At 46.9% G+C, this 288358-nt stretch overlaps 1 protein-coding gene and 1 long non-coding RNA gene across 5 annotated transcripts in view; both read right to left on the bottom strand.

The window, feature by feature from the left end:
- Nucleotides 1-57625, bottom strand: part of TENM4 (teneurin transmembrane protein 4) — a gene marked incomplete at its 5' end in the record, with an annotated part of 383392 nt that extends 325767 nt beyond the window's left edge. For 3 of the 4 annotated variants that reach the window (XM_079707561.1, XM_079707562.1, XM_079707563.1), the window contains 2 exons: nucleotides 54622-54891; nucleotides 57388-57625. In XM_079707561.1, the coding sequence (XP_079563687.1) occupies nucleotides 54622-54891; nucleotides 57388-57610 (493 nt within the window). The remainder of the gene's footprint in view (nucleotides 1-54621; nucleotides 54892-57387) is intronic. The other variant, XM_079707560.1, reaches the window with a different exon arrangement.
- Nucleotides 57626-126313: 68688 nt separating this feature from the next.
- Nucleotides 126314-263190, bottom strand: LOC307056233. The gene is made up of 3 exons (XR_013811002.1): nucleotides 263145-263190; nucleotides 181794-181895; nucleotides 126314-126411 (listed from the first exon to the last, which is right to left on the bottom strand). It is a non-coding gene; the product is annotated as an uncharacterized lncRNA (long non-coding RNA).
- Between the last annotated feature and the right edge of the window lie 25168 nt (nucleotides 263191-288358).

Genomic DNA, 288358 nt, shown 5'->3' with positions numbered 1-288358 from the left:
ACGTGGTGGGGAGTCAGGGGAGCCCTCTCAGAGGGCAGAGGGGTACTGAGTAGCCTGTGTGCCCCCTACTCCCATCTAGGGGCAGCCAGGAAAGGGGTGTCCCCATCCCAAGGGAGCTGAAGTGTGTATGGGAGCATGACGTCCCCCACGGCTCATGCCTCCCCCCACACGCCTCACAACCCCTCTCCCTTCCCAAAGGATGGCCATCATCCCTAAATCCTCTCCCCTGCTAGGCCAAGTCCCCTTTCCCTGCCCAAAAGAGCAGCGAGAAGGTGGCTTTTGGTCATGACTATACACCGCACACTCTGCACAGGCCCCTTTTTTCCTGTATTTTCCCTAGTTCCTGCCCAGATCCAGTCCTGACTCGCTGTGTCGAGTTCTACCAGGCGTCACTTAGCAGTGTGCCTCGCCACTGGGTTTAAAACAGCAGGGGACTCGAGAGTTTTAGACGTGCAGCTCTTGCTGGGTGAATGGGATTTTTATGAGGCCGCTGCAATCGGTCTTGCATACAGGGTGCTAAAGATTTTTATGGCTGGCTGGGATTTGTTGGAAGCGCCAAGGTGGAACATGATGGAGTTCCCCATTAGGGAATGTCCCCAGGAAAGCGGGCACGCATGGTTCCCTGGTACTCAGAGATGTCAGAGAGCTGGTTTTATGGAAAGCAATTTCCTCAGTAAAGAAAAAATATGCTCCAGAGACAGTGATTTCAGCACAGGGGCGCTGCCACCCTGGGTTTAACGGGCTTCCTTAGCAGCCGGGCCCTGGTGATTGCAAAGACAAATGGGTCCTACCTGCTCTGTCTGCCAGCAAACTTTTCTTCCCTTCTGTTGTTTAAAAACATACATTTTAAAATAAAATAATAAAAAGCTTGAAGAATGAGTGGCAATGACATCATCCACTCAATTCTACTGTTAACATTTTGCTATGTGTACACATATATTTTTGCCATAGTTTGGACGTAGCTATGATACGGTTTTATAACTTCTGTTTCACATTTTATGATAAACATTTCGAAGTCATGAAAATCTCTTTGTAGACTTCATTTTAAGTCACTTTATAATATTCCATTAGGTTGACATACCATAAGTGGTAGTCCTATTTTCCATACGGTTGGATATGGAGCCAGTTTCTGGTTTCTTATTATAAATAATGACACCATGAACATCTGGGAACATGAAGCTTTGCTTATATTTCCAATGAATTCCTTGGAATAGATTTCTAGAAGTGGAATTACTGGATCAAAGGATGTCACATTTTAAAGTATCCTGATAACATATGGCCAGCTTGCTTTCCATAAAGGTATTATCAGTTTACACTTCCATCCACCTTACATTGAGAATGCCTCTGTTACCACACTCTTGGCAACACTGCGATCTTCAGTTTTTAACATGTCTACTAATTTGCAAAGTACAAAATGCCATCTCATTGTGTTTTAATTTGCATTTTCGGATTAGTAGTAAGGTTGAACATTTTGCCCATTTGTGTATCATCTGTTTACATTTCTTTTTTAATTGGAGTCTTAGTGTTTTCCTGTTTACTACAGAAATAATTGTCTGCCATATTTGCCACAAAAATATTTTTTAACAGATTTGTTATTCCTGGCAGACTTTTCAAGCAAAACCCAAAGCTGACACACATGGGTTTCCAGTTACTCGTGTTAGCTGTACAATGATAATTCCAAGGACGTCCCAAGCCCTGGCTTTTGGTGTGTGGGGGGCAGGGCAGGGGTGTGGGTAGTGTTGGTGTTTAACCTTTGGTGAGGTATGAGGGGTACCTAGGCTGGGCCCATATTTAGTTGCAGGCCCTCAACCAAGTATTGGATTCTCCTCGCTAGCCTGACCCTGTATGTCCAGATCTCGGAAATGAGTAAGACGCCCCTTAATGAGTTTGCAGTGTACTTGGAAATTAAACAAGTATACCTACAACAGGAGTCCATGGCAGGGGGTAATAAATGCCCTTTGTTAGGGGTATGGTGCCAGCAGCTGAGATTCAGGTTCTTAAATTCTATCAAGTATTATGGTCAGTCCTTGAACCCAGGAATCCTGACTCTTAGGCCACAGGATAGCATAATGTTGTTGTTGAGGGGATCTTAGCAGTTACTTGAACCTCCCTATTTTACAGGTCAGAAAACTGAGGCTCAGAGACTTGACCAGGGTCTTGGGACAAGTTAGTGGCAGGGCTGGTCTGGAATCCAAGTCTCCTGCTTTCTGGTCAGGCTTTTCTGGAGCCCCTCAATTTCTTTACATAGCATTCTTTCCTGGCTCTTCACTCACCTGCCTACCTTTACATGATCCTTTTTATGTGCCAAGCACTAGGACATGGAGTTAAAATATGGTTCCTGCCCCAAAGGAATTCACAGTCAGTGAGCAGGGGTTGTGTAAGTCATCAGAGGGACTTAGGGCAAGCACTTTGGGCTGCTGGGGCTCAGAGGTGGCTTGAGGAGATCAAGGTAGAAGTCTTCATTCGGCTTATGTTGTCCTGGGTAAGTTTCCCTCAGTCTGCCAGGTGACAGCAAAGCGTGTGAAGGCCAAGCACAGACCCCAGCAGAAAGCTCCACCTCGGCACCTTGCTCACAGTGGTTTGGAAGAAGGAACACAAGGTTTAGAGTCAGGTTGTGCCCTTGACTAGCACCTTGGACAATGTACCTCTCCTTTCTGGCCTTAGTCTTCTGATCTCTATAATGGGCCTCAGAGTTGTTTGTGAGAAATAAATAAGGCACGTGGCAGAATGTTTAACACACAGTAGGTGTGCTCCCTCCTTTATTAAGCTCATCCTTATTAAGGATGTGCCCCATCCTTAGTCAGCTCAATTAAAATATTCTTTTATTAAAAAGTCCCTCATTATGGAACAAATGTCGGCTAATACCTCATCTTCTGGCCTCTGTCTGGGGGAGTTCATCACAAATGGGCCCACCTATGGGCTCTGACCTGTGCTGCTCCTTAGAGGTTGCTGCCTCTGCCCCCTGCCTGCTCCCTTCTGGCTGAGCACTATTCTGGTTATAGCTCCCATTGAGGTTGACCCCTGGGCCCCTGAATGATTCTCTGAATCAGAATCACAGTGCCAGCTGTGTGCCTCGCATCTGCTAACAAAGCTCTTACTTGGGAGTTTCTCACTCCTAGTCTCCAAACCTGTTTTGGCCTTGATGTGGTGATGATTAATTTTATGTGTCAACTTGACTGGTCCATGGGGTACCAAGATATTTAAACATTGTCCTGGGGGATGTCTATGTGAGGGTATTTCTGGGTGAGATGAGCGTTTGAATTCACAGACTGAGTAAAGCAGATTGCCCTCCTTAGTACAGGTGGGTATACATCATGCAATCCATCGACGGCATGAATAGAACAAAAAGGTGGAGGAACAGAGGTAGGGAGAATGTGCTCCCTCTGCCTGACTGCTTGAGCTGGGACACTGGTCTTCTCCTGCCCGTGAAGTGAGAATTATACCACTGGGCTCCTGGCTCTCAGGCCTCTGGACTTGGACTGGAAGTACACCACCGGCTTTCCTTGGTCTCCAGCTTGCAGATGGCAGATCATGGGATGTCTTAGCTTCCATATCTGCACGAACCAATCCCTTGGAATAAATCTCTTATATATACCTATCCTATTGCTTCTGTCTCTCTGGAGAGCCTGACGAATACAGTCCTGTTTTGAGTGCCCGTTCTGGTGACCTGACCAAGGCTCTCCTCTGCCAGTCCTGCCTTGCTTCTTCTATGAGACCTTCTTCCAAAACGAACTTCCCCGAGGTCCATGGCCTATGTGCCTAGATTCCCGAGCATGGAATCTGGGGCCACATCCTCTGCCTGCGTCCCTCTTCCTTCCCCAGGGGCCAGCTGCCCTGGCTAGGATCTGATCCCCCTCCCTTGGCAGCCCCTGTCCAGCCTCAAGGAGTTGGCTTAGTGCCTGATGCCAACCCTTCCTCACTGCCCTGACAGTTGGGAGAAACTTACAGCGAGAAATGAATATAATTTAGAGGACAATCACAAGTGAAATCACCAGCACAATCGCTAAGCATGGAGAAGAGCAGACATTTTTCCTCTGGAAGGACCATCTTTTTTTTTTTTTTTTTTTTTTTTTGCCTTTTAAAAAACCCAGTGACTCTCACTGTCATTATGATTCATGAAACCAAACTCTGATCAAAGTTCTTCCCTCATTTTCCTTCCTTTCGATGAAACCCACTTCTCCTTGAGAGGGACCCCCAGCTGATTTCCCACCTCCACGCATCTTTGTATAAAAGTTGGCAAGTGGCAGCCCAGTGGCCTGCTGAAACCCTCCTGACAAACGGGAATCCAAGCCACCAGCCCTCGGAGGAGCATGGATGAGCACAGGCTCACTACATGTAAATCCAGAGAAATGGGGCAGGGTACATGCAATTGAATTTTCTCACAAGAATTTCCAGATCTTTGACTCAGAGAAACCCAGAGAAGTCACTGTGAGGGTCACCTCTAACTTTAACCCCTGTGCAGCAGCTTTCCCCTGATGGCCCCCTCTGCCGGAAGACTCTCTCTCCCCGGTGACGGGGAAAAGTTTTCCAAGCCAGGGTCCTACATAAGAGAGGTGGCTGCTGGACCATCCTACCTACCCTCAGGGTCTCTCCTGGAAAAGCTCAAAAGAAGGGAGGATGGGTAATGCTTACTGCACACCTGTTACATGCCAGGTAATTCCCCACTTAATCCTGTAATAACCTTGATCCATGGAGGGAATTTACCCTTATTTCCAGAGGAGAAAATTGAGGCAGAGCTTTCCCACTAATATTAAGTAGGTACTCGATAAATGCTTATCAACCTGACCTTATCTCCAAGCTCTTGAGAAATGATAAAGTTTTCTGGAAATGTGAAGAATTGTAACTCTTATTATCAATGTAGTTTGTTGTGCTGAATGAGATATACAGGAGGTCCAAGATGGTGATGACTGAGTTTTTGGGATATTCACACAGGAGAGAGTCTAACTGTCCATCACATGTATACTCTTCCTTCCAGAGTACAGAACTCTGGCTGAGAGTGGCTGCTCAGCTAAGGACTACATTTCCCAGCTTCCCTTGCATCTAGGTGGGACCAAGGAAATGGAACTCACTATGGGATTGAACACCTTCTCAGCCCAGACAGTAAAGAAGCAGGTCTGCTTTCTTCACCATTTTTTCCTCTTTTGCAGATGGCTCTGAAGCTCCAGAAGATGGAAGAGCCACAAGATAGAAGGCATTTGGGTCTCTGAATCATTCCTGGCATAAAGAAATGCTGCCTGCCAATTAGGGACAGTGCATTAGACTGACATGTGGACAAGATATATTTACCTATGCCTCTGAAATTGTGAGGTTTTTCTACTATAACTGGCATTATCCTTACTAATATACTTGATGGGGTTTATCTTTTCGTGCACCTTTCAAAGTGAACATTCAGGGCATGGCAAACATTCAGGGGACACGGGGCCCAGATTAAGTGCTCCCTGGATTCCTTCCCTTATCTCCTCCACCAAGCACAGCCACATCAGGCGGTCCCCCACCCCTTTCCAGCCCCGCTGCAATCCTCATGATGTCTCCTCAGGCTCCCATCATACTGATAATATCCTACCTTCACAATACCCTCAAATGTCACCCCCTCAGGGAAGCTCTCCCCAGGGAGGATTAACCACTCTGTGTCTCTATAGTGTTGTTTGTTTTAATTTTTATTTTCTATTGGAGTAGAGTTGATTAACAATGTTGTGTTAGTTTCAGGTGTACAGCAAAGTGATTCAGTTATACATATACATGTATCTATTCTTTTTCAAATTCTTTTCCCATTTGGGTTATCGCAGAGTACTGAGTAGAGTTCCCTGTGCTGTACAGTAGGTCTTCGTTGGTTATCTACTTTAAATAGAGCAGTGGGTACGTGTCAGTCCCAAACTCCCTAAAACTACCCCTCCCCCCCACCGCACCCTTCCCCCCTGGTAACCATAAGTTCGTTCTCTAAGTCTGTGAGTCTGTTTCTGTTTTGTAGTGTTTACGAGACTTGTGCTATGCTTAGTTTTCTGATGACTCCTTCCCTGCGCACCCCTCCACTGACCTCTCTGGGACAGGCGCAGGCCCAATGTCTTTCGACTTGCCTTGTCAGTTAAATTTGGGCCCAGCCTGGGTACCCCGCATACTTAACCAATGGTTAAACACCAACACCATCCACAACCCCAGCCTGCCACGCACACCCCAAAAGCTCGCTACCTTGTATTCCCAATTTCCCTCCTTCCAACATTTTCTCTTTGGTCTTTTTTTTTTTTTACTCCCTAACATACTCTGACAATTTCATTTACTTCCCTGTGCTGCCTATCCACAGTGCCCAGCACAGTCCCTGGCACACGGGAGACAATCCATAAATATTTGTTGAAAGAATTGAGAGCGAAGAAGTGAGTGAGTCTGGAACTCACGCTCTGTACCATTTCCACATTAGAATGAAAGGCTGCCCTTTGCCTCAGTATCTAATTTAAATGTTATCTACATGATGCCAGAGTCGACAAGACCTTGTGGACCGCCTCCTCTGTTCTCTCCCCCCACAGCTCACTAGCAATGCAGGAGGAAGCCTCTATCGCCCTGTTGGCGCTGGCAAGAGGGTGGGGGGAGCGGGCGGGGGCCACCGGAACTTTGGGATCCATTTATCTATTAATTTCTCATCTAATTAAGGCCCACAATGACACAGCTATTTGTTCCAAAATGCCCTGGAACTAAACTCATACAGCATCTGCTCATTCGAATCAACTAAAACGGTTCTCCTTAATGTCTGCCTTCAGCAGCCAATAACTGTTGCACACCCGGGTCCACAGCAGGGAAGTGCCTTGTCACTTCATTAGGCCCCAAATGGTATAGCTGGCCACCAGGGCTCTTCTTTGAGGGCGAGAGGCAGCCTTTCTAGGGTCCTGGAGATGAGTGAGCAAGACCCTTTTTGGGGAGAACTGCCTTTTACTTGTTGTTTGCAAATCGAGTTATAACCACAGAGACAGTGGGCTCTGGGAGATAAGAAGACGGGCAAAGGTGGGTAAGAGGGGCTTACCGCTGCCTTGGCTGAGGGCCATGACTTTTACAACCAGGAAGGCTAAGGGCAGTGGATCTGCAGACAGCTCTCCATGGGGCTTACCTCCCCTTACTGGACTTGAACGGTACCCTGAACCTCTCGGGCAGCCTCTGACATACGGACACACTGACGTACCACACATACTCTGACACATGGACATGCTGGCATACTCTTGCATCCTCTGACACACTCAGACATACTCTGACACTGCACTGTTTCATGGCTTCACTCTACAGTAGTTGTGTGATACTCCTAAGAAGCTGGGGAACCAATTAGGACTGACTCATCCTTGTATCTCAGACCCTGGCAGATGGACACAGGAAACGTTCGTTGAACTGAACTGAAATAAAAATACCTCGTTAGGCTGTTGGGAGAAAATATATGTAAGAAGCTCCCCACATGGTAATGATGCTAATGATCACAAACACTTACTAAGTACTTACGGCTGCCAGGCACTGTCTAAATACTTTACACATATTGACACATGGAATCCTCACAGCTACAATGGGAGGTAGGTACTATTTCTATCACCCCATTGGAGAGATGATGGAATGAGGCAGAGCTGGGATTTGAACCTGGGCAGTCTGGCTCCTGAGTCCTTGGTCTGAGCCACTACAATTGGAATTACTTCTGCTGCACTGAATGCTGCCAGGAATCACTGTTACCAAATGATGCTCCGCTGCCCACACAGTTGTAAGAAGTGGCCACCTCTTTCCATTTCATATGTGGATCACCGCCATATGGGAAAAGCTACTCTGCTGATTCCTTAAGAAAAAAGCCACTGTGTGTGTGTGTGTGTGTGTGTGTGTGTGTGTGTTCGTTCTAAGCGACATCTTTATTGTTCAACTCCTCCACAGTGCAAAAACTATTCAATTAACATAGCAGGTAAGAAAATTTTATACTGCAGCTTCTAGTAAGGTCTATTATGAGAAAGAACCAAAGAAAAGAGCGGAAAGAATTCCACAGTATTTGAGCGTCAGCTGTGCGTCGAGTGATGGGTTCACTGCTGGAGATATTATGGTGAGTGGAAGAGACATGGTTCCTGTCCTCATGGAGCTTATGGTCTGGTGAGGAGATGGGCAATACACAGAAAACACAGCACACAACCAAAAATGTAGGACCATGGTGCTATAATAGATGTAAATTAACACGACCCTGGAGGGAGGACACCAAGGTATTCCTTCAGATCGGGTTGTCAGAAAAGGCCTCTCTGAGAAGGTGACAATTAGGTTGAGACCTAAAGAATGAAAGGGGCAAAGAATGCCAAAGGTAGATGGAAGAGCTTTCTAAGAAGTGGAAAAGCATGTGTAAAGGCCAAAGGCAAGGACAAGCTTGATGTGCCAAGGACCTGCAAGTGTGGCTAGGGCAGGGCAGATGGAGTGGTAGGAAGGAGCCTGATTGAATCATAGACGTTGGAGAGTCATGTGGACAATGGCAAATGCTCTGGATTTTATTCTAGGAAGGAAGGGAAGCCATGGAAGGGTCTAAACAGGGATATAACAATGTTCTAATTTATGTCTTTCAAAGACCTACCATGTAGGAGACAAAAATGGAAAGAGGGAGAAGAGTGAACAGGACAGCCTGTTCAGGTGAGAGACCACGGGGTCTTGAATTAAGCTTATGATTAGAGATAGAGAGAAAGATGGATTGGGGATACATTTTTGGAGGTGGAACCAATAGGACTTATTAGTGATTTGGACATGGAAACTGCAAGAAAGGCAGGAATCAAAGATGACCTAGGTTTCTAACTTGGGCAAGTGGACAGTCTCATTTACTGAGATGGGGAAGACTTTGGGGAGATACAGGATTTGGGGTCCTGACTATGGGTTTTGTTTTACTTTTGTTAATTTGAGAGGCTCACCACACATCCAGCTAGAGATGTCAACAGATAGTTGGAGATAGAAGTCTGGAGTTTAGAGGAGAGACCTGGGCTGAAGATATGAATTTGGTTGGTATTTAAAGCATGAAAATGGATGAGCGTACCTTGAGAGTCAAGGTAGGGACTGTTAAATGACAGGACAGATAATGAGAGAGACAGTACTCACCAGGCCCAGAAAAAACAGCTGGATGAAATTTCATAGTTAATAGCATGTGTGTAAGGAAGTTCTTAGGGGGAAGCATTCAGCTGCCAGCCCCATACTGGGGGTCACCAAGAGACACCAAGGTGATTGAGAGGGGATATGGTCCAAAGCAAGGTCAAGAGGTGGACAGACCTGAGTTTGGATCCTTCCTTTCACTGTTACTTGCTGGTTTATCTCCCTGAACCTCAGATGCTTCAACTGTAAAGGAGTAGACCTACTAATAAGCTGGATCCACAGAGGCTGGGTGATTAGAATGATGGGGGGATCCATTTCTCTCTGTTCTAAGCAGGGCAGACCACTCCTGGTGGATCAGTTGGCCAACTGTGAGGCCCACACACACAGAAAGTCACAGACAAATGAGGGAAGTCCAGACCTCAGACCCTGTGAGGAAGGGCAGAAGGAAGAGTCTGGATAAAAGAAGCTGAGGCTGGGGGGCTTCCCTGGTGGCGCAGTGGTTGAGAGTCCGCCTGCCGATGCAGGGGACACGGGTTCGTGCCCCGGTCCTGGAAGATCCCACATGCCGCGGAGCGGCTGGGCCCGCGAGCCATGGCCGCTGAGCCTGTGCATCCGGAGCCTGTGCTCCGCAACGGGGAGAGGCCACAACAGTGAGAGGCCCACGTACCACAAAAAAAAAAAAAAAAAAAAAAAAAGAAGCTGAGGCTGGAAAAGGTGGAGCGGATGGAGGACTGGTCTCTGTTTTCGTATCTCCGGAGGACTTTGCCAGGGATGAAAAACTGCCCTTGTTCTGTGTGGTTCCAAAGGGGGGGATTGGTAGGGGCACCTTCAGTGAAACAAACCGCTAGTTAGTGGATATCAGGAAGAATGTTCTGTACAAGGCACAGAAGACCTGTTCAGTACATGACCTTTGGGTTTTAAAAAAGGGAGAAATGTAAGAATATGTATTTATATTTCCAAAGAGAAATCCTGGAAAGATACCCAGAAACTAAAAAGTGGTTACCTATGGGAAGGGAGTGAGGAGTATTGAGAATTGGGTGGGAAGGAGGTGGGGAGAGGGGTTGGAAGTAAAACTTTTCATCATATACCATTTTATGTTGTTTGAGTTTTGAACAATGTCAATATATTCCATATTCAAAAAGCTAAATTGGAAATATAACTGAAGCAAGCATGCAAGAAAGCAGGCTGGAGCAAAAGCATCAATATATATCCTATGTCAGAGCTGCTCAAACATGGCACAGGCTTCCTGGGGAGCAGGACCAGGTTCATGGGCTGAGGGGCCTGTGGAACCCTACAGGGCCGTGGGCTCAGAAGGTCCTACACTTGAGTCAGTGCTCTGTTGCTGCTGCCTTAAAATGCTTAATAATCTTTGCACATGGAGCCCTGCATTTTCGTCTTGCACTGGGTTCCTCAAGTTATGTAGCAGATCCTGCTGGGGAAACAATGGTCCTCAACCTTGGGGAACTGTGAGCTGGGGCTAGGAAACCACTGGGGTGAATGCTGTGGGACAGCTTCAAGCCTGGGGTGGGGGGGAATGGATTGCATGACCTTGAAATTAAATCTTGTTGGCTGGCTGAATGCTGGAACTCCTAACACTAGGTGTTTCTTCCACCTGAGCCCTATAGCTAGGATGACCACATGTTCCTGTTGGCCTGGGATGATTCTGGTTTGTGCCTGTTGTCCCAGTGTAATTATTAACAGTGATGCCATTCACTATGACAAGTGTCCCAGTTTGGACAACAAATTATATGGCCACCCTAGGTTAAGGCTCTCCTGCCAACAGCCACCTACTTGGTGGGACAGGCCGGGGGACACTTCATTCATTTGGGTTGCTCAAGGATTGAGGCTGCTGCCTGGACCCCATCTGCTACCCCTAGACACATCTCACACACACACATACACACACACACACACACTCACACACATGCCTGGCATGGCTCACCAGTAAGCTGATTATTTATAATGTGGCAGAAGACAGTTTTAAGATAAGGAAATGGAACGCAGGGCTGATTGAAACAATGTGCTTATCTCTGTCTCAAGACGAAAGAGTGGCCAGAGAGAGATTACTTGGAATATGTTTACTTGCTTCCCAGAGACCTTCCCCCAACCTCCTCTTCATACTCAGAATGAGTTTAATACATGAAATGTGATTTGAGCGGGGCAGGGAGTGAGGAATGAAGGCGAATCACTCCAACCAAGCTAATCCACGTGTTATTCGTTGACTTTTTTAGCCAGACTTTCAGATCAGCAGCCTTAGAAAGACAGGGCTGGCAGGACTTTAGAGATGAGCTAGTGCAACCTCCTCACTTGGATTTCTCCTGGAGAGCTCTGTATTTTGCAGCAGTAGTTGGGAGGGAACTCGTGGGGAAATAAAGCAAAGACGCTACAAAAAATATCCAGAGGCATTTTCTGGACCTCCTACTTTCCCTGCACACCTGCATGTCTCTATGAAAGCTGCTGCCTCTGCCTATGATGCCGCTGCCTGCTCCTGCAGAAGACGTAAACTTTTCCAAGGGCTGGAGCCTTCGCTACGAGCAGGGGCCCAGTCCAGGGCCTGGCACAGGGAGGCGGCATGAGTGAAGTCAGGGCAGCAGTCTGGCCACACTGACCTGGGCCTCATACTGAACCTTCTAAGGGTGAAGGGGAAGGAAAACAGCTCTCAGTGGAGGACACAAAGTAAAACAGTCCACACCCACCCGCCCCCGCAAAGTGCAACTCTTATAGTTCTAAGCTACCCGGGGAGCCATTTCCCCTCAACTGCTGACTCTGCTGGGAAAGGTCCAATCACCTTCCCTATGTTTCACGTTCCTATTCGAACGTCCCCTCTTCCAGAAAGCCCTCAAAGAGGACTTCTCCCTTTACTTTGTTCATCCATCACTTTCCTTCCTATTCTCATTTCTTTATGATTTCAGGGAATAGTTATTGATCACCTTCTATGTACTGTGTTCCGTACGACGTACTGGTTCCGTGCTAGGAGTTGAGAAGACAAAGACCATGAGATTCAACCCCTCTGCTCAAGTTCTCAGCCTTGGGAGAGGGAGGTCGAGGGATGTGGAAACAGAGACAGCATATACTACTGAAGTGTGGGGTTAGAAGGAAGTGCTGAAAGGTAAGGAATGCCAAGGGAATACCGCCCTCAAACCAGCCTCAAGGCTCAAAAGGCAATTCTTAGAAGTGAGACTTGAGCTGCATCTTGAAAGATGAGCCTGAAGTGGTTTGGGGGCAACAAAGGTGAAAGATAAAGACGTGTGAGGCCTCCAGGCACCGAGCACCTGGTATTCTACTGCTATCACCTATCTCAGTATCCTACCACCCTACCAGCCTGTTAGCTTTGTGGGGACTCATCTTTTCACACCCCGTATCCCCACACCTTTCTCAGAACTCATCACTTCTTTGTTAGACAGAATAGCTCACGTGGGCTAAAACAAAGCTTCTTGCCTTCCAGGCGCAGACCACATCACGCTACCTTCCAGATCCAGAGGATTCAAAGAGAACCCCCTTGCTGGAGAGTAGGGCAGCGGGGACTGGTCTCTTGCGGAGCCTCAGCCTCCAATTAATGCTGTGGTAAGACTGACCCCGAACACTAATTTTGCAGGCATAAAAAGCACTATTAGAAATTTCTTTCCAAATGTTGAGTTCATGTTGCTGATTCTGTTGTAATATTAACTATCCCATTTGGCAATTATATTTCAATAATGAAGAGTTTATCTCTACTGTAAGATAAATAATGAGGAGGACTCACTGGCTTTGACTTGATCGTTGGAATTTATGTGTCATTGGAACTGTATTCTCAATTACGACTCAACAAATTGATTAAATATCAGCCAAGCATGAACAATAGCCTGCAGCTCTGATTCCTCCTCCCCACCCCACCTCTAAATGCTTTTAAACCTTGGAATATAAATGTGAATTTTTCTGGCATTTAAAAAAAAAGTTGTATTTTTGACCCAGTTATCTACCAAGACTGACAACGTTCAAACCACTTGGGCCTCAAGATCAATGATCTAAGGAGAAAGGTATTTCTTGGTTGCGCAAAGGAATCATGTGGTCAGAGGCCTCTTCCTCCTGCACGGAACTGCTCAGTTCAATTCAGCCAACATCTATGGAGCATCTACTCTATGCCAGGCCTTGAGCTAGATCCAAGTCCATAGAGGTAATTCCACAGGGGAAGAAAAACAACTATTGCTAAGCCCATGCCTTGCTCTTCTGAGCTCCCATGATGCCCTCTGCAGCTAGATGCACACCTCCACCAATTATACATCACACAGTGTTGAAATGACCTTTCCTGCTTCCATCCCCTCCAATATACAGTGAGTGCCTCAAGGGCAGAGGATGTATCTTATTCATCTTTGCATCTCTGCTGGGTCAGCCCAGAGCCTAGCAGATAACAGAAAACGCAGCAACAAATGTTTGTTGAATCTTAATGAATCACTTGAAATTTTATATACATTATTGACTTCTCACAGCAACCAAGAGAGTAAGCTCCTTTAATAGCTCCCCATCACACTGAACTTGAATGTGTCCAAAGTCTCTTCCCAAGAACGTAGGCATCTGAAAGCAGAGGCCATTCTGTGATTCACTCATGGACCTTCTAGAAATTTTTGTTGAGTGGATGGTCACGTTTCCTCCAGTGCTTCCTCTTGTATCTAAGACTAAGGTTCTACTGTTTAAGTTCCCCCAGGAGTAAACCCTGAAGAAAGGATCCAGGTACAAGTAGTATCTGAGAGTAAAAGAAGTCAAAGAAATATGAGTGAAGGAGTAAGGATGTGAGACAGGAAAGACAAGGCAGCTAGTAACAGGTATGTCCTCTGAATTATCCCACCTGAGCAGTGAGGGAACTGAGGTATTTATACGCCAACGCCCATCAACCACTGGCTGGGGGCTGCTTCCAGGGGGTGTTAATTCCTTGTCTCTTCTGACCTGCCCTACACATGAGCAAAGCTGGCTTCTGAGGCCAGAGAAAGCCTCAGGGGAAGAAAAGTACAGTTGGAAGTTAAGCTGGCTGCACTGCAATGGTCAGAGGGTATGAATGGGGTGTCCACTGAAGCAGCTGCAGATGAGGAATTCTGACCATATGATGACACAGGACCCCCCAGAGCATGCAAAGGAGAAGTGTGGATTTGGACATTCATCATATACATGGAGATCTCTACAGTACTAACATTCTAGAATGTCATGACTCCATGTATCCCTCGGCTTTTGAAGGCCAAATCATCTTCAGAAGAAAATCCTTTTGTCTTTGGATTGAGAAAGTAAAGAGGAATGAGTGTAACAGGAGGGTGATGGGGGATATTTGTGGTTTGGCTCAATCATTCTTATGTGAAAGCAGATCTATAGAGAAACGCAGGGGCACTATGGTGAGAAAACCCACAATGATGGAGAGATGGTGGGCTAGAGTCCTAACGTGAAATGTTAGGGAGATCCAATCATCTTGTGGGCCTCCAACAAATCATCTGACATTTACCAACCACCTATTTTGTGCCAGGCACTGCGTTGCTCTTTGCCCACATTAATTTATATCATTTAATCATCACAAAAACCTTGGAAGATGCTATAAAAATACCATTTTGCAGATGACAAAACTGAGGATCCAAGAGGCCCAATGGTAAATGCAAACCCAAGGTGGGAATGTGAGTCTGCTCCTCATTCCGTGACCCCAGGGTGCTATTCTCTACAGCTGTTCATCCACAGACCTTCGAAGGATGTGCCACTGGGCTCAGCTATGCAGTAAACAGACCCAGCAAAGGATCTTTGTGCTGATTTGTGATTAAAGGCAAACAAGATAATCAGTCCCAGGACCGGGCGGGGGGAGAGCGGTCCTCACTTTCATGCATTCCTCCATTCACACGGCCCTGGAAACCTTTCAGTGCAGTAGTGGCTGCAGCAATTACTCTGCTGACTGCAAAATAAAGGATCCTGTCTAGAAATGCAATTATTGCAAAAGAAAAGGTTTCTAAAAGGCACACACAAAAAAGATAGCACTTTGTTTTTCTGAAACTGATATTCCCAATAAGGACAAAGATTACTTTGATCAAAGTTTATAAAGCTTTGTAAAAAATAAGGATGATGGAGACAATGAAGAAGATGGTGATGAGGATGGATGGAGATGATGGTGATAATGATGCTGAGTGTATTGAGATGGTGATTATAATGAAGATAGTGGTGATGATGATGTGATGGTAATTGATGATAGTGATGATGATGATGATGATGATGACAGCAACTGCCATTTCCTGAGTGCCTATATGAGTCAGTTACTATGTTGAGCACTTCATGTACATTGTCTCTGATTATCACAATAACCCTGTAAGACGAGGATTAGCATCCCCATCTGACACATGAGAAACTGAAGCTCGGAGAAGTGAAGTAACCTGCCCAGGCTCAGAACGCCAGCCTGGAAAGGCACTGATAGAGATTAGTGCTTGAATGATAACTCCAAATCCTGTGCCTCTAACCACTCATCTACCTGCTTCACTCATTTACGTCTCCATTTGCCTAACTCTTTTTTTTTTTTTTTGCAGTACGCGGGCCTCTCACTGTTGCGGCCTCTCCCGTTGCGGAGCACAGGCTCCGGACGTGCAGGCTCAGCGGCCATGGCTCACGGGCCCAGCCGCTCCGTGGCATGTGGGATCCTCCCGGACCGGGGCACGAACCCATGTCCCCTGCATCGGCAGGCGGACTCTCAACCACTGCACCACCAGGGAAGCCCTATTTTATTTTCTTAAATGAAAAATTTATATATTTAAGGGACATAACATGATGATTTTATATACATACACAGAATGAAATTATCACTGTGGTCAAGCTAGTTTACATATCATCTCATCACATAGTTATTGATTTACTTTTGTAATGAGAGCACCTGAAATCTACTCTCTTGATTTTTATTTTGTTTCATATTCATTAAGGGTACTCCGCCAGCCCTGCATGACGCTGGGTATGAGGCCAGAGATAGTTCACATGTAACAGAGACTACGGTAAAACCAACCTAAAGAGGGTGCCCCACCAACCAGGCATTGTTATCTCGGGGAGGAAGAGAACCAATGTTTGCAGGCAGGATTCAAAGCAGAGCTCTTTGTGACAGTAATCAGGCAACAGAAGAAATGATCATCACTGAAAGCAGTGAGTGGAAGGAAGGTTTATAAAGAGCACCATGGACAGTGCACATGACTGTTTCTACTAAAGAAATCTAGTAGAATTAAGCAGGAACTGAGCTGTTCGGACAATGTCCTCCAATATCAAACACAGTTCAGCCCTCCTGGAACCTCAGCAGTGGTTTTAGAAGTAATACTTTAGTGCTTTTTAGAATGCCTACCTTGGGTCGGGCACTGCTGGGTACCTTCTATGACTTGTCACCCCTAATCCTCATAACAACCTAGAGAGGAGAGATTATTATCCAGCTTTACAGCTAAGGGGATCCAATGACTTGGTAGGTTGACTCAAAAACTGCGCAGTCTGATCCCCAAACCCTACAGAGTGGCTGTGGACTTCCTTGACAGAATGGATTAATCAACATGATTATGGAGGAGAAGGGACAGAGCTTCTTGGACTTGGATAAAAGAGCAATGCAGATGGAAGTTCCTGGAAGCCTGCCATCCAAACAACCCTGTGGAGAGCTGGCCATTCTGTACAGATTCTGGTGCCCTTCTGTGTAGGAGTGTGTGTGTGATAGAGCTATATCTATCTGTCTATCTATGTATCTGTCCATCCATCCATCCACCCATCCACCCACCCACCTACCTACCTACCTACCTACCTACCTACCTACCTACCTACCTGTCAGGAGAGGGAGATAAGTGGGAGTGGGGGAAGAATGCTGGGAGTGGCAGGAGATCTCTGAGTCAGAATTCTGGGTGTTCTGATTGGATGTTTCATCCTGAGGTCACCTCCCTCCACTACTTTTTTTTTTTTTAATTTGACACAGAAATAGGAAGAAGAATTAAGATATTTCTCTCAAAGGTGCTGAAAGATGTGTAATGCAAGAGGGTAAGTAGTAAGTGAGGAGGCACAGAAGGGGTAAATGTGGGCTAAACAAAGACTTGAACTTAGAATTATCCAGACATAAAAGTTCTAAAAAGGAACCGTGAGCAAGTCAGGGGAAGAGGTTAGAGCAGAAAATGCTTCTAACAATAGGTTTGTGGTTTCCTTCTGCAAACCACAGAGGGCTAGCAATTCTCTCCAGATTAAGGGACTTTTCCTGCAGAGATTCATGCAGTAACCAAGTTTCTGAGCTAGTAGGGTCTTGGGGATCATGAGCCCTGAGTTCTACCTTCATTTCCAAATCAGGGCATGTTGACTTGCCCCAGATCACCCAACCGTTTTGTGACAGAGCCAAGATAAGATCCTCTTCAAGTCAAAGTCCAATAGTTTTGGGTTGAGGATTTCTTGGGTCAGGTGACCACAGTGCCTGGATCCCATCAGAACACCCTGGGTCTCCCATGTCACTGTTTCGATGAAGACCTGGAAACCAGAATTCTCAGTCTCACCTTCAGCTTCCTGAGTTGATGTTCTGCCTTCTCAACAGTTACAGATCTACGTGATTTATTTCTCCCTTTCCTCAGTCTTAGTCCACATTCTCATCTTCTCTTAAATCCACGCCTCCTATTTCCCTGGCCATTCTTTTCTGACATTCCTTGAACCTTGAGCATCTCAGGGCTTCCTGCAGGGGGGCCCATTTCCTTCGTGCATCTGCTGAAAAGTATTGGGTTGGCCAAAAAGTTCATTCAGGTTTTTCCATAAAGGGGGGATTAGGTAGGGAAAAAACTTTAAAAGATCAGCACACTGGTAGCCCACAGATTGTAGAGAGCTCTCACAGCCAGATGGGGTGACTAGTGTGCCCCAAGCCCAAAGAAGCAAAGTTTCAAAATAATATAAAATTGAAAAAGTTCTGTACATAAGCTATTCAAGATTTCTCCAGCACTAACTGATACAAAGCACGATGAGATGGCACTTTTAGAGACAGCAGCTTCAGACCCAGAAAAGGGTGATGAGATGAGTTTCATGTGGCTAAATCAGTGGCAAAACATAATTTTCTTTCCTTTCTTTTCATAATTTTCTTTCAGTATTTACTGAGTACCTAGCAAGGCTGCAGGATCACTAGACCTACCTGTCCACCTGGTGCCTGCTGGGCCCCAGGCACATGTTAGTACTTTATACAGATTGAGTCTCAATTCAACCCCACAGCAGTCTTGCAACGTAGGTACGAGAAACCCCATTTCACAGATTAGGACACTCAAGCTCAGCTGGGTTCCCCTGCACAAAGGTCATATAACTAGTGTGTGGAAGAGCCTTGATTTGACCCCAAGAAGTGGTAGAGTGTAGGGGTTAAGAGTCTGTTAGAGCCAGACTGGACGGATTTGAACCCCAGCTCTGCCACTTAGTAGCTATGTGATCCTTGGGCAAGTTGCCTAACTTTTCTGTGCCTCAGTTGCCTCATTTGTGAAATGGGCATAATAATCGGGTTGTTGTATTTATTTAGGGAGGAAATAAATATGAGACACTCAGAACATAGTAAGAACCCAATAAATATTAGTTGTTGCTGTTGCCATTTAATTATTATTATTATTACTACTACTATTATTTACCAGGTTGTCTAATTCACAAGACTATGCACTTTCCTCCATCTAACGTTTCTCAAACTCTGAAGTGCATGTGTCTTGGGTCAGGTTCCCTGGGAAACAGGCTCTGAGATGGGGATTTGCCAGCGGGAGGTTTCTTGCTCTCAAGAACACGTCCTGGAAGGGAGTGAGGGAAGCAGGATTGGGCAGAGGGAGACCTGGAGCTGCAATGCAGTTGTAACGCCGGCTTTGGCTAATCTCATTCAGAGCTCAGGAGCTGAGCCTGCCTTTCGGAGTTGTCTCAAATTGGACCAAGGAGTCTGGACCTTTTTATAATCCTCACTCCCAACCCCCTTCTCCATGGACGACTCATTGGATACAGGCAGCCTCCAGGGTCAACCTGGGCTGGGTAAGGAGCCCCTCAGAGAAGGCAATTCCCCAAAAGAAGCAGTGTGAGCTGTGAGCTGCCAGCACTCCGTGGCATCTGGGAAAATGAGGACCTCGTCTTGGGGGGCATCTGGGTGAGGCACGACAGAATCCACCACAATCCGGAAGAGCAGAGGGTAAGTATCCCCTCTACAAGGCAGGGCTTGTGTTAGTGTAGCTGCATGGATACTGCCTGGGCACTAGCCAACGTGCAGATTTTTGAGTCCCAACTTAGAACTACTGTCAATCAACATCTCTGGGAAGGGAGCCTAGGATTCTGCAAGTTTAATAAGTACCCCAAGTAGTATGTGTGCACCCTAAAATCTGAGATCCACTGCCCTGAAGAGTATGAAAGAGTGGCCTGAAGTGGTCAGTTGCTTGTTTGACATTTCATTAAATCCTCCTATTTCACCTTAAGAATTCACTCCAATTTTGCATCCTCTTAATAATACATACATGTTTGTTCTCATATACAAATACCTTTCCCTCATATCTTCAGAAATACAGGTCATCATTATCGTCCCTGACAACCTCCACACAGGCCCGAGGACACCCACATCCCTGTTTGAGAAGCCCAGCTGCCTCCCCTTTGTATCTTCGCCACCTGCTGGGGGTGCAAGTAGATTAAGACCCAGCCTCTTCCCTCAAGGAGCTCCAAGTCTAGCAGAGAGGTAACACACAGGGCATCTTCCAGAGTTGTAGTCTTCCCCCTGGCCTCCTCTGCCTGCTAGATTCACTTGCTTTCAAATCTGCTTTCTGGGCGCCGATAACCTATGCTCTTCTGGAGTGAGCAAACTTGCCTTGCCTGGGCCTGCGACCTACCCCATGCACAATCAATCTCTCTCTCTCCGAGGGCAGTACGGCTGGTTTAGTTTCTCCTCTGTCCATGTTCTCTACTTTCTGGATCATTAAACTGTTCTCATCCAAATGCAGCAATCTATTTCATCTTAGATGTTTGGCTGTCTTGGAAACCCAAGAGGCCCTGTGAAAGCGGAAGACCCAAGAGAACGGAATGATTTAGAACTCCTCCAAACCAGGCCTCCAAGTTTCTCAGTCCCATTCCCAGAGGGGCCTTCGCAGTTGGAATCTCAATTCGGAAAGTACTTACAAAGTTGGACGGCAAAGGAAAGGCGGGGGAGGGTGCAAAATGGGACAAGAGTGAGCTGGTATTTGTGAAGAGTAGCTTTCTCTATCCAGGTGGGCTCTTTTCCAGGGAGCCCTATTAATAACACTTCACTTTGGGAACAGCTCTCATGCTGAGAAATCCCCAAGTCCTTTATGAGAAGTCACATCACCCGACAATGAACCTGATGTCCTTAAGAGAAGAGAGTGAACAGCTGTTAAACAGCTGCATTGCTCTAGTGAAAGAAAGGGAGGAAGAATTTAGGGAAAGGAGCTAGGCAGAGCCCCACCTCCTTCAGTGGGGGGCAATCCGAATGCACCCAGGGTTCCAAGCAAGCTTCTTGCCTCCTTGGCATCCAGCAATCAGCAGAAGAAACTGGGAAGCCCAGAGAGTAACACAGGGGCCAGAGCTGGCATTTACGGAGCACTTTCGGTGCCAGGTACCGCGCTAAGCCATTTACAAGCATGATTTAATAGGCTCCTCACATCTGCTGATTGATGTGGCTTCTAAGGTTACTCCCATTTTACATAAGTGGAAACTGAGCCTCAAAGAAGTAAGACACCTGCTCAGGCTCCCCTAGCCAGTATGTGGAAGCCGGGTTGGGTTCCCAAGTTCTCACCCTAAATCAGGAAGTCTCAGAGACCCTCTCTCACCTTGGCTGAGATGTTGGCTTTGGCGCCACCTTGGCCTGAAGATGGGAAGGCTGTACCTCCTCCAATAAGCAAAAGAACTGTTGCAGTTGGACACGCCACCTAGCAAAACTCGGCAGGGAGGGGAGAGGATCCCACACGGGGTACCGGAAGCCATCCTCCTTGGGGGCTGCCCTCGATCCCTCTCCGTGTCTAGGAACGTCCCCCGGTGGCACACGGAGCAGAGTGGAGCTACATGCTGCTCGCACCCGGCTCTCAGATGATCGACAGGCCTCATATCCTTCCACCATCCCCAGGAAGGAGCCATTCTTCCAACTTAGTGTCCAGCCCAGCTGACTCCTGTCCAACAGCCTTGGTGGACCCCTTAAGCGACAGTAATTCTCCCACCAGGAGGAAGCCACAGTGGCAGGGATCTGAATGAGATCCAGTGCCCCTGAGAAGCCACTTGGCCGGCCCCAGCAAACACTGCTGGAGATGGATGGGGAGGAAGGATGGAGTGAGCCAGAGAGACACAGGAGACAGAGGTGAAAAGGGAGAGGCAGAGAGAAAGTGAGAAGATGACACAGAGGGAGGAGGGAGGCACAGAGGCGGAAAAGGGACATTTACGTGGGCGACGCTTGTGCAGTGAGACCCTGCACTGCTCCTCCCACCACACTGCAGGGACCACGTCTGGTTCTGCCCACTCCTGCATCCTCGGTACCTAGCACAGTGCCTAACACACAGGAGAGGCTCCTAAGTACTTACTGAATGAGACATAAGAGTACAGAGAACACAGGACCTGGCACATAAGAGTTGCTCAGTACATCCTTGTTGACTGACTACATACCTACATACAGATAGACAGTGTTCTGGAGGGCTTGGGAGGGAAGCCAGTTTCCAGGACAGATGCAGTAGTAGATCCACCAAGGGGAGAACGTATTGAGGGCTGAGGGCCAAGGGCTGCACCTGATCAGAGCCTAGGGCTGGGGCCTCAAAGCCAGGGTGGGGAATCAGAAGGGAAAAGAGCCTCCCAGTAGGCACTAGGAAGGCAGCAGCAGGCATTAATCTCTGGGTTAGAGGACGGGTAGGGAGTCGGGTTGAGTCTGGAGCTCATCACTGCTTTCTCAGAATCCAGCATGAATCCAGGCATGCAATGCACACAATCTCCATTTTCTGAGTGAATGGATGAGAACAGCATTTTGGGATGAGGAGGTCAAGGTGAGGGGTTTAGGACTGCACCTGTGGAAGGACAGCGTGATCTGTGAGGTGAGCAGAGAGGCTCAAAAGGGAATGCTGGGCTGGTGGGGACATGCCCCGGCTTACGACTTGGTGCCTCTGGGCCAACTTGATTGAATGTTACTTCTACTTTCACTCTGGGGCAGTGGTTCTCAACAGGGGTGATTTCGAACCCCAGAGGACATCTGGCAATGTCTGGAGACAGTTTTTTTTTTTTTTTTTGCAGTACGCGGGCCTCTCACTGCTGTGGCCCCTCCTGTTGCGGAGCACAGGCTCTGGACGCGCAGACTCAGCAGCCATGGCTCACGGGCTCAGCCGCTCCGTGGCATGTGGGATCTTCCCAGACCGGGTCACGAACCCATGTCCCCTGCATCGGCAGGCGGACTCTCAACCACTGCGCCACCAGGGAAGCCCTGGAGACAGTTTTGACTGTCCTAGTGAGGAGGGTTGCTACTGGCATCCTACTGGGTAGATACAGGGATTCTGGTAAACATCCTGCAATGCACAGGACAGACCCCAAAACGACGAATTATCTGGCCCAAATATGGTGGCTGAGAAACCCTGCACTATAGCTCTATGGGAGTACCACTACCCTCATCCCCCATCATGAATCCAGGGTCTCATTTTGAGGTATTTTAGTTACCATAATTAAGATCATTACTGTCAATAAAGATTTATCGAGCCCTGTCAGGCAAAAACAGACACCTGTCATCTTGACTGTTTTTCCTTAAAAGAGATGACAGTGGTTCAGGACTCAGAGAAGCCCATGTGAACACAATCCTCTGTACCACCCAGCTAGAGACCTGAGGATAACGCCAGTCACCACCACTGCACCCATAGGGAGCTCTGTGCCTGTGACTTTCCTTCAACCTTCTGGAATTGATAAACCCAGACCTTAGAACAGGAAGGGGTCATAGGAGCATCTGTTCTCACTGCCTCCTTTTACAAATGAAGAATTGAAGTCCCAAGAGGGAAATGACAATTGACTTGTCCAGGGTCAATGGGAAGTGAGTGGCAGAGGCAGGCCTGGAACCCAGATCTCCGGGTTTCTCTATGAGAAAGAGCCTCTGGTGACTTAAGCTTCCAAAAAGTGCCTCCTACAATACTGAGAAGTATGTGATACATGTAAGTGACTGTTTGAAAGCCCTTCAAATGTGCAGGTAATCAGGTGCTGCTCACCTGAGGCTGATTACTGTTCAGGGACCAAGAGCCTAAGAGAAAGAAGGTTCTGGTGAGAGCCTGTGGCTTTGATGAATCATTCACCTTAGATAGAAAGGTAACTGCTTGAAGATGTCCTTAAGCATTTGTGGGGGACCCCAAAGACCAAGATGACTTTATAAATAATTAGAATATTTCCCCCCTATTGTCCCCAGGAAAGATGGTACTAGGAAATAAAAAGGTTAGCACCAAAAAACAGGCATTAATATTTCTTCCCCACACCCAGGCCCTCCAGACTTAACTTTATGACAAAAAGCTGCTATTCATTTGTCCGGGAAGAATATGCCAGCAATTAGCTCATTTGGAGTGAAAATTAAAGAGCACAGGCTCAGCCAGAAAGGTGGGGTAGCTTAACAAGTTCAGAGCAGTAATTGCCTTTGCCCCCCACCTTCCATCCACCTACTCATCTCTGAAGACTCTCTTCTGCATCACCCATCCTCTAAAGTGTTTCTAACCTCCCTCCTCAAGGAAGAATTAAATCTGTACCACTTGATGACCCACTGACCCTTACATACATCTATCCCAGCCCCCTGATTTGCTAATGAACTTGTTTATCTCCTCTCCCACACTGTGAGATCTGTCCCAAGTGGCTGGCACAAAGGTGGGCATACAGCAGGTGTGTCACAAATATTTGATTTACTGATGTAAAATAGGGAGAAGTGGTACCCCAATGGAGAAGGTATATACCAGAAGAGGAACGGGGGGGCGGTGTGAGCTGGGGATGGAGGACTAAAAATTGTCTTGATGTTTAGATTCTACCAAAGAAGGAAGGATGTTACAATTTCCTGATTCCCTCAATGCACAAAGCACCTATGATCACAGGTTCAGTCCTCCTGACAAGCCTGTAAGTAAAATATTATTGTTTCCCCAGTTTGCTGATAAGGAAAAGACCATTCAGAGTGCCACGATGATATGGCACTAAAGCACAAGCCTTCCTGGTCTATCAGGCTGCCTCTCGCTACATAAACAATAGATTTCCTATAAAAACCCTGATGATGCCTACGTGGACTGGCAGGAATCTGTCACATCAGAGTTTCAGCTCATGATGTTTTCATGTCCAATAGACATTTAATAAAAGTAGCTGTTTGTGCTATCAGAGCACTAGAAGCTGTCCTTAAGTCTTAACAAACAAACAAACAAAACGATTTGATGCGTGGACTTATGATTTATGAAGTTGTTTATTTGAAAAGTCCTACAAAGATACAAATAAACTACATCCTGCTAAGCACTTAATGAATGGACTTTAGTTTTTAAATGGCCTGAAGTGAAGTCTACTCCAGGAAGCCTAGGGTGTTACCATAATCATTAATGATAGGAGGCAATTTAGTGTAACAGAAAAAATACAGGAGGGAGAGAGAGAAGAGCAGGGTAGGGTCCCACGCTACCCATCACTAGCAGATTTTCAGTTTTCTTATCTAAAATCGGAGTAAAAACACCCAGATGTATCAGGTCTGTTCTGAGGACAATGACTTGAAAGCAGTTTTGTAAACTGCAAAGGCATCAGCTATTACAGTTGCGGTGGAAATTTTGCCATTTTATGCACTCGTGAGCACTTGATCTCAAAGAAGCTTTAATTATGTGCACTGAAAAAGTTAAAAATAGAAACCACCACCCTGAAGAGAGTACAGCGGTAGGGCTACTCGTGAATGTCAGTTTTTGAGTCTCTCTTTCCTTTCCCACTGCTGTGAGGGCTGAGAGGACCTTATAGTTTCCAGCGCAGTTAAGTTGGACCCCAGATGCTATCCTGGTGCCTCACAAAGGCATAATTCTTGCTAACCTCCAGCCCTGAGAGGCACATACTGGAGATCCCACTCTCCTCGTGGGCATGATTAGAGACATTTTTAGCTCTCTAGACATTTCTTCAAAGCACAAAATGTTCTCAAGAAATCATAAACCACCACGTAGAAAATACTGTGGAAGTTTAATTTGTAAAAAATTTTTTTTAAAGTTAGGTCTTGGGCTTCCCTGGTGGCGCAGTGGTTGAGAGTCCACCTGCTGATGCAGGGACACGGGTTCGTGCCCCGGTCCGGGAGGATCCCACATGCTGCGGAGCGGCTGGGCCCATGAGCCATGGCCGCTGAGCCTGCGCGTCCGGAGCCTGTGCTCCGCAACGGGAGAGGCCACAGCAGTGAGAGGCCCACGTACCGCAATCAATCAATCAATCAATCAATCAATACAAAGTTAGGTCTTTATGGGGCTTAAAAAACATCTCAAAAACTATTTTTTGGAACACTATTCCTGTTAAGGGGCATTCCATAAAAAATGTCATCTGTGGTCAAACAGGTCTGAAAAAGCCCTGACGACAAGGTTGACCCAGGACTGTAGGACTTGTCGGGGCATGTGCCCTGCTGGTGCGCACAGCACATCTCCAAGGGCAGACCCAGCGGGCAGAGGTTTCCACGTACATTTGGAAACCTTTATTTCTCAGGGCACTTGGGGGACTGCCTTTTCGCAGAACAAACTTTCAGAACCTCTGCTCTAAAACTGGTTTTCACACTGTGCTCAGCAGAATCCCAAAGGTTCCCGGAGGAGGTCTCAGGAGCTCCCGAGGGCTAGAGCTAAGGCCCCTTCTGTCGTCTGAATGTTTGTGTGTGGCCATCCCTGCCACCTTCCCTGCCAGTAAATATGTTGAATCCCTAAAGCCCAACGTGATGATATTAGAAGGTAGGGCCTTTGGGGGTGATTAGGTCTGGGGGTAGAGCCCTCATGAATGGGATCAGTGTTCTCTGTCTTTTTTTTTTACAGTATTTATTTTTTTAATTTTTATTGGAGTATAGTTGATTTACAATGTTGTGTCAGTTTGAGGTGTACAGCAAAGTAAATCAGTTATACATACGCATATGTCCACTCTTTTTAAGATTCTTTTCCCATATACATCATTACAGAGTACTGAGAAGAGTTCCCTGTGCTCTACAGTAGGTCCTTATTAGTTATCTATTTTATATATAGTAGTGTGTATACATCAATCCCTATATCTCCCAATGTATCCCTCTCATGAACGGGATGAGCATTCTTAAAGGATGAGAGACCTCAGAGCACCCTCACCCCTTCTGCCATGTGAGGACACAGGGAGAAGGCATCAGCTATTAACCAGGAAGAGGGCTCTCAGCAAAACATGCCCATGCAGCCACCCTGCTCTTGGACTTCTAGCCTCCAGAACTGTGAGCAATATTTTTCTGTTGTTTATAAGCTACCCAGATCATGGTATTTTGTTACAGCAGCTCGAACGGACTGAGACAGCCCCCTTGTTTTTGAAGAGCAGCTCCCTAAAACGTGGAAAACCACTGCTCTAGAACAGATGAGGACATGGGGTCTTTTGCCTGGCTTACACCATCGTGTTAATCTTCAAACTACAACGCCTTCCCTGTTCTGAACCAAGGGGTCCAGAGTACAGAGCGACAAGCTGATGCCTGAAGGCCAGTTCACTCCTTCCTTGGCCTTAGGCCAGGTACTTGACCTCTCCCAACCTCCTCTTCTTAGCTCTGCAACGGCAATGATGCTTATCGTGCAGGCTACGCATGGGCACATAGCTGGCACACAGCAGAGGCTCTAGAAACGACACCCAGGACACCTAAAACATTCTTTAGTTGCCTTTATTTTTTACATTAAAAAAAAAAATTCTGAGCTCACCATCAGTTATAGTCATTTGCATCCCACAGCCCTCTGTCACCCTCCTGTGCAACCATGTTGCTTTACGTCTATCTTGCTTTGGTAATTCTTCCTGAAAACATTTTTGGTCAATTTTTCTTATTATATAGTGATACACATTCAGTGCAGAATGTCTAAAAAATTCAGACAAGAAAAAAATAAAAAAGAGAACAAGAAAAACAAAAAAAAATCACCCTGTAATTCCACCACTGGGAAGTAGGCTGTTAATGTGTTCCTTTTCCATTTAAGCTCATCTGAGAAATACCCGTGCTTTCTCGGGTTATTCTTTGCTGTGCTGTCAAACTTACATTTACCAAAATCACACATCCTTCTTATTCTTTTTCTGTATAACTTAATTTGCATACTTTTTATCTCCAAAATAATACTAGCATGTATTCCCATATTTGAATTCAAGCAATACAGAAGCAAGCTGAAAACAAACGCAAGTCTTCCTTCACTCCTTCCCACCCCATCCCACTTGCCTCCTGAGGAAACGACCGTTGAATGCTGTATTTATAGAGGCGTTTTCCTATTTATTTCCATATTACAGTATTTGATGTTTAAAAACATAAAAGATGGTCTTACTGCTTTTATTTCTCAACCCTCTTGAATCATCTTTTCCACGTGTCTGGCCTTCAAACTCAACCTAGTATTTTCTCTGAAGCTTCTGAAATCAACTTTCTTAAAAGTCTAGGGCGGTGTTTCTCAACTTCAATGTATGGATGAACCAGCTGGGGATCTTGTTAAAAACCAGATTCTGATTCAGTAGGTGTGGAGTGGGGCTGAGATTCTGCATTCTAACCAGCTCATGCTGTAGGTCCACTTTGAGGAGCAAGGCTCCAGGGTACACACCTGCCCAAATCCTGCATTCTTCTCCTTGGTTTGTATAAACTCCAAGACGGCCATTTTCTCCCATGTATCCCACACTCCTGCATCACCACCTTTCCTTGATTGGCCAGAATCAAGCTCAATGCATGAATCTCCTTCAAGATTTGGGGTACCTGGTGTTATGGAGTTCCTGGGGATCTAGGTCCCACAATAAAAGGCAACTCAGGGTTCAGGCCTTTTCTGCAGAGAAGCAACAGCCAGAGGAGCAGAGACATAACAACCAGAGGGCCAAACTCCCTCCTGAAAGGCGGGGCATGAATGCTTGACCAAAACACATCCAAGGGGGGCAGAAGTGAGGAGGTTTTAACCTCAGTGGAGGAGAGAACCCCAAAGAGGCACAGTGAGATTGAGATACCCCAATTTAGCTGAAGTGGTCAAGCACTTTTCAGCAACTGAGTTGAAGTGGTGGATGGAGGCTGAGGAACGGAGATGGGAGAGACAGTGAAAGCATCCTGTCCCTGCCCTCTCGTCACCTGTTACTCTAGCCTTAGGTGTGGCCCCTGTAAGAGGCTCTCTTGCCATCAGCTGCTGCACATATAAGGGAGTCCTTAACAACACGGCCAATTCCACCCAGCGTGGTTCTTAAAGGACAGCCCCTTGGCAATTCATAGTGACCTCAACACTGGGGTGGGACAGGGCAGTGCCTTCAGAGTTCATCAGATAGTCAGGCTTCTCACCAGTCTGGGAGGTCTGATGATAATCTCCCTCTGGCTGCTATATTCTTAGAACTGAAGAGCTGGGATTTCTACTTGGTTAGTGACAGTACAATAAGAACCTGGAAAACACGTCGCCTCCAATTTCTACAGTTAAGCATATCACTTTTCATTTTGTTTCATTTTTGAAGCTGTGCGCTCCTAGAGAATAGCTTAGTCCAAACCTGCTAGGAAAAAACCCTTCCTTAATTGACCACCACATCTCAAATTTTCTTTGCTGATGCGAGAGACTTTTCTCCACGATTTGTATATAAACATCATTCTTCCCGAATAACTGAAACCCGCCAAGAAAGCCAGTGGACACTTATTGGCACAGTTTTCATTCAAATCCATCAGGATATCCAAAGCAAAGAATGCAAGGGGCAAGGGAACTAAATATATATTTCTAACGCACCTTTCATGAACTTGACCTGCATGAGAATCATCAGAAAAGCTTAGTTCTTTCCTAATCACATCAGAACAATGGTGCTAGAAAATATCTCGTATGGTTGAACAAAGCAGGAGAGTTTGGGCCTGAGAAGCAATGTTTGAGAGTCAGCCTCAAGGCTAACAGGTCTTCCTTTTACGAAGCATCACCAAGGAAAACATAACAGGAATATATGACCAGACTACCTCAACCAGAGGTCCTGCAAGACCCAAAGCTAGGCAGAGGAAGCCAGGGACCACCATCACCTGGGACCTCTGTTTTGCTCATCATTGTATTCCAGCATCTAGCACAGAGCTTGCCTAGAGTAGGTACTGCATACGTTTCCTTTGAATGAGTAAATGAATAGATCTGTGGATGGGAGAATGAATGAACCAATCTAAATCAATACTTCCAGGACCCCTTATTCAGCTCCCGGCGTTTAGTAATTATGTCTACTTAGACATAATTCAAATTCATCATATCTCAAATTCCAAGTCATCAAGAACCACCCCTACCCCTGCAAACTGCTCCACTGGGGCTCTGGAATTCGGATGCCATCTTTGTCTGAACTGTTCTCTCCCACCTTCTTCATCAACAAAACTCCCAGCGCAAATGCTACCTCCTCTCCGATGCTTTCCCTGGACACTCCTCGCCTGCTCTTCCTCACTGGCCTTTCTTATTTAAACACTGATTACAGTCTGAGGTGACGTCTGTCAAGAGCTTTTTGTAAACTGACGAGAGGCTGGGCCAAACACATAGGCAGCTGAGCTCTCTCTGAGCTCTGTCTCAGCTGAGAGAAAGAAAACTCTTTTGCTCTTTCATTTCCTTCTGTTGCTTTTTTAGCTGCAATAAAACAGAACTCTGCTTCGAGGGAAGCAGAGATGGCCAAGAGCACTGGCCGCTAACTACAGATGTCATGAGTTCCAACCCTGCCTTGCACAGGAGTTTTAACATAGCTGTTAGGTCGCAGGAAGCCTAGCCTCACACAGAAAAAGCCAGAAAAGGGAAAAAGCTTTTTTGTGACTATTCTGCTTTCAGGAATCACCATGGAAAAGGAAGTTTTGAAACTTTTGATGAAGTCCACTGACTGCCCCAAGAGCACCAGGATGACATCTGTGGTCATAAAACAGGTGTATGTAGCTTGCTGGATGCACCCTAGTGTTACCTCAGGCTTGGGAGGGGTCTTTTACCTGGTTTGGGCTTGTGTCAGATGAACTTAAAGAGGAATCAGGGTAGCAGGGGCTAGTTCTGGGCTGGATAATCTCAAGAAATAGGGACAATGAAACGAGTGAGCATTTTTATTTAGAGGTGGGAGGATTAAAGCTGGACTAGATTGGCGATAGGTAAAGAAGCAGGACCCACTCTCGGGGGGGGCAATGGCCGTCAGAAGAGGTGGATGTTTCACCATTTTTGTGGTTACATACTGGCCACGTTTTTGCCCTGAACATGCTCACAGGAAGGCTCTGCCAATGTCTTCTTCAGAGCGTTGTTTCTGTCTGTTGGGAATGTCACGGTCTAGTTGTCAGCAGGGCTGTTGTTTACTTTCTCTGTCTTTTCTCTGAAGCTACTACTTATTCTACGGCAGGGCTTATTTAATGCCAGGCACTGCACTAATCACTCTGTATATATTAATTCATTTGTTCTTCATAACATAACCTTTATGAGAGAGGTAGGCGTTGTAACAATTTCACAGATAAGAAAGGCTTAAAGATGTTAGTAACATTCCCACAGGCAGAGAGATAAGTAAATTTCAGAGCTAGAACATGAATTCAAGTCTGATCAACTCTAAATCCTGTGCCTTTACCTTCTACATAAATGCTGCCTCCATTTCATCACTACCAGTGTCTACCTCATTCATTCATTTGAGTATTATTGAGCCCATGGTAGCCAGTGTCCTGGGCACTGGGGACATGTGTACAAGTTATGATCCTTGCCCTCAGAGAGCTGGAAATAGACTCGATTCGACAGCTGTGCTGTCCAATATGCTAGCCATTAACTACATATGGTTATTTACACTTAGATTTAAAATTAAATCAAATAAACTAAGTAAAAAACTCCTTTCCTCCACTGCACTAGCTACATTTCAAGTGCTGGATAACCACACGTGGCTAATGGCTACTGTATGGGACAGTGCAGAGACAGAACATTTCCATTAGCGCAGAAAGTCCCAGTGCAGTTCTAGAGGCAGTGGGTGCCCCCTGAGTCCAGCTTGAAAAGTAGTACCTGCCTTTCAAGTCCTGTCCCCTTTGCTCTGTTTTCTAGTGAGGCAAAGAAACAACGATCAGACCCTATCAAGAGCTGGAGTGTCTTTCTGATTCCCAGTGTCTGTCTGTTCTTGTTGCTTTGCTGAGTCATACCCACTTGCCTTATAGCCCCCAAAGGGTTTTGGAGCTATGGTGACAGCAGAGTGAATGCCACAGAACAGAGGACAAACCCCAGCCTGACATTTTCTGTACACCAAGAGAACTGTCAGCCTGGCTCAGATTTCAGCATCTTTATTGCTCAGGAAGCTGTGAGAAGCAAAAAGAAGCCAGCTTGATTTTTAAGCTCCAGAAGCAAGAAGAAAAAACATCTTTTGGCTTGTAAACTGAACAAATTTGGATGTGGCCATCACAGGGAAGGAGTGCATAACGTCCTGGGCAGAGTTCCTTCACAGAAAAGAACGCCATTTACCAACGGGTGGGAAGAAGCAAGACTCCCTCAGATGGAGACGCAGGCACCCATACTTTCAGTTAAGCCATTTAAGCCCACAACCAGGCAGAGCAAACAGGACCTCTATGCATCTTTACTCCCTTTGTTCTTCCTCCTGTAAGCTGTAAGCCTTTTCTAAGGACTGAGTGCAGGCTCAGTGTGAGAGGATAGAAAGACGGAGAAGACAAAATCTTCTTCTGGAGTGAAAAGTCTAGACGGGGGCCTTTGGGGCAAAGAGATCATCTTATGCTTGGTTGTCCACGGCTCCTTCAGAAGCAGGGAGCACGCCTGTGACTTCTGGGGCCTAGGTGGCCAAGTTGTATATCACGTGACTGCCCTGCCCGACTCCACCCACTTATCTTTGGCCTATAGCTTGACACATAGAGATGGGCTCAGCCAATCAGAGTCTTTCTCTCAGAAACTGAAACCGGAAGCAGGAAATGCCTCACAGCGAAACAAGAAGCCAAAACATGCCAAGTGCCCTGAGAGAACAAGAGGGTCAGGTCAAGATTTACTACCTCCAGCCTCAAATCCAGAACCTCCAGTGAGCTCTAGTCCAGTCCACGCCAGGCTGGTCTGGCACCTGCTCTTGACTTCCACGTGAGCAGCTTTATTAAAGTCCGCGTATAACCCTTCCACTAACCCCATTCCTTGAGCTGGCTTGAATGTGCCCCTGTTCCTTGAGCAACCCAGTGGTGTTTCACCTCTGAAAACAGTGTTACTCATTCTGTGACAGGAGATGAAGTTTAGATGAGTACTGTGGAGGTACAAGGGGAATAATGTTCCAAGTGCCTACTATGTGCCTGGCAGTGTCTTAGGTGACCTCCCACCTAAGAGGTCAGATTCCATACTCACAGCAGCCCTGCCACCTAGGCACAGTCACGATCCCATTTCACAGATGAGGAGCCAGCTTCCTAGATCAGCTCTCATTGTCCCCACTGTCCTTAGGCTGCTTGCTCGTAAGAAGCTCTTTTGACACTAGCTGCTCAGAGAAAAGAAAGATTACAGTGAGGAGGAATTAAGCCTTCCTGGAGACGCTGGAAGTTGGGAAGTGACTTTGTCTCAGTGTCTTTTCCTATAAAATGGGAATAGTAATACTGGCCAAAAAGAGTTGTGTGGAATTGGGGAGATAAAGACTATAAATCCCTGAGCATTATGCTGCACATATACAAAAGGCGCTCAGTCTCAACCAGAAGTCCCCTCTCCTCCTCCTTCAAAATCTATTGCCTTTGTCCAGCCTCGAGGACCTGCCAGTCTCTGGCCTCCTGCCTCTTTCCTGCACCAGCCCAGCAACTTCTCATGTGCTGGATCCAGTCCCAGACTCCTTGGCTGAGACCTGGTGTTCACTGCACTTATTATTCCAGGCATCCTGTAATTTACTTTTCTAGTGAGTTAACTGCAAAATCCATAAGGAGTAGAGAAAAAACATCAACCCAAGCTTGCCATGAAAAGCAGGGGAACAGAGGAAGCTTTCCATCTCAGCCGGCGCAGCCTGGAAAGGCAGGGGGGAGGAAGATGTTGCCGCACTTAGTGTTCAGAAGGCAAAAGCTGCCAAGCTCAGTGGAAGGCACACGGTGTTCAGGGCCTACATTCCTCCTTCGTGTTTTTTCTCTCAACCCTTTAGACAAAAATCTAAGTTTTAGAAACCCACCAAGGGTGTAAAATGTAGGTTATCAAATCTCAGTGTGCATAAGAAGCACCTGGGAAGTTTATTTAAAATGTGGATTCCCCACTTTGCTGTACACCTGAAACTAACACAATACTGTAAATTAACTATACTTCAATAAAGAACTGGTTAATGAAAAAATTCACATTATAAAAAAATAAAATACAGATTCCCAAGCATCTCTTTCCAGAGTTTCATCCAGTAAGTGTGGCATGGTGCCCCAGAATTTACACCCTGCATGTACCTAATGAAGGTAATCTGCAGATCAAAGTTGAGAAACAGTGATGCAAAGGAAAGTTCAGTGGTCCTTGAGTTAGAAGAACTTAAGATTGGTTCTTGGTTCTCCCTCTTACCAGCTCTGTGTCCCTGGGCAGATCACTTTATCTCTCTGGCCTCAGTTTTCTTATCTCTGAAGTAGGAATGAGAGTACCTACCTCACAAAAACATTGAGAAAATAAAGTAACAGATATTGAAAGCCCTAACACAACCCTTGGCACATTGAAGGCACTCAAAAAAAAAAAAAAAAAAAAGAATTTGCTTTTCTTTCCTGGAAAAGGTTTTCTTCAAAACTGGCCCGAGCCATCTTCACTCCTGAATTAATACATTTCTGTACCTGTTTACAATCTACAACTTCCAAAGAGGGGCCTTTGAGGGAAGCCAGCTCTTGTTGTGAAAGCACTTTGAAGATGAAAAGGTGTCAAATCCTCCAGAGACTTGGTTGGTGGGAGTTAAAACAAATGTTTATTTTAATTTGGTGAGTTATAATTTATTAAAGCCTTTTGGAAAATGGAAGTACTATTTATGTGCTCACCAGGGTCCCAACAGTTTTGCATAGTTTGTGGTTAATTCATTCATTCGTTCAAGAAACATTGATTAAGCACCCGGGTGCCAGGCCAGATGAACAAGTGTTAGCCCTCTGGGGACTCAGGGTCTGAACAATGACAGCGACTTGACAGAGACCACAAAGGAGGCTTCGGAAGCCCATAAAGCAGTGACTTCTCTCAACCTAAGGAACTGGGTCTTGGGAAGCTGATCAGCCAGAAATGACACCATTTTGAAAGCACCCAGATTGAAACACAATTTTAAAAGCAATTCTGGTACCCACAGATGTGCAATTTGAGATCCCTGGAGGAAAGAGCTATTCTTGGCTGAGCTTACCCCCACACTTTTAATTTCTCAGATGCTCTGGGGGGTCGGCGGACTCTCCTCTACACTTCAGGCCCTAACATCCAAGTGTTCCCTGGACATCTTTTTTTTTTTTTTTTTTTTTTTTGTGGTACGCGGGCCTCTCACTGTCGTGGCCTCTCCCGTTGCAGAGCACAGGCTCCGGACATGCAGGCTCAGCGGCCATAGCTCATGGGCCCAGCCGCTCCGCGGCATGTGGGATCTTCCCGGACCAGGGCACGAACCCGTATCCCCTGCATCAGCAGGCAGACTCTCAACCACTGCACCACCAGGGAAGCCCCTGGATATCTTGATTTGGAGGTTCACAGACACCTCAGACTCAACAATGTCTAACACTCAGCCCATTATCTTTCTCCACAGACGTGCTCCAGCATTTCCACACTCATCCACGTTGCTACTCCAATCAAAAACAGGGTCACCAGTCTGTATCCGTTTCCTCTCCCACAGCCCACATTTAGTTAACCACCAAATTTTATTAGTTCTTCTGCCTAAGTACCTCTCAAATCTGTCCCCATGACCACTACTCTGATTTGGGGTGCCACCACCAGTCTTACTCTCCGCCTTCAGAAGGAACCTAGGGTGATCTTTCCAAAAACACACAGAGGGTGGATCACATCCCTTCCTAGTTAAAGCCCTTCAGTGGCTTTCCCTCCCCTACAGGATAATGTTCAAACACCGACAGATGATGCCCAAGGCCCTGCTTATCTAGATTTACCTCTTGGCACACAAGTCACCCCAATACACTTCAGCAGCCACACAGTACCTGCACATATGAGTGTGCCATGCATTTCCTGGCTAGTCTGCCAGCACCCCTACCTCCCACCTGGAAGATTCCAACGAAAGGCTCCCTCCTCTCAGATTTCACGTCACATCCCCTTTCCCCCTCTCCAGCACACTCCTGACTTCCCTGAGCTGTTAGGTCTCTCTACTCATCTCTTCTACTGGATGGAAACATCTCCTGGGCAGGTAATTCAACTGTGTTCATACTCCAGTCCTTCTTATGCTAAGTTATGTAGGGGCTTCTGGTGCTTACCAAACTGGTTCTCTTCTGTTTCTGGGTACATGGGAGGAGCATACTTCCCTGCTCCCTTGCAGTCAGTGGAGCTATATGACCAAGTCAGGCCTATGGGCTGTGAGAATCAGTCAAAAAAGCCATTTGCCCCAGATGGTGCAGCTACAAGATGGCAGAGCCCCTAACAGCCTGGGTCCTGGAGAGACTCTGTGGAGAAACCCCTCCCCTGACACCCCTAAAGCATGTTGAGTACATAGTGTGAGAAATAAACTCTGCAAAGCCACTGAGATATTAGGGTTGTTTGTTACTGCAACATAAATTAACCTATTTTGACTACTACAGAAATCAATTGCTGTCTGTGATCACTGAAACAGGGCCTAGTAGAAGTATCAGGTTCCATAAACATTTGATGAACCAATGAATGCAGGAATGGATGAATGAACAAAGAAGCCTCGGAAAAAGAACATGAGATCTGGAGTCAAAAGAAGATGGCCTCTAATAACCACCCCATATCCTTCTTTCCCCCACACCAGTGCACTGTTCTTCTTTATCTCCATTTGGTTCCAGAGGCAGGATTTAACCTTTTGATTCCTCTCTCTGAAGTATCTCTGTACTGATGCCAACCAAAACTACACGCAGATCCTAGCTTATGCCTCCGTGTCTGGAGTAAGGGCACTGGTGATATCTTTTTGCCAGTTTTCCACCAATCCATAATCCCACTGTCTTTGAACTTCATGCTTCCAGGGTTACATCAGGACTCCGCCCGCCAGATGGGGATTCCTGAGCTCCCTGAACCAAACAAAGGCTTCTAATTCTAACCCTCCCCGCCACGCCTCAACCAAGTTAAAGAATGGCCTCATCAGAGCAAATATCTCTTTTACATGTGGGGAAAATATTCAGAAATTATCCTTAAGTCTTTCAACACATTTCAGCTAAGCACAAGAGCAGAGGCTGTAAGATGTGGATTGGTTCTACATATTTTCAAAACTAAACACAAACATAAAGAATGTCATTACAAAGTCATAGGTTCCTCAAATTACTGCTTAGCAAGAAGGTCAGGGCGCTAACACAAACATCCAGCAGGGAGCATCTAGCTAATCGGATCAGAAAGATCAGCGTGCTGGCAGTGCTGAGGATGGAGTGGGGTGGCGATGGGGGGCGGGGAAGGCAGGAAGCCCGAGGAGGAGAGATGGTAGGGGCCTCAACCCACAGAGGTGGGGGAGGAATTGAACTTGGCAATGTCTGGCTTGCCATCCACATGGGCTCTCCAGCCTCTAGCTGTGCTGTTCTTAAGTTAGCTGGTAAGCGCCAGGCCTGAAACTGGGAGGAAGCATGTGGTACTGGAAATGCGATGGGCATGCAGCAGATAGACTTGGGTTCACATCCTGTTCCCCACCTAGGAGCTCTGTGACCTTGGCCAAGTCCTCAGGCTTTGTGATTCTTAGTTTGCTCGCTGCAAAGCACGGGCAAACACAGCAACCTCCCACTGTTTTGAGGCGTACACAAACTGCTGTTATAACAGGAAGTACCAATCTGCAGCGTTGTCTGTCTGCTTTCCCTAATCCCAAACACTTCTGTGTCCCTGGGGCCTGATTCTACAGGTGCCCTCAATAAATGTGTGCTGAAGGAATGGATGAATAATGTGCTTTAGATTGTTTTAAGTTTTTTTTAATTACAGAAAAATATGACATAAAATTTATCATTTTAGAGTATACAATTCAGTGGCATTTTGTACATTCCCAATGTTGTGCCACCATTACTACCATCTATTTTAGAACACTGTCATCACCCTCTACACCCGCCAAAAAAAAAAAAAAAAAACAACCCTCGTGCTTCCCTGGTGGCGCAGTGGATAAGAGTCCGCCTGCTGATGCAGGGGACACAGGTTCGTGCCCCGGTCCGGGAAGATCCCACATGCCACGGAGCGGCTGGGCCCGTGAGCCATGGCTGCTGAGCCTGCGCGTCCGGAGCCTGTGCTCCGCAACAGGAGAGGCCACAGCAGTGAGAGGCCCGCGTACCGCAAAACAAACAAACAAACAAACAAAAAACAACCCTGTACCCATTAAACAGGGGTTACTTTTCCACCTCCTATGGGAAAGTCTATGGTGGTTTTAGCTCCATTGCATACTTTAAACCATTGCTGGTGGATGCTGCTTTGGTGTGAAAGCTGGCAGAGGCTGGTTGGGCAAGAATTTATTTCCTGCGTACCCACCACGAGCTTGCTCCCCTCCATAAACTACACAGGTAGATGCCTAGTAACAGCGCTATCAGGCACGTGCGAGGCTGTGATGAGGAAACATTTGAGTTGGATCCTGAATCAACACAGAATGGTGAGAGATGAGGTCAGTGAGGCCAGAAGGGGTGGGATGGGGGGGGTCTTTATGCATAGAAACTTGGACTTGAGTCCACGAATCAATGCATGGAGGCTCAGTCCTCTCTTCTCTGGTCCAGTCCATCCTGGGGATGGTCTTAGAAGAGGGTGGGTACTATGGAGACATGCATTCCCCACCCCCTATCCTGATAAATCGACAGTGGATAGGCCCTGGCCCAGCTGCCGATGGAGCTCCAGCTGCAGAGCAGCGGGCGTGGAGGCGGGCAGCCGTGGACAGTTAATGAGTGATTTATTGGTACTGCCGCACAGCAGCTTTCCTGGGACCTGTTCCTAATGAACAACCACTAACTGGATGACACCGCTTTCTTTTTTCAAAGCAAAAAAAGGCCCCCAAAGCCTTTCTTCCCCATTGTCATGGGAGGAAAGACTTCACCTTCGCCTGCTGCCTGAGTCTAAAATACAACAGGTATTTGGCGGCAATCCCCACCTGCTCCCTCACGCGGGCACAGACACACACACACACACACTCTCACGGAGAGTCAGACTCTCACACCCTTATACACGTGATTCCCACACCGTCAGACATTTATTCCCCTAACATTAATGACACCGACCTTGTCTTGCAGCCATGCTCCCTACACTGTCACGTGTATCCGTACTTTACACATACACACACCACCCTAATCACCCCCCCACTGAAAGCAGCAGGCCTAGCCGTGTACTTGTACACAGCCGCATGTGTGTATCCTCACACACTCACACCCCCTGGCATTACAGTCAAGGCCACAGGGTCCCCCCCATGGTCTCAGGCAGATATCTTCTCTGCGGCGTCCACACCTCCAGTGAAGGGGCTCACTGACTTAGAAGCAGCTCAAGATTTGGGGCCCTGACCTGGCTCCCTTGGCCGTCGGCGTGGTACATGCCAGGGAGGCAAAGGGGATGCCACAGCCAGGCCTCAGGGGCCCCGTGGTCCAGCGTGGAGAGTCCCAACTGCCATATCATTCAGACTAAAACGGTTTCTCCTGTTTATAGTTCCTAGGACACTAAGAAGCTGCAGACTCACTTAAGAGCCAGGCTGCTGAGGGGTGATGGGGCCTGAGATGGTGCCTGGAACCTAATAGGCAGCTCACATGGACTGAAATGTTTTTCCCTGAAAAAGGTGTGTTGAAGTCTGCTATAGACTGAATGTTTGCAGCCCTGCACCTCCAATTCATATGTTCAAATTCTAACCCCCCAGTGTGATGGTATTAGAAAGTGGGGTCTTTGAGAGGTGCTTAGGTCCTGAGGATGGACCCTGAAGAGCTCCCTCACCCCTTCTGCCATGTGAAGAAAGCAGGAGGGGGCCGCCCCAGACACCAAATCTGTAGACACTTTGGTCTTGGACTTCCAGCCTCCAGAACTGTGAGAAATAAATGTCTGTCGTTTAAGCTGCCCAGTCGATGGTATTTTTGTTACAGCACCCTGAACAGCCAGAGACAAAGTCCTAACCCCCAGTACCCAAGAATGTGACCTTACTTGGAAATAGGGCCATTATCGATGTAATTAGTTAAGATGAAGTCAGACTGGAGTAGGGTGGGCTCCTAACTCAATACGACCGGCGTCCTGATAAGAAGACAGCCATGTGAAGACAGAGACATGTGGGGACAAAGGCGTGTGATGATGAAGGCAGAGACTGGAGTGTGCTGTGCGAGCCAGGAACGCCAGGAATTGACAGCGGCCCATTGTAAACTAAGAAGAGACAGGGAAGGATTCCCCTGCAGGTCTCGGGGGCAACATGGCCTTGTCAGTGGCTTGATTTTAAACTTCTAGCCTCTAGAACTGTGAGGCAATACATTCCTGTTGTTTTAAGGCACCCAGTTTGTGGTACTTTGTTACAGCAGCCCCAGCAGACTAACACAGCATCCAACAAGTATTAGTTCTGATCTCCTGTTTGCTCTTTCTGGGCTTCAGTCTACAACTCGGCACTATGGGCATGAACATTCATCAGGGGGACGCTGTGAGAACCCATTCTAAGCTACACATATTAATGGAACGTCATGTGCCAGGTCCCGATTATACTGAGACAGATAAATAAACCACGGTCTTGCCTAGAGCTACATAAATCTGTGAGAAGGTTTCTAGATAAATACAAAACGGGCCGCGGAAAGAAAAATCATGCCTCCGGCCAAGGCACCGACTTCAGCAGGTCTTCCAATCCCCCTCACCCCTGCCCTCAACCCATAAAACAGTGCTGAGCTCTGAAGGAGATGCAAAGTTAACAATCACTCCGACTTCAAAGTTTCCCCCCAGCTTCTGAGCTATAGATATTAAGTTTCATTAAGACATCGTTGTGGTAGAAAACAAACTTAATAATGGGCAGCTTTTTTTTTTTTTTTTCGGTACGCAGCTCTCTCACTGTTGTGGCCTCTCCCGTTGCGGAGCACAGGCTCCAGACGCGCAGGCTCAGCGGCCATGGCTCACGGGCCCAGCCGCTCCACGGCATGTGGGATCTTCCCAGACCGGGGCACGAACCCATGTCCCCTGCATCGGCAGGCGGACTTTCAACCACTGCGCCACCAGGGAAGTCCTGGGCAGCTCTTTTTCCATATGAATCAGCCAGCTGTGCAGGAATAAAAAATAGACCCAGCTCCCTCATCCCCTCTGGGGATGCCAGCATGGGCTCACTGTGCTGGTGCTATGACAGCAGCTCCCAGGAACCACCGCACTCTGCCAGGGCCTGGACTTCTGCGGCCTGGGGCATTTTTGTGGTCCCCCAAACTCCCTGTCTGTGAACACACTTTGGATTTGTCTCAGACCTGTCATACTCTCTGGACTAATACCAGTCTCAGCCACAGCTTGGCAAACCATCCCTGTCAGTGCCCACCTGTCCCTAGTGGGGGTGGCTTTCAGGAAGTGAAAGTGAAAGTGGCTTTCAGGAAGTCACTTTACCTGTCTGAGGTTCTATTTCCTCATCTACAAAAAACCCACAAAATACCAATCATGCTGAGATATTAAGAGGATGAAACAAGATTATCTATTTAAAGAGGCTCAGCTGGTACCTGACTTCTAATAAATATTCAATAACATTTATTATTTATTGAGTACCTAGGTATTGTTAAGTAATTATTTAGTAGTACTTAATTAATATAATGGTACTTTTTATTAACTAAGTAATTTTCATTATTATTTTCCCAGGGTGCTGTGATTTATCGTGGGACAGGCCACTGAAGGGCCTTGAAGCCAGCTGTCATCCTGGGACCCTGGGTCTTGGGATGAGAAACACAAAAGTAGCTCCTAACAGCCAGGAATGGCCTGGCCCTCACAGCTCAGCAGTGGCTTTCTCCTGTTGAATATAGACAATATTACACACCAACTTCAGACAGGAAACTCTGATCATAATGGACCTGGACAAAGGCAAGGCCACTCTGCAATCACATATGACCTTAGACAAAAACTGAAAATTGTCCAAACCACAAAATGACCAAAAAGCCGCCGCCCCCCACCATCCCGGCTGATGCGAGTAACTGCTGCTGCTTTTCCAATTACAACTTCAACCTCCCTTCATTCTTCTTGCCTTCTACATACGATTCTTTAAGACACCCGGGCACAGAATCACCCCTGCTTCCTGACAGTATCCAGAGCAAAGCTCCCCACTTCCTTGAACTCACCTGCCCCCCCAAATAACCTAATATACGGCCACATCCTGTACATCATTTCATACACCCTTTCCTGGGACACCCAATGAAGCCCCAGGATGTGTGTCCTCCCTCTTTGCAAAGAGTCAATAAACCCATCCTGGTTCAACTACAGGTGAGTTCCTGGTCATCTTTGGCTGGAAGGCCTAAAAGGGATTTGGATGTTGCCCTGCCCTAGCAGAGAGGGAGTATGGGACTTTTTCACACCTGACCACAGGTGAAGCTTTCTCCCCTAGCCTACTTTCTGTATCACATAGGCCCACTGGACCCACAGCCTCCAAGCTGCCTTTTGCCATTGGAAGTCCTGACAGCTGCGTTCCAGGATCGGTAGGCCTGAGAGGCCAGCGTGGTGAACGTTCTTCTTCCTGTGGTCCTGTCCCAGCTCTCCCTGGATGGGTGCTCAGAGCTGTAGGTCTTAGGAATCATTTCATTCAGTTGCCTCAGCAGGGCCAGGTTTCTTCTGCTGGTCCTCTGCCTGACGGCCATCCAGGGTCAGTGATGGCACTCACGTGGCACTCTGTGGGATACTGCCTAGCTATGTGTTTGTCTTCTCTACACCGTGAGCCCCTGGGGCCAGAGACTATGCCTGCTTCACCTCAGCATTCGTGCAGCACTAACACACTGCCTGCGACATGCTACTGAAAGGATGCACACGTGTCCATGGCACCTGTTCAGTCACTGAGCCTCACAACTTCCCTCCCCCCAACCTCAAACCATCAATACCACTGTAGACCAAGTAGCATTGTCCTGCTGTGAGATCATTTACCATGTTTTTCTTTTTCCTAAGAGCCATCATTTTATTTTCTCTTCTCTTTCATTACCAGCACCAGTAGTGAGCTTTCTGTATTAAGCAATTTCTTAATTTCTTTCTTTCTCAATAAAGTTTACAATCACTGTTAATGCCTGAAAGACGAAGCATAGAGAAAGGTCTACACAGCTGACCTGAGAGGTATACGCTGGGTGAGCGGCTAGGATTACTCACTAGTAAACAGGAGGGGAGGACCAGAGGCTTGTGCAGAGAAGAGTCAACACAGCAGCCTAAGATCCTTAGAAAGGGGTGCTTGCAAGGTTGGCTCTTGGCTGGCATCTGGAAACCTGGCTGGTAAACAGTTCCTTACCTGATATAGAACCTTCTCTAAATGAGAAGGGTGGCTTACTGTGCCTAGACTGTGTGGACAAATAATGAGGGCTTATGCTAAATACCTGCTTCCCTCTGAGAGTCTGGCATTTTAGCCTGTGCTGGGCAGAGGGTGCCTGTGTGACCAGCCCCCGATAAAATCTTTGGCCAAGGGGTCTCTCTTGAGCTTCCCTGCTGGACAGCACTTTTGTCATCACAGCTCACTGCTGGAGGAATCAAGCACATCCTGAGTGACTCTGCTAAGAGACAACGCTTGGCAGCTTGCACCTAGTTTCCCCTGGATTTCGCCCTGTGCATCTTTCCCCTTTGCTGGTTTGCTATTTATCCTTTTGCTATAATAAATATTAGCCATGAGTCCCACTATGTGCTGAGCCCTGTGAGTCCTCCCAGTGACTCACAGAGCCTTCAACACCCCTCGACACAGGCTTCAAGTTCGAAGGTCCACTGTCAGGGTTCAAAGACAGGATGGGGGCTCAGGTGCCCTGGGCCAAGGTGGCAATGTGATAATTCATGAAATGTCACGTATTGATGGGGTCATGAGCTCTGACATACTTCCTAAGTGTGAAGAATAACAGCCAAATGCCAAAGCAGACACTTGAAGAGCTTGTTAGATCCAGTTGGGGAAAAAAATGACACGATATTTTCTCCAACTAAAACGCATCTTTTAGCACTAGCTCTAGTGCTGAGGTAGGAAATTATTGAAAGTGGTGGATGCAGGTAGAAAGCGGGGTAAATCCTTTGGGCTTTAGCCACTTCTCTCCTTTTCCAACCATGTGAGGCCGCAGGGTGGGAGATGCCCAAGGAGCCTCGCTTGTCACATGCTAACTTCTGACTTAGCCGTTTGGTTCCTGTTTGCAGAGCCTCCTCTGCCTTTTCACAGCCCACTTCACACCCATGATGGCTCCTCTCTCCTCCCTCTGCCATCCATACAGCAGCTGGAATGGTCAACAAGTGTTTACAATTGTTTGTAATTTGTTTACACCACACTTTGGTTTGTTCCATATGATTATTTCCTTCCTGGGGGCATATTCAGGAGAGCAATTTGTTTTGTAGTTAAGGTCCTACAAAGTGAAGAGCGGCACGTTCACTTGGGAGCCAGGTTGCTGAGCGGTAGTGGAAAGAAAAGTCCTCTTTGGTGTCTTGAATATAAAGGGTTTGCCTATTTCTTTGAAGGAAAGTTTCTTCCAGAACAGAGAGCCTGGTCTGAGAGCCTTCTCACAGAGCCGACTGGGAGAAACTGGTCTGAGGAAAATCAGGCCTGTTGGAGTCTTTTCACACTTGACCTTGGCAACTGGGGAGCCAGCTTGGCAACTGGGGAGTCGGCTTTGACCAGCTGCCATATATTCAGGCATACCTCATTTGATTGCGCTTCCCAGGTATTTCATTTTTAAAAAATTGTGGCAGGTCTGTGGCAACCCTGCGTTGTCAGATAATGGTTAGCATTTTTTAGCCATAAAGTATTTTTTATTTAAGGTATGTATATAACTTTTTTTAGACATGATACTATTGCACACTTAATAGACTACAGTATAGTGTAAACATAACTTCTACATGCACTGGAAAACCAAAAAAAAAATTGTGTGCCTTGCTTTACTGCAATACTCTCTTATTTCGGTGGTCTGGAACCAAACCCACAGCACCTCTGAGGTCTGCCTGTAGTTGTGAACAGCAGTGCATGGGTGTGGGGTCAGAGAGACTTGGGGTTGAATCCCATCTCTGCCACTTTCCAGCTGTGTGATCTCAGAGCACCTTCAAATGATGATGAGACCTCTATCTCAAAGGTCGTTGCAAATGTTAAACAAAAAGTGAAAACACTTTGTGATTCACAGAATGCTGCACAATTGATAATAACAACACTATACGCTTATATAGCACTACCTAGGTGCCAGGCACTATCCTAGGTGCTGTAACTCTCTGAGCTCATTTAATTCATAACCATGCAATGAGGCAGTCAGCAGAATTATCCCCATTTTATAGGTGAGGACACTGAGGCACGGAGAGATTTAGAAACTTGCCTTGTGTAACACAAGGTAACACAGTTAATAAGTAGAAGAGCTGGGGTTCAAACCCAGGCAGTCTGGCTCCAGAGTCTGTGCTTATAAGTGTAAGTTGCGGGTTTTTTGGAGGGGATTTTGGCACCTTTTAAACCACAAAAGCATTGGTTGTCATTCACTCAAATTTTTGCATTCCTATTTCCATGAGGCAATGTGGTCAGGGGTAAGACCTTTGGATTCTAATTGCCCTGTGTTACGTATCAGCTTTGTGATCTCCTGGCTGGCAAGTGACTTAAGCTTTTGGGGCCTTAGTCAGCCTGGGGTACCCAGACCAGGTGGCCTAAATGGCAGAAATGTATTTTCTCACCGTTCTGGAGGGTGCCAGCATGGTCAGGTTCTGGTGAGGACTCTTCCTGGCTTGCAGACCGCTGCCTTCTTGCTGTGTTCACATATGGATTTTCCTCAGTGTATGTGCCTGGAGAAAGCAATCTCTCTCTTCCTCTTCCTGAGGCACTAATTCCATCAGGAGGGGCCCCCCATCCTCATAATCTTACCTAATAAGCTTAAATATCTCCCAAAGGCCCCATTTCCAAATAGCATCACATTAGGGGTGAGAGTTTCAACATAAGAATTTAGGGAGGGACACAATTCCATCCATTCAACATCCATAAAATGGGGGGAAAAAAACCCTCTATCTAATGGGCTGATGTCCTCATCTGAATCAGGGAAAGTACCTGCCACCTTTGACCACTCCCTGCTTAAACCCTTTTTGGGGGTTTCTTATGACCTTCACGGGAAAGGCTGAAGCCAGCAATTCAGAACCATCGTCTACCATGCTGGAACCCAGCTTTCCTCTCAGGCCTCAACTCTTAATTTCCATAGGCTCAGCCATGACAAACTTCTTGCTAATTCCCCAACAGTCCATACAGCCAGGAGTCAGACCTGAGGCTAGTTTAATGCTCCTTTCCTTCACCACTGCTGCACCCCATCATCAGAGGAAGTTGGGCCTGTAGCTTTGGGAAGAGTCTGGGGGAGGGTCTGGGCTTCTCTGAGGCCTCTTCCCTAAAGAGGTCTTTTGTGGGGTTTGCACTGAGCCTGGTTCCGGGGATCCTGTGGGTAATGACTGTCCCTCTCTGCCCGCTATGCTTCATGCCTCAAACCCATATGAACCCCCAGGAGCCCTTCCTCACACTTTGCTTCACATGTTTTCCTCCAGTCCAAAGTTAAAGGAAAGAAAGTCATTTCTATATTGTGGTCAGTCTGCCTGGGTTGATTAGTGTGAAATTAAATTTGTGGCAAGGATCCATGGGCTGGGGGAAGCCAAATTCATCTCGACACGCTGGCTGCATGTGGTACTCATACGTGTTTGCCCTGGGTTCCTCTCCAGTTGCCTTTGTGCTGATGGAGAGATTCAGCTGGTTACGTGAACCCAGATTAAGGCCCCTGTATCCTCCTGTCAGCGCATCCTGTTTGGGGTGCTTTTTCTGCTGCCTGTAGCTACTCAAGGGCTTATCAGTTACCCCAACAGCCATTTACATAGGAGGAAGCTGTGGGAGGGAAGGGGAGAGATGGCCAGGTCCTACAACCCAGGGATTCCAGCTCTGTCATTATATAAGCCGTGTGACCTTGGGCAAGTCCATCTGATCCTGGAGCCCAGCTTCTTTTAACTGAATCATGAGGCCCTGCCCAGAAATGCACTCATTCTCCATAAGGGGGCCCTAGAAATACTACGCCAATAGTTTTTAGACAAGACTATGACAGCATGAATCATGGAATCTTCAAACTGAGGGGTCCTTGAAGGAAAAGAATTAACATTCATCAGGTCCTGTTATGTGCCAAGTACCATCTTTTAAACTTATTATTTTTTTTAACTGAATTGCATAGTAAGAAATACATTGTAAGTGGCGACCCAGTACAGGTGCTGTGTGTAAAGTACAGCTAAAATAAAAATTCACAAAATAACACTGACTTCACTATGTTTGATGTACTCTATTCTATTCTGCTCCTCTCCCATCCATTCATTCCCATTATTTTAAATGATGGTGCGGAAACACAGCACTGATTTCAGGATCAGTTACAGCCCACAGCTGGGAAAAGGAAGCCCTGTATCTTTCATGTGCACACTTGCCTTTTGTGCTCCTTACAGCTTTAGGAGGTAGGCATGTGTTCATTCCCATGTTGCAGATGAAGAAACTGAGGCTCAGTGAGATCCAGTCATTCGCACAACATCACCCAATTCCTGAGTGGCTGAGTGGGGATTCTGAGTGTGACTCCAAGCCCATGCTGTTCCCAGTTACCTTGCTGCCTGAGAGTCCAATGATCCCATTTGGCTCAGGGGCAAACTGACGTCCAGAGAGGAGAAGTAACTTGCTCAAGGTCACACTGGGTCTGGTGATAGAGCCTAACACTGAAACCAGATTCATCCCCGGATTCCACACACCCCAGCACTGGAACTAGGCTCCTGTGGGCAGGAAGCTCCTTCCGCACCATGGGTTACTCTCTTTCTTCCCTGAAGTCATCCTGGATTATATGAAGTTGAAACCGGCCAAGAGCCACTCTCCCTGGACAAAGCTGAGCTTACAATAGGAAATAATGCCTTGCAAATGTCTTTTGGTAGGAAGTTTGTCATTGTGCACATCATTGCTTCCACTGGAACTGAAAGTCATGTTGGCTCAAATTAAAAGCGAAACTCTAGATCACTGTTACCTCTCAGCACACACAGCAGGTCCTAACCTAGTTTCACAAATGCAATCTATCTTAATTTAGCGTAGCTTTCCGGGTCTGTTTTTCCCTCCTCCCAGTTCAGAAGGAGGGTGTGCTTGTATTAGCACGTACTGCCCACCAGGGAGTGCTGCAGTGCGCACCAGTGGGGAGCGGATCTGGGATGTATTTAAAGTCTTCTTACAAGGAACTCACAAGAACAACAATATTAGTGGCTGTCAGATACCAGCTCCCAGATCACAGCAATTCCAGCAGAGGCGGTGCTATGGAGAGGAGGCCCCAGGTCAGACTTCACCAAGGCAGTTTGAGGCAGCTGAGCAGAAGGAAGGGCTGGACTTATGGACACAGAGAAGCCAAGATGATAACCAAAGAGATGGGACCAAGAGTCTCCTGGGGGCCGCATGACAAGGCTGGAAGCGGGAGTCAGGCAACAAGGTCAGAGATCCAGATGACCAGCAACTGGATGGAGGGAGTACGGTGTGAGGAACGGACAGGGGGTGTGGTTCATGACCAAGGCCATGAGCTTTGAGAGAGCCAGTGGGGAGCGGCATGGGACAGGCCAACGCTAAAGGACTCTGCAGCTGGGCTGAAGGAGCTGTGAGGCCAGGAGAAGGATCAGGTGTGAGCCCCCTCCCCTTAAGAGTACCTGGGACCCCATCTTGGTCACAGAACCTAAGAATACTGTGGTCTTCCTCACTGCTCACGAGGCCCTGGGGTGGAGCAGGGAAGGGCGGCTGGTTCCCCTCCCCAGGTACAGACCCCATCCTCACCACCTCCATGCACTGGTCCTGGCCTGAGCGCCCACCCCCTTTCCTGAATTACTGCAGTAGCCTCCTACTCAGACACAGCCCACTGGAGTTCAACACTGCTGCTTTCAGAATGACCCTGTCCAAGTATCAGTCAGACCCTGTCAGTCCCCAGCCCGGAGCCTCCTGTGATTCTCCCTGCAATGGCCTGCACGTGGGCCCTACCCCACGTGCCCTCTCTGGTCTCCTCCCCACTGCAGCCACACTGGCCTCCCTGATGTTCTGGAACAATCCAGACACCCTCCTGCCCCAAGGCCCCTGAACCCGCCCTTCCCTCTGCCGGGATGGCTTTTCCTCCGGAATTCCTCGCCACCAGCTCCCTCGCCTACCTCACGTGCCATCTTCTCAGTGAAGCCTCCTCTGGCTGCACCCCCAGTCCCACCCTGCATTCCCTATCCCCTCTCCTGTAACACTTAACATCTTGAAACATCCTATATAATGTAGTTTTTAAACCTGTTGATCAGTCTCCCCACTGATGAGGGGGCAGTTTTGTCTGTCTGGATCAGGCTGGAACCCCAATACCTAAAACAGTAGGTGCTCAACAAACAGCTGTTAAATGACAGAGGATCTGCCTAACTCTCCAACTTTCCCTCCCAGCACACTCTGCCCCCATATCCCCAGTCACACCCGATGTTCCAGCCTCATGGGACACACCTGACATTTGTCCTCCTCCATGCCTTCATCCACAGAGAATGCCCTTTCTTCCCCCTCCTTACCTGGTAGAATCCCTCCCATCCCTCAAAGCCCAGGGACCAGCACTTCTTCCATAAAACCTTCTCAGAAACCTACTAGTTGGACTTTTTCCCTTAAACCTCTACAATGTCTACTTTAAATGTCTTCTCTCCAGCATGTCACAATTAGAGAGTGACCTGGTATCATCTCTAGGGTCCTGAGTAGCTCTAACAGGTTACAGATTCAATTTCTCTTCCAGCAGTTTCTAACAGTGACAAAGAAGTTTACCTTCTGGATACAGCAAGAATCATCTCTCAGGTTGTGTATATTTTATTAGCATTGAGCTAATGAAAACATGTTTCTGTAAAACAGAACAGACTGCAGAGTGCACTGGTCAAGAAAGATAACAGTGGAGTGAGGCAGATCTGGATTCAAACCCTGGCTCTGCCGTTTACTAGCTGTGCCACTGTTAGCAAGTCACCTAACCTCTCTAAATCGTAGTTTTCTTGACTAAGAGAACTAGGAAATGGGGAAAGGTTAAGAATCAATGCGTTTTTTATCTCTAAGGTTCCTTCTAGCTCCCAGATTCTCAGATGCTCTGAATGTACTCGGCCCTCCTCAATCCTTTTTGGAACTTGGGGGCTTACAGTCCTCATTTTGTGGATAACTCTGTCCAGTAAGAGACTCTAATTCCCTGAAAACATCAGGTACTTCTGCAGTATGGGAGGGAGTGTGAGCCTGCTTATGGGCCAGAAGGGTAGTCAAATATAGGGGTATAATCCCTACCCCAGCTGAACGAACCCAGCTTCCTGTCCTAGAGGAGGGAGACTTGTATCCAATGGCTGAGTAGCTACAGTACTCTGGCCACTCAGGGAATTAATGAGAGCTTTTCTTACAGATTTTTAAAACTAAATCTCGCGAGCATGGGGCCAGGGAGGGTAGAGGATAAATGGAGTTAAATTGGTAATGAGCTGCTTTCTCACTGTGCTTGAAGATGCTCACCTAATCTACAGACTCTCAATAAACAATTTGGCTGCTTAATTAGGTTAACCAGTAATTTCCCTTTTGATACCCAGGCTGCTTGATAATTTGGGTGTAACTGTGATTGTTTCGTTGTTTCTTTTCTAAGTGAATTTCTCAATTTGCCTCTGGGATTAGAGCTCAGGAGTAAATTCTCACTATTCCCCAGACCCACCACACCTCTCAATGCCTCCAAACCTTGGCTCCAGCAACCTGCCTCTACTGGGAATGCCTCTCTCAGATCCCTCATGCTCAGTGCAATCCTACTCGGCTGGCCTTCAAACTCTGGTGCACAATGTGAGTGGAACGAAGGAATGAGCCTTTGCACCCTCAGGGGAAAACGAATGGCTCCTTCTACTGTCACCCCACAGCTCTTTAAACAATATTAATAGCTAAAACCCTTTTAACCGTTTTTAAGCACACGATTCAACGGCATTAAGTGCATTCACATTGCTGTGCAATCATCACCGCTATCCATCTCCACAAATTTTCCATCATCCCAAACTGATACTTGATACCCATTAAACACAAACTCCCCATTTCCCTTCTCCCAGCCCTGGGTAAGCACTGGCACACTGTTTTAGGAATGAGGAAACTGTGGCATAGAGAGGTGAGGTGACTTGCTCAAGGTTTCAGAACTGGGACATGGTCCAGGATTTGAGACCAAGTCTCCTCACCAGATCTGGAACCAGCTCTTTCCACCCTGCCACACTGCCTGCTAAACCTCCACCACAGACAGGGCTGCAAGGTTGTCATAGCTCCACCTCCCCTGCTATTCACCTAGATTCTTGATTCTAGAATGATGCCTGGTCCACTGAAGGAGCTCAGCATAGCTACAGAACAAATCACAGAACGAATCTACAAAACAGACACTGTGTCCACCTGACCCCATGGTTGGAAATGGAGCTCACATTGCAACCTCTGTTTTCTAAAAAACACTTAGAGGATGCCAAGTGTGTGCCTGGCATGATGCCAGCTCCTGCTTGCTGTGGCTCCACCAGCAGGAGAGGCCTGAGGGCCGGCTCCGCCTGATGCCCCTGAGGGGAAAGATTTGTGTTTACATTACCCCGTCAATTCTGTATTTATTTTGGATATTAAGCAGTGACATAAAAGCTGCTGACATTAAACTTCGGGGGCAGAAATTGGCTTTAATGGACCCCATAAAAAGTTATTATTGATGGCAGCTGCATGCAGCTTCACCATGACCTCAGCAAAAGCCTCCACCACTATCAATACTGTTGACAATTACTATTGACTAATGCAAGGCCGGATGTGGAGGCAGAGTCGATGTTCCTGTGGCTGGAAGTTGCTGGGGGTCATGCTTTGGTGTCCTCAACTGCTGATTCCAAAAGAGGCGGGCAGAGGGCTCAAACTATAGCATCAGAGAGACCTGAGTTCAAATCCAAGCTTTGCCGACTCTGGCAAGTCAGTTGACCTTTTGGGAGCCTCAGTTTTCCCATCTGGGAAATGGGAGTGCCACGGTGCTGTCATGAGGGTTGAAGGCAATGACCCTTGTGCAGCAGCTTGACATGAAAGGTCCTCAGCATGGCCTCCCCCTGCTCCTGAAACTGGCCGTAATGCGATGTGTTGGCTGATATGTCCAATGGAGTTAAGCCCTGTTCTGATGGTAAGATCAGAGTTCTCATCACAGATAAAAGAGAGAACTGGGCTCAGGGGGATGAATGCGAGAGAAAGAGACGAGGGCAGGGGAGAAAGATGTGAGAGCGGAAGGGGCAGGAAGAAGAGGGGGGAAGCCGGGAAAGAACAGAGACTTCTGCATAGAGCCTGGCTCCAGCTCAGCTAGGTACACGGCCGCCGCACGCCCTTCACCTCTGAGCCCCAGTCCTCAGCTGTAAGTTCTGGTTGACAACAAAGCTGTCAACCTCCTTCGGTGGATAAAGGGGAGCCATCCCTATGGCTCCTTCACTGCCAGGATGTTACTGTCATTATTTAGACTCCAGTATAGCAAAGCCACTAATATAATTTTCCAGCCTGAAGCAAGTGGACAGGTGCAGGATGTCTGAGTTTGGAAGTCCAGGCCTGGAAGGGATGAGGCGGCCAGGGAGGAGCTCTTTGTTAGATCCACCTGCCCACCTCCTTTGCGTGCCCATCTTCCGTGAGCACACTGAGACTTAGAGTGCTGTGGCCCAATGCCGAAATGCATGATCAGAATGAGAGGGTGGTGTGGCCAGGGAAGCAGGCAACCATCTCCCTGTCCCTGTTATCAGAGCCTGAAGCTCTCCAGGCTCACCGACTATGTCGTTATCACCCAACAGAGGCTTAATTCAGCTCTCAGGGAATATACAATAAAGTGGGTGGTGTGTGCCTCACTCTGTCATGATTTTATGGAAAAATGATCATTTGTCACCATGGCAAGAAGCCTTCAAACGAACAAACAACCCAAGTACTTTGCTGCAGAGGAAATTCACTATGATTAGGGCCACAAGGGTAAAGGTTTTAGAATCATACAGGCCTGAGTTCAAATCTCGTCTCGCTAGCTATGTGACCTACACAGGTTTCTTAACCTCTCTGGGCTACAGATTCCTTATCCTGTACCGTGAGGGTAATAAAACCTATCTCAAGGTGTTGTAGAGGGAGTAAATGAGATCATACAGCTAAGCACTTAGCACTGGGCACGGGGGTCTAATAATCAGTAGCAGGTATTAACTAGTATTGTTGTTATTACTATCATGTTCCTCTTGTGCACCTTCACCTTAATGTAAGGACTTCGAATCACAGAATCCTAGATCTAGAAGGGCCTACAGGTGATTCAGCTCACTTATTCTCCAGAAGTGTTCACTGGAACCCTGGTCCCATTGCATGCTCTGAGAATAAAGGGTTTTTTATTCTCAGATCAATTTGGGGGATGCTGCATATAACCCTCCTTGCTAATATCTCCGTTAGCATGCATATTAACGTATTAAAGGCTCTGAGAAGTCCTGCAGTAAGGAAACTGGTTTAAATTCCTTTAACTCAGTGTTTCCTACATTATCTGACCACAGAGCACTCCCCTCCACCCCTCTTCCATCTAAGAACTATTAATATTCTCAGAATACAAGGAATGCTGATTTCATTAAAACTAATTTTACAGATGAGGAAACTGAGGTCCAGAGAAGGGATCTAACTTATCCAATGCTACACCCCAGGTCAGTGATGGCACTGAGGCTTCCTGCCTCCCAGTTAGACACCATTTTCTCTGCACTGGCCTCGCACATCAAATTCAGCGTGTAGTGCAGGAGAGAAGGGGGCTGCTGGCTGGGCTTGGGCCTAGGAGGCGGGAAGGTGGATGAGGGAGTGTGGATGGCTCCCCACTGCACAGAGGGGAACCCCTTCAGCTGCTGAGGTCATTGACCCCCTCCCAGGGCTGGTGGAGTGTCAGGGGAGGGTGACACTGCCAAGCTGGTATTTGGGACCTGCTGCTCCTCCACCCCTCAAACAGGTGCGTCCCTAGGAAAAACTCCGAGTTCTCTAGCAGCAGTGGTGGAACAAATAGTTGCAATTCTGCTGCACCTGACTTTTTTAGGAGATGGATTTCTCCACCTGACCCTGACCTTACCTAGTCTCCTGCCTGATCCCAAATCTGGGATCGTGTCGTGCATAACCCACTGGAGCATCCTTTCCAGAGACTAACCCACCTAAGCCTTCACCTCTGACCTGGTGTCTCCACAGACGCCCCCCGCCACCCCTAAACCACTTCTCCAATTCCCCCCACATCCTGGGGAGGAATCAAAGGATCCTGCATTTACAGCTGGAAACCAGTAGGGGGCACTGGTACCTGGCTTGGTTCTTCCAGTTCTCGTTCAGACTGCCATCCCCACGTCCCCCTGCCCACCTCTGGTGTGGCAGGGCCAGCAGACCCCCTCACTGCACCTCTGGGAAACAAAGCCCTCCCCCGGGCAGAGGGGCCGTCCTGGTCTCTGCCACCCTCCCTAAGTCTTTGCTGCTGGACTCCAGCAGGACCCTCCTTCCTCCACGTGGGCCTCATCCACAAGCTGCCCAGAGACTGTGGGCACAAGATGCCACAGAAAGGGAAACTCCCTCAGCGGGTGGCCCACTGCAGGGCTGCATCTATCTCAGGGCCCCTCAGAGATCTGCCAGCAAGGTCCGAGAGTGAAGAGGAATATCCTGAAACGCGGCTCCCTTTCCTTCCCCACAAAAAAGGAGATGTGTGAATAACGTGTCCTCTTTTTCTCCCACAGCATCTCTCCAGACTTGGAAGAGAGCTACAGAGATGAGAGTGGAATAGAGTCCAGAGACAGCACTTCCTCCAATCTGCAGATGAGATCATGGGAAAGCTGGGGTAAAAACACGAGTTTTAAGTTACTCCAGCATGACAGTTTTCGTGGGAAAGCTATCCTCTGATCAGCGTAAGACACTGGGGTGGGGCAGCACGCGTGACGGGCGCCCAGGGTGGTTGGGTCCCTGGAGGCTGGAGGCTGCGTGAGCAGAGTTCTGCAGGACCAGGCATGGTGACCGCCAGAGAGGATGAGCTGCAGGGGATGGGCTTCCACTCTCCTCCGGCCCGTCTGCTCCCACCCGCACAGGCACCTTGTAAGCAGTAACCCTGCCCTATTCGGCACCCCTCTCATCTGGAATGAGGCAACCCGTCTCCGGCCTGTCACCCACGGGCGGGGATTTCACGCGACCCTGCGAGAGGCTCTGCCTTTTGACGACGGAGAGCAAAGCAATTTTCCACCGACTTCACCGGAGCCCCAAGGGATGCAGCAGAAGATCAATACTGTGACTAAAACCCCGGCCCCATAACCCAGGCGCCCGGCACAGGCCAGGCGGGCCACTCACCCGTCTCCGCGTTCTCGTGCTCCGTGTCGGTGAGCGTGAGGTTGGAGTTGGCCCGGCTGGACAGGCAGGAGCTGCGCCCCGACCGTGTGCTGCGGCCCCACAGCTGCACGGGGTGCTCGGGGGACAGCACAGTGTCGGCCTCCAGGTCGGCCTCGGAGCCGGCTCCCATGGAGTAGCCACAGTGGGGGAGGCCGATGTCTGTCCGGTACAGGGTCCCGTGCGGGGGCGTCACCTCCCCCAGGCCCAGCTCACGCAGGGTGAAGTTGGTGCCTAGGAGGGAAGGCAGGGGAGCGGGATCAGGGCGTGAGGGGGCGCATCTCCCCACCAGAAGCCCGGCCCCTACCCTAGGACTCACTCTTGTCCTTTGAGCTCACTGTGATGTTCGATGCCCGGGCCTTTCCTTTGCACCCTCTCCACCAGCCCGAACCCTCCACCCCTTTATGGAGGGCCCAATACAAATGGCCCCTCGTCTGAGAAGCCTCCCCCCATCCTGCACCCTGTGTGGGAGTCACTGCTTCTTCCTCCGAGCTGCCTCTGAGAGTCCTCGGCCCTGGTCATCCTGCAGAGCAGAACTGCGTAAGAGCCTGGGTCCTCTGCTTGAGATGGCTCCACGGGGGCAGGGACTGTGTCCCGTTCATTCCTAAATCCCCGGGCCTAGAAGGCAACCCCGTACCCAGTAGGGGCTCAGTACATGTCTGCTAGATTGGACGGAGAGCTTCAGCTCTCCTCTTCCAGCCCAGGGAGGGCCTGCCAGCAAGGGGGGCTCCTGAGCAGGGCAGAAGCCTGGTCCATGAAATGCCAATGGTTCCCTGGGACCAGACGTTCCTTTCCAGCCAGGTCAGGAAAGCTTGGAGCAGGAAAGTGAAGAAGATGGTGACTGGCTGAGAAAAGTGGGCCTTGCACAAGGAGGTCAGCTCTGCCTTCTGTTTCCTCACACCAGGTGGGCTGTGACAGGAACCAGCAGCCTCTGGGGTAACCCAGGGAGCCAAGCACACAGCCGAGGCTGGGCTGCTGACAGGTCTCTCGAGGCCCCGGGAAAGCCCGGCTGTGCCCACGACAGAGGCCGGGAAGACACGGGTGAGGGAAGTTCACTCAGGGATCAGTGTTTGAGGGACAAAGGGGATACTACTGACTTCCATGGGAAACACAGCCTCCACAGTACCCAGTGTTTACTCAGGAACAGCTTCTTCCATATTTTTAACATTCCCATGAGTGTTTGGGGGGATGAGGAAGACGGGTAGACGAAGGCGCTAAGGATCATATTCCAGTTAAACCACCGATCTAGGAAATGGACTTACAACCAGGCAGCACCACATTTAACCCAATCCAAGCTGCCGTCGGGTACTAATCTACAGCAACGAGCAGGGCGTGGTGCCTGACCTCACAGAGCTCACAGTCAAGTGGGGGACACACAGCCCAGGCCATGATGAAGGGCTAAAGCCCAAAGTGGGGGGATCCACGGAGACTGTCCTGGGAGCACAGAGGCAGAGGGTGGGGTATCAGGGTGGGAGCTCAGAGGAGAGGTCTGTGGATGAGAGTGAGCGGAGTAAGAAGAGAGAAGAGGCAGATGCCCATGCTTTGAAGGATCCCGCAACCAGGGTCAGGACTGAAGAGGACAAGCCTGCAAAGGAAGGAAGAAGGAACTTCCAGTGAGGCAGGAGGGGAGCCCCCAGGGATGGGCTCCTCTCCCAGTCGTGTGCATCGCTCTTAACCAGGAACCCCTGTGCCTCCCGGGGTCCTAGTCAGCTCCGTGTCCAGCCTGGCACAGAGTAAGTGCTCAGCGAAAGGTAGTTAAATAATCAGACAGACACACTCTGGTAGCACTCTGGAGGATGGATAAAGGGAGAGGGAAGGTGGGAGGAGAGAACTCGGCTACCCTCACAGGATTTTTGAGGCTCCAGGGAGGTAATGGGAGAGAGAGAACTTTGTAAGCTGCAGTGCCCATGCCTGCCTATGAGCTGAGAATGCTTCTCATTTGTTATTTATGAAGATAAGAGGGGCTCCCTTTGGAGCCTCACGCGCTAGGATGGCATCCAGGCCAACCTGGGCCTGGCAGGGCTCACCATTTGTCCCCTCCCCTCACTGAGACCCAGAGATGACAATCAGTAGCAGGCAGCATTTCTGAAGCACCTGCTCTGTGCAAGTGTCAAGTGCTCTATTTCCAGTCCTCATCAATCCTCCCCACCACCTTTCAATTAGGAGGCATGGCTGTGATCCCATTGCCCAGGTGAAGACACTGAGGGCAGTAAAAATGGCAGAGCCAGAATTCACATCAGGTCTGCCTGATGTCAGAGTTTGAGCTGTTGACCACAAATGGGAAAGAGCTGAAGACCCCTCGTCTTTAAAGCAGGAGAGGCAGCCTTGTTAACAGGTCAGCTTTCCTGCGGGTCCAGGCCTAGCGGGAGAGGCATGGCATCATCGCACTTACCTCGCAACGCGTCATCTCATTACTCCTCAGGACAATTCAGTACAGTAGCGAGTACTCATGGCCACCTAACAGGAGAGGCTCAGAGGCGAGCCGGTGGCGGTCAGAACTCAGCTCCTAACCACCTCATTACGCCCACGAAGAGGGTGAGCATGAAAACGAACTAAGAACGAACTACAGGGCAGGCTCGGAGCAGATCTAGGTGCCAAACTAGCGGAGTGCTGGTGCGGAAGGGCGCCCTCCACCTCGCTGGGCTCCAGTCGCTGCTCAAGCCCGCCCCGGTGGGGGGGAGGTACACCAGTGCGCAGGCGCGCCTCAAGCCCCGCCCCGGCCGCCCTCACCTGCCCGGCAGAACTCCTCGGCCTCTTGCGGCACCATGTCTTTGACGCGGCTGCCGTAGGCGAGGCGGGCGTCCTGGTCGTAGGCCTTGAGGGTCTCGCTGGAGCTGTAGGATTTCTGCGGGGCCTTGCCCTCCTCGCTGTCGGCGGACGAGCTGGTGTAGCGGCGCTCGGCGTCGCGGCGCCGGGTCAGCGAGCGGTACGGCTTCCTTTCCTTCACGTCCATGGCCTCCGGCCGGCGCTCCTCCACATCCACGAACAGGGTCCTCGCCGCACTCAGGGCCGAGTGGTCTGGAGCCCGAGAAACCAAAGAAAGGGCGTCAGTTCCGGCCCCAGGGGGCAAAGGCAATCCCCGGGTCCATCCCGGACCTCGATTCACCCCGCAGCGCTGTGGACAAGGGGCCTCAGGCTCTGGAGGTGAGGGCGTCGCTCCACGGCCACGCAGCCGTAAGTAGCACAAGGGGACTTGCACCCAAGGCATGTAATGATGAATCCTTTCTCTTCCTGCTACACGACCGACCTATCTCCCCTGTGGAGATGCCCTCAGCCTCTCCTTCAGTGATGCCTGTCAAGGAAGCTGACAACAAAGGCCAGAGGGCACTAGTTTTCCCGATCCTGCTATAGATGCGAATCACGTGTGTGTTCCCATCAGGCCTCCGGCTGGGACAAGGCCTCACACAGAACAGGGGCTCTTTAGGAATTTGTGAAATGAACGACTATATTCAGGCACTGGGGTAAGCGCTTTGCATATATTATCTCATTCAATTGTCACACGTCCTGAGATATTATTACTATCTCCAACCTTTTCTGGAAATGAGCCAAGGTATAAACAACCAATCCACAGTTATCACCACCAGATAATTAAATAATCACCTGCTTATTGTCTGTTTTCTTGCACTCATATTTAAGCACCATGAGAGCAGGGGCCTTACCTGTTCTGCTCACTCCTGATCTGTTGCACCTAAAGTGAAGCCTGGTGCCTCCAATGCATATTTAATTAAACAGCCAACCAGTCTCCATCTGACAGATGAGAAAACTGAGGTTCCAAACCTCCCTCAAGGTGACTCAGGTGGTAAGTATCAAAGTCAGGATCTGAAACCAGGTCTGTTTGGCTCTAAAGTCCGAGTTTTTCCTATTTTATTATGCTCCCTGAGTCCCCTCCCTCCCACCACACAGAAGTGTCCTTCAGGCTGGGCCTGGACTACCATGCTGATCAGAGAACTCCTTCACCTCCAGACTCATCCATCTCATTGGCGGCACCATCGGCACCTGGGGAAGCCGCAGCACCTGCTGCATATGTTGGGTTTGCCAGGCTGTGTGGCTGGTAGGAAGCTCCTAATCTCCCTTTCTCCTCTTTTCCCCATCTTGACCCTTTTGCCCTAGGCCGACACATTTTTTGAAGCTGTTATGACACCGTCTTTCTCTTTCCAAATGTCTTCCTTTGGCTCTGGGGTAGCAAACGTAGCCCCCTACGAGAGCCAGGAGGTCAGCACAGGAGGAAAGCAGGATATCCTGCACAGAGGATGATGAGCACTCTTTCCTGAAACATACAGCCTTCTCAGTGCTTTCACTGTTCCACGTTCCAGAGCAACATGGGTATACAAAACCTTCTACTGCGTCACTGTCCTATTAGAGAAACAACAGAGCAAGAGCTGTCATCAAGGAGTCTCAGTGCCCAGGGTGGGGCCGCTGACCAGCAAAGAGGGCGGGCCTGTCCAACGGGGCAGTGGGTGTTCAGTGCCTACCAATGCTGTGACATAGGAGTGTAGGGGGTCTTGTGAATTTTTATGACAAGCTGGAAATTTGGACTTGGATGTAAAATGTATGATTTTTAAATGTAATCCATTATTACATGTAGGCCAAATTAAACACACTGATGGGTCGGTTTTGTTCTGAGGGCTAGCGATTTCCGAGTTCTGCCTTTGATCGCGGACATCGAAGGTATCAGTATCCCTGTGGCCTGAGGATGCTCTCTTCTCTCCCAAGAGGGAAGAACCACCTCTTAGGTGGTTCTGAGGATGAAATGAGTTAATACATGTCCCTGGTACATATGATCCCTGATACACAATGGGTGCTGAATACATGTTCGCCATTATTATCATCAGAAAAAAACCACCTTTTATTTTTAAAAGGCATACTTTGGAAGGCTCCAGTTAGATGTGAGTTATAACTGGAGAAGGAACGTTCTCTCAAACATATGTTAATAAGTCTGAGACACATTTTAGGCTGTTAAATTGGTGGATGACTATGTCTCTTACCAGTGTGTACCTGTTGACTGAAGACATTGGCTTCAAGGCAGAGGCTCAGTAATTGCAAATTAAGAACACAGTCCCCAAACTCATGTCTTCCCTATTACAAAGCAGAGGCAAGGAGAACATTTGCCTTGCTCTCATTTCCTTTTCAGTCTTAATATAGTAATTCAGTAAATATTTACTTTTTTTCAACAGATGGGAGATCAGTCATGGTTCACACTCAAATTGGCATTTTTTTAAAGTTTTTTTTTTTGATGTGGACCATTTTTAAAGTCTTTATTGAATTTGTTACAATATTGCTTCTATTTTATGTTTTGGTTTTTTGGCCATGAGGCATGTGGCATCTTAGCTCCCTGACCAGGGATCGAACCTGCACCTCCTGCATTGGAAGGCGAAGTCTTAACCACTGGACCGCCGGGGAAGTCCCTCAAATTGGCATTTAATTGAGAGAAAAAGAAGAGGTCGGGATGAAAGAAGTGACAGTGGAGAAAAGCTCCTCTTGGAGCAAAGGTCTGCAGCATAGCGATGCTGAGACCCTGGATGGGAGGAGCAGTGCCGGGAAGGGCGCCAGAAGCACCCGCACACGTCCATGCCTACACAAGTCAGTCCCTGCTTACCCTGCTGACCTCCGGGTTCCCCACCTGCCCGTTCCTGATCCTCCTCTGCTTCCTCTCACTGCCCACAGAACAACCCACCACCCCAACTCGACTCTCACGGACGCACACCCCTATTGCCTGCTGAAACTGTTCGCCAGGTAAGCCCCGAGCACACAAATATGCCTTTGCAGAGGAGTTCATTTCCACACCCATTACAGACCAGTCTCGCGCTGGGACTGGGGCCCAGAGATGAGCAGGACACAAGCCTTGTGGGGGCAGCTACCGCCTCTGGGGTGTCAGCCATAGGGGCCATCAATGATGAGTGCTTTGATAAAGCATGAACCGTAGTTGTATAACTTTCTCCTTATGCTGACATGGGGGTCATTTCTGGTCTATCTGCGAGGAAGGAGAGTGGGCTCTGGCCAAGAGAAGGGAAGAATCATGTCTGCATAGGGTGCTGTGGCTGGTGCTTCCCACACAGACCCACGAGAACTCTAGTTACTTTTTTTTTTTTGGCCACGCCTCACAGCATGTGGGCTCTTAGTTCCCTGACCAGGGATTGAACCCTCACCCCTCGCAATGGAAGCATGGAGTCTTAACCACTGGACCGCCAGGGAAGTGCCCTAATTACTTCTCATTTTAGAGAGCTGACTCAATGAGGCAGTTGGTTGATAAGTTCACACAGCCAGCGAGCCAGTGATTCTAAAATCCACTTTTCTTCTTTTACATGGAGCTGGTTCAGATGGATCTGGAAGGTTTGAACAGGTCTGTTAATGTGGGGAAGCCTGGAGACACATGGTGGTGATAGGAAGAGAGGCAGTGACAATACAATGACTGTTTTTTGTTTTTAATTTTATTTATTTATTTATTTTTGGCTGCATTGGGTCTTCACTGCACTGCGTAGGCTTCTCATTGCAGTGGCTTCTCTTGTTGCAGAGCACGGGCTCTAGGTACGTGGGCTTCAGTAGTTGCGGCTCACAGGCTCTAGAGCACAGGCTCAGTAGTTGTGGTGCACGGGCTTAGTTGCTCCGTGGCATGTGGGATCTTCCCGGACCAGGGATGGAACCCGTGTCCTCTGCATTGGCAGGTGGATTCTTAACCACCGCACCACAAGGGAAGTCCCAAAATGGCTGTTAATTTATACCTACTCATGCTGGGAACTTTGTACATGTTGTTTCTAATCCCTACAACAACTAGGCAGGTTCGATATTATCCTCTTACTTTATGTTTTCTCTTATTTACTCTTATTTTATAAATGAGATAACAAGCTCAAAGAGATTAAGTGATTTGCTCTAAATCACATGGCTTCCAAATATCAGGGTCTAGATTTGAATCAGAAGAAAATGTTTAAACCTGAAGAAAGGTATTACACACACCTAGTACCAGAGGTTAATTCATTCGGTAAAGAATTGCTAAGGACTCTTCTCTCCTAACTGTGGTGGAAGCTGCATGAAGGCAAGACATGAGGTTCCCTTGTGCCCTCCCCTCTTCTCCGCCTGTTCCCCCTTCCCTGCCTCCCCCCAACACTGACTTCCTACCCTGCTTTCCAAGCCTTGTGTGAGGCTTAGGTGGACAAGACAAATGAGCTTCTTACTCCTTGGAGCTTCTAGACAGTGGGCAAGTCAGACAGGGAGAGAGGCAGGGGAAGGACACCAGAGTGGCCGCTAACCTAGGTCAGGTGGGCCAAAGGTGGAGAGATGATTAAGGGACCACTGCTCAGAGAAAGTGACATCTAAACCATGACCAAAGAAAGTCAAGGAAAAGTGAGACAGGCCAGATGGTTTTGAGGTAAGGAGAGAAAAGAAGTCTAGATCTGTGACTTCCCCGTTTTCTCTCACCTACAGTAAACATTTATTTCACACACATAAATCTACAAAGCTCTAACTAAAACAAAAATTTTAAAAACCATGCCTAACCTTTCCTCAAGGGTGGAATCTGATATTTTCTATCTTATTCTATTTGACTAAAAGAGAATTATGGATGGATTACCAACCTACAGTTTGAAAAAGACCATTCTAGGTCACAACCTGCATGAAAGTGGGAGGGGTGAGGGAGTCTGGGAACAGACAGAATCCAAACTTCAGTGAGGGAAAGAGGTCTAAGATCAAGCTTGAGAGGTGAGGAGTGAGCAGCCTGGTAGAAAAAATAAAAAGGCACTTCCGTGAATGATGATAACACAAGTGGACAGTAAAATGTGAAAGTGCAGGTGGCAGAAAGCCTGGATCTGGCGATCCCAGGGGAGCATGTCCTCTAGCTGGTTTTCTGGCGCCGGGAGCTGGCCTGGAAGAAAGACAAGGAGGATGTGGGACTCGGGGAGAGAAGAGGAGATGGGGAAACAAAGCTTTTGGTGTTTGGGAGAAACTCAAAATGCCAACTTGGGCCCTTTACATGGGCTCTTAGTTCCCTGACCAGGGATTGAACCCTCACCCCTTGCAATGGAAGCATTGAGTCTTAACCACTGGACCACCAGGGAAGTGCCCTACATATTTATGAGAGGCAGGGGCCTGGAGCATTCACAAGGAGACGTCATCAGACCTACAGACCCGCCGAGGACCCTTTGCCCCTGCCAAAGCCTCAGGGAAACGGGGGCTGTTACAACCCTGGACTTCCTCGCAACCTCGGAAATGACCAGAGACAAGCCAGGAAATTGACTGAATTCCTACTGGACTAAAGTTTTATAAGTTTTCCTTAACATAAGCACATGGTGATATTTTCAGTTCTTAGTGTGTCAAAAGAGGGCTCATAAATATTTGAGCTAAAATGTGTTCTGCAAGATATAAGTCCTAGGCAGTATCTGTGTGTGTATGTGTGCATAAAGTCATCATAATTTTTTACTTTCCTCAGTCCTTCAAAGTTTGCTCTTGCAAGTCCTTTGTTCACAACTCCAGTGTGATATGAAGGGGAATGCCAGGGAGAGAGGCACCTAGTCTGTGCCAGGTACTGTGCTGGGCTATGAACAAACCCAGGAGGTAGGCACCGTATCCCCACCTTACAGATTTGGAAACTGAGCCTCAGAGAAACAAAGGGATGCCCGAGTTCACACAAAATGCCAAGGCTGGAATCTGATTGCTCTCTTTTCCCTGTGGTAGCCCCCAGAGCACGTTTCCCTGATCTGTCACATTGGGGAATCCTTTGCCTTTTAAAATGGTAAGAGAGTGATTATAATAAGGGTGGCTAAAGGCAAGGTCTTTACATGCATTACCTCGTTTAACCCTCACCAGGCCCTTGAACCATTCTCATTTGATAGATGAAAGAAACTGGGATTTTGAGTGGTTAAATGCCTTGCCCAGAGGACCACAGCAAGGAAGGGGCGGAGTGAGGATTCAAACCTGGGTCTGTGCGACCCTCAGGCTCAAGCTTTTAATCAGAGCCGGTACTGCTTCTCATACAGGTCCCCCCTTATTCTAGTTTGCTAACTGTTCTGTTTGTTCTTTCACTTAGTGTTTTAAGCAGTATTCTTCTGATGAACCTTCAGAAGAATTCTTCAGTTAGCACCTGACCTGGGCTTTTACAGCTTCATCTCCAGGTGTCCCCACCCAGAAAGCCAGCACTGTGGGCCAGGGGAAGGGCTTTCTTGGGAACATAGTGGAGTGTGGCCCTGTGCCCAGCCTGGCTGTGGGGACATCCCTAATCAGTGGCTGGCAGGCAGGTGACAGATGGTACCGCTGCCCACAGAAGCCATGTCGCCCTTCTGTTGGAAGGCCTGTCACAGGTCAGGCATCAAAGGGTCGCTGGTTGCTGTACGGGCACCGCTCCTCCAATCCCGGCTGGGGGGGAGCTCCCACCAGGGTGGCCCCGACCCCTCCCAGAGCGGAGCGCACGCAGGACAGGGGACACATTCGGCCCTCGGCCAACAGGAGCTATTACGGGGGCTCCGGGGTATCCGGAAATCTATAGTTTCTCCTCTCAAAGCTATTTATGAGCCAAATGATTCCCCTTTACAAATGGTGGCATCTCAGAGTCAGAAGATGTGGCATTTATTGTCTTAAGGTTGAAAGCACCATCAAAGGTCAGCAGGTTCTTGTCCCATCCCCACCAGGTGGTCACACCCCCTCCAAAGCTGGGGACCTCATTCCCTCGAGGGACAGCTCTAGCTGTGAGACTGTGCTTCCTGACATGGAGCTGGACCTGCCTCCTTTCAGCTTCCTTCCACAAGCCTCAGCTCTGCTCCTTGGGGTCTCGGGAAATAAGTCTAACAATGTGCCTTGGCAAGAGCCTTACAGACTGAAGAGGCACCAGTCTGTGCACCCTTGAGTCTTCTCATCAGACTGAACATTTCACCTTTCCAGTAACCTTTCCCCAGGTTCATCTATCTCACTCCCTCTTTCCCAGCTAACGAGGCTTTATAAGATCCAGGGTGAGGTCTCTCACCTTCTGAGATGGCTCACACTCTGCGGAGTGTTTCTCTCCCAGCGCCACTCTCGCCTTTTGAGACAGACAGCATTCTGTCTGTGGGATGTGGTGTACCTCTCTAAATAAACCCCCTGCTTAGCTGTCACTCTGCCTCTCACTGAATTCTTTCTGTCTTGAGACATAAAGAACCTGAGCTTCGGTAAGTCCTGACATCAGGAAGTAAGGCCCTCACCCAGGTGGAGGGTGGAATGATATCAGCCTTCCTGACCTCAATCAACTGCAGCTTGGACTCTGTTGACCTCTGCCCCAATTCTATGCTGAACTCTCCTCTGCTCGAGCCCCCTCATGAATACGCATGCACCCTTAGTTTAAAACTTCCCCACCTTTGCAGTTTGGGGAGACACTGCTTTGGGAAAAGACCCCCAGTGTTCTCCTTACTTGCTGCAAGTAATTAATCCTTCCTTCTCCCCAACCCCCCAAAAAAATCCAGGGTAAGACTTGGGAACAAGTAGTTTGACCAGAAGCAGTCAGAGGGACAGACACATCTCCAGGTGATTCCAACACAGTGAACACAAAAGAGCAGCTGACACAGACACTTGGGGGTCAGAGAGGGACACCAGTTTGGGTGTCCTGGAGGAGGTGACACCTGAGCTGAGGAGGGAAGTCTGAGCAGGAGTTAAACAGGGGACAAGGAGAGGGGAGTGCCCACGTGCCTCTCTTGTGGGGTGTAGTCCGCATGTCCCTCACACCCCTCTCTCCTGCACCGGACACCATATTCCCACGGGGCACACCCACCAGGGGGCCTCAGAATGTGCTGTCTGCTGGGACTCAGTTTTTCCATGAACAACACCTGGAGAAACGGTCTCTTCTGCAGTGCAGCCCCTACTGATCGGGCCCTCTTTCCTTCTCCCTAGAAAACCCAGTCAAGGGTCAAGCCTGAAACCCAGATTATTTGAGTGTTAGCTCAAGTAAAAAGTGCACAGGGGCCCTACACCGATTTCTGATTTTCTATCGGTTCCTGGGACCACATGATGAGATAATCAGGGGCAAGGAGAGATAGTCGAGCTGATTAATTGCATATCCCCTGTGGTGTCCAAGGCTTATCCTGTAATTACCTGGGGTTCCTGTGTTAGGCCTCCACTCTGTAAGGCGGGAAGTGCTGAACAGGGAGAGCTGGAGGGGAAAACCAGCCCCCCAGGGAAGCACGCACTAGTTTAAGGCTCCTGGAAATGGTGAAGGTTGCAACCGCTGTGCCCTCCGAGAGCTGCCCAGGGCCCTGCGTTCATGGAGAGGAGAAGCTGGGGCTTGGAGGCTGTGACCTGCTGATGGCCACAGCCAACAAGTGAAGAGGCAGGAGCCCTCAGCTTCTCTCTCTCTCTCTCTCTCTCTCTCTCTCTCTCTCTCTCTCTCTCTCTCTCTCTCTCTCTCTCTCTCTCTCTCTCTCTCTGCCACACAGTGGAATTCCAAAAGCTCTGTCAAGGCCCAGGAGTTCTGTAAAAGTACAAAGATTGCAAAGCCCCTTGGGGAGGTGCCAGGAGCGGTGCTTGCAGCAAACAAAGCTTGTTAGCAAAGGTGTCCCAGAAAGGGAGGTCCAGCTGGAAAGCAAGGGAAACAGAAGTGGCTTTGGCAGAATTTCGCTTACACCTCCGTGTACTCAAGTCGCAAAGAGGTGGAGGAAAAGGCCCATAACGATGGGAAAACCCCAACTGCCTGAAGCTACGGCCATCTCCAATAATTAAACGCAGACTTAATAGGTATCAGGGCCCTCTTTCCAGCAGCTGGGTGGTCAGGCAATTTTTATTTCAATAATTAGCTGCTGTAAGTCACACAGAACTGGAGACAGATAAAGGGAGGGCCAGTCTCTCATGGAGCTAATTGTGCCCAGAGTTCTACATGCCTAATCAAGCTTGCACGGCTCCCATCCCTTTCATCCAAGGCCCCAAAGGACTTCGCCTGTGGTAATTAAGTCTCCTAAGTGCCGTAAAAAAAGGGATTCTCCTTGGCAGTCTGAGTCAAGAAGAGGAGGCTGGGGTGGGGATGGGGCAGGTGGCCATGCCGCTGGCCCCCAGGCTGGGGACAGAGGGCAAGGAAGAGGCCCCGACCCTGACATTGGGCCCTTTAAGCCTCTGGCCTGGTGCATTCTGCCCCAAGACAGGACAACTGCGGACCTTGTGGTGTCGCTGGCCACCTCCTGTGGAGCCTGGCTCAACCTGCCCCAACGTGGAGACAGTCCAGATGGCCAACCAAAGCCTTTCTAAATGTTGCAAGCTGGATGGTCTCTGGGGGATATATCTGTTAGATGCGTCCAATCAGGTGGGGGTAATTCAGATTCCACTATCCTAGATTCTTACAGGTAGAGGGATCATAAAGGACGTAGTGGCCCAGCCCCATCTGATGCATGCATTCCTCTGCGTCCCCGTGGACACCAGCCAGCCTTTGCGTGATCTCCGACGATACCACTTACTCCTAACATGTTTCATTCCCTAAGTTTGGCGTTAGTTCATTCTGATAGCTGAAATTTGCTTCCTTCAAGAGCCTTCCCACTGACCCTAACTCTGCCTTCAAACCTCACAGACAAGCCCAATCCCTCCCCTCCAGATCACGATTTCTCTCCCCCAAGCTTCAGAGAACAGTGGAGCAGTGGTGAAAACCACAAGCTACATCAAAAGCACAATCCCCACACCAACAAAAAAGGATAAAATTGGACCTCACCAAAATCCAAACTCATGCTCTGTGAACGACTGTTAAAAGGATGAAAAGACAAGCTACAAAGTGGGAGAAAATATTTGCAAACCACATATCCAACAAAAGCCTAGCATCTAGAGCACATAAAGAACTCTCAAAACCCAACAGTAAAAAACCAAACCAAAACAAAACCCAAACAACCCAATTAGAAAATGGCCAAAAGATATGAACAGATATTTCACTGCAGAGGATATACAGATGGCAAATAAGCACATGAAAAGATGTTCAACATCACCGGCCAGCAGGGAAATGCAAATGAAAACCACAGCGTCACCACACACCCATCAGACGGGCTAAAATGTAAAATAGTGGCAACTCTGAATGCTGGCAAGGATGCAGAGACCCTGGATCACCCATACATTTCTGATAGGAATATAAAATATTACGGCCTTTCTGGAAAACAGTTTGGCAGTTTTTTATGAAACTAAACGTGCAATTGCTGTACAACGTAGCGATTGCACTCTTAGGCATTTATCCCTCAGAAATGAAAACTTAGGTTCACACAAGAACCTGTACAGAGATGTTCATAGAAGCCTTACTCATAATAGCTAAAACCTGGAAACAGTCCAGATGTCTTTCGACAGCTGAATGGCTACGTAAATGGAATGTCATGGAATACTACTTGGTGAGAAAAAGGAATGAGTTAATGATACGAATGAATCTCTAGAGAATTATGCTGAGTGAAAAAAGCCAATCACAAAATGTTACATACAATATGATTCCATTTATATAACATTTTTGAAATGACAACATTTTAGCAATGGAGAACAGATTAGTAATTGCCAGGGGTTAGGGATGGGGTAGGGGTGGGAGGTAGGTGGGTGTGGCTATAAAAGGGCAGTGAGAGGGATGCTTGTGGTGATGGAAATATTCCCTATCTTGACTGGACGCAGATGATAAAATAGGGTAGAAGTAAACACACGCATACATACAAATAAGTACAAGTAAAATTGGGGAACTCTGAATAAAATGAATGGATCGTACCAATGTCCATATCCTGGTTGTGATATCTATTCTCTTACAATAGTTTTGGAACATGCTGCTGCTGGGGGAAACTGGGAATAGGGTACCCAGGATATATTTGTACTCTTTTTTACAACTGCGCATGAACTATAATTATCTCTTTTTTTAATTTTTATTGGAGCATAGTTGATTTACAATGTTGTGTTAGTTTCAGGTGTACAGCAAAGTGAATCAGTTATACATATGCATATATCCACTCTTTTTTAGATTCTTTTCCCATATAGGTCATTACAAAGTACTGAGTCCCCTGTGCTATACAGTAAGTCCTTATTAGTTATCTGTTTTATATATAGTAGTGTGTATATGTCAATCCCAATCTCCCAATTTATCCCTCCCCCACCTTTTCCCCTGGTAACCATACGTTTGTTTTCTACATCCATGACTCTACTTCTGTTTTGTAAATAAGTTCATTTGTACCTTTTTTTTTTTTAATATTCAACATATAAGTAATATCATCCACTCCTGGGCATATACCCAGAGAAAACCATAATTCAAAAAGATGCATGCACCCCAATGTTCATTGCAGCACTATTTACAATAGCCAGAACATGAAAGCAACCTAAATGTTCATCAACAGAGGAATGGATAAAGAAGATGTAATGTATATATACAATGGAATACTACTCAGCCATAAAAAAGAATTAGATTTTGCCATTTGCAACAACCTGGATGGACTTGTAGGGTATTATGCTAAGTGAAATAACTCAGACAAAGAAAGACAAATATTGTATATCACTTTATATGTGGAATCTAAAAAAAATACAACAAACTAGTGAATATAAAAAAATAAGCAGACTCACAGATACAGAGAACAAACACAGAGAACAAACTAGTAGTTACCAGTGAAGAGAGGGAAGGGAGGAGGGGCAAGTTAAGGATAGGAGAGTAAGAGGTACAAACTGTTATGTATAAAATAAGCTACAGGGATATATTGGACAACACAGGACTATAGCCAGTATTTTATAGTAACTATAAATGGAGCATAACCTTTAAAAATTGTGAATCACTATATTGTATGCTTGTGATTTATATAATATTTTACATCAATATAACTCAGTAAAAATACATGAATTAAAAAAAAACAAGGTCAGCCCAGAAGGGAAAAAAAGTAGGTTTTTGAGTCAGGCAAACCTAGGTTTGAACCTTGAACCTACTATGTATTTCCTGTACAACTTTGGACAAAGAAACTGTCTGAGCTTCAGTTTCCTCATCTATAAAATGGGGATAGTATCTACTATCTTACAGGGCTTTCCTGAGGCTTAAATGAGGCAATCCATGGCAATACTTAACTCTATGCATGGTGCATAAGTAAGGACTCAATAAACAACAGGATAATTATCTCTGTGCCTTCTCCTGATTCAATTCCCAACTAAATTCAACTTCGACTTCCTAAATTCAACTCTGGAAGTTAGGTATGGGGGTAGATTGCTCTAGTAATGATACCTCCCTGTATTACACCCTTGTGTAGTCTCCCTGCTGACTCCAGGGTTGGCCATGTGATTGCACTGACCAAGGGGATATTAGCAATCAGGAATCAGAGGCATGAAAAACCCTTGAGTGTTTGGGCTTGCCTGTTTTGCTACTTTTGGAAAACATCCATCATGTAGCAAGACCCACGTTGTCCAGCTTATTGCTAGAGACCCAAGGCTGAGCCAACCAGCCCCATAGACTGCAGCCACAGGAGTGAGCCCAGAGGACAGTGGCTGGACCACCCAGCTCCGCCCAGCCCAAATTTCTGACCCCAAGAAACAGGAACCAATAAGTGGTCATTTTAATCCCAAACTCCTAATTAGTTTGGAATTAAAATATATACACTTCTATATAAAATAGATAACCAACAAGGACCTACTGTATAGCACAGGGAACTACACTCAAAATCTTGTAATAACCTATAATGGAAGAGAATGTGAAAAAAGAATACATATATATATATATATATATATATGTATGTATAACAGAATCACTTTGCTGTACACCTGAAACTTATACATCGTAAATCAACTATATGTCAATAAAAATTTGAAAAAAATGGTCATTTTAAGCCACTATATTTTACAGAGGTCTGTTACATAGAAAGGCTAACTGATATAGGTACTATAATTTCCATATTACAGATGAAGAAACTGAGGCTCAGATCATTAAAGTACCTTAAAAAATAAGCGGAAATGTTATGAGGACAAAAAGAGTAACACCTAATGTTTAAACAGTACTTCAGAGCTTATACATTTTCCCACATTTTTGTGCCATTTAACCCACCATCCTGTACTTCTCTTTTCTGGAATTTTTCAAAATTACATTTATGTTTAAGTAGTTGCTGAATTATATGCTCTAAGCAGGTGGGAATCATGTCTGTCTTGTTCAGCACTGAATCTCAGCTTTGAACCTTGAAAATAGTAGGCACTTAATAAATAATGACTGGCTGGATAAATGAACAGATACCTCTGAGAAGGTATGTCATGATCCTGTATTAGACAGAAAACTGATGTTCAGAGAGGTGAAGTGCTTGTTTCAAAGTCACACAGCCAGCAAGAGGCAGTGCTTAGATGCAGCCCAGGTCTTTGACCCTAAGTGCAGAGGTCTGCCTTAAATTCTCTGTGCATCCTGAGGGTTAGACAGACAAGGAAATGAATTACTACCCCACAGTTAGGAAGGAATGTTGTTGGATGAATTCCATATGTTTCAGGAATGCCAATCCCCATGCTAAGAGGATTCTGATCAAACCAAGCTTCCAGCTGGACAGAACTGTGCTGCGATGTGAACCCCAGTGCATGGGATCAGAGGTGCCTGTTAGCACAAGTCTCACGTCATTGGTACCATCCAGCCCCAAATCCCCATGGGGCGTCCCAGTCAAATGCATAACCACCCAGCAGGCACAGGCCCACTAAGCACCTCTGCTGTCAGCCATGGGTCAGGCCATGAGTTCCTTTGAGAGGAACCAGCAGATGTTAGCACCAAGCTCTGAGGACAGACACCATGCTCCTCCAGAACCAGCAGGCTGCCCGAGCACCGCAGTGGGCTCACATGGGCTGAGCAGAGCCCCCCTCGGTGGCCGCAGCTGCCTCTCTGCCTTCCAGGAGGGCCTCGAGCCTGTCCTCTCTGTGGGGAAGCTCTGGCCCTTGGACCCTCTGCTGGCTAATGTTACACCTGGGTCGCCACAGTCCTGCTTCCTGGGGCCAGACCCTCACTTTGTTCTCTTTATTGTAGCCCTAAATTTGTTTTCATTAACAAACTCTGCCTGTCACTCCATTGATTCTGCTTTTTTTTTAGGGCTGTTAAGCTCAGTTGTTAACGGTACCAGTCTTTAAGGTGATGCCAGCCTGGAGAGGAAGTGGGATGGGGGTGCTGCTTGCTCCTCTCCAGGGCGGGAACCCAGGGGGATCACATTTTCTAGGACCCAGCCTGGCCTCTACTAGGCAACTCCTCAGATTTGTCCAGTGTGTTCTTTCGAATGAGAAGCCCCTTCCTATCTCAAAAGTCACCAAGACACCATAAAGCTGAGACAGGCAGAGTGTAGGTCATCACTGTTTCCAGCTTACAGAGGAGGGCATTCCTGGTAGAGAGAAAGCAGCTCAGAGCCGTTAAAAGCATCAACCCTGCAGCCAGACAGCCAGGGTTCAAATTCCAGCTCTGTCACTCCCCAGCTGTGTACCCTGGGCACATTATTTAACCTTTCAATGCCTCATACTAAAGTGAAGAGAATACTTGTACTTCCAAGGTAGAGTTTTGGGGAGGACTGAATGAGTTAATATGTGCAAAGTACTTAGAAGAGGCTTAGCACTTGGCTGCCATGATGATGATGATGATGATGACTATTAATATTATTATTATTATTATTATTATTATTATTATTATTATAAGGTATTGTGTTCTGGCCCTGATGCAGGTTTGAATTTCTCTACCCCATTCACACTAATGTATTAGGACATCTATATCCCTATTTAGCATTATGTATCTACTCATTCAGTCACTGAGCAAATATTTACTAGAAATGTACTATGTGCCCAGAGCTGTGCTGGGATGCAAGGACTGTTGTTCCAGAAAGACAGAAAGGGCACCAGTTTTGAACAATGCTCCAGTTTGAATCTCAGCCCTGCATTTACTAGGTATGAGCCATGGGCAGGTCATTCTGGGCCTTACTTTGCTCATCTGTGAGATGGGAAATTATCTGTAGCCCTGCCATCCTGCCTCTTCCGAGGACCCACGTGGTCATCTGGGGGTCTGGAGAGGGAGTATGTTCTAGAACCTTTCCAGACCAGAGCCCCAGCCCTCCTCCAACTCTGGCGAGCCAGGAGGAGAGGAGAGTGGTCCGTAAAGCAGTGGCCTTGGGAAACCTGAACCACCTTCAAAGAGAGGGATTTAGTTGGCTCAGGCTCTGTCCTCTCTGAGGGAGCATCACAAAGCAGGGGCCAGGCCCCAGGAGGGCCAGGCCCCTCAGGGAAGCCACATGGCTGGAAACTGGTCCCTTTGCCTCAGTCTTCTTGAGTTGTGTGCCCTTCAGCCTGATACCAGAGGAAGGAGCCTGCTGCCTTTCTTTCTCTTCTTATCCTGAGTGCAACAGAACAGTGTTTAAATGGGAGGCTTAAAATGAGAAGCAAATAGGAAGGGCTTGCAGAATGATGTTTAGCACCATCTAGAAAAGGTCCAGGCTTAAAATTTACAGTCTATGACAAGCAATTGGATTTACCTTGCCAGAGGGAGAGGCCCTGGGGCCACACTGAGAAAACATAATGCTGGGGCATTTCCTAAACCTGGCACTTTAGAGTTTACACGGCACTGACAATCAGACGACCTCTGCTCACCCTCTACTGCCCTGAGAGGTAGGTTTTACAACCTCATTTCAACAGGGAAGTGTGGCAGGCAGGCAGGAATGTGGGGTTCTGGCTCTTTGTGATCCTAAGCAAATGCCAATAATACATAAATGGTGAATACAAACTGTGGCTCTTATCTACTGAGCACCCAGTATGTGCCTGGTGATCCTTGTTTGCCAAATTGTTGCCATCTTATATAAACTGAGGATCAGAGGGGGCAAGGATTTGCCCTGAGTCACACAGTTTTTTAAGAGAGCTAGGATTCAGAGCCCCACACAGAGTGTCTCAGTTTTTTAAGCCATATCATGGAGATGATGAAGATCAGTTACATCCAGAGGTTGGAGTGTCACAGGAGCAGGTGGATGCGGCTTGGAAGTCCTATACAAATATTTGTTATCCCTACTGAGAAAATTAAGGCTCCCAGAGGTGAAGTGACGTGTCCAAGGTCACCCAGCTGGCAAGGAGCAGAGCTGGGACTTGATCTCCATGTTCTGGTGCCCACTGTCCCTTCCATTAGGCTGCAGCTGCCATCTGGAACACCTGCCAGCACTGCACAAGAGCTACAAATCTCTAGGAGCAATCAGACTGATGATATTTAAATACTCGGCTATTTGAAAAATATAACAACAAACATTTGAGAATAAATGCCAAGGCTCTAACTGGTTAGGAACACCGCCCAGGGGCACAGAGATTTGTCAGTGTGACTGATGCTTCCTGCTTAAATGCAGTGTGCAGACACTTGCACAGAAGAAAGGCAGGCTGTGAGCGGGCGACAGCGGCGGCGTGTGAAGAGGGCCACGCTGGTTAGAAAGCATTGCTTTCATCTGAACTCGCTCATTCTCTACTGCAAGTCCGAAGGAGGACTTGTTATTCCTATTTGATTGATGAGAAGCCAACGCCCAGAGAAGCTCATGACTTATCCAAGGTTGCACAGTCAGCGAGTGCCCAAGCTGGGATTTGAACCCAGAACTGTTTTGCCCTAAAATCTCAACTCCATCCCCTGCACCTCTCTGCTGCCCACACTACCTTTCCTGTTTGGAAGGGACAGGGTTATATGTCTGGGGCTCTGAGAACTCAAGCCCTTTCTTTGGGATTTGCTGGGTCACCTATCCACCTCTGCCCATCAACCTTCCCTGAGTGCCTTGTCTGACCAGGTTCCCTGTGCTGGGCATGAGGATTCCGAGGTGGTCTTGCATGGTTCTTTCCTGTAGGCCTGCACTGTTTAGCAGGGGAAACCGAGCCAGAAACAGATAACCCCCATCCAAAATCTTGCAGAAGAGTCACTTCACCCAGCCAGTTGGGCTGGCTTCCTGGGGGCACCTGATGCTTTCCAGAGTCTGATGATGCAGCGGGAATCTGCCAGTCATCGGGAGAGGGGAGAAAAGGGGAGGAGTAGGGTGTCAGGTCCAGGGCCCCCACCCCTGCACCAACCAGGGCACTTAATTGTTTTTTATCTGATTCACATATTGGGCCTCCACTTAGGGTTTCATTTAAGCAATTAGATCCTTGGCCAAAAACAAGTTAGAAAACCACTGCCTTAAGACATATTCCCAATTTGTTTGCTTGAAGGAGTGTTTTATACAATATTGGCTTATCAGCCTGGCATAACTTGACTCAACTATTCTTCCTGTCTTTTCATTTAAAAAGTCTATCATAGGGCTTCCCTGGTGGCGCAATGGTTGAGAGCCCGCCTGCCGATGCAGGGGACACCGGTTCATGCCCTGGTCCGGGAAGATCTCACATGCTGCGGAGCGGCTGGGCCCGTGAGCCATGGTCGCTGAGCCTGTGCATCCGGAGCCTGTGCTCCGCAACGGGAGAGACCACAACAGTGAGAGGTCCATGTACCGCAAAAAAAAAAAAAAGTCTATCATAAATGGCTAATTTATTCCTTTACATATATCTATTGACTATCTGATATGAGCCAGACACCATCCTAGGGTGTTGGAGATATAGAAAAAATAAATCTCTCACCCTGTCTGCATACTTCTATCCTGCTGAAGCCTCTTCACAGCTTTCAGGGTGATTTTTCTAAGAAGCAAATCAGATTACCGTCACGTCCCTGCTCACAACATTCAACGGCTCCCTATTGCCTAAAGCATTACTACTCAGAGTAGCTTTGAGCCACAGACTAGTGGCATCAACATTACCTGGAGTTTATTAGAAATCAGAATCTCAGGCTCCACCTCATACCTACTCAATGAGAATCTGCAGTTAGGTCCCCAGGTGATTCCTATGACATTGGGATCTGAGAAGTACAGAAGTAGAAGATGTCAACACCACCCTTCACATCCTGATACCTGTTGTTACCTGTCTCATCTCCACCCCCTTTTCTCAAACACATTATACTCAACGCCAGTCTGCCCTGCCCACCTGTCCTCTCCCACTTCCAAGCCTTTGTACACATGGGGCCCTCTATCCAGAATACCCTTCCCCTGCTGGCTGCCAGTTGCAATTCCTTCCTTTCATGGAAGTCAGACTTAAATCCTCCAGGAGCTTCATCAGATCCCTTCTCCCTTCTTACCTGCAGTCTGACTCCTGCCTGTGGCCCCATCGCCCCATCACGACCGCAGCCAGCCCAGTGTCTGCGTGTCTGCTAGACAGCTCAGTGTGCTGGAATCTGTGTCTGTCGTGTAGGTGGGCATCTGTCTCCTTCAAAAAACAATGAGCCCTGGAGGCAAGGGGTGGGTCCTTTTCCTTCTTTACATCCAACTACCCTATCCCTGTGCTGCCAATCACTGGGGATGCAGAGAGGATTCAGAGTCTGCTTGGAGGAGCACCCAGTCTGGTGGGCCAGGCTGGCTTTCGAAGTAACAAGTCCAAGTTTTTGAAACAGGTTTGTGGGAACGGATACGATGTTGACTGAGCTGAACCATTTTCAAGGCCGATGGAGCCAGATTGCTTTTCTCTTTGGGCAAATGGTCATTGGCTCCCACTCCTCATCTCTCTTTCCCAACAAACTTTCTCATTGTCCCCTGAGGGAGCACTCCTGGCTTCGGGACTGAGTACTCGAGAAGGCTGAGTCATGTGTGTGAACCATTTCCTGGCTACAGGGGCCCCCTCAGCCTGGCCTCTGTATTCTCACATGTCTAGCTCTAGTGCTAGGGAGTGACATGCTTCCAGCCAGTCAGTCATGGAAAGGGACGATGCTTCCCTAGGGTCTTTGTCACTGTGCATGGGCTTTCTCTAGTTGTGGCGAGCGGGGGCTACTCTTCGTTGCGGTGCGCAGGCTTCTCATTGCAGTGGCTTCCGTTGTTGCAGAGCATGGGCTCAAGGCACAGGGGCTTCAGTAGCTGTGGCATGTGGGCTCAGTAGTTGTGGCACGCAGGCTTCAGTAGTTGTGGCTTGCGGGCTCTAGAGCACAGGCTCAATAGTTGTGGCGCACGGGCTTAGTTGCTCTGCGGCATTTGGGATCTTCCTGGACCAGGGCTCAAACCCATGTCCCTTGCATTGGCAGGCGGATTCCTAACCACTGTGCCACCAGGGAGGCCCGATGCTCCCCTATTCCGAAGGAAGAATAGGTGGCCAACTCCCATTACTCCTATCCCGTGCACCCTGGGTCAAGTTAATAAATTAATTGAAGTCCTCAGTGACAGGGATGAGGACTAATTAATTAAAATAATGCATTCATTAATGCATCCATGAAACATTTACTGAACACCTACTTTGTGCCAGGCCATTGAGCCAGATATCTGCGATACAAAGTTCAATGACTTTTAGTCCTTGCCCTCAGCTGGGGTCATTTTCCCAATCCACAGGAGGCAGCTTGAGGGTCTGGAGAACTGGAATCTAGTGCTTACTGGCCCACTAAGCCATTTTACCTCTCAGAGCCTCGTTGTCCTTATCTGTAATATGCGGATTCCAATCCCTGTGCTGTCTCACAAACTGGAAAATCACAGATCAAAAGTGCTTGGTAGGGTTTCCCTGGTGGCGCAGTGGTTGGGAGTCCGCCTGCCGATGCAGGGGACACAGGTTTGTGCCCCGGTCCTGGAGGATCCCGTGTGCCGCGGAGCGGCTGGGCCTGTGGGCCGTGGCCGCTGGGCCTGCGCGTCCGGAGCCTGTGCTCCGCAGCAGGAGAGGCCACAACAGTGAGAGGCCCGCGTACCGTTAAAAAAAAAAAAAAAGAAAGTGCTTGGTAAACTGTAAAGTGCTGTACTAATTGTGCAATGGTTACTGATGCAGGCAGTATTAGTGGCCAACCCCAGCGCCATTTTTTTCCCAGACTAATGCAAGCCCAATTTTGTTTGGGAAAGCCACATGCTCAGGCCTGGGCAGTGAATCATGATTTGGTTCAGGCAGTCAAGACAAGCCTGTTTTCTGTTTGCCAGATACCCCATTTCCCAGCCTCCCTTGCAGCTAACGGTAATCATGTGACCCACTTCTGGCCAATAAGATAGAAAAGGAAGTTCACTGGCAGAGGGAGTTTGGGGAGGGTTGTAGGTGATACCACTTTTCTCCTAATTCACGTCTTAAATGTGATGGTAACATATGCGCTCTGGTGGCCCTCTTGGGACAGTGAAGTGACAGGTATGAGGACTAAAAATCACCTTGTAAGGATGGTGGAGAGGATCTACTTTCCTTTCCCCCTCCCCGCATTCCTGAGGCACCCACCCCATTCAAGGCCCCATCCTCTCTCTCCTGCGTGGTGGCTACAGCCTCTAACTAGATACCGTCTGATGATAAACTCTGGAGGTCAAGCTGCTAAGACGGAAAAGCGTGGGGAGATGCTGATCCTGAAAATATTTATGGTCCTGTTTGGAAAGTCTTTGCAGCAGAGACGACGGAGGCCCCAGCCAGAGTGGGACTGGCTCAGAGGTCAGAAAAAGCTGGAGGAGGGGCTGGAACTGCCCCTTTGTCTCTGCGTCATAGGTGAACATCTCACCTGCACGACGTCCCAAAGACTGGGGTCATGCCCTCTCACTGCTCTCAGCTCAATAAACACTAAATAATCATACTGAACATGTGTGTCTACGAATGAGGCACGTTTTCTTGCCTCATCTAGTTGTACCAGCAGCCCCTGTTTTACAGATGAGGAAACTAGAAGTGCAGAGAGGTGACACGGCTCACCCAAGGTCACATATTTAAGTCAATACCAAGCAAGTAAGTCAGGTCTGCCTCATGGTCCAGGCCTATGCTGTCCAATATGGCAGCCACTAGCCACCTGCAGCTCATTAAATTTAAATTTCTAATTAAAATGAGATAAAGGTCAGTTTCTTGGCCACACTAGCCACATTTCAAAAGTACAAAAGTCACATGTGGATAGCGGCTACTGGACTGGGAGTGGCAGAGAGTTCTATTGGACAGCGCTGGTCCAGAAGCTTGGGATGGTCAGAGACTAATTCATAGATCCCTGCCTGGAGAGCACAGGCCTGCACAGGGACCCAAGCATGGAGCTGGAACCAGGCCTGGGGGTTCGGACTGAGGAAGGAGAAAGGAGGCGGCAGAGGTTTCTCTGAGAGCCGAGGATGTGCAGGCACTGTGCAGAGTGCCTTACATCTGCTGGCTCATTTACCCGTCCCACCCACTCTAGACCATTGCCATTTATTAACCCCAAGTGACAGAAGAAGAAACCAAAGCCCAGGAATGAGAAAAGACTTGTCCAAGGCCACACACCTAGGAAATGCTGGAGCTGGGACAGGAGCCCAGATGTGACTCCAAACCCAGCTCCCTCTACCATGCCTCTCTCCAGGAGTCAACTTAGAGTCCCTTCCTTCCCTCACTCTTGTCTGAAGGGACTCTGAAGAGATGAATCTTTCCAGCAAGGAGGCCCGAATTCTAGTAGGGATGGGGGTGTCGCCCACACAGGCCCGGGGGAGGCAACCCCCCACTTCGGGGTAGCTCCAACTGTCTCCCTGGCCCAGGAGACCAGGTCATAGGGAGACTCGTTCTTTCCTGGGCCTCCTCTCCCAGGCCGGGCTGTTGCTGTCACAGACCTCCATAAATCACAGACCTCTGTAAATCAGGCCCCCGTCACTCCTGGAGACTCCAGACCAGGGGGGGAGGAGATCCCTCAGCAAGAAGATCAAGCTGCTCAGGCTCTCCCAGGGAGCTTGCAGAAGCTTCAAAGGCTGGGGCCTGATTTACGAGGCTGCCAGCGGCTCCAGGCTGTCCCAGAGCAGCGCCTGCACCAGCTCCAAGCTGTGCATTAGTCCAGGGATAGATCAAAGGATCTGAAGCTAGACCCAGAATGGGGCTGGATCTGTTCCTTCTCCCCCGCAAGATAGCTTGGAGTCAGCCACGCCTGGCAGGAGATGTGTCCATCTCCGGGATCTTGGATCAGCCGGGGCATTTTTGGTCCGTCTGATAGGGAATGGGGAGAGGGGTGAAGAAGCAGGGCCAAGTCACTCTTGGAAACGGGGTCCAGGCTGCAGTTGGGAAGCTCTGCCTACAGCAGCAGCCCTATAGCCAGCCTTCGGTCCTCACGGCAGCCCTTCCAGAGAGCTAGGACTGCCCCCTTCTCACAGGAGGAAGTGAAAGCTCACAGAGGTCAAGTGACGTGCCCAAGAGGTAAGCAGCAGGACAGGACTGGAATCCAGGTCTGACACCAAACCCCTGCTTGTCACACTCTGTGTCCTTGTGCAGCACCCCACACTCAGCAAGCCTTTCTTGACCAACAAAGACAAAACTTACAACTTCTATCTTTAATAGGGAGTACACATTCCTTTACACTCTTTCAAACTTTTTCACCAGTTTGAATGAGTGGTGAGAGGAGGCTGCATTATCCAACCCTGGGAAGTTTATAAAACAAGATGAGTCCCCTGCCAGGGCCAGCCTCCAGGCTGCAATCTGCCAGAAGAGCCGTGGGCCTGGTGACCTCTGGAGTTCTCTTCCCAGTTGAGGCCCCTATGCTTATTAGCCTGGTCTTCCTGATGGGAGGAGAGCAAACCCCCACTGCCCCCTGTAGCTGTAACTTCCCAGGTCCAAGCAATCCTAGTACTGCTTGCCATTTAAAGACACCTAGGAGGTACCAGGACACCCAGTTATCACAATTTCTTCCAGTAATCTGGCAAAATAAATATCTTTATCTGATTTCCAGAAGCTCAGAGGGGTTAACGCCCCACAGCCAGTAAGTGGCGGAACTAGGGCTCAACCTGGCTGTATTTGCTTCTAACCCGGCTACGTTCCCATCGCAGTGTCTAGCCTCTAAGACCAGCCAGCCTGGGTTAACCCAGAGAGGGTCCATGATGTGCCCTGTGAGTGCCATCTCTGCTTCTCTGCCAGATGGTAACTCACTTCAGGGCAATAATGCATACAGTAGAGGTTACAAGCGTGGATTTTAGAGTCAGAGCCTGGATCTGGATCCCAGCATTGCTCCTTACCAGCTGTGTGACTTTACACAGGTAACATGACCTCTCTGGGTCTCTGTTTCTACTCTTCAAAGTGGGGGATCCTGCCTACCTCCCTCCCTCCCTCAGGGACTTAGTGTGATGAGGATCATCCCCAGGAAGCACCCAGCACCAGACTAGCTTGTGGGAAGAAATCAACAAGTGTTCACTGTCACGACTACCCTGCTTCCCCTGGTGGCCAGCACGGGGCTGACACTGAGTCCACAGTCGATAAGAAAGGCCTGTCGACTCAACAAGGAGATGGATTGGGATGATGTACTGCCAAAGAGTTGGATAAAACTGCTGGTGCTGCTGGTGGGGTGAGGTGGGGAGGTCCCCAGATGGAGCTCTTCAACACCAGCATCTAGCGCAATGGCTCAGGCCCCTGGGGAGCCCCCCTGCCCCCTCCACGGTTTTGGGCTCCCTTGCCTACAAGGCCCACCAGAGCCAGGAAAGCACCAATCCTCCCTTCTCCTGGTGCGCCTCAGACTCCCCTGTGTTCTGTTTTTCAGCAAAGCAGCTGTCTGGAAGCCACCCAGGGCCGCCCCTCTTTGGGACGTGCAACCCCCCTGCCCCCAAGGCTGGGATGCCAGAAGGACAAACCCGGCCAGACATATGGATTATTGACCCTGTAGAGCCAACAGCTGGGCCACTGGCTGACTTCTCCCCTGTTCCTTGGAATATTCTGGCAATGAGAAGACATAGTCTCAGCAACTTATAGGAGATTTCCCAGGGTATCCGAGTCTCTAAGGGAACAATTTGTTCCTTTCTCACACATTTAAATCTCTTTTCTTGGAAAACCAATTCCAAGCCTCCCAGGCACACATACACTTTTAATTTGTTCCTGTGTATAGTTAAATACAATTTCAGCGACAAATCTAATAGTAGCAATAACTAATATTTGTTCAGTATATGCTAAGAAGTAACTCACCATCTCATAGAGTCCTCACAGTGACTCTTGAGATGGAGCTCTCTGTATCCCCATTTTACAGATGAGGAAACAGAGGTGGGCTCCTGCGCAAAGGGCATGCTGCTAGTCACTGCCACAGATCTGGAGGGCCTGGAGTCCAGGGGCCGCATCTCTGCCCTGTGCTGCCTTCTCAACCATGCTGAAGGAGTTGACCAGTTGGAGAGATTTTCTTTCCTTGGGGATGTTTTTTCTTTTCTCTGGGCATGTAAGGTTGACTAAGAAGTGGGTCTTTCTCACCACTGGAGTCCATGACCCTGGAGGCTCGGGAAGGAACCCCAAGCTGAATTTTCTAACATGAACCACCGCTGACTTTCTGGTACAGCTCAGCCCCTGCCAGGCATCCCCTCCTCTGAATCCAGGGCCCTGGAACCAAGCCTCAAAGTTCAGCTTGCTTCCTCTAGCATAGATACTCGGAAATGGAAATTTCCCACGTTTTCACCACACAAAAGTCAGGTTGTATTTTTGTCCTCTTCGAAATATGACAAAGGAATTTCTTCTTTCTCCTGAACTTTCTCCAAAACTAAATAGAAAAAGTGAACACCATTTTGGCCTGTAAGCTGAGAACAGAAAAATCAACACTCAGTGTGGCATTTCTAAGACATTACAGAATAGTGAATGTGTGGATCTGTCTCAACACCGTTTGGCAACTTCAGGTTTACAGTAGATGATATTTCTCATCCCCAGACTCCTCATCGGGCTTACATCACAAGTTTCTTTTCCTTTAAAATCAGATCTAAAACATTAAGAGACTTTAATGAATGAACACTGCCTGGATTGCAATTCTGAGTTAACAGACCAACCATAAGCAAATTAAACCTAAAATTATACAGATAATTTAGTGAAACCAAGAAGACAGCGACCCAAGGTAAACTAAACTGGTAGCATAAAGGTTGAGCCCAGAGAAGAAGGGAGGTGTTTATCCGGTAACTGGTGAAGGCTGCAAAGAACCAAGAATAATTGCCAAGGCGCAGGTGTTATTCTCAACTCACAGAATCGGCTCTCCTCAGGATTGTCTGCTGTCCTGGTCCGGGCTGCCCAGACCCCTGGTTCTGCATCTTCAAAAGCCTCCACGTGGGTTTCCTATGTCTCCCCGACCCCATCTCCCAGTTCAGTGAGAATTATCTTTCACAAACAGTGTTTGATCACATCACTCCCTGCTCTGCTTATCTCTCCCGGCTTCCCTTCTCCTCAAAGCCAAACACTTAGTTCTGCCCCCGGGACCCTTCTCCCGGCCCCTTGCTCCTGGCAGCCTCCCCACCCACCCACCTCTGCTCATCACTCCCCAGGAATTTGCTTCAAGCAAGGCACCTGGCTGTGTGCTGTTCTCCACTCCTCACAGCCAGGGAACCTCCAGGTAGGAAGCTGGGGCCTTGGCTACCGTCACCTCCCAACTGCTCTCCTGGGAGCGCTCACCCTACAGGTGAGCTGGCGGACAGTCACCTCAAACTCGCCCTCACTGCTCCAGGAACGAGGGGCTCACTCACTCCCATTAGGAAAGGAGCTGAAAGAGAAACTGGCTTGAGGACTGATGTCTGCATTCATCCCCATCTCTCCCAGTTCCAGCGGTGCCACGATGGGCGAGTGATGGGTCAGTCCCTTCTGGGGCTAAGACCCTTCTTCTGCAAAATGTAGCTAACAAGTCCCACCTCATTGCCATTGAAAACATCATGAACACCACCCTTATCATCTCTGGACAATTTCAGTATGAAAAGAACACGGTATTCTGGGTTTCTAATCCCAGCCCCAAAACTTGGGGGGAATGAGTGAACTTCTCTGACCTTCACTTTCCCCATCCTTAAATGAGGATAAAAACTCCCTCAAAGGGTGACTGTCTGGACTGAATGAGATGATACAGATAAAAATGGTTTTATAAACTGTTTAATTTGTACGAATGTAAGCATCTATCCTGCTGAACTGAAATCTGCCTCCTGGTAACTTACCCTGTGGCTACAGGTGCCTAAGACATCACAGAGATGGTTCTAATCTTGCCATCAGGACTTCTGAGTCTTCCCTCCTCCTGTGTGAGCATTAGCCATTCCCATCCCTTAGCCATTGCCGGGGGTAGGTGTGATGGGGTGGGGGTCTCTGGTTTGCTACTGGCATCACCTGGGTCCCTCTCCTGGGAGGATCTGCATTTGAAAGAGTGCTGCTGGGATTTTCTTTAGTGGGGATCTAACCCCAGTGCCTTTGCACCAGCCCTTCTCCCCTTGGCAAGATCTCCCTGCAGTCTTTTTGTAGAACACCCCATCCCATAGGTCATGCCTTTTTCTCTATCATGCCCCACGCCATGAATTTAAGGTCTGTGGATAATTATGTCAGAGAATTGGTTTCCTCTTTGTCTGTGTGACCCTGAGCTAGTCATTTTTCCTCCCATGGGCACTTGCTCCCTGGGGAATAAAATGAGGAGGTTGGACGATGTCATCATTGAAACTATCACTGGAACTATTCCATGCAGATTTTCACCAACTGAATTTGACCTTGAACCCTCCCCTACTTTCCCCTTTAACTTTTCAGGGATATTTAGAAAGGACCTGGACTAGAGTCCTTCACAGCTGACATTCTGTGCATCCACATGCTCTTTAAGGTTAGGGCTGGGTCCTTAGAGGCCTTTCCGTAATCCTTAGATCAAGCTCAAGCTGGCAATAACCATTGTTGGTTCCAACGTACCTGACAGAGAACACAGACAGCCCTGCTACCACTGCTTGGCTCTAGTCAGCCGCATCCTTGTATCTGCCTAATGAACACCTGTACTGCAGCCCTCATGGGCATCCAACAGAGTTTTAATGACTGCAGAGCTTTCTGGCTTTCATGCATTTGTGTAGCCATTTGCTGTCTCATATGTGGAGAGATGTTCACTGCAGTTTAGTAGCAGTAAGGGCCATATGGCTGAACACATTCATACCAGGGCTGTTTTCTGCCTCTTTAGCAGTCTTGCTTGGTACTCTCAGATGGAGGAAGGGAGACTGCCATTTATACCCCCTTTCTGAGCACCAGTTTCCTTGTCTGTAAAATGGGGATGAGGGTTTCTATGGGCACCAAATGACATACAAATATAACAGATCAGCATCCAGGACACAGTAAGCAGTTATTTTGCACTTTTTACGACTTCGTCAAAAAGCTCATCACCCTAAGCTCCCTGCCCCCCTCCTACACGTCACTGACATCTAGTGGCAGAGCTGGGTAACTGCAGGTGTGAGTACCCAAAGCTCCAGACCCTATGTGCCTCACACACGTCATTTCAGGGGTTGCAGTGATTACAAGCAATGTCAGCCAGGATCTGCCTCAGCTTTTCCAAGCACGTTGATATTTATCAGCAACTTTATCCCCACACCAACATTTAAAGATGAGTGAGTTAGTAATGGTGACAAAGGGAGGAAGAGAGCCAGTGGTGGAGCAGGGACAAGACCTGTCCTGGACAGCAAATTCCTGGAGGCCAGGGATTTTCCCACCACATCCTCCGTGCCTATGACACTGCTTGGAACACAAGTGCTTAGTTAATATCTGTAGAATAAGTGACAATTTTAGGAAACCCCAGTCCCTTTCCAGTTTAGAAGTCCATGTGGTGAAGAGGCTTGCTCCAAGTGACACAGTGACAAACTGCTCCAGGAATAAGTTTATAAGGAAGCCTCTCCCCATCTCCTCTCAATGTATGTACACGAGTGTCCCTAATCTTCCACTTCCTTTAACTGAAAAAGGATTCTACCTGTTTCCTCTGAAGGGTTGAAGGGTGGTCCAGGACTACATTATAAACTAATGTTAACGTCCCTCAAAATTCATACCTCAATGTGATGGTATCAGGTCCCTAATCACTTTGGGAGGTGAGTAGGTCACATGGGTGGAGCCTTCATGAATGGGATTAGTGTCCTTAAAAGATACCCCAGAGAGCTCCCTCAGCCCTTCTGCCATGTGAGGTTATAGTGAAAAGAAGGCCAGCTATGAACCAGGAAGCGGGCTCTCACCAGACATGGGATCTGCCAGCACCTTGATTTTGGATTTCCAGCTTCCAGAATGTGAGAAATAAATTTCTGTTTATAAGCTACCTAGTCTATGGTATTTTGTTATAGCGGCTCAAGATGACCAAGCCAGACTATAAAGAGAATAACTGCAGGAGAGCAGTTCCCTGGGATAAGGGGTGGGAAGGGGACCCCACAGGGCTTTGAAGGCAGTATCATGTTCTGTTTCTTAAGCCAGCTGGTGAGGACATGAGAGTTTATTCTTTAAACCACACACATTTGTTATAAATACTCTTCACCATGAAAGAGTATTATTATTAAAAAATTTCATAATAAATATTGTAAAAGACACATAGTGGAAGCTATTGTCTGTAAGTACAGTGGAGGGAACACAGAGAAGGCAGGTTTAAGAAGTTTTGCTGTGGATTTGGTGTCTCTGGCAACATCTAAGACATGTAAGTGGAGGTTTCGAGTTCTTCTGAAATGCTTTCTGTTTATTGGACTGTGTGTCTTGATGTTGGCAAACTCCAGCACTGGCACCCAGCGTCGTGGCTCTCCAACCCCTACATTGGCTTGACTTTGAAACCCACTGACAAGGCTGAGAGGCTCTTGACCAATGGTAGCAGGATTCAAGAAACAGCTGCATCCCTGAGAGACTCGGTGATCCTGACCAGGTGCCTTCACTTCCCTGGTCTCCTTGTGTTAAATGGATAAACTACAGTCTTCACCTCACCTTCCTCCAGGGCTGATGTGAGGAGGAAATGACAACATGTAAATGAAGGTGCTTTGTAAACCAGAAAACATGGTGTAACTGTAGGATGACTATTGCCATAACTACTCCTGGCAGAGAAGTAGTCTAAAAATGACATAAAGTGCCCCCCCACCGTTGTGAGGCATTTGTCTTATGACTGGGCACACCTCTCAGCCAAGGTTTTCTGGAACAGAATCAAGTCCTCATACCACTCCAGCCAAAACGGGTGGAAAGTACACTTAGCATCTGTCTTCTAGTTCCACAGGATTGATGATGAGAGCGCCATGGCTACGAACCGGACTCCAGGGCCAGACAGCATGTGTTCAAATCCTAGCACCACCACTTACTAGTTGGACAAAGGATGACCCTAAGCAAGTTACTTCACCTCTCCAAGACTCAGTCAGTTCTCTTATGTATAAAATGGGGGAAATAACAGCAAACTCATAGAGCTCTTACGAGAATTAAATGAGGTAGTATGGAAAGTGCTTGGAACAGTGCCTAGTACAGAGTAAGCCCATATTAGTATGCTCTAACCTCCATTTTCTGAGGGGGGAAAATTAAACAGAATAAATAGGCAACAACTCCCATTATCAACTGGAGATCTGGGCTAGACACCTGGAGGGACTTCCTGGCAAGGATGCATAGTGCTCATCATGGAATTTGGAGGATGTCCACTTAGCACCTTCTTGGCCAACTATGATTTGGTGAGTTGGCAAACTTTTTAGCAAAGCTAGGACTCCAACACTCTTCAAAAATACAAGCAATAGTACCCAGGATTCAGGAGAAGCCAGAATCTGAGCAGGGTAGAGGTTTGGAAAAGCTGATAAGTGGCCTCCAGCCTTGTCCCCCAGTGGACCTGTTCATGAATCTGTGGGGTGTCATGAGCATTCAAGGAACAACACACGTGAAACACTTAGACGGTTCCTGGTACACAGTAAGCACTACGGTCATTGCTACTTCTTTTGTCTGTCCATCTGTCCACCCACCCATCCTCAAGGGATCATCCGAAAGCAGTACGGCCCCAAAGAAATTTCTGTCAAGATACACATTCTGTATCTGCACTGCCCATATGTCCAACAAGTCACACGTGGCTGCTGAGCTCTGCCCATGTGGCCAGTGTGACTGACGAACTGAGGTTTTATCTAATTTAACTTTTTTCTCAACTGTTCTCATGGCTTTTTAAAAGGCTATTTAATTTTAGTTAATTTAAATAGCTGCCTGTGACAGATGGCTACCATACTGGACAGCATGGTATGTAGCCCTGTCATCTTTCTGGCTCTCCAATCCCTCTGACATGCACCCAAAGCCCAGCACAGCCTCCAGAAGAAGGGTGCTGTCTGTGTACACCCTGCCCTGCGACCACCGTTGTACACCATTACCTGCAGACACTGGCCTGTGCCTGCATCCCTCTGTTTTGGATGGCCTTCCTGCCTTGTCTGCATGGTAATCTCTTCAGAAGCTTTCTCAGGCTACCCCCTCCCACCTAAGCGGCCAAGAGTACCGCCTCTGGCTACCCCAGCTTCCAGGGCTCCTTCTCACCCCAGCATTTATACAGTAGGGTTGTACTTGAGTGGTTACAGGCCTCTCTCCCTTTCTAGTTGCTCCCTGAGAGCTGACCAGGGCCATGTTGTAAGCATTTCTGTACCCCAGGGCCCTGCACAAGGCTTGGCTATGGTTGGTGCTCTGGGGGGCACAGAGATCTAGAAGACACAGTCCATCCTTATGGTCCCACAATGCTCCCACTCTAGGAAGAAGCATCGACTTCCACCAAGGTCCTTCCACTTCCCAAGGCCGGTCCTCTTAGCATCCCTCACATACATCACTGTATTCTATCAGTCCAAAGACACCAGAAATTGTAAGTACATCATCAGTTCAGTGGTAGCCTTTTTGAGAAAAAGAAAACAAAGCACAGCGTGTGTAAATGACACATTGATTGTAAGACACTTTCTGCTTTCAGAAATGTCAAAATGTAAAGAAAAAAAATTGCCTTCAAGAAAACGAGCCAAACCTGAGTTGGCCTCTTGGGAGATGTCCCTCTAGAGCATCGTTCAATGTGGTACCTGAAGGGCACCTTCCTCAGAGCCTCAGTCTTATTCCTACTGCTCTCTGATTGGGCCCCTGCAACAGGAGGATTCAGATGTGTCCTATGTTTTTTTGAATGGATCAAATGGATATTTGAATAAAATTTTTTTTCTGATTATAGAAATAATACATGGCTATTGTACAAAATTCTTTTCCATCCCAGGGCCTTTGAGTTAGCTGTTCCTTCTTCGCAGAACACTCCTATCCCAGATATCATCTGGTGCCTCTCTCTCATTTTTCAGGTCTCATTTAAATGGTCTCTCTATAGAGCCACCTTCCCCACTGTCCCTGCTAAAATTGGTCTCATCCTCCCCCCATCAGTTTCTCTCACATTAACGATCTCATTTTCTTCCCAGCACTTATCAGCATTTGGAATTAACTGTGTATGTTTTGATTCTCTGTCTCTTGCCAACAACACTGCAAGCTACTCAAAAGCAAGGATTTTGTCTAGTAGGTACTCAAGCAATTTTTGTGAGTAACCCCAAACACAGAAAAGCATTAAAGAAAATTATAAAGACCCCTGTGTCCCCACTACTCAGGGAATCACAATTAATATCCTCCTGGGTGTTTCCTGCATGTATGTGTGGCCACACAGTCGCTTTTTTTTTTTTTTTAAAGATGCAACCTATTTACATTACTTTGTAATCTGCTTTTTTTCCCCTCTACTTACTATATCATGAATACCTTTCACACCCACATGCATGGCTGGCCAATCCTGTTTTTAAAGGGGACACACTATTTCCTTGTACAGAGTGACCCTACTGGATTTAACCAGCCCTTGCAAGTGGCCTTTAGGTTGTCCCAGTCCTCCTGTTATGACAGGCAGTGCTGCAAAGGAACATCTCTGTAAAAAAACCTTTGCATGATTATCTGCTTATGTCCATTAAAGTGTTATTATTGGGCCAAAGGGTATGGACTTACTACCAGACTTTGGATAGATAGTAAGAATGGGGCTGCTTTTCAGTTGAGGAATCCCACTGTGCACGAGAACTTTGCAAGGTTCAGGGGAAGTTGAGAAAAAGATAGGAAACTGGCCCACCTCCGCTCCTTGGGCAACTCCTGTCTAGTTGGAGAGATTTATAAAATCTCCCAGGGCCACAGCACTCAGGGCCGAACACCCCCGCGAAGGCCCTAAGCCCCGCTTCAATAGCCCTCCAGAGCTAGTGGTTGAACCACTACAGGCTTAGTGGTAGCAGTCTTATGGTAGACTTTTTTTTTTTTAATGTTGACTATCTTGAAAGGTTGAACTATGTTGAAAGGTTGTCTCTTGAAATAAATACACATGCACATGCCAGTGAAGTGCAATTTATAATTAAATTCTGCAATTATATCTGACCGAATCCACAACTCAGTACAGCACAGGTGTGAGCCACCAACTAACCCCAATTTCAGTTCAAAAGGGTGAAATCACTATTTTCTCCCTCTCAACATATTTAATAGCTAGTGTAAAACCAATGAATATAATTTGGCTTCATCTGGAACTCCCATTTCTGTCATTGCTTCCTTACAATTCATGTCACCTGTGTCCCCCACAAATCCGGTCTAATATTGGGTAAAATCCTTCAGTTTGGAAGCCCAGGAACAAAGGGTATGTGACAACATGGACTTCCCCATCCTCTAGGGTTCACACCCTCAAAATCTGACTCTCTCCCTGCCCCTCCCAGCTCTAGCCTGGACCGCCTTAACTGCAGTCAGTTATCAGAGTGGTGCTGACCCTTCACATGTAAACAGCACATCACAGGCTATCATATGTGTTGCACCCTTTGTGGCACCCGATGCTCACAATGACCTTGGGAGGTTGGCCCAGCAGGGTTATTGCAGTAACCCTTATTTTAGAGATGAGTCAACTGAGTCTCAAGTCAGGGAAGGGACATGTTCAAGGTCACACAGCAAACAGGAAGTAGAGTTGAGGCTAAATCGACATCTTCTGACTCCTAGTTCAGAGCTATTTCCATTGCATCAGGGTAGGGTTGGAGGGACCTGCCAAATGGGCCAGGCTGGTCAGTGCCTATCCCCTGCCCTCTCCCCTTAGTTAGTTTCAACCTTTCGGTGCTGACCTAAAGGAGTCCCCAAACTTCACTTTGGCAAATATTTATCTAAACCAGAGAGGTAAAGGGCTGACCCTGGGCAGCCCTCTGAAAGAGTGAGGTAATCAAGTAGCTGGGTGGTTGTGAGAACCAGCTCAGTTCTGGGCAGACTCTAGTTACTAATATCAATTAATGGTGCTAGAAGACATTAATTATGTTCTTTAATCGGCTTACTTAGCAAAACACAAAGTTGGCAACTTTTCTTTTGAAATTTTACATTCCCATGAAATTTCAAAATCTGAAAACCACTGATTTATACAACCACATTACATTATTTTTAAAAATTACCTAGATTCTAATCACTGTACTAATGTTTTACACGTGCTCTTTCTTCAAGCCTCCAGATAGTTGTATGAAGTAGGAATCATTATCCATCCCTCTTTTAAAGACCAGGAAACTGAGGCCCAGAGAGGTTAAATAACTTGCCCCAAGTCACACAGCTAGTAAGTGGTAAAGGCAGGATTCTAACCCATCTGTCTAGCTCCAAAGTGCAGCTACTTGAAGGAGGAGGTAGAGGAGAAATTTCCCCAAGCATAACTGGCAAGGATGCTTTTGTTCATTCACTCACTCACTCCTTCATTAAACCTTTGCTGAACTGGGAGAACGCCAGCTTAATGGAAAGAAAATGCTTGGGGATGGGGAGTCCCAGGCTGGAGTCTTGGCTGTGATCCTTATCAGCTGAGTGACCAGCTGGCCACCTAACCTCTCAGAGTCTTGGCATTTCCAACTGTAATGTGAGAATAGAATTCCTCTCTTACCGGGCTGCCGTGAGGACCACATGCAGAAAGAATGTGAGGAGAGGACCCATCAGCGCCTGGCACGTAGTAGGTGCTGGATGGACACCAGTCCCCTGCCTGTCCCTGAAAGGCAAGTCACTCCACAGGTCACCAACACTCAGGGCTTTAGGTTGGAAGTGCTCTCTGATACCATCTTGTTCAACTCTCCCACTTTACAGATGGGAAAATCGAGGCTCAGACAGAGATGGTGACTTGTCCAAGGTCACAGTGCAGGGTAATGGCAGAGATGGGACCAGAACTCACATCTCCTGACCCTCCCCCTCTCCGTCTTCTGCATTTTCTACGACAGCAGTGACGAGCTCTTCAGTGAAGCAGCCAAGTAAACTGTAAAGTAAGTAGGCTGGAGATAAATGAGGGCATTGACAGTGTGTTGTTGGGTAGCTTGAAGGAAAACAGTAACTTTTTGAGTAAATGTCTAAAATATACTTCCTTATTTATCCAGCACGTACACATTGCTTACTCTGTGCCTGCCAGGTACTATGCTAAGGCCTTAAGAAACATGAACTCACTTAATCATCACTCCAATCCTGTGAGGAAGTTACTGTTACTGTCATCCCTATCTTACAGAGGAGGAAGCAGAGGCACTGACAAGTTAATTAATTTGCTCTGGGTCCTACAACTAGTGAAGTGGCAGAGCTGAGATTCGAACCCAAGCATTCTGGCTCCAGAGTCCGTATCATAACCACTGTGCCATGCTGCTTCTCACTCAGAAGACTGAGTTGCCTTCTTCTGTGTGTACCAGAGTGTAACTATACATTACTTGAGAATGGTAATGATAATCACAATCAAAACAGTAATAACAGGGAAAAGGACAAATACATAGACAATTCCCTCTGTGCTTTCTTGGGAAAACAATAATACCTGCCCAAGCTTCCCAGATAGCCACTCTCCCTCTTCCTCCCCACACCCCAACTCCATTGCCCATGCTACTCCCCCCACTGGGAGCACTTTTCCTCTCTTTGTCCTTCAGGACTCGGCTGGAATGTTGCTAGCTCTGGGAACATTTTTCAGACGGTGTCTCCTGTCATAGTTCGTTAACACTCCTGGGTCAGTGCTAATGGTGGAATTTAACATTGCATCCCATGATGAGGATGATAAGGAGGAGGAGGATTTGGCTTAAGGGGCTTTCCCAGTGGTCTCAGATCACTCTGCTAATCAACGTTGCCCAAGGACAAGTCAGCTGTTACTTCACTGAGGCATGGACGTATATATTTCACACCTTTGATGCCACAGACTTTGGGGAGCGCCTTCTTGGTACCTGTTACTGCATTTAGTAAGCACTCCAAGCCTTTAGAGCAAGTACTGTCACCCCTATTTGAGCAGGGAAGACCCTGGCTCGGGAAAGTCAGGTAACATCTCCCAGGTCACATGACCGAGTGAGTGGTAGAGCTGGAGCCTGAAACCAGGCTCCCAATGCCCTCTCCCAGGGAACGCACTTTATGTAACTGTCACTGTAAAGGCCGATTCCAGCAAAAATCAGTAATAGATGCCAAATTGAGGGGAAAACGATTTGATGAGAAATAGGATATTTACATAGTCCTGAAGTATCTCCCTACAAAACATTTACTACAAAGGAAAACACTGCAATAGGGGACCTGGAAACCATGCGTGATGGTAAGTTTTATGTGGGAACTTGGCTGGGCTATAATACCCAGTTTTACTCAATCTAGGTGGTGCTGTGAGTGTGTTTTGTAGATGTAGTGAACATCTAAAATCAGTTGACTTAATAAACGAGATTATCCTAGGTGTGGGCGGGCCTCATCCAATCAGATGAAAGGCCTTCTGAGCAAAAACTGAGGTTTCTTTTTTTTTTCTTAAATATTTATTTATTTGATTGCATGGGGTCTTAGTTGCGGCAGGCGGGCTCCTTAGCTGCAGCTCACAGGCGCCTTAGTTGTGGCATGTGAACTCTTAGTTGCGGTCTGCATGTGGGATCTAGTTGCCTGACCAGGGATTGAACCCGGGCCCCCTGCATTGGGAGCGTGCAGTCTTATCCACTGCACCACCAGGGAAGTACCTGAGGTTTCTCAGAGAAAGAAATTCTACCTCAAGACTGAAGGATCAACTCCTGCCTGAGTTTCCAGCCTACCTGCCTGCCCTGCACATTTCAGATGGGTCAGCCCCACAATTGTGGGCCAATTCCTTACCATCAATCAGTCAATCTCTTTCTCTCTCTCTCTCCCCATATATATAGATATGTAAGTCTCTTTATATATATATTCTATTTGTTGTGCATCTCCGGAGAACCCTGACACACTATTTGTTGTGCATCTCTGGAGAACCCTGACACACTATCTTTTTTTTTTTTTTCAATACATGGGCCTCTCACTGTTGTGGCCTCTCCCGTTGTGGAGCACAGGCTCTGGACGTACAGGCTCAGCGGCCATGGCTCACGGGCCCAGCAGCTCTGCGGCAGGTGGGGTCCCTTCCCGGACCAAGGCACGAACCCGTGTCCCCTGCATCAGCAGGTGGACTCTCAACCACTGCGCCACCAGGGAAGCCCTGACACACTATCTTAACAACGTGATCAAAATTAACATCACCAAAAAGGGCCAAAAGGGTGTCATGTACCTCCAAATGTTATATCCTCAGAAGGACACATCATTCAGATAGTATTAATTTTGTAATTGGAAAAAGACAAACTATTAATCAAACAATAAAACAGATCTCCCCTCTTTCCTCACGTGCTCCCAGGCCAGCAATGGCACTGGTCGCTGGCCCTGGTAACCTTCATGCCCCTGGCCCAGAAATGGGTCCACGTTTGGTGACTGTGTCCAGATGAGGATCTGTGCTCTGTCGGCCCTCCCCTTCTCTCTGCCGCCTTCCCCCTCCACCCCCTAACACACAGAGACTCAAACATACTCATGGTTAGTAATTTCCTCTCTGCCACCCAGCAGGCCCAGGAAAATTCCGTCTGCTCAATTTTACGATGCCGGGGTAACAGTGAGTCACTTGCACACAACTGTGAATTCCCGTCAGAGCTGGTTACCTGTCTAAGGAGGGATGTTAACACTTACGGCAGTGAGCAGGGCTGTGTGACAGTTCAAGAGTGCAAGGGGCCAGCTACCTATCGGAGCTGCAGGTGGTTTTTATGGAAGCAGAACATTGCCACTTATTATTTATTTCACTTTTTAGTTTTAAAATGTGATTAATATCTCTTGCCAATAAATTTGGCTGAGCACAAGTATTTATGAAGCCCTCTCAGCAGGCTTGGTGCTACAGGCCCTAATTGCTGTGAGGGCAGAGGCAGTCAGTGAAGTGAGCCTTCTCCAGCCTGGCCATGAACCAGCCTTATTTTTATGAGCTTTTGGGGCAGTGGTTGTTTTTGTGATCACCTAGAGGGTAAGCCCAGGAGGCCTTCTAGCAAGGAAGCAAGGGGTGCAAAAGACTGAAGGAACCAGAGAGGCTGCTCTACCATGCGGTAGAGGGAGTTCTGGAGCCAGGCAGGAGGTGGAGGTTCAAAGCCCAGGTTCAAAGCCATGGGAGCTGGACAAGCTGGGCAACCCCTCTAAGCCTCTGCTTCTCCACATGTAAAATGGGCATAAAAGGTTTCAAAGGATTCCTGAGAGGGTTTAATAAGTACGCATTTGGAAAGTGCCATCCAGTGCCTTCCAAATAATAGGTAATAATAATATCTGAAGTTTAATGTTTCTAAGAAGGTGGCCTATGGAACAAAGCTTAGTTTTGAATCCTAGCTCTGCCACTTACTAGCTGTGTGACTCTGGCCAATCAGTGAAGCTCTCTGTGCCTCAGTTCCCTCAGCTGTAAAATGGAGATACCCGCAGTTTTGCAGTAAGGACTAAATGAGATAATCCACAGCAGGCACTCGGTCAGTACCGAATAGAGCTGCTCTTATGGTTCTTTTTATTTCTTCCCTTACTTTCTGCCTATCACCTTCCATGGTCTGGCCCCAGAGACATTTCCTGCTGGTAAATTTCTACTTATCTTTTGAGGCTTAGTTTAAATATCACCTCTCCTGTAAAGTCTTTCCAGATCACTTTTGCAGAAATAATACCATCCCCCTGTCTGCAGCTGAGACACTTTGTACATCTCCATCATGATCGCTCTCACAGCCTGTTGCCCATCATCTTTTATAGGAGACCCTCCTACCTGTACCACCTTCCGGGTGGGACCAGGTTTTATCATTGCTGCAAACCTACTACACAGCTGCCCAGCCCTTATACAGTTGTCCCTCGGGAACGGAGGGGGACTGGTTCCAGGACACCCATGGCTACCAAAATCCATGGATGCTCAGGTCCCTTATATAGAACGGCTGTAGTATAGTCAGCCCTCCTTATGCGCAGATGCAGAACCTGTGGTTATGAAGAGCAGGGCTGACTGTATTGGTCTGGCAGCGCCCTTTCTAACCACCCTGGAGCAGAGGGGATCGCTAGCTGTGCCCCCGCATTAACTCATTCACTCACACTGGGTACCTGGGGTGGGTAGTTCTGGCCTGGTGCCTAGAGGCTATGGCCCAGCACTCAGGAGCTGATAGGACAATGTGTGCTAGGGAGAGAAAGATGAGATGGGTCATGTGGATTTTCTTAGCAGCTGCCACCTCTCCCTGTTAACAGTTTGAGTAGGACCAGGTGACAGTGCTGGCTGAGAAGAGGAAAGGACTGTCTGTTTGGGACTCCTGGATCCACAAGTTGAAGCAGAGAAGGGAGACCCAGCCAGATGCATGGGGATGTGCATTTCAGGTAAGTTTCAAAGTTCAGGGCGAAAAAGAGGTTGTCCTCTCCACAGGCTCCCTATCTGGGAGGATGGGTGGGATGTGTCTTCTTTGGAAGGGTGACACCAGAATCTGGGACAGGGTATCTGAGACAGGCCCTTTGTCAGTCGAGCACCTGACCCTGCTTTCCCAGGATATCAAGCTGTGGCCATTTTCCTGGGCCTGTGCAATGAAGGATCTCCCTTCCTCTTTCGGTGCTAACTCATTCACCATCGGGCTATCAGCTCCATCCAACCACAAACACTGTGGGTGCCTCCTCAGTGTGTCAGGATATATACTGTGGACACAGAGATGGGTTAGACTGTGGACTCTGCCCTGGGAGCTCACTCTCTAGTGCAGAAACTGCCATGGAAACCCAGATACAATATGGTGCCACGCATGCAACAGATGCCATATGCACAAGGGACACGGGTAAAAAGAGGGGTGGGAGGGTGATTCAAGGAAGGCCTCAGAGAAGAGCTGTGGCCAGAGCACAGCTGTGAAGGAATTTGCTAGGTGGAATCAGTGTGAGAAAAGCACTCCAGGTAGAGGGGTCAGCAGAAAGGGACGGAGTGTTGAAAAATATTGTCTGTGGGGGGAACCCTGCGTTCACAGTGAAAGGTCAAGGTGTGAGCAGGGAGAGGCTGGGTGACAAGCACAGAAGGAAGTGGCAACCTGCCCATCCTGTATGGGGGGCAGAGGAGGTGGTCTCCCTGCCCAACCACATACACGTTCTGCCATCAGCAGTACCATCTTTGAATACTTGAAGGGGATGTATACACACACGTGAGTATACCAGGGTCTGTTAATTCATATATGCTTGTGTATATATAATATGAACATTCAAATTCTAGAATGTGGGTGGTTGAGCTCTGAGATATAGGGAACTTCTTAGAAACCAGGTAGAATTCAGTATGGTGAGGGTTTCAGTGTGGCAGAGGGTATGCTAGGAGGCACAGAGAGAGCTGTAATTGAGAGAGGCCTGCTTTTGACCCGGTTTTGGTCTCTGTTCTAGGGATGCTACATACGGTTGGGCAGGTTGTTCACTGCTCAAGGCAGCTGATGGAAGTGATTCAGGGATGGGCTCACCTGTGTTCACCTGGGGAGGGGAGGGGCACCATTTCCTAATTCACACAAAAGGGCTGCCTGAGCTCCGCTGGTCAGGCTGGCCGTGGTGAAGTAGAGGTTCTTTTAAATGGGAGAACTGGCTCAGATGATGTCTCAAGTCCCTTCCAGCACTAATATTACACACATGCACAAGTGGACTTGGTTTCCTCACGGGTCAAGGAGGATCATTCCTACGGCATCATCTTCTGGTTTGGCCAGCCTAGACTCCCCACCTCTCTGCTGTCCTTCTCCAGGGATCTGCCTTCCTTCAAGGCAGATCACTGCCTCCCCCAGGAAGCCTTCCAGCCACCCACTCCCGCCTCCCCACGCCCCGCTCCCAGGTCACTTATTCTTTAAACGTCCTCGGAGCACCAGCCAGCCCTCCCTGATTCAGAGTAAGGCGAAGAGCAGATCTCACTGCCATCGTGCATCAACTTGTCCTGGGAGAAGAGATGCTGAAATGGGAATTCTTAGACCCTCGCAGGTTTCAGCAATCTTCAGGCCTCTATTCAAAGTAAACCACCCTCTCAGATGGAAGCAGAGGCTGATTGTAAGGGTAAGCGAGACACACTTAATGGCTGTACAAAAGCAAAGATGAAAATCTACTTCTTGTTTTATTATTGCTGGGAGTGAGAAAGCCGCCAGCCCTGGGGGTCAGGGTTGGCTGGGGGTCAGGGATGTAGCTGGACTTCATTCAGGAAAGGGAGGAGGAGAAGGAGGGCTGTCTGGGAGCAGAGCCAAGACCCGGGGAGGAAAAGCACGGGGAAGAAAATTCATATCCTTCACAACCCGAGCCTCTGAACTTCGTGGGATTCTGTCTGAGTTACTCCCTGTCGCCTATTGGATTGCCCGTGGTGGCTGCGGTGTGTGTGTGTGAGGTGGGGGGAGGGAGCTTCAGATTTCATGAAATCCATTTTAATCACCCTCTGCAATCCACAGCACTCTGTAATTACAAGGCTCTTATGCTCAAGTACAAAAAAAATCTCACCAAGAAAGCAACATTAAGCTTGCAAGCGGAAACATGAAAATTCATACAACGCACAATTAAGGATCCAGTGACAATGTTAACGCTCCCCTTTGCCAGCCCGGGCACTGCGGATTACCAACAAAATGGGCAAAGCTAAACCCTGAGGCGTCTGCCACCGACTGTTGGAAACCCTGACCCCACCATGCCTGGTCTCTCCGTGGATTCCCACTTGCTATTGTCATAGGCTGTCCCGGGGCCCAGCTTTAAAAGTCTGAGCCCTGAGGGAGGAGGGGGAAGGGAAGGTCTAGCTTTAGAGGGCAGGAGCCAAAGAGCTGTGTTTGAGAAATGACCCCAGTGCTTGCTGTCACGTGCAGAATCCCTGAAAGACAGGGCTAGACTTTGATGTTCTTTCCCACTGGTCAAGGGAGTTCAAAAGGGGTGGGGATTGCGGTCACCTCCCATCAGAGTGGCTCCAACTCCCAAACTGACCCTCCACTCTTACCTCTGACCCCTTAATCCAGGGCCTCCTCTGTTCTCTCTTCCAGGAAACTAGCTGCCTCCATCTCAATCCTTGATGCCAACTCTGCACCCCCAATCTGCTCTATAAGCTGGCTTCCAGGCCAGTCTCCCCTAAGCATGCATTTAAGAAGTCCCTCTCCTCCTCTTCCTCTGTCACACGTGAACAAAGCAGGACAAGAAGTTGTAGCTGAACTATGATCTTAACTATGTTACACAGAAGACAAAAACAAAAACAAAAAAACTCAGAAAGAGGGAAGGGAATTAACAAAATGTTCACTGGTACCTTTTGGGTTTGGTTCCTCCAGGGCAGGAGGGATGAGGAGATGAACAGGGATTCATACCTTTCTTACTTGTGCAAATTTTCACAATGAGTATAGTTTATAGTCAGGAAAAAAAATGAAATAAACCTTAAATGACACCTCTGTTCAAAATCCCTCTGTAGTTCCTTATTTTCTACATGACAAAATAGAAACCCTGAGACTGGTATTTACAACCTTCTAAGACCTGGTCCTCATTACAGGGCCAGCTGCATGAATGTGTGACCTGTGTAGTCACACAGGGACCTGCACTCAGAAAGGCCCAGGCTTGGTTGAATGCTCTGCTCTGACTATCCTGAAATTCTTAATAAGTTTTAAACAAGGGATCCACTTTTTTATTTTGTACTTTACCCCACAGATTATGTAACTGGACCTGTTCATCAGAGTATGTTCATCAAGAAAAAATCACAATCTAATTATTCAGGGCTGAACAATGCAGATAGTCTTTGGACTGCTGTGTCAGGGAAGGGTCTCCAGGCTGTGACCAGGATGGTCATGAGAACGGGGGATGTTCAGGCCAGGGCATGTCAAGAGCCAGGGGACACGTAGCCATTATTTGCTGAGCACCTTAAACTCTCTCCTGGGCTCTAGGAACACAGTCGTGAACAAACTAGGCCAAGTCCCCACTCTATCAAGCTTCAGTGCTAGTCAGGGTAGACAGACAATAAACAAATAACCAATTATCTATGTTGGATAGTGCTATGAAGAAAAATGAATCAGGATGAGGGAGACAGAAAGGGCTGGAAGAGGAGGGCACACTACTATCTGATTCAGGACCTGAAAGGAAGTGAATAAGCACCTGGATGGTGGAAATGGGGGAGATGTTGACACACCCACACACAGAAAATTACAATACACAGTGGGGTTTCCCATGGAGAGACTCAGTGGAAGCATCAGTGAGGAGCAACCTGCTCAGCCTGGGGTGGAAAACTCCCCATTTCCCCCATTTCCCCATTTCCACCTCAGCCCCTGGCAACCACCATTCTACTCTCTGTCTCTATGATGTGATTATTCTAGGTACCTCATAAGTGGAATCATACAGTATTTGTCCTTTTGTGACTGAGCTATTTTATTTAGCACAATGTCCTCAAGGTTCATCTATGTTGTGTCATGTGTCAGAATGCCTTTCCTTTTTAAAGGCTGACTAATATTCCATTGTGTGTGTGTGCCACATTTTGTATATTCATTTATCCACTGTTAGACACTTGGGTTGCTTCCACCTCTTGGCTATTGTGAATAACGCTGCTATGAACATGGGCATATAAATATCTCTTCAAGTCCCTGCCCTCAATTCTTTTGGGTATATACCCAGAAGTGGAATTGCTTTATCACATGATAATTCTATTTTTCATTTTTTGAGGAATCATCATACACTGTTGTCTATAGTGGCTGCATGATTTTACCTAATCCCTTTTTAGAGATGATATATCTGAGGTTGAGTGGCTAAGCAATAGACCTGAGGCCATAGCTTAGGAAGGGACAGTCTGATGCCAACCTGGTTCCAACGTGGCCTCGTTCTACAGAGTAGCGGTTCTCATGGCCAAGGCTCAGCCACAAACATCAGAATCATCCAGTATGATGAACAAGTATATGTTGTACTTGTTAAACTTATAAGATTCCTACCCCAGGCCTAGAGAAATAGAATCACTAGGGATAGGACCCAGGAGTCTGTATTTTCAAAATAACAAAAAACAAACAGCAAACAAACGAAGAAACAAACCAACCCTCCGTGTTTCTGGTGGGCAGCCAGGTTTGATAACCACTGTTTATTATTGGGGCAATGCTTATTATTGTTCTCCTTGCCGTTACCCAAATGTCCTCATAACCATTCCTTACTCAGATCAGCTTACTGATTTGTAAACATCCGGAAACAGTGGGGAATGTAAGGGTTACTAGGAGATCTCAACCCTGGGGTTGCTCTCCAGCAAGTGCTGGCTTTCAAAGGGTGACACATTTAGTGTTCTAATCAACAAGGCATCAGCCAGGCGCCTGCCCGGGTCTTTCTTCGATTCCTGACTAATAAGACTCATTAAGCAGCTCAAGCCAATGTGTTCCTAAGTGTGTGTACAGAGGCAGGCTGCTGGTATTTTAATCTCATTTGTGAATTGAAGCCCTAAGACGCAGTAGCCGCAGCAGCCCCTTGTGCCTATGGTGTGAACTTCTTCACACCCCGAGATTGGCTCCCCGTCCCTCTGCTTCTGCCATCTCCCACCCATCCCCTCCAGCCCTGCATTCTCCCCTGGGCGCGGAGCAAAAGACTCTGGGAAACCAGAGCTTGATGACTTCCAGGGTGCTGGCTGCAGATAGCTGGATAACCAGCTCAGGTAACCGGGCTGCCTATATCCCAGAACAGATATTGAGTTGTCCACCCTGGCCTGACTTGTCAAGTTGGCACCAGGCCACAGGCACTGCTCCCTGAATTCAACTGTCTGTGTCCCCTCCCCCATCAATACTCTTGATAGAAGCCAGACAAGGCTCTGGGGCTTTGGGAAAGAAACATCTAGAGGCAGTCTTCTCAGCACAAAGCCCTCATTGTTGGAGGAGGAAGGCATGGGAGAGGCAGAGGGAGTGCTTATCTTTTGTCAGTGCCAGACAGCTGAAAGGACTCCAGTGAAAAATGACCCTATACACTAAAAGAGAGGGGAACATGCAAACTATGACTAGCTTCTTCCTTGGGACAGAAATAGGTGGGGCTTTCTCTGAAAATGTTCATAGGCACATACACACATTAACACATATACAAACTTATTATTCTACTCAAAGTAAATCAAGAGGCAAATGAAAAACAGACTCATCCATCCATTCATTCAACAACTTATCCGTCCATCCATCCATCCATCCATCCAGTCACTTGTTTATTCAAACATTAACTCTGTGCCTACCATGGGCCGTGAACTATTCTGGAAGAAACAGCAATGGTCCTAGATCAGTTGTTTCTAACTGGGGACATATTATTCCTGCAACAATCTAGGAACCTGTATGTTAGCTCACCAAGCATTGTCTTTAACTGAATCAATGTCTCGTACAATATAGGTAGGGGTGTTATGATGAATTCACATCGAGTTCAAAGTTACTGAATCCAATGAAGCTTTCTGTCACTATGGTTTTTCTGAGCCAATGAAAAATAAAAGTATAAATACTAACCACTGGGAGATCTGGACACGGTCTAGACAACAAAAGTGCAGAATCCTAATGTATGGTTCCATGAATGGAGATAATCACAACCATCACCACAATAGCGGACTAAATAAATAACTTAATGATGTGTTGGGCATTATTCTAAGTGCTTTACTTACTTGTTAATCCCCACAATAAATCTATGAGATAGACATTACCACTACCCCACTTTGCAGATGATAAAGCTGCCCACGAGAGCCTCCATAACTCGCCGAAGGTCACACATCAATAAGGGTGGATCTGGGAGTTAGACTTGGGAAGTACAGGTGCAGAGTCAGTACTTTGAACTCTCCTTGTCATGGTGGGCAGGGGCATCTTGTCCAAACACACTCATTTTAACGATGGGGAGACTGAGACTTAGAGAAACCACGTGACATGTCCAAAGGGAGTCACGCGGTGAGTTCTTGAGGGAACTGGGGGTAAGAACTTAGATTTCCCGTTCTCCATTCTGGTTTCATTATTGTTTAAATAAGACAGACTTCATCCCAAAGTTAAAGTCAAAATAACCTGGGCATGGGGACAAAGGAAAGGCAAGAGACACTAAGGTTCACGATAAAACATATGGTGTCTTCTTGTACAACCTAGAGCAGTTTTCGTTTCCTGGGTTGTCACTTTGTCCAGGATGTCCTTGGGAGAAATTCCTGACACATGGGAAGCAAGACCCAGGTTTTGCTGAAGGTGTCAGGGACTCAGGGATCCCAGCTCAAGTCACTTTATTTCAGGCCTAAAGGACAATTTGGTGGAGCGGCCCAGCTCTTCCTTGGCTTACATGGTCTTTGCTTCTCTCTGCTTAGCGTCTCACGGCCCACACAGCCAGGAAGCCCTAGGAATGAAGGCCCTGTCCCTCTGAGTAAGTGGTGCCCAATTAAATCCCAAAGATCTGTTTCTGGCCACTGGTTGCTGTGCCATTCGGAGAGGCTGGCTTGGGAAGCCACAGTTTGTTGGATGATGGTTTGTGGGGAGGCAGCAGGTGGCAGTGGAAAGAGGTTGGAGTCTGACCATCCTGGATAGGAATTCTGGACCCACTGAACACACTGGCTGTGTGACCACGGACAACTTTCCTAACTACGCTGGGCACCAGTTTCTGAATCTATAAAATGAGGACGATACCTTCCTTGTATATGAGTTAACATATGCAAAATACTTGGTAGATTTTTGCTCTGAAAAATGAGAATCTAAGAATAGATCAGTGTTTCCCAAACCTTTTATCGTAGAAGAACCACTTTTTACTTTCTCTAAAGAAAAGCTAAAGTAAAATTGTAATGTCTAAAGGAGATAAAGGGTCGCTTCTGCGTTGGTGAGGGGTTGGGGCTCAGGGTCCTGCCAGTTTTGCCTCCTTTCCTCCCACTGTGGTGTTGAGGTTCCTCTGGGGAATTTGACTAGTTGATCACTAGGCCCCTTTTAACTGTAGTTAAGAAAAAGAAAGGAAAGAAGGAAGGAGAGAAGGAAGGGAAGAAGGGAGGGAGGGAGAAAGGAAAAGCACAGTCTTGTCTATTGCTAACTGGGAAGAGATTTATACTTGTTGAGCCCTATTAAGAAGATGAACTTGATCCCTACCCTCATTGACTTACAGTCCAGCAGAGAAGCCAGACCAAGAACAGGTAATTTAAAGATTGAAAAGTGATTTAAAAAGAATCAGGGTGGGGGGCTCAATGGGAACACAAAGCAGGGGTTCTGATTTAGTTCAGCTGTCAGGGAAGCTGGGACCTGGAAGATGAGGAAGATGGTGGCTTGGACTAGCTGGCTGGGGGCAGTACAAGAGAGAAGGGATTGGAGATGGCATCACTAGGACTTGGTGACCGACCGGACAAGAGGGCATGACAGAGAGCATGCTCTCAAGGAAGACACCCAGGTCTCTGGCCTGTAAGCCAGGTATGATACTGGCTCCATCATCCGAATTACACAGGATCCAGCATGGACCCCCATGTCTACTGCTCACACAACTGTCCATCTTTCCCCAGGGAGGCAAAGCCAGCAGGGACGCTGCCACCACACCCCACAGAAAGCATTAAGGTCACGAGAACTCTACACGGCCTACAAAACATCTGTTGGCAGAGCTATTCTGGAAAGTACAGCAACTGCTTGCGGTAAATTAATAATAGATGTGCTGGACTCCCTCAGAAATATTTACCCAGCTGGAGTGGTTGAAGGCTAATAACCAGGAACGGAACCTGAGCTTTACCTCAAACAGCCCCGACTACTGAAAACGAAGAAGCATCAGCCTGGCCCTTCTTGATGCTGGCGGGAGGAAAACAAATGTGCAGATCACCTCACTCAGAAATATGAGGACCGCAGTCTGCTGGGAAACACTGGGGAAGGGAACTTGGACAACGGCCTGGGAGGTAGTGACCGAAAGCGGCCAACAGATGAGGGTTGCTAGTGGTTATGTGGCACTTACTGCATGCCCCTGTCTAAGGCCACGCCTATAGGAACCCTTAATCCTGGGCGCTAGGAAGCTGGGCACTATTTTTAGGACCATTTTACAGATGGAGGTGATGAGACACAGAAAGGTTAAGGCAACTTGTACAAGGAACTAGCTAGGACGTGAGGGAGCTGGGATTCAAGGCAGTCTGGCTCCAGAGCATGTGACCTTAAGCCACTTTGCCTTTGCTGCCTCCTGTTGCCTTTTCCAAAACAGTCAAGAGAGGGGGGCAAGTTTGAGGAAAGAAATCCTACATTCAACTGCCAAAGGCACACTTGCACAGCCCTACTGCTCTGAGGACTTTCTGTCTCCAGCCTCTGCTGAGAACGCCAGGCTCTTTTCACCAGCAAATGCAGTAGCCATTCTTTCATTTATTAATTATTTACCAAGCACCTGCTGGGGGCCAGACCCTGTGCTAGGTTCAGACTGGGCCTTCTAGAGTGGGCACAAAATCTCCCTCTTCTAGGAAGAGAGCTTGGTCCTTGTCCTCTCCCAAGCAGAGCCCACTTCTCCTTCCTCAGAGCTCCCCACCAGCCTTTAGGCCATTCTCTAGGATGGACTTTCCCAGAATCAATTTGGAAAAACAGAGGGATTTGAATAGACATGCAAAAACGTGTTCTGGGGCTTCCCTGGTGGCGCAGTGGTTAGAATCTGCCTGCTAATGCAGGGGACACAGGCTCGAGCCCTGGTCTGGGAAGATTCCACATGCCGCGGAGCAACTAGGCCCGTGAGCCACAACTACTGAGCCTGCGCGTCTGGAGCCTGTGCTCTGCAATGAGAGGCCGTGACAGTGAGAGGCCCGCGCACCGTGATGAAGAGTGGCCCCCGCTTGCCACAACTAGAGAAAGCCCTCGCACAGAAACGAAGACCCAACACAGCAAAAATTAATTAATTAATTAATTAACTCCTACCCCCCAACATCTTCTTAAAAAAAAAAAATGTGTTCTGGAGCAAGTAAGTTTGGGAAATATTAGCTGAGTGTCCTCCCTGCAGGACTTCTCAGAGCCTTTGGAGTGCTAGAGGCAGTGAGGCCTACCAGGAGCGAGTCAGTGATACAGTACTTTCCAGATTGCTCAACACGGAAACACTCCTCCTCCTTTTTTTTTTTTTTCAAACAACATTTTGTGGGGCTGATGTATCATAAAACACTATTTGGGACATTTTGCCTAGAATAATAACTACCATGTCAAATCTGTGTTTGGGTTTGACCTGTCAGTCCACTGGCAGGACGACGAGGCCGGGAACTCTTGTCTTACTCATCTCTCCAGCTCCTGCCTTCAGCCAGGCCTGGATCAGAAGCGTTCTCTGAAAGTTTCCTTTGCAAATGGCACAGGTGAGTGCTGTAAAACAAAATTCTGGGACTGCACCAACGTTCATACCTGCGTCTGCCTGCATCTCTTAGTCTGTCTCCGAGGCTACAGGCATTTCTTGCTTATGTGAATCTCAGGCGATGTTTCCTCTTCACCCCAGACACTCCCTGTCAGGACACGGAGGCTTTCAGCTGGCCCCCGTCCACCTCTTCTGGATCCTCTCCTACACCACACATTTCCTCAGCCTTGACTCTATGGAACCACAGGCCGTTTCCAGAATGCAAGATGGCTTCTTTCCAATGAGGTTCTCACCTGCTGGCCAGTCCTCAGCAATCTGCCTGTGCAGTTTCTCTTTCTTTGATCCTTAGCTCAAATCTCTTGGCGTCCGTGAAACCTTCTCTGAGACTCCTCCCTCCGGCACCCCATCCCCAGGGTTCAGCTAGATGCCCGTGCTGGGAGGGCCTGGGCTGTTACATCGTAAACTGCACCTGTTTCCCTTTGTGGGTAGGGGTGTGTGCTGAGCGAAGATGCCCCATGTGTTCTGTACTTTGGGTCACAGTCAAAAGAGCTGGAAAGCCCCTGATGTTATGTAACTCTCCTATTTCAGATGGTTCCAGGCTCTGTGCGAGGTTCATACTGAGCCTTTTAAAATCTGCACAACATTTTCCTCCTCTGTGAAGCTCTGCTTGGCAGAGACAGGGTTACATCCCCACTCCTCTCATGCCCTCAGGGGCTGGTAGCCCCGGGACCCCTCCCAGGAGGGGTCTGAGGAACGGACTCACAATTTTGTAACAAAATAAAAGCCCAAAGCCAGGACTGACTCATGCTTTGCCGGCTTGTGTTCTCCCCATGTATTTTCTTCACAGTTTTCCAACTTCTACAACCGTAAAATTGCTCTGGCACGACAGTTGTTTTACACAAATGAAAGCACGATACAGTGCAGTGGTGTTTCCGGAGCTCGGAGGGGAGCAGATGAGGCAGAAGAAGCAGGAAGGAGGAGGCAGGGAACGTGGGGAGCTAGAGCCAGGCCCCTGCAGAGGCGGCTGGGTCTCCGACTCCACCCGTCTGCGGTGGGAAAACAACGCACCCCTTGGACTGAAAGCACAGGGCCGCCTCCCAGAGACTACGGTGCCAGACGGAGCCTGCTCAGCCGAATTCGCCATTCCACCGACTGGCAGTGGCAACGGGAGACACGGCTTCAGCAGAAGGAGACCTAGAGTTAGTCTTCTCCCCCGCCCTGCTTGCCTCCTAGCTCTGCTCTTGATTCCCTCCTCTCTGGGTCTTAGATTCCTCAACTTAAAATGAGAGGGTTAGACGCCATCAGTGGCTCTCCATTGTTTTGGCCTGTGACTTCCAGGAAGGAGTACATTGGACGTCTCAGCTCAGCCTAGACACACATACAGTTCCCACATGTAACTTGAGTTTCACTTTACAGTGCTTACTCTTACTACCTGCTGTGTTTTCTACTCTTTTCCATTCATTTGTAAATCATAATTTATCCATTCATTTTGTAAACTTTTATTGAAGCAAAATGTAAGTCTCATAGGTGTCATAGATAAAAGAGCTGGATAAGCTCTCACAAATTGAAAACACCCATGTAACCAGCGCTCAGATCAAAAGACAGAGCATTACCCCTACCTTGAAAGCCTCCACTGCGCCCTCCCATTTACCAGCCCCTCCCCCAAGGATAACTGCTCTCCTGGCTTCTAACCACATACTCAGTTGTGTCTGGTTTTGTACTTCATATACATGTAGTCATAAAGTTTCTCTGTGCCTGGCTTTTTCTTTCCACATTGTATTTGTGAGGGCCATTCATACTGCTGGGGGCAATATTCCATTGTGGGGCTGTATCGCCATTTATCCATGCCGTTGCCGATGGTCATGTTTTAGGGTGGACAGGTGTATGCACATCTCATGAGTGTATCTAAGGATGGAATGGCTCGTATGCATATGTCCCATTTTAGCTGATACTTCCAGACAGTTTTCCAAAGTCATCATACCAAATTATACTTCAGACAGACATGTGTGAGGGTTCTAGTTGCTTCACATCCTTGCCAACGCTAGGTATTGTCTCTCTTTTTTCGTTTTAGCCTTTCTTATGGGTGTATAGTGGTATTTCATTGCTGGTTTAATCTGTAATTCCCTGATAACTGATAACGCTTTCGTATGCTTTTTGGGTATTTGGATATCCTCATTTGTGAAGAATCTGTTTGAAATATCTTTTGCTTACTTTTCTATTAGGTTACTTGTCTTTTCCTTACTTATTTGTAGGAGTTTCCTCTTTTCTTCCTACTATACAGTTGACCCTTGAACAACATGGGTTTGGATTGCATGGGTCCACTTAGACACAGATTTTTTCAATAGTAAATACTACAGTGCTACACTGTCCATGGTTGTTTGAATCTGCAGGTGCAGAACCTGGGATACTGACAAACTGTGTATGTGGGGGGCCCACTATAAATTGTACTTGGATTTTCAACTGCACAGAGGGTTGGTGCCCCAAGCCCTGCATGTTTGAGGGTCAACTGTATATATTTTGGATATCAGACCTGTGTTGAATACATAATATAAATACCGTCACTCACTCTATGGGCTACTGGATCACTTTGTTTCACTTTAATGCATGATGATCTTGAACCACCAAATTAAATTCATGACCCACTAATGGGTCACAACCCACAATTCGAAAAACATTATAATACACGATTATATAGTATTCCCTGGATCTGGAAACCTCGAAATGGGCACCTCTGGCCAGTGGCATCCACAGCAGTGTTAGCCTGGGGCAGCAACCTGCTATGAAGAGCCAGTAGCTGTCTGGAGAACAAAGGCCATGACATTAGCTATAATAATTAAAAAAAAAAAATCCTTGTTCCACACCTTCACTGACAACACAGTTCCCAGTCCTCCTGAATTTAAGATTTATCAGCCCCACAGCCACATTGAGGGAGGGGACTGGGAAGGATGGCCGAGGTGTGGAAACACCTCTGGAACGAGCCTTTGCAACAGGGCTGAAGGGTGTGCTCTCCATTCAGCCAGGTGCCTGGGCCCTCAGGGTAGGGTCCTTTCAGCCAACAGGTCAAGAAGACTTCCCTAAACTCTGACAAATTCCATTAACCACAGGAGAAGGGCACTCACACATCCTGGACGCCTTCTCAGTGTGAAGGGTACCTTCTATGCAGTTCCCTCCCAGTTCCCCAGAGTAGCCCTGCCCCCACCCTTTAACCTCCATAAAGGCAGGGGCTGGGGCACTCTTGGAAAAATGCGGCCAAGGTCACACAGCCAGTCAGTTATAGAGCAAAGCTGACTGACTCACACCCTGTGCTTTCATTCCTATGTCACACTCTCTCCAGGCTGCCAGTCACCGTGCAGAGTGATGACCACATCCGAAGGGCCCAAAGATTCTCTCACGCATGCACACACACGTGCACACACCAACTCACACACATGAGCAGACACACACAGGCGTGTGTGTGCACACACACAGACATGTACATGCATTCACACACACGCTGTTCTGCTCAGGAATCCGTGGGCTGGACCCTACTGCTTCATTACACATGGAGTTTCCCCCTCTCCTGATTTCCAAAGTACTGAAATATCTCATAATACATAAATAATACAAACGTACATATATGTGGAGGGTACTCTACAGTTTGTAAATCCCTTTCACACTCAGTCTCTCATCTCAACCTCACAACCAGCCTTCTGAACATATACAGATATATGATGATTCTCAAGCCCCCCAGGTCTACTGGGGGTCTAAGGACCTTCCTTCTGTGGACACCAATCCTTACTGTCCAGGACTGGGGCGGTGGCAGCAGCCAGAGATTGGCAGAATCTGTGCAGCCCCTCAGATCCTCCCTAAAAATTTCCCTTTTAGCTGTATATTCCACAGCAACCAATCTTTCCTTGTCTGATTCTGAGTAGAGTTTTAATTTCATGAACTTTCCAGAGTTGGGCTTGTGTTTGCATGAGACTTTTTGGGATATGGCCACTCCTCCCCCATCCCTAACAAGCACAGCCACATATTCACGCTTCTCTCTTCACCACCTGCTGTCTTCTCCTCCAGCTGGAGGTAAGGAGCCCCATCACTACTTATGCAGCTACTAGGGACTATCATTTATTCAACACTTCCTACACACCAGGTACCAAGCGCTCTATGTACATTAGCCCAGCACACCTCACACGAATCCTTTGCCACATGTATTAATATCCTTACTTCACAAATAACTTCTCAGAGAGAAGTGACAGTCTAGGGTCACATAGCAAGTGATAGGACTGGGATTGTACCCACATCCCACTGATCCCCAAGTCCTGGCCCATTCCAGTGCCCGGGACAGAGGGAAGCAGCAACTTCTTTACTCTGAGTCAGCAAAACTATCCACATGGGAGTGGGCAGCACCTTAGGACCATCTTGTCCTACCCTCCTGTTCTCTCCAAGCTCAGAGAGATGAAGGGACTTGCCTGAGAGCATCGTCAGAGCAGAACTGGGACTGGAACCCAGGTCTGGCCCTTGGGTTTATCTTCCTCTGATTCTCACACATCTCCTGGGACAAAGGACACTGGTAGAGCATTGTCTGTGTTCCAGGCGATGCCTCTTTTTGAGGAGACATTTACAGTGTTGGAAAGAAGATGACCAGGGAAGGAATTGCTCTTAAAACCAAATTATGAGGGAGAAAGAATAAAAAAAGATCTCAAGGAAGGGCATGATCTTTTGTCTTCAAACATTTTTAGGACTGTCTAGTGAAAAAGAGGCTTGGCAAGATGTGAGGAGAAGTGGATACAGTGGATGTCAAATCCAGATTTTTAAAATAAAAATCATAAATGGGGGGAGATAACCAGTTCCTCATTAGTCCCTGGAGTTTTCCAAGCATAGACCAAATCTATCTATCTGTCTGTCTATCCATCTATCTATCTACCTACCTACCAAACATCCACATCTCTAAGAACCATTCATCTCTAAGATTCCACAAGCCTTTGAAATGTACTAAAATCGTACAGGGAAGCCAAGCAGCAATCCTGTACTCCCTGCTCATTGTTTTTAGGGAAAAAATTTCTTATAAAATAAATGGATATAAAGTCTACCTATTAACACATATTTAACGTGTAGAGTAAAAAAGCACCCATATCATTAACTTAAATCATGAATATTCTCTGAAGTGTAAAAAAAAAATCAACTCACTTTTCTTTAAATCTTCTTAAAAGGGTCTAAGAATAATCCTTCAAATAATCCTTGAACTATGCAATTTTAATTTGGACACATGGTAATTTCAGTCTACCTGTTGAAAGAGACAAGAGAGAAATCAGTCATTTTTGACGAGGTTGCTTTTCTGACAAACAGCAGATGAGGTTTAGGCAGCTTGAGGGGCGGGGGCTGGGCAGCAGCGGCAGCTTGGGCCCCAGGCTGAAGACTGGTTTTGGAACACTCAGAGGAAAGGCGACTAAGGTAAGTGATCCCAGTGCCTGGCACATAGCAAATGCTCAATATATATTTAATGAATGAATGAGGGAAAGGGTGGATGAATAAACGAGTGTGCTTTATCATCAACTTTTGATACAGGGAGTTACCCTATAGGTTCATCTCTTTGACCCTTAGGGAGAAACAGAATCTCCAGGCACTGGGCATATTTATGGAAAACAGCACAGAGAAAGGCTCATGGTGTAGAGAAGAGAGTGAGGGCTTTGGAAGCAGCCATATCTATGTTTGAATCCTGGCTCTACCACTTATAACTCTGCAACCTTGAGCTATCTTGTTTATTTATGTTTACTATTGTTCTTTTTATTTTTTTTAACATCTTTATTGGAGTATAATTGCTTTACATTGTTGTGTTAGTTGCTGCGTATCATATATCCCCATATGCCCTCCCTCTTGCATCTCCCTCCCACCCTCCCTTACTATTGTTCTTAAATTGGATACTTAGCCCATTTGTTAATTTCTAGCCCTTCTTCTTTCCCAATGCAAGCATTTAAGGTCAAACATTTCCCTTATGCTGTCTTAGCTATATTCCACAACTTTGATATTTGATATTTCTCTTATCATTCATTTATAATATATTATAATTTCTATTATCATTTCTTTTTTGACTCATGAGTTAGTTAGAAGTGTTTTTGTGAATCTCTCTCAATGCATTTTTTTCCCCAAACTCCTAACTTATCCCTCCCCCTCGACGTATTTTTTTTTAAACCCATCTTTCTGCTATTGATTTCTAGCTTAATTGTCCTGTGGCGGGAGAATGTGGTTTGCAGGATACTGATTCCTTGAAACTTGCTGAGACGCATTTTATAGCCTAGAATTTAGTCAATTGTTGTGAATATTCCATGTATACTTGGAAAGAACATGTGTCCTCTAGTCATTGGGTGTAATCTCGGGTTAGTTTTTCTAAACCTCCCTGCCCCTCCATTTCCTTATCTGTAAAAAGGTACCTGAGCAATACACATTAGTTCCCTCTTGCCATTTAGAATTACAACACTTACTGACTGAAAAGGCTGTGCAGATAAAAACAGAGAGAGTGCATAAGAAAGACAGCTGGATGCACCATTTCTTGCTTATAACAATATTAAGGGCTTCCCTGGTGGCGCAGTGGTTGAGAGTCCGCCTGCCGATGCAGGGGACACGGGTTTGTGCCCCGGTCCGGGAGGATCCCACATGCCGCGGAGCGGCTGGGCCCGTGGGCCATGGCCGCTGGGCCTGCGCGTCCGGAGCCTGTGCTCCGCGACGGGAGAGGCCACAACAGTGGGAGGCCCGCGTACCACAAAAACAAACAAACAAACAAAAAACAATATTAATAAGAATACCTGGATTTATAAAGCATTTGAAAGCTTCCAAATGATGACCACATCTGCCATTTGATTTCTTACTCTCGACGAGCCTGTGAGGTGCCACCCAGATGGGTGGAGGTGAGGACCGACATGCGGAAGGGACACGCACCAGCTGGTGTGGCTCTTCACTCAGCGCTCCACACCAGAACCCCAAGGGTCCCTCCTTGACTCCCCTCCCCCTCACTCCTTACATCCGCTCAGGTCAGCTTATTTACTGTCTCTCGAATCTGTCAACTTATCACCCTCAATGCCGACATCATTTCTTACCTGCTTTATTCCAACAGAGCATTAAATTCCTACTGTTATTAAAACGCAACTACAAGAAATACATCCAGACAAAATCTTCTTGGCAGGCATAGCTCCCAGTGGGGCTAGGGTAAGTGTTGGGTGATGGGTGCCAGAATATCTGAATTGTGAAGTGATATTATGTCTATCAAATGAAGGCATGGGTTTAAAAAGGTACAAAAGTAACTGAGTTCAAATAGTCTTCGTCTAAGCAAGCCCTTCCCGTCACCTTGTCCCCATCCCAGTCCAAGTTCTTTTTTCTCCTTCTCTGAGAGAATTCCCAAAAGAGTCATCTAAACCACTTCCTGCACACCCGCGCACCCCACAAATCATTGTGGTGGGGCTCCACCTCCAGAGTGTTCTCTTTAAGATCATAATGATGTTGTCACTGCAAATTCCAGAGACTTCTCAGTCTGCAGTGGCCTCCCTGGGTCATCCGCCAGCAGGGTCACCTTCTCCTCTAGAAACAATCCTGCCTTGGCATCTACAACACCAGTCTCTTCTGATTCTCCTTTTCCTGCAAGGACTTTCTCTGCCTTTTTTGCTAGTTCTTTTTCCTTTGCCTCCCCTCTACATGTGAAAGAGTAAGGAACCCCCTCTTCCTTAAATTCTGTGGTTTAAACTGGCATTTTCATAATTTGTTTTTTGTGGACCTAAAATTGGTATGTAACATTATATCTTTCATAATTTAATTAGAATTGTTTCAATAAAATAAGAACCATAAGCTACTATTTATTAAGTGCATATTAAGTGCATGCCAATCACTGTGCTAGACATTATTTCACTTAATCTTCACAGTAACCACCTGGGGTAGTCATTATTAATGCTCCTTTTTTACAGATGAGGAAGGAGAAGCTAAGAAAAGAAATGTAATTTGCCCAGGATCACTCAGCTACTATGGGGCGGAGCTGGGATTCAAAACACCATCTGTCTAATTCAAAGCTTGTGCTCTCAGCTACTACATTTACTGATCCTCCCTTCCTATGCCCTGGCCTCTGCAACTCGCCATTCTCCCACAATGTCACGCATTTCATGCTTCCAGTTTGCCTCCCTCAGAATGGAAGACCTTTATCTGCACTGTGAGCTGAGAAAATTCATTGTTCAAGGCTCAGCTCCAATGTCCTCTTCCCATAAAACTACCCACCAGCCCAGCCAGTTTAATTGCTCCCGCCTCTTTCCCGTGGCAGCTCCACAATGATACCAAACCATCCATTCATCCATCTGACCATGCATCCATCTATCCACCCAAGAATCACACAAATACAGTGGAAGGTTGTTTATCCAGAAGCATCTAAACACAGTAATTTTTTATGCTCACACTTTGGAAAAAAAATATGTCATCCTTCTGTCAAAACTGAAGAAAATTTGCTGGAGGTCATGGCATCTGGGGAAGAAATGTGCTCTACTAGGCATTTGGGAATGCTGACTGGTCAGGGACAGCCATCCCTGTGATCTGCCCAGTGTGGTTTCCAAGGTTACCAAAGCAGGTCTGTGCAATTTCCCTTACCCAATCCCTACATTTCTAAATCCTATTTATACATCCAACCTGGCTCAAATACCCCTTCGTCCTCAAAGCCTTCCCTGATTCTCCTCCCCTGTTAGGCACGAATGAACCTGGACCCCCACCAGAATGAGTCTGTGACATCTCCGATGACACTCAGCACTTTTATCATCCATGGCTAATACTGCAGTTCCCAAAAGCACTTCAACATATTCATTTCACGCTTTACCTCCCTTGCTGGTCTCCTTGGAGCTCGGAATTGCACCCACTTCACCTTCATGATGTTTTCAGAACCGAGCCCAGTGCCTGGCACACAGATAATCATGAGCGACTGGCCGACTGAAACGGATGACATTGGCCTTGAATGGGGGAGGCCATCCAAAAAGCACTCACATGCAAGCACCTAGAGGTGGAGGATGCACATGGCTGGTGCAAAATACATATAAAATTCTTCCGTCTCTCTCCACCCCCAAACAATAAGGATCAGAAAAGGGGGACCGTGCATTCACTCAGTCTGAGGTTTCTGAAGGCCTGTGTCCCATGGTTCACAACATGTTGGGGTGGTGGCTTTTGACATTCTCCAGGATGGACTAGGCAGGCAAAGACCATGTCTGAACACATTCTAGTTTCCATAGTTAGGAAATGAGAGTTAGAGCTTAAAGTTAGACAGGGCTTCAAGATCAGCTACTACATCCACCTGCTGTACAGAGGAGGGCTGGGGAGGTTAAATGACTCCATCCACGTCACAGGGCAGGAAGGACTGTGCAGACGCATTTTCCCTGTCCCCTCCTAGACTTGCAAATGAAGCCTCTAGGAAACGGAGTGCTCTATGAATGGCTAAAAATAAACTCCCAGAAACTTCATCTAGATCTATCATGGCTGCAGTTTACAGCGTCTAGAACTTCAGCGTGGTGTAATTAGCAAATGGATTACAATAATTTATTTTTGGTTTGAAAGCGCGAATGAACACGACCTTCCAGTGCCATGTTAAAATAAGAGGCGGGGAGCCAGCCGCATTCCTCTGGCCCCTTCCGATGCCACAGTTTTGATGCTGGCTGACATCCATCTACTGATGTCTGATGGATGTGCCACAGAGAAAGGACTGTAACTCTGAGCTCTGGGCTTCCTGGGAAGCATGACTTCTAGAATATAGCACCCCCCAACCCTGCCCCACGAAGGGTCCATGCTCATTTTTCCAGTGATCAGGATGATGTACTAAATCATCTCTCCAATGAGCTGGAAAACCCAAGGGCAGGGAATGTTTGTTGAGATGTCTCTGAGTAGGCAGTATCAAAGGCTGGACCAAGAGGGACATGGTCATGCAGCTAAAAGAAGACTGGAGTGGGGTCAGAGGGGAACTGTGTTTGGGTTTTGTTTCATGTGTGCCATGAATAACAGCCACTCAAGTCTCTTTTATAAAATGTTGACAAATAAGTAACTTCCTCACAAGATTATCATGGGAATTAAATGAAAAAAAATGTATCAAAAAGGTTTTGTAGGGCTTCCCTGGTGGCACAGTAGCTGAGAGTCCGCCTGCCGATGCAGGGGACACGTGTTCGTGCCCCGGTCTGGGAAGATCCCACATGCCGCGGAGTGGCTGGGCCCGTGAGCCATGGCCGTTGAGCCTGAGCATCCAGAGCCTGTGCTCCACAATGGGAGAGGCCACAACAGTGAGAGGCCTGCGTAATGCAAAAAAAAAAAAAAAAAAAAAAAGTTTTGTAAGTAAATACTGGTGATTCTTTTTGAGTGACTACATTTCCAGAGTAGCTCTTTTTGACGAGGGCTTTTCTTATGAGGGCGCCAGGGGTGGGCAGCAGAAAATCTGGAAAGTTGTCTTCTCGAGTTTCCCTCTGCAGAATCCAGGCAGAGGCCAGTCCATTCACATCCCGCAAGATCTCCCGGCAGGACATTGTGCTGCTAGGAAACAGGGATCCTGTTGTGGGCAAGGAACGTGAACCACCTTCTCCTTTCTCAAGCACTGCGCCAAACACCCTCCAGAACACATGCTGACATGGAAGGTGAGGATGGTGGCCAGGCGGTGTGCAAAACCAAAGCAATGCTTGCATCCTCCCGTTGAAGGCGGGGGAATGGGCATTCAGTGAGCATCGACCACATGCCAGGCACAGTGCTGGACCCTTTCACTTCTGCAGGGGAGCAAAACTTGCCCCCTCACCCCACCCCGACAGATGTCTCTCTGGTATGCCAATTATTTCGAACTGAAAACAATCAAGGCCCAAAAGACTCAGGAAGAAACTTTGGCCTTCCCCCTAATTGCCTAAAAAATTTAGATAGAGGGCTTGTTCCCGAAATAGAGCTATCACCAGAGATATCTGCAAAGAATATGGGCTACGTGTGGTAGGGGAAACAGGGCCTAGGCATCAGAGTCTACTCTGTGGCCCACTGTCTATTTGCATGGTCCAACAAACATTTATTTACCAAACATTTGCTTTTCCATCTCCATGTCAATTGCCTTCCTCCCCGCTTCGAAGTCCCAAACTACTACCCCCAACATTCTCTTTTGTCTTTAGCTGAAGATGGTATTTAAGGTGAGGGCTTCAGCCATTTTGGGGTCTCACCCATGTACATGTTACTACGCTTTTGATTTTCTCCCGTTAATCTGTCGCCTGTCAATTTAATTCTCAGATCAGCCAGAAGAACCTGGCTAGTAAAGTAGAGGAAAATCTTTTCCTCCCCGACCCTTCCCAGCTCCTCTCACACCCTGCGAGGTGACCCCCGTCACAGTGTCACACAGCACCTTGGTTTACACCGTGTACGGCCCGGGAAGCCTCCTCTCCCCTCTGCCTCTCCAACCAGCCCCCTGAGCAGGCGGACCCTCAGCCTCACGCTTGCAATTCTTAGGGATCATTTTGGGGGAACTTCAGTGTTCTGATCAGTTAGGTGGGGACAAGAACCCCAATTTGCCTGCTTCACCAGATGGCTGTCAGACAAAAGAGGGTGAGTGTGAAAAACTTGGGAAACTGTGCCGAACATTGAAGGATCTGTCACTCTCGTTCAAGACCCTCAAGAGCTGCCCATTGCCCTTCACTGAACATGAAATTTTGTTTCTGTTCCCAAGTCACAGAATGATGCGCCGACTCTATCCTCTTATCTGTACCCCTTGTTTCCTTGGCTCTGTGCAAACCAGCCATCTTTCGGGCCATTATACTCAGGGAGCAAATGCTGTTTCCTCTCCCGGAAGTCACCTCCCCCATTTAGGTCTCAGCTCAGACTGGGAGTCACTTCCTGGGGCAACTTTCTCTGCTACATGTTCTTCAGGGCACTTGTACTTCTTTGAATGACAGTTGATGGATGTGTGCCTCCCCAGCTAGAATGGGGCAGGGCCCACTTTTGTCTTGTCACCAAGATGTCCTCAAGGGGTGTCTTCAGCCACTCAATGTGTCTGTTTTGTTCACTGATGTACCCCTAGCATCTGGAGCCTGCGTGGCAGTCAGTGCTCAATAAATACTTGTTGGATGAATGCACGTGTAAAGGTTGGTTAGAGAGGATCTATAGCAGGAGTTTAAAATCATGGCCTCTGGAGACAGAACACTCAGTGTGACCTTGGCTGCTCCACTCAGAGCTGTGTTACTCTGGGAAGTGACTTCATGTCTCTGTGCCTCAGTTTCTTCATTTATTCAAAAAGGAATCATAGTTGTGCCTACCTCCTAGAGTGGTTGTGAGGATTAAATAATATATTGAAAGTTCCTGTAGCAAGGCCAGGCAGGTGGTTGGTACTATTGAAGTGTGGCTATCCCTTCTTATCAAGATCGTTCCTCATCCTCCTGCCCTGACTCAGCTCACATCCCTCCTCTTCTCTGAAGCTGGTCCAGCTTGGTCCTCCTGCTCTGTCTCCTAGCTCTCAGGGCTTTTCTCTGCACTGGGGACCCTTCCACACACTGTTTGCTATCCCAGAGATAACAAACTTCTCTCCCCCGAGAGACCACAGCAGCCCAGAGGAAGGTCTAGAGAGGTAAGCCAGGGGGTACTCAGAAGAGGGAGAGAGCCAGACGATCTGGGTAAACAGAGGGGGGCCTCATGGAGGGGGCGGGGTCTTTTCGTGGCAACCACTTGAGTCCACTTGGAGATTCTGCCCCAAAACATGTTTCTGGGGGCAAAGCTTCCGGCCTGAGTACCTGCTTCATGGGCTACAAAGATGCCTTTTTCTTTTTTTGGAGTGTAATAAATGGTTAGCCATTAAGATGTAAAATGCAGCTGTCACAGTCCACAGAACAACAGACAGGTTAATATGGGTGCTTAAGAATGCTATTTCCTCACATTAACCTCAGAGCAAGAGCAAACTATCCAGATAGACTCCAGAGCACTTTGGAAACCTGCCGTTTTTTCCTTTAATAATATTTGGTGTTTAAATAAAAGCGGGTGTTTGTTTCCAAGGGGAGTTCGCTAGCTCGCCTCCCTCCCCCGCTCCTTGCCCCCTTCTCCTCTTCCTCCCTTCCTACTCTAAGAACATCTTGGCCTTAGATTTCTCCCTGAAATTTGGGACATAGCATGCAGATGTGCATCTGGGGCATATGTGGGTTTCTGAACTTGCCTCCTGACTGGGTTTGCTGGCTCCCATCACTCTTTTCCATCCACCACCTCCCCACCCCTCCCAGCCAATCCATCCGACCTACATGGGGCCTACCAGGGGACTAATTGAACTTCAAAAATGTTTACTTTTTTTTTTGCGGTACGCGGGCCTCTCACCGCTGTGGCCTTTCCCGTTGCGGAGCACAGGCTCCAGACGTGCAGGCTTAGCGGCCATGGCTCACGGGCCCAGCCGCTCCGCGGCATGTGGGATCTTCCCGGACCGGGGCACGAACCCGCGTCCCCTGCATCGGCAGGCGGACTCTCAACCACTGCGCCACCAGGGAAGCCCCCCAAAATGTTTACATTTTAAAAATGGTTTTAAGATATTCCCCATAAAGAGATGAGATTCAGTTCCATGAAAAGTGCAAACAACTGTGACTCACTTTCCTGGCAGGAAGGAGGCTGGCCCACAGCACACACCTGCCCAGAATAAAGGCCAGCCGGGTGGTATTCAACCAACGCACAGGCTCCAGAGGGATGGGGCTTGAACTCTGGCTGCACCTGACCGGCAACTTGGGGAGGTGACTTTTCGAGTCTGCCCTGCATGCCGGGCCAGCACCCCGGCCCCATTCTCAAAGTGCTGTGTGTAAGGGGGTTATTCCCCAGGTGCTCATCAGCATGGATGACTCAGTACCCAGCTCCCCTCTGGCTATTGCTCCTGTGTGGGTGACACGCCCCTCAGGGAATCCTGGAGAGGGAAGAGGTGAAGGATGTGTTTCCAGCATTGTCAGAAATTACCAGCAGATCCTCAAATAGGCAAGGCTCTCTCGGGCCTCAAGCACTTTGTACATACTATTTCCTATGTCTCTGTCACTTCATCTTCCCCTAATTCCTTCTTGTCCTTGAAGGCTCAGCTGAAGGTCACCTCCTCCTGGAAGCCTCCCTCACCATCTGGCTAGATCAGGGGCCCATGTTTTGAGCTTCCACAGGCTCTGGGCTTCCCCTGCTGGCACAATTCTCACTTTGGTGAAATTATTTGCTTATTTCACTGTCTCCAATGAATAACTCCAGGGAACGCTTACCAGGGCAAGGAGCTTTGGGTACAAAAAAATAATAATCAGTATATTGATTAATCTATGCATCAACTTTGTGCCTTGCTCCAGGAAGAATTTAAGGCAGCACAAAAATGAAAAATGCCCCTGAGAAGCTTAGAGTCGGGTAGAATGGCAGACACAGAAGCATTTAAAAAAATATTATATGACAGGAGCTGAGATGATGTGATGTGGGTGGAGGCCTGGGGTGGGGCTGGGGGAGTCTTCCCTCTGGTCTCCCCCAGAACCTAGCACAGAACCTGGCATGTGGAGGTGCTCAGTGAGTGTCTGTGGGGTCAATGAGACGAGTGGGAGGCAGGACCTGCAGGGGCCTTAGAGATCACTCATGTCGATGAGGAAAACTGAGGTCACAGAGAGGAGGTGGGGGGAAGCCTCCCAGTTCTTGAAAGCACAGCAAACAGAACTCGGGCCTCTAGAACTCTGGTAATTCTAGACCCATTGGAAATGGAAATTGCAGAAGGCAAAGCCACTTCCCCTCCCTGAGCCTCAGTTTTCTCATTCACAAAAGCAGACGGTTAAAGTAGATCATTCTTGAAGGCTGTTCCAGCTTGTGAATCCCATGAGACTGAGGTTACAAAAGAAAAAGTGCTGAGGAGTAAACAGACCACTGTTCATGTGATGTCACCTTATCTGTCTTATTCTGATACAAATTCAAGAACCCACTAACATTTCTTCAAAATATATGTACTAAGTGTTAACTGTGTGCCAGGTGCTGACCTGAGCACAACCAGAGGGCACCCAGAGACCAACACTTTCCCCTGGACCTGCTCCCACGTGCAGATCTCTAAAGCCCTGGGCTGCCCCAAACAACCTGCTCTATAACTCGGAGTAAACCTCTCCATCTTCCTTTCTCCTCCTTCCTTTGCTTTCTCCTTCTTTCATACCTTCATTCATTTATGCATTCAACAAATGCTCACTAAGCACCTGACCCAGGACCTGCCTTCTTAATGAGGCAGGCCCCCCTTCCTGATACTGAGTCACGCAGTTTTTAGAGCTGTGGACGTCACCAACATCCATTGTCCTTCCAATCCTCCACGATTCTGTTCAGGCAGTGTGTCTGCCTGGACTCTCTCAAACTTCTAACCCCCTTCCAAGGTTTAGTCCACAAGCCACCTAACCCTGTGACACCTTCCCTGACCTCCTCCTGCTGGGGTCGCACAGCCCCCTGCTTTCTACCATGATTCCACCATATTGCACTGGTGGGTTTGTCTGGTGGCTCCACTGCTCTGAACTCCATGAGGCCCTGGCCTGTGTACTTTCATCACAGTATCCATGGCAGTGCCCACCCAGCAAGTGCTGGAGAAAGCCTGGCTGAAATGAACTGCTGTCAAAACTTCCTGACCAGCATGTTCTAACTCACCCAGGCTCTGAGGAAAAGACAGAAGGGCATCTGTCTTACTGTCTGTCCTACCAGCAAACCCAACACTATCTCGCTCTGCAGCTTCCCTCTGCTCTCAGAGGCTATGCTCAGCTTATAGGGGACCCAGGAACTCTGCTCCCTGCACCCTGACAGTTCGCACCTGTATCCTCTGACTCCCTTTCTGATTCCTTCTCAAGGCTTTCTGTGAATTTGCTGGGAAATGTGCATGCCTGATCCAAAGAAAATCAACCTTTGAAACATTTTCACAAATAAAACGTCCCTCTAGAACCTTAAGTTTTTCTGGCTGCACCAGAATTTTGCTAAGGTTCTTTAAGAAAGAGAGGATCGTTTCCCCTTACCAAGTATATTCACAGCAGCTAAAGCATGGGTGGTGGTGAGTGCTGCAGATGGACACCCCTTGGTATGAGACAGCCAGGGTGTGAGCCTTGGCTCTGCCATGCTAGCCCTGACCTTGGACCTCCAGCTAGATCAGACTCCAGTCTTGCCCCACAATTCCAGTCTTGCTGCCTGGAAAAGAAGGGTAATTCAACGGCTGGCTCACTCATGCATGGACTCAATCACTTATTCATCTCTTTACTTAATTACTCGTTCACTCATTCACAATTACTCACTCATTCATTCATGTTCATTTTCTCCAATGTTTACTTATACATTTACTCAAAATCACACACATTCATTCATTCGTTCATTTACTCATTGACTTCACTTATTTACTCATTCATTCATTCATTCATGTATTCACTTACTTATTTCTTCATTTGCTCCTCACTAGCTCACTCATTCATTCACCCTTTCATTCATTCTCTCCTTTATGCACTCACTGCCTTTTCCACGCAGTCACTCCTCAGCCCCTCACTCGCCACCTACACTTATTCCTCCCTATTTCCCAGCACAGCTTCCTTCCAGGAAGCAGAGCCTCCATCACGGCTGGGTCCATTAGTCCCCACTCCCAGGACACTCTCTTCCATTTGAACATCCAGCTTGCTGAACTGTGCAGGCATGTGTCCTGGTGTGCAGACGATATGCTTTCCACTCAGGAACAGATGTTCTTGTAATTACCGTTTTGTCTTTCACCCTCTAATGCCAGAAAATTCTACAAGCTCCTCCAGCATGCAGGAAAGCATCCACTCAGCATGGTCAGGGTCTGCAGCGCCTGGGGGTTCAGATTCTAGGACACAGGAGATTCCCGCAGTCAGAGATGCAGGAAAATGGGAGAGCCTCCCTACTCCAGGGATCTGTAACCTGGGGTCCAGGGATGAGCTGGAGAGGCGGGCAGGCCCAGAGAGCAGCAGATTTTGTGAGCCAGGTTAAGAAGTGTGAGAAGGGGAGTGAAAAGGAGTGGACTGTCTTAGGGTTATGGAGTCATGATCAGTCTGTGCTTGGGTTACTGTGATGACTGGTGACATGGTCAATGGAAAATGTAGAGGTTTATTGGTGCAGGGCCAGTGAGAAGAAGTTATCAGCAATGTCATGGCAGAAGATCAAAATCATAATTTGCTGAACTACCTACCAAGTGCCAGGGACTTCCCATACTTGATGTTAGCATCCCTCGATAATCCAGCTCCCTGTCTTTCTTTTAGAAATAGAATCCTCTGAGTTTTAGCCGGTCACATGACCTCTCAGCCAAAGACTAGATTTCCCAGATTCCCTTGCAGCCAGGTGTGACTGGCTAAGTTCTGGGTGTGAGCAGAGGTGTTATATGCAACCTCTTGGTTGTGCCCTTAGAAGGAAGCTGGGTGCCCTCCACTTCCAACTTCACCATGTGCCGGCTTAAGCATGGCCCTCTCTAGTGAGCCAACTTTGCCTTTGGAATGGAGGGCATATCCTAGGGCACAGCAGAGCCACAGACAGAGAAGCCTCAGTCCCCACAGAATCTTGTGAAGAACTTCTCTATCCCCCACGCTGAGATTTTACGTGCAAGAGAAACAAGCTTCTGTTATGCTTTGGACACTATTGTTTTGATCTCTGTTAAAGCAGCCGAGCTCATATCTGCTAATACCAGAGGAATCTTCTGCATCGTGTTCCCTTATGGAGAAACGTCCTTTAGAGGAACACCCTTGGCTTCTCCCACTCCTTCACTTAATCCTCTCTGTTGTGGTTGAATAGTGTCTCCTCAAAATTCATGTCTGCTGGGAATCTTAGAATGTGACCTTATTTGGAACTGGGATCTTTGCAGATGTAATTAAGGCAAGGAACTAGACGAGCTCGTGTGGGATGAGGGTAGACCCTAAATCCAATGAAAATGTCCTTAAAAAAGATGCAGAAGGACACAGAGACACAGAGAATGCCATGTGAATGGAGGCAGGGACTGGAGTGATGTGCGTACAAGCCAAGGGACACCGAGGAAGCTACTAGAGAGGCATGGAATGGATTCTGCCTCAGGGCCTCCAGGAAGCACCAACCAACCCTGCTGACACCTGGATTTCAGACTTTTAGACTCTAGAACTGGGATAGGAAACTAACACTGTGCTACAAGGGACAGCTATTGGACTGGTGGGTTTGGCAGACAGAACTAGACTTGCCTCCACCTGAAATATCTCTGGCCCCAGGCCCCCCAAATGGCCTATAGAAAGCCAACCTCTCTTCTCCTGCATGGAACGGATAGGGCTGTCTCTAATTCTAGAATGCAGTGTTAGCAAGCCCCTCTGGCTACAGATCTGTAGCTGCACTGCTTTCCATCATTGGTGCAGTGTAGTGGTCAAGATCACAGCCTCTGAAGCCAGGCCACCAGCATTAAACCCTGCTCTACCATTTACTAGCTGTGGGATTTGAGGGCAAATTAATTAGACTTTCATTGGTGTCTTCACTTGTAAAACTGGGATGATAATAGTACCTACTACTATACAGAATTGTTGTGAGGATTAAATTAGTTACATCATGAAGTGCTCAGAACAGAGGCTGACAAACAGTAAGTGCTAAGATAGTGTTAGCGCTTAACTAGTGATGATGGTATGTAAGTATTTGTTATTATTATCTGACTCTGCTATGTCTCAGTTAATTTTGAATTTAGACCAGGAAGGTGGGTATTATTTTCCAGCTCCCCTGGAACCCCGACACTTATTGCATTGAAGCTTCATTAACCTCCTTTTGCAGACAAGGTAACAAAACCTCAGAGAGATGAAATGGCAGCCCACAGTCACCCCTTGAATCCCTCTCCTCCACCCAGCCTGGCTGCTCAGACACCCATGTGGTCTGCTTGTTGGGCTCCCAGGCTCTGGCTAGCAGGGCCCGAAAGCTCTCCCTCCTGGACCCAAGGTAGCAGGTCTGGAGCCCAGCAGGACCTCCCCGCACCAGCAGTCCCAGTCAGGCCCTCAGGCGCTGAGCCATGCAGCCTGGTCAGGTCACCACGGGGCCATGTGAGGATCCCACAGTCTGTGTCCGCACCAGCCGGGACGGCTCTTCAGCCCTGGAAGGGCCATTTCCGTAGCCCGAGCTGTGCTCCAGGGAAAGCAAATTGCCTCTGCAGGCACAGACGCTGTCCTCTCTGCCTGCGGGCTCCTAGACCCCGTCCTAGGTGAAAGCGGCATGTTTAATCTCAAGAACCAGCCTGCTTACAACACACCCAGGCCCTGTCACTGGGAGGATGGAAATCCCCCGGGCCCAAGTGTATAGAAGGCGGGAAGGAAAAGAGTGAAAGGGGAAGGAACACTAACAGAGTACTTAACTGCCTTCCAGGCACTGTGCCAGGTGCTTCACGTTTGCTGTTACATTTCATCCTCACAACAATCCTATGCCATAAACTCATTGTAACAGATGTGGAAACTGAGGCTCAAAGCTGAAATCACTTGTTCAAGCCAAGTAGCCAGGAACTGACAGAGATGCCCAGGTTTGCCTAAATTTTTCTTCGACACCACAGGAGAATCAGACATGCCTTCTTCATGCCTTCATACCTTCTTCATGCCTTCCAAAGAGGGAGGGTCTTTCAGGTCCTGACCATACCCAGAGGGGCCTGGAGCCCCAGAGCAGCTTCTACTGGCTCATGCTCCATGCACATTGCAGCCATGAATCTTCAGTATCAGCAGCAGCAGTGCTGCCACGTTTGAATGGCTCTTTACACTCCACAAAGGACTCATACCTTTATTATCTCCTCTGAGGTGATGTAGGTTGAGACAGGCTCCCCTAGTGATCTCACTGAGAAAGGCTCCAGAGGAGGAAGCCGAGGCCGCTTCCTCTTCCAGGCCTTATCAGCTCTATTTCTGGGAACGCCAAGGGGATAGAGCATGCTCTGCTTTCTAAAAGGCTTTCATTGGCAAATTCAGCCACATTTCCTGATACCCACTCTGTGTGCCAGGCACTATGCTAGGGGCAGGGGCTCCAGAGAGGAATCAAACAGTGCCTGCCCTTGAGAGTTTATGAGCAAGAGAGGGTGACAGACCTGGCAGCATAAGAATGATGAAGAGGATGGGAGCTAGCACTTATTGAGCATTTACTATTGGCTGTTCAGAAGGATCAACACATTATCTTATCTAATTGCCATAAAACCCTATTATTTGCTTCATTTAATTCATGAGGAAATGGAGGCATAGAGAGATAAGAATTACTAGAAAGTGGCAGAAGTGGGAATCAAACTCAGATATTCTAGCTCAATTTTGTAGGCAGGCAGTGATTAATTTGCCCAGAATAGTGGGAGAAGTCAGTTCCATCTTCATAGAGGAGTGAATATCAGAGCAGGGTTTTGCAGGATGAATAGGAGTTTGCCAGGCAGAAAATAGGTGAGAGTGGATCAGGAAGTTCCAGACAGAAGTAAAGAGAGAAAAGCATGAACAATGGTTGAGAGGTTCAAAACAGAGCAGTGTGTGGAAAGGATTCCAGGTAGTTCAGTAAGTCTAGAACATAAAGTCAAGGAATGCAGGATGGGATATGATTTCAGAAATGAGGTTGCAGAAGGAAAACGGACCAGCTCCTGGAGAAGCATGAATGTCAGGCACAGAAGCTAGGATTTTCCCCCTATTAAATAAACATGGGATTTATTTGTTTCATGCAATAAACAGTCTCGCAAAAGTAGTTCAGGCTGGCATAGCAGTTCAGCAGTGTCATCAAGGCCTCAGGCTCCTTTTCCCTTATAGCTCCGCCATCCTTAACATTTTCCTCATGGTTGCAAGATGGCTGCTGCACCTTCCAGCGGTCTCTCTGTGTTCAAAGCAGGAAGGAGGAAGGGTAAACGGCAAAAGTCTGATCTTTGTGATAGGAGCTCAGACTACATTTTGTGGCCATTGGGGACCCATTGAAGTGTCTGAGGCAGGGGAGAGATGGTAACAATACTGGCTAACATGGACTGACCACTAACTGCCCCAGGGAATGTTCTACATTTCACATATCACCTTATACATGTACTACAACTAATCCTCAAAGCAACCTTAAGACACAGGTACATCCCCATTTACAAATGGGGAGACACAGAGAGGTTAAAAAAATCACCCAAGGCTGCCCAGCCAGAAGCGGCAGAAACTGAGTGGTCTGGCTCCTGAGTCTTGTTCTTAATCACCACGTTCTCCTGCATTTTAGAAAGCGTACTCTGTGCGGAGGCTGTGTGATTGTAGAGGCAGGGAGCTCAGTGTAGAGGCTGTTAGAACCCTCCAGGTGGAGGGGATGGGACCCACACAAGGGTGGTGGCCATGGGTGGAGAAGGGGGGCAGGCAGGATGGGAAGGGGAGGACCTCAGGATTGTCTGACTCTCCCCGTCCCTGAACCAGACTCCTCCACGTCCACAGGGCCTGCAGGACTGTGGCCAGGGCGCCAGTGATGGACAGCTGCAGGGATCCTGAAAAAAGAGTCACAGCACGGTGGCAGGCAGAGCCTGACACAGGTCTGACTTTCACACTGACACCCACATCATTGTTGTCATTCGTGTGCAGACTCTCACCCTAGACAGTGCCAAGGCCCAAAAATGCAGGAACCGGTTTGCAGAGGTGAGGCCACAGTTAGATCATTGTCTTGTGCCTGGCAGATGGGAGCAGGATGACGCTGATGTCTGCAGCTGACGGGGGCCTGAGTGGAGCGGGCAAAACAATGACTCAGGGGCTCAAAAAGACCTCAGCTCCCATCCCAGCTGGAACTTTAATTAGTGGTGACCTCAAGTCACATCTTCAGCAAACATCTCCTGAGCACCTGCTATGTCCCCTGCCCTCAGCAGGCTGCCAGGATGCAGAGACGAACCCCACCACCCTTGACATCAAAGAGCTCTGGGTCTCCACAGAGCTGGTGTCAGTGATCGGTGCTGAGATACAGGGAAGCACAGAGGGTGTGGGAGAATGGGGTGGTGGTCCAGGGTAGTGAGGGGATACTAAGCCAGCCTGGGAGGTCCGGGTGGGCTTCCTGGAGGAAGTGACTACCAAGCTGCATTCCTTAAGAGAAGAGTTGGCCAGGCAAAGAGGAAGGAAGGGTATTCCATTAAATGGGAACCACATGGGCTAAGGAGGGTGGAATGAAAGCAAGGCACAAAGAGAAGAGTCTTGGGGAGGCCCCAAGCCTGCTCTGTTTCACATCACACTCTTGGCTTCTGGCATCCCAGGGGCTGATAGACACGGTATCAGACTACTGCAGAAGGCAGAGCTCCTGGTGCTTGTGGCAGATTAATCATAAAATTGTCACAGTCTTCCCCTCCTCATATTCATCCCCCTTTGCAATGTGACTGCAGATCCTATTATCAAGAGATGAAGAGCATTTCCCCATCTGTTAAGTCTGGGCTGAACTTGTAACTTGCTTTGACCAACAGAATGAGGCAACGTGATGACGCGTGAGTTCGGAGCCCACGTCTTCCTGGTCTCTTGGAGTTGTGCCCAGCTGCTAGGTGATCAAGCCCACGCTATTTTACTGGATGACAAGAGGTACATGGCTCAGCCACTCCTCCCTTATCCCTCCATGGCCCCAGATAACAATCAGCCCTCAGCCCATCCACCAGCTGACCCAGGGTGATCAAGTCATCCCTTTTTGCCTGGGACTTTCCTAGTTTTAAACGGAATGCCCCACACCCCAGGGACGCTTTCAGTCCCAGGCAAATGGGGATGGCAGGTCATCCTGAACTGGCTTCAGATGTATGCATGAGCCCAGCCAAGTTTCACGTAGATCAGCAGAGCTGCCCAGCTGACCCACAGTCGAGGGTGCAGTGATAAATTGTGTTGTTTGAAAGCGCCAAGTTTGTGGTTTGAAAGCACCAAGTTTGTTATACAGCAATGGATAACAGATACACCGGTACGTTTGGGAATGAGGCCCAGGTTCTCGGCCTCAGTACTGGGAGCGAACTAGGTTCCTCTCCTTGAACGTGGCACTGAGTGGGTCATGAGAGGGAAGACACTGACGCTCAGAGAAGTTAAGTCACCCGCTCAGGACCACAGAGCCAGTGCGTATTGGCAATGGAATGCAGACCCAGGTCTCCCAGACCTTCCCCTTCCACCAAGCTGCCTCTGTAATCAGCACATTTGTGCTGCAGTAACCGGAGCTCCCCCAGAGACTGTTAATTTAACGAACCTCTGGTCATGCTCAGGCTCTCACGATGGTTTTCTTTACAAGATCCAGTGTCAGACTGTGTGATATGCTCCTTCCCACACGAAGTATGATGAGACTAACACTCAACCACAAGCCACCACTAGTCCCACCGTGGCCAGAGACCAGCACAAAGGCAGCACTGTCAGGCAGCAAAAGACACGTGTTCAGAATGTCCTGACACCCAGGTTGAAAGCCACACGGACTTTTACTACGTAGGAGGAGCTCGTGATGGTAGTTCTAGTTCTGACACGTACCCACTGCATGACCTTGGGCAAGTCACTGCCCTTCTCTGGAAGACTGGGTGTCAACTGATTATTTGAAACTTGGGTCATTCACCATAAATTGAGGGCAGAACCATGGGGTGGTCACCTTTGAACCCAGGACCCAGTACAATGCATTGTAGCTGCTCAATGAACATTTACTGATTGCATACATTATTATAGCAGGATGTCTCATGGGGAACTTAACTTGTGTCTCTTTTTTTGCTGATAGAGCAAGAAAGCCATCGTGGGGAGGGCAGGGAAAGCTGACATTAATTTGGAAAAAATGTAAGTTTTTTTCCCCCTATTCCAAGGAAGAAGGAGAACGAGACAGGACTTTGTTTCTGGGGCCTGGGGTTTGCCCCTAAAGACAGCTGGCTGGCTTTATTGCAGTCTTAGGAGCTCTTCATGTCCAGCTGTGCTGAACACCTCTGAGATGGTGGGACCTTGGCAGTGTTCGGAGGAGAATGCTGCTAAGGGGGCTAATAGTCTCAGAAGTCTAGTGGGAAACATCAGAGGCAAAATTTAGCACGAAGAAGACCCCTCTCCTTCCAAGTGTCATGCAGGCTTGAGTAGGAAGCTGGGCAAGTGAGACTCTGCTACACTGGGAGACCAGTACTAGACAGAGGGCCAAGGGCCAGTGGCTATCCATAAGGTAAAATGGTGCTAACTACAGCAGTGGATTGAACAAAACAGCATTTCAATACTTGGAAGGTATTATGGGTTGAATTGTGTCCCTTCAATTATGTATGTTGAAGTCCTAACCCTCAGAACCTCGGAATGTGACCTTATTTGGAAATAGGGTCATTGCAGATGCAAATAGTTAAGATGAGGTTATACTGGAGTAGGGTGGGCCCCAAATCCAACATGATTGGTGTTCTTATAAAAAGGGGAAGTGTGGAGACAGACACACACACAGGGAGAATGGAATGTGAAGATAAAGGCAGAGACTGGACTGATGCTTCTACAAGGCAAGGAATGCCAAGGATGCCAGCAAACAACCAGAAGCTGGGGGAGAGGCAATGAGCAGATTCTCCCTCACAGCCCTGAGAAGGAACCAGCCCTGATGACACCCTGCTCTCTGACTTCTAGCCTCCAGACAATAACTTCCTGTTATTTAAGCCACCCAGTAAGTGGTACATTGTTATGGCAGACCTAGCAAACTAATACAGGAAGGGGAATGTGAGAGACCTCTGGTTGGGGGGCAGATTGTATAAATGTCCTTGGTTCTAGTATAAGTTGGGAAGGGAAGCAGGCGAGGGGAATCATAAGAGCACAATCCGGATTTGCATCAATCTGTGTGTGAAGGCTCAAGTCAGTTTAAATTTGACTTGAGAAATAAGGGCTGTGATAGAATTCGCCCTGGCTCCACAATCATCGTGATCCATGCTGCACTTTTTCATTTTACATCATGAAAAGAAATGGTGAGTTGGAAGGAATCACAAAGGTCAGAGAGACCCCTTCCCCTATTTCACAGGTAAGAAGATGAAGACCTCAGTGGGGGAGTATTTTTGTCACAGTCCGCAAAAGGGTAGAGGTGGGACCAGAACCCCAGCATCTACAGCTGTCTTTCTCCAAATCTTGACATGCCTCACCCAGCAAATATACAGAGCTGTGGCATTTGTGTGAAATGTAAAAGCCTCTGTGGGCACCACTGTATATTTAGACATTCTCAAGAAGGGAAGGCGGCTGGAACGTGGCTATTTTCATTTTCACAAAGTACTCTGGGAGCCAGGATGAGTGAGGATTGTTTTTTAAGACTGTCTCCCTTGAGGTGAACCTAGCCAAGAAAAAGCTGTAGAGCAGGGAACCATTGTTTAATACCTAACAAAGTTTTGATCTACAAAAACGTTAACCATTGGGTTCCCTTAAATGGAGAGTCCCCATAGGGCAATGAAGTCTGGTGTTTTAGAAATCACTGAAAACTGGGGGGAGGGGGAGGGGCTGAGGGGAGGATGTTATGGGAACAGGGTCCTATTCTGGAGCTACAAGGCATAGATGATGAATCAGACAGCAAAGGAATGTAACCTAAAATAATCACGTAAGTTAATGAGCAAAGAAGATTCAGCTTTTGGACAAATCTTCATTAACATAGCTAATGTTGATTGATGCTTTATATTTATATACTGTTTTTCACATTTCAAAGCACTTTTCCAACAGTTCTCTACAAGCTCAAAATTCTCTCTAAGCTTGGGTGACCAGGTACTTTATCATCCAAAGCAGGTCACTTTTGAGGCTGAAAGGAAGCATTCTTAATAATTACGCTGTGTCAGCAGGTGTAAACCAGGACAGTCCCAGGCAAACAGGGATGTATGATCAATCCACCACAAGCCTCCAAAAGAGACTGGGTAACCCAGAGACATCATCATTCATTCATTTACCCCAAACCTGCCCCTCTCTGTCTATTTTACCTCCATCTATTTAATTGCTCAAATAAAAATCCAGGTCACCCGCAATTCGTCTCCTTTGGTCCCTTGTCTTCCCCCACCCCCTGCCACCCCTCCACTCCAAACCACCAGCAAATCCTGATAATTCCATCTACAAGTTATTCCCCACCTGTTCATCTGTGTCTTTCTCCTCTGATTTCACCCTAGTCTTAGGCATCATCATTTCTCACCTGGACAGCAGTGAGAGCCTTCTAATCCGTCTCCCCACTTCCACACATGTTCTTTTCGTAATCCATTATCCAAAAGGCAACAAGAGTAATTCTTCAAAAATGTAAATCTGATCATGTTTCTCCCTTGCTCAGAATCTTCTAGCAGCTCTCTACTGTACTGAGAAAAAAGCTAAACTCCTTATCTTGGGTCTATGTCTTTGTTCAATAAGTATGTGCTAAGTGAACAAACATACAAGTCAACAAGTATTTGCTGAGTATATATTATGTACAGTCAGCCCTCTGCATCTGCAGGTTTCACATCTGCTAGTGGATCAAAAATTTGCGGGGGGGGCGGGGGAGGGAGTTCCAGAAAGTTCCCCCAAACAAAACTTGAATTTGCCTGCACTGGCAACTATTTACATAGCATTTACATTGCATTTACAGCTATTTACATAACATTTACATTGTATTAGGTATTATAAATACTGGAGAGGATTTAAAGTATAGGGGAGGATGTGGTAGGTTACATTGCAAAGAGTACACCATTTTCTATAAGGGACTTGAGCATCCTCAAATTTTGGTACCCACAGTGGGGAGGTGGTCCTGGAACTGACCCCCGCAGATACTGAGGGACAACTGTGTTAGACTCATGCAAGGCATGTCTTATAGCTTCAGTGTGACCCATGTCACTGTTGGGAAGAAAACTCTGTTCTAATTCCTGATATTTCTTTCCACGTGAAGGGAGCCCCATCAGTATGCCTTCTGGCCTCTCTCTGCCCCTTTACTCACAGCGAGTGGAGTGAGTTACACTGGTGGTAAACTGAGGAAGAAGAAACTGGGCATGCTCAGTTGAGCCCCACTCTTCTTCCCCTTGGCAGCTGGCCACATGTTTTTGTTATTCCTCCAGGGGCTGGCTCTTCCTCTGTCCCCATCCAGCACTGCCCGTGACCAGGTGGATCAGTCTGCCTAATCCTGGATCCAATTATCAAGTCAATTTGGCTCTCATACCAAGCCAAGTTATTCATTATCAGTAATAAACATGATATTTGGCTGCCATCTGCCACCCTGTTTATTTCTCAGTTTGTTCAGAGCTCGTATGGAAAGAGGGGTGCTATTTATTGGGCTCCCCCAAAGACCTCGAACATCCCACGAGAAATAGGAGAAACCAGTTGCATAAAGCCTGGTACAGAGCCCCTGGCAACCCAAGGGTATAACAATCTGGGACTTGAGAAATAAAAGCTGTAATAATGCAGTTGCCAGCTGAGCAATGATCATGCCGGGCTCACAGTGAAAACCGAAGTACAAATTTAGTAGCAGCATTTAGCCCAGAAGAACGTCTTCAGGAATGAATCATGAAGGGAATATTGTCATTTGTGCAAAGAGACAGAGGGTTATAAGGGAAAAGGTGGCTAGAGATTCTCATTTATGTTTATGAAAACAGATGGCCTTTTTGAAAAACAGAAAGCCCAAACAAAAGCATCATTTATTCCAGGAGCTAAGAGATTGTTCTACTGACATCTCATCAAAAAGCCATCTCTTAGGCTTTTTCACCCCCTGGAGAATTCATAAATAGCACTTCTTAAAATAAAAGCAAAACAGTTTTCAGAAGGATGTAAGTTACATAAGATTATCTTGGTTCCTCCCCGCTCCCACCTCAGCCTCCCTTTGTTCTTTGCCCAGATGCTACTGAAAACCTTCAAAAACTGTGCTGGGAGTGGCTTGTAAGAGGTGGCAAATGTGAAACCTAGTTCACGAAGCTCTCAGGGGAGAGATTTACTGACTCATACATTCCTATGTCCCGGATACTTCCACAGCAGGCAAAAGACCAGGTCAGAATTCTGATTTCATTTCCTCACTGTCTTTAATTTCTTTTTCTTCAATCCATCCTTCCCTCAGTTTTCAGACCCTGATTTGAAATAAAAGCTCGACCTCCCTGCTTATGTCTAGGGCTATGCCAGTCAGATGTCTTGGTGTGCCTGTCCAGAGCCTTCCCGCCCTTCTCCAGCCTGCTTTGGTGCCCTGGGAGGCTGCTCTTTAACCTGCATCAAAGGGCTCCCTCTGGCTACCAGCTGGGTTCAGCCAGCGGGAGCCCTGGCAGGAAGTCAAAGTTGGGAAGAGAGTGAGTTTGGGGTATTTATTCTCCTGGCAGGCTGCCTGCGAGGCTGTGGGTTGGCAGTGGCTGTGTTCCTGTGTGGGAGGACACAACTCTTTTGGGGCAGCCTTTTGCTAGAACTACAACACAGCTACAGCTCTCTCCAGGTTCCAGTGCCTGCTCCCTTCCCCTGCCCATCTGGGCTACCGGGTGGTCACAGCTCCCAGCTGTTACTAGCCCCAGGGGGCTTCACCAGCCTTTGTGATTGCCCCCAATCCTGCCACACATTAAGAACAGTCCCTTCCTCACACTCCCCTTAATTATACCTCAAAACAAATGCCACTGTTTCTTGCCAGGACCCCAACTGATACGCAAAAGCTCTAGGTCAATATCTCTGTCAGTCTTTATTTGACTCAAAAGCAAGCTCTATTTCTTGCTTTTCTTCCTCATCAAACTTCTCGAACAAACGCCCCAGAAGGTTTGAGCTCAGAAGGGCTTCCTAGACTGTCCAACCTGCTGTTATCTAGGGCTTGTTTTTGAGAAGTCAGTTTGTCAAAATATAGCAAAAATCAGTAAACATGTTGAATTCCGATAACCCAGAAATTCTAATAGTTCTAAAAAGTATCCCAAGGAATCCCTAGATTTATATAAAGATGTTTCCTAGGGTGATATTAAAAGTATATAATGATATGAGCACTGCTTCACTGAGCAGGGCAGACTATATTATTGTATCAGTGCCAGCTGGCTGAATATCGGCACCAGGCACTCATTGCAATAGTGAGTACAGGAGTTAAAAAAAAGTAGGAAACAACCTGAATGTCTAACAGCAGGAGAAATGTAAATACACTCTGGCATTCTGTAGGATGAAATACTATGCAGCCTTACAAAATGATGAATATTTAATGACATAGAAAGTTGTATATTACACACATCGTTAAATGAAAAAAGCACAAAATTTAATACAGAGTGTGGTTCTATTTTTAGAAATTAAAAAAAAGGTGATGTGTGTGTGTTTACACAACAGAAAGAGCCACAGTGTTTTTTTTTCAATGTGGTAAGGTAATAGATATTTTTTCTTTTCATCCATTTGCTCATCTGTAGTTTCTAAATTTTCAAGAATAAATAAGTATAATTTTTAAACGAGAAAATAGGACAAGAAATTTTTTTAAAGTCACACACCCAGTTTCAGAGACACGCCTAAAATTTTGGTCAGGAGTCTCTGATTATAAACTATTTGCTGAATGCACTGCCCATAGGACCAATCATTTAACTGATGACTTCTGGTCTCACTAGAAGTGCTTGACATTTCAGAACAGTGAGATGCAGACTCTTAGGCAATCTTATACACAAACAACTCCAGCTCTGTGCAATGGCCACTGACTCTCTGCCAAGAAAACGACGCGTTCCAAGTCGAGACTGTTGCCTGCATTCTTGGCATCCATTTCCCGATGTTCTCTCTCCTGAACACTTCATATATTCCTAGCAGATTGACTGCATATTATTAATAACTATATAGGCTGTCAATCAACACATCTTCTAAGAGAAACTTTCCAAGTCAGTCTTATGAATAACCCAATTAAAAAAACGATTTAAAAGCCATACTTTCTCAACAGTACTTTTAATTATTTGACACTTAATAATTTACTCCTTCATTTGTACTCTGCCTCCTTCTCCAAAGGACTCAAGGAAGCTAATTAGCCAACATGAAGCTGCATGCATATCCATGTGTATGTGAAGACAACTTCCTATACATGCATGTAGATGTAGGAGTTAGTATACAGTAATATACAGTATATAGCACATATTTAGTAGTAATAATATAGTATTAGTACATGTAAATACAATCACATCCATTTTACTCACTGAAGAGGGGAAGGCATGGGCTGAAGCAAGCTGCTAGCATCTGTCTACCAGATTAGAGAAAGAAGTGGGAATTTGCTGGATCCCTGCTTGAGAAGTTCACAGTGTCATTACCTTTTACCTTGACCCGGCTATGGCCTTTGCTCCTAGATTCTCTGCTTGGTTCTCAGCCCTACCTGCTAACCTCCACACCCATGCCAGGCTCATCTCCATCATAAGCAGACATAATCATGCCACCTGCCAGCTCCATGCCCTCAGATGGCCATCTATAGCCTAGAACAGTTGTTTTTATTTATTTTATTATTATTTTTTTTGTGGTACGCGGGCCTCTCACTGTTGTGGCCTCTCCCGTTGCGGAGCACAGGCTCCGGATGCGCAGGCTCAGTGGCCATGGCTCACGGGCCCAGCCTCTCCGCGGCATGTGGGATCTTCCCAGACCGGGGCACGAACCCGTGTCCCCTGCATCGGCAGGCGGACTCTCCACCACTGTGCCACCAGGGAAGCCCCAGAACAGTTGTATTTAATTAGCTGTTTAAATACTTTTTTTTAGTAGAGGGACTTTTCCTCCTAAAATGAAACTTATATTGGTGCTCAGTATATAAACAGATACAAGAATTGCTCTAATTAAAGTAAAAGTGAGGGGTTGCAACCCCCTTGGGCTTCCATGGTCTTCAGATCTACCGCACCCACTGTCCTACACATAATTACTTTAGTGCTAAGCTCTAGTGGATAGTAGACCATTTTTCTTCTTTTATTTTCCTCCCTCCCCTTTCAAAGCGTCAGCGAGTACCTATAGGTATTGTTCCAGGCTCAGAGCACAAAACCTCAGGGTGTTAGAGTCTAAAGTGGAAGTCAGACAACAAATACATGACATGTTAGGTGACGGTACATGTTATGGAAAAAACAGAGGGAAATAAGAAGGAAAGAGATTGGTGGAAGCGGTCTGTTTTATACAGTTAGGTCGGGGAAGGCCTCGCTGAATAGGTGGCATTGAGCAGACACCTGAAGGAAGCGAGGCAGCAAGCTCTGCAGGTATCTGGGAGGATTAAAGTTCCAGCAAGGGCAAAAGGGGGCTGTGGCAGAAGAGGGCCTGGCATGTTAGCGGGGCAGCAAGGAGGCTGGTGCCGCTGGGCTGGGAGGAACCAAGGAGAGAGCGAGATGAGCTGGGGGCATCAGGGTGGGATGCTGCTCTGACAGGTGTGCAGAGCCCCGTGGGACATTGTAAAGGCTTTGACTTTTCCTCTGAGATGGGGAATCTTTGAAAGGTTTTGAGCAGAAAGACGACAGGAACAGATTGGAGGGGAGCAACGAGGAAGCAGGAAGCACAGGTAGGAGGCTACCGTGAGAATCCAGGTGAGAAATGACGAGGGTGAGGGCGTGAAGGTGATGGGAGGTGGTGCGATTCTTTACATGCTTTTGAAGGTAGAGCTCACCATATCTGCTGATGAATTAGATGTGGAATGTGGGGTACGAGAGAAAAAGAAGAGACAATATAACTCTCAGGAAATTAGCCTGAGCAAAGCAAGGAATGGAACTGCTGTGGGAAGGACAGGTTGGTGATGGGAGAAAACCAGGGAATGGGCTTGGGCGTGTTAGGTTTGAGAAGAGCTATTTCCTGTTTGGGTGGATATACGCATTAGGAGCTCAGGACAGAGGTCCAAGCTGGAGATATAAATCTGACAGTCATCTACATTTAAATCCATTTAAACTAGAAGACTGGATGAGGTCTCCACGGAAGTGTAGAGTGGAATGAGAAAAGGTCTGTGGACTGGGCCCTGGGGCCTCCCAGCATTTAGAGGTTTGAGACTCAGAGGAGGCAGTAAAAGAGGCAGAAAAAGTAGTGGGTAGTGAGGTGAGACAGACCGGGAGAGCATGGAGTTCCTGAGCACAGGTGAAGGAAGTACTCAGGAGGGAGTGTTACCATCCACGTAAAATGGTCAGGTCATGTGAGGACTGGGCAATGACCAAAGGGTTTAGCAACATGGAGATCCCTGGGGACCTTGACAGGAGTGATGTTGGATGGGAGGTGGGGGGAACGTCTGACTGGAGCTCCTCAAGGGCAGACACCACCTCTCATTCACTGCTGTATCCTCCATGCCCCTCCCCTCCCCAACTCAGCATCCTGCACAGTGCCTGGCACACAGTGGGCAATAATATCTAGTGATGGATGAGCCATTTCCCTCATGAAGTCACTACTCTTTTATATGTCCCTGTTCGTGGACCCTAATAATTTTCACAGAAAAGACCTACTCCTTTCCTATGTGTATGTATCTGGACCAGACAAAGGGATTAGAATAAGGTAAGAAAGAAAATCAAGTAGAAGACTATCTCTTCTTTGCAAAGGCTCAGCTAGGGCTGCCCTTGTTTATATAAGACTCCATATCATGCCTACATAATTAGGTTGGTAAAAGGAAGTCAGTGTCTTTGCTCACTTATGTCTGGGAAAATGTTTAATTTTAACAACAACAATGATGATGATTAGGATAAAATATACTTTGTACATTTTAGAAGGACCTGTCATATGCACCACCTCACTTTTCCTCGTTACCAATTACCTCACAACATTTGCAAGTGCTGCTGGCTTAGGTAGTCCTCTAAGGAAAAGTTGGATATAACTAGCAGGGCAAGTTGCCTTAGATCAGAGGTCTACAAATGGTGGCCAACACCTGTTTTAGTAAATAAAGTTTTATTGGAACGCAGCCTTGCCCATGTGTTAGCATATTGTCTCCAGCTGTTTTTGTGCTACCCAGCAGAGTTGAGTAGTTGCATGAGAGACTGTGCAAAGTTGAAAACCTTTACTATCTAGCCCTCTACAGAAAAAGCTGGCCAACACCTGTCTTAGACAAGCTAAATCAGAGGTCCCCAAAACAGGGTGCTCAAGACAACCCATTGGGACTTGGGAAGAAAATATCCGAACATCTCTCTCTCTTTTTAATTTTAGGAAAAAGAAAAATTTAAGTTTCTTAATGTTTAGTACATGGATTGAGAGCGAATCATGGATCTAACTTGTAAATAAAGATGAAAATGCTGAGAATGTAGTCAAAAACCATTTACTATTAGGGGCAGATGATGAAAATATTTGAAGATCAAGCAGGTGATACAAGAGAGGGCTTGGCATATAGTAGGTACTCAAAATGATTTGGAATAATATTAGTTAACATTTACTGAATCGCTAGCCTGTTTCAAGAGCAATGCTAAAGGCTTCATATGCATTAGCTCATTTAATTCACACAACCCTCTGATGAGTTCAGTATTATAACCCTGTCACATTTCACAGGTAAAGGAACTGAGGCTTAGAGAGATTAAGTGTCTCCCCCATTGGCAAACAATGAGAAAACAGTAGCTTTGGGAGTTGAATCAGGACCTCTTGACACCTAAGGCTAAGGTCTGAGCTTGTGGATTGCCATGCAGCTTCAACGGTGTCATCTTGTGTAAATATATTTAGGTACAGGCTGATCATTAACCAAGGAGACATGCAAAGGAAAAACACTGATTTTGCTTTTCAAGTTTCATTACCATGGTTCTAAAAATGCATATGACAAAAAAAGTGTGTGGGGGGGTGGATCACCAGAACTTCCCCTGTATTCATGATTGTACCCTACAGTTCGGACATGCCTGAGTGCAGAGCTACCACAATAGGAATGTGACCATAGGGGAGATAATCAAAGCCTGGAATCAGACATGGGTTTCCTCACAGGAACCTCATGGCACATACAAACTATTTATCTTAAAGACTGAAGAAGCACCGTGGTGCAGTGTCATAGAGCACTAGCGAAGCAATCAGGCAGAACTGGATTTTGCTTGATATGAACCAGCAGCGTTGCCTTGGTTAGATCCTTTAATTTCTCTAAGCATCAGGTTTCTCATTTGTTAAGTGAAAATAATAATGCGTGCTTCACAAGTTTGCAGGCCTGTAGGAGCACTTAATAAATAGTAGTCATGGTGGTTAGTCATGGCTATGCTTCATTTTGTTTTTGTTTTCAGTAATTTGTATTGTCCTAATATTTTTGTAACAATGCAGTTAAAAATAAATAGGACTAATAGAAAATCTGAATACGCCTATATCTATTAAAGAAATTGAATCGATACTTAATAACTTTCCAAAACAGAAAGCACCAGACCCAGATGGGGTCACTGGTAAATTCTACCAAACATTTAAGGAAGAAATTATGCCAATTCTCTACAACCTCTTCCAGAAGACAGAAGCAGAAAGAATACTTCCTAATTCATTCTATGAGGCCAGAATTACCCTAATGCCAAAACCATACAAAGACATTACAAGAAAACTAGAGTTCAATGTTTCTTATGAACACAGGTATAAAAATACCCAACAAAATATTAGTAAATTGAATCTAACAATGTATAAAAAGATTTATAAACCACAACTAAATGGGATTTATCCAAGGTATGCAAGGCTGGTTAAACGTTCAAAAACCAATGAAGGTAATCCATCACATCAATAGGCTGAAGAAGAAAAATCACATGATCATATTAATACATGCTGAAAAACATTTGACAAAATCCAACAGCTATTCAGGATAAAAACTCTCAGCAACCTAGAAATAGAGGGGGACTTTCTTAACTTGATAAAGAACACCTACACAAACCCAACAACTAACATCACACTTAATGGTGAGAAAGGTGAAGTTTTTCTGTTAAGATCAGGAACAAGATGAGGATGTCCTCTCTCATCATATTGAAAGTCCTAGCTAATGCAATAAACCAAGAAAAGGAAATAAAAAGTATGTAGATTGGGAATAAAGAAATAAAATTGTCTTTGTTTGCAGATAACATGACTGTCTTCATAGAAAATCCAAAAGAAATCACACCAAAAAACTCCTGAAACTAATAATCAATTACATCAAGATTTTAAGACAGAAGGTTAATATAAAAAGTCAATCATCTTCCTATATACTGCAATGAACAAGTGAAAATTGAAATTAAAAACAATTACCTTTTACATTCACACATCTGAAAATGAAACACTTAGGTATAAATCTAACAAAATATGAACAAGATCTATATGAGGAAAACTAGAAAACTCTGCTCAAAGATATTAAAGAAGAACTAAATAGACTGGAACTCACCAAAAAGGATATCCCACATCCAAAAACAAAGGAGAAGCCACAGTGAGACGGGAGGAGGGGCGCAATCACAATAAAATCAAATCCCATAACTGCTGGGTGGGTGACTCACAACTGGAGAACACTTATACCATAGAAGTCCACCCACTGGAGTGAGGGTTCTGAGCCCCATGTCAGGCTTCCCAACCTGGGGGTCCGGCAACGGGAGGAGGAATTCCTAGAGAATCAGAATTTGAAGGCTAGAGGGATTTGATTACAGGACTTTGACAGGACTGGGGGAAACAGAGACTCCACTCTTGGAAGGCACACACAAAGTAGTGTGCTCATCGGGACCCTGGGGAAGGAGCAGTGACCCCACAGGAGACTGAACCAGACCTACCTGCTAGTGTTGGAGGGTCTCCTGCAGAGGCAGGGGGTGGCTGTGTCTCACCGTGAGGACAACGACACTGGCAGCAGAAGTTCTGGGAAGTACTCCTTGGCATGAGCCCCCCCAGAGTCTGCCATTAGCACCACCAAAGAGCCTGGGTAGGCTCCAGTGTTGGGTCGCCTCAGGGCACACAACCAAGAGGGAGGGAACCCAGCCCCACCGATCAGCAGACAAGCAGATTAAAGTTTTACTGAGCTCTGCCCACCACAGCAACAGCCAGCTCTACCCACCACCAGTCCCTCCCATCACGAAACTTGCACAAGCCTCTTAGATAGCCTCATCCACCAGAGGGCACACAGCAGAAGCAAGAAGAACTACAATCCTGCAGCCTGTGGAACAAAAACCACATTCAGAGAAAGACAGACAAGATGAAAATGCAGAGGGCTATGAGCCAGATAAAGGAACAAGATAAAACCCCAGAAAAACAACTAAATGAAGTGGAGATAGGTGACCTTCCAGAAAAAGAATTCAGAATAATGATAGTGAATGACCCAGGACCTCAGAAAAAGAATGGAGGCAAAGATCGAGAAGATGCAAGAAATGTTTACCAAAGACCTAGAAGAATTAAAGAACAAACAAACAGAGATGAACAATACAATAACTAAAATAAAAACTACACTAGAAGGAATCAACAGCAGAATAACTGAGGCAGAAGAACGGATAAGTGACCTGGAAGAAAGAATGGTGGAATTCACTGCTGCGGAACAGAATAAAGAAAAAAGAATGAAAAGAAATGAAGACAGCCTAAGAGACCTCTGGGACAACATTAAATGAAACAACATTCACATTATAGGGGTCCCAGAAGGAGAAGAGAGAGAGAAAGGACCTGAGAAAATATTTCAAGAGATTATAGTCGAAAACTTCCCTAACATGGGAAAGGAAATAGCCACCCAAGTCCAGGAAGCGCAGAGAGCCCCATACAGGATAAACCGAAGGAGAAACACACCGAGACACATAGTAATCAAAATGGCAAAAATTAAAGACAAAGAAAAATTATTGAAAGCAGCAAGGGAAAAAGGACAAATAACATACAAGGGAACTCCCGTATGGTTAACAGCTTATTTCCCAGCAGAAACTCTACAAGCCAAAAGGGAGTGGCATGACATTTAAAAAGATGAAAGGGAAGAACCTACAACCAAAATTACTCTACCCAGCAAGGACCTCATTCAGATTCGATGGAGAAATCAAAAGCTTTACAGACAAGCAAAAGCAGAGAGAATTCAGCACCACCAAACCAACTCTAAAACAAATGCTAAAGGAACTTCTCTAAGTGGGAAACACAAGAGAAGAAAAGGACCTAAAAAAACAAACCCAAAGCAATCAAGAAAATGGTAATAGGAACATACATATCGATAATTACCTTAAACATGAATGGATTAAATGCTCCAACCAAAAGACACAGGCTTGCTGAATGGATACGAAAACAAGACCCATATATATGCTGTCTACAAGAGACCCACTTCAGACCTAGGGACACATACAGACTGAAAGTGAGGGGATGGAAAAAGATATTCCATGCAAATGGAAATCAAAAGAAAGCTGGAGTAGCAATACTCATATCAGATAAAATAGACTTTAAAATAAACAATGTTACAAGAGACAAGGAAGGACACTACATAATGATCAAGGGGTCGATCCAAGAAGAACATAATGATTATAAATATATATGCACCCAACACAGGAGCACCTCAATACATAAGGCAACTGCTAACATCTATAAAAGAGGAAATCAACAGTAACACAATAATAGTGGGGGACTTTGACACCTCACTTACACCAACGGACAGATCATCCAGACAGAAAACTTATAAGGAAACACAAGCTTTAAATGACACAATAGACCAGATAGATTTAATTGATATTTATAGGACATTCCACCCCAAAACAGCAGATTACACTTTCTTCTCAAATGCGCATGGAACACTCTCCAGGATAGATCACAACTTGGGTCACAAATCAAGCCTCAGTAAATTTAAGAAAACTGAAATCATATCAAGCATCTTTTCTGACCACAACACTATGAGAATAGAAATCAATTACAGGGAAAAAAACGTAAAAAACACAAAACATAGAGTCTAAACTGTACGTTACTAAATAACCAAGAGATCACTGAAGAAATCAAAGAGGAAATCAAAAAATATCTAGAGAGAAATGACAATGAAAACACAATGATCCAAAACCTATGGGATGCAGCAAAAGCAGTTCTAAGAGGGAAGTTTACTGCAATACAGTCCTACCTCAAGAAACAACAAACATCTCAAATAAACAATCTAACCTTACACCTAAAAGAACTAGAGAAAGAAGAACAAACAAAACACAAAGTTAGTAGAAGGAAAGAAATCATAAAGATCAGAGCAAAAGTAAATGAAATAGAAACAAAGAAAATAATAGCAAAGATCAATAAAACTAAAAGCTGGTTCTTTGAGAAGATAAACAAAATTGATAAACCATTAGCCAGACTCATCAAGAAAAAGAGGGAGAGGACACAAATCAATAAAATTAGAAATGAAAAAGGAGAAGTTACAGCAGACACCACAGAAATACAAAGCATCCTAAGAGACTACTACAAGCAGCTCTATGCCAATAAAATGGACAACCTGGAAGAAATGGACAAATTCTTAGAAAGGTATAAACTTACAAGACTGAACCAGGAAGAAATAGAAAACATGAACAGACCAATCACAAGTAATGAAATTGAAACTGTGATTAAAAATCTTCCAACAAACAAAAGTCCAGGACCAGATGGCTTCACAGGTGAATTCTATCAAACATTTGGAGAAGAGCTAACATCCATCCTTCTCAAACTCCTCCAAAAAATTGCAGAGAAAGGAACACTCCCAAACTCATTTTATGAGGCCACCATCACCCTGATACCAAAAGCAGACAAAGATACTACAAAGAAAAGAAAATTACAGACCAATATCACTGATGAATATAGATGCAAAAATCCTCAACAAGGGCTTCCCTGGCGGTGCAGTAGTTGAGAGTCCGCCTGCCAATGCAGGCGACACGGGTTCGTGCCCCGGTCTGGGAAGATCCCACATGCCGCGGAGCAGCTGGGCCCGTGAGCCATGGCCGCTGAGCCTGCGCGTCCGGAGCCTGTGCTCTGCAATGGGAGAGGCCACAACAGTGAGAGGCCCGTGTACCGCAAAAAAAAGTAAAAAAAAAAAAATCCTCAACAAAATACTAGCAAACAGAATCCAACAACACATTAAAAGGATCATACACCATGATCAAGTGGGATTTATCCCAAGGATGCAAGGATTCTTCAATATACACAAATCAATCAATGTGATACATCATATTAATAAATTGAAGAATAAAAACCATATGATCATCTCAATAGATGCAGAAAAAGCTCTTGACAAAATTCAACACCCATTTATGATAAAAACTCCCCAGAAAGTAGGCATAGAGGGAAACTGCCTCACATAAGAAAGGTCATATACAACAAACCCACAGCAAACATCATTCTCAATGGTGAAAAACTGAAAGCATTTCCTCTAAGATCAGGAACAAGACAAGGATGTCCACTTTCACTACTATTATTCAACATAGTTTTGGAAGTCCTAGCCATGGCAATCAGAGAAGAAAAAGAAATAAAAGGAATCCAAATTGGAAAAGAAGAAGTAAAACTGTCACTGTTTGCAGATGACATGATTCTACACATAGAGAATCCTAAAGATGTCACCAGAAAATGACTAGAGCTAATCAATGAATTTGGTAAAGTTGCAGGATACAAAATTAATGCACAGAAATCTCTTGCATTCCTATACACTAATGAAGAAAAATCTGAAAGAGAAATTAAGGAAACACTCCCATTTACCACTGCAACAAAAAGAATAAAATACCTGGGAATAAACCTACCTAGGGAGACAAAAGACCTGTATGCAGAAAACTATAAGATACTGATGAAAGAAATTAAAGATAATACAAACAGATGGAGAGGCATACCACGTTTTGGGTTGGAAGAATCAATATTGTGAAAATGACTATACTACCCAGAGCAATCTACAGATTCAATGCAATCCCTATCAAATTACCAATGGCGTTTTTTACACAACTAGAACAAAAAATCTTAAAATTTGTATGGAGACACAAAAGACCCCAAATAGCCAAAGTGGTCTTGATGGAAAAAAACAGAGCTGGAGGAATCAGGCTCCCTGACTTCAGACTATACTACAAAGCTACAGTAATCAAGACAATATGGTACTGGCACAAAAACAGAAACATTGATCAATGGAACAGGATAGAAAGCCCAGAGATAAACCCATGCACCTGTGGTCAACTAAGCTATGACAAAGGAGGCAAGGATATACAATGGAGAAAAGACAGTCTCTTCAATAAGTAATGCTGGGAAAACTGGACAGCTACATGTAAAAGAATGAAATTAGAACATCCCTAACACCATACACAAAAATAAACTCAAAATGGATTAGAGACCTAAATGTAAGACTGGACACTCTAAAACTCTTAGAGGAAAACATAGGAAGAACACTCTTTGACATACATCACAGCAAGATCTTTTTTGATCCACCTCCTAGAGTAATGGAAATAAAAACAAAAATAAACAAATGGGAGCTAATGAACGTTCAAAGTTTTTGTACAGCAAAGGAAACTACAAACAAGACGAAAAGACAACCCTCAGGATGGGGGAAAATACTTGCAAACGAGTCAGCGGACAAAGGATTAATCTCCAAAATTTATAAACAGCTCATGCAGCTGAATATTAAAAAAACAAACAACCCAATCCAAAAATGAGCAGAAGACCTAAATAGACATTTCTCCAAAGAAGACATACAGATGGCCAAGAAGCACATGAAAAGCTGCTCAACATCACTAATTATTAGAGAAATGCAAATCGAAACTACAATGAGGTATCACCTCACACCAGTTAGAATGGGCATCATCAGAAAATCTACAAACAACAAATGCTGGTGAGGGTGTGCAGAAAAGGGAACACTCTTGCACTGTTGGTGGGAATGTAAATTGATACAGCCAGTCTGGAGAACAGTATGGAAGTTCCTTAAAAAACTAAAAATAGAATTACCATATGATCCAGCAATCCCACTACTGGGCATATACCCAGAGAAAACTATAATTCAAAAAGACACATGCGCGCTTCCCTGGTGGTGCAGTGGTTGAGAGTCCGCCTGCCAATGCAGGGGACACAGGTTCGTGCCCCGGTCCGGGAAGATCCCACATGCCGTGGAGTGGCTAGGCCCGTGAGCCATGGCCGCTGAGCCTGTGCGTCCGGAGCCTGTGCTCTGCAACGGGAGAGGCCACAACAGTGAGAGGCTCACGTACCGCAAAAAAAAAAAAAAAAAAGACACATGCACCCCAATGTTCTTTGCAGCACTGTTTACAATAGCCAGGACATGGAAGCAACCTAAGTGCCCATCGTCAGATGAATGGATAAAGAAGATGTGGTACATATATACAATGGAATTTTACTCAGCCATAAAAAGGAACGAAATTGGGTCATTTGTAGAGATGTGGATGGATCTAGAGACTGTCATACATAGTGAAGTAAGTCAGAAAGAGAAAAACAAATATCGTATATTAACATATATATGTGGAACCTAGAAAAATGGTACAGATGAACCAGTCTGCAGGGCAGAAATTGAGACACAGATGCAGAGAGCAAACGTATGGACACCAAGAGGGGAAAGTGCCAGGGGTGGTGGTGGTGGTGGTGGTGGTGGGATGAATTGGGAGATTGGGATTGACATATATACACTAATATGTATAAAATGGATAACTAATAAGAACCTGCTGTATAAAAAAATAAATTAAATGAAATTCAAAAATAAATAAATAAATAAAGAAGAACTAAATAATTGGAGAACTATACCATATTCTTGGACAAGAAGACTCAATATTATTGAGATGTCAGCTCTTCTGAACTTGATATATAGATTCAACACAATCCCAGTCAAAACACCAGCAAATTATTTTGTAGATACTGGCAAACTGATTCTCAAGTGGAGAGGCAAAAGACCCAGAATAGCCAACTCAGTATTGAAGGAGAGTAACAAAATTAGAGGACTGACACTACCTGACCTCAAGACTTACCTTAAAGCTATAGTAATTGAGACAGTGTGGTATTGGTGAAAAAGAGACAAACAGATCAACAGAACAGAATAGAGAGCCCAGAAATAGGCCTACATAAATACAGTCAATTGATCTTTGACAAAGGAGAAATGGAATACAATGGAGAAAAGACAGCCTTTTCTCAAATGGTGCTGGAACAACTGGACATCCACATGCAAAAACATGAATCTAGGCACAGACTTTACACCCTTCACAAAAGCTAACTCAAAATGGATCATAGACCTACATGTAAAATGCAAAACTACGAAACTCCTTGATGATAACATAGGAGAAAATCTAGGTGACCTCAGGATGGTGATGACTCTAGATACAACTCCAAAGGCACAATCCGTGAAAGGAAAAAAATGATAAGGTGGACGTCATTAAAATTAAACACTTCTGTTTTGTGAAATACAATGTCAAGACAAGGAGAAAGACAAGACACACAGTGGGAGAAAATAATTGCAAAAGACACATCTGATAAAGCACTGTTATCCAAAATACATAAACAATTCTAAAAACTCAACAATAGGAAAATAAACAAGCCAATTAAAAATGGGCCAAAGACTTGAACAGACATGTCACAAAGAAAATATACAAATGGGAAGTTAACATATGAAAAGATGGGCAACATCATATGTCATTAGGGAATTGCAAATGAGATACAAGATACCACTACATATTTATTAGAATGGCCAATATTCAGAATAGTGATAACACCAAATGCTAGTGAGAATGTGGAGCAACAAGAACCCTCATTTATTGCTGATGGGAATGCAAGATGGTACAGCCACTTTGGAAGACAGTTTGGAGGTTTCTTACAAAACTAGATATATTCTTACCATACGATTCAGCAGTTGCGCTCTCTGGTATTCACCCAAATGAATTAAAAACTTATGTCCACAGAAAAACCTGCACAGGGATGTTTATGGCAGCTTTATTTGTAATTGCCAAAATTTGCAAGCAACCAAGATGTCCTTCAGTAGGTGAATGGTTAAATAAATTGTGATACATGCAGACAATGGGTTGCTATTCAGTGCGAAAAAGAAATGAGCTATCAAGCAAGGGGAAGAAATGGAAGAACCTTAAATGCATATTACTAAGTGAAAGAATCCAATTTGAGAAGGCTAAATACTGTATGATTCCTACCATATGATATTCTGGAAAAAGCAAAACTCTGGAGACAGTAAAAAGATCAGTGGTTTCCGGGGGGTTAAGGGGAGGGAGGGATGAATAGGCAAAGCATGAGGATTTATAGGACAGTGAATTTATTCTGTTTGATATTATAATAGTGGATACATGTCAGTATACATTTGTCAAAACCCATAGAATGTACAACATCATGAGTGAACCCTAATGTAAACTGTGGACATTGGGTGACAATGATGTGTCAGTGTAGGGTCATCTATTGTAACAAATGTACCACTGTGGTGGGGAGTGGCTGGTAGTGAGGGAGGGTGTGCATGTGTGAGGGCAGGGAGCATACGGGAACACTATCCCTTCTGCTCAGTTTTGCTGTGAACCTAAAAGTGCCCTAAAAATAAAGTTTATTAATAAAAAAGGAGAAATTAAACAAACAAATAAATCTCCATACTTCATACGCATTAGAGTGGCTATTATCAAAACCAGAAAATAACAAATGTTGGCAAGGGTGTGGAGAAACTGGAACCCCTTGTGCATTGCTGGTGGAAATGTAAAATGGCGCTGCCATTTGGGAAATGGTATGGCAGTTCCTCATAAACCTAGAGATAGAATTACCATATGATTCAGCAATTCTGCTTCTGTGTATATAACCGAAAGAATCAAAAGCAGGGACTTGAACGGATAATTGTACACCCATGTTCACAGTTGCATTATTCACAACAGCCAAAAGGTGGAAGCAAATAACGTTCATCAACAAATGAATAACTAAAATTCAATAGGTACACACAATAAAATATTATCCAGCCTTCAAAAAGAAGAAAATTCTGATACATGATACAATCTGGATGAACAGTGAGAACATTATGGTGAGTACATTATGCTTAAGTGTAAGTCAGTCACCAAAGGACACACAACATATGATTCCACTTACAGGAGGTGGCAGACTCATATTCAGAGACAGAAGGCAGAACAGTGGTTGAAGGGGCTGGAGAAAGGGTGGAAGGGGGAGTTACTGTTTAATGGGTACAGAGGTTCACTTTGGAAGATGAAAAGAGTTCTATAGATGGATGGTTGATGGTTGCACAACAATGTGAATGTACTTAATACCATAAAACTGTGCACTCAGAAATGGCTAAAACGATGAATTTTATCTTAGGTATATTTTACCACACTTCAAAAAACTATAAAAATAAATGTGATTCTTAATATCTCATTCTAAGGTGTAAATGACAAATAGAGCTTACGTTTTATATTCTAGCCAAACCAATCTATACATTTCTTTGAAATGAAAAAAATACTTTAAAAATACATGAATAAAATCAGAGTTCTTTACTTCTGGGCCCATGACTGCAAAAGTGACAGAATAGAAGTTTATGGCCTCATATCTGAGGCAGTGCCTAGTAGGTTGACTGGGTCCAGTTAAATGGCCAGCCAATTTCCATATTTTAACAGGAGGAGCTGGCTTGGTACCATTTGACTCTTGGTGCCAGAAGGAGACAATCCACATGGGATTTTCCACAGAAAGCCTATTTACCAAGAGTACTGGCATACACTATTTAATTTTCACATGTTTGGACCATGTGAAAATAACGACTGATATATAATTAACCGAGGTTTGGGGCACAATTGTCCATATGCTCATCGCCAAATTTTTTATTCTGATGAAATCATACACCTTGGCAGTCCTTAGAAAAAATGCTTTGGGGCTTCCCTGGTGGCGCAGTGGTTGGGAGTCCGCCTGCCGATGCAGGGGACACGGGTTCGTGCCCCGGTCCGGGAAGATCCCACATGCCGCGGAGCGGCTGGGCCCGTGAGCCATGGCCGCTGAGCCTGCGCGTCCGGAGCCTGTGCTCCGCAACGGGGAGAGGCCGCAACAGTGAGAGGCCCGCGTACCGCAAAAAAAAAAAGAAAAAGAAAAGAAAAACAAACAATAGCAACAGAACATTACCATTGCCGAGAATCCTTCCATTTTCAAAATTCTTCCTGATGAGGTCTCACAAAACCTCCAGAAACAACTGCCAGTGAGGTAATATTCGTAACGACGATAATCATGAGGATGATAACAATGCCGTTACCAGGTGTGAGTGCCTTCTCTGTGCCGGGAACTAAAGGTGGTACTCTACACGTGTAGAAGACTTAATTTCATTGTCCCAATCATCCTTCCAAGCAAATAGTCTTTACCTCACTTTTAAAGATGAAGAAACCAAGCCTCAGAGAATTGAGGTAATGCGCCCAAGATAAAGTGGGAAAGCTAGGATTTGAACCTAGATCTCTCTAACTGCAAAACCATATTCTTTCTTCTATATCACACCACCTTAACTAATGCTCTCATTAGTGAAGAGATGAGTTAATTACTATCATCTTGCCAAGCCTCAAGCTTGTAGTTGGCTAAGCTAGTGATAGCTTCAGTTTCTAGGCTGGTAGTTGTAGCTCAGAGTGGAGGTGCCCTAGGTAACAGAGAGTACACAGGAATCTGGGGGTACTGCTTGCCCTGAGCACCCCTTCCAAGCCATCTACAGAGCCTTGTAATAACAATCTCACCTATCTGTCAAGAAACTGGTATACCAGGCACTATAGAAGAGGCTTCACATGCTTTATCTCTAATCTTTGTAGCAATTCCGTAAGCAGGTATATTATCCTCATTTTACAGATGAGGCTGGGAAAAGTAAATGACATGTCAAAGCATAACATCTAGTCCGGGGCGAACCTTCCCCTTCCTATGGTAGTGTGCCTCATGGCAAGAACCCAGAATCAGTCTGCACAACAGAGAAAAGCAGAGGGTGGGGAGGTTATCAATTAGGTTACAATCCACGAGGCAGGCAATCTGGGAAAATTAACCACTGGAGGGTGAGGTGGGACAATGAGAGAGACCCTCACCATCTCAAATTTTCCAAAGAAATCACCTAAGGTCACAGAACAATCCAAATAAATAACATAGGTTATTGTTCCTGGAATAAATGACTTTGAATCTATACTTGAATGCACTGAGATTATTGATTCATCCGCAACCAATGTATATTATTAAGCACTAATTCATTGCATCTGAAACAGCCCCGTGGAGCCTGATTCTCCAGCTACTGGCTTTGGCAAAAGATTCTCTTTAGACCATGTACTTACACAGCAGGTGATGTTATAGGAAGGATTTTGTTAACCAAACTCTCACAAGAGAGTGGCATATTTATATGAAATCTTTAAACACGTTTTTTAGCTTCAGTGCCCCTACCCCCTTCCCATCCCTCCCTCCCCTTCCTGTTCTGGATATTAAACTTTTACACCCACAGCTCTAATGACCCACTAATGCATTTGGGTTAATACATCCTGGCTCTTGAACTCCAGGGCAATGACCTGAACCCCATCTATTAATTTGACCATGAGAGGGGTTCAAGATAGTTACAATAATCCTTTCCACTGGGGATAAGGGGAAAGTACAAGACTAAGAATAGCTGCACATATACATAAAAGACAGCTTCTTCCTATCGGTCAGGAAGACGAGGGTGCCACGTGGGCCTGCCCCTTGCTCACGTGGTGTCCACGTCTCCTACCAGGTCCATGGATGGGTCCTTAATAATTAATCCTGGGCCCACTCAGCCAGAAAGCACTTCCTAAATAACCTTCTGTCCATAGTGGTTTGAATTAAGACCGAGTTCTAAATGCAATTAGTTTTCAGTTGATTGCCTTCGGGCACTTCTCCCCTCCCTGTGACTCCCTCCTCAGCAGGGCCCTGGTGAGACTGTACAAGGGAGGGATTCCATCCAGTTTATTATGGGCTAAATTGTGTACCCCTCCCCAAATTCACGTGTTGAAGTGCCAACCCCTAATACCTCAGACTGTGACTTAATTTGGAGATACGGTTTTAAAGAGGTAAAATGAGGTCATATGAGTAGGCCCTAATCCACTGTGGCCGGTATCCTTTTAAGAAGAGGAGACTGGGACACAGACACACACAGAAGAAAGACCATGTGAGGACACTGGGAGAAGATGGCCATTTACAAGCCAAGGAGAGAGGCCTCAGAGGAAACCCACCCTGTCAACACCTTGATCTCAGACTTCCAGCCATCAGAACGAGAAGAAAATACATTTCTGTTGTTTAAGCCACTCAGTTTGTCGTGCTTTGTTATGGCAGCCCTAGCAAACCATTAACAATTTTACTCATCTGCAAAGAACAGCATTTCAGTATAGGTTGGGGGGCGAGGTGAAAACTAGCTGTTATTTAGCACTGTCTACATGCGGAACACTGACCCATGAGATCTCATGTAATCCACACAACGGCTGGAGATGCTCATACTTCCCTAGCAGTGAGCTCTCTTTACAAAGGGTTCTGTGCACTTACTTTGTCAATAGTTGCAAATTTTTCAATCAATTGTAAATACACTGTGAATCTCACTTGTTGTGGGACATTCAGGAAACAATGAACTGGAAACTAAGAACTGAAAAGAGAAGCAGTGAGCCCAAGTCCAGGAACATGAGAATCTGGTCAAAGGTGTGCAACTTCTCCCCTGGAAAAGACATCTCTGCCCACAAATGTAGGATGCTGAATTCTATTCCCAGGATTAATAAACACTTTAACCTTGTGCACAGACCCTGAAGGGAATCAAGAGCCCCAGCTTATAAGCCACTAGACTAGAGGCTTTCAGTGGAGTCCTGACAGAGAAGAGATGGTGGAGTAGAAGGTAGGGAGAAGAGACATGGGGAAAAGGGAGGGAGAGGAGGGAAGGTGAGGGAGAGGAGGACAGAGGAGGAGAGGAGGAAAGAAAGGAGGATGGAGCAGTGAGGAGAAGAGAATGCCGGGAAGACGGAAGGGAAAATCAAAGAGAAGAAGGGAGGGGAGCAGAAAGGGAGCAAAGATGGAAAAGAAGAGAAGAGAGGAGGGGAGGATGCAGGAGGAGAGAAGGGGGAAGAGTATTAGAGGAGGGGGCAGGGAGAAGGCAAGAGGGGACCGTCTGGGGCTGAGCTCTGTCTACGACTGGTCCAGGCCAGGCTAACATGTGGCAGCTGGCAAATCCAAGTCCTAACCTCAGACGGGCAGTCAATACTTGGAGGCTCAAATATGGGGACATTTAGCACAGGTATGACCTGCAAACATGCAAAATAAATATTTAAACCTCTCATTGAAATTGTGAAGAGGGATATGCTAAAGAGTTCCTGGTGCTCAAGAAAATTATTAGCATGAAATCCACAGGTATTAAAATAGATGTAATTGGCACAGTTCCTTAGGTGGGATTTCTTTTTTGCTGCATTTTAGGGAAGGTAAACATACCTGCCAGGGCTTTTGTATATTTCCTCCTGTTCTTGATACTCTTGTTACTTTCTCAAACTGAACCTCTACAAGGGGATGGAAGAGTGAGCAGTGGACACATGAGGTAAATCCCAGTGGGGTATCAATTTTATCAGCAAGTCATTTAAAACATTGTTTTACATGAATGTAAATATGGTGGTTTACATGGAATGCAAAATTTTATGTATTCATAATTGGTTATCTTGGGCAAGTTACTTTAACTCCATTAGGCTCAATTCCACATCTGTAAAAAAAAATCTATGAAGAGCAGCTGGGAAGTGACATAACATATGTAAACCCCTAGCATTTAGGAGGTGCTTGACAAATACGAGGGTGCTTTCCCTTCTTCCAGCGGCAGTTAGCCCTCCTCTGAGTTCCCACAGTTTTCGCCTTCTCCTCCATCACACAAATATTTTCTCATAATTATATGTCTATATTTCTGTTTTTTAGGAAATACGGTGTGTGTTTCTTCAGAGTAAGGACCATATCCTCTTCCTTTCTGGTTCCAAGGCCATGGCACCATGCTGGCACAGAGTAGGTGCTCATTAAACAGTGGCAAATGAATCTGTCAAACGTCTTTTTCAAATGCTCCTGTGATGCCTGTGATAGCTTTTGCAATACGAATTAGCTCTCTTCTCCCTCCTAGAATGAGAGAGCTCCCTGAAGTTTGAAGCTAGGTCCTACCCATCTTTTTATACTCTGGGTTAGTAGTGCCTATAGGAGAAGTTGCAGGGCCTCAATAAATATTTGCCAAATGCATTTTACTTCGATTTGAGATAGAATCAAAGCTAATATTACTGGGTTCCACCGTTGGCATGAATAATAGAAGAAAGAGGCCTGAGAGTGTAACATGAGTCCTGCGGGCTTGGCCAGATCTAGACTTGTCCAGGCAGACTCAGCTGATGGTCCTAGTCCTGGTGTCAGTTCACAGAGCATGGTAGGATCTCCAGGCCACTGGTGCTCAGAGGAAAGGCCTCAGCGGGCAGTCAGTCACTTACTGTAATGGAGGCTGCCTTCTCCACACCTCGCAGGGTTTAAGATGATTGCCAGTCTACTGAAATGAGGCCCCTCTGGGCAGCCTTCTGGAGTCTTCAGTCTTGGCAACGTTGATGTCTCCCTTCTCTGTGCTCCTGCTGTAGCTTGAGAGAAAAAATCCTGTAGCTTTATCCCCATCACAGGGTGGTTGGTTCACTGTGTGCGTGTTTATCTTACTTGGTAGATGCCACCAGGGCACTTAAAAAGATGATCAGGTTTTCCTGTGAAACAGGCACAAACTCCCATTTCTGCCTCTTCCCAGTTACCAGTTATATTGCCCCAGGCACTGACTCTACCTCCAGGCTCTCAGCTTCCTCATCTGTAAAATGGGTGTAAGAATCTCTGCTTACACGAGACGAAGTGTGCGCAGTGCTTAGCACCAGACCTCGCACACAGTAGGCGCCCCATAAATGGCAACCCCCCTTCTTTTTTTTTTTTTTTTTTTTCTTTTTGCTGTATGCGGGCCTCTCACTGTTGTGGCCTCTCTCATTGCGAAGCACAGGCTCCGGACGCGCAGGCTCAGCGGCCATGGCTCACGGGCCCAGCCGCTCCGCGGCATGTGGAATCTTCCAGGACCGGGGCACGAACCCGTGTCCCCTGCATCAGCAGGCGGACTCTCAACCACTGCGCCACCAGGGAAGCCCAACAACCCCCCTTCCTTTTCCTCTCCTTGCCCTCTCTGGAAGGAAGAGCCAAGTCTGATTTTCTTTAAGACTCTCAAGGACCTGATACAGAGCCTGATAAAGGGGAGATGCTCAGTATTTATTTTTACAATGAATGAGTGTCAGACTTTATACAGTGCTATTCTCCATGCCTCCCCACCAAGCACCATGAAGACCCTAACACAGACCGTACAGACTGCCCTCCAAACAGAAATACAGTCTGTGGTAGAATAAATGTGGAAGGAATCACATAAAAACGTAAATAATTCAAATAGGTGGTGCGATACAAGGAGTGTTTTTTTTTCCGTGTTGCAAAGCAGGTTTAATTATAATTACGGCTTAAAAAAGGATCTTCAGTCTTTTCAGTCTGCATCTGAGTGTCTTAGGCATAAAAAAAAAAAAAAAAAAAGTTTTGGAGAAGAATCCAGGAATGATGGCTACTTTTTCCACAGGGATAAAGGGGCAACAACCTCTCTCGCCATCAGCTCCAAGTTCCTGGCTTGTGACCCCTTTCCCAGCAAGGTGATGGTGGGGGGGGTCCCGGAATGTTGCAGAAGGTACCAGAAGCCACACAAGCTCCTCCCAGATCTGCTCATCCTCCACACCTCCCGGCTCCCAGGACCCTGCCCGAGCAGTGAGGGGCCGGACACCCAGACAACGGAAATGTCCTACTGGCCTCCCCACCACCACCACCAACTCCGCCATTTCCCTTCAGGGCGCGAGGGCTGAGAAGAAGCCTCAGAACCATGGGCACCACTTCCTGAGCAGCTCTCCCCACCCTCTTTTCACAGACTTTTCCAGAACCTGGACCCCTAACCCTACCCAGGACCTCACACTGGTAAACTGCAGGGCAGGGGCATCTGACAAGGAACAGGGATGCTGCTTCCTAGTGAAACGCTGCCACCCGCCAGGATGGTTTCCATTTTAGGGGTTTACGGTGACAGGATCTTTCCCAGGTCTGGTCCCCTGTGTTGTCCATTCCCCAGGTCCTAGGGTGCTGTCTGGTGTGGCGCATGTAGCACTGGACAGGGAATCAGGATACAGGGGTCTGGGGACCAGCTGGCCCAGCCTCCACTTGCTTTGTGACCCCGGTCAAGTCACTGTCCCCTTTCATCCTCAGTTTCCTCCTCTGTAAGTGAAGGGCTGAGCTGGGTGATGCTCTGTGAAATTCCCCACAGATTAATTTCTCAAAGCCAGTGAGCCTCCATCAGCCCCCAGCAGGTGGCCTAGCCATTTCCCAAGCAGGGACCCTGTGCAAGGCCCGGTACCCGGACTATTACCTCATTTGTTCTCAAGTAACCTTGGGAGGTGGGCTCTCCACCTTGCAGGAAAGTGAAAACTCAGAGAGGACCAGGGTAATCAAGCTAAGGTCACACAGCTAGCCAACGGCAAGCAGGGTGGGTTTCAGGAGGGGAAGGAAGGATGGGAGTGTCTGGAGGCTGGAGAAGCCTGGCCTGTGAGGCGTCCAGAGGGGGACATGAGTGGTAGACAGCAGGGAATGTGCCACAGGCCTGGGCTGAGGGGAGGGAACACCGATCTGAGCCCCACAGGCCCGGCCTCGAGTCCAGGCACTGGTGCTCTTTTGCTCTGTGACACTTGGAGAAATCACCGTGTGTCTCTGAGCCTCAGTTTTCCTCATCTTTAAAATAGGAATAACAACCTCTCCTCCGCCCATCTCATAGGCTTATTGAAAAGATCAAATGAGAAAACGGTCTGAAAGCTGCTGCTTACAATTCTCAAAAGGCTGAGCCTCACCACTTACTAGTTCTGTCGCCCCTTGAGCCTCAGGTTCTCTGCCTGTGGAGTCGGGATCCTCAGCCCTGCCTCCCAGGGTTGTCGGGGGTAGTGACCATGTCTGAGCCATCAGACCTGCCTGGTCCTCCAAGTGACAGCCACTGTCATCAGGAACGCACAGGGCAGAGGGCTGCACGTGCATCGGGATTCGTTCTCCGTGTTTCCTGAGGGCTGTTTCCAGGGAAATTCAGGGCCTCTGTCACACCTGTTCTCAGGCTTCTCCCCACACCACGCTGCTCAGCAAACAGAAGGCTCTGGAGGCCAGAAAGCTCGCGTTGTCTTCTCCTCAGGACCTGGGGATTTGTCTCTCTGCTGTGATAGGCCTGGCCTACAGCCTGCCTTACCTACATTTCTAGAACCTTCCAACCAGCTTCCTTGGGGCAGCAGTCTGGGTCCCGGGAATGAAGGCACTTTCTCCCCCCAAAGCCAGGCTATGTGTGTGGTCAATAGATGCCATGCCCCGGGTGATGGGACTTCAGCAAAATGGAGAAAGGCTTCGAGTCCTGGATGTTCCATGCCAACCACAGACCCTTTCCCAGGGCTTTTTTCCTGTGCCAACTGGAAAATGGGGCTGGCACTAGTTCCTCTTTATGGCAAAGGTGTGACTGAAAGCGGGCTGGGTTCCTCAGCAGTCAGGAACACAGCCGCTGGAGCTGAAGTGCCAGGTTCAAATCCTGCCTCAGCCACTTACAAGCTCTGTGACTAGGTTACATACTTAATCTCTCTGTGCCTTGGAGGCCCCATCTCCAAATTGGAGATGATGTTAATGCTACCTACATCCAAGAGTTTTTGTGACGATTCAATTAGTTAATTCACACAAACCACTCAGAAGAGTGCCTGGAACACATTAAGTAGTATATAACCATTTGATATCACTATAATCATGGCATTGGTTCAGCTTCCTCATCTATAAAATAGGAATAAAAACATGTCTAACTCAGAACGCTTTTGTGAAGATTAAATGAGAGAGCAGAGCTGGAGTACTGATGACACTACCTGATAATCGTGGTAAGCAGGCCATTCAAGTTCAGCATCACCATGTTTACTTTGTTTTTTTTTTCTTTTTTATGCGGTACGAGGGCCTCTCACTGTTGTGGCCTCTCCCGTTGCGGAGCACAGGCTCCAGATGCGCAGGCTCAGCAGTCATGGCTCATGGGCCCAGCCGCCCCGTGGCACGTGGGATCCTCCCGGACCGGGGCACGAACCCGTGTCCCCTGCATCAGCAGGCGGACTCTCAACCACTGCGCCACCAGGGAAGCCCCACCATGTTTACATTTAATCATTACGTATGCTGGGCAGAGGATATGCCATGCCTCTTGGAGCAAACTTGTAAACAACCAACTCTCCAGAAATGGGAGGGGCTCTCCCAGGGGAAGTGCCCTTCCCTGCAGGCATGCAAGCCCAGGGCTGGACAGGGCCCTCTGCAGGGCGGCTGCATGAAGTGCCCTTGCGGGCCAAGAATCTATGATTCTACCTGTCTCTAATCTCTGTCAATTTCAGCCCAGCTCTACAACTTTTCACAAACACATCCTGGGGGCTTTGCCCCCAGACAGTAATCTTCCTCTGCCTGTTTTCTTGCTTTGGCAAAGAGACATCAAATCCAGACATGTCCTGCCACAGGAGCTGACAATGCTTGTAAAGAGCATGTCATTCAAGGGTGTAAAGTGGTCCTCTCAAGTTGGCCCCCCAGCCTTCTCTGCCGTCACAGCAGAAGGGACACCAGCGGCCCTGCTGCTGCACCAACTAAGGGCACAGCAAGGCTGGTGGGCAACTTCCCAGGCAGGCACCTCTGAAGACAGGGACTGAGATCCAGCTCAGGACCTGCAGGGTGTCCAGAAGCATCCAGCCGCTCCTCTTTCCCTCTCTCCTTGGGTGCAGTTCATTGGCGCCTTCTAAAAATAGCAGTGGTTATTTAGGGAAATACACTGTACTCCACCTCTGGGGATGCCAGCGCAGGCCTTTTTCAAAAATAGAACCCCAATCAGGTACACTTCCTAACTCCTTGTCTCTCCCCACCAGCCCCAGAAAGAATCCTTCAGAAGGATTCAGAGACAGCACAGCAGCTCCAGATGCTGGGGGGAGTCAGAGCTGAGGGTCTCATCCAGGTTGTCTCCTTCTAAATCCCTTGCTCTATCTGTTTCCACTTAAAAAAATCCATTTCCCCTTGATTTAAAAAGTATTATATTTATTCTAGGTATTATGGAAAATACTGAAAGGTAATCTCATCATCCAGAAATAATCACTGATCTTAGTCTGTTCTGCCTCTCTTCCCTTCTCTAAACACACACACACACACAAGCACACACTCACACACACATACATTTATTTATAGAATTGGGATAGTGCATTTTATGTCTTTTTTTCCACTGACTATCACATCAAAGGTATTTTCCTTTGTCACTAAGTATTCTTCTCCAATGCGATTTTTTAATTTGAGTATAATATAGAGGTTAAAGTACATATGTTTTGCTTCAGAAAGATCTGGGTTCAAGTCCTGACTCTGTGGCTTGCAGGTTTTGTGGCCATGGGCAGCTACTTAAATTCTGTAAGCCTCAGTTTTCACATTTATGAAATGGGGTCAATAATAGTATTCATCTCGGGATTGTTAGGCAGGTAAAGTGTAGTACTTTCCTTAAAACTGCTCAGTAAATGCTTGTAATGATAATACCACCACCAACAAGCTCTACTGAACTATCATTGAGTTAATGATTCTCCTGTTGATGGCTATTTAGCTTGTTTCTAAAGCCCATGTCCTCCCACCACTCTTCCCCTCTCTGGAAAGTTCTGGAATCCACGGGGTGGCGGGGGGTGGGGGTGGGGAGGGCTATGATGGTGGCATCCTGGCCGGAAACCTTGCAGATGAGTAACAGATTAGCTGGTGGATTGGGGTGGGGAGGGGCAAGCTGGCAAAGGCTTACACACACGATCTCCCCAGGAGCCCTGCCTCTCCCCAAAGCTCTGGAATGATGTGACAGTGCCGGCTCCCTCTGCAGACTCCCTCCCCTATGTGAATTAGGGCCCTGTGCCTCCAGCCTAAAGTGATGCCTGGACAGTGGGCTTCCTCCTCTGATTCTCAGCCAGATTCCATCCTGATCACCTTTCACCTCTATATCCAATTCCCTAGGAAGTTGAAGTATCTTTTTTCTCTGCTTAGATCCTTTCATGGCACCTAGAAGCATTACAAGCTGGGCCCTGATGAAGAAAACAACCTCAGAGAGGTTAGGAGACTTCTCTGTGGCCACACAGCTAATCATTCATCAAGCTTTATTTAGAAGTTTGTAATGGGCTGAACTGGGTCCTCCCGAAACTCATACGTTGACGCTTTAATCCCCAGCACCTCAGAATGTGACTGTGTTTGGAGATAGGGCCTTTAAAGCGGTGATTAAGGTAAAATGAGGTCATGTGGGTGGACCCTAATCCAATATGACTGGAATAAGAAGAGATTAGGACAATACAAACATAGGGAGAATCAAGTGAGGACACAGTGAGAAGGCAGCCATCTGTTAAGGCAAGGAGAGAGGCCTCAGGAGAAACCAAACCTGCTGGCACTGTGATCTTGGACTTCTAGTCTCCACAATTGTGAAAAAATAAATTTCTGTTGTTTAAAACACCCTGTCTGTGGTATTTTGTTATAGCAGCCCTAGCAAATTAATACAAAGCTTAAAAACAAAACTCTTAACAGTGTATAAGTTTCCAAAGTAATTTCATAGTTTTTGATTGTTTTGATTTTTACAGTGATCTTGGGGGGTAGAATGAATATTTTAATCCCTGTATAATTGGAGGGGATCGACAAAGTTTTGCGTGTAAAGTGCTTGGTCCAGTGCCTGGCAAGACAGGGTAACTGTGATTATTCTCACCTTCAAGTATTTGTACTTGCCTTGGATTCTAAGACTTATCAAAAGTAGGTGGAAGCCATAGAGGAGACAGGTTACAAATGCCATCTAAGGAGGGTCTGCCCAAGGGTTGGAAGGGCCACCTCAGGAAGGAGAGCTCCCATCACAGGACACAGGAGAGCAGAAGTAGGATGGCCGCCGGGCAACATGCTGCAGCGCAGTGGTCCTCACTGTGATGCTAGAACAGCAGCAGCGTCACCCAGGAGCCTGTTGGAAAGGCAAATTCTGGTGCTTCACCCTAGATCTACTAGAATCAGAAACTGGGGCTGAGGCTCTTCAGTCTGTTTTTTGCCAGCCCTCCAGGTGATCCTGGGGCACAGTGAAATCTGAGAACCAATGGGCTAGAGGAGACTTAGGAATGGACAGGCAGACTGGAAAGGACGGGGTGACCGTTAAAAGCCCTTCAGAGCCAGAGACACTGAGATTCAGGAGGACACTGACCTCCCTCCTTCCTCTCCCCTTGTCTTTCAGAGGCCACGGCCACACAATTTCAGCTGAAACAGCTGGGATTGACTTGTGTTCTGCAGTATCAACTGACTCCCCATCCGTGAAGTTGGGAGAAAGCGGCCAGACTCCCATTGCAGCCCCCCTAGGATATGCCATAGGTGCCACGTCAGTGCCAGAAATGGCCTTGGAGATTTAGCAGCTTTGCAAATCTAGCCCAGAAGGGGCAAGAATCATCCAAGGTCACACATCAGAGGATGCAGGCCAGGCCTTCTAGGCTTACTCCTCATCACTGTGTGGCCGTGCTTGGTGTCTTTGAGGGACGTGGGCATCCAGCAAAACCACTGAGGGAAACTTCTATTTTCATCCCACCTCTCTCTTGCTCAGCTGGCATGTGGATGCCTTTCAATTCCAGGCTGATCATTCTTGACAGAATGTTTCAAAGTCAAGGCAGGGCAGGAGAGGACAAAGGTGTTGCTCCAGGCACAAGCACAGCCTCTAAATTTTGTGCCTGACAATGTAGTTTCTGTTCACACTGGAGAAATACTTCTACCCGGGGCATTACAAGTGACTCATACTCTGGTCACCTTAACACTCAGAGTCACCCAGGAGAGACACTTGTCAGAGCAGGTTTAATCAGTCCTGGTAGGAAGTATGCTCAAAGGATGGGCACTATTATGTCCCACATAGCTTTCTGAGTTTATGGAAAAAGGCCATACTGCAGAGGGTCTGTAGGAAGAAGGTTACCTTCTAACTGGTGCAGCAGAGCCCATGACTAGGGCTGAAGGACATGGGTAACTCCAGGAGTAAGACATCAGACAACACAGAGAATGCTGTCTTGGCTGGAAGATAGCTGGGAAGTTTGGGCTTGACAACTTGCTATTCTACAGTCTTGTGCGTGGGGCCCCACATTTGTATATCTAATAGCAATATTGGTGCTGGTGGTCCAGGGACCACACTTTGAGAACCACCAGCAATGGTAACCTGTCTGGCCTTCTTCATGGGGTTCTAGTGCTGCCTCCTCTGGAAGACCTGTATGCCAGTATAGTTCTGCCATCTGCATGGTGTGTAGGAGCCTTGAACCATCACTAATCATCTCTGAGCTTCAGGTTTCCTATCTGTATAGTGGGAATAACAACTATTCTCTGTAGTTCAGAGTGGTGAGGGTCAAAGAGAGAAACAAATAAGGCAAAAGAGTTCTAGAAATTGCAAAAAACTATTCAAATGTAAGGGGAAACAAACATTTTGGGGGGTGCTGACCATGAGTCAGAAGTTCTGTTATATGTAAGGATACTGACATGAATAAGCCAGAATTCCTGTCCTTAGAGAACCTAGGGGTGGATGGGGAAGACATAAATGATCCCCTGATATAGTTGATGCAGTAGCAGAGATCACAGTAAGCCGTAGAAGCATGGAGAAGAGATGGGTGAGTGGCTTAAGTTGGATTTTATTCTCAGGGCAAAAGTAAGCCTTTGTGGGGGTTTCCCTGGTGGCGCAGTGGTTGAGAGTCCACCTGCCGATGCAGGGGACACGGGTTCGTGCCCCGGTCTGGGAAGATCCCACATGCCACGGAGCGGCTGGGCCCATGAGCCATGGCCGCTGAGCCTGTGCATCCGGAGCCTGTGCTCCGTGGTGGGAGAGGCCACAGCCGTGAGAGGCCCGAGTACCGCAAAAAACAAAACAAAACAAAAAAAAGTAAGCCTTTGTAGGGGTTTAAGGTGGAAAGTGACCTGATCTTATTTGTTTTATGGGAAGATCATTGTGGGCTGGAGCATGGATCATCCACTGGGAGGGGCAAGGCTAGAGGCAGAGAGGCAGGAAGACAGTAAGAAGGCTGCTGCAGTGATGCAGGAGTGAGATGATGGAGAGAAATGGATGCATTTGAGAGATTAGATGTGCAGGACAAAAAAGGCGGCAGAATCAAGACAGTACCCAGGTTTCTGCTTCACTGACTAAGGTGGGGAGGACTGGGCAAGTGAGTTAAGATGGAGATGATAAGCCTGTGCCTCCTGGATGTGTCAGGGCCATGAACAGACCCTGTCCCGTGAGCCACTGCCACTTTGACTGCCAGGTCTCCCACACTGTGAAGAACTTTCCCCCTGTCCTCCCTCCCCATGCCCTGGCATTACTGAGCTCTGCTGTTCTCTGCTGCTCTAACACAGAGCTGCGTCCTTCCCATCCGTGGAGTCATCACCAAAATGGACAACAGTAGCAATCAGCAAGCAATCATCTTTTTTGTTTTTCTTATACAATGCCTGGGTGTGCAGATAATGTTTGTGATTGTTGCAAAAACGATGGACTGAAAACTGGGGCTCCTGACAAAGAAAAGGAGAAAAAAAAACTATTTAAATAAACTCAAGTGGTTCAGACTCAACTTGAGGCTTCTTAAACTGGGGCCTGCTGAGGTTCTCTGCCCTTCTACCCTGCCAGGGGTGGGGAGTTGCCTTGTGAGACCCTGCCAAGGTGGGACAGCACACAGTGGTGGCCCCTGGAAGCTCTGGGAATCGCCATTACGGTGGAACTGCTCTGGCATCTGCTCTGAGCTCTGGGCATTAACGATGGGCAGCTCTCTGGGCTTTTCACTCACAGCTTAGCTCCCAGCCAATGGAGAAGAGGTACTCACGGAGGTTCTAGGTGACTTAAGAGTATCCCAGTCAGAAAGACGGCAGACTAGAGGAGACCCATAATGATAAGTTATCTCTATTACTTTGTTCCAAGGAGAGCTGGCTGCACCCCTGACTGTGCTAAGGGTTTTATAAACCTATTGTTTTATTTAATCCATTCTCACAACCGTCCTGAAAAGTGGGTAACAGTAATCCCATTTTACAGAGGAAGAAAATGGAGGGAAAAGCTAATGATGGTCTCACAGCTAGTAAACAGCAAAATTGGGATTCTAGATCAGGTTGCTTGACTCAAAAGCCCAGGATTGAGATGTAATCAAAAAAATAAATAATAATAAGTGTGGAGAAATTGGGACCCTCATACATTGCTGGTGGGAACACAAAACGCTACAGACACTTGAAAGCAGTCTGGCAGTTCCTCAAATGCTTAAACATAGATTTACCATGTGATCCAATAATTCCCCACCTAGGTATATGCCTAAGAGAAATGAAAACATATATCCACAAAGAACTTTGTATATGAATGTTCAGAGCAGCATTTATAATAGTAACAAAGTGAAAGCAACCTAAATGTCTATCAACTGATGAATTGATATATCCATACAATGGAATTCATTTAGCAATAAAGAGAAATGAAGTACTATACATTCTACAACCTTGAAACCATTATCCTAAGTGCAAGAAGCCTATTACTAAAGGGCACATACTGTATGATTACATTTACATGAAATGTTTAGAATAGGAAAATTCAAAGAGACAGAAAGGTGACTAATGGTTGCCTAGGGCTGGGGGGTTAGGGAGAAATCCGGAGTGACCGTAATAGATATGGGTATTTTGGAGGAAGGGGTGATAAAAATGTTCTAAAACTGATTGTGGTAATGGTTGCACAACTCTGTGAATATACTAAAAATTACTGAATCATATACTTTAAATGGTGAATTATATCTCAACAAAGATATTCTTTTTTAAAGCCCATGATTAAATATTTTAAAAGTATGAAAAAGAAAATCATGATCCTTCCAAGTAAGAGCATCTAGAATTATTATAATTTTTTTCATTCATTCAACAAATCTTTTTTTTTTTTTTTTTTTGCGGTATGCAGGCCTCTCACTGCTGTGGCCTCTCCCGTTGCGGAGCACAGGCTCCGGACGCGCAGGCTCAGCGGCCATGGCTCACGGGCCCAGCCGCTCCACAGCATGTGGGATCTTCCCGGACCGGGGCACGAACCCGTGTCCCCTGCATCAGCAGGTGGACTCTCAACCACTGCGCCACCAGGGAAGCCCAATTCAACAAATCTTGATCCCCTATTATGAGTTTGGCAAATATATCTGGGAACTTGTGACTAGGAGCTCCTAGTCCGGGTGGAAGAGATAGGATGTGGGCACAGATAATCATGATTCATGGGAGAAGAAGCCAAGGAAATTTAAACAGGAGGATACTATTTCACACCCAGTGGGTTGGCAAAATTTTAAAAAGTTTGACATTACCACATTGGCAAAGATGCAGAGCCCCAGATATTCTGATACACTGTCTGAGGGAGAACAAATAGGTGTAATTTGGAAAGACGTTGGGCGGTGTTTAGCATAGCTAAAGATACACATGCCCTATGACCTAGCCATTCAAGTCGAACTAAGGATGCACATACCCTATGACCTGGACATTCCAAGTGTCCCTAGGGTATCACTTGGATAAACTCTTGCACAAGGCACAAGGGAACATGAACAAGGTCCATGGCAGCACAGTTTACACCAGAAGACTGGAGGTAACCAAGTCCGTCAATAAGAGAAAGAGTAAATAAACTGTTATACTCACACAATGAGTTACACACAGTAGGTAAATTCCAACAAAATACACAATGTCTACAAAGTTTAAAAACATACCAAACAATACTACATTACTTATGCATAGGTACATATGCAGCAAAAGTCTAAAAACAGGTGTGGGAATGATCAGTACCAAATTCTGGAGACTGGTAGCTTCTTAGGAAGGAGAGGAATAAGATGGGGAGCAGTTGTAAGAAGAGTACAGAGATCCCTTATATACTTTGCCCAGTTTCCACAATGGTAACATTTTGCAAAAGCAAAATATACTATCACAACCAGCAGACGGATATTCATATAATCCACCAATATTATTCAGATTTCTACAGTGTTACTTGTATTCCTATACACATGTGTCAAATTCTACCCACTTTTATCCTGTCTAGGTTTGTGTATCCATCATCACAGTCAAGATACTGTAAGGATCTCTGTGTTGCCCTTCTATAAGCCCACCCACTTCACTCTGACCCCCTAACCCTGTCCCTAAACCCTGTCAGCCACCAACCTGACCTCCACTTTTAAATGTCTGTCATTTCGAAATATTCTATCAGTGGAATCATACAGTACGCAATGATTTGGAATTGCCTTTAATTTTTTGCACAGCACAATTCCCTAGAGACCCATCCAAGTTGTTGCAGGTATCAGTGGTTCACTTCTTTCCACAACTTGTTACACCATTCACTTTGTGAAGCACATCTGGACTCATTCCAGTGTTTGGCTATTAGAATACCTACAATATTTTAGTCCTTCAATTGGGTGGTAGGTATTTGGATTTTTACTATAGTATTTATTCTACTTTTTGATGTGAAGGGGGTTCATACTTGGAAGAAATGAAGGAAGGAAGAAAGGAGGGAGGGAGGGAGGGAGGGAGGAAGGGAGGGAGAGAGGGAGGGAGGGAGGGAGGGAGGAAGGGATACTACTAATGTTGGTCCAGCCTTGTGCAGACAAGAGGGTGGCCCAGAGTGCAGGGCTCAGGGTGACAACTAAGACCAAGGCTCTGGCCCCCCCTCAGGTCTGGTGTTCAGGAAGTGGGACCTAGGCACCGACCTGCTTTGCGATCCTAAGCCTCACGTGGGTGCAAGGAAGCCTGTCCAAATCCTTCAGCCTCTGGGGCAAGTGTCTGAAAGAATGCCACCTCTGGTCACAAAGCTCCTTCTCTGGCCTGGGTGTGTGGGTGGGCTGCCCCCAAATGGGAAAATCACAAAGAGAGCAGATGAAACGGGGGTAGCACTCAAGGGAGGCAGAATGAACTCTGGCATCTCCTGAGGCCCTTGAGAAAACTCCAGAATTGCAGCAAAGTGGCTGTCTGAACAGTGCTGGAGTAGAGAAGCCAGTTGGAAGGAAACAGAAAACACTGGGAACTTTCTTTTAACCTCAGGTTAAAGCTGTTTGGGGATTTTCTTTCCAGTGGGTGGATAATAAGGCCCTGATCCTCTGTTACTGCCAGGTGCAGGGAGACAGGTGTGGCCCTGGCTTCCTGTGTGCCACCTAAGCCCCTGCCCAGGTAGCTTTAACATGCTCTGCCTAAATCCCTGCAAACGTCAATTATGACCTTCTTAGTCCTGGGCAGAGCGTGGGGCAGTGACAGATTCGTCTTATCAACATCCCATGGGGGCTGCCTGGTGCCCTCAGGAGGCCCCCAGGCACCCAGAAATGCTCTGTGTGGTCCAGGGAACTAGAACCAACGTGCTGAGAAGCCCAGGGGGCTTTGTGATGACCCATCCTTGGAGGGAGGCAGGAACAAGGCACCGGCCTAGGTCAGAGCGGGTTGCCACAGAGCTCACCTTCCAGGCAGGCTCGGGAGGATGAGGAAGATTCTGACAGGCTCAAAGCATCCCAAGGGCTCCCCACTCCAAAGGAAGGGCACCTGCAAAGGCCCTGCGGCAAGGAAGTACTATTAATTACAGCTGCTACCACTGCTGCTAATAATAATAATATCACAATTTACACTGATTGAAAATGCTATGGGCCAGGCGCTGTGCCCACAGCATTATGTGAAACATCTCACTTGATCCTAACAACCACCACCATGACAAATTACTGTCGTGTCAATTTTACACATTAAGTTACAGAGGCACACGGTGGTTAAGAAACTTGCTCCTGGTGACACAACTTGGAAGGAGGAGCAGGATTTGAACCCAGAGCCTGAGTTCCTTGCGGCTGATGACAAACTCTTCTGAGAAAAGGGATGCTAAGGAGCCTGCTATGACACTATGAGAAGTTTGGGGTTCCTCTGGAGGCAAGGGGAAGCCACAGAAAATCACTAAGGAGACAAGAGTCACAAGCAGACTTCTGTTTCGAGGATGCTATCCTGGAGGCCGCCCTGAGCTCCCTCCTCAACACCCCTGAAGGCTCAGCTCCTTGGTTTTATTGCTTTTCTTTGGAGCCTCATCCCTGTCTTGCATGTTAATATTTCAGTGAGATAATATTACTCTCGTTTTGGAGAATAAGGCAACACCTCTTTCCATAATTGCAGGCACCCAGTAAGGTTGTTAAACCAGCACAAGAAGCATCCTCTCTCCAGAGTGTTCCAGACCCACTGAACTCCACATCACCCACTTCTGCTCCATCTATCTCCCCACTCTAAGCCGCCACTGGGCATGGCTGGATCCGAGTCCATCCCATAGCCTCCAAGACAAGACACAAGCGCAATGAAGCCGCTTGGCCAGTATTTCCCCAAACCTGGATGCTGTCCTCCTTAAGGGTCCCCATACTTTACCAGCTGTCTGGGCCCAGTGGCTGTCCAGGGCCTCTCTCCCATCTCCTGAGACATCCCCACACAAAGGAGGGGAAGGACGTGGCCTTTGTAGCCAGCGGGTTCCGGGTTCAAGCCCTGGTGCTGCCACTTACCACCTATGTGGGCAGGAGAATGCTCCCCGCTCTGGGCGTCTAGGTAGGGAGGAGGTTGGGTGAGAAGATGTCAAAGGTCGTCCAGCCCTGGAACTCCTCCCGGAGAACCCGCAGTGCCCAGGGCTGAGCACGCCCTCACCTGCCGGCTGAGACGGCAACAGCAAACCCTCCACCCCCTCACGGTCATTGTGAAGATGAACCAGAGAACAGACAGGAAAATACCGGCCAACGGCAACGTGCTTTACAGAGCGAGAGGTGATTTCATTATTTCATAACCTAGTTTATCTCCAGTGCCTCCCAACTCCCTGTCTTCCGTGTGTGTGTGTGTGTGTGTGTGTGTGTGTGTGTTTCCTTTGGTGGCGGGGAGAAGAATGAGGAAGGGGTGTCCGCTGGGGCTGAAGGAGCTGGGGGGAGCTGCAGCGAATTCCTCCAGACCGTGCTTGGATTTGCTGGGCCTGCGCTCCGGCACGTGCCGAGCAGAGGCAATGAACCCACTCCGACACCGTTCATCACTGCAGAAGACAGGCCTTGTGGGGAAACAGAGCAGGTGTCAGAAAGAAGGCCCCTAGGAGCACCGCCGTGCTCCCCGCTCGTGGGCTTGGTCTGCGTGTCAGCGATATAGAGGCGGCCGCGCTCCAGTCTCGCCTGACTCGAACAGGCCTAGATGGGAATCGGGGCTGCAGAGGTGCTGGGGGAGGGGGCCAGCCAGGCCCACTGCTGCAAAGCGCGGCTCTCTCCCTTCCTCGTGCCAGCCACTGGGATTCAGAATTGCACCAGCCTCTGGCCTCGCCCTCAGGAAGATGCAGAGACAGCAGAGTGGACGTGAGCTCAGGGTTGGAAGCCAAGCGGGGTGAGCTGCTTCTTGCCCTGGCTCTGCAACCTAGTCAGCTGGGGTAATGTCCTAACTTCTCTCAGCCTCAGTTTCCTCATCTGTAAAAGGGGGATGGGGATGATGATGGCGAAAATAATAGCTGAGTTACTGTGAGGGTTGAGATAAAGCAGTAAAACAACAGAGTATTTAGTAATGATATTAGTTATAATTATCAGGGGAAGGGGAGAAAGTTCATGACTTGTTCAACATATACGTAATGAGGGCCTGTTCTGTGCCAGGCACTATTCGGGTAACTCTAATCTCTGCAGGCCCTCACTGGGGCACTGGTGAGGATGCTGACAGAGCAAAGCATGGAGTCTCGGGGTGACAAAGAAAGGCCACCCAAGCCTCCTCTTCCTGCTATCCTTCCTCCCTCCTTCCACAGATGACTCCTTCCTACTCACACCCCACCTGGCTGGCGCTGGGTCAACAGTGTCTTCCCTAAATGGTGGTACAGAGGCCAGGAGCTCGAGTTGAGCCTCCCAAATTAACTAGTAACCCCTGGGAAAATCCCAGACTCTCTCCCTTAAAAGACAATCACTCAAAAGCTTTAACTCCACTTGCATGTCTCAGCTTCCCTGACACTAACTGCTCCAAAAAGGTTGAATATTAATTGTGCCTCTGAAGGAAGAACCAGGAAATGTTGTCTTTGATAACTCACATGGATCACCCGATCCCTCTCTTGGATAATTCCAAGAGCTCCTGGGACATTGCACATTCACGTGGCCCCAGAGGGGAATTCTCCTATACAGGCTGTTCATGGTCTACAATTAAAACAACTTCTGCAACAAGTCTCTTCAGCTCTGGGCCCTCTCTTGAACACATACATGTTAGGCTGGGTGGGGCAGGGAACTCACGCCTAATAACATTTATTGAGTACCTACTAAGTGCCAGGAGATTTACATGTATGATTTCCTTGAATCCTTAGAACAACCTTGTGAGGGTAGGTGTTCTTATCCCATTTAGCAGATAAGAAAACTGAGGCACAGAGCGAGCTATTCATTTGTCCAAGATTATACCAGTTGTGAGAGAGGTGGCTTTGAACAGGTATATCTGGCTCCAACGTGTCTGCTCATCCAGTTACACCAGCGGTTCTGTCTTTTTGTCACTATAATCCTTCCCACCACCACCCCGGACTCCCAAAACCCTACTGCTAAGAAGACTTTATAGACTTTTTTTCCCCAAAACTCCCCTACTTCCTATGAAATGTTAATACCGCACGTATGCTATATATCTGTTTTGTACTGGGCTCTTTGGAGGACCACAGGCCATTGTAATAACTGAGATTTCTTTTCACTCCTAAACCCCCAAGGACCAATCTCGCCCTCTGGGGACGGCAGTGCCCCCGTTGAGGATGTGTACATTACAGCAGGGTCAAAGTGTTGGCCCCAGAGTGGACGACAGCAATGTCTACCCCATAAACCCAAACCAGGAAGGGAAAAGAAGATGTACCATCTCTTCTCAAGGGCGGTGTTCATGTTTTCTTTGGATGGACTGACAAGTCATGGTCTTTTTGTTTCTAGATCTGCTATCTGGTCCTCATACTTTACATTCATTTGTCACTTCCTGTGAGAAGCCTGCCTAGACCTCCTTACCTGAGGCTGGGTTGGCTCCCTTCTACCTCCAGTTTCATTCTGCCAAAGCAATGATCAGACAACGGTCATGGTCCATGTAAATGTCCTTGTACACATGAGGAAGGACTATGGCTTATCCATCTCTGCATTTCAAGGCCTAACATGGGTACAGCAGGTAGCAGGTACTCAGTAAATGTTTGTGGAGTGAATGAACCAATGGGCAAATGCTCATGCTGCCTCTGCTGCACATGGCTAAAGCTCTAGCAAGGATCACATTGGGGACGGCTGGATCATAGCAATAACATGCAGGCCTGCTTCAAGGTAACTTCTGGGCCCCTATCACAAAACCACAGTTTTCATTTGACAACATCTATAGGTAATGTTCTTGGTCAAGGCCCCTGTGGGGTTGAGATGAGCACAGGGTGAGATCTCAGAAGAGTGATGATGATGATGACACTGAGAGATGGACTTGGCCTGTTGTCTGGAAACCTCCCCTTGGCTCTCTTGGTGTATTTCATGGACTCTAGAGCAAAAATACAATAAACTGCCAACCCATAATAACCAGGGAAATCCTAGCTGATGAAACTCCTTGTTCACACCAAAGAAAGACAGTGGTGACTACTTTCAAATTGTTTCCAGCAATATGGCTTCTTATTCACTCTAAGGAATTCCCCTAATGCAGGACATGGAAAATACCAGATTCAACAAACATATAAACAAACAATTTTAAAAAATATAGAGAAAGGGGCTTTCCTGGTGATCCAGTGGGTAAGACTCCATGCTCCCAATGCACAGGGCCTGGGTTCGATCACTGGTGGAGGCACTAGATCCCCCATGCCGCAACTAAGAGTCCGCATGCCACAACTAAGTAGTCCACATGCCACAACTAAAAGATCCCGCATGCTGCAACTAAGACCCGGTGCAGCCAAAAATAAATAAGTAAATAATAAACAAATAAATATTTAAAAAATATACAGAGCTGACCTGTCAAGAAAGAGAAGGAAGTACTCAGAGGTCAGATGACCATGAGATATCACAAATCCCTAGAGGTTCCCAAGCACTGAGCGGGGGACAGTCCTGCGGGGTATCTGCCAGTCCCTAGTGGTCTGGGAATTTTAGTTTTAAAGGTCCAAGGAAAGTAGCAAAGTCAAAGTCCTTCAAAAGGTAGAAGTCAGACTGAGACCTCACTTAGGTTAGGATTTCAAAAGGAGACATTTATGCCTTAATGAACAGGTGAATCAGAAAAAAACTAAATTCCACCCCACAAAAGGAGACAGTGAGGAAACTTGGCCCTGGGGCTGGGTGAAGGGAAAGGAAAAGTTTTTAAAGTCTCCTCTGAAAATTCCCAATCACAAAGTGGTCCTCACGTGGGTCTGGTGCTTGACTACATATTACCTTGTGGCCAGAAAAGAACCCTAAGTCCAAGCTGAGCATTGCATTTAAAGTGACCCCAAGTCGATGGTTCCACCAGGCACTTGGCAGAAGAAAATGCAAACCCTTCCTTTCTGGACCAATGAATTTTCAACTCAGGCCTCAAAGAAGCCCCACAAAGTTTTAACAACCATGAACCCATGATTTGAAAATTCACAGAACATGGGTGGAAATGAGCCACCATGAGCAAGAGACAGCAGAAATAATGAACAAAAGAATCAGACCTATGAGTACTACAGGTGCTAAAACGATTAGATTTAGTACTACAGTACTAAAACGATTAGATACAGAAAATAAAAGAAATGTGTATAATATTTAAAGAAATATATAAGGGTAGTCAAAGCATAAACAAAGAACAGACTCTCAAAAAAGATAAAAACAGGTTGAAAGATAACCAACTAAAACTTCTATAAGTGAGACTGACATATGGGCTTCTTGAAGCTGTTCTATATACGGTCTGTGTGTAGTACCAGAATGAACCCTAGCATTGGAATCAGAAAACTAAAATGCTGTGTGTCTTGGGCCAATCACTGCCTGTCTCTGGGCATCAGTGTCCTCATCTGCAAATGAAAGCATGGAACTAGATCACCTCATTAGTCCAACTCTGTCAACTGATGTTCTGTGATACAACACTTCAGCTAGTGGGCACCTGTTTTTTGAGTTACCCCTGATTATAAGCATCTTATGAGATTTTAAATCTGTACAATAGTCCATTGAGATAGGGGCTTTTATTATAACCATTTCATGTATTAGGAAACTGAAGCAGAGATTAAGTAACTTGCTCAGAGTCCAGAGCTGGTAAGCCAGCTTGGACTCCATCAGCCTGACTGTAGAGCCTGCTCTCTTCCACTGTATATCCTTCTACCATGCTTGACCCCTAACATCTGGAATTCCACCTCTAGGATCCCCTGACCTATGAGAAGTCTCCCACGGCAAGGGGCAGCTCAGTGGCTAGCCCAGGCTGTTAACAGCAACCAGAATTCCAACTCCAGTGGGTATAGCAAGAACATCGTCGAGTTAATTATCAGGAACCAAATATTATTAAGTACATCCTATGAGCAAGGCCTCTGCTCGTTTCAGAGAAGACGTATTTATGACAGAGCAGCCAACGGCGACAGATTGCTAGGGCTTACCTCCTGATCACCCACTTTCAGAAAATGTTTCATTCCGAAAGCCCTTCTCTGTGCCTTGGTTTCCTCATGGGTAAAATCGGGACAGTAACAGCACCTGATACCCCTGGGGTGTTGCTGTGATGCAGTGAGCTGATACAAGTCAGGTGTGTCATGAGCACGCCGCCGACGGTGGCTCTGCCTGCCACTGTTCTTACTAATTTCAACCCAGTGGGCAGAAGTCGGGCTTGGCCGCAGATGCCCTTGATTCAATTCCAGCCTCCCCCACTTCCCAGCTGTGTGACTTCAAGTCATTGACTCTCTCTGAGGCTCCATGGCCCCCTCTGTGAATCAGAAATAACAATGCTTCCCTCACAGGTAGTTGTGAGGGTTACATGGACTGTGAAATGCCTAGTGCTGTGGTTGACATATCATAGGTTCCCAACAAATGTCTGTTCTCACTCGTGGAGCGTTTTCCGCACACTCGGCTTCTCCACCAGGGTTAGAAGCCAAAGAGGCAAAGGATTCTGTGCTAAGAGATGTTGACGGGCTGTTCTTGCCCACCTGGGGAGCTTTCACAAAGAAGTGGGGGGTGGAAGATATCTAAGCACATCCATTTCACAGCAGGTAAGTCAAGGCAATATAGTGACAGAGGTTTACAGCCTCGGAAGAGGGCCTTCAGGCCATGACCTTGGCTGCTTTGGCTAAACCGGCCATGGCGACGTGCAGCTGAAGATGCCAATAGCAAGAGGGAGGAAGCGTTACCTTTATGAGGATTTGGTCACTGAACCCACCTAGGGTGGGTGACACTGACTTTCCCATTTGGAAATAACGCAGGTTTATAAATGGTTCCGCAATCAATCTGTACACCCAGGGCTGTGCAGCCTGAGTGATGGGGGACAGGTGAATAGGGATCACATTAAAAGAGGTGCAGAAGGGCAGGGCATCCGCAGCAGTGGCTGCATCCCTACATGAACCCCGACCCCTGCAGGCCTCGGGGAAGGGCAGAACTCCACCCTCGGCTTCTACGGCTGCCTGGTTTTCACTTCCCAAAACATTGGCGGAGGCTGTCCAAAAATGGCTCCCTCACAGGGATTCCTCTTTTTTTTCTTTCTTTTTTTTTTTTTTTTGCGGTACGTGGGCCTCTCACTGCTGTGGCCTCTGCCATTGCGGAGCACAGGCTCCGGACGCGCAGGCTCAGCAGCCATGGCTCACGGGCCCAGCCACTCCGTGGCGTGTGGGATCTTCCCGGACCGGGGCACGAACCCGTGTCCCCTGCATCGGCAGGCGGACTCTCAACCATTGCGCCACCAGGGAAGCCCAGGGATTCCTCTTTTGAGCAAATAGGGAACTCTGGAGTTTCAAGCTCCATCTGTATCACCTTTTAGATTTCATCTTAGGTCACCAGATCCTTCCTCCTCCTCCTAAGACCATCTATGTGTTCACTGAGCCCAGACATTGATTAAGCAGATACAGGGTACTGAAAGAGGCCGGTAGTATGGTAGGGTGGTGGGCATGACACGTGCTTGGAGTGACGATGAAGGTGCAAACTCAGGGAGGGAAAAGGAATCTTGGAGGATAAAAAGATGGTCTGGACAGAAAGAGCCTGAAACCAGCACAAGGGTATGGATGGCCATGGCAGCACTGCTTGGACCACTGGACCTCACAAGTGGAAGCATGGCGCCTCACCGGGACAAGACTCAGCATCTTCTCTCCAGCTGGAGAACAGTGTGGTGACCCCCAAGGGTGAGTCAAACAGACCTGGCTTCATACCCCAGTTCCACCAGGTACTAGGACATATGTGCCCCTGAGCAAGATTCTTCTCTGTGTCTCTGTTTGATTGATGGAAAATGGGAGTCTCCCTATCTCATAGAGCCCAAAACACATAGGTTTTCATAATGAGAATAAAATATGCAATGTGCCCAGCACAGATACTAACCCACAGTACCAGTTCAATCAACGTTCTTTTATCCTTGCTTCACTGCCATAATTGGCACCATCTGTGACAACACATTCTTAGCCTCAGAAACCTTATTTGCCTTACTCAGTATTTATACAAGAACTAGGATGTTCCAATTAGGATTATTTCTCCAACTTGACCCAAGCAAAATAATGAATCTGTCCCAAGCCCTCTGACCTCCCAGGTTCCCATCGCCAACCAGGATGGATGGTTCTAGCAGGGCCTTACCTCTCAGTAGTCTCTGAGTCACTAATAACGCTAGTTAATAGTTAACATCTCAATAATGGCCAAGTCGTCTATGAAAAGTAAACAATACAAAAGTGGGATTATTGACGGTCTGCTGTGTGCAGGGGAGCTGCCATGGTAGACTCCAAAAGGGTGGAACAAAAAAGCATAACTGGTGTTCCTCTTCGACATTCCAAGAGCTAAAAAGTGTACTTGAAAGATAAGATAGAAACATTTTTTTTTTTTTTTTTTTTTTTTTTTTTTTTTTTTGCAGTACACGGGCCTCTCACCACTGCGGCCTCCCCCGTTGTGGAACACAGGCTCCGGACGCACAGGCCCAGCGGCCACGGCTCACGGGCCCAGCCGCTCCGCGGCATAGGGGATCCTCCAGGACCGGGGCACGAACCCGCGTCCCCTGCATCGGCAGGCGGACTCCCAACCACCGCGCCACCAGGGAAGCCCAGAAACACATTTTAAAAAGAGCAGGATGTAGCAGTAAACATGCTAGGTCAAAGAAACAGTGCCAAGCCCAGGTGGAGTTGTGGGAAAAGCAATCGTGGGCTTTAGAAGTAGACTGACTTGGGTTTGAATCTGCATTTACCAGTTCTGCACTACCTTTACTAGTAAGGTATCCTGGGGAAGGGGGAGAGGGAATGGATGCCTCAGTTTATTCATCTGTAAAATGGAGAAAATACCACCTAACTGCTGTGATGATTAGATAACATGGTGAAGGCCTAACACACAGTGAGTGCTTGAGTAGCTGTTAGTTTCTTTCCTCCTCCTTTTCCTCATTTCCCCTTCTCTTCTAGATCACTAACATGACTTTATTTGCTAGTGAATTTGAATGAGTAGTGGATGACTTTTATCTGCCCGTTGATGACCCCAGTCCTCTGCACATGTAAATTTTATACCATCAGGTCATCAATGCTTGTGCAAAACCTTTTGGTGGCTTCTCATCTCTTAAACAAGAATAACAGAACATCCCAGCTCCTCTGCCTGGCATCCTAAGTCTTCCAACAGGAGGGTTCAACCTCCCAACACTCTTCCATGGCAATGCTTACCCTAGTGGCACCCATCAGGGTGCTGGGTGGATGACTCATTTTGAGCTAATATTTGTATATGGTGTGAGGAAGCGGTCTAACTTCATGTTTTTGTATGTGGATCTCCAGTTGTCCAGCACCATTTGCTGAAGAGATAAGCACCTCAGTGTCTCTGAGCCTCAATCACCTCATCTCTAAAACAAGCTTGGAAAGACCACCTTGTAGGGTACTGTGAGCACTCAATGAGATAGAGAGAAAAAAGTGAGCTATGAGGGGTCCCTGGCACACAGCAGCCAGCCAATGCCTATAACTGAAGAAACAGACAAGGGATTAGGAAGTACTCTGAGACCTTGGTCATCCTTACTGCAACGGGACCAGAGCTCTCCTATCCCTAAAGATCTTTCACAGTCACAGCCCCATGCGCTTGTCACAAGAACCTGTGCCATCCTGTGGGGAGTGGTTTGCAACCCCCCTTCCCAAGAACCTGATCATCTTTTCTTCTTCCTTTCCCTAATTTTCCTCCATTATTTTCTACCTTAATTTTGTGTTAAATGCTCTTGATCTTAATTAGCTAATCAATTAAAATTTGGTAGCCCACTCACACCTTTTTTGGCAAGGTGGTGGGAAGGCGTGAGTGAACGAATGAGTCAAGCAAAGAAAAGGTTCCTCATTTCTTTTTTTTTTTTTTTTTTTTTTGCGGTACGCGGGCCTCTCACTGTTGTGGCCTCTCCCATTGTGGAGCACAGGCTCTGGATGCGCAGGCTCAGCGGCCATGGCTCATGGGCCCAGCCGCTCCGCGGCATGTGGGATCTCCCCGGACCAGGGCACGAACCCGTGTCCCCTGCATCGGTAGGCGGACTCTCAACCACTGCGCCACCAGGGAAGCCCAAGGCCCCTCATTTAAAGTCAGAACAGTGAGGCCCCTGAGCTAAAGTGATGTACGGGCCACCCCACATGGAGGTGTCGGCGGCGGGCCTGTGTGATGCTCCCTCCAGCTCAGCGTTCTCTATATGCCCCCACTCCCCCTCCCACCCTGGAGAGTGAGCCTTTTAAATCACATCTCCCTCCTCCACGGTGTTTGCAACACCTCCCAATTTAGTTTTCTCTCTGAATTTCATTAGTGTCCCATTTGCCTCATCTTCCTGATTTCCGAGGCAGGTGTTGAGGCAGGAGGCGACTCAGTTGGCAACGAGGGCTCCTGCCTCCTGACTGAGGGTGAGGGAACCTGCAGAGGAGAAGGACAGGGCCCCTGGGCTGCAATTCCCAAAGTCCACTCAGCTGAGGCCAACAAACAGTAACTGGGCCCTACCTGCGTGCCAGGCACCGGGGGCTTACAGATGAGGATCTGTGGTTGCCCGGGCCCATGGGGATGGGGGGACGGGGCGTGTGTGATGTGCTGCAGGGGCGTGGCCCTGCTGGGCAGGCAGAGCACTTGCTATGTTCCAGGAAGTGTTCCAGGTGTAGGAACCCTGCGGGGAACAACACAAAGTAACTTCCTGCCTTCATGGAGCTTACATTCCAATGTGGGAAGAACAGAAAACAGACAGTGAAATTTACAGAGTAATATACAATGCGTCAGGTGGAGATAAATGCTACCTAGAAACACTGAAACAGAAGAGGGGCACAGAAAGACCCAGAGGGTGAGGACCGCCTTCCATTCTCACCTCCTCTATAGCCACTTTTGCTCACGCTGGTGGCCTCCTGCTTCTCCTTGAGCAGCAAACACACTGGTTTGCTGATTCAGCCGCATCTGTGCTTTCCTCCCTTGGATGGTGACCTGGAGATCTATTCACTGCTGTTCCCTCTGCATGAAGAGTTCTCTCCAAGACTGGAAAAAGGCTTCTATGACTTATGCTTTGAGGTGGGAGTGTGTTTACGGTTCAAGGAAGAGCAAAGAGGCCACTGTCATGAGTAAGGAATGGGGTTGGCAGGAAAACGGGGCTGGCTCAGGTAAGTCCTGGTGGGTCAGGGTTAGGCCTGTGGCTTTTCCTCTACATGAGCTGGGGAGCCATTAGCGGGCTTTGAGTCGAAGAGTGATCTGATCTGATTGATGTCTTAACAGACGCCTCTGTGTCAGATCCTGGGAGGGAAGGGTGGCAGCAGATGCCCCTGAGGAGGCCACTGCAAGAATCCAGGTCTGAGATGGTGGCTTGGACCAGTGTGGGGACAGAGGAAGTGGTCACGTGTGCTGAGGAGGGTAGAAAAGTGATGCGGTCAGTGTAAATGTAGCACAAAGTGCGAGGGGAGGGAAGGGGGGAGATGAGGCCAGAGAGAAAAGGGGGACCATTCCAGACAGAAGAACCCACCAGGGCCAAGGCTCAAATTCAACCCCATCCTGCCAGGCTCAGATCCTACTACCTATGTTTCTGCAATTTCTTCTCTCTCTCATTGCAGGTGAGTTCAAGAAGCCTTGCTCTGGGCCCAGCTCTCTGAGTGGGGATGAGCGACCCCGTCTCCAGGCTCCAAGAGGCCCCTCTGTCAGAGCTGAGAGCTGCGTTCACATGTAACACTGTGGGATGTTGGGGGAACCAACGAGAGAAAGGCCCTGGATGGGGGGACTTAGAGGAGGGAGAGGAGACCACATTTCTTGGGTTTAGATGCAGTGGAGGAGGAGATTCAATGTTTAATTTTAACAGTCACGTGCTCCTTACAAGCGAGCATGGATGGGGCTGAAGAGTTTCCCTTCAGCCCGATCATCTTCCCTTGCTGAGTGAACCTCAGTTTTCTTATCTTAAAAATGGAATTGTAAGAACTACCTCTTGGGCTTCCCTGGTGGCGCAGTGGTTGGGAGTCCGCCTGCCAATGCAGGGGACACGGGTTCAAGCCCTGGGCCAGGAAGATTCCATATGCCGCAGAGCAACTGGGCCCGTGCGCCACAACTGCTGAGCCTGCGCTCTAGAACCACGAGCCACAACTACTGAACCCCGTGTGCCTGGAGCTTGTGCTCTGCAACAGGGGAGCCCACTGCAATGAGAAGCCTGCGCACCACCACGAAGAGTGGCTCCCGCTTGCTGCAACTGGAGAAAGCCTGCGAGCAGCAACAAGGACCCCGCGCAGCCAAAAATAAATAAATAAATACATTTATATTAAAAAAAAAGAACTACCTCTTGGGGTTGCGGCAGTTCAATGAGATGCATCAGTCAATTACTTGGCACAATGCGTCAATAAATGTGACCCTAGTTTACCTGTCCCTCTCTATGAAAGGCAAAAATCTTAATAGGTGTCCTCAGAGAACCATTATGTCTCCACTGCCAAGAATTTATCCCAGTTTGTAATTATAAACATTCATCAGACTGAGAGCAGAGGCTTCCTTCGTTTTTGTTTTTGTTCCCTGTTATATCCCGAGAGTCTAGCATGGTGCTGGGTCTTTCTGTCAATATTCAATACGTCTTTGCTGAATTGCTAAATAAATGACTGAATCAGAGGTTATGAATGATCTAGGCTCTGGTGCTTTTTAGCTGGGACACCTCAGACAAGATAATTAATGTCTCTGAGTCAAAAAAATAAATGACTGATAATCCCTTTAAAATGTGTTAATATGATTAGGTCCGAATATGAGTTATTTGGTAGGTACACCAGATTAAAACAACTAAATGAAATGTAAAAAAAAAAAAAATTCTCTGAGTCTCAGTTATCTTACCTGTAAAATGGAAATCATAATATCTACTATGGCAGAGGCAGTTACTGCACATCAAATATCCACATTTCCCAGAGCCCCAGAAGTCAGACAGGACCACATGACTAGTTTTGGCCCACAGGCTGCGTGTCACTTCTGGGCCAAAGCATTTCAGAGCCAGTGCTTAACCTTCTGACTACCTCTTCCCCTGCTGTGGAGACCAAGGTGGCCACTTGTTCCCGGGGCTACACCTAAACTATGGCAGATCTTTCATCAGGCTGGCCTCTGAGTCACTAGGTAGAGCAGAGCCCTCCATCTACCTGGGTTAGACAGGTAGCATGAGCAAGAAATAAACCACTGTGTTAAAGCCACTGAGATTCTGGAGTTCACTGATTATGGCAGCATTAACTGAGACGAGAAAGACTCAGACTTCTACCCTACAAGATTGCCCCGAAGATAAAAAAGTGCTTGGTTCTTAGTAGGTTTTCAATACAGGGCTCGCTCCCTGGGTGCTGGCTCCTTCCTCTCTTCTATAGCCTTCCTCATGACCCAGACTCTATGTATGATTCTCCCTTTCAAGCTAGAGAAGAAACATGGCAGACAGAACAGAGAGAACATTCTCTCTGCCGTGTTTCTTCTCTAGCTTGAAACATCCTTCTACTTCCCCCCAACCCCCCAAGTGTGTTCTGTTTTTGTCATTGCACAGCAGTATAAGAAAAGCCTCTGGAGAGCCATTCTGGCCAGCTGGACCTGGCCCCCGGACTGCCTGTCCTCTGGGCAGCCGCCCACTCACCTCCTCCTACCTCATTCCCAACTATGCCTCTGATTACACTCCAACTCAGCTTGAAATGTAACCACCAAACTCTGGACCCTGCCCTTGGTGACTTGGGCCCCAGAATGACTCTCATGGCCACTGTGGCCTCTGTGGGCCCGGACCTGCACGGTGCTTCCTGGCTGCCAGCTCCCCCTCCATCGCATTCTCACTGGATGCCTAGCCCTTGCCTGTTCCGTCCGCCCACCATGCTGGCTGCTGGCTTTGGCTTCCAGCAGCCATTAGTCCTCCTACTGCATCCGCTCCCTGAGAAAGCCACCTCCACCCCGGCCTGACCTTCTCCACTCCCCATGTGGCTTAGTGGCAAAAGCCTTCAAACAAAAAGTATGCCTCTTTTCACATTCCAAGATGACATTTCTCATCAAGACCGTAGGTTTGCAGTTGATGATGCAGAAAATCAGAGCAGACAAGGGGACTGACCTGGCTCCATGTCAGCACGTTCTGAAGAGTCAGCAGTGTCCGTGGGCCCTGCAGCCCTCTCTCCAGGGCCATCGGATCCTGGAGGATGAGACGGGATCCTTTCTGTTAAAGCAGAGAACACAGACCCAAGTGAGCGAGGTGGCAAGGTGTCCTTGACCCGCTCTCAGATCTGTCCCCGGCAGTCAGGGCAAATGCACACCAGTAGGGAGAGGGGGCTTGTTACTGGTCCCACAGCCATGAAGAGAAGCAAGTGGGGTCCCAGACACCCTGGGAATCCCACACAAACGTACTCTCTGCAAACTTCCTTTCTTCTCCCATCTCATCTGGTCTTGTCTAACAGCCATTGTTGACATGTTTCCTCAAGCTGACCAAACCCCTCAAGGGCAGGGACTGCAGATCGGTCCTCTTTACAACCCAGGCAAAGGCAGCCTGGAGCAAAGTAGAGTGTTTCGTGAAGGACTGACTGTACGCTGTGACGGGGGTGGGGAGCAGGTGGAACATGTGGCCGAGGCACTGGCCCCTGTAACAGTTCTACCATTGATTCACTGGGCAAATAAATACATCACTGCACCTTTTGAACCTTAGTGTCCTGCTCTATAGGATGGGCCCATCTTCCCTGTGATACACCGTATGGGAGTACTGGGAGTCACGCAGGCAGAATTCCTTACACACAAGAGCCTGGCCCTGGCCCACTTGCTTATAACTCTGCAAACCTCTAGTAAATCACTTCCCCTCCTTGAGCCTCTGTCTGAAAGAGAAAAACTCTGAACTAGGGTACATGTGAGGTCCTTTCTGCCCCTAGAATTCTGTGACGATGTTGATTCATCTCTGCACCTCCAGTGCCCAAGGAGATATCTGTACACAATAAAGGTTTGTGAAATGAATAAACGAAATCCTATCTCACTCAAAAGAAGAGTGTGGAGAGGCTGAAAGGTTGTAAGCCATTTGTCTTAGGTCATTGCAAGAGAAGGAGCTGGGATTTTTTTTTTTTTTTTTTTTTTTTTTGCGGTACGTGGGCCTCTCACTGTTGTGGCCTCTCCCGCTGCGGAGCACAGGCTCCGGACGCGCAGGCTCAGCGGCCATGGCTCACGGGCCCAGCCCCTCCACGGCATGTGGGATCCTCCCGGACCGGGGCACGAACCCGTGTTCCCTGCATCGGCAGGCGGACCCTCAACCACTGCGCCACCAGGGAAGCCCAGAGCTGGGATTTGATCACAGGTCCTCACATACTTAGGTCATTGCAAGAGGAGGAGCTTTTATATAAAAGACACTCTAGGCTAAAGGACAATGCATGAAGGATACATTTAGGCATCTGAGGTAAAAAGTCATTGTTTGAGAAATTCCCTGAATAGCTATTTGCCAAATATACCTAGGAGCCTAGCTAAGAAGACATTATTGTCTATCAGAAGGTGAGGAATTACTGGTAATCGTCATTAAAGACAAAATTCTCCTAGCTGTGAAATTTTGCTAGTTTCATCTGCATTTCCTGTTTCTTTATTGTAAATTCTCATTATTCTAAACACAGAGTGGCTATCTTAGGTGGGAACATTTGCCAGCCTCTGCCCAAGTGCAGAGTACCCCTTCCCTCGGGGGTCAGGCTCCCAAACACCCCCCAGGTAGAAGACCTGATGGGCCGAAATAGAATCAACAAGACAAAGTTTAGAGGTAAACCTAGAAAAGTCCTGATAAATCATGCTATATTCACTAAAATAAAAAACTGGCAGTACACTACATAGGAGATGACTATCATTTTATGTATCTCAAATGAGCAGTAATAGTTATTGTGCCCTTAATTTCTATTTACTACGCCTTGTTCATCATCAGTTTACTCTCCAAAATTTCAGAGAGAAGCAGGAAATTGTTTTACTGTAGCAATGGACATGGCAAGAGGCCCTTTCTCTTGTGTAAGGGCTTCTCCCCATATGCCCAGAGCCTTGAGAATTTTAGGACTCAAAGCTGTTGGCTTTGCCCCCAAGGGTCCTGCTGGGGTCCTAGTCCTATCTTGTGACTTGCATGAAACACTCAGGGTCTTTCTCAAACCCCTCTCCTTTGTCCAGGTCACACAATTCCACTCTGCCTCCATAGCTTCAGGCCAAAGCTTGTGCTTTGGGCCGTCATCTGTGTCTCATTTGATCCAAGCCACCCCCCACCCCTTTAAGAAGCTGCAGAACTGCAGTTTTACCCCTCTTCCACCTTCATCTTTGCCACGCTTCCAGGGAAAGCCTCAACTCCTTTTCTTCTATCTACTTTTATTTTCAAGGTGTATCCCTGAATTCCCTCTTTTTCAAGGTACAGTAATCACGTGGCACATGCAGGAGGACTGGTTCCAGGACCCCCTCACGGACACCAAAATCCATGGATGCTCAAGTCCCTTAAATAAAACGGTGCAGTATTTGTATAAAACCTACACACACCCTCCCAATATACATTAAATTACCTCTAGATTACTTATGATACCTGATACAATGTAAATGATATGGAAATAGTTGTAAATACAATGTAACTGCTACGTAAGTGGTTGCCAGTGGGGCAAATTCAAGTTTGGTTTTTGGAACTTTCTAGAAATTTTTCCCCCTGAGTATTTTTGATCCGTGGTTGGTCGAATCCACAGATATGGAACCCACGGATATAAACAGCCGGCTGTACCTCCAATAAGCACCACATGACTGTTAATGAAACCCAAACTGTTAATGAAACCAAAATGCCCATGGGTTGGCCAAAGGTTTTAGAAGTATTATACTTATGCCCTAGCACTTTATGAAGGGAAATCCAGTTAGGTCGGAATGGGGGTGTATTCATTCCTTTACTTGCTCACTCACTCATTCATCCCTATGCTGAGTGTTAGGTGTGATTCAGGACACACTGATGACTCAAAAACAAACCACGCCCTCGGGAAACTCACAGGATGACAAGGAAAATATGACAACACGGCCATAGGTAATGGAAATACTTGGCAGTTTTGTAAGTGGATACAGAAAAAACAGTGAGAGGAGGGAGGAATGGAGAGGCCACCCTGGCTGACAAATCAGGGAGCAAATGGTCACAGCATACCGTTTAAGCCCAGCCTTGCACCAGAGACAGTGTCAGGTGGGGTGGCATGGGGACAGGGCAGGGCACTCGTGTGAGGAAGGAAGTCACGGGAGGAGAAAGCGTGACAAAGAATGAGTGCGGGCTGTGTGGAGGGAAGCAGAGGATATCACATCTGACAGGGGACGTGGACCCCAATGAGCAGGGCCCTGAAAGCCAAGGCAGAGAAAGTAGCCATTATTCAATGAGTGATAGAGAGCCACCGAAGGCTTTTGAGCAGAGATGTGATGTAATTGGAGATGTGCTGTAGGAAGATGGATTTGGCAAGCTTGCACAGTTTGAATTGGAAGGGGAGGGAGCTAATTGTGTGCCAGGCACTGGGCAGAGTGTTCGGTGCTGGTACATATTTGATCTCAGTTAACCTTCTAAACAACCGTAGGAAGCAAGCCTATTCCTTCCAGACGAGAAAATGAGGCTTTGGGGAATTTCAGCAGCTTGCCCCTAATTCCCCAGCTAGGAAGTGGTGGAGACGAGGTCTGGATCCTGTTTCTTCCCTTTCCAGGTGAGTCTTAAAGCATGCTGTGACCCTGCACAGACACGTACACAGGACCCCCCGGTACACCTTCTGCTCCCAGCATACCTCCCACCCGCCCTAGGATGGGGGGAAGCAGGATATTTCCTGGGCTGCCTTTTGAGAGGCTCAGATGAAATTAAGTGCCAAGTGCCTTTGCTCCTGCTAGCTTTCCCCAAAGTGACCCCAAATCAAGCAAAAGAGACAATACCTTGACTTGGGTCAGAAACAACATGGACTACAGTCTCTTGCAGAGAATTTCAAAGGTAGCGGGAGACCACCTTCCTCTCCTATAAGGAATGCTTGCTTCTGCCTTTCCCTTCTCAGCTAAGCTTCGTAGGAGCAGTGGACCCAGGAGCCCAGGGGAACATATTTGAATACCCAAGACTCTGCTGGGCCATGGAGAAGGTCAATGAAGAACCCAGCGTCTATGGACTGACTTCACTGTTTGGGAGAACTGCCCAGAGGACTCGATGTATTCCACCTGCAGCCTGGAGAGGATGATTATGAATCCCCTCCCATCAAGATGCCTGCTGCTAAAACTTGTTTTTTTTCAAGGGAAAAAAAAAGAAGATTTCCTCATTCTAAGTACGGGACATGGTGATGGCTATACCATACACCTGACAATCGAGGGTGCAGGCTTTCTTTGAGGAAGGCTGGCACAGTGGCAAGAGAAGCGACTTTGGAAGCAAATAGGGTGGGTCTTAATCACACCCCACCAGGTTACCAGCTATGTGGTTTTGGGCAAGTCATTTAGCTCCTTAAATTTCCTCATTATTAAATGGGAATGATAATAAGGGATTAGAGAGACTAAGTGCCAGGCCCTTGGTACATACATAAGAATGTGTAATAATTTCCTCTTGTCTTTTTATGTTCAACATTCTGGCTTCACTCTCCCAGTGAGGTTGCTCTCCTCCTCACAAAGTTACCAACTGAAGAAATGGATTTTTGGAGAAAAAATGCTGCAGCTATAGCAGGTTGTTCACACCCTTGACCTAGCACTTATTACCAGTGTCTTAGAATTATTTGTCAACACGTCCTTCTCCTCCACCAGACTGGGACCTCCTTGAAGACGCTGACCACTGTGGCTTCAATTCCCGGCACACAGATGTCCCATTCTACCTTAGTTCCGTTAAATTGAGATCCAAACAAACCACACAGTCTGCAGTTCTTCTGGGATTTTATTTTCCCAGCCTGGTTTGAAGAGCGACTTCTAAGCAACACCTTCAAGAGCAAATCCAATCCTCTGAAAACCATCTCCTTAGCATGGAATCATTAGCATGGAATGCTTCACCTTGTTACTCTGCTAAGACCTTTGGTTCCTAATCCAAGCCAATTATATGTGCCAACATATTCAATAACATCTTAATAATGCCAAACCTCCCGGGTGTCTGGACAGAATCGGATGAGGTTGAGAGAGCTGGGGTCTAACAGGATACCAGAATGGTGCATGGCAGACGGGAAGGAGATGAAGCATTAAAACTAGATTCAAACCCTGGCTTGTACAGTTGGGACAGCCCTGTGTTGTGCCTGGGATGGGGATACAGGCTCAGCAAAGGTTAATTCCCTTCTCTTCCTCTGACTCCAAAGAAAAGCAAAGCCATGAAACTTGTTTCAAGTAAACGGGAAGAGAAGAGAAGATTCGCCACGTTCCTGAGTCCACTTAGAAAATTGATTTTTTTAAGGCTGTTCTCCCTGAGGACTGAAGGAAGCAGGTTATTTCATTTTAATTATGGTTGCTCCAGCTGCCGCTTGTGAAGCCCCAGACCAATTTTCAGATTAAAAAGAAAAACACACATACACACCCCCGAAGACAAACTCACCGACAGAATCTACTACGTACGCGGAAGGACACCTCCTGCGGAGAGCACACCCAGAGGGCGGAGAAATCTGGATTGTCCTGCTCAAGACACTCAGATCCAGGCAGAAATCCCTGGACGTGCTCGCCACCTGCCTCCCCTCCCACACCGCCTCCTCTCGGCCCCCAGCGTCCAAGCCCAGCTGGTGAGCCACACAGCAGCATAATGGAATGTTTCATGTCGAGCAGCTGTGCGCTTTTAATGCACACAGGGGGAAATAAAGGCAGCAGATGGTTTTATGTAATCTTCCTGTGAATTTTTCACTGGGTATCCTCATTCACAAAGGCCTGAAAGAGTTTTTTTTTTTTACAGGACCTCTGTGGGTCCAGTGAGCCAGCCCCAGACTTGGGGGCCGGTGAGGATGGGTCTCTCATGCAGGGAAGGTGGGTGGAGCTCATTGGCCATTTTCTGGCCCATAGGCTGTATCCAGGTTTCCACGCAGTATTCTCCTGTGCAGTTCTCCCCCCTGTGGCCTCCTCAGCAGCTCTCAATGTTAGCCACGGCAGACGATGGCTCATGAATCCTTCACAGGTGAGCTGCCCAAATCCGTACCACATGCAGATTTATCATGCAAAGGACTGAGACGGATCCATGCTATTGCAGGGACCTTTGTCAGGGAGAAGACTGGGTGGAACAGATGGGGGCATCAGCGTTCAGCTGCCTGAGGGTAAGACAAAAGAGACTGGGCTCTCACCAGACAAAGATCATCTGCTTACGGGGATGCATAAGAACTCTGCCTATAAGAGGTGGCATAGAAGCAAGCACAGGGTGGGGGGTAAACAGTTCTCAGGTGCTACAAAGCAACCTGCTGATGTCTGTGGAAGCAGTGGAAAGTTTTCTCCATTTTCTGAATCTCGCTTTTACTGCACCAACGTTCACCTTTAAGCCCTTCAAGCACACCATCAAAAATTCTGCGATTTGAACGTGCACAACAAATGCATAGTCTTGTCCACAGCCACCTGAGTGCTCCCAGACTCCCAAACGTCTGCTCAGCTTCACCGTCAGCCTGCAAAGCCTCTCTCTCCTTTTCTGTCCCCCCGCTCCTCCTTCAGGAGCCAGTGCAGAGGCCGGCGTTTCCGCAAAGCCATCTCTGGGGTACAGGTCACAACGAACTGCATTCCCATGCCAGAGTCACCAAATCTACTTGTTTCTACCACTAAATCCTGCCCTGACTTCTGTGCAGCTCTAGTGCTCTTCAATCCCTTCCTTCAAATTATCCTACGCCCACTGCTGTTCCTAAGATGCAAGTCTGACCCTGCTGTTCCTAGCTTGAAACCCTTGTTGGTGCTCCACTGTCTTTGGGACGAAATCCAAAGCCCTCCCTAAAACTTCTTTTCACATCCAGCCTGGCCATCTCTCCAGCCCGGTCCCTGCCACTCTCACCTCAGACCCGCCATGCTGCAGCCAGATCCAGGTGTTTGCCATCATCAGTGTCTTCTCCATTGCCCCCTCCTTGGGCAGGGAGGCCCTGGAGTGCTCCCCTACGAGGTGACTGGGCAGCACCCCATCTTATTCCGGGGAAGCTCCTCCCTGCTTCTGGGAACCACTTTTCCCATGGCTCCCATCGTGTGGGTTGTGAGGGTCATCAGTGCTGTTTGGCAGCCACTTCTGGCTCGCTGCCTTCCAGGCACAGGTGGGTGGCATATCTCAATAGGGCCGTTCGCTAATTGAGGCCGGTGGGTGTGAGCACAGGTGTACCACTTGCAGGTAGAAGATTTCGTTGCCAACGCAGGACACTCCAGAGCTCTTTCACTCTGGCACAAAGACTGGCACGGTTGGGATGATTTGTCAGCCTGGGTCCCTGGGGGACTACAATGAGCAGAAAGCCCTCCCCCAACACCACCCCTCCTCCTGCCCACGGTGGACGTGGAGCATAAGAGAGAATGAAACCGGGCTTCCCTGGTGGCGCAGTGGTTGAGAGTCCGCCTGCCGATGCAGGGGACGCGGGTTCGTGCCCCGGTCCGGGAAGATCCCACATGCCGCGGAGCGGCTGGGCCCGTGAGCCATGGCCACTGAGCCTGCGCGTCTGGAGCCTGTGCTCCGCAACGGGAGAGGCCACAACAGTGAGAGGCCTGCGTACCACAAAAGAAAAAAAAAAGAGAGAGAGAATGAAACCCTTTGTTGTTATAAGCCACTATGATTTGGGGGTGATGTGTACCCAGCATTAACGAGCTGATCTGACAGATCCATGGGTTCTATGAGAATTGTCGTATGCTTTTTTTTTTATTTGAAGAATAGTTGCTTTACAATATTGTGTTAGTTTCAGGTGTACAGCAAAGTGATTCGGTTATATAAATTCTTTTTTTTCCGATTCTTTTCCATTATAGTTTATTATAAGATATTGAATATAGTTCCCCGTGATATACAGTAAATCCTTGTTTATCTTTTTTATATATGGTAGTGTGCATCTGTTAATCCCAAACTCCCAGTGTATCCCTCCCTCCACTTCCCCTTTGGTAACCATACATTTGTTTTCTATGTCTGTGAGTCTGTTTCTGTTTTGTAAATAAGTTCATTTGTGCTGTTTTTTAGATGGAATTGTCATATTCTTGAAGGACCCTGCCTCCCTGGCCATCATTGATTGGTTCAGGGCTGGGTGCCTTAGTAAAGGCAGATTAATCACAGTTCTGGGGGAGAGCAGAACCTGGTCAAAGCTGGACCAGTTAGAATTCTTCCCTGGGATCTCTGAAAACAGGAAGTGAAGAAGAATGTAGTCTCTAGTAGTGATGATTGTAAGATATGAAAATCTGCTAGCTGTTGGTGGCCATGTGAGTGTTACGGGTTGAATTGTGTCCTCCAAAAAAGGTTATGTTGGCATCCTAGGCCCCATGCCTGAGAATGGGACCTTATTTGGAGACAGGTTCTTTGCAGAGGTAATCAAGTTAAAATGAGGTTACTGGGGTGAGCCCTCATCCAATATGGCTTGTGTCCGTATAAAAATGGGAAAATTTGGACACAGAGAAGATCAGAGTTATGCTGCCACAAGCCAAGGAACTACCAGAAGCCATGAGAGAGGGCTGGGGTAGACCCTTCCCTTCAGAGGCAACATGGTCCTTCTGACACCTTGATCTTGGACTTCTAGCCTCCAGAACGGTGAGACAAGGAATTTCTGTTGTTTAAGCCTCTCAGTTGTGGTGCTTTGTTATGGCAGCCCTGCAAACTAACACGGAAAAAATAGGAAGAGCTGGTTTGCAGGGAGAGAAAGAAGCTCACAAGTATAAGAGAAGTGACCAGAGCAGCAAAGAGAAACAGAAGAAATCTTAACAGAATTAAAATTGTGAACCCAATTCCACTGCATTGCTGCATTTTCTCTGGCTGCAAGTTTCAACTCCTTGGATTCAATGAGGCAGTAGTAAAAGTCCCTCTGTTTTGAGTAAGTTAATTCTGAGGTTTCTGTCACTTTGAATCAAGAGTCCTAAGCAGCACTCTTATTAATATTTAATCATTATCATTATCATTAATGTTAAGAAAAGAAAAGAAATGTAGGTGGTTCCAAGTGCTGAACTGACCAGAATGGTGATGGATGGACAAGCAAGCTTCCAAACGCTGTCCAAACATGTCCCAGGGAGAGACAGGGTTCCCTCCTGTCTGGGTACAACAGCTTTCATATATTCACACAGATTAATCCTCTTGCTGTTTTCTTTAATCCAGTAACAGCCAGAATAAAATCTGAAAAGGATTTTCTTCTGCACAGTTATGCCTTTCTTCCCAATCCAAACACAACTGCGTGCCTGGCCCCTTGAAATGCTCCAAAACAAAACAAGTCCAGCCCAAATCCCTCATCTCTTTTCATGTTATTTTCTTGGCTGCACAAACTTAGGGGCCTTTGTTTCTTCTGCTCTGCCCTTGGATGCTTCCTGTCCACATTCCCCTCTGTGTGACCTCCTACGTCAGCAGCAAGGGCTCCAAGCTAGCAGAGGAGAGAGGCAGTCAGAGGGAAGGCAGCTTGGAAAGTATTCACCATCCTGGACAAGAGCTGAGGTCCCCCGAAGCAACTCACCAGCCCTCTGGAATAACCAGTGCACACGGGCCCTCCAGGGCAGAATGTGGCTGCATAGAGGGCTCTGGCTTATGAGTTTGCTCTTGTAGAATAGAAGATAATTGTTCAAGCTGCCCTTGAGCCTCTGGGGCTGCAACCATTGTAAGAATAAGCGGAATCATTCTACCTTGACGATCCCACAAAAGAAGAGAGAAACTGCTCTCCTCCAAAGGACTAGGGACAGCAATTATCCACATGAGCAAGATTTGATGACTGCAGAGATTATAGAGCTCAGTGCCCTGCCCCAAAGTAAAGGAGGATCCTATTTTTTTTTCTCATCTGTTCAATCCAGGAGAACAAATAAGAATATGATGCCTGTATCAAGCTGCCAGCTGTCTTGATGAGAGAAATAAGAAAAAAAAGCAGTTTTCTGGGAGGGGTGAGGGCCACCTCAGCCTTGAACAAAGAGGGTGGGGAGGGTGAGAGGACTGAGTGGATGCTGTGCCCGTCGTTTGTTTGCTCTCAGGCCCCTTCCCCACACTTGCTCCTCCGCTCTGTCTCATGGGGAACTGCAATGCTCAGAATCCTTTGCTCACTGGCTTCTGGACAGGTGGGCTTATGAATGGAGGACACTGGCAGCAGACTGGAGGTAAGAAGAAGAGAGAAGCGAGGGTATCTCTCCTTCTCTTGCTTGTTTTAGACAGCATCCTTGGCAGTGGCCACATAACATCTGTCGCTTCAGGTCCTGACCCTGTAAAATGGTTCTGTCTCCTGCTGGATTGTCCCAGCTTTGGGGCTCTAGAAACATCACCTGCTCTCATTGTACCTCCAGGTCTAGGGGTGATAGTGGTTCCCTGTTGTTGTTGACCTCTGGGATGACTCAACTTGTACCATTTAGCTTCTTAGCCATTTCATTAACGGTGTGGCCAATTCCCTATATTAAATTCCCTCTGTTGAAAGACCTATGGTGGTTTCCATTTCCCTGCCTAGACTCTGATGGATAGAGGTGCTGAGAAAGAATCTGCAGGTGGAAGTGCCACTCTGCAGCCTCGAGGACAATGAATGCATGAAGCTTCCCAGTGCTTGGGCTGGGATAGGGAGCCACTGCAAAACTGACCACTGCAGTCAAGCCCAGGAGGGAATAAGTGATCGGTGAAGCACCTGTCAGGCACTGGAAGGTTGGAAAGGCATCCCTGGAAGGAGGACAAAGTCAGGTCTCTGCTTTTTTTTCTCCCCCCATGAATTTAGCTAGCTTGAATGTGACTTCTTGTGTCAGTCAGTAAACCAATGTGGGAAAGGCCAATTACTGATGCAAGGGATGCCAAGGAGCTTGGTTGTGAAGCTTCAGAATCCTTTGGCAGGTTAGGGTGTACTGAGTCTCTGTAGGGAAACCAGGAGTTTAATGAAACTGAGACAGATCCAGAAAGACATCTCTTAGCAGATTCAGTGAGATGTTTGAGACTCAATGTGATGTGGCTGGATCTTGTCTCTGTTGACACCTACAACTGTTAAGGGCTATTATTGGTCCTTCCAAACTCAGACAGGTGGGAGAAGCCATGCTTTCTTGAGAGAGGATGGGGACAGGAATAAAATAGGAGAATATTTTTGGTACTGCTGAGAGAGCATTCTTGGTTACTAAAGAAGAATTTAGATGTGAAAAAGTATACATACACAGACAGACACAGGCTGGGACAGAGAAGACAATGGAGAAAAGAGTGCACCAGAAATTGAGGGAGAATGGCTTTGCAAGCTCTCCTTGTGAGCTAGCCCCTTGGTGGCAGGCGAGTTTCCTAGCAAAGGTCAGCTTCTTACAGTCAGAACAGGGGCTCTGAACCCTGAGGCATTTGCTTTCTGCTTCTGCTCAGGCCCTTTGTCACAGGTGGCCTTTCACTGGCTGATCCAATTGTCCCAGACCAATGTCCCACGCAGGAACTGAAAGGACCACCAGGTGTGGAAGAGCAGGGCTGTTAATGAACTGCCACATGCCTTACCTCCCTGGAAACCTCTATTGGTCCCAGAGAAAACACCACTGCTGGGACTTCAGCAAAGACGTGGTCTTGACCTCAGCGTCCCCACCCACGCTGACACACGTGTTTGTTTCTATGTTCATGAAGCTGAAAACATTTGTGGGGGGAGAAACTGAATTGGAAAAGAACCAGTCCTTCCAGAGATGAGGAAACCCAAGTAAATTGGGGGGTTACAAAGGTTTTCCCACTTTAATTTTTTCCATGTTATCACGTCTATTATTTTTTTTTAATAAAACATATTGTAGAAGAGTTTTAGATTACAGAAAAATTGCAAACAGAGTACAGAGAGTTCCCATATACCCTGCTTCTATTTTTCCCTTGATTAACATCTTACAGTATGGTTCTTTTGTCACAATTAATGAACCAATATTAATGTTATTATTAACTGAAGTCTATAGTTTATTTGAATTTCCTTAGTGTTTCCCTAATGTCGTTTTTGTTTCAGGATCCCATGCAGAACACCACATGCCATTCAGTCATCACAGGTTCTTAGGCTCCTCTTAGCTATGACGGTTTCTCGGATTTTCCTTGTTTTTGATGACCTGGACACTTTAGGGGAATGCTGGAAAAGTATTTTGTAGGATGCCCCACTACTGGAATTTGTCTAATAAGACTCGGGTTATGGGCCATTGGGAGGAAATGTGCCTTGTTTTTAACTCTTTCTTTGTTATAAAGGCCATGGCTCTAGCCCAGCTGGGGCCACTGGTCACTAGCTCAGGAAGGCAGCTGTGGTAGATGTGCCCTGGAGTCACCACAGCATCTACGGAGTCACACTGTACACCACAAAGTCCTCACAATGTGGCCACAACCGACCTCTCCAGCATCAAGTCCTGCATTTTCCTTTCCTTTTTCTCTTGCCATATCAGACCTGCTTGCAATTTCCCAAACACACCCATACCTTCATATCTTTATGCCTATGCAGTTGCTGTTTCCTCTGCCAAAAATGCATCCCTCCCCTTGGCTACCTGGAAACGCTCACTTGGAAGACAGGACCTAGCACACACACAAAAAGCATCCTCTTTGGAGTCTTCTCTGATCCCAAACAGAATTACTGGCCTTCTTCTCTGTGCTACTTTGTACATTTCTGTGCGTTCCTGATCACCCTGCTTAGAACTGTGACACCCTCCGACACTCCCAGCCCCTTCCCTATTTCTTTCCATAGTACTCTTCAGCATCTGACATGCTCTATGTTTAACTTATTTATTGTTTGTCTCCCCTGCCAGAATATAAGCCTCTTGATGTTTGGGTATGTCTCTGTCTCTTCACGTGATGATGAACTTCCAGAGGAATGACCAGATCCTATTTAACAAGGGAAGCCTTGTGTTGAAGCCATGCCCTGCAGACCGTTTCAGGACACCCTGATTATCATTAACTGCTGTCCCTTCTTTCAGGACGTCCCCCACACTCTCTGGAGTACCATCTCCTTGTGGCTGGAAAGGACAGGCAGTGTATTATCATGCAAGATCTTCTCCAGAAGTTTACAATCTAAGAGCTTCTAAGCAGGGGTGAGGCCGTTCTCTTTCTAGAGCTGGATTTCTGGCCTGGAACAATGCCCCTGCTCCATTACTGGACGGTTGGGACCATCCCCAGGAGCTAACTTGGCCCTGACACCTAAGGAGAGGAGACCAGTCTCTGCCAGTGACTAGCATGAGGACATGGACAACCTCCCTGACCCCCAGTTCCCTCAGCAGATAATGGAGATAACATTATTACCTACACTACTGCTAGAGGGCTGTTGTGGGGATCGATTGAAAAATGGGTGGCAAAGCACTTTACACACTCAATCTAAAGCACTTTTGCTGACATCACCAACACCTAGCCCAGGGGTCAAGTTTTCCGAGACCATGACACTGCAGGAGCCCTTGGGCCCTCCATAACCCATAATGCAGTCAGGCAGCACATTGGGGGGAATGGGCATTACCAGGTTAAACTTTATAAACAAGTCGCTGGGCCTTTTGACTTAGATCAAAATCAAGTGTTTACTATAAAACATACACAGAAGCCAATCATATGTTTATGGTACAAAAGATTTGTCCTCTGGCTGCTTATCAAAGGGTCTCGGGCTTAGTGTGCCTTTGATGTTTCTTTCAACCCACTGGACCCACTGGGGTGGGGAAGAGGTGTGTGCTGCCTGGGAAAACCTGCTTCCAAACCTTGGCTGGGGTTTTAGCACGCTGATTATACAAGTTAACGTAAGCGGAAATTAATTTTACTTTACAATTCTACACAACGAAAAGGAAAGAAAATAAAGTGAAAAAGACATCAAGCAGGAAAAATATCTGTAGCATAGAAGAGGGTTAATGTCCATTCAAGAAAGATCTGGTGCAAATTGATGTGGGAACAAATTTAAGGACACCAATAAATAAATTGGGAGCAGACATGGGCATGTTACCCATTAAGTATATTAAGCAAATACACACATGGAAAAAATATTCAGTTACGCTAGTAACCAAAGAAATACAAATTAGAACAAAAAATAAAATGCCATTATACCTAAATTAGTAACCTTTTTTTTTTCTCATAATGCTTTGGAGTCAGTTAGTTAAGTGTACTTATTTAGCACCTACTGTATACCAGCCACAATCCACTTTCTAGTTGTGTGACCTGGGGCAAGTTATTTAACATCTCTGAGCTTCCCATCTCCTTATCTGTAAAAGAAGGATAATGATACCTCTCCTTAGGGCAGTTGTGACAATTACAAAGTTTATTCACATATGCTAACCCTTGTGATTCACCCAGCTTGGAAACTGGCAGGCAGGGGGCATTAGCCCTGAGCTTTAAGTGTGGAAACCCACACTCAGAGGGGTGAAGTTACTCGCCCCAAGTCATATAGCCAAAGTGTCCAACCCAGTTCTTCCTGCTTCCTGCATAAGCAGGAATGTGTAAGGGACTCTGAAGAGAGGCTGGTGAGTCGACCACTTCGGGTGGCTCAGAAGCTGGGGGAAGGTTAGGAGAGAGGGTCAGGTGGGGCCGGACTGTAGGGGGGGGGGGAGTGGTGGAATGCAGGGGGTGGTCCACTCCCTAAGCCCTTCCTCTTAACTTGTTCCTAAACTGAAGATGTGCTTGCGGACCCCATCTGCGTTCAGCAATGACAGTGAGTGGGTTTTCCATTTCTTTGACAGATGATTAGAAAAGTGGGAGGTGGCAGCTGGCCTGTGTATTATCTGCTCCTCCTAGACACTCTGGAGTGATGGGCAGATGCAGTGAGGCAGGAATGACTGAGCACATCCCCGAACAATGTGCTCTCCACACGCTCAACAGCCACGGGCCCAGACACTAAATTCAAGACACATTGTGTCCGGGAACAGAGAGAATGAAAAGGAATCTCTCTGAGTGTGGTTCAGAACTCTTATGGATAAGCAGTGTCTAGGAGACCACAAGTGTCCTTCAGGGAGATCCTCAGCCAGCCAGAAAAGGAGCCTAATCAGTGATTTGTTTGGAGGTCGGAGCCTGGACAAAAACCGGCCAGTTGGCTCAAGTGAGGCACGGAGAGTGGGTGGCTGAGAGCCCTCTGTCCATGCTGCTCCTTTTCTGAAAACCATCCACGAGGAAATTCCAGACTCACAGAACAAGGCGCTTCATGATCCAGCAACCACGGTTCTCTCTAACCTCACCAGGCACTTGCAGTTCCCCAAAGATGTAAGGCAGTGTCGAGCCTTTGTAAGTGTGCCTTTCCCCACCCTCACCTTAAAAATTCTAATCCCATGTCAGCTCCTCCAGGAGCCTCTGCTGAGGATGCCACCTGAGTCAGACATCACTCCTCTGGGTTCCCTTCACCTGAAGTTGACTTTGTTTATTTCTCTCTCTCTACCACGAGAGACTGGACCACTTCTTATCTAATGCTGCATCCTAAATCTAGCATGAAGCCTGACAGATGGCAAGTACTCATATATCCCACAAATAGTTATTGGATGGATGGAAGGTTGGAAGGCTGGTAGGATGGATAAAATAAATGTTTTAACAAAGCTCACCTGTAACTGTATGGAAGACGGAGGGGGTGGGTGGGGTATGGAAAGAGATATGAACAAGACAAGCGGAGAGGCTGGTGCAATAGTCTAGACTATGGCAGAGGCAGGGAGATGGGAAGGATGCAGAAGACTCCAGCAAGTTTGGTCGAGGGACTTCACAGAAACTGGTAAGCTCATGGAGAGGAAAGGTTGAGAGAGATGGTGCAGGGAAGTTGACCCCTAGCTTCCAGATGGAGCAGAATGTGATACACTTAGGCAAGATAGGGACCCAGTGGTAACAATTCATATTGGGTGTGAGGGGTGGGGAACTGGGAAAGGAGATGGTGAGCCCAGTTTTATCAGCATGGAAGGAGGCCTAGGGACTGGCAGAGCTCCAATACATATTCTTCCCCTGCCTCTGGTGGCCCTTCATGAACTTTCAGTGGGCAAGCCTTGGTTAAGATGGCCCGACAGGGTTTAGGTGATTAGAGCAAACAGAAGGTTCTTCTGACTCAGCACAGCATCTGGGGACCTTCCATAAGCAGGAAGAAAGGGGCTCTTTCTATATGGCTGCAGGGAAGAGTCCGACAGTCCTGAATTCACCGCCCACACGGCATCCCCAAGGGGAGCACGTGGCCACCTCTGCCATGTGATGGATTCCAAGGGAGGCCATTCAGTGACTGCAAGGAACGCAGACTCTGGAGTCAGGCAGACCTGGGTTCCAATCCTAGGTCTACTGCTAATTAGCCAAGCAGTCTTGGGCAATTCCCTTCACTTCTCTTAGCCTCAGATTCCTCATCCATAAAAGCAGGTGATAATTCCCACTTTCGATTGTAAATTTCTATTTAAATAAGCCTGCATATGCCTGGTACTTTCTTCCCTTTGATCTTCTTTCCTCTGGATACCTCATTCATCATTAGAGCAATGGGGAGAAAACTGTCATAAAGAAGCCTGGGGCTTCCCTGGTGGCGCAGTGGTTGAGAGTCTGCCTGCCTGATGCAGGGGACGCGGGTTCATGCCCCGGTCCGGGAAGATCCCACATGCTGCGGAGCGGCTGGGCCCGTGAGCCATGGTCGCTGAGCCTGTGCATCCGGAGCCTGTGCTCCGCAACGGGAGAGGCCGCAACAGTGAGTGGCCTGCGTACCGCAAAAAAAAAAAAAAAAAAAAAAGCCTGTTAAGTACTTACTGGGCACTTGCTTTATGCTGGGCACCGTGAAAGCTAGAGAAAAGTCTAACAGAGGGTTTGGTCCTCTCTGGACTTAAAGGAAATAGATGGCTACACACACGCCATTCCCTGTATAGGCATGCCACCTCCTGTCCTGTTGGCTCATCCTTCCTGGCCAAGTCACCTCAGGCAATTCACTGCAGGGCTCAGAGCTCAGCTTTCTCACAGGTTCAAACAGGGCCTGTTAACCTCTGCACCGAGGGCTGTCCCCAGGCTGGAATGAGATCACTTATGGGAAAGTGAGTGCCGAGGGGCAACTGCTCCGGGAACATCTGAGTTCGCTTCCTCCACCTCAGCAGCTTTCCCAGCCTTCTCACAGGCTCCCTTCCGCTTTCTCATTTGAATGCTTAATGGGTTTCACTCTCTTAAGTGACACCTGCTGGAAATGTAATTGTGCACATAGTTGCTACGTGGAAAAGGAGGCAGCTCTATTTCCCAGTGCTGGTGCTTTAGGAAAAGAAAGAGCACGCCCACGAAGCCTTTCCTGCATGCTGGCTGCTGGAGCTCTGCCCTGGGCTCTTTCCCTGGATGCAGGGCACCTGCCTGGAGGACTGACCAGGCAAGGAGCAAATACCTGCAGAAGCATTCAGATTTCCAGAGCCAAATAGCTGGCATTGAGTTCACGGAGGCGACAGGGCCATGTCATCACACATCACCCCTACCCACCCCGGCCCAGTGTGCTTTCTGTTCTACAGAGGCTAGATAGCTAGAAACATCACACAGACTCCCTTGTAGCTACACCCAGGTTCTCCTGAGCAAACACACCCACAGGATCACAGAGGGCAGACGCTGGCTTGGGACGTGGTGGCTGGGCTCAGGTGAATCAGGGCTTCCCGTAAGCACAGTGGCCAAGGTGATCATTTATCTGGATGGCTGCATGGAGGTTTTACTGTTTAGTTCCTAGAGTTTTGAGTCCCATGGGGTGGGGATAAAGGAGACTCCAGTCCAGTAGGCCTATGCAGTGTTTGGGTACTTCTCTGGTTCTGTGGCATCCAAGCTTGGGTCCCTGGCATTCCTGGAAAGTTTTCAAGCCACCTAATATCCTGTTTGAAATCCCTTTCTGTTTAAACTATCCAGAGTAGCTTGTCTGAAATTAAGAATCTTGACTGAGACAACATCTGTCCGCCCCCAAACTGTAAGCTCCTTAAGAGCAGGGATTCTCCTGCGTCTTTCTCTCCCCTGGGGCCAAAACATACTCTGTGCCTTTAAGATCTCTACTGACTATGGGACTAAACTCAGGTCGGGGTGGACAGACAGGTATCTCCTGAGGCCCCGCCCACTACTGCCAGGATGCTTTGTTGCTATCCTGCTAATGCCTGGGAAATCAGATCACCTCCTTTATTAAGATCTTGTGCAAAGGAAGAATAAACAAATAGGTTGTGATGTGGGTTGAGAGGATTTCTTATCAGAAAAGTGAGAGGACCGCAGTGCACAGACAAATTGAAATGTGTTTTGTCACTGCAGAGGCTTTTTTTCCGCTTCCTGCTTGGCTGGCTCTCTGCCGTGTTCCAAGTAGCTGAGGGACTTCCAGATAATCAAAGTTCTCTAACCATACATACTGTTAGTAACTCCTTTCAGACCCCTTCCTGTCCAGATGTACAAAGAGAATAACAAAGGGAAATAAATCCAACATTTCCTCGCTACACCCCCTAAACCGCTAAATCTCAGCAGTTCTGAATCATCAAACCTTGCATTTCTCATTAACTGCCCTCATATGCAGCATTTTCAATTAAGCTGGGAGCACTGCTATACTAATTATGTTATGATATTTGTCCTTGCAGATTAATATGCAGCTAACAGTTTGGGACTGCTGTCTGGATTGTATTCCTCTATCTACTTGAAAATAAACATTTCTTTTAAAGCTGTCCTTGACTTAGGGACTCAAGGCAATGGGACCCCAAAATTAGGTGCTCGCAGATGAGTTCTCTCTGCAGAGACAGCTCTGGTTGTACTGGAATCTGATCCCATTGAGCTACCGGCAAAACATCACACGACGCCCTGGGCAGGGGCACACTTATATTTTCTCTGTATCCCCACATAGCCCTGTACTCATAGTAGGTGCTCAGTTAATACTTTCTCATCAGACCAGCCATGAAATGTCCTACTAAAAACACAACAGAAACCCTGCAATATGTCTGCTTTTTGTTGAAAATATGGCTCTGTTCCATGAAAAACACAACCAAGGAAGGGCAAGGAAGTCATATATGCTGCTGCACATTCTGAGTCAGACACTTTTAAAATACATCAGCTCATAAATCCTCCCAAGTACCCTGTGAGGCAGATGTTATCATCCTCATTATACAGATGCAAAAACTGAGGTTCAAGGAGGTCAATCACAAAGTGTGGGACCAACGTAGGAGGCCACAGAGACCTGGAGGCATTGAATCTAGGGCCCATGCTCTGTCCAGGACAGCTGGCATTCATTAACTCTGTTATGACAGTGCATTGATATGGACTGGGCATCACAGGGCATATAAGATACATGTCCCTGTGCTCCTGGAGGGCAAAGGGAATAACAGTCATTTAATAATAATAATAACAACAGTTACACTGATTATTGACATTCACTCAGCACTCATTACACAAAGGGCTGCTAAGGAGCATCAGGGCTACAGGACATCAGAGAGGTGAGAAATTGGATGCAGAGGTTGGGAAGGCTTCTGGAAGGTGGTGGACTTGATGGGTGCAGAGAGGAGGCCTGGCAAGTCCTGGGGGCAAATCATTGAGCACTGCTGCCATGTTAGCTGTGCTCACATGCTGTGTTCCATAAGTAGACTACAAGTTACTTAAGGACAGGGATGTCTTATCATGAACCTGTATTCCCCACAGTTCTGGGGCCTCCAAAAGCCACAGGGAAGCCTTAGTGGTAGATCCTGGATCTATCACTTTTTAGCAGAATGACTCTGGGTAAGTCATTTCAGAGCTCTCCAGGCCTGTTTCCTCCTTTGTAAAGGTGAGAACTCCTGATTGCTGCAGTGTTCAAAAGAGCAGGGGTATATGACATCATGCCATCAACTGTCAAAAGCTCTGCAAAGCTAACAAAGTGTTGTAAATCAACTATACTCCAATAAAATTCAAACAAACAAACAAACCAAAAAAAAAACAAAAACAAAAAACCCACATGCCGAAAACCGAAAAAAAAAAAAGGGCAGAAGATCTAAATAGACTTTTCTCCAAAGAAGACATACAGATGGTTGAAAAGCACATGAAAAGATGCTTAACATCACTAATTATTAGAGAAAGGCAAATCAAAACTACAATGAGGTATCACCTCACACCAGTCAGAATGGCCATCATCAAAAAATCTACAAACAATACATGCTGGAGAGGGTGTGGAGAAAAGGGAACCCTCTTGCACTGTTGGTGGGAATGTAAATTGGTACAGCCACTATGGAGAACAGTATGGGGGTTCCTTAGAAAACTAAAAATAGAGCTACCATATGATCCAGCAATGCCACTCCTGGGCATATATCTGGAGAAAATCATAATTCGAAAAGATACCTGCACCCCAAAGTTCACTGCAGCACTATTTACAATAGCCAGGACATGGAAGCAACCTAAATGTCCATCAACAGAGGAATGGATAAAGAAGATGTGGTACATATGTACAATGGAATATTACTCAACCATAAAAAAAGACGAAATAATGCCATTTGCAGCAACATGGATGGACCTAGAGATTGCCATACTGAGTGAAGTAAGTCAGACTGGGAAAGACAAATATCATATGAAATCACTTATATGTGGAATCTAAAAAAAGGCTACAAGTGAACTTATCTACAAAAAAGAAATAGAGTGACAGATGTGGAAAATAAACTTATGGTTACTGGGAGGTAAGGAGAGTAGGAGGGATGAATTGGAAGATTGGGATTGACACATACACACTGCTATATATAAAATAGGTAACTAATAAGGATTTACTGTACAGCACAGGGAACTCTACTCAATACTCTGTCATGGCCTATATGGGAAAAGGATCTAAAAAAGAGTATATATATGTATATGTATGACAGATTCACTTTGCTGTACACCTGAGACTAACACAACATTGTAAATCAACTATATCCTAGTAAAAATTTAAAAAATAATAAAATATACAAAAAAGAAAAAAAAAAAGCTCTGCAAAGCAAGACACTAATTGAAGCTGAAAACTATGGTGGTTAAGTGCTCTGGAGCTAGACAGCCTGAGTTCCAATCCTGGCCATTTAATATCTGTTATTTGATAGCGTGACCTTAGGTAAGGAACTTTGTCATGGTTTCTTCATCTTTTTGGGGGGGCGGGGGCGTGCCGCGCAGCTCGCAGGGTCTTACTTCACTGACCAGGGATTGAACCCGTGCCCCCTGCAATGGAAGCACGGAGACCTAACCACTGGACCACCAGGGAATTCCCTGGTTTCTTCCTCTTTAAAATGGGGGCAATAATAGCATCTACCTCATAGGGTTGTTTTGAGGATTAAGCAGGCTACTGTATGTAGAATTTAGCATTGTGCCTGACACAGGAATCTAAATCGTCATGACCAGTGTTGGAAGTTCTGCTATAGATATCCAAGAATTAATAATAGAACTTGTGAATCTTCGGCCCTTCTATGACATGGACTCTACCCTAACTTTGGCCAGGCAAGTTGTAAGTCCATCCCTTAATTGTAAGGAGTCTGAGCAAGGATGAGAAAGGCTCCTGATAACCACTGCTCATAAATCAAATCCATCACAGACTAGCTCCTCAAGAAAGCTCACCTGGACCACTCTGTCTTACCATAACCACTTCCTTTGCTGAATTCCCGTGGAAACTGAGATTCAGAGATTTTTAACTCATCGATGGCTATGCAACTAGTAAATGGTAAACTAGGATTTAAACTCAGGACATTGGATCCCAAAACTTGTCCATGCAAGCATAGGAATCATTTGAGCATCTGTGCCCTGACACTTGGAGAGTTTTAGCATGAAATCATCTTAACCTGGGGTCTTTTAAAAAGCAATCATTTCGGGCTTCCCTGGTGGCGCAGTGGTTGAGAGTCCACCTGCCGATGCAGGGGACACGGGTTCGTGCCCCGGTCCGGGAAGATCCCACATGCCGCGGAGCGGCTGGGCCCGTGAGCCATGGCCGCTGAGCCTGCGCGTCCAGAGCCTGTGCTCCGCAACCGGAGAGGCCACAACAGTGAGAGGCCCGCGTACCGCAAAAAAAAAAAAAAAAGCAATCATCTCATTAAAACTTCTTGTCAATGTTCCCCCTACATACGATCTTTTTAAAGTTTTTCTACTTTTTCTTGAGTCAGTTTGAGAAGCTTGTATTGAATACTTTCCCAGAAAACAGCCTGTCTTATGGAGACTTGCAAACTTGTTAGAGTACAATAGTACATTGTATTGTTACCATTTTAAATCACATCATTGCTTTATTTCCTTTCTCATGTATTTAGCTCTCCTCTTTTTAACAGAAGATGTTTTCCAGTGCTGCATCTATTTTGCATTATACGGTTCAATACAAAGTGCACACACACGCACGAAGTTATTTTAAAATGCTGGTCACAGAGAAAGCTGCCTGGCTTGAAAAAAAGTCAGAATATATCTTTGAGAGAGGACTCTTTTGGTGAGGATAAAGCCATAATAAGACTGTTTGGCTCTGAAAGGGGAGGCCTTCTGGGTTTAAACAAACAATGAATGAGTCTGACCGTGGACTGCTGGAAGAGGGGTTCTGGGGGGACCCAAAGGGAAGAGGACAGGGAGAGAGGGCCAGGCACCAAGGTGGCAAGCAGGGAAAGGTTGGCCAGGGAGACTTGGGGTGACAAGGGAGAGCCTGGGCATCATGCAGTCTGGGAGTTGGGGCCTGGGCTGTTTGCTTTTAACATGAAGAGGATTGGTCCCTTCAAGGTTGGAGGAGATCCCAGTGAGGAGACTAGGCTCACCCCTGAAATCATGGGAGCTTCCTAAGCAGATAGAAGGAAGAATGCTTAACTGAGTTTTTTACACTTGATTAATACTTAACTCACAGGGTCATTGTGGGGATTAAACAAGATGATGCACGCTAGAGGCCTAGCATGGTGCCTGCTTGTTGCAGACCATCACTAAATGTCATGGATGGACACATGCATGATATGTGCAAACGTGACGTGAGTGAGTGCACGCGTGGTGGGGCAGGGGAGTGTTGGTAGGGCTGAGGCTGAACCCTTCAACCACAAGCCTTCAGAGAATCCTTGCAGGCCCAGGAAGTATGACATCAACCACTACTCAGCCCTTAGCTAGTTAGAGCAAAACAAAACACCCAAAAAACAGCAAACGGGTGGCGGAACCCTGGAGTCCTTTGCGAAAGGCAGCAGGTGAAACCTGGCCCTGTGAAATAACCCCCCATGAGCTTATCTGTGACCTGGGATTTGCAGGTCCCATCAACAGGCTAGCCCACAGGGCGGCCCTCCCGAATTTCATTTCTAAGCCTTGCATTTGGGCCCCATCTCAATTAAGATCAGTTAGAAGTCAATTTCACAGTGGTTGGTTTTATAAGATCCCTGAAAACTGATAAGCAGGAGACAGACAATCTCTTCTTTGGGGAGAAGAGGCCTTCCTCAGATGTTTATTTATTTATTTTGATTTGATTTTAATTTCGTCAATAATGTTTATTTAATTTTTTTCTCTGATTCCAAAAACAATATATGGGCAAGAGGGAAAAACAGCTGTCTTAGCCCTCACCAGCCCTCAGACTAATGGTGATTTTTCCCTTCACCGCCTGTGAAGCTTAAATAAATACAGTTCCCAAAGCTGACGAGAAATCGTTTCCAAATGTAGAAAAACCCCAGAAAGGTGGAAAGAAAGGGCAAAAAAATCATCCACAGTCTTGCTACCCAAGGACAACCACGGTTAACGGTTTTTTTGTGTGTTTTTCCTTTCGGTAATTTTTCTCTAATTGTTTTACGTGGCTGAGATCACACTGTATGTGTGATTTTATATACCGTCTTCTGCACTTCATGGTATGCCATAAACATTTCTGCATGTCATTTCTGCATGTTTATACCATAAACATTTCTGCATGTCATTAAAATCTCTGTAAACATCATTTTTAACGGCTACAAAATATTCCATTCTATGAATGAACTGTAATTTACCTAACCAATTCACCAAAGTGGAGCATTTAGTGGTTTCCAATTTTTCACTCTTATAAATAAAGCTGCAGGGAACACCCACGTGTATAAATTTTTGTCTGCATTTCAGATTGTTTTCTTAGGACAGATTCCCAGAAGTAGAATTACTGGGTCAAAGGATATAGACTTTTTTGCGGCTCTTGAATCTTCTTGCCAGACTGCTTTTCTGAGCAGCAGTCCCAATCTCTGCACCGGCCCCAACCCCCTGCAGTGTGTGAGGGCCCCTCCGTGTATACAGGCAGCCCTGTCTGGTGCATTTTTTAAACCCTACACCCTGGGAAGGGACATTGCCATTTGTCTGGGGCCTGGAGCCTGAGGAGGGCTTTAATTCCTCTGAATCCCCTTTGGTGGCCCCAGGAAGGGTCAGTGGACTTCTGTCCCCCCTGTCCCCTCCCCTTGTGTCTGGCTTCAGGCCTTTCATCTGGGGCACTGAGAGGGCTCAGTGAGCCTCTTGTTCCCAGCAAGGATCTGTGACACAGTAGGAGGCGGGGAATGGGGGAGGTGTCTGTGATTCCGAGGTCATTGTTTAGCACTTCTCAGCAATTTATCAGACTCAAGGTGTCCTGTTCTCTCCCTTTTTTAAGTATCACCACCATGCGCGTGAGAAGACTTTGCTGCACAAGTCTAATTGGCTGTACTCAAACCCATCCTCACCCAGTGTGTTTTGGGGTCTGTTTTGGAGAACCCTGGAGAAACCCTCTTTCTGATTTGTACTATACAGGTCACCGGTCATGCCCTGATTCAAGGGCAGTGCTGAATTTAAAGAAAAAAACAAAACACTTCAAAGGGGACATCATGTGAGGCTTTCCACAAGCAGAATCAGAAAGCTCCAGCCAAACGCCATGGGGGATATTTAATCACGAGAAAAACATAAACACAAGAGGAGGGAGGGCTGCAGGAACAGAGCCGCTGGCATCCAGGGAGGGAGGGCGAGTGTCAGCGGGGCAGGAGGTTATATGCTCACCAGGGAGAGGCAGAAAGAAAGGCTCTGAGTGCCTCCTGGGGAAGCGGGACTGTGGGAGGTTTTTCTCGTAAATGTTGGGACAGCCAGAAGAGCCAAGACTTCCATTTTTACCGATTGGGACACTGAGGCTGGGAGGAGTCATATGTCTATAGCCATAATCGCACAGCTAGTAAGAGGCAGAGAGAGAATTCAATGTAGGACCAGCTGAGGCTGGGTCCAACGATGTCGTACAGGAGTGTTTCTCAAACTTTCACATAGATGAGATTCAACTGGGGGTCTTGCTAAAAGACCGATCCTGATTCAGCAGGTCTGTGGAGGGCCTTGAGAGTCTGCATTTCCAGCAAGCTCCCAAGTGACAGTGATGCTGCGGGTCTAGGGACCACACTTGGAGTAGCAAGACCCTATCACTCTGGTTCCAAACTTTAGTTAGCAACAGATTACCTAGAGAATCCCTTAAAATACAAGTTGCTGGGCCTCACTTCCAGAGTCTGTGACTCAGTAGGTTTGGGATGGGGCCTGAGAATTTGGTTCCAGGTGATGCTGCTGCTGCAGGTCTGGGTACCACCCTCTGAGAATCCTGCTTTACACTATAGCTCTATTGGGGGTGGTGGGAGAACAGTTCTCAGACTGCTCAGATGCTGCCTTGGGGGACTTTCTGTGTTCTGGAGAATACCATAGGCCCTGGTTCTTAGGAAGGTCTGGAAGTGGGACTGCAAAGAGGCACTGCTTTTGTCCTGAGACCCTCAGCACTTGGCTGTGGCATTAGGAGGGACAGGATGTGTGTGTGTGTGTGTGTGTGTGTGTGTGTGTGTGTGTGTGTGTTGGAATTGGTATGATGAGCCTCCAAAGCCCTTGTAATCTCCTTCCAGAACCAGACAGTCATAGGAGAGGCCAAAGAGTTTCTGCAGCAGCTTGAAGACTCACCCATTAAAAAAAGTCCACTTTGCAGTACATCAGTTATATTATGTTGTCGAACAGAGCTTCCTGCTTGTTGGGTCTTGGAGTTTAATAAAAAAAAAAAATATTATGACTCATTCCAAACTTTACAAAAGTCCTTGGGGAATCTGAAATGAATCATGTTAAGCTCCTGTTATAAAACAAACAGTCCTCTCTTTCACAAGCCTGTATCTGCAGCAGCCCCGCAGTGCGGGGGAAGGAAAGGGAAGACAGGGAAGGAGACTTAGAGTGAGGGGTGAACTCTCTGCCCCGGGCCTTTCTTAATTAACCAGAGACTTCAGGGATGAAGGAAGGCAGAGCCCAGAGAGGCTGCCTGAGGGAAAAGCCTTCTTTAATGGTGGGCCTACTTGCTAAGAGTAGAGGTAGCTTGAAGAAGAAAGGCCTTGGAGGTCAACTCCTCCAGACAGCCTTCCTTGATTTCTCCAGGCATACATGCTCTCAACTGCATGGCCCTTTATCTTTGCCTCTGAGCACAGAGGACCATCTCCTTCTGTGCCAGGTCTTTATGGCCATGATCACTCTTCAATGGCACTGCGACCCTGCATGTCTAACTGACTGATTGACTCTATGAAGACCCTCAGTCTCCATGTCTGTCTTCAGACACTGAAGGAGGAAACCTCCTAGGTAGAAGTAAGCCCAGGTTGTGCGAACAAAACCCAAACTAGGAAGAGGGTCAGCGGGCAGACGTCAATCGCGCGTTAACTGACACCAAATCTGTTCCTCCATGCTGCGTCCTGGCTGGGTACCCTCTGTGGAGGCAGAAAGCAAGCCTATGAACCCTGCTCCACCTTGTTCAGGCTGGGGGACTTAGAGAAAGCCACTTCACCGCTCTATGCCTCAGTTCCTTCGTGTGAAAATCAGAGATAATAACAGAATTGGCACCATGGTTATTGTTGGGAAGGTTAAATCAGATGACACATGAAAAACACAGCACACAGTCAAAAAAAAAAAAGAAAGGAAGAAAAGAAACGATCTAGTTACTAGAACATGAGACCTGAAATCTGAGACAGAGAGAGCAGTGTAAGAGGTGAAGTCCTTATATAATTTCAGACCAAAGCCCACAGGTACGTGCACGGAAAGTGTGTTCCTGCCTCCCGTGTCTTATAGGAAAGGAAGCTAAAGAAAGGGCATGAGCTGTGGAGTGGCCCGTACCTTTGGCTGGGTCTTCACAAGCGGGCACAGAAGCCCTGTTCACCCTGAGGGCTCATACTCTGGCCCTTTACAAAGGCACAGGACCAAGCCTTCTGTCTTGTTGAAGATACAAAAGCCTGAAATTACAAGGGTCTTCTGCAACTTTGCGGTGACCTAGTGGAACTTCACTGAGCTTCTCCGAGGCCCAGACCCCTCCAACGTGAGGTACTACCACTCTAACTCAGAATTAGGTGGGCTACCGGTGCAAAGTCCCCAGTGAGGCGCCTGGCACACAGTAGGCATTTAATAAACACCTGTTGACTGAGTTTTCACTGAATGGCCTAGATGATTCAGGGGTTAGAGCAGGGGTCCTGCAGACCTCTCCTTCCTGAGAGTTTGCACAGTTCTGTCTGGCAGTTTGAATATGCAAATCCTTCCCTTCGTGGCCAGGGACCACAGCCTTACAGAATTCCCACCAGGGCCAGAGGAGGGCATTCTGCTGGCACACAGGGCAAAGGTATTGGAGATTCTTCCAGAAGTGTCAACCATGCCTCAGAGACAGCTTATTTTGGGTGTCTCAATTGTATCTATAGTTCTACTCCTGAAGTCATTTTGCGCATCTTTCCAAGTATTCAAAAATAAAACTCCTGCCTGATAGAGGTGGTAAAAGGATTTTCAGTAAAAAAAAAAAAAAAAAAAAAAAAACCTTCAAATACTGTTTTTAAAAAACCACACACACCTTCCTCCCTTCTCCTTTTCCATCTTCACCAAAGACCTTTGAGTTATGAAGCGCACTTAACACCATTAATTGCCATGGAAACCAAAGCATCTTCCACTGAATATGGTCAACTTTTTCTGCAGAGGATATTCTTTTTTTCCCTTTCAGCAGAGACGTTGAATAATGGGCTGTTTTCGTTCCTTTTGTGGGAAGACAAGGTTCTCCTCCTCTGCCCCATTCCTTTTGATGTGGTTACTTCCTCGGCCACATCTCTGTGATAGTAGAAGCTGGCTACCAGGTTTCCAGAAGGCTGAGAAAGAGGAAGAATGTCCTTGGAATTCCTACTTTCTGAGGATGCTACCTGTGGGATCCAGGTGTTCTCACTTGTTCTTCAGCAATGATTTACTCTTCTCCAATTTTATTCAGCATCATTAACAACAACCCTAGCAGCATGCAGTAACAATTATTAGTAATTCCATTTGCTGGAGCACTTACAATGAGAATGATAGTTTTTATCTAGTACTTACTATCTGCAGGGACTAGTATATGTGAACTACATGTGCTTCACAGGGACCGTGTAGATATTAAGATTATCCCCATTTTACAGATGAGGAAACTGAGGCACAAAGAGATTAATCCACCTGCCCACAGGCACCAAGCTAATAAACACCCTAAGCAAGACTGGACATGGGTCCCTCAAATCCAAACCTAGTCCACATATTTTCTACCATGCTTCTAGTCTACCTTTGAAAAGAAATGACAGTATAACCCTCAGTCAGTAACTAAATTATGAATGAATTGATTGACTCAATATTTATTAAGCCTCAACTATATATCAGGCACAGTACTGGGTCCTCTTTCAAATTCATCTACTCAGCAAACTCAGCTGTCTGAAACTCTTGTGAGAAAAAAGAATTATGCAAAAAAGTCTCTGAGCCACCCAAACATACCATAACATTCACACACTACATTTATTTGAGAAATACTCCCCCAACTTCTTTACTTTCTCTATACACAATGTAAATAAGCTGGTCATCTAAAATCAGAGATCTGGGGCCTCCCTGGTGGCGCAGTGGTTGAGAGTCCGCCTGCTGATGCAGGGGATACGGGTTCGTGCCCCGGTCTGGGAGGATCCCATATGCCGCGGAGCGGCTGGGCCCGTGAGCCATGGCTGCTGGGCCTGCGCGTCCGGAGCCTGTGCTCCGCAACGGGAGAGGCCACAACGGTGAGAGGCCCGCGTACCACAAAAAAAAAATAAAATAAAAATAAATAAATAAATAAATAAATAAATAAATAAAATCAGAGATCTGGGTTTGCATTCCAGGTCCATCACCCCCTAGCTATGGAGTACTGGGTGATTTACCTAACTTCTTCAAGCTTGTTTCTAATATTTAAAATAGAAGTAATATCTCTGAGGTGGTTTTAAAGATTAAATCAGAAAATGGATGTAAGGTGACTATTCTTATAACTGACACTTAGTAGGAGCTGAAAAATCTGTTATTAGCAGTAGTTGTGGCATTATTAATTCACTACAGAAACACTTACTATGCGTTGATGATTCCCAGCACTCTGTCTATGCTCTGCACTTATTTTCATCTAACAAAATACCCAGCAGGTCAGTTGTGAGACTCATGAGATAATCAGTGTACAGGCTAAACAGGGTACCAGGCATAGGGCAGGCACACAGATGGTGTCGGTTCTGCACATTGAAGGCTCTTCTCTGGCTACAGGGCCATTGTTTTTGTTGGAGCCGAGGACACAAGGTAGGAAGTGGCAGAGCTAAAATCTGCACACACATCTGGTGGCTTCCAATCCTGCACCTGGGAATAATTAGATTGGAGACATTTGTCCCAAATGGGGAATAGATTCTCACACGTTCCCAAGTCACTGAAGCCAACTCAGCTGACCTACATTCCTTTTTGCAACTTTCAAAGTTTCTGCCGTAACTTTTGCTCTTCTCATTGAGGATGCCTGGTTTCTAGGCATTAAAGAAAGGAGTGGTCCTGGGGAAATACTGTCTTCTATCAATCCAACATTAGACACAGTTCAATTTCTTAATGACATTTCTGATCATTATGCCATGCTTCTAACTGAAAATTAATAACTGAAACTCCAATTATTACAAGAGTCAATAGAAGGCAACTCTAGACAGCAACTTGCTAGGCAAAAGCTTTAATTCTCATTTGCTTTTTAAATTCAATAGGTGTCCGGTTATTCAATTATTTAATGAACATGCATTTCTTTCGGCTATATCCTGGGAAGAAGTTTAAAAATAAAAGGACCTAGAAGTGATTTTTTTGATAAGCTGTAAGTGTTATTTAGACTTCCAGTTCTGGCAATATGGTAGATTGAATTTACGGAGAGAATTCAGTACCAAAGCCAAAGCCATATAGAAATGTGGAACAAAATAAAATTGAAGAAACTTAAGTAAGGAATGTTTAACCAGAGCATTAAGTGAAAGAACTGAAGCTGTGATGGCCCAGAAGTATAAAGACATAAGCATGAACCTTAACAGCTAAGAGCTGGGGTTTGAACATTCGTGTCGGGGGAAGAAGATGTGGACCCAGGGCCACATGAGGCAGAGAGTTAGAACAGAGAGCCTGAAACCCCTGCATGATGTCAGGACCTTGGAAGGGTCTCCTCCATCCAGGCATGAGATCTCTGCCCATCGAGCTACAGAGGAGGCAAAGAAGCTCGTTTTCGCTCAGGTCTTTGGATAGAAAAAGAAACAAATTATGCCAGGATATAGAAAAACAAAAGCCTGTGGTGCATGCAAGTATGAAATCTAAATTTGCACCAACTGTGGGTTACTAGAATCCTAAACCAAGACATTAATGTAAAAACTGGCCCAGGGCCAATGAAACCTCTGTGGTGCTTGGTTAAATCCAGCACAAAATAGCTCTGTCGACTCTGTAAGGACACTTCCATAACCTTGAATGCAAGAAAATCCCATTGGAAAAAATAAAAACAAGAACAAAAACCATAGCACCTGAAGATGAGTTTACCAAAAAAAAAAAAAAAAAAAATCACAAATCACCCAAGAAAACACTTTCCCAGCAGGCACAATAAGGAGGCTTACCACCCTTGAAATACTAAAATAGTCTGAGAGATCACAAATGTATTTCAACGACTAAAAAGATAAATGAAGGGATAACAATCGTATTAAAAGGACAAGACACTACGAAGGCAGGTTTGAAAAAGAACCAAATAAAACTTGAGAAATGAAAAAACACAGTCATTACAATTAAAATTCACAGGCTGAATAAAATGGCAGATTAAGCACCGCTCAAGAGGGATACGATGAACTCAAAGAGAGGTTTGAGGAAGTTTCCCATAACGTAGCACAGGGAGATAGATGGAAAATATGACAGACCTGTTAAAACAAAGGAGGAGAGAATCAGAAGATCCAACGTACATCTAATGGAAATTTCAAAAGGAGAGAATGGGGGAGAGGAACTATTTGAAGTGATAAGAGAGGAGAATGTTCCAAAAATGATGAATGACATGAAACTATGGAATAGTAAAGGCAAAGAAAAAATTATAAAAGCTCTTAAGTGTTGGTTTCTTTGAGTTTTCTCAAAGGGATCAATCTTTGGCCAGCTGAAGAATTAAGAAATAAGAAGCGTCCATGGATTAAAAGAAACACAAGACTGGGCAATCATCCCTGGGGAGACTGGTGCTCTGTCAAGCAATTCTGTTCTCTATCGTATCAGTCTGAAAACCAGGGGTAACTACTATGTACCATGAATGTTATAGAGTGGAAGATTTCATTAGTGTTCCTAATTCTTCATTCCTCACCTCATGCCCTTTGCCCTGAACTTTTCAGTACTTCCTATTAAAGGCAGAGGGAAAAATGTGCCCCAGCTACCCTGCTAGTTCAAGGGAGATGAGAGACTTACACAGCCAATACGGATCCAACCCACAGATTGGAGTCAAACCCAGCTAAGTACAGTTTAGTTCAGCTGACACCCAACTGAGCCCTAGCCACATGAGTGGGAATAAATGATCATTTTAAACCCCTGAATTTTCCAGTTGCTTGTTCATGCAACATGATTGTGGCAACAGTTGCCGAATGCATATATTATCTCAAAAGACTTCACAACTCTGGTATAGGCGTCGTTGCCCCTACTTTACAGTTAAGGAAACTCAAAGGCTCCAAGAATCAAGAAGTAACGCAATGTGCCCTGTGTCACACAAGAGCAGGTTCAAGAACTGAGGCTTCTTCAGCCTGTACAGCCCAAAGTTTTAGCTTCTATATTAAACTGCTTCTCAACAAATGTTTGGTTGGATGAATGAACGAACAGATGAAAAACATTTCATCGACTGCACTCACCCAAATGCATGCTCAGGGCCTGTCCACCTTAAGGCCAGAACAAACTCATCAACGTATCCAAAGAGGCTCACTTTCCTTTTATGAGGTGTCTGCTGCGCAAAGCGCTTGCCCAGGAAATGAATCCCCTCATGCCAGGGGGAAAAAAAGACTGCACTGGAGTGGAAGATAATCACAGACTGTCAGGCTTCCTGGCCAGCGGACAGTCTTCATGGTCCAACAGAGGGTGTCAAGGATGTGACCTCTGGGGGTTCACAATAGGCAACTGACGAAGGCCTCATCTAAATGGACGACACGGAGGCCCACAGCTGATCCGTGTCTTAGAGCCTGGTACTTAGCTGCTGCAGAAGCACAGTTTGACTGGAATAGCTCCCCTTCTGAACCGCTGGGATGGTAAATAATTAATTGCCTTGTTCTACTTGGGGTGGGAACAGGCAGACCCTTCTGAGAGGCTACAGAGGGTCCCTGTTCAAGTAGCAGAGGAGAAACGTGTTTAGACCCTCATCCCTCTGTGAGACTGGCCATCTCAACATAAACAGAAATAAAATCGATGATCAAATTTAAAAACTTGAGATTTGGATCCTGCTTTTGATTTCACAAAATAGTTTAAAATTTATTTCTGGTTCAGTAGAAAAAAATTTGACAAAGGATAGGAACAGTCTTTTCAGAGAAGAACAAACACAAACAGCTAATAAACATATGAAAAGATGTTTGGCCACACTGATAATTAAAGAAATGCAGATCAAAACAATAATGAAATGCCATTTTTTTCCCCCATCAGGCTGATAAAATTGGAAAAGCTTGATAATTCCCAGTGTCTGCCCCTAGGGAAGGGGCGATCTCATATGCTATTGATGGGAGCACAGGCTGGTGGAACGTTTTAAGGGACGCCTTGGCAACATCCGTCAAAATTTAACTACATACGTTTTAGCCTATCAGTTCTATTACTGGAAATTTACTCTCCAGTTATACCCACCTCCCCAAATAGGTCAAGATAGGCGTGTCAGGAATTCACTAAGATTACCTGTAATGGCAAAAATCTAGAAATATTTAAGGGTCTGTGGACAGAGGTTGAAGTTAACAATCTCAGGTACATTGAAACAATGGAAGAATATCCAGCAGTGAACAAGAGTGAGTTAGTTCTGCAGGGACTGAAAGCAAAACATCTAGACGTGTCATCAAGGGGGAAACACGAGGTGCAGAGCAATGCGTAGAGAAACCTCTTTCGTGTAAATAAAACTTGGGTCTACATTTTTTTTTTTCCTGGAAGAATAACAAGAAAATCTTTTACAGTCGTCACCTTTGGAGAGAGGCAATTAGGAACCTAAGATGAGTTATATGTTTTATCTTTCTGTACGCTGCACTTTCTGACCATGCAGGTCTATGCTTTTTTTTTTTTTTTTTTTTTTGGCCACGCTACGTGGCCTGCGGGATCTCAGTTCCCTAACCAGGGATTGAACCTGGGCCATGGCAGTGAAAGCTCAGAATCCCAACCACTAGGCCACCAGGCAACTCCCCCATGTCTTTTTTTTTTTTAAACTTAACAGGAATTATCTGGGCAAGGAGATTAAAGGCCTTTTTTGTTTTCCTTACCCTCACACATGTTAAAAATCTAATAAATGTTACAATTTATTATAAAAAAGATGTGTTAATCCTAACATATTCAAGTGCCAGGCAGGTGAGGGTGAAGTAGCCAAGGATGGGAGTCACCCACGTGCATGGAAGTGGCCTCGTGTACAGGGAAGGACATGAAGGAGAGACCGAATCCTCTAAGTGGGTTTCTTTGGAAAGCCCGAGTTGTCCTCTCTGGGGACAATCAGAAAAAAGACAAAACTGGGGCTTGGGAGGTGGAAAGGAGACAGTGGATGGCAGAGTTGGACAGATGCTTCCACGTGCAGCCTTGAAAGACATGAAGGGAACAGAAGAAAGTCTCAAGATACTGCAAGGGCACAGCATGCCTTCCAGGCAACAGGGAGGGGAAGGATCCCAGGAGGGCCATGGCGAGAGCCCAGAAGAGGGCCCCCTGGGTTGAGGAGCATAAGCAGCAAACTCATGGGCGTCTGGAAAGTTCTGGAAGCCACTGGGGAGGGGTGGGCATGGTGCAAATCCTCCCACAGTTAGTTAGGCAGGGTGAGGGGGAAAAATAAAGGTGCCTCCTATTATTCTATCTCAAGTGTCCATGTTTATTTTCTCACTGGACTCTAACTGAGAAGCCCAGGAAGACTCTCTGTCTCCTTTACCGCTCAGCACACAGTAGGACCTGTTTGTGGAACAAATGGGATGCCTGACACCTGCTGCTCAGTCTGGCCTCTCATTTTTCTGACACCTTGTTTGCATCTCACACACATCCCTGCAACACTGCAGCCAGGTAGCCTTCAGAGCCCAGGCTCTGTGGCCAGAAGTAATTTATCCATGCAGAGAAGTTCAGAGAACTCCTGGAAAGGCTGACCTATTTCACCAGTTAGGCGATATCTAAACAATAAAGATTCATTTGACTCTATTAGATCAAATGTAAAATTAAAATTAATTTAAAACTACAGCATACAGCTCCTTATAAAAACACCTTTGATGTGCATTCAGCACACCGAACAGCTGCCGTTAGGGAAGGCAGGGAGGTTTCAATCATCCCGGCTACTGGCGGAAAGAGATAACGTGGATAAAAGAAATCCACAGATAATCAAAATTAACAATCCTTTATTCTTTCTCTCCATTTCAATGTTGTCCCTAACACGCTCTTGTGAGGACCTATAAGAAACACTCAGATTTGTTGAATCTTCTATTCTGTCCCTTTTTCTGTAGAGGTAGAGGTGTTGATAAGGTCAGGGACAGAAGCAGTCTGTGCTGAGAATCTACTGTGTGTCAGGCCAGGGCTGGGCTGGGCATTCTCTGTTTGCCCCTCCACCTCCTTTTTCTGCTTTTTCCTACCTTGTTCTGTGCCCCAGGAGGCTGACCTTTGGAGGTACTGTCACTGGTGTTCCTTTCCCTCTGACTTCTGGCTGGGTTTAGCCAATGGGAGGCACTGGCATCGGAGGGCCAGAGGAGAGAGAGGCTGGGGTATTTCCTCCCCCGCCCCATACCTCCCTGCTAGGCTGTGAGTTGGCAAGGGCTTCTTTCTTCTTTCCAAGGCCATGGGTCCCCATCCAGCATCCTCTCCTGTAGACACAGTTCTTTCTCATTAACTGCTCCCACCCGTTCCCTTGTAGGCCTAGGGGTGGTGATGATTCCCTGCTATTGCTAATCCTGGGCTATTGCACCATCCCTTACTGGTTTCCTGACAACTTGACATTAATTAAACTCTCCTCAATCACCCCATTTGAGTGTGTCATCAGTGCCCTGCACTTATCATTCACTGTCTCATGTAGTGTCCCCATTTCCAAGAGAAGAGAGAGCCTCAAAGAGGATGACCCCTTGCCTGTGGTCGTACCTCTAGGAAACGGCAGAACCAGAATCCCCAGCCTGGTATGTCTAACCCTAAACCTTAGTGATCTGACAGCTTGATTATACTGCTGAGAAACCAAAACAATCAGTGAGAATTTGCAAAATGTACAAGAGAACCACTGGAAAGTTTCTCAGAGTTGAAAGGATTAGAAGGCTGGGTCTTTAAGATTGTTTATGACAGGTGTGACTAGATCTGGTAGGAATCCTGCATTTTACCAATTACTTTGCCTCTTGGGTTCCAACTCCTAAAGGTCTTGTTTCTGGACTCCAAGTCTCACAAGGCAAGCCACCTTCAGATTTTGTGACTTCCACTGGGCTATCGGGCTTTCTGGGGACGGGGCTTGAGAGTGAGGGAGATGCTCAGCTAGGTAATTAATCAATCCTCTACGTCTTTACTCATCCATTCGTCTGGTCACTCCATTTACTAAGGGACTGCTCTGTTCCAGGTCCCGTGGGGTTGCTAAGATGAGCAAGACACAGCAGAATATCCAGACCCTATTAGGTGATTGTCTTATGTGGTGGAAAGAGATCTGTGCAAGATGTAGTGTGAGCACAGAAGAGGGCACTTCACCTAGCCAGGATCAGTGGCAGAGGCGTCCTGAGAAAGCAACCCCTGAGTTGCATTTTAGGATGTGTAGGAGTTAGGGTAGTGGGGGTATGGGCGGGGCAGGGGGGGAGGGCAGAGACAGTCCAGGCAGAGGAAGTAGCCTGAGCAAAGGATGAGTGCCAGGGAATGCCAGAAGTTCAGCATTTCCAGTGGTGGAAAATGGGCTGGAAAGGCACACAAGGAACAGTCATGGTGGGTCTTGCTCAGGGTACTAAGGGACTAGGCCTAAGTTCTAAGATTAGGGTTCAGTGTCGATGCCAGCCTAGAAGCCTCAAGAACTGGACGGTATCTCCCAAAAGACTGCTTTACCTTCTTAAAGAACTTATTTAAAGAGTTTTCAAACCTGGTCAGAAGTTAAGACAATACTTTAATGAACCCCTACAGACCTATGACTCAGGGTGCTGTTCTGTAATCTCCTCCAGTTTCAGATCAGGATTGGACCTAGGGCCTGAAGCTCACCTGGCCTGCAGGTGCAAAGACCCTCAGTTACAAGGACAGGACAGTGGGAGGCATCAAGGGTCAGCCAGCTGAACCCCAGCCAGAGGTGCTCCATTGTCAATCAACTACACTCCAATAAAAAAAAAAAAAAAAAAGACAAACAAATACTGATCCACTTGATTCTGTTCACCTGCCCCATAGAAGGGTGGAGGGTTAGGGGCACAGAGCTGATGAAATAAAAGTAATAAATGAGAAAGAGCCGACACATGTCTTTGGCACATGGGCTGCCAACCCCCCCACTCCTGCCCCAAATAGAGGCTTCTGGAGTAAAAGAGAATATACAAGCTGGCAGAGCAGATCACACAGAATCTCCACCCGGCCTGTTATCAAGGCCACTGCATGTGCTGTTCAGAAGGGAAAACTTAAAGCTGAACTTGAGAGGATCCTGACTCCACAAATGCTATCATTAAGAATCATCATAGATAATGTGGTTTTAATTAGAAGGGTTGAGATATTGGCAAGTGTTCAAGAAGCTCATCATCTGAGAATCCGCCTGCATCGTGGGTGCAGACAGCCTGCAGAATGTGAGGCTGCACAGGTGGAAGAGTTCACGCCTTCTTCCTGCACCCCCGGGGGTGAGGGGTCACTCCATTCACAGTACAGACAGAGGGGATAGAAAATGTCTTGCATGAATGAGGAGAGGGAGAGAGGCTTGGTGGCTTGTCATGTGCTGAGGTAGAAAGGGGTTTTGAGGTCAGACAGGCCTCTCTATCAGATACTGACGGTGAGACCTTGGACAAGATTATAACCTTTCTGAGCCTTGGTTTCCTTGTGCATCAAACGGAGATAACTACACCTACGCACCGCAGGGCTAACAGAAGGATTAAATGAATTAACGCACCTCAACAATGGTCCAAGTGACCTGGTACAAACTGGATGCCCAGAAAGCATTTACCATTTACGTACTTTTCCTGTGTCTCCAAGCTAGCAGGCAGGGGCCACATCTGAGCCCAAGTCTTTGTGAAGCCAGAGGCTAAGCCCCTTCAACAACTGCACACAACCTCTCATCCACTGCTGGCAAGGAACCAGGACAAGGCTTTATTTCACAGGGGTCAAGTTTGCAGTAAGTAAAAGTGACCTTGACTTGTAAAATGCCAGTTTTCAAGTGTGAGAAGTTTCCTGTTGCATCTCTAAATCCTATTAGCCTCCTGCATCAGGGAATCTTTAGGAATCTTTACCAGCAGTGATTCCATTAAATACCAGTAGATGGCCAGCCTTCTGAGCACATCACATAATCCTTTCCTGCTAACAAAGCTGGGGGCTTAGGCAGACGCCCCCAGTTATTTCAACCAGGGTGCCAGGGAAAGCGGCTTGCCATTGTATGCAAGTGCCCCATTGTCTCCTGGGCCCCCGAGAATGATGTGTCTGTCACTCACGTGAGCCCGCACCTCTCTAGGCAGGCAAATCACCTTCATGCTGGTCTGTACCTGGCAAAGTGTGTAGCTTTTACAATACCTGGCAATCACCTTACGTAGCTTTTAAACTAATCCTACAAAATAGATTTTATCAGTCCCATTTTACAGGAGAGCAGACTGAGGCTACAGAAAGTATGTGATTTACGGAAGGTCACAGGATGAGGAAATCCATGGAACCCAGACTTGCCTGTTTTCTGGCTAGAGACACCCTCGACGGCAGACAACGTGACTCGGCCCCCTTGTGAGCCAGCAGGCAGCGGAGCGCGTCCTGGAGAAGACACATGCTCGTGGGATCAGTGATCAACCACTTGCCTTAATTCAGTTCCCTTCCTCCTCCCTGGACAGCTCACCTCCTGGTGGCAGCTCAAGGCTCTCCAAGGCTGCCCCACATTATCTCACCCTCCCTGGAGTCCCTGCTCCCGACACGGAGGGCCTGAGGCTCTGCTTGGGACCCAAACCCACACAGTGCCCGGTCTTCCCCGAGCCCTTCCATTCCTTTCTCCAGCAACTCCTTGAGCAAAGAGATGACTGAGCTGTGAAAATGATGCTTTTGGAGCCTGGCTTTTCTTCTTCTTGGGAGAAGAGGAAAAGAAAAGGGAGAAAATGAAACTGCTTTGAGAGGGCAGCCCAGTCAGTGTGTAATCACCTGGGCTCTGAAGTGGTTCTAACTGAACGACAATTTGCCATGAGGCACAGGGACCCGTGTCCCCGTGTACCTTGATCTGACAGGTGTGGAGAGGGAGGCTGCCTAGCGGGTAATTTCTGACAATGAGCCCTGCAGACTGGACCTCATGTACGGGAAATTCCCGGGGCAATACCTCCCCCATCCACTGAACCCCTCACCCCAACACCTTCACACCCCACGTTCGAGCATAACGCAGTACCTGGCAGTGGACCTGGGCCTCCTTGGGCTTCTGGGAGGTGACCCAGCAGAGCTGCCGTCATGCTTCTGGGGTGGGGGAAAGCTGTAGAATTTGACCTCACAAACCTGCACGAAGGCCTGTGTTGGGGCCCGTGGAACAGACACTAATTAGGCAACAACCATGTTCCTGGCCCTGTGCTAAGGCCTGTTTCCATGTATTCATCACCATCCCATGAAGTGCTACAGGGAATGGGAATGGGTTTCTTCTTGGGGTGATGAAAATGTCCTAAAATTCATGATGGTGACAGTTTCACGACTCAATGAATCCACTAAAAGCCACTGAACTGTGCATGATCTGCCTTGTGAATATTTCAATAAAGCTGTTATCAAAAAAAAAAAAAGGAGAAAGAAAAAGAAAAGGTGTATCACTAATAGGATATTATTTGAATCCATGTTTTCTAACTCAAGGTCTGAATCTCTAACTAAATAAAATACAGTTCCTGCTCTCAGGTTTCTTTTCTTTTTTTGAATTTTATTTAATTTATTTTTTTTATACAGCAGGTTCTTACTAGTTATCCATTTTATACATATTAGTGTATATATGTCAATCCCAATCCCTATTTTCTAATAGGGAAGAGAAGGAAAATACTCAAATTATTTAAAATGTAAGATGGAACAGGGTAAGAGCTCCGTGGGAGATTTAAGCAGGAACATGAGAGTTTGTCAGAACCAGCTCAGAGAGGTCACGGATTCGAGGTTTTCTAAGTTGCGCTGGGAATGCAAAACTTCTGCCCCAGTGTCCCCACTGGTACACATGTCAGATCACATGTCCAGCTCTGGAACAGGGGACAAATCATGATAACACAACCCTTACACAGTTATAAGTGCTTTTGATACGCCAGATACTCTTCTAAAGGCTTCAGATATAACAACCAATTTACACCCCACCGCAACCCGAGGAGGTACGTACTATAATCCCATTTAGACCTGAAGGTCAGAGAAGTGCTGTAAGTCGCCAGAGGCCATACAGCAAGTAAGTGGCAGAGCTCCAGCCCTGGTTTTCTGGCTTGAGTTAATACAACCTCTACACTATGAGGCTGACGGGCCCCCTTACACCCTGTCTCACTACCACTGACTCTGCCCTGTGCCCTCCCTCCCCGAGATCTAAATTCTGTAAGGCTGCTGGGATTGGAGTGACCCTTGGGGTGAGCGTTACAGAGGAGTAGGGAACGTGGACTCAGAATAAAACGCAGTCCTTCCGACACAGCACAGGAAAGGGAAGGACCCTGGCCCGGGAGCTGGTGCCTGGGTTCTGAATACAGCTCTGCCACCAAGCCCTGCTCTTCCTTGCTTCTGTATGGGCCTCGGGTTCGTCCCCTGTGAAATGAAAGGGTCAGACGGGAAACCTTCAAGCTTCCTTTTGCCCTAAAACCCTAGGATTCTCAGTCCAAGGCCTGGTCCCCACTCAATTTGCTGTCTCAGGGCTACACACTGGCTGTGAGTCCTGGAGGCGCGCTGGCCCTACCTGTGACCTTCCTGATCCTCAGCATCCAAGGAGGCCCCCTGACCACACAGAGTTGGGGCTACGCTCCCCAGGAACCTTGTTAATTCCTGACTCCATCTTCCCCCTTGTCCTACCTATGCAGGATGGCCACTCCCTCCTAAATATCACTATTTTTGTCTCCAGTGTCCGGCTCATGCTGGTTGCCAAATTGTTAATGAATGAATGAATGAATGAGTGAGTGACTAAATGCCTGCCTGTAAGTAACCCTTATCACAAGGCTATAATGACTGTTTGCTCATCTGTCTTCTTCAAAGAGCTATGATTTCACCAATGTTTAGGGCTTTTGTGCTGGGTTCTGTTCTGGACATATTCAGGATAAAATGATTGTGGTGAAATGTTCTAAAAGGTGCAGTAGCACAAAATATGTGACTTTGGAGCTGACTCAGGAAATCTGGGGAAGCTGCAGGACATACACAGCGGATACTGACAAGCCCGGCCAAGGGAAGCAAAGTGCTGGACACACAAGGGTCACAGGACTTCGAGCTCCAGAGCCACCAGTAGCACCTGGAGGAGGGGCCAGGATCGTTCATGCCACTCTGGGCCAGGCCTAGGAGGGGGTTCAGACCCAGAGGTGATTCAAACTGTGCACTTTTGCATCTGGCTGGCTCTGAACCCCTCTAGACCAGCACTGTCCCATAGAACTTGCTGCACTGACAGCATGTTTTATACACCTGTGCTGTCCAATACAGTACTCATCACATGTAGACTAAAACACTTGAAATGTGACTAATGCAATTCAGGCACTGAATTTCTCATCTTATTTTCTTTTAACTAAATTAAAATAGCCCATATGGCTAGCGGCTACCACACTGGACAGCACAGGTCTGGACCTTTAATACATACGACGTGTCTGAATAGATCCACACCCGACTTCATGATCGCACACCTCTGACCCCACAGGATATACCAGGCCAGGCCCACGAGGACTGCGTGCTGCTCAGCTGGCAAGCCTGGATACTCCCTGACCTGCAGCTCTGGCATCGGAAACCTGGGCTCTGGTCTCAGCTCTGCCTCTGACAAGTGCTGTTGGGACTCTGAGCCTCAACTTCCTCATCTTGCAACTTCACAGGCTCGTTGGGGAAAAAGAGGAGAACATGCATGGCCATTAGCTGGCCCATACAAGGCAGTCCACAAGCACTGGTGCCCTCCTCTGGTCCCCTCCTCCACCCAGCTCCTCACCCCTGCTCTTTACTCTGAAGGGTCCCATGATCTGCTGGAATTCAAGGACTCTCAACCAGGTGATGGTCCCTCTAGAGTCCAACCTGCCTCTTCCCTCTGGGTGTGGCGTGGGTCTGAGCCCTTAGCCCATCCTCAGCTCCCTCTGCATCCCACACCACTGACCCCCGAGAAGAGCTCTCCCCACTCTCCACTGGGTCTGAGGGCCAGTCTAGGAATACACAAGGACAGAGGGAGCGAGCTGTGGGTGCAACAGGATATGGCAGCTTACACACATTTTTTTTTTTTTTTTGGATTGTTTTTTTCTTTAGGAGGAGGGATGTTATGGGTTTGGGGATGAAACTGCTTAAAATGCACAGATCTTGACAAAACAAATCCAGTGCCTTCTACCTCCACAGTCGGTCTCTCAAATTTCTTCCCCAACCCCCAGAGACAAATCCTGGGGTAGGCCTCCGAGTTCCTGTGAAGAAAGATGTCATGCTGCCAACATTTGGTTTCTTATAACCTCTGGATGGATGAAAGCAAGTCATATGCATGCTCCATGAAGGCTCCAAAGGGGCCTGTGAGGAACATGAGATCACAGCCCAGCAAGGGTTTCCTTACTTTTTGAGAAAAACAGCCTTCAGGATAGATTACTTTTTCTCGAGGTGGAGACAGCGTGATGGAAGGAAAAAGCCTCAGAGCCAGGAATCTGAAGTTCCAATGGTTTGTGATTGCCCAGATATGCCAGGCACCAAGCCTGCACCTTCGTACACACAATGGGTCCGAGCTCTGCACTTGACGAGGGGGAGTCTTGGGGGCTCAGTTTGCCCTCCCATACAATGGGGCCAGTAATGAGCCTGACTCACGGGGCTGCTGTGAGAGAGCCCCGAGAGGCTGAGGAGTTGTAAAGTGCCATGTAGCACACTGTTTATGGGAGGCTTCCCATGATCTTCCACGAGCTCTATTCATGGAGACCAGCCTGGACCTTTCTTTGAAAATTACCAGATTCAACAAGCAACATCTGGCTTGGGGCAGGGAGCCGCCCAGGAAGTGGACATCGGCCCTGATGATTAAATTACCACTACCCCTGGCTAGAACCGAACACAAATTTTCTAGGTGTAAACTGCTCCTTCCATCCATTTCTCCCAATGCTTTGAAGATCAGGCTCTTTCATACCCCCATTTCCTCACTACAGCAAGAAGAGAGGCTTCGGAAATGAGACCTCGAGATGCAACCCTGAAAACAATTTTAAAAGGAATGTGTGACACAGCGAGTGGTCGAACCGCTTGGAGACGCGGCGTGATGTATTAGGTTTAAAGAGAGGGAAAAATTTAAATTCAAATCCCAGCTGAGTTCTAGGCTGGCTGTGTGATCTTGGCCAAGTTACTTAACATCTCTGAGTCTTTTAAGTAGCTTAGCTATAAAATAGGGATAATGATAACTACATGGAAGGGTATTTTGGAGGCATATGTGGGGGTGGGGTGATACATAAAGGTGACTAGCGTAGGAGATGCTTAATAAATATTCACTGAATTGAGATGAATCGAATCAGTGCACACACCATTCTTGCTTCCCTGCCTCCCCCCAACACCTCTGATGAAAGCTCAGCTTCACTAGCTCTCCCTGCCCCACCTGCCCAGCACAACATTCTTTTCCAGTGGACTCAGTGGCTACAGGAAGATGGAAAGCATTTGGCCAGAACGCCGACCTCATTAACTCCCTCGTCTCTCCATCTGTTATCTATCAGGAACCCCTTGCAAGGAGGCAGGTGACCAATAAAAGCCCTCCCGTTTCCCTTTGTCTCTGGGCCAGTGCGTGACCATGCAAAGCCGTCCGCAACTGTGGGCCCCCGTCAGGGCTCAGCTCTGGCCTGTGATTCGTAGCTACAGCAGGGGTTTTCCTGGGCTCAGGAAAGGAAAGCTAAGTTCACAGCCAACTCGGAGGCAGCAGCCATCCCAGCTGGCCTCCTCCGTAGGTCAAGAGAGTCTGAAAACCAGCAGATGACACTGCAAACACGGTGGAGTAAGGAGGTCATTATTCACAGCACCAGGATCTCGGATTTAAATGAGTTCTTTATTCCCCTAGGGCATTAAAAACATTGCTTGATTTATAAAAGGGAGAGCTGCATTGTAGTTTTCCAGGAACTTGAAGCTTGCAGAAAGTAAGTTACATACAGGGAGTCCATGTAGACAGGACTTTATGCTTGCTGCTGGTAGGACATGGGTTTGACTCCGAGTTTCCTGATGTCCAATGGGAAACAGCAAACATTATCAAGTTCACAATTTCCCAGTGTCTACAAGTGTGTGTACAATACTACCAGGACGAGTGCAACCATTACTGGTACTGATATCAGAGAGAAATATTTCCCACAGGTCCTCATAGGACAGGACATTGCATAATATGAAGAAAAGGGTGTTCAGGAACAGCCCTGCAGGAAGACTCAGCGGCCATCTTCCTGAAGTTGCTGTAGCCCTTGCTTATCAGTACCCGATGGCAGAGAAGCCGTTGCTACTCTTCTCTCTGAGATGCCAGAGCAGCAGCTAAAAATGGACGAAATTGAGATATTTGTAGTGAGGTGGATGGACCTAGAGTCTGTCATACAGAGTGAAGTAAGTCAGAAAGAGAAAAACAAATACCGAATGCTAACACATATATATGGAACCTAAGAAAAAAAAAAAAAAAGGTCATGAAGAACCTAGGGGTAAGATGGGAATAAAGACACAGACCTACTAGAGAATGGACTTGAGGACACGAGGAGGGGGCAGGGTAAGATGTGACAAAGTGAGAGAGTGGCATGGACATATATACACTACCAAACGTAAAATAGATAGCTAGTGGGAAGCAGCCGCATAGCACAGGGAGATCAGCTGGGTGCTTTGTGACCACCTAGAGGGGTGGGATAGGGAGGGTGGAAGGGAGGGAGACGCAAGAGGGAAGAGATATAGGAACATATGTATATGTATAACTGATTCACTTTGTTATAAAGCAGAAACTAACACACCATTGTAAAGCAATTATACTCCAATAAAGATGTTAAAAAAAAATGGCTGCTTCACATCCCAAGCTACTAGCACCCAGCATCCATCTTTTGGCCTTCGTGTTTTGTCAGTAAAGAAATTAGAGTGTTATTAATCAACAAATCAGTCAAATAAGCCTCATTACCATTAAAGAAGAGAAAGTAAGCTTTATTTATGCAGTTATAAGGCATTTAAAAAACAAAGAGATTATTATTAATACTTGAGCCTGGCAATCTTCCCAGACTAGTAAACCGGCAAGGGCTTTGTTCTTGAAGAGGCGACACAGCAGTTACAGATTCCCGCCTGCCCTGCTCCAAGCTCCTAATGTGTGGGACGCCTCCTGAATATTCAAGGAGGTTAGGAGGGCCTCTCTGCCTTCAGGGCTGTTTGGGGGAAACAACAGTCGGTTGGAAGTTAGGGGGCTAGTGTGTTTTGTGGCTCTGGCCAAAACAAACGCCTCTCTGAGCTGTGGTTTCTCAGCAGGAGCATGTTAGAAACTGAACTAAAATTACTGGTAGAGATTTTTAAAAAAGACTGGGTCTCCATCCCATTTCAGACCAACTGAATCAGATCCCTGAGGGCGGGGCCCAGGAAACGGTGTGTTTAAGAAGAGCTCCAGGTGATTCTAGAACACAAGCGGGGATGGCCAACCACAACCTGGTGGTTCTCTAGGTCCATCCTACCTTTGGTCTTATCAACGCTTGGGATTTCTTAGAGAGTTCTCATCCAGGGTTCTCAGACACCAATGCCTTCAGTGGGCCCACAGGTAACCTAATGAGTGAAGTGGACCAGGTACGGGAAAAAGATGCTAACCTGCCTTGAGACTAAGCATAACACCTGCTGGGTTATATTGTTTTTAAGATATGGTATAGGAAAATTCAAACAGCCAAACCCAAAGTATTTGCCAGCCACAGACAGCCCACAGGCCCTGGTTTGAGACCACTGATAAACAGACATATCCCAGGCCCCTGTAGATGGCCAACTCACTGGCCTGTGATTCATGAAACTGCGCGCTTGCTGGTGACACACACCATCCCTTGTTTGACTTCATATCAGAAGCCCCAGGTGCAGAGGGGATATTCAATAAATGCTGTGTGTATGTATGAACAGGTGAACAAATGTGTATGAATGGGAATGGGTGAACCCCGGACATTCCTTAATTCTTCAGTTCTACACTGTGCACTAAACTAAAAAGTGTAGGTGTCTAGGCCTGCACTGTCCAATACAGCAGCCACTGGCCATGTGTGGCTATTGCGCCCTTGAAATATGGCTAGTCCGAATTGCTATGTGCTATAAGTATAAAATATATAACATTTTAAAGAATGAGAATGAAAAACAAGAATTTAAATGTTTCATTGATAAATTTTATATTAATTACAGGTTGAAGTGATATAATATTTTGAATATTTTATGTTAAATAAAATACATTATTAAAGTTAACTTCACTTGTTTACATGGGACTACTAGAAAATGTTGAATACTATATTTCTATTGGAAAGTGCTGCTCTGAGACATTTCTTTTCAGGTATGTATCCATGTCTTTCTTGTGCTTGCTGTTTTACCCCAACATTTCTCTCCCACCAATAAACTTTATCCTCCTCTCTTCTCCTCTCCTCCTCATCTTCTAGAAGGAGGATAATATGAGAGATGGGGAGGGAACAGGTATTTAGATGAAAAAAAACTAGTCTTTCCCTAGGGCTGGGAGGATAGACTGTCTATTCCTACCTCCCACCCACTGGCCAACATGTTTCCTTGTAAATGACCAGAACAACTGTCTCAGCTCCCTCAGCCCAAGATTTCCTCTGTCTGGATACCCTTCCCATTGCCCACTCAGGGAACTGTTACTCATCCTTCAAGACCAGGTCAAATGCTGCCTCCTCTGTGAAGCCTGCCCCAATCTCCCAGCTGCAGTCAAGAGGACCCCCTCTTGCCTCTCTTAGTACTCAGCTCCTATTACTATAGTAACACTTCTCTCAGGAACGTTCGTGATCTTTTGACCAGCTGGTCTCTTTCATAATACATCTTGCGTGTGGGGCTGGTCTACGCTTCAGTGTGCTCCCAAGGTCTGACTCAAGATCTGACACATGCTGAATAAGTGTTGGATGACTGAATGGATCTTCCTTGTCATGGGGAAGTATCTTTTTTCACTCCTTCATCCCCTCAACAAATACTTCCTGAGGACCTACCGTGTATCAAGCATACGAAGTATAGTCTAGGCCCAGAGGATACAGCAATGAGTCAAGCAGACAAAAATGCCTCCTCTCAGGAGCTTCCGTGCTAGTGCTGGTAAGTACCTTGCATCATCCTGATGCCCAGATGTTCCATAAATATTCATAAATGTTGCTGCTGGAGAAGAGGAATGATGGGGCGGGGGAGAAGTTCCTGTGCTCCAGAGCCCATCCTTCTGAAAGGCATAGGCCCTTATATCTGCTACTGGTCTCACTAGAGACATCCTTAACAGAGTTTTTACGGCCCTCCACTTACGCTGTGTACTCAAGGGTTTAGGAGGTGCTGTAGCAGTGGGATAGTAGGTATTTATGGGTTCTGATGGAGATGGAGGAGGTTCTGAATTGACCCAAGCACAGCTTTCCCTTTTCTTACAGGCATAGCAGAAGTGACCAAGGAGACTGGTAAGACTTTCAGGATAATCTAGAAAGAGGAAAAATTAAAAAAATTTTTTTAACTGAAGCCGTCACATTCATTAAACAAAGGCTCTCTGCCCTTCAATCCCACAGAGTTTTGAGTGAGAGACATACATTATGAAATACGTACAAGTGATGGACAAAGGCTCCCATCACTCGCAAGTGAGCATTTCCTCTGAACGTCTCATGGAGCCTCAAGCTCAGCCCGCACAGAACCAGCTCCTCGTCTTCTCTCCAATCTCAGAGAATTGAGATTCACGCCAGCCAGAAACTGGGAGCCACTTCTGTCGCCTTTTCACCATCCACATGTAGTCAGTCATCGAATCCCGTCAGTTCTGATTCCTACACACATCTCTCCATTCACTGCCAGAACCAGTGTCCAGCCACCATCACCACATCCCCCAGATGCTGCAGAGCCTTCTCACCAAACCCCGTGAGTCTGCTCTGGACACGGTCCCCTTTCCCGTCCCATCCCAATGCTCTGCAAAGAACACCCACCCTGTTCAGATCCAAAGATTAATGTCTTAGCATGAGAGGTATGTCAGAAACGCCTCACTGCCTAGCCCATAGTACTGATTCTGAGAGTTGGAAGGATGAAGGTTGATGCTGGGTAACTATCTAGAACGATGGAGTAGGGTGTAGGGAATAAGTTTTGGAGTCAGACACACCTGGCTTCAAATCTCAAGTCTCTCACTGCCTTGCTTTGTGACCTAGGACACATTAACATCTTTGGTCCTTGGTTTTCTCATCTGTAAAAAGGGATAATGACACTGAGCTCTGTGGCACAGACTCTCTTGGCCTAAATACTACATACCATAGAGAAAAAATGATGTAAGCCATGTATAGCACTCACACATAATGAGTTCTCAGTAAATGGTAATGAGCTAAAAAGATTATTTTCAGATAGTAAGTCTTTTTCTCCTTAGTGAAAACTACCATTCCTATAGAATCCTGGTCCTGCTCCAGATGAAACACTTCATTACTGGAAAGTTCCAGATGCCTGTATAACCTTCTCTAAATTGATCACATTTTTGTGTGGAGATAATCTAACCCCCCTTCTAGTGTAACTGAGATGGAAGGCCCTTTCTGTTCCTATCATGTGAGAGCCAGTTATCTCTAGCTTTTTTAGGCTTTGAGCTTCTTTTTTTGTTTTGTTTAATTTATAAATTTATTTATTTTATTTTTGTCTGTGTTGGGTCTTTGATTGTGCGTGGGCTTTCTCTAGTTGCGGCAAGCGGGCTTCTCATTGTGGTGGCTTCTCTTGTTGCGGAGCATGGGCTCCAGGTGCGCAGGCTCAGTAGTTGCAGCTCGCAGGCTCTAGAGCGCAGGCTCAGTAGTTGTGGTGCACAGGCTTAGCTGCTCCACGGCATGTGGGATCTTCCCGGACCAGGGATTGAATCCATGTCCCCTGCATTGGCAGGCGGATTCTTAACCACTGCGCCACTAGGGAAGCCCAGGCTTTGAGCTTCTTTACGTCAATGTAAAGAAGGAAACATAATCAGTTATAAAATTCCCATTCTTCAAGAGAGAAAAAGTGTTTAGGAAAAGCACAAACCATTCCGGTATTGAGACCCGAGAGAACGTTCTCCCCTCTGAACTAAAAAAGAGAGAATTTGGGATAATACAGGGATCGGCCAGCTTTTTCCTAAAGTGCTGGGTTGTAACTATTCTAGGCTTTGTGGGCTATCTGATCTCTGTGGCAACTACTCAACTCTGCCATTGCGGCGCAGAAGCAGCCACATAGACAGTATGTACACACATGAGTATGACTGTGTTTCAGTAAAACTTTATTTACAAAAACAGGCAGCTGGCCCCTGGGTTGCAGTTCACTGACCCCTGGTGTCATATGATGAACCACAATCCAGCTATCTGACTTTGAACAATTTACTTTTGCTCTTTGAACCTTAGTTCAAAATACCAGAAGATGGGAGTTACCGGCCTGATTGAGAACTAAGTGAAATAAAAGCTAGCCAACCCTCATTTGTGGAATATGTATTGGCGAATTTGCCTACAATTTATTTGTCACCCCCATGTCAATACTCGTGGGCTCTTGTGGTCATTCAGGGACACACACAGGATGGGGGAATTTGAGTCTCCTGATGCTCGAGTTCCCAGCTGAGGCAGAGCCAGGCAAGGCTCCGTGGTCTAGTTTCTGCTCTGATCCTGTAAACAAGTATCCTTTTCGCGGTCTATTTAGCGCCACATTTTTCACATTTTTGTTGGTGATTTTGCTGTTTAAAGTGGCCCCAAGCATAGCGCTGAAGTGCTGTTTCGTGTTCCTAAGTAAGAAGGCTCTGATGTGCCTTCCGAGAAAATACGTGCATTAGATAAGCTTCGTGCAGGCATCAGCTACAACACCGTTAGCTCTGAGTTCAATGTTAATGAATCAACAAAATATACTTTAAAAGGTGCTTTGACACAGAAATATCCATGAAAAAAGATGATGTATTGATCAGCTGATGAAAATGTGACCAGAGGCTCGCAGGCACCTAACTCTGTATTTCTCTAGGAGCGGTGGTTCAGCATTCATTAATTCAGTGTTTGCGGCTACTTAGAACATAACTGCCAGGAATAAGAAGAATCGCCTGTATAGGAACATGTTGTCCAAAGCAGTGGGCGACAGTCATGCTATTACAAAACTCTCAGTAAGTAACAATGCTGTGACTATGCTATTATTTCTAGTGAATCACAATAGACTTATCTCCTTATGCTGCAACGATGCTATTACTAATTAACCATGCTAGTTCAATTCTATTTGTATTATTTAATAAGAGTGCTATATTGCTGTTATTAAGTGGTTGTAGACAAAATCAGCTAGAGAATGTGTTCATGTCTTTTTTTCCCCTTGACATCCTGCAGGCAAAATACCCAAAAGAAAGCCTTTCTACTGACTATCTTCCAGGGGCTTCTGCAGACAGAAGACAGAAATAAGGGCACTCTGGGGCAGTGATTTTGGGTAAAGATCTGAGTGGCTCCGTCCAGGAGAGAAGCAGGGAGCTGTACCTGGTGGGGACTTGAGGCTGGGCCCTCCGGGAGAACACAGGTCTGTCCAGGACCTCCCTGTTCGGAGGGTGGAGCAGACTCTGGAAAGCAGCATCCCTCTCCTTGCTGCCCTAGTTAAAATGCCAGCCTGGTATTTATTTATTTGCTCCCACACAGTTGCCAATTATGGGGGGCTGGGGAAAGAGACAATGGCCTCGGCCTGATTGACAACGGCTGCTAAACAAGGGGCCTCTGTGGCATGTTTAATGAAAAGACCACTGTGTTTTTATTGCATCTGTTTGATTTTAGAGTGTCGTTTATAAAACAATTCAACCAGCAGGATTAACTGCTTCTGGGCTTTCTCTTCTCCCTGCGGCTCTGTGGGTGTCCCCTCTCTCCGGTTCCCTTCCTCCCTCTCCCCCCAGCAGGTTCCTTTCTAGACCTTCACGGGCCTCACAGAGAGACCAAGGCCTGCACAGAGCCTCGCCAGGCCAGGACTCCCCAGTGGCTCCTGGATTTGTCCCCATCGCCCTCTCTCCCCAGCAACACCTCTAGACTGGCCGTCAACCAGAGCCTCTCAAGCTTGCTTCCCTCACTTGTTCATGATCCAGAAGGCTCCTTCCCCCACCAGGCTTTTGGAAGCCTGTAGGGCAGGTTTGGGTTGTGAGCAACAAGCCAGGGAGTGTAACTGGTGCTTAGGGCCTGGGGGTGAGCACGACACAGAATGCGCCATCCAAAATGATCCCCCAGTGATTTTATTTCCCTTGCCACTTTATAGCCAAGGTGATTTAGTTTCTAGTCCCACAATCTAATTGCCAACTTGCATGGTATGTGAATTATATCCAAATAAATCTGCTATATATTTTTTGAAAATCCAGTTACCATACTTCCTTACTCAAAACTCTTACATGACTAGGTATCACCGCATAGGATCAAGTGCAAACTCCTCAAGTTCTAGGCCCGTCTATCTCCCCCATTTATCTCTTCTCACTGCTCCCCACTGGTTCCCAGCCCCACTCCAGCACCCCCTTCACTTAGATTCCAGCTCTGCCTGCTGTCCAGAGTCTATAGTCCAGCTTACCTCCTTCCCTGACAAATGCCTACTCATCCTTCAAGGCTCTCAAGGCATCACCTCCTCCAGGAAGCAGACCATGACTCCTCCCATCCTCAGGCTGCCTCTCTGAGCTCCCCTTGTATAATCTGTATAATTTGCAGGGCAGTTACCTTACTCGACAGGCAGCAAGTAGATGGGATTCAGTGCCCAGCAGAGAGCCAGGTTTACAGAAGCAGCCCATCAGGAGGGAGAACAGCCCCTCTCTTCCCAACTAGAAGCAGCTCTGCCTCTTCCTGTTGTATTTATTCAGATTTCATGAGAGAATTTGTTTGAAGAAAAGTTCTACTGTCATAAAAATTTTGGAAATGTCCTAAGTCATTGAGTTCGCCTGATGTGGAAACTGAGACAAACTCAAACTTCTTCATGACGGTGTTAAGTCAGTCTGAGGATAAAAGGCCTGCAGGTAACTGTACACCTCACTGGCCAATGAGGACTCTGAGATCTGGAGTGAGAGAAAGCTGGAAGGGGAAGGTTCAGACTGCCCTCAACAGCCAGCTATCCTGACCTGTCATATAAACTTCCCAAGAGGACTCATGCCTTGGAAGAGGCCACGGAATGTTGACTAGGAAGACAGGTTTATGCTTCTAGAGCCTTTCTTGTGTCTTTCTAAAGGACTTCAGAGACTGTAAAGCCATTTGCTCCTCTGGGTTCTTGTGTGTCTGTGCATTCACCTGTACCTTCCACACCATTCCAGAATGTTCTATTAACTGATCCTTTATCTGTAAGAGACCATGGCCTCTCTCTGGGGGAGAGGGGGTGAACTGTGTTCATACTTGTCCCCTGAGGGACACTGGGTCTGCTGAGGCCACCTCCTCATCTTACCACAGGGACCCCAGTCCAGCCTGCAGGGGGCTCTGACCAAGGCACCCAATGTTCAGCAGTGGAGCTGGGTGGAACCCAACTTCCACTGCTCACCCAAGAGCCCCGGACTTGGCGAGTGGCACCAGAATGGGCTCCTCAGCACACAAGCTTCCCACCGGGGCTGGGAGCAGAGGCAGTGGTGGTGTGTGACCTGGCATTGCCTCTTGGGGGAGACCACCTTGTAACTATATTCCCCAGCCCCAGAAAAGGGAAGCAGAAGCAAATATATATTCACTGTGCACTGAGCACCAACTATGTACCAGATACCTTGTCTCACACACACACACACACACACACACACACACACACACACACACAGCCTATAGCCAAGTAGCATGATAACACACATTATCTCATTTGGTTCCCATAACAACCCCAGGAGGTCACGATTTCTGTCCCCATTCTCCAGATGACAAAATCAAGGCCAAGAGTAAATGGCAAAATAGGGTTTTCAGACTCAAGTCTTCATGACTCCAAAGTCTGGGTGCTTTTAACACCACCTACATCCCCAACCTCCTGGGCTGACTCACTCCATCTTGAGCTCCACTTCACAGAATCATGAGGTCCAGTCAGTGCAAGTTCAGCCCCATTCAGTAATCATTCCCTGAGAGCCAGCTGTATGTGATCCCCCACCCCAGGGCCATGGGACAGAGATAATTAAGGCACAGTTCTGCCCTCCCAACGTGGAAGCCTTCCTTTCAGCAGGAAGTGGTGCATGCTAGGAAGTAAGGCAAGGCAAAGACTTCAAAAGAAACTAGCGTCTACTGAGTGCTTACTGTAGGCTAGACGTGTTCTGAAGGCTTTTTATTGATTCCTCATAATGACACCATGGGGATATACTATTGTTATTCCCCATATTACAGATGGAGGGATTTGAGACTCAAGGTGATTTTGTCATCTGTCCATGGTCACACTGTTGTGAGGACAAAGGCCTGGCCAGGTCAGCCCAAAGACAAAGTCTGTGCTAGAATCAACTGTGCATTATACCCGAGGGTCAAGAAAGGGTTCTTGGGAGCAGGTGGCTTTCTAGCCCCAAATAGTATTCCAGTCTCTTTCTTCTAGGACTCCTCATAAAAGCAAAGGTAATTCACTGAAGATTTTAAAAGTTCTCCCCTGATTTTGGTCCTAAGAAACACAACATTCTCCTCTAGTGTGCCATAGCATTGTCACCACACACCTCCTGGGTTCTCCCGTCTTCCTCACCCTGCAAGGTCCAGATCACTCCCAGCCTCCCTTGGAGTCTCCCCACCTCCATTTCAGATAAATGATCACCTCTTCCTCTAAACTCCTCTAGCAGGTCTCAGATCTGGGGGTTGGAGGAAAAAAAGGGGGACTCAACTGATGAACAGTTTAGCATTTACAAGGCTTTGGGTTGGGGGGTTCACATAATTACATTTTTTGAATCTCACTTTGCTTCTACACTTCTTACTGCATGAAGCAGGTGTTACCATGATACAGAAGAGAAAACAAGTCACAGAGGAGTGTCATGGCTTGCTCAAGGTCATCCAGCTTGTGAGCAACAGAGTGAGAATTACAGGCAGACCTCAGAGACATTGAAGGTTTGGTTCCAGACCACAGCAATAAAACGAATATCACAGTAAAGCGAGTCACATGAATTTTTTGGTTTCCCAGTGTACGTAAAAGTTATATTTATACTATACTGTAGTCTATTGAGTGTGCAATAGTATTATGTCTAAGAAAACCGAAGTACATACCTTAATGAAAGAATACCCTATTGCTGAAAAATGCTAACCATCATCTGAGCCTTCAGCGAGTTGAAATCTTTGCTATAGTAACATCAAAGATCACTGATCACAGACCACCCTAACAAGTATAATAATCATGAAAATGTTTGAAATATGGCCAGAATTACCAAAATGTGACACAGAGACATGAAATGAGCAAGCGCTATTAGAAAAATGGCACCGATAGATTTGCTCCATGCACGGTTGCCACAAACCTTCAATTTGTAAAGAGTGCAATGCAGTCGTCCCTCGGTATCTGTGGGGCATTGGTTCCAGAAGCCCCTGGGTACACCAAAATAGAAGGATGCTCAGGTCTCGTATATAAAATGGCATAGTATAATGAATACAGTCGGCCCCCTGTATCCTCAACTTTCGCACCCTTGGATTCAACCAACCAGCCAGTGGAAACATCCATGGTTGGTTGGTTGAATCTGAAGATTCAAACCTTACTAATAAGGAGGGCTGACTGCATATTTATTGGTAAAAATCTGCATATCAGTGGACCACGCAGTTCAAACCCATGGTATTCAAGGGTCAACTGTACCTGTCAAGCACGATAAAATGAGTCGTGCCAGTGACCTGTCTGACCCTTAAGTCCACATTCTTACTTTATTGTGCTGGTATTGTATTTGTCTCCTTCTGTAGATGTCTATCCACCGGTGAACAGATGGTACACTCCTTGAAGGCCAGAATACCATTACTGATTTACCTTCTAAGGCCTGCATTGCATTTGGATGTCCTAGTAATTACTTACTAGAATTTTATCAAATAAATGAATATTTTAAATGTTCCTACATCTTCAGTGTTCAGCAGAGTGCCCTACATATTATCGGTCTCTAATGAAACATATTTTTTATTTTCTAAAAATTAAGACAAATATTTTATTAACTGTTAAGCTTAGCATTAATGATTTTGCACTCCCTCACTCCCACCCACACACATACACAAAGTCCAAGACAGTGCTGTTCCTGCTAAAATTTCATTGCTCTTTCAACTTACTTATTATAACCCTGGTTAACTCCAGACCTTGGTAGAAAGTTAACTTCCACCTATTCTGAGTTTTGCTCTTAGCCTTTTCTGTGGCATGCAGATGACTCTGGAAATCCCAGGCTTATGGAGAGGTGTAATGTGATAGAAATGCACTATTTCTTGTATCACATTTGGAAGAACTGGGTTTCTAGAACCTGTTCTAAGTAGCTTATTAACCTGATTCTATCTAGTTCATCTCCCTATACCTTAGTTCTTCAAAAGAAAAACACAGTCAGGCTCCAACTAAAACTCTGATGTGCTATGAATCAGGCAAGAGGACCTCTGAGGTTCTAGTGAAGGGTCTTTCCAATGATGGAGATGAGTAAGCTTTCTTAACCACAACTGCACATTTGGCAAGATGTGTTCCAGTGCTTTCCAACAGCCCTACCATCCCCCTATCCTCCTGCATGGTAGAAATTCAAACTTTGAAGAATTAATGAGAGCTACCCACCTCAAAATACTAAGAACAAGCACCCTTTAGGTGCTATACATATAACAATTCTTTCTCTAAAGGAGCCTTTCTGCAGAAAGCTATCTTAATGGCTGGAAGAGAAGCTTTGGAGAAATGCGTCCAGGGGAAGAAGCGACCCTTCAGAACCATTGTCTTAAGTATATTATTTAGAGTTACAAAGGTAACCAGAGGAAGAACTAAAAATGTGATAATACTGACTCCTAATTGCAAGTGCACCCTGGGAGAAGGTGGGAGAGGTGGGGTGTCAGTGAGCTAAGCCTTCATTTAATCCAGCAGGGAGGCAACAGATACCGTGTAAAGCTGATACATCACTTTGGAGCAGTTTAAGCAGATGCTATTTAATGACGTGGAAGCAACCACCGTAAGAACTAAAAACAAAAGTAGTTAAATGTGGCTGCCTTCGGGGAGGGGGTATGAGGTTGGGAAAGGATTTTGCTTTTTACTACAAGACCTTCTGCACTATTTTATTTTGTAATCATTTGTAAGGATATCTTTGACTTTAGAAAATTAAAACAAAATGCTGCTCCCCAGGAAGACGCTGTCCTTTAAGGAGTTTGGAACCATTCCCATGTCTCTGTTCAGCTGCCTCTCAACCCTGTGGCTTCTGGTGAACAGGATATGGTACTAATGGAGAAGAGGGTGTGTTATATGTTCATGTCAAGGGGGTGGGCACAAAGCAATATTTCTAGAAGTGGTGGTGAACCTTCAGAAGTGCTCCGTGTTCTTTCAGAAAGTACATTTTCTGAAAACAGTTATGATCTAAACAATCAATAATGAAGCTGGGGAAATAGCCAGGCATCAGAGCTCATTTACATGGGGGGAGTAATTGCCAGGTGTCATATCTTTGCTAATTGCTTGGAGTAAGGGACCTAGGAAAGCACCTGCAAAATGGAACCCCATCGCAGGGATGGTGTGAAAAGTTTAGATTCAGATGATCCAGGTGTCTGTGTCCTAAGCTGCATCGTCATTTTCAGGCTGGCAGCCAGAGATGGGGTATAAGAAGTAGGAAGGGTGCAGCTTGGACTCAGAAGACCTGGGTTCTTGCTGTGCCCCTGGCAATATTGGGCTGTGGGCTCTGAACTGCTTATAGATGGCCCTGCACAGAGCAGCGTCATGTGGGTCACCTGGTTAAGTCATCCTCCTTTCTCAGCTTCTGTCTCTTTAGCTGTACACGTGAATTTAACAATTTCTACTTCTAGAGTTGCTCTGAGGATTACATGAGTTAACATAGCAAATGCACTGGAATTCCGCAACTTCTTAACTGATATCCCTAGCTTTATCTTCCCCAGGTTACATTCCTTTAATAACTTCCCATTTCCTGGTGCATTGTGTCCCAAAATAATGTGAGCCACAAATCTGGGCCACACATGTGGTTTTAAATATTCTAGAAGCCACTCTTTAAAAAAGTAATAAAAAGGTCATTAATTTTCACGTTATCTAAAACATTATAATTTTAACACATAATCAATATATCAATATACAATTATTAATGAGACATTTTACATTTTTTGTCATACTAAGTCTCTGAAATTCAGTGTGTATTTTACACTTATAGTACATTTTCGTTCAGACTAGCCACATTTCAAGTGCTCAATGGCCACATGTGGCTGCTGGCTACCATACTGGATAGTGTAGATCTAGTTCTTCTTTCAGCTTCTCCAACAGGCCACACACTCTCTGGCCTCTTCTCACATGCTCTTCCCTCTGCCTGGAACATGCCCTCCACCACCTCCAACCCACATTGCTGGGCTAACTTTCAAATCAGGTCACTTCCTCCTAGAAATTCCCCATGGGTCCATTAGCCTAGGGTAAGGGTCCCTCCTACATGCTCCCACAGCATTCTGTAGAGTCCCATTAAAACACTTATTAAATGGGTTGTAATTGCTCAGATTTCTTGGACTTTAAGCTCCACATGTATTTTGTTTATCACTGAACCTCCAATGCCTATGATGTACCTAGTTCATAACAGACACCCAGTAAATGTATGTGATTTTGCTTGTTAAAATAAAGCACCCTCCAGACCTTGGACGTGGATCCACTCAAGGATGGTCTTAAGAAGCAAAGAGAAACTAGCTTTTAATATATGCACCCCTATGCTCATAGCAGCATTATTCACAATAGCCAAGACATGGAAACAACCTAAATGTCCATCAACAGAGGAATGGATAAAGATGTGGTATATATATACAATGGAATATTACTCGGCCATAAAAAGGAATGAAATAATGCCATTTGCAGCAACATGGATGGACCTAGAGATTATCCTACTAAGTGAAGTAAGCCAGACAGAGAAAGACAAATACAGTATGATATCACTTATATGTAGAATCTAAAATATGACACAAATGAACTTATCTACAAAACAGAAACAGAGTCACAGATATGGAGAGCAGACTTGTGGTCACCAAGGGGCAGGTGGGAGAGGGATGGATTGGGAGTTTGGGATTAGTGGATGTAAACTATTATATATAGAATGGATAAACAACAAGGTCCTACTGTATAGTGCAGGGAACTATATTCAATATCTTGTGATAAACCATAATGGAAAAGAATATGAAAAAGAATGTATAGATATGTATAACTGAATCACTTTGCTGTAGAGCAGAAATTAATATAACATTGTAAATCAACTATACGTCAATAAAATAAATTGACAATAACAAAAAGAAACTAGATTTTCCTCTCAACACACCTACCAACCTATCCACAGGTCTTGGAGTCAGGCAGTTCTCCGTTCCAATTCTTCCACAACTTAATAAATCTGTGCCCTGGCCAAGTCCCTTTACCTCTTGGAACCACAGTTTCTCCATCTGTAAAGTGGGGCTATCAATCTCTACCTTGCATGGTTGTTGCACAGATTAAGCAACTGATGTAAAGTGGTCGAGAATAGCACTGGGCACATGGTAAGTACCTAACACCCAATTTCATCACATTGAAGATGACATCAATGACAATTGCTCCAGCCATAAGACACATAGTTACTTTATTAGCCACCGAGAAAAGAGGAAAAAACTTCAACACAGTACCAATTAAACTCTGACATGCCTATGACGTGTAACACGCATCTCAATTTCAGAGATGTTAAAATGTTAAACTGCATGTGTCTTTAATTGAGGACATATGGTAAAAGCTCCCCTCTTTCCCTGGAGAGTACCCCAGCAGAACTCTTAGGGAGAAGAAGCTAATAAGCTCTGATTTGTGTCCAATTACATGTAGTCATGAGACTAGGGCTTCACTGGAAGGTGAGGAATGACTTCTAACTGAGTGCCCACTATTGTTTTATTTACTCCTCAAAACAATCTTCTTGGGTATACTCCTCATTTTTCAAAAGGAAGAAATGGTGGCTCAGAGAGGGTAAGTTGCCCAGCTAGCATACTGTAACCTGGGCCTGTGTCAGCAGAGCCCTGCTATCTCCAGCCAGCCCAGCCTGTATGAAAGCCCTGGGCTCCTGAGGCTGAGGCAGGCTCCCCAAGCCTTGTCAGCAGCATCCTGTTAATGCCCCGTAAAGGCCTAACCTCCTCAAACAAGCTCAGGATCAAACCGCCAGACGTGAGCTTATTAGATTTAATGCCAGGAACAAACCTTGCAAACAACAGGTTAAGGAGACCCCTGCAAAGATCTGTGAAAGGAGCGGAGCCTCGCTCTCCAGGGGCTGCAGGCTGGCAGAGAGGGGTTTGCACAGCTCTGTTCGCTCCACAGCCAGTGAAAGGGAAGAAAGAACACTGGCCTCCCCCTCCATGGCCTCAGCAAGCTTCAACCTTCCTCCAGAGCACCCATTTGTGGGTGGGGAGAAAGGTGAAGGGTCCAAGGGGCTAGGATGGCCAGGGGTGGAAAATTGGGGGTGCTGTCAGAAGGGAGGCCCTAGTGTGTGTGTGTGTGTGTGTGGGGTCACCTGAAGTCATCGGTGCTTGAAATTTACACGTCAAATGCAAACACCTAGTTGGTAGCAGGGGTGGGGGACAAAAAGCAAAAAAGCAGAAGCTTCACGCTAGCCATGGGGGACCAGATTTGCTCTTAAATCCCTGTGAGGGTCTTTCGCAGGAGGCATCAGTCTTTTGCTCTCCCAGGCTCACTGAGGCTGAGATGGATGTCAAACGCTGTTCCTGCAGATTGAAGATACAGGGGTTTTGTGCCTTTAATTCTCTTGCCTTTGAAAGTTAAGCCTCTTTCCATGGTGTCAACTAAATCAGGTCCCTGATTTCTTCATCTACGGAAGTTCAGACTTCATGAGAATTTCTCAGGCCTTCTCTTTGTTTAAAGTAGCTCCCTCCATCCCCGTCATAATTTTTCTAGAATACATCTTTGGAAATCAGGTAAGAGAGGAGCTAGTCTGGCCAAGTGGAGGTTAGGACTCAACAGGCTACCCATCAGACCCCTCCCCTCCCATCCTCTGCTGAAACCCCAGCACTGGCAGAAGAGAGATTAGAAACCACTGAGCTGGCACTTCCAGCTGTGGCCTTCGATGATTCTCCTATAAATTAGGGGGGGAAAAGCCTAGCCATGTAAGAGTGCAGCCTGATGTAGTAGAAAGATGGCTGGCTTTGGATCACAGAGGAAAGCGGTATTTTCGTCTTAGTTCAGCTGTGACCTGACCTTCCTCATGGTTTGGCGTGGGTTCATTCTAGGTTCCGCCATTCACTTGTACACCTTAGCCAGGGTACTTCTCTCTGGGCCTCAATTTCCTTCAGGAGCTGGGAGAGCTCAGTGTCTTTCATACTGTACTCGAGTGTCCTAAGGCCTCCCATCCCCTTCCTCCCCATCTATCCTGCTTTCCTCTATTTTATACACTGTGGGTCCCTATAAAATTTCCTTTGAAGAGAGGTTTTTGTGGCCAATAAAAGTTTGGAATCCGCCAGACTGAATAATCTCGTGTATTGCTTTCAGACTTGACATTCTCTGATTCTAAAAATCTCCAAGTTACAATCTATTTGCCTGAACAAACAATACCCAAAGAAGTCTCAAGCTGCTGGATATGGGTAAGTGGTGTGGGTGGGTGTGTGTGTGTGTGTGTGTGTGTGTGTGTGTGTGTGTGTTTTCAATCCTTCAACATTTTTTTTGGATGCCTCAGTCTCTCAGACAGAAACCACATGCAAACATGTCACCTGGGAAGTCTGGCTGCTCTCTACTTATTTCTGTGCACAGAATGCCCACAGGTGATGTGAGACACATGCGTGTCTGTGCCCAGGCCAGCTCTCTGCTTTGTTCTCTGCAGGTGGGGAGGACACTGCTGCCCCGTGGCTTACAAACAAGCAAACCAATTGAGAGAAACACAGCTCTGCCAGGCAGGTACCCACATCCTGGGCTTTCTACTTCTCCTGATGGCCTGCCTCCTTCCCCCAGGCCTTCCCTGATTCTTTCTCATCTCTCCAAGATGGAAAAAGGAAGATAGAAAATGCAATCTGGTAACCATTTCAAGATGGTGATGTGATACTAGAAAACCTGCACGGAAAGGGCTGCAGACTTACAAAGTTTCCCAAGGCTTATTGGGTGAAACCCAGACCCAGGCCCATCCCAGCACCACAGCTGCAGAGACAGCCTGAGGGAAAATAAGATTTGAGGCTGGTTCTCCCTGGGTGAGAGGTAATCCTCAGCATCCTGCACAGACAGGCCTTCTGGTCCAGCCTAAGACTCCAGCAGAGGGGAGCAAATGACAGGAAAGCCAGACTGTGAATAAATCTATAATAATAATAATAATATATTAATAATATATAATATATATATAATAATCTATTTCTCTGGATCGTGTGGGTTTTATCTGGGGGAAGGGTAGAGCACACATGCTTTTCTGATTATACCTTCACTATGCCACCTAAAAATGCGGAGACACATAGACTGTAAACCTGAAACAGGCCCTAGAGATCATCTAGTTCACCTGCCTCATTTGAAGGATGAGAAAACTGAGACCCCATGTAAGGAAGCTCCTTGCTGGAGATCATCCAGCTAGTCTGGACCTCAGGCCATTGGCCATTTTGTTCACCTGCTAAGGCTCAAGTCTCCTCTGTGGCCTTCATTTGGTCACAGCACACTGTGGTAAGACAGGACAGAAGGGCCGTGCACAGCACATGTGGGGACATGGTACCCATGTGCGGGAGGAGCGTCAGGGCTGCCACGTGCGGTTGGTCAGGTTGTGCCCTGCACAAGGGGCACCCACTCTGGAGCGAATGAGACCTGATACCTGGCTCCCACTCTGCCCGCCCAGCTGTGTACCCTGGTGCAGGGCTGTGTCTGCCTGGAGGAAGGGCATCTTTTCCTCATTCTCACAGAAGTGCTGCAAGGGCCAGCAGGGTTTCCGGGGAGCAGGAAGTGTTTACAGGGGAAAGACTGGAGCAAGGCCCTGAGATGAGTTTATGAGGCAAAGAAAGGGAGGGCAGACATTCTGTGAGAGGAGGATGTGCAAAGGGATGTATCAGAGTCCACGGTCTCTGCAGCTCTCTCCTGGCCCAGGCCCAGTGCCCTGGAACACATGGGCCCTGACTGCAGGCATCTCTAGGAGGACCAGGCCAGGAGAATCTCTCTCTGGACACCATCAGACTAGATGGTTACAGACGCTGCACATCTGGGCCACCTCCCCACCCCGTTCCGATCGCTCTGGGGTCCCAGCGGGAACCCCAAGGCCTCTGTCACTATCACACTCCTTGCTGCTCTGTGGGGCACCCTCTGCAGTCGCCCTCCCTCCCCGCCTGCCTTCTTTCCTTCTCCTCTACTTGCCGAGGAGAGAGGAAAGGAGAACCAGGCCAGCTGTTCCGCCTGCCCCTAGGGGTCGGCTGGCTGCAAACACTCCTCCCCGTCTCCCCACCCCCAACTTCTGCTGCTTCAGGACAGGGCTGAAGACACAGATTCTAAATATAGGTACATTGCCTATCCTTCTGCCCGGCTAATATTAGCACGTTTGTGGAAGCCACCGATAGCATTATTCCCTTTTTTTGGCTGCACAGGTGAGAATTCTTCTGCTTACAGTAAGGTAGGCTGAGCCAGCAGAAGACTGGGGACCACACTGAGCCACATGCAGGGAGAGCTCTGCGAACCGGGGGCTGCGCCAGTTGCTTTATGGAGCTCCGTTCCAACACAAGATTTATGAGTCTGTGAAGGGGGAGGCTCGGGAAGCGGGGGTGGGGGGGCAGTTCTGGTTAATTGAATTTGTCACCTTCCAGATGGAGGGGGCACTAACAATTGTTGATAATTTACTCTGAGCCAGGGATACTACGAAGGATTGCAAATAGGGGATTTCCTCGAATCTTCCCAAGGGCTATGTCCCTGTTTTACAGATGAGGGCACTGAGGCTCAAAGAATGAGGGTAACTGGCCTATGACTAACCGCTGGTCAATGTAAAGATGAGATGTGAACCCAGGTTTGGGGACTGCAGAGCCTGGGCTTTTTATCATGCTGTCAGGACTATTTGCTTCAACGCTGGCAGAAAATCTTTTGAGAATGGTGTGGTTTGCTCCCTCTGTGTGGTCTGTAGTCAGGGTTAGAGAAGTAAAGCAGTGACTTTGGAGTCCGGGGACTTGAACTCTGGGCCTGCCTCCATCAGGCCAACTTGGAGTAACTGCTTAAGCCTCTCTGAACCTCGGTTTCTCATATGGAAAAGAGGGGTTCAGGTAAAGGAACTCCAAAGTCACTTTAAGCCCTGGCTCTTAGAGTCTGTGTTGCATTTCTTGGCAGGGAGGAGGGTCTTCTTTATATTGATGGTCAGTTGTCACCATCCCAGCTCAGAAATGTAACCTGAAAAGAGCACGAGGTGGGGGGATGAGGTGGGGGCCGAGGGCCAACTGAACATGTTATTGACCAGGAGGCCCCCGAAGCTGCCTTCCTACAAGACTGCAGCTCAGTCATCCTGCAGTGCCTCTCTATGAAGTAAAAGAGAACAAGAAAAGCAAATGCTGCTTCAGGCAGCTTTAATACAAATGAGGTCCTCTCAGTTTCTCAAATACACTCAGAGAAGAGAAAAGGAGAAAGGAGACTGGAGAGAGCTTGTGAGTGACCGGTAACACGTGGGGGAACAGTAGGTATTGATTTCAATCAGTTGTTTCTTTTCTCATCTTGTTCCAGGGAGGATTGAAAGCATGGAGATTTAGGAGCTGGTGATGCCTGAGAGGAAGGCAATGCCATTCACCAAGAAAGGAGTCTGTGAAGATGGCTGAGTCTAGAAACAAAGTTATAAGTGCCTGTCTCCAGTGGGAAAATGAGACTGGCTGGACAAATTGAATCATGACTGCTGGATTATTCTCTGGCACCTGCTGAAATGCACCCTTTAGGGCACCCGGCCTCACCGTCAGCATTTTGATAAAAGTCTCAGGACCAAAAGCAGGACCTCCTGTCCCACTTAATCTTCCCGAAGCTCCCTTCTCCAGAGGCCCCTGGGTATAAAACATCATTAAGGACACACACATTTTGGGTTTTATTGAGTCCCTAGAACCTCATGGAAGGATTCTCTTCCCAGACTCCAGACCCTGGAGGAGATTTCCCACCAAGCAGAGACAGAGGTAGTTCCCAAATCCTCGCTACTTCATCTTTGTTGTATTTTACTGAAGTTAAACCAATACTGAAATTTAATTTCCAGAAACATTTCCTGGACCATTTCTCCGAGGAAGGAAGCGAGCCCATTAGTGAGCCACTAAGGTGGCCCGTGGCAGTCTCTCAGGAATTCCCAGAGCAAGCAGCTCCGGAGCACTGCCGGGTATGTGTGTGCTTGTGCACAAGTGACAGGCGGGTGCGGTGACACTGTCACCATCAGGAAATCACAAACAACGGGATTGTTTCCAAGGTGAGACAGGGGTTCTTCATCCTCACAGAAACAGACAGAGCCTGAAGGGAAATCGCACAGACATGCCAACATGCGCAGACCCAGACAAGTGCACAGGGTCCAGGAACACAGATGCATCCAACAAGTACCTACAGGGCCCAGACGCACATGCCTGCACAGCAGACATGTGCACACGCATCTCCACCTGCAGAGTCCCCGGACACACAGGCATACAACTGTGGCTCAGTCCTCCAAGTGTCCGCAGACTTTGTTACTGGGGCCGGCGGAGCGGGGGCTAGTCCCTCCAGACTGAAGTCTGCCACCTTAGAGACTCCCCTCTAGGCACCAGCTCGGGAGAAACCCACCCCCAGCCCCCCGCAAAGTGTTAGTAGGTTCATTTTCAAAGCTGTTTTCTCATCACCTCTGCCCAGAAGATCTTGGAGCGAGTGCTCCAGGCATAAGATGAATAACACAGACTTCAGGGGGCTTAACATCGTATGAGCAGGACAGGGGATAGGATAAGATGGTGTTAAAGAGAGAGTGGCAGGCAGTCAAGGGGATGGAGAGTAAGCCTGCTCAGAGGCAAGTCTGCTTCTGTACTCTTGGATCCCCAGAGCCCAGCAAGGCAGCGGCACTTGGTAGTGCTTCATAAATCAGGGGTCCACGGCCCGTTAGGAAGCGGGCCGCACAGCAGGAGGTGAGCGGCAAGCGAGAGAGCGAAGCTTCATCAGCCGCGACGCTCCCCATCGCCCGCATTCCCGCCTGCACCATCCTCCCCCGCCTCCACCATCCTCCCCCGCCTCCCCACCGTCCGTCTGTGGAAAAATTGTCTTCCACGAAACCGGTCCCTGGTGCCAAAAAGGTTGGGGGCCACTGTCATAGACGATTACTTGATGCATTAATTCAGGGCTATTTCAGGCCACACTCACTTGGTCTCTCTACCTTGCCTCCCCACTCCCCAGAGTATCGAGTCCACGTTCATTACAGCCCAGCCTACAGGACACTTCCTAACGAGGCAGAACCTGTCCTCCCATGGCATCCCTCCCACCTCCCCCATGTCTGCCCTTCCCTCACTGTTCCTGTTTCACTGAACTTCTTCCCATTTCTCCAGGACTCCAGGTCCACCAGGTCTCAGAGCCTTTGTGCGAACTTTACCTCTGCCAGGAATACCCTCCACTCCTCCTCTGTCTGGTAAACTCTCATCCTTCAAGATGCACATCGACCATCCCCTGCTCTTCGGCAGCGTTCGCCCTTCGTCCCCGCCCCTTGCTCTCCCTCTACGCAGATTCACTGCAGCCTCCAAAGAGCTCCTGAAGACCTTCCTTCATCCCTTTGTGGCTATTCCCCACACAGAGAGCAACTCTAGGGGGCGGGGGAGCCCTGTCTCACTCAGCCCAAAGCCTGGCACTCAGTAAGTGACACTGGTGGGGACTCAGGGAAGTGGGTACCATTGCTCCCGGGCCTGATTCTGGGCTTTATTGAGTCCTGTAGCAAGCCCTCTCCTCATCTGGGGGAGGAGGAGAACAGAAGAAGCAGGGAAAGCCAAGAATGGGGACCAGACTGGAGATGGAAGCAAGTCTGGGACACAGATTGTACTAAGTCTGCTTCTAGCGCTGCTGCAATCACACGCGCCCTCCCCTGGGGCACATTCGTGGGTGTAATTCCCATTGCTCCACACCCTTGCCCCTTGGCGGGTAGCCCCTGCAGCCTCCTGTCCCACTTAATCTTCCTGAAGCTCTCTTCTCCAGAGGCCCCTGGGTATAAAACATCATTAAGGACATATTTCTCTCAGGTTAAACTTCCTAACTCCTCAGTGTGCAAGAGATACTGCTCTGCCTTTTGGCTGGAGAAACTGGGGCAGCCACACCAGGTCTGTGGAAGCAGGAGCTGTGAGCTCTTCCTGTTCCCTTAAGGAAGCCCCCAGTTGACTAATACCTGCTTAGCCCACTCAGCAAAATAAACGTATAAAATGAGATGATTTAAAATCTTTTTACAGGCTTCCCTAGTGCCGCAGTGGTTAAGAATCCACCTGCCAATGCAGGGGACACGGGTTCGAGCCCTGGTCCGGGAAGATCCCACATGCCGTGGAGCAACTAAGCCCGTGCACCACAACTACTGATCCTGTGCTCTAGAGCCCGTGAGCCACAACTACTGAAGCCCACGCACCTACAGCCCGTGCTCTGCAACAAGAGAAGCCACCGCAATGAGAAGCCCAGAGAAAGCCCGCGCATAGCAATGAAGACCCAATGCAGCCAAAAATAAATAAATAAAATAAAGAAATTTATTAAAAAATAAAAATAAATAAAATCTTTTTTCTTTATTGATTTATTTGTATTTCCAAAAGGTCACAGTCAATTCTTTTTTCAACTGGGTAGAAACCTGGATTGAGAGGAGGAAGTAAATTCAACTGCAAAAACACTGGAATATCTTTATATGCTGATCATCGTTATATGTTAGGCTCTAAACACAGAGCAATGAGGGAGATGTGTGTCCAGCCCTCCAGGAGCCTCCAGGAAAAGCAGAGCTCCCTGTTCACATTCAGATTCAAAAGGCAATTCTTCAGCACATTTGATATGCCTGGGCATGTCACAGGGACCATAACACTTCCTTCTCATCGCAACCCCAAAGGGAGGTATTATGATCATTTCTATTTCACCGATGAGGAAACTGAGGCTCAGAGAGTGAAGATAATTTGTCCAGGGTCAACCAGCCAGGGGGTGCATTGGAATTTGAATCCAGGTCTATGCAGCTCCCAACATTGATGGTCTTACTTCCATAATGGATGTGGCACATCTTTCGTCTAGCTTGCAGTGGAGATTTCTGAAGATGTTTAGAGAACCCTTATTTCATTTTGTTATCACGACAACCCTAGGAAGGAGGCATCAATGTCCCTATTTTACCAACAAGCATAATAGGATTCAGTGTTATCTACTCCAGAATTCAACTTTTTTTTTTTCTGGCGGTATGCGGGCCTCTCACTGCTGTGGCCTCTCTGGTTGCAGAGCACAGGCTCCGGATGCGCAGGCTCAGCGGCCATGGCTCACGGGCCCAGCCGCTCCGCGGCATGTGGGACCCTCCCGGACCGGGGCACGAACCCATGTCCTCTGCATCGGCAGGCGGACTCTCAACCACTGTGCCACCAGGGAAGCCCCAGAATTCAATATTTTTGAGTCTGACCTCCTAGTGAGCTGGGATGGCTCTCCTAGGGCGATGGAAGGGAAGACAAGGTCCAGGAGATGGGGTATGCTGGATGAAAGGCCCTAGGAGACCTGCATTCTATTCAAGGACAATTCTCCAAGGTCTAGACCTGACTTTTGCTATCAGATATGGTTTTAGTTCTGCCTCTCTGGTACCCTTGGGCTGCTGTCCAGGAAAGGTCATGAGTCATTAAAACATTTACCGCCCCAGGATAAAGTGTAGACTTCTTCAAAAAGCACACAAGCTTTTTGGATTCAGGATTTGCCTCCTGGGGTCTCTCCAAGTCATCTTTCAGCGCTGTTCCTTTAAGCCCCTGTGAATGACTGAATGTGGAGACAGACTGTTCTCAGTGACCTCCTGGTTCTGCCTGGGCCTCCATCAGGCCAATTCCTATGCATGCTTCAAGTTTCCCAGTGGACCATATCTCCTCTGACACTGTCTCTCCCTGATATCTCCTCCCTCTACATTCCTGTGACCTCCTTTTGCCTGTGTTAGGGCCATGATCATGCTTGGTAGTGACTGTTGGCTTATAGTCTGATCTTCCCCACCAGACTGGCTTCTCCCTTGGGACTGAAATGCATTCCCATCTGTGTGACCTGACACTGCAGTACAGGGCCTGCCATAGAAAAGGAGCTCAATATGGAATTGCTGAGTGAATTAATGAAGTGACTGAAGGCATGAGTGAATGACCACCACTCAAAGCGTCTTTCCTTTAGAAAAGCTCGGAGAGTGAACATCATAGTGATCTGTCCTGTAATGTAGTGAAACCTCAGACTCTTGTTTCTTGTTCCAAGCAATTTCAGTCAGGAATAGTCTTTCCTCATTTTCACATGTTAAAAAGTAATGGAAAACAAACACTCAACTCTTTTGTTAACCTGGATGCCGAGCTATTAATATGTGTGGATATTTTGATTTTCTAGGAGGACATTGACAGGTTTCAGGGGAGATAATGGTGTAAGCATTGGTCTTGTTCAGCATGTGATCAAGAGGCCAATCTGTTGTCTGTTTTGGAGGAGAAGGTTTTTTTTTTTTAATTTTATTTATTTATTTATTTTTGGCTGCGTTGGGTCTTCATTGCTGTGCGAGGGCTTTTCTCTAGTTGCGGGGAGCGGGGGCCACCCCCCACTGCAGTGCATGGGCCTCTCATTGCAGTGGCCCCTCCCGTTGCAGAGCACAGGCCCCAGGCGCGTGGACTTCAGTAGCTGTGGCATGCAGGCTCAGTAGTTGTGGCTCACGGACTCTAGAGCATAGGCTCAGCAGTTGCGGCGCACGGGCCCAGCTGCTCCGCGCCTTGTGGGAATCCTCCCAGACGAGGGCTCGAACCCGTGTCCCCTGCATTGGCAGGCGGACTCCCAACCACTGTGCCACCAGGGAAGCCCAAGGAGAAGGTTTTGCTTCAACAGAATATTCATCCAGGCATTTGTGCAGAAATGTTTAAAACAGTAAAAAAATAAAAAAAAAAAAGAGGAAGGAACCATGTCTGTCTGTCCACCCCAGTTTCCCAGTACTGAATGTCTTGTGGCATAATGGTAGGAGACCACTGTCCTACTCATAGGGAAATGTTCAGGCTTTAATCTAATGTCAAGTTTCTGTGGTCATAGACTCACCCAGCACAGGCACATGATAAGGCATAACTGTGAGCTGTCATAAGCTTTGTCCTCATTATAACTCTTTAAAGTTCTCAAAAAAAGAGGCAAGATTAACACAAATCCTTCATGAACTTTTGCAAAAAAACAGAAGGATGAACCCTTTCCAACTCATTTTATAAGGTCAGCATTACCCTGACACCAAAATCAGTCAAATATATCTCAAGGAATAAAAACCTACAGATCATGATCCCCTTTGATTATACACACAAAATTCCTCGACAAAATAATACTGAACAGAATCCAACAAATATGAAAAGGATTATACACCATAATCAAGTGGGTTTTCCTAGGAATGCAAAGTTGGTTTAACATACAAAACCAATCAACATAATACACCACATTAAGAGAACAAAGGAGAAAAATCTCACGATCCTGTCAATAGACACAGAAAAGCACTGACAAAATCCAGCACCGCTTTATGACAAAAATACTCAATAAACAATGAATACAAGGAATCTTCAACTGGACAAAGATCATCTTTGAAGAACTCACAGCTAATATCATACTTAATGGTGAAAGGCTGAAAACATTCCCCCTAAGATTAGAAACAAGACAAGGTGTCTGCTCTCACCACTTCTATTCAACATTGTACTGGAGGTTCTAATCAGGGAAATTAGTCAAGAAAAAGTAAAAAAAAGGAATCCAGTTTAGAGAAGGGAAGAAATAAAACTATCTCTACTCAGAGATGACAAAATCTTTTATATAGAAAATCCTAATAAATGCACAAAAACTATTAGAACTAATAAACAAGTTCAGCAAGTTTGCAGGATATAAGATCAATGTACAAAAATTACCTGTTTTCTATATATCAGCAATGAACACTCAAAAAATGATATCAAGAAAGCAATTCTGGGCTTCCCTGGTGGCGCAGTGGTTGAGAGTCCGCCTGCCGATGCGGGGGACACGGGTTCGTGCCCCAATCCCGGAAGATCCCACATGCCGTGGAGCGGCTGGGCCCGCGAGCCATGGCCGCGGAGCCTGTGTGTCCGGAGCCTGTGCTCCGCAACGGGAGAGGCCACAGCAGTGAGAGGCCCGCGTACAGCAAAAAAAAAAAAAAAAAAAAAAAAAAGAAAGCAATTCTATCTGCAACAACATCAAAAAGAATAAAATATTTAGGAATACATTTTTTTAAAGGACAGGCTTCTTTACAAGTGCAAGACTTCTTTACATGTTATATGTCTGATAATATTGAACATTATAAAACACCGCAGAAAAGGAGAGATATCCCATGTTTTTGGATTGGAAGAATTAATATCATTTAGATGGTAATACTCCCAAATTGACTTACAGATTCGATGCATTCCCTATTGAAATCCCAGGTGGATAATTTTTTTAGAGAAATTGGTAAGTAGATCCTAAAATTCACATAAAAATGCAAGAGACACAGAATACCCAAAGTAATCTTGAAAAAGAACAACGTTGGAGGACCCACACTTCCCAATTTCGAAACTTACTCTGAAGCTACAGTAATCAAAGCAGTGCGATGTTGGCATCAGGATAGATAGAGAGATTAATCAAATAGAATTGAGAGTCCATAAATCAACCTTCACTGGGGAAATAATAGCCTCTTTAACAAATGGGGCTAGGACAACAGGATATACACATGCAAAAGAATGAAGTTGGTCCTGTACCTCACACAAGATACAAAGCTTAACTCAAAGTGGATCATAGATTTACATGTAAGTACTAAAACTATAACACTCTTAGAAGAAAATATGGGAGTAAGTCTTCATGGCTTGGGATTAAGCAAAGGTTTCTTAGATGTGATACTCAAAGCACAAGTGACAAAAGAAAAAACAGACAAATTTCATCAAAATTTAAAACTTCTGTGCCTCAAAGAACATTAACAAGAAAGTGACAAGATAACTCAGAGAATGGGAGAAAATATTTGCAAATCATATATTGGATAAGTGACTTGTATCCGGAATACATAAAGAACTCACAATGCAACAGTAAAAAGAAAAATAACCCAATTAAGAAACGGGCCAAGGACTTGAATAGACATTTCTCCAAAAAAGATATAAAAATGGCCAAAAAGCACATGTAGAGATGCTGAACATCATCAGTCTTTAGGGAAACCTGATTCAAAGCCACAATGAGATATCATTTCAAATCCAGGAGAATGGCTAAAAAATAGAGAGAGAGAGACAATGAAAAGAGTTGCAAAGGATGTGAAAAAATTGGAAACTTCACACATTGCTTGTGGGATTGTAAAATGGTGCAGTTACTTTTGAAAACAGACTGGCAGTTCCTAAAAATGTTGATCATAGAGTATGACCTAGCAATATCATTTACAGGCATGTACCCCAAAGAACTAAAAGTATATATACATCCACACAAAAATTTGTACACAAATGTTCATAGCAGCATTATTCATAGTAGCTGAAAAGTAGAAATAACCCAAATATGCATCAACTGATAAATAGACAAACAAAACAAGGGTGTGTGTGTGTGTGTGTGTGTGTGTGTACGTGCATTATTCAGCCACAGAAAGGAATGAAGCACTGATACATGCTACAACATGGATGTTGAAAACATTATGCTAAGTATAAGAAACCAGACACAAAGGCAACATATTATAGGATTCTATTTATATAAAACATCCAGGATAGGCAATCTATATAGAGAGAAAGTAGCTTAGTGGCTGCCAGGGGCTGGGGGCAGGGGGAGCAGGGAATGGGGGGCGGTGACTGCTAATGAGGATGGGGTTTCTTTTTGGGGGTGACGAACTGTTTTAAAATTAGATAGTGGTGATGGTTAAATATTTCTAGAAAACACTGAATTGTACAATTTAAAAGAGTGAATTTTATGGCATATGAATTATATCTCAATAATGCTGTTATTAAAAAGAACATATGCAAGAAAGAGACAGCAGGGATGTGGAAAAATGGAAACAACTGACTTGCTAGAAGTGGGAAATTGGAAGGTAAGTTTATTTTTTTCCTGTTATTGTTGTTTTAATGTTGTTTGTACAATAAAATGTGGACAGGAGAGAGAGAGAGAGAGAGAGAGAGAGAGAGAGAGAGCACCCAGTAGAGGAGGTAAGAACTAGTTTGGAGTCCAGGGCTCTGAAGCTGGTGTCCCTACTCTGCTAGTTACTGACTCTTGAGTAAGTGGCTTCACCTCTCTGGGCCTCAATTTCCCTTTGCTCGAGAGTGGAATAACATCAGCCTCCTAGGCCTGTAGGATTACATGAGGCCTTACATCCCCAGAGCAGATATATAGCAGATACCCATAGTTTTCATTATCTTTCATCTTCATTTATTTCTTCAAACAATTACGACACCTCTGTTATAACCTGGAGATATAGATAAATTAAGATTGGGCCTTGTCCTTAAATATCTTGGAGTTTAGAGAAGTAGACAGACATAAATAACTAAAACAAGTTCTTTGGGAAGGGTCATAGTACAGATTTCCACAAACAGCTGGTTGGACAGTTTTCTGCATAGTCCCGATACATTTGGGAACTTCTGCTGGGAGCTACTGGTGAAGGGGCCAGACCAAGAGGTGGAAACTCACAGAAGACAGCATCTGTAATCACAAATCACAGGTTTGTTCCAAAGCCTGTTCTCACGTGTGTTATCACATGCAATCCTCAGACAATGCCCGCAAGGAAAGTATTATTACCCTATGTTATAAATGAGAAGACTAAGTCTTAGAGAGGGCAAAAGAGTGTCCTGTTCTCACAATGCCAGCTCATGGTGCAGGACCCCTTCCCTTTGCCATAGCCACCTCTTCTCCTGAGCAATCTTGGCGACATCCCACTAGGAAGGAATTGGTGTGGTGGTGAAGAATCAGAAAATGCAGAGGAGTCCTCTGAAAGTCAGGGCCGGTAGGAGGTATTGAGGATGTAACCGGCTCCCTTGGAGTCCACTGAGAAAGCATACTGGATGGAGACCGGGGAACCCATTCAGCCCTGGATCACCCAATGACGATTGAAAGCACTCCTTGAGGAAATCCTCCTGCTCTATAGGTCATCAATATTTAGTAAATTCTTCACTGATCTCGCTAAGAAAGGAAGTGGGGGCAGGGAAGGAAAACATGGTATCATTTATAGAGTGCCTACTGTGTATGAGGCATTATACAAGGTGCTTTCCCAACAGCAGGCACTTGAGGCATTACAGTGGCCACTTTCTATATTGACTCTGAGGTAACACTGAGGACCAGAGAGGTCAAGTGCCCTGTCCAAGGTCACACAGAAAATCTGTTATCAGAGAGAGGAGTGAGGACTCAAATCAGACTCTCTTTCCACTCACCCTGAGGATCCTAAAGTCCTCCCTGTGCAAAGAAGTCATGGTCTGAAGGGCAGAGGGCTGAATCGAGGAACTGGCTGTAAGAGCTCAGAAGCCTCACAGCATCAGGAGGTGGTCGGGCCCTTGTCTTCCATCTACACAACAGTAAAAAACACCAGCTCGGGCTTCCCTGGTGGCGCAGTGGTTGAGAGTCCACCTGCCGATGCAGGGGACACGGGTTCGTGCCCCGGTCCGGGAAGATCCCACATGCCACGGAGCGGCTAGGCCCGTGAGCCATGGCCGCTGAGCCTGCGCATCCGGAGCCTGTGCTCCGCAACGGGAGAGGCCACAACAGTGAGAGGCCCACGTACCGCAAACAAACAAACAAACAAAGAAAACCACACCAGCTCACATTTTAAGCGTGAGGGGTGGGACACTGGTTTTATTTTTGTATCTCTAAGTGCTTAGCTTCAGAATAAAGTATCTGTCACAGAATAGAAGCCTCTGTAAGTGTTCTTCAACAACAACCTAATGTACCTTTGGTTTTGATGGAATCAGCCCTCGGCTAAAAGCAAAAGACCTTCCTTTACCAAATGCATCTTCCTTAAAGGAGGATTACAGATCACAGCATAGGCGCTCGGCTCAGAGACCCAGGTGGGTCCCTGGGTGATGCTGCCAGGCTTTCGGCAGCTGGTCAGCTGGACCAACTGAAGTCTCATTTATCAAGAGTTATAACAAGTCACTTGTTGGCTTCAGTGTCAGCCCCATCCCATCAATCATGACAGCGAGTCTGATCCCAAAGGCTCCCCACAACCGGAGCATCTCCGGAATTCAATAAAAACTGAATACCCCCAGCTGATGGGCCCAGGGGGCAGGCTGTGCCCAGCACTCTATAATTAGCTATACCCTGTTCAGGGAAAGCAGAAGGGTCTCCAACCCACCCAGCGGTGTGGGGTGGCCCCAACACTCTGCAATGGTTCCTAATGACCAATGGGATTATCAACTAAAGTTTGTAGAGTTCTCAGCCAGGCAAGACTCAAAAAGGAGAACCTGGAGTCATCACCTCAACAAATATCTCAAAGGTAGAGAAAAAAGGACACAGACTTTGGGAGCTAACAGACCTAAGATAAAGCCCACCCCAGTCATTTGCAAGATGTCTCATCTTCAAAAAGCATCTTAACCTCTCTAAGCATCTGTTTCCTCATGGGCTAACCACGGATGCCGTTTATTGCTATTTTGGAGGCTAGAGAGGCGAGTCATATGGACAGATTTAGCAGGTGACCAGTAATGTGAACTGGGTGAAGAAGGGACATCTGAAGTGGCCGATGGTTGAAATAAGAATGGATGATACGACAAGAGAATACGTAGTAAAAAGTAAATTCATTTTTTTAAAAATTTAAAAAGAGAGGGAGAAGAAAAGGAAATGAATCATGGGGAAAACTGCATTTGGTAGGGGAAAAGAAAAACAAGCCACAACTCCAATAAATGGAATGTGGTCAAGGGGAATAATGAAATATATTTTAAAAATCACATTTTCCACTAGGCATGTCAGGGACCTTGTCTAAGGTTTTCCAACTGTCCAATGTTGAAACATAAATCATAACACTGAAGGCCTATTGTTCCACCACCAATGAACGTCTCCTACAGATGGAGAGGCCAAAGGGAGCCAATGGGTTCCTTCTCACGAGCCAATTCCAGCTGGTTGATAATGTTTATCTAGCATTGTTTTTGAAAAAATTCTGAGACCGCCTCTGAACACAGTGGTAAAGAGAGCTGTTTCAATTAGTGACGTGTGCAGTGGGATGTAAGGAAAGAGGGGCAGCCTGCATGCCATGTGTAGTGGATGCTGTGATGTGCTGCCCAGAGGAGCCCTTTGGGACTGAGGCACTCAGTGCCCCAGCTGTGGGGACTGTTGCTGCGGGCTGCTGACAGCTCTCAGTGGAGTCCCTCTCCAGGAATGGTCCTCAGCCCAAGGGAGCTGCCTTACCCAGGGCCAGTACCCAGCTGTTGCTGCCGAGGGCAGAAAGGTCAACTTCCCTTGACTCAACGCAGGGAACTGAAGGACCATCCCAGCTCCAGAGTTCCCTGTGGGATCGGTTGATGCCTCTGTTGTGACCGCAATGCTGCTCAACTCCTCCCTCGATCTAATCTTACTTCCCTTACTCCCGGACAGGTGCTGATCCTGAGGGCAAGCCCCGTAAACTTTCAGCACACAAATCTCTGTCCCAGAGTCTGGTCCCAGGAACCCAACCTAATACATCATGTATCTGCCATTCCTGCACAAGCTATACCTCCCTATGTCTAGCTAATAGCTTGTCATCTGGGTTTACTTACCCCTCAACAAAGACTCAGTGTTAGCCAGCGAGAACATGTAATCTATCAGCTTTCCCTTTTCCCCTTGTTTGCAAGGAAACTCAAAGATAAGTTCTCCATTCTTTCCTCTCTTGCCTGTGCTAGAGGTTCCACTTTAGGCTTGGAGGCTCTCTAAGCTAAAAAGGATGGGTTGGCTCTTTTCCTCTCATTTTTCAGTCTCTCCTCCCAGGCGCTAGCCCTGGAAGAGATAGCATTTGCCACTGACTCACTTTTTGGAATCGTTATAGATTGAAAATGTCACCAGAAAGAGGGACAATATATATTAGTGACTCTCATTGGCATGGCACCTTCAACTTATATGTGTGTATTATTTTATAGACCCAGCAACTCTTTAGAGTTATTATTATTTCTTTTGAACAGAAGGTACAGAGAGGTTAAATGACTTCCCCAAGGTCAAACAGCTAATGAGGAGCAGAGCCTGGATATAAATCCTGATCTGCCTGAATCTCAAATGCATGCACTTTTATCTAACATTTCTTCTGCTATTCCTTTTGCCTTTCCTTTTTTTCTGAAGAAAAGGGGGAAGGAAAGAACAAATGCTCATAAGGAATTCTGCCAGAAAAGCTGGCACATCCTACTCACTCGAGAAAGCAGCTTGTTCGTAAAGGCACAGCTGAGTGAATCTGGGAATCATGTCCACAGGCAGGCAGTAAAGCCTGGTACCTGTCTGCTAAAGAGCCATGCCAGGGGCTGGGACAGAAAAGACCAACAACCAGCTCCAGCTCCCAGGTCTGCCACGGCAACATAACCAGGGCTTCTGCTTTGGTGGCGGTGGGCATGGTAGACAAATCGCTGAGCCCCACATGGCCATGTGGGCTGGTGACATTCGGGTGACTCTGTGGCCCTAGGATGGATGAGGAAGCACAGCAAGAACTTCTCAAAGACAGCCAAACTGTTTTGGTTCTGTGCAGCCTGTGGTTCACAGGCTTGTCGCTGGCATTACGTGCCTGCACTGGGATACAGCTGGCTCTGCACAAAAGGGAGGCTTGCAACCAGGAGTGAAATTCAAAATATTTAACAACGGATATGGCACAGACAGCAACCAATCAGAACAGACACAATAGCCAATGAGAGCAAATGTTGGCTGTAAACAAACAGCGCGGCCATGGAGTACATCCCAGCCGAACACCAGTCTTGGCAACAAGGAAGCCCAGTGAGCAAACAAGGAGAAGAGGATGAGCAAGGCAGGTGTCCAGGAGCCAATAGGGAACTGTCTGCCTATCTCCAGGGGAAGTCTCAGAGAGGATTTCACTAAACCCCCAGGGTTCTGCAGTGTATGGTTTAAAAATCATTGCTATGAGGGAAAAAGGAAATACCCTCGAGGCCCAGCTTCAAGAACCAGTATCACCACTGCTTTTGGGGTGCACAGGGCCAGGCTCCAGAGGAGTGAAGCCCTGAGCCACCCAAAGACATGTCCATGCAGGCTTTAACTGATGTGTCATCATGTTGTCATCCTGCTTGCTTTTCTCTTGGCCAAGGAGTGTTCATGTGTGGTCTCCCAAAGCAGTTGTTCTGTTGTAGCATTTAGATGAGGGCACCAGCATATCTCACTAGAGTCCCCGGGACACAGAACGTACCTGGATTCATGCAAAGTGGGCCCTGGCCCTGTCGGGAGTCAACAGTCAGAATCCTAGTCCCACCCGGGCAGCCTCCCAAGTAATTCCAAGTCCCTCTCTTCCCCAGCTCAAATCCTCCTCCCTGCTCCTTAACTTTCACTAAGAGCACATGCTCCTGCCCCCTTTTAGACAAAGTCACAAGGGGTCAATTATCTTGTGGCAACATAGGTGGAGTATCATTTCTTCAGCTTGCGTAAGATGAAGCTCCCCATGATGAAATAAGTCATTGGTCCATGAGGTCTTGTGGGAAGTTACCAGAACACAAGGCCCTCCCTGGAGAGCAAGGCACCAAGGCCTTTTCCCTCGCCCAACCTTACCCACCAACAAGTCTGAGGCAGCCTAGTTGCCAAGCCTGAGAAATGCCGCCCAGAAAACGTCCCTGAAATGCTTCACCACTGTTATCAAAAGGTTGTGCCTCTTGATGTTGACTTCACCCCCACTTGTGTCCTATAAATCAGGTCTACTCTCCAGAAAGGAAACCCTTGTCTCGTCCACCTTATTAGTGGTTCTTCATACAGTCTTTCATATGTGACTGTGACCCCCCACCCCAGCCTTCACCAGCTTTCTCCCTTCTGCATGGAAACTTCACACAGCTCCAGATAGGCAGGCACTAGATTTGAGTGACAGCTTCACAGGAAGTCACTGGAGGAGCCCTGGGCATCAGCTGTGGTGTGAGGGATGCTGGGACATCTGGGGGAGGCCAGAGCACAGGGGCAAGGCAAAACACCACAGGTAAGCAGTCAGCCGGGGTCCTATTTCCAGCTTTGCCACTTAGCAGCTGTGTAACCTGGGAACGTTACTCAAAACTCTTCAAGCCTCTATTTTCTTTATTATAAATATTATTGTAATAATAGTATCTATCTCCCAGGGTTGTTTCAAGAATTAAACAAACTAATATACATATAAAGCACTTAGCACTTTGCCCAGCACATTGTCAGTGATCAGTACACGGAGGCATTATGAATATTGTTAATCATTCAAACATTTACTGATCAGTTGCTCTAAACCCTGTACCTTGCTAGGGGCTGGGGCTTCCAGTTCTGCCCTCAAGAACCTCACAGTCCAGTGAGAGAGGACCACAGAAGAACCATCAATTAGGATGCCATGTGGTAAGTGCTTTATTAAATAATTACTTTTAAAAGAACTGTCAGTAATAGGTGACAACCATTTTCTGCTCACCACTGTGTGCTACGTGCTTTATAGAAACCAAGAGTATGTGCTTTCTCATCCAAACACCTGGGTTCAAATCCTAGCATTATCACTGAGTACTTAGGTACTCTTGGGTATGTTAACGTCTTTGAAACTTGGTTATCTCATTTGGAAAATGGGTGTAAAGTTAGAAAAAATATATTTAATATCACAGTGCCTTGCACACAGTAGGTGCTTAACAAAGTAGATGTCCCTTAAAGCAACAACTAAGGGGGTTTGGAGAACTGACACTGGATGGCTGTTGCTCCAGCCCTGGAGCACTGCCTGGGTAAGCCTCAAGGTCAAGGTAGCACATCCACCTAGGATGTGTAGCAGGACTTTAATGTTCAGTGGCTTGTCTGGTTTGGAGCCAGTTCTGAGCCAACCGACAACTGGAGCCATAGGGACCAGAGGCTGGTCCCTGCAAAGGAGCTGCTGGCAAGAACTAGATAGAATGTTCCAAATAGGGCAGACCCTCCAGGACCAACCAAGGCACAGAGAAATTGAGTAGTTGGTGCAGTAAGAGGACAAGCTAGGGCTCTCATGAGCGCCTGGTATATTAATAAAGGCAGGAATACCCCGACTCAGGACCACTCTGCAGCCTGGAGCTACAGTGGCTTCTACGTAGACCACAGACACTGTACCCTCAGCCCTGTGCCCGGCACCCCCGGGCTGGGTCCTGTGAAGTGAACAAGGATGATCCAGGCAGAGCTCCACACCCTACGGAGTGCTTCACCTCTGGGAAGGAGCCGTGTACATCAGAACACACCAGCCCCAGAACTGATCCCGTGCACAGAGAAGAACAAAATTACACAAACCCAGACCTGTTGACACAAATGGACATTCCTGCAGTGCAGCTTGATAAGCCTGTTGCTAAGCCTACCTGGTTTCCTGTCACGGAGCACCTCGTTCTCAGCTCAGGAAAGATAATAACTCTGGGAACCAGCTTCCTTAGGAGACCTGGCAGAAGGCTTTCAGTCCAGAGCAAAACCTGTCTTTCAACACAGCTTCTCATCCTCCCGTGTCAGACAAGAGGAAACCCAATCCATGCAGGAAAGGGTTTGCACACACGCACACACAGCCCTGCTGGGTGTCAGTGGCTGTAAGTGACCCTCAGGGAAAGGAAGGAGTCCCGGATCTCTGGGTTCAGAGTACCTCCTAAACAAAGACTCTAAAGTTTCCTGCTGGGACGGGGCGAGACACAGGACGCTCAGATTCCAGGCGTACCCGCAGCTATCATCTGTCAGTCCTGACACCAGCCCTGTCTGCGTCGAGGTCCAAGCAGAGAGATCAGAAAGCGCGGGGTAGGGGCAGGGGCTGGGGAGGGCAAGAAAGGGGAGAAAGGGCTTTGGAGAGACCAATATGAATAGTAGGAGTTTTTATCTGACCCCGAAGAACAGGGCAAGGGAGAGCTGTGTGATCTAAGCCAGGATGAAAGAATGGCTGGCCTCCCCTTGTAATCAAAGAGTTTAATGATGCTTATTAAAAGCCCATTTCTGGATCCTGTTGAAAAATTATACCCGTTAAGTGTTTTCTTTTTTTCATGAGAATTGCTTCCTAGAGATTAAACACACACACACACACACTCGTTCCTTACAAACCCAACTCCCCACCCAGGCACACACATTCCCCACAAATCCTGCAGATCCCAGATAGCACACACATGCTAGTCATCTTCATTAAAGATGGCCACAATTCACAACGTACACACGCACAGTAAAACAGAGAAACCAGGCCCAGTCCCTGCGGTGATTCATGCACCCTTTGAAATTCCAGACTTTGAGGGAGCCCAACAGCTTCCTGCTCAAGCAGTTGTCATCCCGCAAACAAACAGCACAGCCTCTAATCCACAGCATTCTCCACGTCTTGCCTGAGGCCAGGCAACTCTGCAAAAGTAGAAGCTCCCAGGATCATTAAGCTTTGGTGGAAAGCAACAGTGTTTAGTAGGGTCACTGCAGAAGAGGGGGGCTGTGCCCCTCTGGCCCATGGCGGGCTTTCTCTGATATGCTGAATCGCAGTCACCTGAAGGAGGTGGCTCTGGGCCTGCGGCAGGTTTCCCTCTGGTTATCAGCTTACCCAGAGCCCAAGGCTGCCTTCACTCTCAGGCACAGAAGACATTGCCTTCTGGAATAATCAGTTAGACACAGGAAAGTACTCCTTGCAGAAAAGTATCTCTGCACCAGCGTGGGTTTCCTCTGGGTGCTGATGTGCCCGACATTTTACTCACTGCTAAGGGGAAGGGTACAAAAACGCCCATTCAAATGCCAAAACCATCAGTGGAACAGTGTGCTGTTATCAAAAACAAATGCTTAGGAGCTAGTAAATCTAGCTCAAGGGTTTCAAGGGCAGCTCTAACCCTTACTCACTCAGTGGCCTGAGCCAACTCTCTAAGCCATAGTCTTCTCCTCTGCAAAATGGTAATAACAACTTCTTTCCATCTTATGGAGTTTCGGGGAAGATCACAAAATGCCCTAGAGATTGTCAACTCCAAAGCAGATGTTAGAAGTTCTCATGATGAGACAGTAATGAGGAAATGGAGGAGCTCATACATTGGGCTTTGAGTGCCTCCCGGGCAAAGCTTATGTTGTGTTTATCTTGTTATCCCCAGTGCCTGGCACAGAGGGCAGCACCACATATTCTGGGGAAAAACAGTTTGAAAGAAAGAATGAAAAATGAGTGAATCCCTGAGTTAAGTGGTTTGTTCAAGGTCACAGAGCAGCTCACTGTGGAACAGGAACCCAGATCTCCTGACACCCGCAGTCCAGGGCTCTCTGTTCTAGATGAACCAAACTCTTGGATCTATTGAAGACAGGGCAGTGATACCCCATTAGCCCCAGCACGGGCCTGGTTTGCTTAAGAGGCCTTCACAAACGCACCTGTTAAACATTCCAACTCAACAGTGGGAACAAACAGAAACCACAAGTGCAAATAATACCCAAACGCCTCTGACCAACTCATCTCATTTCCTGACTTCAATTGCGCAAATCAGGAAAATCGCAAGATTGGGGAGATGGGGCTTCAGAGACTGAATCACAGAGACTAGACATAGATCTTATTTTAGGCTCACTTTCAGTATTTTCACTTACCTACTGACCAAGTGTCCGAGAGATCACTAGCCCTCTCTGATTCTCAGTTTTTCCATCTGCAAAACAAGAAGACGATCACAATTAATCCCTTGAGACCACTGGACTAAAAGGCGTCATAAGTTTTATACCCAATATTGGCTACCAACCGCTTATGACCCCATGTAACTGGGGAAGTTGCTAATGATTAGGGGCTGGAAGAGAATTACTTCAAAAATGAAGCGGGGCTTCCCTGGTGGCGCAGTGGTTGAGAGTCTGCCTGCCGATGCAGGGGACACGGGTTCTTGCCCCGGTCCGGGAAGATCCCACATGCTGTGGAGCGGCTGGGCCCGTGAGCCATGGCCGCTGAGCCTGTGCGTCCGGAGCCTGTGCTCCGCAACGGGAGAGGTCACAACAGTGAGAGGCCCGCGTACCGCCAAAAATAAATAAATAAATAAATGAAGCCTGACAATTAAAATAGTTACATGCCAAGAAGGGCACCAACGGCACCCATCTCTCAGTACAGAAAATTCAGCTTTCCAATCATTTTGGCAACTTTATTTTTCATAGATGTCAAAATGCAAGCAATCATTAATTACCAGGAGAAACAGAGCAAAGAAAAATGCTACTACATCAACATACTCACTCTGACATTTGGGGGTATTTTTCCAGTTTCTTTCCTTCTCTACATAGAGTTTACCGCTTTGCAGAGTAGGGGCTATGAAGATGTACTACACTGGAAAGTACCCCTCAGATCACGACTACCCCCTCCACACCCCCATGACTGTTGCCCGTGTAATTAACTCAGTTTCATTCCCACGCCTTTTGTCAGTTTCCCCAAGACCTTTCAGGCCTGTGGTCAAGTCTCTGCCGGGCACTGCGCACACCTGAGCCCAGTGGAGTGAGCAGCACGTGACTTTTGGAGCCCTCCGCTGGTCTTTCCCCAATCAGGCTTCCGTTACCTCATCTGGAAAGTGAGGAAACTGGCCTGGCCAATCTCAGTGGTCACTTTCAACTTCGAAAGGTGAGGCTAAGGAAAAAGGAGGGAAACATAGATTCGAGTCCCTACTATGTGACAGCTATTGAGCCAATAATATCTATGGATATTATCTCATGATCCTCATAACCACCTTGGGAGATGTTACGGGCGAGAGAATGGTAACTCAGTGAGGTTTGGCCATCTAGCCAATGTCCACTGCAGTCATGGTGGTACCACTTTCACGATTTTTGCCGTATCAGTGTCTCACTGCTATTACCATTTACTAATTTTTCCAAATCAATTCACATATTTTACTTAAGTCTAATTTTAATGGATTTTTAAAAAACATTCCTCACACTACTATATATAAAATAGATAACTAATAAGGACCTACTGTATAGCACACAGAACTCTACTCAATACTCTGTAATGACCTATATGGGAAAAGGTCATTTGTATATGTATAACTGATTCACTTTGCTGTACAGCAGAAACTAACACAACATAGTAAATCAACTATACTCCAATAAAAGTTTTTTAAAAGTTTCTGCAGTTCATTATTTCTTCCTCTTTTCTCTATAGCCCAATGGAAGAGCGCTTTTCAATTAACATGGATTCTATAATTGCAAAATGGTTGCTATTTAAAGGAATTTTTAATCACAGTCATTTTTTGTAAAAATATCTATGAAGTCATAGGTTTGATGTGCTATTCATATACTTTTTCCAATACTCATTAAAATAAATGATGTTTGAAATTTAAAATGCTCATCCATTTCTACCCTCCTCCCAGAAGTGCCCCTGCTTTACCTTGGGACAGCTGGTTTAAGTTCCCTCACTTTGCTGCAACCAGACCTTGGAATCTAAGTCTGTCCTATTTCAAAGCTGAAACTGCAAGAACACCTGACACTTATTATGTGTCAGGAAAGTTGCCAGAGGTCACACAGCTGGTAACTGAAGGACGTGGGACTGGGACCCCCACTGGCCTACTTCTGACCCTGTGCTCTTTGAGTGTATTAGGTTTCCCCTCTGGCCTTCCTCAGACCCCAAATTTTCAATTCCATGTCATAAGGCCACCAATTAAGTTCTGTTTGCAAATCAAGGCAGAGTCGTCCCGTTCTGTTAGGTCACCAGTTTTTCCACAAAGTCACTATATCTATCAATGCATATTTAAATTCCCCAAAGGGTACTTTGGTAGGCAGCTGCATAATTTCTAAAAACAAATTTAGGAAATGTGAAGTGAAAGCGACTCCTTATCCAAAGATCCAAGATAGTAACCAAGGAAATAGAAAGAGCCGATAACATAATATCTAGGAATGCCATTGCTACTGCAAATGAGTATAAGATCCAACCGAGTCAGGGGAGGGGGGAGACAGTGGCACAGTGACTATACTGGACACTCTTCAAAGGCGTTGTTGAGTCTTTCTAGAGCTTTAAGCTTCCATTTCCTGTCATCTGGTTTAAAATTAATTGCCATGAATGTTTTATGACCAGGGAGCAAACAGACTGAAAGGTCTGCAGGACTGGATCAATCAGTCTTTCTATCTGTGGAGTTCCCTATTTCTCTTGAATATGAGCTACAAAGCTGTGCAGAAACAGGAAAACAAACCTATCACTGATTATTCATTCTCGGTCCAATGACACCTCTTTCGTGAAGCCTGCTCCCGTCAACCGAGTGAGAATTAGTTACTCCCTTCCTTGGGTTTCCTTGCGGTAACACTTTAATTACAATCTCTGTTACATTGCAGTTATTGTCTTCTCATCTTTTAAAGTATCATTTTTTTAAACTATTTACCCCAATACAATAAAAAGTCACCTACCACTAGCAATGTGAGTTTAGATAGATTTCCTTCTAAACCTCTTTGTATACATACCCACATATACAGACATTCACATACTCCAGATACTTTACAAAATGGGACCATACTGTACACACTAATATTCATCTACTTTTTAAATGGTTACATAGATGTGTAATTAATTCCCTACAAATGGACATTTGGGTTGTTTGCAATTTTTCACTGGTGTAAATACCCTAATATCTTTGCACGTATATCTTTTTTTTTTTTTTTTTTTGTGGTACGCGGGCCTCTCACTGTTGTGGCCTCTCCCGTTGCGGAGCACAGGCTCCGGACGCGCAGGCTCAGCGGCCACGGCTCACGGGCCCAGCCGCTCCGTGGCATGTGGGATCTTCCCGGACCGGGGCACGAACCTGTGTCCCCTGCATCGGCAGGCGGGCTCTCAACCACTGCACCACCAGGGAAGCCCTGCACGTATATCTTTGTGTGGCTGTTGGTTAAGTACTCAGAGTATATTTTTTTAACGTTTAAAAAAAATTATAATTGCCACTACCCGCCCCCAACACACACAAGACCATATCACTTTCAATTTCTACCAGCCGCATACGGGGATGCCAATTCCTTGTGCTCGCAACAGTGTTAGCCATTAGCCATTATCCATTAGGTAAAGGGAGTCTAGTTATTTTAATCTGAACTGTTGGACATCTTTTTCTGTTTCTTGGCCATTTGCACTTCTGCTTTTGGGAAGTGCAAGTTTGCTGTCCTTTCCCCATTTCTTGGTTGGTGGTAGTCTCTTTCTTGTTTGTTACATAAGAGTTTCCTAGTGTTTTGACTTGAATGTTATTACTATTTTTTTTTAGCTTTCTTTTAGCACATTCAATCCAGTAAATGGCAGCACCACCTACTAGTTGCCCCAGCAGAAGTCTAGAGCGTGGCCGTGACACCACCCTGCGCCTCACTAACCACAGCCAACCGGTCACCAGGTCCTATCTGTCCTACTTCCTAAACAGACCTTAATCGGTTCATGTTTCTTCCTCTCCAGTGCCTCCACTCTCACCAGGCCACCACCACCTCCCATCTGGACTCCTAACTGGTCTCCCCACATCCTCTACTCCACTTCTCTCCACCCAGAAGCTAGAGGGATTAAAAAAAAAAAAAAACACAAATAGAATCATCCCCCCTGCCTAAAACCCTTTGACAGCTTTCTATTCCTTTGAAGATCAAATCCAAAGTCCATAATGTGCCCTTGTGCCTTGAGAGGCTGCTTCTAGGACCCAGTTTCTGCATTGCTCGGTTTGTCGATGCATCCATCTGCCTCCAGTCTCTGCTCTTAGCAGGTTGGCTTCCTTTTAGGTCCTCTTTGTCCCAACTCAAGACCCTGGACATGCTGTTCCTCTACTTGCAGAGTTGTTTGCTCTCCCCTTTGCTGCCTAATCCAAACTCATCCTGCTTCTCTCTGGGCTTAAACACCATCCCCTCAGAGAAGCCCTGAACCCCCAGACTAAGTGAGCTCCTCTGGCTATTTCCTGGAGATTTCCTTTGTGGCACATCTCACAACTGTAATTAAGTACTGTCTGGCACGGTTTGTTCAGTGAGTACCACACTGCAGGCTCCATGAGGGCAGGGATGGGGGGGCTCTTCCCAGCACCATCCACTCAGAACTCAGCATGGTACCTAGCACAGAGTAGGCACTCAACAAATACTTACTGAATTAATTTCTTTCTTAAGTTAAAATAAAATCAAATAACCTGTCTACTCCAAGGGCCAAGCAATCAACTCTAGGTTTTAAGAATAAAGTAATGTGGGTTTTCATACAGAAAGCAGACGATGTGAAAAACCAGGCCTGTTTTTAAGGGTACAGTCTCTGGTTGAATTAAGCCCAGTCGTGAAGGACTGTCTCATCTCTCTCCATGTAAACAATTTGAAGCCTTGGCTTTGGCAACCACAGGATCACTGGGGTGGAAAGATGTGGAAGCAAGGTCCACATCTTGGGCCTTTCTGTAGCTCCCTTTTTTCTTCTCTACCTTGTGTTTTGCCCACATTCAATGCATGTCTCTTAAATGGATTTCATTTCAAGTCAAATTACAGAGTAATTATGTCTAATTCACTGCCTTTTCTACTGTCTAACATTTAAAAATAAATTTGCATTATCTAGCACAACTGACTTGATGCTTTTTCCCTCTAGAGATCAATACCTACATTTATGAGTACTTCCTCTTAGGTTACTTTCTGAATTAAAAACCAAAAAACGTGAATTACAGGTCAGAGAGCCTTGGCTCTCCTGTAGCTGCATCTCTGCCCTGCTCCCTAAGTCTCCCTTGTCCTCAGCTCAGCATTCCGTGCACTGAATTTGGTGAAACTGTACCTTCTCTCCCCTCTCCTATAGGATCTCTGCGGTGGAAGTCTGAGATCAGGCCAGGGTGTGGAGGCACCATTTCCTTGGCTTAATTTGGACTCTGCTCAAGTTAATCATGGAACACAACATTGGGTATAATGATCAGTTGCATGTAAGGTGTGGATGGACTCACTTTGGTCAACTCTAGCCACTGATTTCCTGGGTTGGGTAGCTGTAGATCAAGGATTTGCTGGGGTCTATTGTGGAGGGCTCAGATGTCCATCCATTCTAAGGGAGGTACAGAAGAAGAAGAAACGCTTGTCTCCTGCCCTGGGGGAGATTGTGTTTCAGTTGGGAAGACAAGACCAAGATGCCACAGTCTCAGTCCCACCAATGTCTGAAGCCCCATCTGGCCCCTCCTCTAGTTGCTGCTCTAAGATTCCTTTCCTATGAACATCCCTCTATCTGAAGCGTCCTTCTCCATCTAAAGATCCAAAGAAGAATGACTGGGACACCTACTGGGGCTCAGTAAGTCCTTGTTAAATGTTGTTCAGAAGCATTGGCTCTGGAATCAGAGTCTGGCTTTGACCTCTGGCTCTATTCCCTCCCAGCTGGGTGACCTTGGGCTGCATCCTTAACCTTCCCAAGCCTCTGTGTTTTTATCTGAAATGCAGGGATAGTAAAAAGGACCCACATTTGGGGTTGCTGCAATGCTCAGGTGCCTATCACCTAGCAAAGGCTCAACAAATTTTTGGTGAATATTATTATTACTGCTACTATTGTAATTTTAGTTACCAGTGTAGTACTTAATCATGTGCTAGGCATTGTCCTAAACACGTTACAATATTAACTCATTTAATCCTCATAAACAATGCTGTAAAGTAGGAACTATTATTTTCTCATTTAATAGACAGAAACTTCAGTATTAAGAGGCTAATAAAATTGCCCAAAATCATACAATGAATAGTGGAGCCAGGATTTTGAACCCAGGAAGTTTGGCCTGGAAGTCATGCGCTAATAAACCACTAGATTATTAACCATAACAACTGTTATTTAATGAATTACCAGAATTCTTAGTTGTTAATAACTATTCATTTTTATTAACGATGGGTGCCTGCCCACTCATATAGTTCCCCAGACACCTGGGGTGACAAAGATGGGGTTTAGGTCTGGCAGCCAAGCTCAGTGAGCTTCAGAAGAGTCATCCAGTCCCAGGTTGGAACCACAGACAAGAAGGGGAAACCAGGGCAGAAGCCCAGTGCTGTGTGCTGGGCCATTATAGTGGGGATGGCAGAGGACCATGGGTGTCCACAGTTAGCCCTAGGAGCTCTGGCTGCAAAAAGTGCACTGAACTTCCAGGCCCTACTGACTAGGAGGGCTGGGGTTTTCCCCTGAGTTTCCTACTACATCCAGATGGACTCTAGGCCTGAGTGGGTCAGGACCTGCAAGGGAAAGGACGTCCGTGACTCAGCCAAGCAAGGCTGGAGAAGGCTCAGGGTCACGCCACCTTTCTGGGAGTCCCTGATGCTCCTGCTCACGAGGTCCCATTGACCTTCGGCTCAGAGATGCTTCTTGAGCTTTAAGTATCTCCTCTTCAGATGTGGAGGCTGTTGATCCAAGCTAAGCTGGTCGTGTTGTTACCAGACGTCTGAGCAAGGAGGAGCTCTCCCCCAAGGACCGTGGTCTGTCATTTTCAACCTCATCATGGTTGTGCATGGATTTTTTTTTTTTAATTTTGCCTGTGTTGGACCTTCTCTGCTGCATGCAGGGTTTCTCCAGTTGCTATGAGTGGGGGATACTCTTTGTTGCAGTGCGCGGGCTTCTCATGGCGGTGGCTTTTCTTGCTGCGGAGCACAGACTCTAGGCATGCGGGCTTCAGTAGTTGCAGCACACAGGCTCAGTAGTTGTGACGCATGGGGCTTAGTTGCTCCGCGGCATGTGGGATCTTCCCAGACCAGGGATTGCACCCGTGTCCCCTGCATTGGCAGGAGGATTCACAACCACTGTGCCACCAGGGAAGCCCTGTGCACTGATTTTTTTTTCTTGGACTTCTGCTGCTTATTAGAGCCTCAAAACATGCTCACGTTAGCTTTCTTCTGGGTATTTCAAAGTTTCTGTCCTTCTTCACTCCCTCTTGGTTAGATTTCATTTTTTGGTGGGAAATCACAAAAGGGAAGCATTTTAGGCATGATGCAATTCGGGAGAGAAAATTGGACTCTAGCCACAGGGCCTTGGCCTACACAACCTAACAACCCACCATGGCTTGGCAGGGTCAAGAATAAAACCCTTAACTGGGCTTCCAAAGACCGGCTGTGTCCTCCTCTGGGTGCCCTCACCTCAGCTGCTCCCAGCTGGGGACATTACATGAAGTTGCTTCCAGAGTGACATAGTTTTCCATGTTGTAGAGCAGAGATAATGATGCTTTTTTTATTTGCCTAAAAATGTGGATACTCCAATAACAATCTAAAATGTTGCATGACACGATCACTTCTTTTCAACCACTCCCACAGAACCATGGGAGAGAGCCTTTCTAATTTTTAAAAACCAAGGAAGTCAGCTCTCCTTGACACATCAACTTTTCCACCCAGCAGCCTCATGCTCACCCTCCCTTTCATCAGCAAGCAATTGCTGGCTGCTTCCTCTGTGTGTCAGACCCAGACTGGAACTGGTGGCTAGGAAAACGGAGAAAGCAGGGACCTGACCCATGTTCGAATCCCAGCTCTGACTCAGATGAACTGTGTGACACAGAGAAAGTTAATTAACCTCTCTGAGCCTCACCTTCCTTATCTGTAAAGGGAGATCCTTATCCCAACCTTCCAGGGCTGTTGTAAGAATTCTAAGGAATGGCATTTCTCAAACACTTAGCTGGGGCCTGCATGTCAGTCCTGAACAGCATGCATTGCTTTATAAAGTCCACTACTGGAATTTCCTAGTGGTCCAGTGGTTAGGACTCTGAGCTTCCACTGCTGAGGGCCCAGGTTCGATCCCTGGTGGGGGAAGTACGATCCCACAAGCCACGTGGCACAGCCAAAAATAAAAATAAAAAGTCCACTACTAATGATGGTCCATGTGACGTGCTCCCTGCACTAAAAGGTACACAGTTACAGGTAGGATGCGGCAGTCTGTGATCCACAGGGAGATCCAGCCCCGAAGGGGTCAGTTCTACCACAGTGGGACTGGGCAAAGCAGGCTCCAAGCAAGACTTCAAGTGAGCACAACATTTTCAAAAGAAAAAGGTCCATGGCACGAAGTATGAAATGCAGACCTGTCCTGAGAAATGTGAGCAGCAGAAGGAACAGTGGACACTCTGACAGCATGGATGCTATGAAGGATGCAGGGCTGGAGCCTGGAAGGCCTCCTGGGCCAGGTTCTAGCAACAGGTTCATCCATCAGAGGGTTTTAAGCTGGGCAATCATAGGCCAGGTTTGTCCTTGAGACTAATTACTGCCTGCAGTGAGGCTGGACTGGAGGGGTGAGCCTGGGGCAGGGAGAGCCACGGAGCTGAGGCTGATCCAGGCTCAAGGGAAGGGTCCCTAACTTTGTTCAACAGGCTGCTAGTTGCCCCTGCCAGGCTCCTCATAGCAGCCTGACTGCAATGACCCAGTTACTAGAGGCTGTGGGCATGGCTGCTCCATTGCTGCTCTGAGAAGGGTCCTTTTGGCATCAACTACAAAACCATCTCCCTAAAACAACCTGTTCCTTTCTTTTTTTTTTTTTTTTTTTTTTTGCGGTACGCGGGCCTCTCACTGTTGTGGCCTCTCCCGTTGCGGAGCACAGGCTCCGGACGCACAGGCTCAGCGACCATGGCTCATGGGCCCGCCCGCTCTGCAGCATGTGGGATCCCTCCCAGACCGGGGCACAAACCCACGTCCCCTGCATCGGCAGGCGGACTCTCAACCACTGCGCCACCAGGGAAACCCAACCTGTTCCTTTCTGATGTGGCTGGGACAGCACCTGCTCGGCTACAGGGCTGTCTCACAGCCCTTGCCTGGAGCCACTGACAGGGTGACGGGGCTGCTGCCCCAGCCTCCATCACTCAAATTAATTCAATTCCATCCAGTTAGATGATTTTTATGTGTGGACCCATGCTCAGTTTTGAGGCTCGCATGAGGTTGTAACAGAAAAGGTCATGGGCCAAGGACACAGGTCTATGCTGTAACCCAAGGCTGAGCACTGGATGTGTTCAGGGGAGGGCCGAGTGACAGTGCTGTGGGGATAAGAGAGATGGAGCCGTGAATACTCCTTGGCAGCATCAGAAAAGCTCCATGCGAGAGGTGGCACTTGGGCTTCCCTGGTGGCGCAGTGGTTGGGAGTCCGCCTGCCGATGCAGGGGACACGGGTTCGTGCCCTGGTCTGGGAGGATCCCACATGCCGCGGAGCGGCCGGGCCCGTGAGCCATGGCCGCTGAGCCTGCGCGTCCGGAGCCTGTGTTCCACAACGGAAGAGGCCACAACAGTGAGAGGCCCATGTACCGCAAAAAAAAAAAAAAAAAAAAAAAAAAAAGAGGTGGCACTTGCCTGGGCCCTGGAGACAAAGAAGGCATCTGACAGGCAAGGGGTGAGAAAAGAGCATTCCAGGCTGAGGGAGGGCATGTGAGGAGGAAGTAGCATTGCTTTCTAGAGCTGAACCACAGCAGGAGAAGAGGAGGTGACAGGAGGCAAAGACCAGGGGGGGCTGAGCTCCCGCTGGGAGAGGCCTGATGTCACTTTCTACTTTCTTCCCCGAGGCACAAGAACTAGGGTCACGTAAGGAAGGGCAAAAGCAGTAACTTTTATTAAACACCACTCTGCATCTGGCAACGTGCATTCCATTAACTCTACACAAGTCATTTGGTTTGAATGTTATAACCATCCTGGGAGGGACATGTTGTCACCATCCCCCTTTTACATGGGAAGAAACTAAGGCTGAGAGAGATTACATGACTGCCGAGGCTGCTGAGGCAGGAACAGAGCTAAATATTTGAACCTGAGCCCAGAGAGCCTCCCTCTGCACAACACCAGCTCCCTAAATGAGGGAGACAGATGCCTGATACCTCGGCTTCAAATAGCCGAGGAGACAGGATCATCATCATCACCACCACCGTCTTCACCATCATCATGACCACTGTTGTCATGGACTCTAAATTGTATTTCATAAAGGAGAAAAGGAACCATATGTGCCTCTTTGTAATAGGATCTTATAAGATTCCTGAGCATGTATGTTTAATTAAAATCAACTGCTACCAGTGACCGCCTATGGTCACTGCCGGCTTACAACTTGTGAGGTGCTTCATGATGTGTTTCTAATAACCTTTACAACCACCCTATAAACCAGGCTTTACATCCCGGGTCTTATAGTTGAGAGAATGGAGGCTCAGAGAGGCAAAGCGATTTGCCTTAGTTGTACAGAGCGGGAACTAGACGCACACATCTCAGTGCTCAGCCCCACCTGCCATGTTCAAACTCAACACGTCCACGGCGCAGTCTCTACCTCCAAAGGGGCCTCTTCTGCTGGCCCATCTCAGTGAGTGATACACTCTCCACCAGCGCACGCTGGAAACCTAGGCCGCCTCTCAATACCCCTCCCCTTTGTTTCACCCCCATATGAACCCCTCATCAAACCCCGCTGGTTCTCACTCTCCCTGTCCTATCCACTTCTCACCACCTCCGCCTCCACTACCCAAATCCAGGCCACAGCCAGCTCTCACCTGAGCTTCTGCAATGGCCTCCCAACCAGCCTCCCAGCATCCCTCGCTCATGGAGATGCGAGCCCTTCCCTGGCTCCAGGGCCCAGAGAGCCTGGCTCCTGCTGTAGTAGCTCTGCTGGCTCTGACCACACGCCCCATCCCGCCCCTTTCACATCCTCAAACACCACACTGTGTGGCCTGCTTCAGAGCATTTACACAGGCTGTTTCTTCCAGCTCTGCTCCCGGCTTTGCAGGTCCTGCCTTCAGATCTTAGCCCAAATGTCACTTCTTCCAGGAAGCCTTCCCAGACCCCCATCTCAATCAGTAGGTACACACCAGGACAGTTGTGCCTGAGACATGGAAACGCTTCCACATCAGTTGCTACCTAGTCACTGCCCTGAGCCCTGGGATACTGCCCACCACGACCTCAGCTCCTCCCCAGGGTCCTCCAGCCCTCGCCACAAGCCAGAGGATAAGGCACGTGTGGCAAGTGGAAGGCTCCCGGGCCCTGCCTGGGCATTATGGCAGAAGCCGGTTCTGACTGGCCTGTGCACCTGCAGTCCAGGTTGTTAAATATTTTGAAGGCCACCTCTGCTCTTGATCCTGTACTCCTCACAGTTCATGGTTATGTATTTATTTGGGTGACTATTTTAGGCATGAACTCTGGGAAGGCAGGAAGCACAAAAGTTTGCTTTACCATGTCCAGGCTCAGTAGAGAAGGCCTAAGTGACATAATGAATTAAATCAATAGGAAGTGCTGCTTCCTCCACCTTTCTGGCTGTATCTGCTCAGCTTTTCCAATAACTTCAGGGACCAAGCAATGAAAGAAGCTGGGCGGATACAACCGAACACCAAGGTGTGTTCAGCAGCTGAGGTAGGGCAGGTGAGGAGAGGGGAGGGAAGGGGGCTACCTGTCCTGCAGCGGTGAGGTCACGGTCTCCGCTACGTACAGACACTGGGGAGAGAGGAGGAAGGTAGTCTTTCTGGGCTTGACTTTTTCCTGTTCCTTAGTCACTTTATCCATCTCATAAAGAGCTCTCAAGCCCAGCCCAGGCCCTTATCAATCAGGCGACGCCTTAGTCCCAAAGCTATCTTCTCTCATGGTTGCTAATGCAAGACTCTCTTAGCAAGTCGCCCTGTCTCACCTCTCACTCCCTCTGATTCTTCTCCTGCACCAAGCATGGTCTTAAAATGTGCATCTGATCATGTCTTCCTTCTGTTGAAAGTTCTGCGGCTTCCCACCATCCTCAAGATACGTTCAGAGCCTCCCCTAGTTTACAAGGTCTTCCTCTATGGGTCTTATCTATTCCTCTAACCTCACCCTCTGTTCTCCTCATTCTCCTCTATTTCCTCCATCAAAACACACTTCTCCCCATCTCAGGGCCTTTGCACATGCTATCCTGATTTCCAGAATTTTCCCAGCTCACTGTCATCAACCTTCTGTGTTTTAGCTAAAAAGCCATCTACTTTGAAAAGTCTTTGCTGACTAACACCAGTCGGTCAGCCCCTCCTATGACCCACTGCCTTTCTTTTGATACACTCAGCCTGCCTGAACTAGCTGTTCAATGTCTGTCTTGAATAGAAGTCCCTCGAGGGCAGGGACTGGGCCATCTTATCTAGCCGGTTGCTCAGCCTGGTTCCTGACACAGAGGGCTCAATCAATATTTGATGAAAGAATAATCAATATGATGAGGCTGTAAACTTGGACTTTGTCTCCAGGGTCAATGTTGAAATGTAACTTCTAAGGGTTACTGTAGAGATTTCAGGAATGAGCCAGTCAATTTATCTCCCTTCATCTAAGGTATGGGAGGGGTCTGAAAATTCAGTGATGCAGCTCCCTAAGGGACCAGACTGAACTCTTAGGAGAGAACTTGAAAAATAAATAAATAAATAGATAGATAGATAGATAGATAAATAAGAAAGAAGGACTAAAAAGGAAGGCAGGAGGGAAGGAAAAGAATAGATGAGGGCTTCCCTGGTGGCGCAGTGGTTGAGAGTCTGCCTGCCGATGCAGGGGACACAGGTTCGTGCCCCGGTCTGGGAAGATCCCACATGCCGCGGAGCGGCTGGGCCCATGAGCCATGGCCACTGAGCCTGCGCGCTCGGAGCCTGTGTTCCACAACGGGAGAGGCCACAGCAGTGAGAGGCCCACATACCGCCAAAAAAAAAAAAAAAAAAAAAAAAAATAGATGAGCTCTCTGAAGCAAAAGATTGAGTAAAAGTGTAGGAAAGGACTCATTGAAGATTCTTTTCACGGTAAAGGAAGCCCCTTGGCAAGCTGAGAACCAGGTCATGATGTTCCAGGACATGGGACTCACCCTGGATGTCCCATCCCTCCTCCAACCCTGACAAGCCATGTGACCCTTGGCCAGGCATTTGTCCTCTACATCTTGGCTTCCTTCCCTGCAAAACAAGAAGCGCCCAGGTTCCCCAGATCTGGGATTTCTGCACAGGAGCCTCAGGGAAGAATCAGAGTGAGGGGGATGGAAACCATGGGGGTATGGAGAGTTAGGGCTGGAGTACCACAGCGCTCTCCACACAGGACACAAGGGGGAGCCCAGGCCCATGGTGGGGGGCGGTGGGGTGGGGGGGGATGTTGCAGGAAGCCTCCATCCCCTCTCCTCCCGCACCATCCCAGGCTTGTCTGACATCCTCGGCCACCAACAAATTGGGAGACGTTGGTCTGATGTAACTGAACATCAACCAGGCTGCACAGGGCCTAGGAAATTGCCTCTAAAGCCACTACAGGTGTGGAAATAGAGGAGGCTGGGAGGACGGCAGAAGTCAGGGCTACATGCTGAATGGGTGGCCCCAGGCCTGATACCCTTGGATCCTGGAGTCCAGGTGTTCAGGTGGCCTAGAGATCACCTGGGACATGGATCTCGGCCTTTTTGTCTCATGGAGCCCTTTGGCAGTCTCCTGAAGCTTAGAGACCCTTTCTCAGAAAAATGTTTCCAAATGCATAAAATAAAATCCATAGGCTTACAATGGAAACCAATTATATTAAAATGGTTACTGCAATGTTAAACTGATAAATTTCTGGTACAGTAATATTTTTATTTCTCTTTAAAGTCAAGATTTATAACAAACTCTAGTGGCAGGTCTAATAACTCTCATAACCTGGGAGTAATAATGAACGTAAATGATATTTTGGAGTACCTCCAACAACTGTAATGGGATACAAAAATGTCTGATTCCTCCTGGTAACAAAGTCCCAGAGACTTCAAATGCTATTGTGGTTTACTGCCTATATTCACAATGGGAGAAAATGCTAACTTTTTCCCCAGCCATGTGTTCACATTAAGAACCTCTACTTTAGGGCCATGACCTGACTTTACAGAGGAGGTAGCTGGAGCCCCAGAGGGGCTGAGAGCTGTACAGGGCTACCCAGCAAGTTAAGAGTTAAAAGCAGACTCAGCACGGCCTCCTGCTGTCTCCCAGCCAAGCTCCGCCCACTTGGTAGAGCCATCTCCGCATGCACGATTTTCCGAACACATAACACAGGACCATCCCTACGATTCCCTGAGCCTTGGGTTCCTCATCAGTAAAATGGGAACAAGCACACCCCCCTCTTCAGGCTGCTGTGAGGATAGCATGAGAAAACGAACAGGAAAGGGCCTTGATACCTGGACAGTGCTCTGACTTGTGTAGATCAGTAACATAGGAGTACGTATTATACATCGCCTCACAGAAAATTAAAGGGTATGAACTCTGGGTTTTAGTAAGTGGGCAGGTCCGTGGTGGCAACCCCAAATGCTTATAGGGGTAAGGTAATAAGGAGGGGCAGGGACTGTGGCAAAGTCAAGAACTCACGCCCATCTGAAAGGGGCAGCCACCATTCGGTACCAGTGGAGGATGCCACCCAGGAAGGTGGGCCTAGTGTTGCCAAAACTGATTTTCTAAGAGATGGCAGAAATCCATATTCTTGGCAAAATGTCCTGATTTTTATATTAAACATCTTTATAATTAAAACAGGATGAGAGCCCAAAAACATGTCTACAGGCTGTCAGTTTGCAGCCTCTGCGGGGTACAGATTTCACAGCCTGGGAAAGGAGATGAAACAGGTCAGTGCTTCCCATACAAGCAAGAGGGTCCTCACCCCAACCTGGCTTTGGAGGTCAGGTGGTTCCCATACGGGATAAGCATTCTTGTCAGGGCAACCGAAGCCTCCCCAGTGGAGACAGCTGGTCCTAAAATTGTACTCCCCTCCACTCGCTGCTAGGAGGCTGCTTTGTTTTATTAATAAACTTGGATCGTGCTCACAGCACATCAAGGTAAACAGAGATGCTTCCAGGGCAGGTAATGCAGGCAGTTCTAATAGACGAAGAAACAGGTTTCCAAATATAAATAGGAAAATAAGATAAATAGACAGAGATCCAAGTCTGCTTCATGCTAATTTGCAGGCTGTGAGCCACAGACTTAAGAGAACTGTGGATCATCTGGGCTGGAAGGGATCTTTGTTCAGAGGATGGGGAAACAGGCCCAGAAATGGGAAAAGACTTGCCAAGGGTCACATTCCTTATGTGAATACTTCTGATTTCTCATAGCATCAGCTTTGTCATCTGAAGACTCTAACAGAGCCACACACAGTTTCCTGAGTGTGTCGTATTCTCTCCAGCCCAGTGCTGCTGCCCCCACCCTGCTGTTCCCTCCTTCATCTGGCCGTCTCTGACTTGACCTTCAAAAGCAGCTTGAGTTTGCCCTTGGGAACCTGCCCTCACTCCCTCCTCCATGCCTTCATCAACCACAGCACATGCACACAGGATTGTCACTGTCGGTGTGTGTGTCTGCCCCTCCAGCCAGCTGGGAGCTCCTGAGGGCAGCACCCTGCCTTATCCAGCTCTGTCTACTGAGAACCTAGCACAGGGCCGGGCATATGGGAGATGCTTTCCAAACCGCCGCTGAGTGAAGCATTGAACAACATAAGACCCTCTTGCAGAGGGAGAAGGAGGTTGCAAACAAAGACTATTATGGGAGAGCTCATCAAACACCACCTTGATATCGAGTTAACATGCCAAATGATCCCAAGCTTAAGATAATATAGAGACTCTGGTCTATAACATCAAAGACCAGCCAAAATGCAGGTGAGGAAAAGTATGCCGTGACTTTGATAATCCCTCTTGTGAACAAAAGAGATGCAAACAAATTACTTCCTGAGGATCCAACATGTGCCAGGCTCCATGATGGATGCTTTCCCACATGGCCTCACTTAATTCCCAGGAGCTTTAGAAGTAAGTGATACACCTATCTTGCAGGTGTGGAGTGAGGAAAGCAAGGTCCACCCATGACAGGAAGGAGAGAAGGCAGGATGGAAGGCAATCCATCCCACTCCAGAGTTCCTCCCATTCTATCAAAGTCATCACTATAATTAACAATGGAGTCCTCATCCTGCCTGTTCTAACCATGGCTTATCTCATCCAGGGACTGGAGCTTTCTTTTTTTTTTTTTTTTGCAGTACGTGGGCCTCTCACTGCTGTGGCCTCTCCCGTTGCGGAGCACAGGCTCCAGACGCGCAGGCTCAGTGGCCATGGCTCACAGGCCCAGCCGCTCCACGGCATGTGGGATCTTCCCGGACCGGGGCACGAACCCATGTCCCCTGCATTGGCAGGCGGACTCTCAACCACTGCGCCACCAGGGAAGCCCGGGGACTGGGGCTTTGAATAAATCATTTCCCCACCTCCACCCCCAGGCCTGCTATTCTAGACCTGCCACTGCCACAGGTCTGGGGGCTTGGGAGGAGTGGGGTCAATGTGGGGGGGTCTTTCTGGTGCTCTTGTGAGGGGGAGGGCGGGAAGAATAAAATGCGTAAGGGAGAAGAAGCCCAATCCCCTTCCCACCCTTCCACCACCCCACCCCAGGCAATAACTACAGCCATGGAGTGGATAGGAGGGAGAGGCTTCTGTTCAGCTCTCTTTAGATTTTATTTTTAAAGTATTATTTACATTTGTGGCTTACCCCCAGAAAACTTTGGTTTCGAGGGTACCTACTCAGAGACAGAAGTCCTCGGGTTCACACATTCCTTCATCAGCCTACTAGTAATAACTCAAGTAGCAGTAAGATGGGACATGAAAAGGGGTTTGTGAATGTCATGGAAATCATTTGGATTGCTCAGTGCATACACTGGGCATTTCCAGCTTCTAAGTGGACAAGATCCTGCATCCAACAGTAACCAGTACATTGCATTCCCTTGTGTCATAAATGTTTGAGGCAGAGGCTTGGAGTAAGATACTGAAATCTCAAATCCAACCAACCTCTCTGAGTCGGTTTCTATGCCCAGACCTCACAGGACTTCAGCGATGACGAAGAAGTGCAGGATGCCGGGCAAGTGGCCAGCACAGTATCCGACACATTGCAGGCTGGTCTCCCGTTCCCCACCGCTTTCACTTCAGAGTTGCTGGTCCTGAGTGCCAGGGGCAGCTGAGACATGGAGGGGAACCAGTACAGTGGATGTGTTATTTATTTCCACAGGCTTCACCTCTATTTGACCTTGTTACTCCTACTTTGTCGATTGGGCTAGTATTTTACAAGCCCACAATACATAGTTTTTTACGAGCCCATAAAAAATCTTCAGAGGGAAATCAAATTCATCTGCCACTCTCTGGCTTGAAGACTAAAGCCCAACACTTGGGCTTTCCCTCCTGGGCTCTCTGTTTCCTCCTGTGCATCCCCTCCCGGCATGCACTTGGGGGCCTCCATCCAGGTGGGCTCACCCTTCTCTAGACGTGTTCTGCCCATTCCTGCCACTGCACCTTTGCTTATGTTCTTCCTCTTCTGGAACAGTCTAAACCCTTCCTTCTCTCCCCCCAGCCTGTGAGAAGCATTCCCTGCTGCCTCTCTGTCTCCTCAGAATCCCACGACGCTCAGAGAAGCAGCGTCGTTTGTATTTTCTTCCTGGCGACTGTTTTACTTGCTGCAGGGCCCTAAGTGAGATCTTTCAAGGTCTCTACATACTCTCCCAAGAAGGAGAGCTCCTCTAAGGCAGGGCCAATGCAGACCCTCCCCCAAATGCATTCATCTGTACATTCCCAGTGTCTAGCAGAGAAGGAGGCAGGCGGCACGGGCTCAATTAGCAAATGCTCCCAACGCCCCCGGTTGGAAGGCTGCCACCAGGCATGGTGAGACACAAGATGGGATGAGCACCTGGCAGAGTGGATACAATCCCTGCCAAGCCTGCCACAAGCATATTCTGAAGTGGGCTGTTCTCCTTCTCTTAATGAGATGCACCAACCACAGAGTGGGAGCAAGCGAATTCATTCTTAGCAGCACAACTAGACTTAGAGGCTATATGCTTTGTTACCACCGGGACTGGCTGCCCACCTATTTCTACATTCATTCAGGCTTCCACACACTCGGTTTGTTTTCCAGAAGGCCCCATCCTTAGTCACTGTCAGAAATGATAAGTTTGTGTGACTGGTGACGGTCCCCGGCCCAAACTAGAAGGCAAGGAAGTAGACCCTACATCATACTTCTCTGACTTTGGTTGTTTTTATAACCTTAAGCCCCTGTTCATACGTGCAGTGTTGACCTTTCCACAGATTACAAAATGAGGGGTTTTCCAGTGTTACAGAATATGATTCCAAAGCCAAGTAAAATGAATCCTTTGGCTTATTTATTCCCAGACCAGGGTTCCAGACAGACAAAGAAAACGCCAGTTGATGAATCTGAAGCTACTGGTCCAGGTCTCCCCACCCCAGTTCTTCACCACAAAGCACAGTTAATTACATGTATTAGGCCCTTCCTCCCTACCAAAATATATCCCATGTAATGTTTTCCAAATGGATAATCGTCTGCTAAATCCTACATAATCATCTCCAATGTTTGCTGGTAATGGACACCAGGAAGCCATCGAACTTGCCTCAGCTCTAAATACGTTTGTGCTAATAACTCTTGTACAGAAAGAGCTCCATTGCTGCCGATTTCAAGGCTCTAGAAATCAGACTCCTAACAAATTTCCTTTGGCTTTGTTTCACATAATCCCGCTGCTGTCTGCTTCCTGCTCTTCTCCAAATGTGTTGGGTCCCAAGGGGCCATTGTCCTCCATGAATGGTGACGGCTTCAGGCTCGACAAACAGCCCTCCATCCATCATCGCGGAGCTCCAGCGGCAACGACAGAGGCTGCTCTGTCTCCCTCGCGAGCAGGCAGAGTGATGGTCCTGCCTTGGACTTGCCTCGCCCGCCGTCTTGGGAGGGTTACCAGAGCTCGCTGGGAACTCTGAGGAAGGGGGTCAAGGCTGAGCTACGTCCCCTTTGAGTGTGCAGCCCTTCTGGTCATCGTATTCACCTGTGGCTTTGGGTCTCCCTTCAAAGATGCTGGAGCCTGAGCCTGAGAAGCCTGGTGGTGCCAGTCCCAAGTTGCCCCAGCACACCCCTGGATCAAGCTCAGACCCTGGCTCTGCCACTTGCTCTGTGACCTTGGCTAAGTGATTTAAACGTTCTAAGCCTCAGTTCCTTTCTGTGCCAACTAGGATCAGTAAGGTCTATCTTATAGGGCTGCGGTGAGTACCAGTGAGGTAATGCAGGGGAAAACACTAGCCTTTAGTTCCTGGCCTACAGTAGGTGCTAAAGAAACGTAAGCTAGTTACTGATTCACTAGACACTTAATAGAAGCCTAGGGCATTGTGCTGGGTGCTGAAATAAAGAAGAAAGAAGAGAAGGAGAAGGAGGGGGAGTGTAGCACAGGGGGAGGGGAAGAAGAGGTGAATAAGACTTGATCTGTACCCTCATGGAGCTCACAGACTAATGCAGTGATTCTCAGCCCCAGCTACACATCACAGTCATTCAGAAAACTTACATATATATATATACATAATCTGCCCAGGCTCCATACCCAGAGACTCTGACTTAATTGGTCTGGGGTGAGACCTGGGCATCAGTATTTTGCAGAAGCTCCCGACATCCTTCCAATGTGTCCAGGGCCAAGAAAGACTGGCCTCTTAGGGGGAAGATAGGAGCACATAGATGGTTTAATAATATATGCTTAGGGCTCCAACAGAGTTATATACAAAGAGTGATAGGAACACAGACAAAGGCAAAGGTAATCCCCTATCACTTAAGCTGAGTAATAGCGTGGGAGTAGGGCTTCGTCAGAAGGAGGATCTGAGAGAAGGGCATTCTGAGACTTTTCTGCACGACCTTAAATAAAGGCAGAGCTGCAGTGAGTCACCAGGCAGGGCCTGGAGCAAACCAGGACAGCAGGAGGAAAGTGAGATAAATTGGACTATTTCCCATGTGCAGAGCTCCTCAGGGGACCCCAGCCCCGTGCTCTGTGCCCCAGTGCTTGGCTGGGGCCTTGGTCCAAGAGTTTCACCACTCAGGGAGAGAGAGAGAAAGGAGAGAGCACTTCTGTCTGGTCAGGCAGCCTCTGGGAAGTTCCTTTGCTTCCCCATCAACAGCGTCACAAGCCTTGCAGAGAGACCAAACACTTAGGGTGACTCAAAGGTTGGTTGGTTTGTTGGGAGGGCCTCCTGTCCATGGTGCTGAACAGTCCCTATGCTGAAGAACCAGGCTGTTCCAGGTGTGTGTGTGGTCTGTAGACAGGCAGCATCAGTGCCACCTGGGAGCTTATTAGAAATGCAGGATCATGGGCCCTGCCCCAGGCCTACAGAATCAGAATCTGTCACTTATCACATCCCCGGCTGGTGTAAGTAAAGAAATGAATTTAATGCTTTGGAAACAGCATTTTCAAAGAAAAAAATGGAATGGTATAGAAAAGAATAAAAAAGGTCAGCTTTCTTCACATCTAAGAGCACGTTTTGTTATTACATATATGGGTACACTGAGCAGGATCCAAGAAGTGTTTATTCCTATGAGTTGCATTTTAAACAATGTCTGAAAGACCCTGCTTGTTTTTCCTAATCCCGGAACACTGATGATTTTTATCTAATACCTTCTAGGATTCTGAGCCAGATGAGAGGACACAGACAGTGGGATAAAAACAGGGTATAGGGATTCCCTAATGGCGCAGCGGTTGAGAGTCCACCTGCCAATGCAGGGGACACGGGTTCGTGACCCAGTCCGGGAAGATCCCACATGCCGCGGAGCGGCTGGGCCCGTGAGCCATGGCCGCTGAGCCTGCGCGTCCGGAGACTGTGCTCCGCAACGGGAGAGGCCACAGCAGTGAGAGGCCCATGTACCGCAAAAAACAAAAAAACAAAAAAACAAGGTATAGATCAACAGAGAAAGAGAATGAGAATGAGACAGAGACTGGACCTGCTGAAGAGGTAGATGCTGAGAGAACAGTGGAGAAAGTAAAAAAATAGAAAAAAAAAAAAAAAGGCAGAGGAGACCAGATTTGAGTGTTAATGTCTGTAGAGTTACTTCTTTAAAGTGCTTTTGGCTTTCTTCCTTCCTTTTTCTTTCTTTCTTTCTTCCTTCCTTTCTTTCCTTTTTTTTTTTATCAATGACATTTTGTAAAATTTTATACCACCCTTAGAACAAACTTTACAGTCAGTTTCTATTTCTTAAGGCATGCAGTTGTTTTACTTGAGAAATCCCTCACATTTCCGATGGTTTCCTCCTACCAGCCCCAGGGAAGCTGGTTGGGGGGCAAAGGGTGGAGAAGGCTCATGACTTGGAGTCAGTGGTTCCTCCTCCCCCCAGCTAGGTTTTTTAGGTTTCCCACTGCTCACCGTCAACCAAAACAATCAGAGGCACAGCTCTAAAGAACTCTGGAGGGAACGAAATGGAGGCCTCTTTAAAATGCAAAGACATTTTGTTTGCTTCAAGGGGTGACAGAAAACAAAATGTCAAGAGTAGAAGTGACACCGTGATTTTTCTTCCTTTCAGAACTGGGCAATGGGAGTTATTAACCTCTTGCCACGAGCCTGTTCTTTCATTTAGACAAGAGTGTTCTACATTTGATTTTGCCTAGGAAATTGGTGTCTAATGGAAGATGACCAAAAATGACTTTTAAAATAATTTTCTCTCAGGCTAGTACAGTTTAGAAAACACTGAGCTCAGTACTCTCACTTAGGGAAATTCTGCCTGGAGGTCATGATATGGGACAAAAGTTTGTTAACACCTGCACATGGTTTCAGTTCCAAGGAAGACACAACTCCATGTACTGACACTTGTGTTTGTTCTGTAAAATGGCAGAATCAAGACCATGATCTCCTCCATAACGAACTACAATAAAGCCAACAGGGACAGTTTTAGTTTATTTTTCAAATAAAAAAATGACAAAGTAATATATATCTACTGCCTCTAAAGACAAATTCTTTTTGATGCAGAGAGAGTACCTGACTCTTCAGGGGCAGTTTAAGTCCCTCAAACCTTAAGTTAGCTGGCATGACTTTTGATATAAGTAGAGTAGCTTACTAGTACTTACTGTGTTCCGGAGCCTTCATATCTTTATCTTATTTAATGCACTTGACACACAATGGGATGCGTGTTACAATCCCTATTTTCAGAGATGGTAAAATGGAAGCTCAGAGAGGTTTAGTGACCTGCCTAAGGTCACACAGCTCATCAGAGCAACACAGCCAGAATCTGAACTCCAGCATGTCAAGTCCCAAACTCCAACCAAGTTGACCAAGTATCATCTTGTTCAGCTGCCTTTCTGCCTCAGTCTCAAAAGCCTCAATCCTTCACAATAACCTTCTTCCCCAAGGGCTCCTGGTTATTTTACCAACTTGCCGCTTTCAACTCTCTGGGTCTTGCTGCTAAGCAGGCTGACATTTCTCTCTGGTTTTGTCTGGCACTGAAGAAACTGTCCTGGGTGCATGGCTGGTCACTCACAGACATGGATGTCTGGAAGGGCGCTGGATTTCCACAGTGGCCCCAAATGAGACCTGCTTTCCCTTTATTCCGTCAATGATTTTACAGTCAAATAGCCTTTACTCAAAGTGGAAATATGTAAGTACATTTCAGCTTCAAGGCTGGATTTCTTCAACATCACAATTCAAGCATTTCTAAAACTGGTAAATGCTTAGAGGGAAAAGTCCCATCTGAGAAATGACAGTTTTAAAATCCTGATCTGAATACAAAGACCGTCAGCTTAACATAACAATAATTTCTCCAGGGCGTCCCATGCTCCATGTACTGTGAATAGGGTGGCTACAGAAAGGCACCAAGACATCATCTTAGACCGGGGTATTTATTGATAGTATTTTCACCAGTTAAAAAACTAGTATTTTTACCAGTTAAAAAAAAAATCACTGAAAAATTCTAAGTAGAATTCAAGTGAGAAGGAACACATTCGAGCTCAATATAATAAAGAATTCTGACCATCAGCACTTGTTCAACGATGAAACAGCTGACTTTATTAGTAAGTTTTACCCAAAGTGTGCTGATAAATATTTAACTGGCTCTCCAGGAGACAAACAAACAAGCCTGATTTGTAGCATGTGCTGATTTCTGTGGTGTAAATACTCCTACCATGGCCGATTTCAAGCTCTCCAAGTGGAGCCACTGAAAGTGGAGCTGGGAGAGGATGAAGGACCGCAACTATCATGGATATTTCCGTCACACAGACAAAATGGATGTAAATAACCTCGGCAGCAAAGTAGAATGTACTAAATTAATCAGGAAGTGGTGAATGTCAAGTATTTTTCCCTTTTTCATATAATTTACTTAAGTGTACATTTATACGATTTGATTTTTAAGTAATGGCTTTGTTTAATAACTGGCTCACAACATCCCTGAAAAAGGAACAATCAGTGCTTGTGAGCCAGGTTGGCGGGCTCTGCCATTCCTTGGGGCCTTTACCATAGTGGGGTGGGGGGACGATCAGAGACTGGGGGGCCATTTGTCATGGATATAATTACCTGAGTCTTTAAGCGTATCTGACTGCAGCAGCATCATTGCTGGCACTGGTGGCATTTCAGTGCCTAACATGTGACGAGAGCTTTGTATGCCTCGTCTCATTTATATAATATCTTGATGAAAACCCCATCAGGTAGATGGGACTAACATCATCCCATGATAGAGTTGAGGAAGCTGAGGCTTAGAAAGCTTAAGTAACTCACCTAGAGTCACAGAATAGTCAGTGGCACTATTGAAATGTTTGACTCCAAATCTCTTTTCCTTAAACCACGATGTTACACTGATATTATGAGACATGCAATATACCTACTGGTTCATGAACCTCCGTTATCCCTCAGGGCACTGTGATCTGTGAAGTAAGAGTAAAGAAGAGATGGGCTGCTCCCAGTTGCAGATTTCAGAAGGGTTGGCTAATGCATCTGAATTCAGAGACTTAAACTGAACCAACAGTACACCAAGGAAGTGTTTAAATGAATAGCACCTTCCTTTCTTTGGCAGCACTAAACAAACAACTAAAAGCTGAAGTTAAGTAGATTCATATAAAATCACCATATTTATAAGCAAAAAAAAAAGTCTAATATCTACAACTTAATTTTGTTCCACTGAATGGACCCTTTTGGACATACTTTAGGGACTGCCGGCAACATGCAGCCCGATCTAAAGTCTTGTGTCTCTGTGCTAACAGATAACAAACTTTTCCTTTAATCAAACTAAATAGCTAATATGAGTGGGACACCATATCCATGTATCACAAAGGTGCAGGTGAGTAGAGACATCTTGCCCAGGATGGCCACCACATTCTCTACTGTACGTTAAAACAGTGGAAATCCCAGGCTAAGCCAGCAGCCTCCCGACCTGCCCCATCCTCAAGCCCCGACCTTAGTCCCTGAATCCACACTAGGTGAGCACCCCGATGGGGCATGTGGTTGGCTGATAAGATGTTCCCACCGGGTGGAGGTTCCCTGGTGATTAAGAGCCCTGTAGGGTCACTCACTCCCTCTATGCGTTACCCACCTACCTTCTACTATGATGGAGGGTCCCGGCAGGGCAGAAAGAATATCACCCACATTCAGTGGAGCAGCTTGGCCCCAGAGCCCACTGGGAGAGGCACAGCCAACTGGCTCCCCTTCCTCCCATCTTCTGCAGCCTCCTACCTCGGTAAAATCCCAGGACTGCAATTGAATGTAAGTGTTTGCACTCAGTGTTTACCTGCGGAGGCTCTAGTCATCGGCTTAACCAAGATCCCTGGGCTGTGCGTGCTAGTTGCGTTTTCATCATGCCTCCATCGCATGGAATTATCGAGGTACAGCTGCATGATGCAAACTACCTAAATTCTGGGCAACCGCTCCTGTAGCAACAGACGCAGGGTATTGGGAGGGCTGCTTGGCTCTTGGCCTGGAGGAATTTTACTTTGAAATCCATCAAAATTGCAGTCGAGAAAGATAGAATCACCATTATAAATTTGTGAGCATAAACAATATGACAGGTGAGTTATTTGCAGTCCTCACAAGCAGCTCTTCAAAGTAACTATTGCTACCCTACCTCTTGGATGGGGAAAGTAAGGTTCGGGAAAGTTGAGAAGCTTGTCTAGTATCACACTGGAAGCAAATGGCAGAACCAGATTTTAAACTCATGTTCGTTTACATCCAGAGCCCTTATTCTAGGCACGCTGCAACTCTGCCTACACAACAGGGGAAAAAC

The sequence above is a fragment of the Hyperoodon ampullatus genome (assembly GCF_949752795.1).
Source record: "Hyperoodon ampullatus genome assembly, chromosome: 7".
Lineage (NCBI taxonomy): Eukaryota > Metazoa > Chordata > Mammalia > Artiodactyla > Ziphiidae > Hyperoodon > Hyperoodon ampullatus.
The sequence above is the reverse complement of the archived record's forward strand: the minus strand, read 5'-3'. Positions and strand labels throughout refer to the sequence as shown.